This window comes from Conger conger, chromosome 1 (genome assembly GCF_963514075.1).
Source record: "Conger conger chromosome 1, fConCon1.1, whole genome shotgun sequence".
Lineage (NCBI taxonomy): Eukaryota > Metazoa > Chordata > Actinopteri > Anguilliformes > Congridae > Conger > Conger conger.
This window is the reverse complement of record NC_083760.1, coordinates 66,941,827-67,155,089: the sequence shown is the minus strand read 5'-3', so window position 1 is coordinate 67,155,089 and position 213,263 is coordinate 66,941,827. Positions and strand designations below refer to the sequence as shown.

The 213,263-nt window shown below is 42.1% G+C and overlaps 4 protein-coding genes and 1 long non-coding RNA gene across 10 annotated transcripts in view; 2 read left to right on the top strand and 3 right to left on the bottom strand.

The window, feature by feature from the left end:
* LOC133139119 (GMP reductase 1-like) overlaps positions 1–7,009 on the bottom strand; it is a 10,632-nt gene extending 3,623 nt beyond the window's left edge. Inside the window, exons 1-6 of the mRNA XM_061258443.1 lie at positions 6,750–7,009; positions 2,583–2,702; positions 1,929–2,012; positions 1,348–1,521; positions 895–976; positions 491–597 (exon numbers count right to left, since the gene is read on the bottom strand). Of these exons, the coding sequence (XP_061114427.1) occupies positions 491–597; positions 895–976; positions 1,348–1,521; positions 1,929–2,012; positions 2,583–2,702; positions 6,750–6,836 (654 nt within the window). The 5' untranslated portion in view covers positions 6,837–7,009. The remainder of the gene's footprint in view (positions 1–490; positions 598–894; positions 977–1,347; positions 1,522–1,928; positions 2,013–2,582; positions 2,703–6,749) is intronic.
* Positions 7,010–10,005: 2,996 nt separating this feature from the next.
* Positions 10,006–30,941, bottom strand: mylipb (myosin regulatory light chain interacting protein b). Its single transcript, XM_061257056.1, has 7 exons — positions 30,738–30,941; positions 29,179–29,369; positions 16,220–16,405; positions 13,593–13,790; positions 13,008–13,172; positions 12,114–12,522; positions 10,006–11,629 (listed from the first exon to the last, which is right to left on the bottom strand). The coding sequence occupies exons 1-7, from the start codon at positions 30,822–30,824 to the stop codon at positions 11,450–11,452; spliced, it is 1,416 nt and encodes a 471-aa protein (XP_061113040.1). The 5' UTR covers positions 30,825–30,941; the 3' UTR covers positions 10,006–11,449.
* A 90-nt stretch (positions 30,942–31,031) lies between these two features.
* Positions 31,032–34,465, top strand: LOC133109980 (uncharacterized). The gene is made up of 4 exons (XR_009704803.1): positions 31,032–31,148; positions 31,981–32,037; positions 32,271–32,912; positions 33,793–34,465. It is a non-coding gene; the product is annotated as an uncharacterized LOC133109980 (long non-coding RNA).
* A 1,121-nt stretch (positions 34,466–35,586) lies between these two features.
* Positions 35,587–86,091, top strand: dtnbp1a (dystrobrevin binding protein 1a). 3 transcript variants are annotated; one of them, XM_061254282.1, is made up of 10 exons: positions 35,587–35,898; positions 37,020–37,073; positions 37,233–37,283; positions 38,936–38,996; positions 40,336–40,468; positions 44,506–44,638; positions 55,371–55,393; positions 78,984–79,139; positions 84,062–84,193; positions 85,149–86,091. In XM_061254282.1, the coding sequence occupies exons 1-10, from the start codon at positions 35,843–35,845 to the stop codon at positions 85,409–85,411; spliced, it is 1,062 nt and encodes a 353-aa protein (XP_061110266.1). In that variant the 5' UTR covers positions 35,587–35,842; the 3' UTR covers positions 85,412–86,091. The 3 variants fall into 3 exon arrangements, with proteins under 3 accessions (XP_061110266.1, XP_061110257.1, XP_061110274.1); XM_061254273.1 differs by having other exon boundaries at positions 84,053–84,193; XM_061254290.1 differs by lacking the exon at positions 37,020–37,073 and having other exon boundaries at positions 84,053–84,193.
* Positions 86,092–87,522: 1,431 nt separating this feature from the next.
* Positions 87,523–175,024, bottom strand: jarid2a (jumonji and AT-rich interaction domain containing 2a). 4 transcript variants are annotated; one of them, XM_061255230.1, is made up of 20 exons: positions 174,947–175,024; positions 174,426–174,471; positions 134,418–134,553; positions 128,917–129,085; positions 116,805–116,971; positions 111,414–111,437; positions 109,147–109,341; positions 103,459–103,676; positions 96,700–98,092; positions 94,760–95,244; positions 93,650–93,742; positions 93,151–93,269; positions 92,879–92,949; positions 92,634–92,748; positions 91,927–92,032; positions 90,948–91,130; positions 90,230–90,360; positions 89,895–90,075; positions 89,214–89,321; positions 87,523–88,764 (listed from the first exon to the last, which is right to left on the bottom strand). In XM_061255230.1, exons 2-20 carry the CDS (start codon positions 174,468–174,470, stop codon positions 88,576–88,578), a joined length of 4,128 nt encoding a protein of 1,375 aa, XP_061111214.1. In that variant the 5' UTR covers position 174,471; positions 174,947–175,024; the 3' UTR covers positions 87,523–88,575. The 4 variants fall into 4 exon arrangements, with proteins under 4 accessions (XP_061111214.1, XP_061111205.1, XP_061111222.1 ...); XM_061255221.1 differs by having other exon boundaries at positions 174,426–175,011; XM_061255238.1 differs by having other exon boundaries at positions 109,153–109,341; positions 174,426–175,011.
* Positions 175,025–213,263: the final 38,239 nt, after the last annotated feature.

Below are 213,263 nucleotides of genomic sequence, written 5' to 3'. Positions count from 1 at the left end.
TTCTGGAATTCTCTTTTGAAGTAGTCATTGCCAGCTCTGTTAAACTTGGGATTATGGGTTTGATATAGCTTTTAGGGAAGATACATTACCACAGTTGAATCTGGAAAAAAAGTATAGTTGTATCAAGAGTTGCAGTACATAAGCCAAGCCAAGATATATCATAGTGTCTGCAAGGTAGAATGACTTAATAAAAAGTGAGACAGACAGAAATCTGAAAGGTCAACACTGCCCCCTGGTGGGAAGAAATATTTACTATGATTTACTGTATGTATCTTCTCAGACCCATTCCATTATGTCTACTAAAAGTAAATATCAGGAAATGGTGAATAACAAACAAGCAAATAAATGTCATATGCAGTTCATTGTGTAAAAAGGATTTGTCCTGGTAGCATAATAGTTATTTGGTCCAAAACACTCTCTACTGTACCTCAGTGACAATGACCAGGGGTCAAAGGTCAAGATCTCTTCAGGCAAAGTCATGGGGACTTACTGAAATGATGTGGCCTTTGAGTCCATGGGCAGAGTCAGCACACTCCATGACAGCACTGAGCTGGGGGTACCCCACCCCAGTCTTCATGCGTGTTGTGCACACAGAACCTGCAGACATTGTTATTATGAAGATATTCTTCTTTATTCCAATGGTGTATAAAACATTGTACTGTGCTGTAACTTCATGCTGGGACTCAAGGGGACTTCATAATTCCACTAATCTACCCATTTGTGAAGCCACTTGGTATATATGGTATATTCAAATTCTGGGAAAGTGTTTAGATAATCCAGAATCATCCTACACACCCATAATCCTAACATGGATTTCTGGATATATCTGATGATCCTTATGAAAAATCAGTGCTTGGAGAGTGAAACACATTTTTATAAGATACATACACGCACCTGGTCCAATGCCCACCTTGATGATGTCAGCTCCAGAAAGAATCAGTTCCTCCACCATCTCCCCTGTCACCACATTCCCAGCCTATCAGGCACCAAGCAGAACATCATGGCATAAGTGATTTATGGTTATATGGTTAAAAACTCTGCTCACCTGCTATAAACAACAAGAGCATCCCACAGTGGAAACTGGGTTTTAATCAGAGGGTGGCTGGTTTAAATGCTGCTTTGAACTGAAAACTATCCAGCTGTATAATATGGGTGATGCATAAACTAGAAATCCATACATGAACAAACCCTCAGAAATGTACAATACAACAGCTTGTTCTTGGAAAAAAGCAAGTAGAAAATTAAACATAGAAAGCTGTCAGTCATATAAGCAAAGTAATACTTGCATGATAAAACACATTTTGAAAGCGTTAAACATGTGACTATAAAGACAACTTGTGACCTCACCATGATGGTGTGGTCAGGAAATCTGTCCCGGACAGTCTTGACACACTCCACAAAATGCTCTGAGTAGCCATTAGCCACATCCAGACAGATGTACTTGACTTCTGGGACACTCTCCAGGATGTTACACAGCCTCTCCAGGTCAGCCTTACCGGTCCCTGAGCTGGCTGCAACATACTGGGGAAAAGTGACCACAAGAAATAGTGACCATGATATCCAGGAGATCACTAACCATTTGCTCAGCAAATGGCCATAATAATAACTGGACAACACAACTGACTAACCAGACACACACATACACACACACACACACACACACACACACACACACACACACACACACACACTCACACACGCATACAAACACAACAGGAACATCCAATAATCAAGTGACCAAACACATCACACTAACAATATACAAGGATAATTATGACAATCAATTGCTCCCCCACCACACAAAAGGGACCCACGACACATACAGGATACTACTGTATATGAAACTCCAACACAGAGAGATTATGTCTCACTCCCCTTTTTCTGAGAAAGGGCATTTCTCTTTGTATGTGATCTGTCATGTCCCTCACCTGAAGACATTCAGGACTCTTGGCGGCAAAAGCCTTCCAGTCCTCCACGGAGTAATGCTTCTGAATGGCTGTGAAGAGTGTGTGCTAGAACAAGAGAAAAATTACACTGTGATCAGCTAGCTTTGTCTGCTTAGACTTTCTCTCAGAAGAGTGCAGCCAAATGGAGGCCCGAGAACTATACAACCATCTGAGGAGCATAATTACTAATAAATACTATTATAATTACTCCATATATAACCACATATTCACATTCACAGGGTGTGCAAAGGAGCTCAGTCAACACTGTATAGAGTAAATGAGGGTTAAAGGTTAGAGTTTCAGGTTAGAGGTTACTTTTATATTCTAATTGCTGCATTATGCTTAATAACTTACTCTGTAAAATAACAAATATTTGCTGAATGAGCCTTACACCATAGCCCAAAGAGAAGTTGTTTTGTCATCTCCATTGAAATATGTTTTCAACATTTAAAAACCATAGCAGGGTTTTAAACCTCTGGTTTAGAATACTAAAAACTAAACTGAGCACTGAGTAAGATTAAGAACAGCTGTTCCAGTCCTAAAAGAGCAATGTGGTCTAAAATCAGTCTAAAATCCTGTAATTGACCTGTTGTGTTTAAATTTAACACACTCTGCATGTCAACAAAGACAACTGACTTTGCTCAGGGCCTGAGCGATCTTGAAGGTGCCTGTGGTGTCCATGTTGGCTGCAATAATGGGAACTCCATGGTAGGTCTGCCGGGAGTTGCGGAACGTGAAGCTTCTTTGCAGGTCCACCTGTGTTCAACACATCAGGAGACTGGATTTAGGGAACTTGTTGCTGCAGGACCTTTGCTCCACAGGAACAGAATACATGACAAGTGGTTCAGCTTCTGCCTGCAGTGCAGCAAAAACAAACCATTTTAATTTGAGGTAAACCTCAATATTACTATACATGCGTATCATGAAACCCAATTAATAGAAACTTATCATCAGTTATTTCACTTAAATGTACGGCAACACTGCTCTGGGGTTCTACATAATACTTCAGTTTCAGGTACAACACACCAAACATGTTTAATTTGGGGTTGATCTCCATGAGGTGTCATACAGTAAAGCCAACTCAAGCCATATACACATAATAGTAGTTACAGACATTTCTAAGTACAATGCACTTTATTTCACACTGTTGTTTCACAGGCACTGTGGGCTGTTTGTTGATTAAAACTTAAACCTGCTAACCTCAGGGTCAGGCTGGGGATCTTTGTATTGCTAGGGGTCCAAGGTGAAATATTTGAGTCTATCTGAAAATACTGAGTTTATGAGCGGCCCCCAGTGTCTTAGAGATCTTCTGTCTATCTGAACCTACTGAGTTTATAAGTGGCCCCCAGTGTCTCCGAGATTGTTCACCAAAGCATCTGCTGTACACCTGCTCCAGCTGCTGAGGTTACCCATAGACTGGAAAGCAGTGACATGCAGCATACATGCTCATAGGCAATAATGTTGGTCTGGACTCACTGGTGTGATTTACTTGTGTATCAAGATGTTTAGTTTGGCTAGGTAAGCAGTGTTTGGCTAGGTAAGGGGTTTGTTCATACATTTGCGTGTTGCGGTATAATGATTAAAAAAAAATTAAAATAAAATTAAAAATTAAATGGGCCCTGGTTCTTATCTTTATTGTGCAGGTAGCAGTTGAAATTGTACTTCCCTGTAGGGTCTTTCAGCCCACTTATCCCTGGCTATGGGTATTGACTTTGCACTTTGTTGTATGTCGCTCTGGATAAGAGCGTCTGCCAAATGCCATTAATGTAATGTAATGTAATACGAAAGAAAAAATATGTATAAAAAAAACTGGTAAACAAATTACAGCATAATTAAACACAATTAAAATACAGTGGTTGGGTATACTTTAGTGCAATTCTACACTTGGACAGGATTTCGTTCGTTTCGTGGAGGTGCAGAGTATCACCAGCAGAATCTCTGAGCCTGCTATCATCATGAAAGATGCAGGGCAGGGCTCATTCTCCCATCCACTCACTGAATCATTCAGAGAGGCCACTGACATTCCGTAATGTGAGACCGTGGACATTCAGCACTGGGGAATCAGATCTGCCAGTACAGTTCTGAGCTAAATCCAGTCCAAATGTAATGTAATGCCCAGATACACAGAATTAAAACCACCAACATCACATTTAACTACTATATTTGTCCTCATCCTCAATATGCACTTAGCAAGTGAGGTTGATATAGCTCACATAGCTTGTTATCAGATCATGAAGTTTAATTATTACAGAATCAATTCATGTTAACTGCCTCACATGCCTCATGGGACTGAAACCGGTCTGGTTCTAACCTCCGTTCCCCACTGCTTTGCCTCTCAGCTTCACCCTGGCTTCAGCAGCAGAAAGAAAGCGTTTTATTTTTTAATTAATTTATGGCTCAATGAGAGCATACAGGTGCAGTGGGTAGCACTGCCGCCTCACAGCAAGGAGGTCCTGGGTTCAAATCCCCGTCGGCCAGGGCCTCTTTGTGCGGAGTTTGCATGTTCTCCCCGTGTCTGCGTGGGTTTCCTCCGGGTACTCTGGTTTCCTCCCACAGTCCAAAGACATGCTGGTTAGGCTGATTGGAGAGTCTAAATTGCCCATAGGTATGAGTGCGTGAGTGAATGGTGTGTGTGCCCTGTGATGGACTGGCGACTGCAGCTGAGATAATGGATGGATGGATGAGAGCATACAGACACACACACAATGGGATGATGGGTAAATTGTGAGAGCACAAAATGTTTGGAGGAATGGCTGTCACCGTAGTCTGAATATTTTATTTGCTTGGAAGAAATATGTCATCGGTGCAAATTTCAGGTCTGCTGTAAAAATTCACCAGTGAGAGCAAGCAATGAAGAAAGACATTCTCTTTTGATCACCACTGTGCCATAGGAATTCTGAGGTCCCAGCAATACGCTTTCCTCCTGTCCAGCTATGATTCCCTTGAATCCCATTAAATTACTCCACTGCCTCTCCGGTGCCTGTGATTTACGGTAATGGATTTATGCTAAAACACCAGTCCAGAGATAATGGCCACGTTACCCAGTGGGCACGAGAGTAAAGGGGTGGGGTAGCGCATCGTTTTTGTCTGATGGGAAATGATTGGAGATACGGATTATGGATAGAAATGTCTTAAGCATATATTGCACTTGTAAGCTGATGAATTCTAGACAGCTGAGTCCACTCCTCCTTGGGGATCAATGGGCTGTCAAAATGGCCCCATCTGCAGCTCTCTTTGATGGAGCCTGGGTTGTTTATCACTTGGGCTCTGCAGCAGTCTGCACAGGACAGGGGCAGCAGGGCTATTAAAACCAGCCGGCCAAGATATGGCGTGATTATCATGTGATGTCATCATGCTGCAATGGGAGGAAGAAGGAGTGGCCAGCCTCTCCTCATGTTCCCTGCTGCGCACTGGTTGCGATAAAGTCTTACTCAAGAAATATATTCAATAAACCATATCTATACAGTATGTCACATCGCATTTACCACATACTGTATAATAGCAGATGTATAAATAAAATGCAGGCTGTATACCGTATGTGGTTTAGACAGCACAATTATGGAACTAAGATCATTGCTTGTCCAGTTGGACATAATGAGCGTTTGCAATGCATGTGACCTGGTGCATTGTTCATTCAGCCTGATATCCCAATGCAGGACACAACAGACAGAACAGCATGTTTGAGTATAGCCCCAGGTGCGAAAGTGAAGATTGTGAAGCAGTAGGAGTTCTTGGCTTTAAGACTGTCAGAGAGATTTTACACTGCTGTGTACAGTACACATCCTACAACTCTACCGCAGGTCACTTTCCCTGTAACTGTCACCCGATAGACTTCACCTAATGGCCAAAGACCAGAGTGAAGAGAGTGAAAAGAAGGAAGCCCGCACACTGATATGCTCCTTACACACCTTTACTACAGAACGTTTCAAACCCAGTGGATCTTCATCAGGGCTTCCTTTTTTCATTGATACGCTTTTCAGCCCAGCGCCTTAGCAAACTGGATGTGCGTGTGCTGGCCATCTTTAACAAAGGCAAGGACTCCCATGACTTTAGTGTTCTTCAGAAATTTCTTGAAATGTATTTTGAATTAAAAAATGTTTTGTTGTATTCTAGCTAGAGTGAAAGCCTGATGCTTAATCCTTCATTATTTCTGTTAATAACGAAAGTACGTTATCACAGTAAATTAGACTTGTGCATACATCCTAGGAGGTAAAACACTAGTGAATCATACACAATCGATGATAATGTGCTGGTCTAACCTAAGTTACTCAACTAAGTAATCATAGACACTCTCAGGCCTGGTATTTTTAGAGGAAAAGAAACCATGCTGTGTTCCTACCTGGGCTCACTCCAGCCCTCTTATCTGAAGCTGTCCAGTATACATTTAACAACTGACTGCAGACAACAATGGGAGGTCTCCTACATTCAGATGCTATTTAAGTCACAAGCCCAGAACGGTGCTGATGAGGGGGACACAGTTTAGGGACCCCCCAAATCTGATGCCTTTCCAACTGTTACAGAACCGTTCAGTCACCCGCAACACTGCACACGCTACTCCCGGGAAATGACACATGCCATAATAAATGTGATGAGCTTTTAAGGAAATTAATAGTTAATGAATGACTGGCTATCACTATGATTCACATATGAGTTGCTCTCACTATCCTTCTGTTGGACTCGTTTACGTGGCATTTGTATTCTGTCATGTTATGTGCAATGTTCTGCACTGTAAATTTTCCAATATGAGCACATATGCACAGTAAATAAATGATAGCCGCTGTAAGGGAATATGAATGGCTTTACCTCCGCTCTGCTCTGCAGGCTGCTCCTCTTGGGTCGGACCAGGACGTCTTTAAAGTCCAGCTTTAGATCCACGTCCACCCTCGGCATGATGGTATACCTGAGGCACCGGGCAGTCCTGCGGAGCCTGGACACAATGAGCGCCGCCACCGAACCCAAACTGGAACCGCAGTGTGAACGGAAGGGTCTACTGCGCGCGGGAGCGAGCCAGCATCCTCGGAGTCCCCATATCGTCCCTGGGCGTGTTCAGCTCTGTCCCTCTGCCTCTCTCCTGCTCCACTGACTGAGTGGCTGCAGTGCAGTGATCAGAGGGGCACGGCATGCTGGGAAATCCCAGCGCTACTGCGCAGAACAGAACAGAGCAGCACAGCTGCAGTCTGACTGAGGAGATGTTGCACAGAGCAGCATAGCCGATATTGCACAGAGCAGCATAGCCGCAGTCTGACTGAGGATCTGCTGCACAGAGCAGCTGCAGTCTGACTGAGGATCTGCTGCACAGAACAGCCGCAGTCTGACTGAGGATCTGCTGCACAGAGCAGCTGCAGTCTGACTGAGGATCTGCTGCACAGAGCAGCTGCAGTCTGACTGAGGATCTGCTGCACAGAGCAGCACAGCTGCAGTCTGACTGAGGATCTGCTGCACAGAGCAGCACAGCTGCAGTCTGACTGAGGATCTGCTGCACAGAGCAGCACAGCTGCAGTCTGACTGAGGATCTGCTGCACAGAGCAGCACAGCTGCAGTCTGACTGAGGATCTGCTGCACAGAGCAGCTGCAGTCTGACTGAGGATCTGCTGCACAGAGCAGCTGCAGTCTGACTGAGGATCTGCTGCACAGAGCAGCTGCAGTCTGAGGAGATGCTGCACAGAACAGCCTGCTGAAATCAATATCCTGCAGTGGGGGGTGGAGAAACAGAGAGAAAGAGTGGAGAGGGGAGAGAAGAGAGGCAGGAGATGGGAAGAAAAAGTCAATAGGTGCCAGTGGTATAGGGACATACAGTGAGTGAGAAGAGAAGGAATGAGGAGTATGATAGTGAGTATAGTGTTTAAAATGGTGGTGTGAACATTAACTAAAGCTCCTGACCTGTATCTACATGATTGTATGCATTGCACTGCTGGCACACAATTGGCGGATTAGATAATCGCATGAATAAGTAGGTGTAATAAAGTCAAAATGTTTCAAATAAAGAGCTTGGTGACTGTATATCTCTTATAAATGGTTACATGGAAATAATTAGATCTAATAGCAACATGAAATGAGAAGTACATGTTTTGGACAGCTTGTACATAGAAACTGTATTTCCTTGTATCACATATTTGAAGGTTTTTTAGAAAATTGTATTGAATATGGTTGTTGACACAATATGATAAGACATTAGCCTAATCAGGAATGGAAGTGGAATTTGTGTGAAAATGCCCAGTAACTCCCAAAGCAGAGTATATCCCTTTAACCAACTCACGAGTTTGACATATGCCATTCTATTGAATCATGGTATATTTATAACTCATTCCTGAAAGGGGTAAACTTTGCACAATTTATGATCGCATGATGTTCATAGAGCTCATAGAAATAAATATTCAAAAGAAAACATTGATTGTGACAATTGTAGTTTCAAAATGGGCCAATGAACTAAAGGCACATACCTTAAAAGGCATCACTTTTCCACAACTTAGTCTAGTACTTCCAACGGGATAAATTATTGACAGGAAAATCACACCAGTTGCATTGGTGACCTTTGACCTATTACATGCACACTGTCACAATGTTCAGGCTCAGTACAGAAAGAGGAAGAGAGATAAAAAAAAAATGTTCAAGACGAATCAGTGGCCTTGGATAATTAGCTAATGCCTTACATAAGAATGTGACTGTGTATTGAGGCCGGTTTATTACATAACACATCTGTTAATCACCCTATCTTGGCCATCCTCTGCCATAATGACTTGTGAGCGGTTGATAGCGACAATACGCAGCAGCTGATGTCCTAGAATCAGTGGCCCGCTGCACACTCAATGGAAGACTGGGTGTGACAAAACATACCATTCTTTTTTCTCCCATCTCTTCACATTATCCCATAGAGACATGTCATCTTACTCTCTACTTGTACTAGTAAGGACACTGACTAGTAAGGACACTGACTGAACAGTGAATCTAGTGACATGGACACCAAAGTATTCAGCTTTGGCTACAATCTATGCAGGTCTGCTATAATATTTTAGCAAATTGTAAAGCAAGATTCCTTTTTATTTTTTGTATGGTTTTTAAATTATTTAAAATAATTAGCAAAGCTCCTGTGCAAGTTTGGGAACCCTTTTGGATTATTCTTTGTTGCTTTTTAAAAAGATGATTACTAAGGCTCAGACTCTGGTGATTTACTCATTGGGGCATCAGGTGAGTATAATTCCAGGGTTTATCTTTTTATTCTGAAGTAACTCCATGCCTTCTAAAGTATCCAACTTCAGTGGCTGTTCTGTCTGGTGTTAACAACCATGGGTTCCTCTTCAGAATGAAGATTGTTCATTTCCACCAAGAAGGAGAACAAAAAAAAAAGAAAAAAAAAAATGTTTCAACCTACCTATTTCCACTGTCAGAGACATTATTAGAAAATGGAAGATATATGGAACAGTTGAAGTCACGGCAAGGTCCTGAAGACCAAGAAAGATTTCAGATAGAATGGCCCGAGTCCTGGTGAGAAATGTTCAGAACGCACGCATAACTGCAAAAAAGCAGCAGAAAAGAGACACAGGTCTAGCTGTTCACTAGCTGACAGGGCGGCCATTTTCTTACTTTCTCTGAAAACTCTGAGATTAGACATAAATTACATTAATGTTTATTAGCAGCTCCAAGTGTGATGATCGCAACAAAGCACCCAAAGAGATGCTACTAGTCATGACAACCTCAATGTGACCATAGAGTCAGCATATTAGCTCAAGGATCAATAAATGTTGATCATTAACCATGTAGATTGCAAAGCCAAAAATCAGTGCACACACTTAGTCACTCAGTTTTCAAGCCACTCGGTCATGTTTGCTTATGTGTACAGGACCACTATAACCTACATTACACCAAACTTACTGTACAAGTGGCATTTCAATTCCTTTCCATTTTTTTCAGTGACCAACGCAAATGTTTCCGGTGACCCAATGCAAACTTTCACCCATATAATCATTAGCTGTCACAAGGATATAAACCACCAAGGAAAAATAAATAAATTTGACACCAAAGGGTAAGCCATTCAGATATCAAATTCACCAATACACACAAATAGGATATAAAACACTTTATTTTTCTTCCAAAAAGTCATAAAAAAGATAAAATAGTTCTAGATTTACAGTGTCATCTTTAGCTTCAGAAGAACAGAAATAAACCTTTGTCTGCTATTAAGTCCTAACACTCTTGACAGTTGCAACTTAATGGCAAAGTAAAAAAACTTAAGAAAAAAAAAACAATTAAAAGTTAAGTCCAACAAACATAACATATTTCTGTGCAAAGAAAGGAAATTTACACGATTCACCAATGCTACATTAAGGCAAGCCCTAGGAATCCAAATAGCAACCTTCCTTGGTAAAGTGACAATGTTGTGTTTTGTTTGCTTGGCCTTCTAAAAGAATCTCTAAAACTTCAGAGGCAGGTAGTATTGCACTGGTGTATCTAATAGCACTCTTTAAATCATGAAGAACACACAAGTTAACCACAAAGAACTCAACACTGGGGACAGAAAGGTACATGATGAAAAACATTAAAATTAAAAGCAAATGAGCTGCACTTTGATCAATAATTAACTGCATCCTTGAGTTTAAGAAAGCTTAAAATGCATCATGCCTTGGAATTCAATTCCAAAGCACCATCCACACTGGAGGTTTTTCTTAATGGTTGTGTTTGTCACTATTCTGTTGCAGATGCAGTGCTCACTCTGTGCAGACTCACACGATCCATGATATGGTATGTGGATCAGCTGAGGTACTGGGAACTGCAAATTAGATCATTTCAGGACCAGTGAATTTGCATTGAATCTGTCCAGCATAAAACACAATCACTGCCAACCCTAAAACAGACTGTGACTGTTCCCTTGAGCCTGCTGCCAAGCTGATCTTGTCAGTTATGAAGGTGAGGTTATAACAAAACCCTGAAAACCAATAGGGTTTAGTCCCAGACCAGTGCCAATACAAGTGTGTTCACATACCCACCAGAACACACAGAAAATAAGTCTTCTCACTTAGGCATACTAATGAATATAAAGATGCCAGTGTCGTTATGAGGTCTGCCTACCCTGTTGAAGCCGCATAATGTTGCACCATGTTTGTACCCTCACACCCAAAATTCAATTCCAAATGTGAACATTAGACAATATATAATCTCACAAAAATGTGTGTATATAGACAAAAGTTAAATACAAAAAACAAAGAGCAAAAAAAATATTGAAGTAATTCCCTTTTTTGCAATTAAATGCACGGCTCTGGCAAAATAACTTTAAAAAATGCAAAGGACACACACACACAAAATAAATCAAAACAAAACTGCTGATCAGGTCAACTGATAACATTTGGTTTCAAAAATATACACATATTCACTTTAAGAACAGATCCACCAATCATTTTGGAGATTTGATTTCTGTGGAACAGGCAGGGGGCGCTGTGAACACTTGGAACCAAGGGACAGACAAACAAAGAAATGCTGAATCTTAGAAAAGCCTGAAGGGGTATCAAGCTTTATGTGTGGCAGAGCTTCTCGTCTGTGGAGTAGTCTTTGCTGGGGCAGTTGTGTGATGCCAGCCCTCTGTGAATAGCAAGGCTGGTGCCTCCAGATACAGCCAGGCTGAAGAGGCTAGCACAGGTGGGCAGGTAGACATGCTGAACGTGATCAACCTCACACCGACACACTGGGCAAGACTGTGGGGACAAAAGTACAACATTTCATTTAGCCGAAATATGTTATTGCCTTCAACAAAACACATTCATCAGTCATGGACAGGCAGAACTGTGGCGCAGAAGCTTGTAAGCTGGAGCGTGTGCCATTGTACCACATTCCACACGTGCAGATCACCGAATTGCCATTTGTTGATACGCTGTCATAATTTTACAAGACAGTGTATCAAAAAATCCAACTGCATTGGATCAATCCAATCAGTTCAAATACAGAATATAGAGTGGAATTAGAGGCATAGCTTTTCAATGCATATGATATGAATAGACTATCAGAAAAAGGGAACAGATAAAAAAAATATATTCAACACTGCTTGAATCAGTGACAGAAGGAACCACTTATACTGATATATAGGATATACAGTAGATAAACGTATAGGTGGTGAATGCATATACAGTATACACCAAGAGAAAGTTATAGATCACTAACACGGGTGCACTGTAGGTTTACCTGCAGCTGGGTGGCGCAGTTCTGACAGCACACCATGTGACCACAGGGGCAGAAGGCCGAGTCGATCTGGCCCTCACAGCAGAGCATGCACAACAGCGCCTCCTTCAGGCTCTGCAGCTTCTCCTGCAGGTCCTGGCTCTGCTGGCAGCTGTCGCAGTTGGCTCCGCCCTCAGAGGACTTGACCGGTGAGCGGACTGGGCTGTGCTCCCCGGCTCGGGAGAGGAAGTCCACGTAGCCGGCGTTGTACAGGGTCCGCCTGGCGTAGTCGTACACCTCCTTCGATGTGCGTCGGATGTCGAAAATGTACTTCTTGCCCAGACTGATGTTCTCGTTGAGGAAGAGAGATGCCAGGTGGCCCTTGAAGTCGCGGCTGTACTGCATCATCACTGCGTTCGTCACTGTGTCACATCTGAGGGCACACAAGCCGTACTAAGCACAGTGTATAGACTGTATAGTATAGTACACCCAGTCTATAGTGTAGACTGGGTATCGGATGCAAACAGTGCCCACTGAACAGCTGCATTGACCTGTACAGTGTCAGCAAACAGCAAGCCATTTATTAAAGTTGCCATGCATGTAGGAACCTAGTAAACAAATAATTGAATGGGTAACATTCAAATCAATTTAAAAACAGTCCCTGCCTAAAGATATGTCATCATTCCAAAGACCATTTTATGGCAGTGTTTCCAAATCCTTCTACCTTCTGTTCAAGGTAATTTAGTGTAACCATTATGACTTTCTATCAGGTCACATACTCAATGCGATCAAGTTCTTTTATGGCTAGCTTAGTGATGCATTGTAAAACATGTGATGTTTTGCTGTCTTTAGCCTAAACAGTGTGGAACACAGCAATAGACTTAACCTCAGAACAACTCTGGGCAGATGGCAGCTTACCTGTAAAAGGCGTGTGTCTCAGTGATTGCCCTGTAGAGTCCACTAGCTGCTCTAGTGCTGATCAGCTTGAAGAGGAGGACTACACCCTTAGTGGTTTCATTGGTGATGGTCAAATACACATTCTTTCCTGACTGGGTTGCCATTTGGATGATGGGGTATGTGATCCTTACAGAAAGGGAGAGCGAAAGAGAAAATAAGGACATATATTCAGCAGAAGCAGTGTGTTGGGTTCAAGGCTCTGAGCATATTTCAGTGAATGTTTTGATAAAACCAGTGACTGCCATTCTCCATGTTATACAGTATAAAAAAATAATGAAAGTAACCCTGACAGACAGTGCTGTTTAAATCTAGTCTTGGCTAAATACTCTATTGTAAGTGAATGAGTCGGCATGTTCTCATCATTATATACAGGTGTCGTCTTTTGTTTTTAAAGTTATAAAATATCTCCATGTTTTGCTTCAGAGAGCCAAGTCTCTAGACTGGTTCATCTTGGAGACTGACAGCACCTATCACAGGATTCACTAAGCATGTGACCCCATATGAGGACATCAGGACACAGTCTGCTCTCAGAGCTCAGGTTCTTACCTGTTGATTAGGCTGAAGTCCTGCTTACAGATAGAAATGCCCTCAGGTCCCACTCCAATGGCCAGCTTCTGGCCCTCACCATCCCTGACCCAGTGCCACTCCACACCATAGTGCTCCAGTGAAGAGACCAGCTGCAGGGCCTGGTACTCTGTGGAGGCTGTGCTCAGTCCCTCCAGGGCCCTGTGTCTGGCGATAATGCTGCCCAGGCAGAAAACACATCACAGGGAATCCATCAGAACCAAGAGACTGAGCAACCAAGCAGACTGAGCCCCATAAATGTCTCAAAATTGAAAACACACATGTACAAAAGTCACACACACACTCACCACTACAGAACGACAGAGAAACACATGGGTTCTGCAGACATTCAGATTAGCTAATTGTATAAACATTATTTAATCAGCTGTACTGGTACAGTCAGGTCCATAAATATTGGGACATCAACACAATTCCCATGTTTTTGGCTCTATACACCACCACAATGGATTTGAAATGAAACAAACAAGATGTGCTTTAACTGCAGACTATTGATGATGTGACTGCTGACAAAAGAAGCAGGATGAATTCTGAAGTGTTTTGGGAAATATTATCTGCTCATATTCAGCCAAATGTTTCAGAACTCATTGGACGGCGCTTCACAGTGCAGATGGACAATGACCCGAAGCATACTGCGAAAGCAACTAAATAGTTTTTTAAGGCAAAGAAGTGGAATGTTATGCAATGGCCAAGTCAATCACCTGACCTGAATCAAATTGAACATGCATTTCACTTGCTGAAGACAAAACTGAAGGGAAAATGCCCCAAGAACAAGCAGGAACTGAAGACAGTTGCAGCAGAGGCCTGGCAGAGCATCACCAGGGATGAAACCCAGCGTCTGGTGATGTCTATGCATTCCAGACTTCAGGCTGTAATTGACTGCAAAGGATCTGCAACCAAGTATTAAAAAGTGAAAGTTTGATTTATGAGTTTGTCCCATTGTCCCTTTTGGTCCCTTAAAAAGTGGGAGGCACATATAGAAACTGTTGTAATTCCTACACCGTTCACCTGATTTGGATGTAAATACCCTCAAATAAATAAAAAAAGCACTGCAGTTAAAGCACATCTTGTTCATTTCATTTCAAATCCATTGTGGTGGTGTATAGAGTCAAAAAGAGGAGAATTGTGTCGATGTCCCAATATTTATGGACCTGACTGTATATCTACAAACACCCCCTTTCATAGAAGAAAAAAAAAAAAAGATAATAAAAATAAAATGTATGCATATTTTGGACCATGAAGCACATCCAATTTCCTTGACAATTTGCAAAAAAAAAAGTGCAATTCACACAAAGTAAAAACAGAATGCCTTTGATGATGGGCCTTTTCTCCTTCATCTATTACTTACAAAGAATTCTAGAACATAGTTTCTTTTAAACTCCTGCAAAAGCAGCTTCCGCAAACCACAGTAGTTATACGGCAATGAACAGCTGGTGAGTATAGCCTACAATGAGTTACAGTATAGTTCCATGAACATTTTAAAGCATTTTGTTGATTTAGTAAACTGAAACAGTGCTGAATGTGCTGTGATAGCATTAATGCCCTGGCCATTAAACATCCAAAAAACAATAATGCAAAGCCAATGAACTAGTTTCACCCGACTCACACTGCTAATGTTTTTTTCTGTGAGTCATATATTTTTGTACTCTCACAGGACTGTCTGGTGGATATGTAGTCCACCGACACAGTGATAGTCCTGCCCTTTCACCTAGTTAGAATCAGCTTTCATGTCTATTCCAGTCCGCCCAATAGTCTTAGTTTCAAATGGTAAACAGCACAGAAAGCTTGTTTCTAACTTTCAATACTACTAATATTTCATACAAAAATATAAATGATTGTAAAATGTAAGAAAAAATATCTATGGATACAGAATGACAGAATTCCAAAAACAACAGCAACGAGTCGCTGAGAGAAGCAGTTAGGTGCAGATGGAAAATATCTTTCCAGAATGTACTTTTGTTTCCTACACATTTCTACATTTCATCTTACATCCTCAGTAGTTCTATTTTTAGTAAAGCTCCCGGTGTTTTTCCCCAGCTAATGAGCAGTTCACCAAAACATCTTCCACTACTGGGAGAGATCATTTAGCTTTTCACAGAACCATGAGTTTCAACCCCCCCAACCCCCTCCACCCACAACCCCGACTGTTTCCCAAGTTATAAACCAACATTGTAGCAAACTGATGAACACAGAGGATGATATACAGAAATATTAGATATGATGGCATGGTAAGTAAAGGACTGCGCTTCACGCTACATGTTTGAACGCTGTATGGACTGAATCAGAAGGGTCATATCTGCAATAGCTGCAGTTATTGTGCAGCTGTATAAAAGTAGTAGTCCATGAACATTAAATACATATAATGATACAAATCAGGGGCTATTGGATCCCAAATGCACACAAATAAATTAAATAAGAGGACACACAAAATTAACACATTAAAACATAACAAGTCTTGAACATTGACCAACCCTCTCATTGTTCATGATAAAAACAGCTAATTACTTTTTGTATAATGGGAAAACCTGCTGTATGATCATATGACCTCACAGGGCTGAACCCAGTAGGCACTTTTCCATAATCAGTCTAACCTGTTGACGGTGGCCTGGCTGGGCTCGTTCCCGCAGAGCTGGGAGTAGCAGTAATGGGCCGTGTTCTGGTTGTAGTCCCCAAACTCAGCCTGAGCTAGCAGAGCGCTCAGCTCCTCGGCCTGCTCAGGACGCATCTGCAGCCTTCCGCCGTGGGCTTCCTGCTTAATGTGCAGGAAGAAGAGGTGCCTGGTGGGAGAGAGAGAGAGAGAGGGAGAGGGTGAGGGTGAGGGAGGGATTAAATTGGAGATTGATTTGGAGCAATTCAACCTTGAAAACAACCACCACATGAAATTGCGGTTCTTTCGGCACAAACAGCTCACTGCAAAAGGTCTGCAGTCACTCCTGACCTGGTAATGAATAACATCAGTGGAATGTGTCATTTTTTTGCATTCTTCTTACAATAGGTGTTCCTCCATGAACAGAACTAGGAAAAATATGAACAAGAACAGCCTTAAGCAAGAGCAACCGTACTTTTCTTACTTTTGTTATTAAATAACATGCCTTCCGATAGCAATTATAGAGAACAAACTCATCTCATGAAGCATGATGCAACACAATACCACCAAGGGAAGGTATCCGTGTTCATGAACCAGCCTTGACAGGGCAAATAATTGTGTGCCTGGTGGTGCATTCAGAGTAGTCTCTCCCTGCGGGTGATTTCAGAATACCATCTCAGAAAACAAAATGAATTTTAAGCTGTGCTTAAACACAATGTACCCCACTATGATTTCCAAGCAAGTAAGCACTACTGTTTGACTCAATCGTTTTATTAATGAAATGGAAGATGAGGCAGCAGATAGTTTTTTTTTTAAGCACGCACTCTCACTGCTAGACATAAGAAGAATGTGAATCATCCAGAGTGAACGAAAATAGCAACGTCGATAACAACTCATTTCCAGAATGTTTACCAAGCTCCTTATTATTGAAACAAGGCCTGGAGAACAGCTCCAGCCCTTATCGCTGTGCCGCGGTGTTGCAGGAACCGATGTCACTGATGTATTGCTAAAGGTCTATGACCCCTGAGGCGTGCTGCCAAGTGATAACCAAAAGGGCTTATGGGTCATTTCTGGAGAGCAACATGCCTGGCATCCCACTTAGAAACCATCACCTACGCTCCAAATAGAGCCCTGAGGGCTTTGTTCCGCCCTGCTGATCTACATTGCGGTTGGTTATCCAACCTTGGGAGGCTGGGACAGACTCGCTGGCTGCTGGGGTGTTTTTGAAGGGGAGATCTGAGGAAGAGAGCTCATTTTGTTTTTATGTGTTGCCACAACTGGCTGTCCGTCAGTCAAGGTACAGCAGATTAAGAAGTGTTTGACATTTGTCAATAGTCACGACTTAAAGCTACACTACATTGCACACTATACGTAGACATGCTAAGCAGTACATACGGAATAATGAGGTTGGAAGTGGAAATTAAATGAATAGCCAACTTTTAAAATATATCACAGATGGTAAAGACATGGCCTCCTAGTTGTATAAAACTCACTATGGTTTGAATCAATTGGAATCAAAATTGAATTCTGCAGGCAGACCACTGCATTGTTCTCCTCTCAAGGACATCCAATTCATAAACTATGATTTCATCTCTAGTTTATGGTGTATTTTAGGCACGACCTCTGTGCTACTCAGATACGTTCCTGAATCTTCAGCAACTTGTAGTATCAGTAGCAGCCTGGACAAAGATAGGCATTTCTTTCCATGACAGGCACTGCTATTGTACCCTTATGTAAGGCATTTCTTCTGCAAACATTCAGAATGCTTATAGACATGTCATTCATTTTATTAATATATACACAAGTTTGAATTTTAGGTACAATATATACATGTGTGCAGGTATTGTAAGGATGTGTAGTTCTGGATACTGCACACAATTAGTATGTATTTAGGCAGCTTTTTGAACTGATCGTGATCGACTTCACTTTATATAGCTGAACTGTGACGCATACAATAAAAAAGTTACAAATTTGAATTTAAGTTTGGAGGCACCCGATTTCACTGGTTCCCATTACGGTCTGCCCACAAATTTGTAGTTATGTTTCAGACACATGACATAGCACAACCTCCACTCCACCTACTTGTGGTGGAGGCAAACAATGGTCCCACCAAGACCAATATTTGTCTGTTCACAAGTAACTGCTTGTTCCAATCATGCCTGCTTCATGATACCTGGAAGGGTGTGGAACACAAACTGCTTGGTTTGGCCCAGTTCAGACACTGAAACCATACACACTTCCTGAAATAAATTATTTCTGCATATAAACCCTCAAGCTGAGGGACAAAATCGCACTCAACTATATATTTGAACATATACTTTAAGCAGCATCTCACTTTGCTTTTGCTTGATTTTAGGATATATACTCTCTGGACAGCATGGAAGAGCAAAATATTGAGACAGTACTGAGAGTGAAAAACCAAAAGCACATAGCCAAACACATGACCTTGCTTGGCACACTTCTTTTGATAGTCAGAACAAAAGGAGGAATATCTGACTGCACAGGGAGAGAGAATCTGATCTCATAGCCACCCACAGAGGATGGTATTACTCACAAACAAAGGCAGTACCCGGAGGTTACTATAGGACACTGCATTCCCTTCAGCACTGGAACATGAAACGGCAACACTCCAACATTCTTACTTGTTTGTGCTGGTTGCTCTGCCATTCATGTGTAACCCTCTTAGGACAAGGAACTTTAAGTTGTGCACAGTGCAAGGGGTTAATTTCTATTCTTGTCCTTTTCTTTTTAAGATACGTCATTGAGCTTTGGTTAACCCCTCTGCTCATGCCCATTTCTCAGTTTTGTGATTGGTTAATTGGTAGTGATGATGCTTAGTTTATTTACTGAGCCCTAATGCAATTGGCTGAGTTTGTTACTGGGGTGATTTCTATAAAGAGTATTCTAAATTTAACAGTGTTTTTTTGTTATTGCAGACATATGGGGACTCGTTATTATATTGTTTTAAATATCACCAGGGTTAGCTAGTTTACCTAGCTTACTGCTTATTTCACTATCCACATTGTTGGTCCAGGTCCCTAGATTTCAGTGGGAGTATAGTTTGGATGTCTCCGTCTTGTATGCCATCTGGGCAAGAATTACATTTAATACGAGTTAAAAATGTTTCTTTTATTTTGGTCCCATCGAGAGACAGGTTTAGTCTATGGGACACCTCATTGAAAAACTGGTATCACTTAATTACCTATACAAGTGTGAAATGGAAAACAAACTGTATGTGCAAAGCTTAGAATTGCTCAGCTAAATCTTCACAGCTTTAACAATGCTCAGCAACTCCAAGTTAACGGCTGTTCACAGTCAAGCCATGAACCAAACAAGAATTAAATTCCTGGAGTCATCTTTGGCTGTTTTTGAAACCAACAAAGGCTAAGAAGTAAGTGGATTAAATGCTCAAATGCAACTCTGACACACAAGCAATTCATCAAACAAAAGATAAATGCAACCGGAATTTACTTCCATTTCAGTTAAGCTTAATGTTATAGTAGGTCAAACCAAATCACCCAATCCAGGAAAACCAGCATATCAAGGTTTGTTAAACTGCTGTGCAGTGTCTGGAGACACAGAACAGCAGCGATTCTGCAAAACAAACACATTCATGTATTTTATTTTCATATATTTGAACAACCTGAAAACAATGTTACTATGTAGCTTCATAGACTTCATGTCCCCACATGTTTTCCCCCAAGCCCGGTGTAAGTGGACCAGAGCAAATCCATCAATCGCGTTCCTCCTCCAACACAATCTTTGATGTTGTTAAAGGTCAGCTTCACACTGAGCCCTTTCACTGCGTAAATGAAGAGCAGGCTGTACTCATTTAACTCCACTGCGAGTTGTTTCTGGTAAAAAAAAGGGCCCTGTGAATGAACGCAGTAAGAATCAGGCTTCCCGCTCCAACGCTCGCAGTGAGAGACCATGCGCCCTGTCAGTCTGGATCCATTTCAGTTACAGATCCAAATGCTGCACTCCGACACACAGCTTGAGGGTATTTCTCCTGTTCCACATTCATAAAGGGGTAGTGTAATTTACCAGTCCACAAATTCAACATGGGCTCTGGAGTAGCCTTTCCTTGACATAACGCCTGGGATTACTGACCACAATTTAGGTGCCATGAAAATAGTCAGTTACAGTATCTACAAGACATCCTGTAACTGTATCTGAGAATCAAATAACCTTGAGTCAACTCAGTCCAGGGAACATTGGTTGTAGACATTGTGGCTGGTAAAATCCTCTATCTTAGAGCAGACAAATATATATAGCAGCAAAATTAAAGATTTATTGAGTTACCAACACTGCTTCACAGCATGCATCAAGAAAATGTGTCGTTTTTCTCCCAACTCAAGAGGATCAAACAGTGAGGTATACATTCTTTGCCGCATTTGCTCTGCAAAACCACAAGATTCTGAAAACATCTGTTGACACTATAATCCATGCATCTACAAAACAAGTTATTTTGGCTGCTTCTTTTTTGTTCTCAAGAGGGCTATTGAAAGCAGAAGTCTGGTTCTGTCAGCTCTTGACACTACAGCTACTGTATGAAAAGAATGAATTTCAACATAGTCAGACTTATTGGGTGGGGTGAAGAGCAAAGGGAGGTGTACTTGTATTTTCTGTGCCCTTGACAGTGCTAGAGGAGATTTTTAGTCTTTTCAAAAACAAATACTGGAAATTCATAGTTGATAGTTATTTTTAGAGCTCAGGACCAATAGACCGGGTCACACCTTTATACCCTTTAACGATATCAACAAGGAAAAAATAAAAAAATAAAAACAAATGTCAGGATGCATTTGGCTCACGTCTCATGCTCACACACGCTCAGATGAGCTAACAGGCGGACAGGCGGAGGCAGTGACCGAAGAAACCCCCCCTCACCCAAAGCAGTATTACTTTGCTCCCAAACCAGACAACTGCCATTTTGTTTATGGTGACCATCACTTTCATGTTTGCATCCACAACAGAATAACATGAAGAAAATACATATTTCAGGAAGGTTCATGAGCTTCAATAATGTCACTAAATTTCTTGGCAAATAGAGCAAAAAAGGCAAAAGAAATAAGACATCATGTCAAGATGGGAGATCAAGCAACAGTAAGATAATGGTGTGAGATGTGTGTAAACATTGCGTTGGAAGATGGGGAAAGCATTGCTTTGCTTTCCTTGAAGGAATGCAACATTATTCTTGTTTTTGGGGGTGGAAGCCTGAACATTGCAAATCACCTTGCAATCAAAATGGTCTTTTTAACATCCTTGTTAAAGAAATAAGTAATGGAACCATTTTATCCTGCCTTTTAAAACACAGTTGTTAAAGGCCCCAGGCAGAGCTAATGCATTCTGACAATAGTCAGCTTTCATACAGTGAAGGATACAAACTGCTCGCCCCTGGAGCAAGAATAATTATATTACAAAGCTCACAATCTCATAATGGCAGAAAACGGGTCACTGGCCAATATGGAAACCAGGAGGACAGCGATGTTCAAGGAGGCTGAAATGGCATAAAAACCTTCTACACTACTTCGGCCTGATTTCTGGGGGGTTTCTGGTAAATGGAAACATCTTTCCATTTCTTTGACTGCATTTTGTGCAACATGCAAAGAGAACATAAATATTCTTCTGAGACACATTTTCCAGTGCATTCTGAACATGACAGAATCTCATTTGACATTTGCAGTTAACATAATGGTTACAGTATAATACAATAAATGTGTACTTCAGCAGCTTTGGTAACTATGTGTAGTGAGAAGAATGCGCGTGGTGTCTGATAGCATAGTTTGGACCAGTTTGCTGGAGGTTACTCCAAGTCAATGAACAGCAGTAACCTTAGAGAATTTTACCTGCCAAAGCTCAATGTAAAACCTACATTTAAATACAGCATACAAGGTACGGATATATCACCTAGTTATCATTTTGATTTGCATTTTGGTCTTCAACTTTAAATTATACATTAAGTTCCAATATTCGTTCATGAAATGTGTTTGTAACTTTTCAGCTTTTAGTAAAAGGATACAAAAATACCTGTTCTAATTATTCAGGCAGATTGATTTCTGTAGCTCCTGTACCATGCTTTGCCACGCGGGCAAGTAATATTTGTATACAACTGTGAATAGTGATTTTAAAAAACGGCCTTGGGCATCATGTGCTCTCAAACACCCAATGTCACTCAAGAATGTGTTTTGAAAGACAGGACACTGGATTAGAAATGCCTACATATGCAAAAAGACGGGGGAGACAAATATACCAAATGACCTGCACACTGACACTGACACACATCAACCTTCATTCACTGTTCATTTCTATTTTTCACATTCCTTACATTCCACATGCTTGCACCTTAACCTGCCAGCACTGAACATCCCATGCTTGGACTGCACATTAACTCTGTTTTCTACCAGTACCAGCGGACAGGGCCATTGTTGATTTTATATACTGCATCAAGTTTAATCCTGATGTTTGACCGTTCTTTTATAGTTCTTTTTATTATGCTATGATTGCATCGTTTAGGAGAAATTGACTCACCTTTGACTCATCTTTTATACTTCAATGTGAATGTGACAATAAAAAACTTGAAACAAAAAAATTAGAGTGCAAATAGCATGTGCATTCTTCCAATTAAATGGTTACAGAATTGTCACAACATTGATCACAAGAAGTTGAGTATTATGCCAATGCAAGGCATGCAAAGGGATAAACAGGCATAAAATAATTACATTCAATAAAACCAGTCAAAGAATAACTCCCTGCCAACTTTTCAGTCAATGACTATCTTCAAAGATGGTTGTGAAGAGCTGGGGATTTAACCAGAAGTTAAATGTATGCTTCCCTATGGAAAAACGGAATAAATACATGATAAAATGTAGTGGAAAAACAAACTGACCGCACTGAAATGTTTAGGCTGGGAACTGTTAATGGAGGCTGATGGGCCGTTCTTTTTACTGGTCTGGCCCTGGGTTTTATCTGATACTCATGATAATCACTGTAGGAACATCAACAAACAAAGGAGACCCGGTCGTTTTCTTCCAAACTTTTCTGAATTTTAACACAGGGACATGACAGTGGTTTAAACAAGTACAAGAGAATGAATGATGGCATCTGCATCAGGCCACTCCAAAGCCAATTTAGCTGTTTTACAGCCTAAGGAACTAGTTTTTGCAAGTCTGAGTACTTGGACCCAAATCTAAGACCCAGCTCCAGCCACTTTACCCAGTCTTAGAACTTACAGTGAGCTGCAGTTATTGGCCAATTATTGATAAATATGCACAAACAATGCTCTAAACTAAATAATGTGTTAAAAAAATTTGTAAAGCAGTGTGATTTTTTTTTAATGACTCAAAGGAATCAAGTCCTATATATTTCAAATAAAAAACATATTTCCACGAAAAACAGGTTCCACTATTTTTGGCACCCCTGGTTAATACTTTGTCCAAACACACCTGACAAAGATGACGGCTATGATTGTTTTCCTATCTTTTGCGATAAGGTCAGAGAACACATTTTCAGGGATTTTTGACCATTCCTCCGTGTAGAACTTTTCAGGATCATTGATATCCTTGGGATACCCCCCTCTTCAGTTCAGACCACAGGTTTTTCACAAGTTTGGAGACTGAGATGGTCATTGCAGAACATGATTGTTGTTTTTACTTAATAATTTCTGTGTGGATTTTGACATACAGTATACAACAGAATTTAGTACACCCCTGTGCAATATCACTTAAATGTCGAATGATTAAAAATTGTATCACCTTACAGTAATTTCATTACTTCTAAGTAATGAAGGTATTTGGTAGGCATTTGCTTTTATGTAAAATTAAAAACTAACAGTTTAGATTTACTATATAAAAAATATGGGGCCCACAGTAGGAACTCAATGCAACAAAAGTCAGTACACCTTCCATTACTGAGATCCACCTTTATTTCTGATGACAGACTCAATACTCCTCGGCATGGAGGATAGAAGTGTTGCACAAATTTCTGGAGAGATGTGCCATTCTTCAGAGACAATATTTTTCAGCTGCTCTTTGCTGGAGGGGTTATGTTCCCAAAGGTGTTCTATTGGATTCAAGTCAGGCGACATACTTGGCCAGGTCATAATTCTTCTTTAGAAACTCTTGCGTGATTTTGGCAGTGTGCTTGGGATCGTTATCATGCTGGAATAATCCTCTTCTGCCAAGCTTCTGGAGAGTGGGAGTCATCTTGTCATTTTGGTATATCCACAGGCATTCATGGTGCCATCTATAAATCTCCCCAACACCTTTTGCACTCATACAGCCCCGTATCATCACACCGCCACCTCCGTGCTTCACTGTCAGAACTATGCATTCACTGTGGTAGTCCTGGCCAGGTTCACGCCAAACATGCAGGACCAAACAAATGTATCTTGGTCTCATCTGACCAAAGAATGCGCTTCCAAAATCCATTGGGCTTCTTTGCATGCTCTATAGCAAAATTCAATCTAGCAGTTTTGTGCCGAAGAGCAAGCAAGGGTTTGTCTGAGCTGTCACAGAAACTCTGATTTCCATTGATAAGCCCTGTCCCAAGTCTGAAGCTCTTGCCCGTCTGTTTTTCAGAGCTACTGTCCGTGGACGCCATTGTCCGTGGCGTCCTTTTAAGAGGACGGCCACTGCGGCTCTGATTAGTGGTACTCGTGGTTCCATACCTCTTGATTACTGCTGCAACTGTGTTTCTACGGATTTTAAGTTGGAAACCAATCTTCCTGTACCCAAAATAATTGTTTATTTTGTAGTGTAGCAAAATAACAATTCACCAAGTGCTATAAAAAAAGTGGAGAGTTGGAAAATGTTTCAGATGATTAACTATAAACCCCTCTTTTCAGAACATTAGCGTGTAGATGCTCCGTTTAACACAGGAATCCCCATCTGAATGTTAAACTGGTCAACAAACACAGGAAAGATTGGGGCATTTAACAGCACTGACAAACATTAACAGCAACTACCCGAGGGAGAAGTCAATGAGGCAGAGCAGTAATCAAAGGCAAACTTTCCATTCTAGTTCACTTTGCCGCTCCCTTACAGTGAGTACTTAAGTCATTTAAGAGGTTCACCATTACAAATAAGAGCAGTGTTGTGTTGCTAGTGATGAGAACCAGAAGCTCCTATTCATTGATTTCACAGGCCAAAAACATTACTGCAAGCACAACCAGCACACTAAACAGAAGGATGTTCGAATTAGATGTGTTCTCTTTTCATTACACCAGGCCATACAAAAAGCGATGTATAAGTGGTACTATTATATTAGCCAGCCATGTGATGAGTGACAGCAGTGCACAGGGTTGACCATGAGCAACAAGCCATGGGAGGAGAGGGATTGACAGGAACAACTTCTTCTTACTTGGATTGAGTTTTTACATGTTGTCAAATTAAGTTGCATTTGAATGTACCATGTAGGCCACTGTAAATGCACAAAACAGGGCAAATTCTTCTGTCTGGGAAAAGTAGTAGACACATTGATTATGAAAATTATGCAATACTAAACCGGGAGCTCTGGGAAGATGGCATTTTACCTTATATAAGCACTTTGCATCCATTGAACATCCCAGAGTAGAGTTATGAGTTATATAACCAGAGTGAGAAAGAAGAGCTCTGTCAGCACTGCATACTGGGCCCCACAAAAAAAACCTCTCCCACCCATCCCAGCACAGGCCTGCCTGCTTCAGGCAACGGGGATGTAAAACGTGCACGTTTCCCCCTCTGTCCACACCCCCCTCCCCCCCCCCATTCCCTCGCCGGGAACAGAATGTGCTCTGCATTGTGCCGGAGTCTAACCCTATGGATGTTACGTCATCCAAGAGGCCCACCTCACAGTTTTATGACTGTTCAGAGCGCAGAAGTTAACACCAGCTGGATAAAAAGAACTTCATTCTTCATCCGACACAATTTCGAAGAATTCTTTAATAAAAAGAAGATGGGTGCTGTGGTTTAGGGCAGGATATGAGGAAAATATGCGATGACGTTGTTAAATATTGTGATGACGAGATTGCGTTAAACAAATATTGAAGTTTACGCATTTCGTTTACAATGTCTTTCTGCTTTTGGAACACTACAAACATAGCCCCTAGACAATGAATAGCCAATGCCCACTGAATAAAAAAAAAAAAACAACAACATTATTTCAAACATGCTTTTAATGAAGTAATTATGCATGAACAGCCAAACAATTTAACGGAACATTAATTTAAATAAATACTATTTATCGCAGTTCAATGTGCAATGTGTTTGTCTGGCATGTTCACATCTCGATGGTGATAAACATATGGTACAGAGTGCAGCCCTAGCGTGGTTCACCTTCGGTAAGTCCTGCAGCTGCCGGTGGTCTATGATAATGTGGTGGACGGGAGAAGCCAGGGGGCAGAGGGGTGCGATAGACCCAGGTGTGCAGCAGCTCTTTACACATCAGTGTACAGATTGCTGGGAGGACAAAGGGGCCTTCACAGCTACAGATATCTGCTAGCTAATTAAATGCTACTACATCCACTGATCCAGCAAGCCAGATATTTAACCATCACATCAGCGTCCCCACATGAGTCATAATTTCATTCTGTGCTGGGATATTAAATGGCCAGTCAATCAAGCATGTCCAGACAAGTTCAAGAGGACGGTTCACATTCCAGTTATATCACTCTGCACACGTATATGCGCAGGATCTCAAATATCAGCACCTGAACTGTAAACTAAACAATAAAACTGAAGGAAGGAAGACAATGGCCACACATTCAGTTTGATTTTCCATATTCATTTCACAGGCCAACACTGTTGCATCCTGATCCAATTTCAGTTTATGCGCCCTCAAGATCATGTACAATGTATATACCATGAGAGGTTAATTTAATTAGCAGTCTCATTGAGTCTGACTTTCTCATTCCCTCATCTTAACAGACTACCATCTGTTTATCAGGTCAGAGCTCAAGTTAGCAAAAACCTCCAAGAAAGAATTTACGGACAAGACCGCTCTGTCCAGCCTAATTGAGGATTGCACTAGAAAAGGATTTCTTTCCCCAAAATTCAATAAGAATACCGATTTCCCATCAGAATTCTGGTGTTGATACAAAACACACCTACGACACCTCCTTTATCATAGCTATGGATGTTACAATATACTACACTTCCTTATCATAGCTAAGGACGTTACATACATGCGCATGCATTTCACAACTGCGCAGCTGAAGGTACTTTGGAGGAGGTCAGAAAGTTCTGCCCTGAGACAGTGAGCAATCAAACCAGGGGTTTGCACAGCATGGAGACAGACATATGGTGATAGCACTGAAGACATCAGCCTGACTATAATAAGCTACAGATGTAATTCCTTAAAAGCCATTTGGAAATGGAAGGCATGGAAAAGGGGCAACGGAAAGTTGGGGTACTCCCAATACTGTTCCTTTTTTCAGTTAAGATTGGAAACTCCTGGTAAAGCATGAAAGCATGAGGATTGTAAACTATATCACTTGTCTAAGGTTTGGAGCTGACTTTACCACCAGTAAAAAGAAACCATTTAAATGTAGGTTGGAAATTAATTTTGTTGTCTTTTTCCATTGCAAAACATAGGCAGGCTAATATGTGACTCAGCCTAAACCTCATCTGGCTTTGTGCCTTTACAACCACTGACCCAGAAAACTCTTTGACACAGAGGCAGGCACCAAAGGTCTCATAACTCACGAGGATTGCTTTCTAGATTCACTCTAACATATGGAATCTATGTTAAACCCAACAGGTTTGAGAATGTGAGCATGAGAGAGGGGAGAAACCAAGAGAGAGGTAGTTTCCCAGCACCCACAGCCACTCTGAACAAATAGAAATGACTTAAACACCCACTGGACTGGGGTTACTACAGGTTATTTTACTGTACTAGGAAACCACAAACTTCCTCACTTGGTAGTCATACTGCCAACTTGTGACATTGGTGTCAGTGTCACAGCACCATACTAAAGGTGCCTTAGTCCTACACTAATCAGGCTTACGACCAAGGTCAACTGATAGCATTCACTCAGCAATCAAAAGTAAGAACATTTGTAAGAAAACGCACAAAGATAGATAAGTGTTAACTATATGCACAAAAATATGCATGTAATCAATTCACTATTAATTTTTACATTCTGGCTGAAAACAACTCCAGGAGGTTTCACCACAGCATATCTTGGATTTTTTTTTTTCTTTCTTTATTAGACAATTAGACAATGTGTAGAAAATGGTAGAGCCATTTAAAGTTTGCCGGCTGTCGCAATGAAAAACACATCATGTCACAAAATGTGATGTTTAGAGGTCCATAACTTTGTACAGAAAAGCCATAAAGCTTTGTAAATGTGTATGTAGGGATAATTGTGGATGTAGACTTCATATCTTGCCTCAGAATAGAAACATCTACTTTCAAAATGTGTCAAGTATCCTACCGGGAACCAATTTTGAGGGGCCATATCTCCAAAAGTAAACATATTTTTAGTGTAATTCTTTTGTAAGTGAGTCATCTGAAAGCACACTCATTGTGTGAAGATAAACACTTCACTAATAACATTAGCTGAGTTATGGCCCATATTATTCAATTTGGGGATTTTTGGCAAATTTAAACCCACGCAGAAACCAATGTCTGAAATTTCACCTAACTATTGACACTGGATATGTTGAAGTTACATCCTTAATCAATCTTGTAGAAAGATTTAGCTTTGGCACTTAGTTTTGGCCATGGATCATATATCTCAACTATTAGTAATGTGATAAACGCAATGACAAAGTGCTCTCAGTTGACTCATTTATATATATATAATAATACCCTAAAAATATGGAATTGGGATGTAAACTTCAGTAAATGTCCATGTGTATGGATGGACCTTTTGTAAAACTGTGTGTGTTGTTGATCTTTGTGTGTGTGTCACTTTCTAATACAATTGAACCGCCATCAAGAGCTTCCAGTATCCCTTCCTGTCTAAGGCCACCTGAGCACGCTTACCTGGTCTGCTCCTGCAGGATGAGATGTGGCTCCACGAAGAACTTGACCCTCAGCCTCAGCCGACAGGGTGTCAGGTTGTCCATCTGCTGGGAGATCCTGTTCCTCAGATTCAGCCACAGGCTCTCCCCTTTACTGCCACTGAACTGCAGCCCAAAGTAGTCTGTCTCGATGATTCCCAGTTTCCTACACACCTGAAAAAAGAAAGGAAAGGACTGAGGAAGGGTTTATCAGTTATCACCGTGGCAACCTCTGCTATCAACTTGAACAGTGCAGACAAGAATGTGCCCCCTTCCAAAGCAAGTGCTTGCTTGTTAGCACAACAAGCCATGAGAGGCAGTGATCCCAGCCAACTGAAACTCCATCCCTGGGTAACTGTAGGTTGTAGGTTGCCCTGCAGTGCTATACTATCACTTTGTATGAGTCAAAGTCGCCAGAATTTCTGATGACCAACTGCATAAATAGATATGAAATATGTGAAACATAGAAGTTGCCCAAGATAGAAGCATCACCAAACCATGGATAATTTAGCACCTAATCATTTATAGAATAAAATAATTTGGACAAATAAGCTTTTTCCAATTCATCCTAGTAAAGTTGAAAAAGCTTATACAGTGATCACCAAAATCGCATCCCGTTTGAAGGTGTAATGCATTGGGGAAATATATGGGGGAGGGATTAATTGTTTACTGTTAGAAATGCACATCCTGTAGCTACCCAACGCATGAAAAAGCTGTACACTTAGCTCCCAATTGACAGAACGAAAAAAGACCGGAGCTGTTACGTAACCGGTAGCGCGCATTCAGAATGCGCCGAGATGTCTGAATGGATCATTCACGCGATCCACATGGACATTCATATTTAATTAAACGTCCAAGCGATTGACTCTGCTAAAAAACACTCGCTGTCCCATTTGTGGCCAATTATTAAAAAACGCAGTCCCTATACTTGTGTGCAGTAAGCTAACATAGCCAGTATGAACAGAAAGCGCGATTTAAAAAGAATAATACAATAAATATAATGACTAATAATAATAATATATCTAAATAAATAAAAGGTATGAGACTATGCATGAAGTCTAGCGTCGAAAGAGCTCATGGTTAGAACTATCGAGTAACTACACATTTTCCAAACGTAGGCTATTTTTTTTTAGTTTCCTTGATATAGCTTCATGGAATACATAGGCTATGAAAAATTCAGTGTCATCAACCATTGTTCAACCAGCATACAAATCGCCAAGCCAGTATCAAGGTTTCAAACAGTGCCTTGGGATTTTCTCTTCATTCTGCTACAAAACGTGAATTGCACAAGCTACAACGGTGCTGCAAACATAGGCTTATCAATAATCTTACATAGTCTTCAGACAAAACAGCAAGTGAGGAAGTTACCTAAACTCTAGTGCACCTTACCAACCCTCCAACTTTTAACGAACAGAATATCTTTAAAGTATCACACAGTCATGCAATCAATCAGTCATTATTAAACTTATTGTCACCACAGATAGATGCTTGCGTACGAAAAAGGTATGCTACCAAACGAATGGATACCACACAGTCGCCTACCTTGTTCAGACAGTCCTCTCCATTCGCCTTTGCATCAACCTCCACCTCCATTACCACTGAATCCGGACGTGTTATATGGCAAAGCATTTTGGATTTAATAAAAGTGTCTTTGGTTTCGCCTTTCTTGATGAAACGTAAAGGAACGAGTCTCGTTATTTGTCTCGGAAGCCCCTACATCAAGACATGCATGTCTTTCCAACTCGTTCTGAGCACGGCTCTCAGCACTTACTATTTTAATGCATTGCGAATAAGCACCGCCTGCAAAACGTCATACCGAAGCATAAACACAGCATAGGCTATTTCTCATGCAAGCGACGACGGATCTACTCACTAGAAATGGCAGCATGATAGCCAATATATTGGAGCCCCCTTGTGGCAAATGCAGAAGATTGACTTGACGAGTCGCGATACGTAAGATATTATTCCATACCATAGCTGCCACAGTTTTCCATCTATTTTAGATTTTTGATTTGTTTATAGTTTATAATATTAGGTGTATATGGAAGCCCAAGTTACTAAAGACGTCATTAGCAACGTATATCAGGTTACCATACCCTACGATTCGCATCGTGTTTAAAGTAAAAGAAAACTGCACTCTGAAAAATGGGCTACTCCTTTGACACCGAGTTGAATCCAGGCTGGTTCATTTTTATTACCTACTTTTCCAACTACTGAGCTAGAACCTGTCTGATTAATTACACCCACTACATCCACTGCAGACCTGGAGCCAGGCCAGTTGATTTCAATCTTTTTGAGCTGCCCCATATCAACTCCTCACGCATCGGATAATAGTGTTGTTATGCTACTTACAAAGGAGCGGAAAGTGGAGCTAATAGTTGTGTGGTGTGCTTATGCCGATATGGACAATAAATGACAACTAAGGAGATAAAGCCTGAAACGAGAAAGACTAGACAAAATAGCTGCTTAAAGTGCATATGAAGCTGTGAAAAACATTTTCAACCAAAATATCTATTTACGGTAAACCAATCATATACAGAGAATCTTGGTTCTTTCCTCTTAATTTACACAAAATGACTCCCCTGGTATGACCCTGTAAAGTCATGGTATGCTACATGGCATTACTGCTATTAATATACTTGAAAAACCATTGATTTTTCTGAGCCTGAAGAAACATTGGACAAAGTTGTATCAGGCAATCAATACAGAGCCTTTAATGTTGTGTTCATTTATGGTTTCCCCATGTTGCCCATGTTATACTGAAATACAAAATGCTGATTACAAGTTGTGTGCCAGAAGGACAGCTCATTACATCACCCTGGGTGACTCCATCTCCCTCAAGGTATGTACAGGCATAGAAAACCAATGAACAGATACTGTGATGTCACCTGCATTTCGATAAGGGATGTGTCACTGATAGCAGAGATGATGTCACTAAAGACAGCTAACCAATGAGGCTGCTGGATCCCCAGTAATATGTGTTTCTTTTGGGAGGGAAGCATCTTGAACTAAGCTGTGTATCACAATAGCACGAAGTTAAAACCTGTTTGTTCTGTTTCTGGATAACACCATCAGAGAAAGGAGAAATGACAATTCAATTGGTTTGCAAGTCCAATGAACATAAATCACAAGCTCAACTCAAGAATCCAGAGTGTGAAGACTCTGGGATGGCAAGGATGATCAAACTCTCGCCCGTATGCTGCAGTGTGCCGAGAGCTGGGCAATGTTGTCAATTTCTGCCTGAATGGCTCTCAGGTTGCTGGTCATTCTACCACTCAAAGTGTGCAGTGAAGAGGAAGATAAACAGAGCACAGGAAAGCCAAGAGTTTTCACTCTCAGAAGTCAGTTTATCCAGTGGCTCTCATAATGCTAATGTGAGACCCGTGTCCCACCAACCACGTGATCGATCGTCCAGTGATGCGTCCAGCACGTGTGGTCTCACCCTGCCTGTGGAGAGCAGGAAGGAGATGGGTCCTCCACCTGATAATGTTGTATGCCTCGCTAAACAAAACGACCCAATCAGGAGTCAGCACATTGTGGAGATAGCCCCTGCCCCCTGGGAGAGGGACGCTGTTTTGCGTGTGGAGCTGTGGGACTTGGGGCGGGACTGTGGAAAGCCACGCTACAGAATGGAGTGGGAGCTCTCAGAGGGGTTCACGCTGTTGGGAACAGGTGTCTGGCTCTCCAGGATTGTCAAGTGAAAATGAGATGAAACAGGTAAGAGGCTCTGGCTGCACAGGCTGAAAGAGAACTGGGGGTGCTTGTGTGTTGCAGTGGTTAAGGAACTGGGATTGTGGTCAGTAGGATTGCTTGATTTACCTAAAAATACATTACAGTGCTCAAAGAAAATAATGTCATATTTTAGCAAGATTTGATACTGAGAGTATGTTCTGTATATACAAAAGTAAAGCAAAAGGGGAAATGAACAATCATTCTATGAACCATAGAATGGTTCATCCTACTTTAAAAGCGTGATTTCAATGTTGAGAGGTTACTTTGAACTATTCTGTAACCTAAAGGGTAACATCAATTCTGCTCATCAGCCCAGTGATGACCAGGGAAAATGTACGTCACTGGCCCAGGTTTTCTTTTTTTCTTTTTTGCATTCATTCCATTTTTAACAGTGCCATTTTCAATCACTATGGTAACAAGTGGTGTCCTACATTTTCCTTTACATGTACAGTATATTCTTCCTGGTTCATGTGAGACAGCTTCCTAAGAATGTTTGAGTTATGGTTTCTTCAGGTCACAGCATTGCTCAGATCCAGTCTGAATGAATGTTTTATCTCTTGTTTTATAACCTTTGATTCCTTTTGATGATATAATGTGTCTCTGTTAAAGAAAAGCCATGCAGTTTACATGGGTCAGTCTCCGATGCAGATTAGTGTCAATTAATTGTGTGCAGTGTGTATACAGAACCTCTATACCCTCACATAACAGCCTAGCCTGGTATGTACATGCTGATAAAAATGTGTATTGAGGGTTGTATAGGCCTGTTCATACATGTCCCAGTGTGAAATATGTTTTGATCCCTGACCTCTGAAAGACTAGTGGAAGCTCAGCATTACCAATTTTTTCCTGTTGTGTCTCTTTTCAGTCCTACAGAAACAAAGATAAATCCAGCTGGGCAGGGTGGCATGGGGGAAGACTTACAGGCTCTCAACAGCTGTCTTCTGTATGTTGCCGTACCTGTAACCCATGACTACATCACAGATGCTCACCTCTCTAATGTGGAAAGCTCATCGCCAGCCACTCCACAGAACATACCTAATGAGGACCTGGAGGCAACCTCACCATCGATCCCCAGATTTTATTCTTAGTCTTTATTTGAATGTAAAAACTGAAGCAAGCAGTCTGCAGGGAAACTAATGATGAAATCCAAACAGTGTACAGTTGCTATTCAAAGCAAATCGAATAATCGAACAACGCACATTGTCTTTAAATTAAAACAATTAGGTGTTTCCTGTTCTCAACCTCTGCGACTTTTGTGTCAGTGCTTCATGATTGTTTTAGATCAAATTCATTTCTGCTCTTATTTCACTATATCTGCATGGATGTACTTCACCAGGAAATATGAAACCAACATTGTCGCTAAACAAGCAAGACAATGCCTCTACCTCTACAAAATGGAAACTTTTGGCCGTGCAGGCCCTGATGATGCAGGTGCTGACAGAATGTCCAGTCAGCACCATATGTACAGCTGCCAGCTTTAGAGATACTGGGAATGCTCTCCGCACAGACAGCTCAAAACACAAACAGAAGACCAAGCTCAGCACAAAACATGGTCATGAGTGTAATATTAAAATTATGTAGGTTAACAATGTTTTACTTTTATGATTAGATAGCAAAATAAATTCTTGAAAACAGTGCAGTGTGCTGTTACTTGAACAATGTTTGTTATTCTGGATGTTATTCAGCAAATTGTATTTGAAATAAAACTGTGTATATGACATTAAATGCAGACTGTCGATGCTTTAATTTGACGATATGTGCATTAATATGGGTGGTAATCGGTGTAAGAATTACAGCCAATTTTATACATAATACCCCATTCTAAGGGAGCAAAAGTCATTAGACTATAAGATGCTTAGCTGTTTTTGGCCATCTGCTTGTCTTTGCATTATTAGTGAATGTACAAGAAAATTAACAAAATGTTGTTATTCTTGTCTTCACTGATGTGACTGACTGCCAATGGCAGCACTATGACACATTTTGAAGTGTTCAGAAACATCTTATCTACTCTCTGCTCAGATCCAAACAAATGCCTCAAAACTCATTGGATGGTGCCTTACCTTGCAGCAGCACAATGACCCCAAACATACTGCTAAAGCAACAAAGAAGTTTTCCAGGGCCAAAAACGAATGTTTTCTCTGACCAAGAAAAAACAATTGTTGAAGATTGAATTGAAGGAAAATATGCAGAAACAAACAGGTACTAAAGATGGTTGCAGTACAGTCCTAGAAGAACATTGCCACATAAGATACCAAGCACCAATAATTGAGTGCAAATAAGCACTAAATGACCACTATTTCAGATTACATTAATTTGTCCAATTATATTTTATCCCCTAAAATCAAGATACTATGTATAAAAAGGGCTCTAATTCCTACATGGATCACCCAATGTGACTGTCCATATCCTCTTAAAGTTCACTTTTACCTCAGCACAGGACTAAGACAACAAATATAATGTCACTACTCCACTACTTATTCACTGAACTTATTCACTTTGATTGTGATATACATGTATTTAGTATTTTTTTTAAAGCATTAAGTTGTATGTCAGTGGCCACATATGAGCCCGTGAACACTACAGACAAGCCTGCACCGCGTCAACAACATTTAGGACCGGCCAGAAATACTTCAGTATGGAAGGCGGTGCCTAATGCTCACGTGATAGAAGCAGGAAGTTAACGGAAAAGGTCATATGGGAAACGACGACAGGATCTCCTGAAAGAGATGAGCTTACACATGTCAAAAATTGACATTTATCCCAAGGATTTGAGCAGCACTATCCGAATACCCAGTATTTGATCTTATGTGAAATTAAAGCAAAGTGACAGCAGTTGTAACGAACACAAAGGTAAATTGCATTGATAGCAATTAGGGGGCCAGTTTGCAAATAAAGAAGAAAAAAAGGAACTGAAGATGTTTGAAAATTTCAGAGAAAGGTTGCAGACGGCGCATCAAGACTTTACGACTGGGTTAGTATATAAATGTGTAGTCAGCTAAGCACACTGATAGTTCCTGGTTTGCTTTTCGCTACGGTCATGTGTCGCATAGTTATACAGTAACATCAGTTAGCGGCAGCTATCCTGCTTAGTTTGCACAAGCCGACGTGTATGTTTTTGCTAGCTATATTTCATTTAAGGTAACGTAACTTCAAAACTAGCATAGCCCACTATCTTCCAGATATGTTAGTATCCTGGTTAGCTTGCAGAGTTGAACAAATTAGGACCTTGGTTGCGCTGTGATTAGTAAAGTAGCACAAGTCAAAGTTAATCAAACCACGATAGCCATCGATTTTAAATTGCACATCAGTAATGTGAAAGTCACATTACAGTTTGATAAGCATTGTGACTTGCATTGCCTATTAGCCAACTAACGCTATAGCTAACGACTACATAGCACTAGATGCTGGCTAAACAGCCACGTCATTACCTAAGGTTAATTAGCTAGTCTAGCTATTGTACGTAAAACAATATTGGCTAGCTAGCCGATCAGGTAAAACAGATGTGTAAACTCTGACGTTAACATCCCAGATAACCTATTATAATACAAATTAATATCTTTATATCAAAAAATATAGGACAACTCATGCGACTTGTTTATATGGATAGGTAACGTTAGTGTAAAGTCAGAACAACGACCGCTACCCATAATCCGTGGCATTATCATTTTCAATTTTACCAGTCATGTAAGGTAGAGTTGTCATGAGAATTACCTCGGTTAATTAATCCTCTATCATTAATCTTTTTAGTGATACGAGTAGGCCTTATTTATTGCATTTCAGTAATTTCTCTCAATTTCCCCAAATTAATTAACAAATAATTAGTAATGCGAACCTAATAAGAACTTATATGTTTTCTTAAGTTAATAATAATGGTGTCGATTTCAAATGGGAAAATTTCGGAATGCTTGCTTTCTAGAATTGCATAGACGGAGTATTGCTTGTAAATAGCAGTCTGTGTCTCATGCCAACCCACATGTACAGTTTTTTTATTGGTCCCATTCCTTACTGACAAATATGGGGACCGCTAAATTGAAAAGCTTGCCATTCAATGCTTTAGTACCTACTCATATCCAATTATTTGGAAAATTTCAGGTTTAAGACGCTGAGTGACAAATCGAAGGAGGCCAAAATAAAGAAGAATCAGAGGTACAGTATGCACTGGGTAGTTTCCTATCCAAGCAGATTTGGCTCTGCAGGAAGAAACGATCAAAAGAAATAATATGTTTTTACAGTGCTGTTTTGTTCAGTGCTCATTTTCATTGTTGCACCTTTTCCATAAAATCTGTCTGATGTGTTTTACCACAGGAGGGAAGACAATCTTCCACATTTTTCAGCTGGAGTAGAACTACTGAGCCGGTATGTTTAGAACTACAACATCTCTTAAATGTTGAACCATTATACCGCATTTCAGAGACCGCAAAACATGAAATAATGGGTTGTATAGGTTCCAGTCATTATTTGTCACATGTCTTAAACATAATCGAACAGACTCATTAATAATGCTTTGCCTTTATTATTGTCCTCTTCACCAAAAACCGAAATGACTTTCATTTTTCTCAGACTTGCTACAAAAGTACTGCATGATTGTTGTTTATGAAATTACTGTACTTGCATTATTTATGTGCTAAGCAGATGTATTTGGTTAGGAGCAAATTACGTACCATTTGGATATGGTCTCATCTTTGGATTTCCTTGCCATGCTACCTCACTCTTTGAATGTTTGCCTCTCCTGGTTTTGCATGAACTTGGAATTTCCATGGTCATTGTTGGTTGGCGATGACATGCTCTTTTGTTGCCTACTCTGGGGGGGAAAAAGTACACTTTTGTGATGGTGCTGGGAAATTTGTAGATATATAATTTATACTTTATGGCATATTTATTTGTCTTTGTATGTGCACTTGGAGCAGCAGAAGTGCTGATCCAGCTTGTGCAGGTTTCCCTGAGACAGTGAGCAGATGGGGCCTCATTACCTCCCTTGCATAGTGAAATTCTGAGATACTCTGACATCAGCATTTGTTTTGGGCCAGTGTTAACTGGCACATGGTTACTCTGACATCAGCATTTGTTTTGGGCCAGTGTTAACTGGCACATGGTTTCTCTGACATCAGCATTTGTTTTGGGCCAGTGTTAACTGGCACATGGTTACTCTGACATCAGCATTTGTTTTGGGCCAGTGTTAACTGGCACATGGTTACTCTGACATCAGCATTTGTTTTGGGCCAGTGTTAACTGGCACATGGTGTCGAGATGTAAGAATCCACAAGAAGATGTGAAACTGAAAGTGTTTTCTCAGAGTAGAAGGCCTTACTGGTCATTTGCCATAAAGTGAGAGTTTCCACTGTGACACTATTCAATTTCAAAACGCTTAAAAGTTTTTCGTCATTCAAGTCTTGGTGAGCTACTGTGTGCATATACATTTGTGAATATAGAGAAGAGATACACTTAGGGCAATTGTGTAAAATTGTTCCAGATGAAACCTTGGTAATCAAACCTTAGGAATCAACTGTCCATTCACATTTGAGTAAATCTGAAATGGAAATAGCTTGAAACTTTCCGAATACTTTTCAAATATGCACCTGCAGTGGTTGGTTATCAAGTAAAATATACATAAATTGAAAAGTGGCATTAGAGTAGTACATATGTTTGCTTATCAAGGTGCTTCAATTTGAATCTTCTGGTTTCTGTCAGTATTTAATCTGTTTTTTAATCATGGCGGACATAAATCATTGGTTGCAGCATTGCTGTATTTAATACTAATGTGGGAGGCTGATTACACTTTGTAGATGATTCCCAATGCTTCGGAAATAGTGCTAAAGGGCTTTAGCAGAGGAACACCAAGATCTCTTTCTCTCTCTTTTTATATAAGGTCTTATGTAAGTTAACTACAGTAAATAGTGTCCCTAACTGTACTCATGTATCATGTATAGCAGCTTTGTTGTGTAACTAAGACCAGCTCCTGTGTTACTTAAGAAGCTCCTGAGCTGATGTGCTTTTGCTTTGTTTCACAGGTATGAGGACACTTGGGTGACTCTCCACAAAAAAACCAAAGAATGTGCGAAAGCAGCAGAGGTGTGTATTCTTCATAATCTGTGCCTTTCACACCTCTTGTGACAGTTCACACAGAAGATGCACACACAATGACAGCAAGGATTAAGGGTCTAATTTGTGTTGAACACGTTCATGAAATGAAAATGTAAGTGAAATAGAGGCTGTTAATTCTGCATTTGAAACGTTTATTGGTACTGTCAGGGTTTAGGCCAAACTCTGAGTTTAGCAATATTTTTATTTATAACTTTGATTTGCTTAACACATAGCCTTGTACAGTTTGCGTTGACCCAATCATACAGATTGATGTATTTAAAAATATATTATATGGCATAATTTATTTATTTTTTTCAGTTTTGTTCATGACACAGCAGAAATGCACCGTATGTTATATATTACCGTAATCTTGGTTTATACTGTAACTCACTGTTTGTGGGGGCAGGGCAGGCTGGACTTTGAGCCAAGCTGCTTAGGATCACTCCGGTTGTATTGACCGTAAATTCAGTTCTTAAAGGCCAAGAGTGGAAAATAATTTCCCTTTTACCCACTAGTGTTGTGTCTAGAATGCAGATGACCCTGTACACATTTACTCATGTTTGTGCAGTACATCTCTGCCAGATGAAGAGTATGTGACGTGTGACTTACAGTATGAATATCTTAAATGTCAACAGTCATTTAAAGACATGTTAATCCAATAATATTCTGTAAGATTCATAAAAACGAAGAGAAGTAAATACAATGCTTTTATCTCAGTGAGAAACCTGTATTTCCAAAACAAGTTTTAAGGGAAATCATTTTCCCATTGACTTTTGAATCACAGGATTCAGATTCTGTCAGGACGTGTTTAGGACCCGGGTAGTGGTGGTAACCCTGTCTTTCACTCGCTTGGCCAGGCAGCTGACGGGGAGGTGGTCATGCTGTCCGGCCGTGTGTAGGACCTGGGTAACGGGTAGTGGTGGTAACCCTGTCTTTCACTCGCTTGGCCAGGCAGCTGACGGGGAGGTGGTCATGCTGTCAGGCCGTGTTTAGGACCTGGGTAACGGGTAGTGGTGGTAACCCTGTCTTTCACTCGCTTGGCCAGGCAGCTGATGGGGAGGTGGTCATGCTGTCAGGCCATGTTTAGGACCTGGGTAACGGGTAGTTGTGGTAACCCTGTCTTTCACTCGCTTGGCCAGGCAGCTGACGGGGAGGTGGTCATGCTGTCAGGCCGTGTTTAGGACCTGGGTAACGGGTAGTGGTGGTAACCCTGTCTTTCACTCGCTTGGCCAGGCAGCTGATGGGGAGGTGGTCATGCTGTCAGGCCATGTTTAGGACCTGGGTAACGGGTAGTTGTGGTAACCCTGTCTTTCACTCGCTTGGCCAGGCAGCTGACGGGGAGGTGGTCATGCTGTCCGCCCATTGGGAGAGGAGACGGGCAGCACTGGTGGAGCTACAGGAACAGCTACAGCAGGTCCCTGCCTTCCTCACTGATCTGGAGTCCATGACATCACGCATTGGTGAGTCTCAGCATTGTGTATGGGTGAGTCCCAGCCTTGTGTGAGGGAGTCTCAGCATTATGTATGGGTGAGTCTCAGCCTTGTGTATGGAGGAGTCTCAGCATTATGTATGGGTGAGTCAGCCTTGTGTATGGGTGAGTCTCAGCCCTGTGTATGGGTGAATCTCAGCATTGTGTATGGGTGAGTTTCAGCCTTGTGTGCGGGTGAGTCAGCCTTATGTATGGGTGAGTCTCAGCATTGTGTATGCGGGAGTCTCAGCATTGTGTATGGGGGAGTCTCAGCCTCAGGTATATGTGAGTCCCTTTTGGTGAGTTTCAGACTGCCTGCCTTGGAGAGTTGCCAAGGCAAAACAAGTTGTGCTTTAATTAAGGTGCATTATTTATTTGGAGACACCATTATTATCCAGAGTAATTTTCAAGCATTAAAAATATAATATAACTATTCCCAACCTGGACCATGACTCTATGGTCCAGTTCTGCCTGTTACATGGGTAGGGCTTCAGCCTGCTCCAGCAGAGTGGTGGCTGTGTGTTAAATGTGCCAGAGACAATAAGGAAGGTGTGAAGGTGAGTGCTTTATACAGGAAGCCCCGGGGTTCATATGGAATGCGTCATATTTTTTCTGTTCTGTATAAAGGATTTTTCATGTTTGGGTTGCTGCTCTGCTGTAGTAGCTGGCTGTGTTCTGATAGGAGACTCTTTCGACCGTGAGAGACCCCTCCAAGCGGTGGCTTGCTCTTGCTGGCGGTGCTGTCTGGCCCAGATTGATGGGAGGGACCATCACAGCTGCCTCGCACCAATCCAGACTGGCACTACCGGTGGGGGTTTGCACAGAATTAGACGCACTCCAAAAAGCATCAAGTCATCTCCTGCTATTTTATCTCTCCTGTTTACTTTATTAGCCAATGCCAGCTGGGAAGAGCTTTTTCTGTTGCGGTTTAAAACATGCACCGATAACATGGCAAAAATCTACTGCGTTTATGCGTTCGTCCATTCTGTCCACAGTGTGACAAATGTATGGGGGATATTCAGTCCTCTGACTGTATGCTTGATTAGTCAAATTTTTGAGAAGGGTTTGTGTTCAAATCAAACGCTCGACAGACATTCTTCCAGGAGTGGTTCGCTCTTTGATGTTTCTGTTGGAGAGTCTCTGTCTGACATCACAGGCCCAGCAGACTGGGGAACTTAGTGTGACAAAAGCAGATATGAGGCTGTGTTTTTAATCACGCTTCACTGTGTTGTCCTCACAGTCAAGCAGCCGTGTAGTGTAGTGCTGGGCCCCTGGGGTTTACTCCAGAAAGCTGTGGATTTTAATCATTGGTCAGTGCTCGATGCGAATATGTACTCCTAAGTAGAACACTTTCGGAGCATCCCAATTAGTTGATGTGGTCCTACGTTGTTTTTCCAGTTAGCACACCAATTTTCAGGGCAAATACTCCTAAGATGGGAGCACTGTCCTGTAGAGCTCTGTTGGCAGTGCTGTTGTGCCACAGCACCAGTCCAGTCCAGTCCAGCTGCGTACAGTAAGTGGATATTTAACCATTGACCTAACCCTGATGAACACATGTACTCTGACCTGTGTAAGCTACCATGGCTACTGGGGTCCACTGAGCAAATCAATAAATTAATATGTTTCCAGAGATGGTCATGGATAGTGGAGTTATAGTTAATAATTTTAAAAAGGGTCATTGGAGCGCACATCGGTTTTAGTTTATGTATAATTGCAGGAGGGGGGGTTCTGGGTCACTGATTAATTCTGCAAAACATGTGTAACTCCAGGAAGCTGCCTCAGAATATTTAAGAGTAAATGCTGTGTGGAAACCCCAACATGTCTGTCCTTAAAGGCTCCCTGCAAATGTGCAAGCAATCCTCCTCACCCGCTGTATTTGGTCCAATTTTAGGAGCCCAAACCTGAAAGATAATGCCAGTGCAATTTTAACATTGAATTAAAAATTATTCCTAATACCAAATACTGCAGTGATAGGCATTTGTGGTCGTGGACATCTACAATCATGAAGGTTTCGCATGTTGCTGTGAACTTGCAGCTGGTTGTTATTTGTGATTCAGGGTCCCCTCCAATATTCCAGTGGGCTGCTCTAACACGTGCACCTTTTGAAAGATTTGACAAACAGATTTTACAAGAAAACCCCACCAAAAACATGGTATGACAAAGTAAACTATTTGCCTTCAGTTTATAGAAATGTTATGGTTGCTGCAGTGCTTGCTTTCTCCACTAGATAAATTAACAAGTTTCCTATGTCTTGAAAAATTTCAGAAAACATGGAATGGCCTTCAGTTCTATACTTGTTTTTAAAATAGAATTGCAGGGCACTTGTTGAACAGAGCCACATAATGCATTGCAGCTGCATACATCAACCTAAATCAGAGGGCCGATTTCTAGAAGTTACCCTGGATGGAAGACCACAAAGCTTTATCATTTCCCAAAGTAAAGCATTTATATAAAATGGAGACCATTACATATAATTTAGTAACACTTCCCCTTCTTTGTTTATTGCATATTGCTTTGGTTTAGCATTGCCAAACTACTGATTGATCTGTTCCATGCCATGGACTTTTTGTGTGCTGCAGTTTAAGCAAAGTGTCCTAATAATTTAATGAAATAAAATTTAAACTGGGGTTTGACTGCCCTATCTGCGTTTAACAGTAGTTGTGCCTAAAAAAGTCCAGTTAGCATGAAGTGTGGAGAGTGGATTTGCTTTGCCATACCACACATTCCCCATCAATGCTGAGGGGTTGGGTGCTTTGCCTTTTTTGGGAAGATGTGCGTTGCGTGTCTGTGGGCAGATGCTTCACTGACAGCCAGGTGAGTTGCTGTCTGTGAAACATCTACTTCTCAGAGACGCACTGCTACTGTGATTTTGTCGCTGCTGTGTTTCTGGTGTCTGCTGGTTTTAGTATAGGTGATTTAAGAGCTGGGTCCCACTCCTAAAATGTCCCTCGGGATGAATAAAGTATCTATCTATCTATCTATCTATCTATCTATCTATCTATCTATCTATCTATCTATCTATCTATCTCAGATCTGTTAGACCGGGCCCCTCACCCCTTTGGTTTTAATGAATGACAAATGATTTGCTCTTGCACCTCTTTTTCTGATGTGCTTGTTAAATACAATTAATTCGTTTATTGTATTATATTGTACTGGTTTCAGCTTGGGGGTGGTTCTTCCCACTGTCTTTTGGTCATATATGATTACCTTGTTGCACAGTGGATCAGTCTGAAGCCAAGTGCAACTACACTAAACTGTCACTAGGGGGCAGCCCACCCTACCGCTTTTTCAGTTTCAGGTTTAACTGGTAGATGTGGTGTGCCAGTGCCACCCCGCTTGTGCCTGTTGTCATGGGAAGATAAATCTAAAGATTTAAAAAGGGTTCATCAAGAAAGTGCTCTCAAGCTGCAGCGCGGCCTCTGTGATTGTGGGCCTTTAATCAGGATATTTTCAGTGTGGCTGCTGACCAGAGCTTCCTGCCAAGTGGGATCTAACCCCTCAATTTCCCTATGCCCGTGTGAGGCACACTGGTGAAAGACACTTCACTTCTCTAATTAGGCTAAAGCATAGCATAGAGACTGACTGACTGACTGGGGGAGAGGAAAGCATACCAGCCTTGATATTATTATTATTATTATTATTATTATTATTATTAATATTATTAATATTGCCATAACTACTGTTACTATTGCTATTGTTATTGATGTAGTATGTCAAATACAGTGTCTGAAGATGCTCTAACACTGAATTATTGTAACCAATCCATTTTCAGAAGAGGTACACAAAGACTAATGTTCCTTGTGACAGGAAAGGAAACAAACTGATCAAATGGCAGTGACATGAAATGGAGTGATTTAGAGCTGGAAAAGACTGAACAGAGAGTCAGATCAAATCTCAAATCTCCTTTCATATTCACAGTATGAGCAAAAGCCACATTGTGGCAAATCTGTCCGATGTTTGTGTGCTGTATTTGTATCGGTTTGTTGTGCAGTGCCTGCTGTACCCCTGACCTCTGACCCTGTCCCGCAGCACACCTGGAGGGTGACTTTGAGGAGATGGAGAGCCGTATGCTGGTCCTGGAGGACCTGTGCAGCCAGTGTGAGCAGCAGCGCGTCAAACACTACCAGATGCTGCAGCTGGAGAACTATAAGAAGAAGAAGAGGTAACACAGCGCCACCTCCTAGAATAGCAGTGTCAGTTAGCGCTAGTTGTAGCTATTTGGCTAACGCAAAGGAAAACGCCAACATTTTGGGCAATATACCTGTTTTCGGACTTACCCAGACTGGCTCAATTTCCATGTTAGCGTAACGTGTTTGAAATACATGTGCGTGAAAAATTTAAACGTGATACTTTTTTTCCGCCACGTTTATTTCAAATACACATGATACCTCGTGCAAATAAGACCACTTCGGAGTTTCTGTAAGGTTTATTTATTCACTTTAAAGGAGGTAGGCTACTGACTCCTATAGTCCTTTAGGCTTAAAGTCTTTATGCTAAGCTAACATGTTATGCTAACATGGAAACTGAGCCCGTGAATACACAAAAATTAAATCCAACATCTCGTCTTAAGTCTGGGTAAGTCGGAAAAAAAGGTATATTTGCCAAAATATTGGTGTTTTCCTTTAAAGAGCATTAGAAACAAGTGTTGAATGCAAATAGCACATAATTAAGTACAAAAATATGGCAGAAAGCACAAACTGGCCAACCCATCAGTGACTTTTTAGTGGTTGCAGAATCTGATGCCCGTACAAAGGAATTAAAATGTGTCAATGATTCAATAAAATGTAGAATAATTCTTTGCATATCCAAATTCCAGATTGCAGTGATCATTTGGGCTGCTAATGTTATTTATTTTTTCACATTTTGTGTGACCACAGTGTCTCAGTGCAGCTGGCTCATCCGCTCCCTGCAGAGAGGAGCAGCCCCATTCACTTTTATTTGTTACTGTGAATGGCGCAGATTAGAATCTGAACAGGATAGGAACAGTGTGGGAATGACGGTGGATGCTGTGGAACGGGGTTGCATTCAGATCGTCTCTGAAGCAGGGAAAGGCTTTGCCGGAGCTGAACCTCTGCCGTGGCTGGGGCAGTGGGGTGGTAGAGAACTGAAGAAATGAGAACGCAGTTGTGGGGTCTGGGCAAATGCTTGCAATTACGAGGCAGAACTGACAGCAGTCGTGTGGCCCTGAGGTTAATCCCTCTAATCCCCTTTACTGACTGGCTACAGTCTCCGTCCCCTCACTCTGTGGCTAACCTGCTGTAAAGGGATTTCCATTGTACTAATTAATTGCAGGAAGACTAATTCACAAGAGAACTGTCTGCCTGTCTCTTTCCCCCTCACCCATTGCGTTTATCTCTTTCCTCGGTCAATTTTCTCATTTCAGCTCCCTTTATTGGAATGACAAATATGCTTTTGTTTTTCCCTAGGCCTTACAAGTCGAACAATGCCCTGTCACAGGAAAATAATAACCAATTTCTAGTAGTTTGTAATGTAATGTGTTAAAATAACATTTTAATCAGGTGGAGCAGAAAGGAATAGCAGTAAAATGTAGAAAAAATTATACACAAAACAGAGTCAGGAAAAGGTCATGGTTAGAAATGTGACTTTGTCACAAAAACAGTGGTGAGGCAGCTCAGATTATTTTCTGAGGAGGATAGGTAGTTTATGTACAGGGCTTATGAGTGTCTGTTATTTTGGCTAAGTAACACAGCTCTTACTTCCATATATTTCTCAAACTATGAACAAATTAGCAATATAATATTTGCTGTGGTTTGCTCATATTTAAGGTCAAATGTATATGGTCTGTGGTGCAGTGTATATGGTCTTCTGGAAGCAATCCAATTTGATTTTTGCTAAGTGTTTGTGGTTGTTACAAAAGTCAAGAAGTCTTGTATTTATAATGCCTCGTAAAACCTTCTGCAGATTTCTGCGTGAGCACACATACGTACACACACACACGCACACACATGCACACACATATACGTGTAACTTAGTAGCTGTTAGAGTCAAATCTGTGTGTCCTCTTAGAAATTGACGTTAGTAGTTATGCACTCCTTGTCAGGAGAGCACACACTGAAGACCAGAGGAGTAGTTTTAGCACCTCCTGCTTTTTGTGCTCTGTCTCAGAATCTCTTTGGTATTCTCTCTGCACCATTACCTTTTCTGCTCTGGAGGGCTTGCTGTTTTTAAAACTGAGAGCTCTTGGTCTGTCACTTAATGCACCAACGTTTTTAGTTTGATATGGTGAACCACACATTCAGTTGACCAGTGGATTGCATTGATTGGCTAATTCCAATGGCACACTTCTCAGTTTATCTTTCTGTTTTTCTAACTCTTGTGTTCTCTCTCTCTCTCTCTCTCTCTCTCTCTCTCTCTGTGTGTCTCTTTCTCTCTCGTGAGACAGAGTGATCACTCCCTTCTGGAAATTTCACAGCTAAAAATAGCATGGGAAAGGAGTGAAGAGATTGTGTCTGGAGGGCTGAAGGCAGGAGTAGTGTGTGTCATGGTGGCACTTAAATAAAGAGATGTGTGACTGAGTGCCAGGCTCGGTCAGGGCACAACCAGAGGATGCCCTGCATGGCCATAGAGTATAGCTATCCAGCATTAAAACAGACTGTACAAATACATTCAGCATATCATGAATAATGCAGCTCAGATTAACAATGAGCTGTATCTGTCACAATGTGAACACATATTTCCATGTATTTATGCATATGCAAACCCTGCACGTCGAAAATGACATTTCAGCTCTGTCCGTAGTCATGTGACCAGCGCCCCGCTTGAGCAGAGCGCAGAGTCCTGCAGGAGCGACCCGGGAGCATCCGAGTGTTACTTAAAGAAAAGTGGGTCATGCCTTCATGCTAATGCCACTCCGCTGCATCCAGACCTTTCCCTGCATCTGCTCAGTCATCCACACCACAGCGGCCCCTCCTGAGTTCTGTAATCTGCTGAGAAATAGCCGGGGGCTAGTCATTTACATACTGCCTGAGGCCCTTTGCATATCAAATCTCCTATTTTTAAAACAGAGGTTTGTCTTCAATGAGAGATCCAGGCCCTTTGAAGGTCTGGCTGTGTTGAATGGTCTGATTCCAGCCCTGTTGTGCCCATTAGAGGCCCAGACTGAAGAGAGCTTCCTTCTTTTCTGGATGGCACAGAAACAGAATGCAGGGCTGAACTGAAATGCTTTCATTTCAAAGTATCAAGGCCAGTGGTCTGAATTCCCCTGCCTTCTCTGTGCTGTTTGAGCTTCTCAGGGCATCACACTGTGCCTAATAGGTGTGGAGGGAGGGTTCTGTGGGGGAATAAGACCCAGGACAGAGTCTCTTAATGGATGTTTACCTGCCGTGAGCTTGGTGCATCCAACAACGCTTTCCTCAAGGTTCACTTTCCTTTACTGGACTTGCAGAGATTTGAATTTACATGCACTAGATACATTTGGTGTTCGATGACAGCCTGAGATGACCAGAGAACAGCCCAGGGCCGCCAGTCCATCATCCTGTGTGCCCTCCCCCTGTGTGCCATTATGCACTGTTTTCACAGTACTGCTCACTTTTATAGCTCAGCGCTAACTGCTGCTGGTCAGCTGATGATGCTCTGCAGAAGTGAATCGTGAGCATGTGTTCCAGCTTAAAAAAAACTTTGTTTACCATCCATCGGGAGATGCATTCCATTTGTGAATGTGAAACGTTTTTAGTGGTTTTCAGTTGTTTAGAGCAGATTTCTCCTATGATGCATTGCTGTGTTTTATGAGAGTGTACCATAGGGCGCTCTTTCATGGTCTATCTCTCCCGAAGCTGGCTGTGTTTTAGCACATCTTACTGGTTCAGAGTCCTTTCGCTTGACAGCATTTCTCTGATATTGCATCATATTTTCTGCCTTTCGGATAATGCGTGTTGTACAATAGTTGCCTTTTTTTAATGGGATGCCCCTTGAGAAGTGATCTTTGATGATTGTTTAGTATTCCTCATTGGGTACTGGCCTTGATTCTAACTGACATACACAGTTAATCAGTCTGGACTCTTGTCTTGCTTGTTGTTGAATACTGCTCTGGATTTGACTTTTTGGGACATTTTCTTGTGCAAGAAGCATCTAGTTGAGTGGATATTACAGTGTGCTTTTGGACCTAGAACAAAACTTCTGTGAATCCATTGAGATGAATAAAAAGTAATTAATTAATGAAGTAAAGTAATAATGTTTACATGCGTAGTAGCACAATCACCGCATATACTTTACTGAGGACATGGATCTGTATTAGGGATATACAGAGATCCTGTATCCTGCATAAGCAGAGGATCCATGTGACCGAGGCAAGGGAAATGTGAGTGCGCGTTCATCCCGGTGCCTGCATTCACATCACCCTTATTAGCATGATAGCCTCGGGCCAGTGTAGCCCAGTGTTAAAGTGTGTTTCTACAGTAGGACACAGATTACTCTGAGCTAATAAGCTTCATTTGACCCTTCTGACTCACTTCTCTTGGAGTTTATTAATTTTCCCCCGCAGCAGCCTCGGGGCTTCGAGTGTTTATCCCTGAGAATGATTGCAAATTGAGCTCGGAGCGCCGGTGCGCCCTGCTGAAGCCGTCGGAGTTCACCAAGGCTGCCATGCCACAGTGCGGGGATGCCATGGGAACGTGTCTCAGGGGTCGAGAGGTTAAATTAACTGTGTTTGGTCGATGGTTTTCTTGGGTAACTTTGCCTTGGTGCGAGGCGGTCCTCTATCCACTGCTGTGAACGGATTTGTGGAACATAAGCTAGATTTACAGCTTTTTTTATCCTTAGGATAATGGTATGAGATTAAACCATCTGACGTCTTTAAGTGGACACTGATAGCAAATTTCACATTTCAAAGTTGATAATGTATGTGGCTCTGTGTGGTTTTAAGTGTACATTTCACAGTTCCTGCAATCTCTATAAAAGATGACAGTTCAAGGAACACAATTATGAAAAAACAAAATGTTCACTCAATTTTTAAAATGGCTGCAATATGTGTTTTTATTGAAAAAGGAAATCTTGGTGTTTATGAGCCAGCCTTGCAGCATGTTTGTAACTGAAGGGCCTGCTGTAATTTGGGCAGGCCCACTAACTGAAGCCCATATGAACCCTGTACATGAACTGCACAGAAAGTGCTTGAACACACAAACATTATTGGAACTCATTTAATGGAAAAAAAAACAAAAAAACATTTTGATTTGGTTAATCAGTTTGCTTAATCAGTCAAAACATTTTGTATTCATTTTTGAATAATACATTTTTCCCAGAAATTGTGATTCCAAGCTTTTTATTATGCTAACACATATGATGGTAAAGTCAACTTATTTCAGTTTTTGTCAGTACCCAACAAATTTAACGTGTTGCCAGACAAGACTGGCTGTTTCCATTGCTTTTCAGACAATTTGTATGTACTGAGCTGTTGGTGACTATCATGGATACCAACACTATGATGTGTTAGGATTTTAAATTGTGTAATCCATAGAGGCTGAACTTCTTTCCCCTGTACGGGCGAGGAAAACCTCTTTTTGTGAGCCACCTAGTACAGAGTGGTTTTGCATGCTTTAATAATGAGTATTTTAGCAGTATAGTGCATCATTGATATATTTATCCATTACTTTATTAAATGTGTTTGACATCAACATCTGACATCAAACCATGTGTTCATTCATTCAGTCATTTTGTTGTGTATCCATTCAACCATATATTAAATAAAGTGAAGTGAAATAGAAATAAATCTTCCAGTGAGGGGAATATTGTACTTTTTCATATTTTCCTTGTTCATTGAAGAAAATGCTGGTCTGTTGAATTGGTGTTGGTTCCTTTCTCATTTACTGACATGCTTACCTGCCGTTCTCTGTAGTGTTTCTGTGGGATGAGGAGGACTGGGGGCTGTTAGAGAAATACTCCTCCTGACACACATGAGGAAACATCAATCAGCACAACAGTGGTTTAATGTAAACAGTAAAATAACTTGACGTAATACATAAAACCACAATGAGACCAAGAACAATAGACAAATACAAAAATCATTTGATGTTCAATCACTTCCCATTCAGTTAGGATGCTTTAGTTTGAACTTTTACGCTGGACTATTAGCATTTTAAACCGCACCTCATGGGGAATGCAAGTGCATAGAAATAGATAATAATAATATTATAATTATAATTTATAGAATTATTAGAAAATTATAGAATATCTATACACATTGATATGACAATCAGTGTACCAATATACTGTATTAATTGTCAAGTGGCAAGTTGCGACACATTGGTGCATTGATATTTTGAGTACAGCCCTAGTGATACAGTCACTAAGAAGTGCATTGAGCTGTCACTGGGTTGCTCGCTTGATTCTCAAAACATTGTACTCTCCTGCCATTCAATGATTAGAAGATGAGAATGACAACATTGTCTTTCTTCTGAGAATATTCACATTTATCATAGAGAATGCATTGGTTAAACCGTATACATTCTAGTTTCTCCTGTACCTCAACATCCATTCCATTCTTAAAGGATATAAAAAAACAACTGTTTAACAGACAAACTGAGGAATACACTAAATTACGATGAAGACAGTTGAAAGACAGTGAAAACCGTTTTGTTGAAATGAAGGCATTCCAGCTGTTTGAAAGACACAGTCTGATAGCCCTGCTCACTTCTCACAGCTGCTGAGACCACCCTCTCCTCTTTGCTGTGAAGCATGATTTTGTTTATTTCTGGTTATTGTCATACGCATTGCTCACGTAATGCCAGTGAGGGAGAGACGTCTCCAGATGAGTGAAAATATAATTGCGATGTTTGTGCCTGAGTTCAGGAGAAATGTCTCTTAAATATCCTTCTCTCTGTACACTCTGCACTTTCATGTGTAAATAACGCACACTTACTCGGATTAGGTGGTTGCTATGGCTGAAAAAGGATTATTGTAAAGTGATACTGTTATTTTGTAGAAGCAGAAAGCAGGAGGAAAATAATGAGGAGATGTCTGGTGCTGGGATAATGTAAATGTGATTAGCTCAATTGTAAATGCAGACACCTGCAGTGATTGTGTTGTCTTTAGTGATGATCAGATCCGGTGGGGTGAGCAGATTGGTGCTGACATTGTTTTTGTCCAAACTGCTTTGCTGTATACACTCAAGCAACACTGATTTCTAAAGACCATCATCATTCATTTTTAATAAAATGTCAGATTTTGTTATAAGAAGCTTCTTTATCAGGTGATTATGCCCTTTTTTGATATTTGCAAGGTCACACTCCCATGGGGAAATATAATATTCCTGAATTCATCATTCTCAAAAAACTGCTTAGGGAAGGCCTCTGGGTTTGAGCGGCTGGCACACGTTTCATAAATATGACCTGCGTACGATCCTGTGGCTTTTGTCGATATATAAGGAAATGAAGGCCACAGTGTATTGTTACCTGGCAACGGGCCCTGGTTCTGTTCTTCAGCAGAATGGCGGATTATTGTGTTTACCCTCAGACAGGGCACCTGCTCAGGCCTCTCACAGGCCACTCTGCTTTTCTGCGTCCTGGGCTGTTGGCTCAAAAAGTATACACTATGGGCCAGATTTAAGGGAGATCGGGGTCTGTTGTGACACGGGGCCAATTGTTTTGACCTGATCCGAAACCAGCTAGCCAGCTGTAAATCACATTCCACATCCCCATACACCCCCCCTTGAGAAGGTAATTGTTTTTTTTTCCACATCACAATTATTTTTCTGCTGATGTCATGCTTTTTTCATTTTTAAACGACTGTAACAACTGACCTCACCCATTGTAACAAACTACCCCAACAGCGGGGTCCATTGTTACAAGAAAGCGTAAAGTCAAACTGTATTTTTCTCATGTCCGATTTTAATAAATAACATCAATAGGTGATGGATTGAAGATCCTTGGTACAAAATATTGTCATTGTTATGCAAGCAGTTTCCTAGTAACCGGGTAAAAGACAAAACGTGTTACAACAGCCCCCGATTTCCCCTACCTACATGAAACTTGCAGTGCAAAATGCGGCCTGGCAAGGGTGTGAAATCAATGTCTTATTTACGAAGGCTACGGCTCGTTACGCAATCAGCGCATATAACTGCCTACTAATCGCATTTTGCGAATGACGCAGATCTTAAATGGCACAGTTTAAACTCATGTCTAGTGACAAAATGTGTAGATATTCCAGCTGTGGTGGGAATTGTCATTTGAATGAATCCACATGTGCGATCCTAATGTTGCGAGGAGCTTGACTATTGATGGAATAGAATGGGAACGTTGTGTGGCAGGATCCAGGGCACCTCAGGATAGGCCTGTATGTCTCCCAGAAGAGTAATAATTTGTATGGCAGGGTGCTTGTCACAGAAGTCACATTTATGTGATTATTTGGAGGATATCTAATCAAAACAAAAATGCAGCCCTGTATTTATTATTTTAGCAATGCAATTTCAGCTCTGTTTCTAACGATGCTCTGTTAAAGGCAAAAAGCATGCTCTTTCCGTGATGGACTAAAACGATTAAAATAGCATATGAATGCATTGTTGTTATTGTCACTACGATTGATTCATTTTCATTTAATTAGTCATTTTCAACTGCTGCGCTCAAGATAATGGTTAATTTAATTAATTATTTTGTAAATAGTTTCCGTGACAAACACCCATACTTATTGATTGCTTGGTTGCCTAATGTGTGGCCAACTGTATGGTAATGTCTTGCTTGGGGCGATAAAATAGTGTTGCACTTTTTCTCAGCCTATGGCTGTGTCTTTCTTCTTTATGCTGCCTTGATTACACTTGCTCCTTTGAGGCGGAGAAATTTCCGCCCATTATTTGCACGACGAAGCATTAAGGAGAGAAGCGCACTTTGTGATAGATCAGGAAGACGTTCCCTGGCCCGTGTGATTTCGTATGTTTGTATGTTTCTGAGGCAGAATGTGTCATGCATAGCAATATTGATCAGTGATATGCCAATTGATGTCAACAAAAACTAACTAACTTCACCTCATGGGTCCTTATTTATGCACTTTTGGGTCAGAACTGCCTCATGGGTCCGTATTACTTTTGGGTCAGAACCGCCTCTGCCTGACATCCATGAGTATCTTCACTGCTGTGAGCTGTACCCTTATTCAAAGTGGTCCTGACGCCGTCATATGCGGTGATGAATGCATTTTCATTTTGAAGCTAGCCCTGACATTGCTTGAGGTAGCCATGATTAGTTTGACACTCACACTAGAAACTTCACACTAGATGCAAACTAATACGGTAACACTACGATGGCATTCATTGAAGTAAACGCTGGAGGCAAAATAAGATGACTTAACATTGCCAAACAAGTTCCTGTGATGTGTATATGGACTATAAAAATACAGCTTTGTGCTCTGTAGTCTATGGTTATGTTCTGGATTGTATGGCTGAATCTGTTTGATGTTCCCAATCCTCCCTTATGCTTTTTATAAAGGATTGATATCTGTATGATATGCAAGGGTTTGTTACTCATCCATGATGCAAGGAGTGATCATAAATAAAGGAACATGCCCAATCCACACTACAATTTATAAAGAAATTAATCATGTTGCTTGAATCAAGGAAATATTTTAGATCATTACATTTACACTTTATATAGTGCTATAGTGCTAGCTATATAGTTTCTAGACACTCAAAGTGCTTACAGTGATGAGGGGGAAACTCGCCTCAACCACCACCAATGTGTAGCACCCACCTGGTAGATGTATGGCTGCCATTTTGTGGCAGAACTCAGCTGAGAACATTGTTTTTGCCAATTGAATTAGGGGATAATTAGGTGGCAGGTTTAAAGAGCCACGGTTGGGAATTTAGCCACGTCATCGGGGAACCTCCTACTCTTTGGAAAGAGTGTCATGGGATGACCACAGTGAGCCAGGATAATTTGACCAGAGGGAAAATCGTCCCCTACTGGCCCACCAACACCGCTTCCAGCAGCAACTCAGTCTCCCATCCAAGTACTAGCCAAGCCCACACCTGCTTAGCTTAAGCCATTCATTCAGCAGGAGCATGGTGCATGATGGTTTATGGCTGCTGCCGGTATTTTAAGTTCAACAATACGGCTTGTGAACAGCACACAGCATACTTGATGACTGAGTCATGTCTTTGAGAAACCAAACCACTGTACGGGGGACTTAAAATATTTATGAATGAGCAAGTACATAATAACCTTGAGGTAATGGTATTATTCATTTTCCTACCAATACATTTGGAGTATGAATTCAGTTTCATACAGTGCTTGTGAGGAGAAAAAAATGTTTGTTTGGCTGTTGGTATATGACATCAAAATATTTATGTTGTATAGTAGCTGCTCAAATTCATTTTCATGTCTACATGCTGAGTGATATGCAGCTGTGATATCATTGCTGCTGTTTTTCTGCTGGTTGCCAGTGAACGGAAGATAAGGTTGAACACTCGGGTACTTGAATGCGAGGCAATAAAACCATTGTGTAACAGGGATAGGCTTCAGTGCTTGTTTGGAAACAATGTGGATTGGTATGTATTCATGGCCCCTCTTAGCATGCAGAAAAGCAAAACATATTTGTAAGGTATAAGGAATGGGGAAAAGCATTAACCAGTATCTTCAAAGATTAGATAGCTGTGCAAATAATTGCAACTAAAATAAATAGACCTGCAAATAAGCTCACTCTTCTCTCCATTGTTAAAAACTGCCATTTCATTGGCTGCTGCCGTCACACCAGGTAAATCAACATTGCCTTGTTTCCCCCAGAGGATCAGTTCAGCCCAGCCTTCATTACTGTGAGGTCCCTTAAATGTATGCTGTCTGCAGTCCCCAGTTCCCTGGTCGCAGCTGTGGATGGCTATGACAGCATTCACCTCGGAAACCAGGAATAATTTGTCTGTGACATGTAAATGCTAACATCCCCACTCTCTTTCTCCACAGGAAAGAGCTGGAGTCCCTCAAAGGTAAGAGGCCCGCTCAAACCTTTCTTCTGTGCTGGAGCTCACTGGGCCTGCTGGCATTTCACAAACTTTTATGAGCCTCTTCCTACTGTCTGTCAGGATAATCAGAGACCCTTTCTGAAGGTGAGGGCGAGTGAAAGGCTCTAATGTGTCTGTGCTCAGGTTTATCATGGCTGGGGATAGCTGAGTGAAGCTCTACCTTTGAAAGCAATATGTTTTTCTTTGATGTTACGTGATAATCTTTTGTGTTATGTGATTCTAAATGAACAATGATATGTTGGGCTGTATGACACATCAAACCCAGGATTTCTGTGAAATCCTACCAGTGTCACTCTGCTACATCTGCTATTTTGTAACTTGTTTCTCTTCTGTGGATGGAGTAAAGTAGTATCCCCCTTCAGACTGGATGGTGGAATAAAATGGCAACTTAGCCGTGGGCATGTTCAGCACCTTCTTACATTTTCACGATCGCTTGCACACCTGCCCCCGCCCCCTAACCACCAGTGTGTATGTTAAGGATCTTATGCGTGGGTAAAGGTCATAGGTTGATGGTGCTCCAGCTGCACCTGTGCTGAATGAATGGTCGGGCTCTGTGAAAGAGCTTTTTCTCCTCAGTGTAGCTGTGGGAGAAGAGGTCTTACACGTTTCCTCAGCCTGGATGTTCTTACCACTAGAATGTTCTGAATGGTGTCTGCCAACTGAGCAGAGCATTGGAGTCATGGAGTAATAACCCACCCCCCATACACATCTCTCGGGAGCTGACCCAGCCTGTGCCCTTTGACCCCCTCCCCTCCCCCCCCTCCCCCCAAGGGTTTTCCAGCAGTCTCACAGGGCAAGGCATGAGGTCACCTTTTACCGAGAATGTGTTATTATCTGACATCAATAATATAGTGCACAGTAACTCTCTCAGAAATGCTTTTTCACCCAGCCAGATTGCCCCAGCATATTTGCTGTAAAAATGTGTTTCAGCCCGACCTGCATCTTGGCTCACGAGTGATGTTGCAGCAGATAGGACACAAAATATCCAGACAGAAATATGTTTCATTTTCCCATAATGTTGCACATTAAGCCCCATTATGAGAGAATTGTAGCTTTGCCTTGAGACAATATTCTAGAGCATTCCATTGGGCTCTGATGTTTTCAGAAGCCTGAATACATTACGGTGGTAGTTGTGCCTCGATTATGGAAACATGCATTTGCAGGTTTTCCTGAGGTTATTTGCCGTATACTGCATGTTGTAAATGCTACTTGGCAAATTGTTTGACATTAGAGCTGTTACTATAGGTATTGCATTGCTGAAGTATTGTCCCATTCAGGATAACAAGCGCTGTATGTTATATGCACCCTAATTGTGTCTGCTTCAGAGGTAACCCCGTGTAATTGAAGAGGGCCCCTGAGTGGAGAGGCAGGCCTGTGAATCTCGCCTCTGACAGATTACATAGATTTTCTCCCATCAGCCTCATTAACATCTAAACAATAGGAACAGTTGATTTGGACAAATTTCTAACCATCCCGTTTGAGCTCAATTAACCTTTAAGAGCTTGTATGATGGAGCAGATTGATTGATTATTATTTGTGTGTTGATCATACAGTGGCGCAGAGAGCCCCTGGGTGCAGAATAACCTTCAGGATTTTTCCAACATAATTAACATGATCTTTTTGCACTTGTCTTTACAAGTAATAATAATAATAATAATAATAACAATAACTTGACATGTTATGTATAAATTGTCCTGCATAAGATGTCTTCTAAGTAATGTAATACAGTAGGGATGTGATATAATATGCTCAGTTCAAAATGGCTTCCTTTCTGGTGGCGGAGAACACTGTGCATGTTGCTATGCAAGGTTGCATTCTAAGGCTATAAATATTGTGGCTCGATCGATGGCTGCAGATACTGTATGTTGGTAGCCAGCATGGTACAGCACTGTGAAAACTGTAGACTTCATAAGGATATGGGGTGAAAACCTTTGGCTCAAGCTTAAGTGAAATATTTGTTGAATTTTGCTCTTTGTTCTGCATGGATTTTATGTTTACAGTCTTAGTGAGGCACTAGCAGGAGTTGAAGGTTTTACCCTGGAGTGAAGATTGCCCATGTTATTGTTGTTTCTGAGGAAAAGAACCCCAAATTCCAACGATAATTACTCCTCCAGCCAGTCCATTTCCATCGTGTGACGCTGAGTAAAGAATATCTATATATATCTATATATAGTTCAAATACATTACGGTTGGTTATATCGTAAGGCCCAAAACATATGATTCCGCTTTCAAAATGGGAACTTTTTTTGTAATCATTTGTAAAATATGTAAAATATTAAAAGCAAGTATAATAGCAGTTTGCGCTGTTCATCTCTGTATGCTAATTGTTCAAACCAGTTGACTGTAAAGGCATTGAAGTTTAATATAAAAACTTAAATGGCCAATAGCATTTCAGGTAGTACTTGCACGCTCTCGGTGAGGGACTCGTTTAAGGCTGCATTGTAATGAGGATAAAAGTTCTTTGGGAAGCCATTTGAAAAGGTGATTCAGTCAGAAGCAGACGCTCATTTGGCGTGTATGTCCCTGGGCTCATCCCATTCCCACAATGCACCTGGAAGATAGTCCTTAATCAAGACTATTCAGTTTTGTTTTGTTGAACATTTTATCTTGCAGTTATGCGGGAGTCAGCCTGGGTTCTTTTCCCCCCATGTTTTGTATAAACCATTCAGATGTCACAGCTGCGGTATTTTGGCAGTAGTGCTCGGTTTTAAGGCTCTCAACAGGCTTCAGATGGTGCTGATATTGTGACATGTTTAGTGTTTTGAGCTGAACTGAATAGACTGGCTGCCTCTTAGTAGCTCCTCGTGAGATGAAATTGGCACACCCCTCATGCTATTAGAAGAATCTCTGCATTTACGTCGCTCCGGCAACACCGTAGATGTTGAAAGTGAAAGACGCCGTGCGTTGCTCACATTTAGCTGCCAGCTGTGCAGAGCCTTTTCCTCATCCTCCAGCTCCGTGGGCCTTGCCAGAATCCCAGTGTGGGTCTCGGGCTTCCACCCCTTCAGCCAGCATCCACGGCTAAATGACGCTCCTAGCCTGCCTGTAGCGTTTCTGTATATTGCCCTCATCTGAAATACCACTGCACATTTTTAGTCTACCCCCACGGATTATAGGTTTCTGATATTTACTGGCAGGATTTATACATCTTGTAAATGTACTCCTTGTGGGAAGATATTTAAATATTGCCGGCTGTGAAGATGACACATAATAACGTGGAGAGAGTGTTTATTTGGCTGTGCCACGGTTGGAAACGCCAGTAAAACAGGAACTAAAAGGGAAAGAGAATGATGACCTGCACTGAGAGGGTGAAATTTGAATCGTCTGTGCAAGTGGTTTTTCTAGTTGTTTTTTGTTTTTTGTTTCTTGTTTGTTATTTTATGCTTTTTTTTGTGTCAATTCTGAAGACTCAATGCTGTTGTCAATGTAATGAAAGTTATTATGCTGCAGTGTGTAAGTGTGCCAGCCAGGCTGGATGGGTCTTATAAGAGACTGACCAATGTACTTCGACCAATGTACTGACCTGTGTCCCAGAACATATTGGCAGTATGGGGAACCAAAGCTTACAAACATTGGCCGTGCAGTGTACTGTGTGTGCATGAGAGAGAGAGAGAGAGAGAGAGAGAGAGAGAGAGAGACACACAGACTGACTGTCTTTGTGTGCATGTGTGCGTGTATGTGTGCATGCTTGTGTGTTTTGTGTAGGTATGAATATTTCCATATACACTCAGCATGTGTATGGAGCTATTTCCATATGCACTCAGTTTGTTGGCTTGCATATGGACGTGCTTGAGCACGTGTGCTATAGCTTATTCGTGTGAATTTTATTCTGGAGGTCAGTGACGTGAACCTTCTTTACTCGATTAATGAGCTCTCTGAATTTTGCGTCTGAATCTGGTCACAGCTGTCCAGATAAATATTGAGTGGACGGGAATTAGAGCTCGTCCCCGTGAATCCCCCCCGTCTGGGTCTCTGCGTGGCTGTAGTCCCTTCCCTCCCCCCCTATCCAAGGCCGGCGAGTGGTACGTTCCAGGCACACGCCTCTCTACTACAGCAGCAGATGCACGGAGTGCTCAGTCTACAGGCAGCGCTGCAGACCAGCCTCAGCCTCCCAGCGCCCGTGAGAGAGGGGAACACCACCGCTCTGTGAGACGCGTCTCCTCACCTCTCCTTCTCCCGCTGAGGAAGAGGATGAGCGAGGGGTGAGCGGAGCGGTGAAGGGTAGACTCAGCCGCCCCGCACGACTCCTCGCCTAGCCCCGCGTGCCCCCTCGTCCGCCAGCTGCTCCTCCACACGGGAATGTCTTCTCCGGGATCCACCGACAGCAGCAAGCGCAGCTCCTGTAGGTCTCGCCTCCTTCCCCCGGCCTGGCTGCCTCTTCTTCATGGGTCTGTGATGTAGTGGGTTTGATGGTGCCGTCAGTGCAGACAGTTCGCTCTCTTCTTCTGCGGTGTTACTTTGGATTTTGTGGCTCAGTTGCAGCTCCGGGTTGGGGTTTGTAATTGTGTGCGGGGAGAATTAATGAACCTCATTAGTCAGGCTGCTGGCTTCTCTTTCTCAACAATTCAGTTACAGAAAGTGAGAGACACAACAAGGTGTGTTCCGGAGACGGGTGTGTTAGACGGGTGTGTTATACGGGCGCACTGCGTTACAGGAGCACACACACTGTGGCAGGATCTGTCAGTGCTTTCATTGAACGAGCAGTGTGTTACAGGAGACCACGGTGCATTACAGGAGCAGGTGTTAACACCAACGCACAGTTTAATTCCTCTCTCGCTCGCATGTGGAACTGTTGGAGATCATATGCTGAACCATGCCTCTGTTTCAGTGTGACAGCAACACTAGCATACACTGCTGTAGGTGCTGGGCTACAGGTTTGTTGGTTTATTCTCATATGAGGCACTGCTGTTGTGAAAGGGACTTGCGCTGAATCACTTCATGCTGTATCTGCAGCAGTAAACGTGACAGGCTCTATGCTAGCTTCTGTACTAACTGGAGAGGGCCTGTCATGGGCTATTGGGCCTGACCCGGGCCTGGCCTGGGTTTGGCTGGATTTGATTGATGGGATGCTGTGACTGGCTGTGGTTCAGGTAGCCAGGCGTGGGGGCTGTGATGGGGAAAACGCAGAGGGGCTCCGTTATTGATTCCAGTGCAATGGTCGCCTTTTGTTGCTTTTGTTATTGTTCCCACATCCTCTGTGTAAGATGCCTTTAATCTCCGCTATATGTTGCATTCAGGTTTTCCCCAGAGCAGACCCACTGATGTTTGCCCAACTGTGAGGTCATGGGCTCATAATGCACACTGTGACCTGGGTGGCTGGGTGACCAGCTGTAGTGGTGACTGTCCAGAGATCCAGGCTTTAGGTTCATCTCAAAGGCAAAGGTTCTTCTGAACCTGTAAAATGGAAGCTTTGAAAATATGATACCGTCTGCATTCATAACATAAGGTATAGCCCTAAACCTCAATATGGGTACTGTACCTTTATATGATCTCTGTGCAAGTGATCATTATACATTTGTTTTGACCTTGATATCAAAGAGCGCAACCTTAGGATAATTGGTCATTGTTATGCTTCTTGCTGCTGATTGTAGTGACTATTGTTCAGGTGGTTAGTTTCAGTTTGTGTCGCAGGATGCAGAAATATTGATAACTGGGGATGAAGTGATTCGCTTTTGCTCTCCGTTAATTAGAAACACTGTCCTACGGGCATAATTGGTCTGAAGTGAATTTCATTTCACTCTTCTAGATAACCAGATGTTTATCAGGCAGTTACAGTATTATTCTGTACTGTTACTTTTGTTTGTATTCAACTGCTCTCATATGCAATTTAAGGTTTCAAGGCTTCAAGATAGTTCCCAATGGCCAAGGACTGTAATGCATGTTAATGTATGCATGTATGTTTAAATTGCAACATGGTGGGGAAATCAGAATAAGATAACAATAATCTGAAATGACAACTGAAATGTAATATTTTTCTCAAAAGATATGCAATGCAACAACATTCTGCTTTGCTTTTAAAGCTTTCAAAGCTTTCTACATTTTAACAGGAATTCAAAAGTAGTGTAGCTCCCAGAAATTGTATGTTGTAATCAAATGTCGTATATACATATTCCTCTTATATATTTTAGGTTTGCAAATGTTTTCTCATTTTGTGGTAGGTTTTTAGGGTTGGTTTGGCAGGCTGAATAAGCGCTGTATGTCTCGTGCTTTCACAGTAGGACAGATGTGTGCAACTGGCTGTTGTGTTCGATGACAGTAGCTTTATTATATTGAGTCATGAGGCAACACAAATAGGGCCACCCATTGCTTTGTTAGAATAATGTGTTCCAGGTGCTAAGCAAGCATTAATTGAACTGTTCAGCAGATGTTGTGATGGAGGCATGTATCTCTGTATGGTGGACTGTGTGTTTCTGTGTATGTATCTCTGTATGGTGGACTGAAGTGGGTTTGGGCGAGTGTAGTTTGTTCCCATTTCTGCGGGTGCCAGGTCTGTCCATCCTCCTTACTGGAGTTAGCGTCTTTGCTGTCTGTAGGTGCCTGGTGTTACAGGCATCGACACGGTAATGGAGGTGTGGGGTTGTCTGAGTGCAGAATTATGAGAGGATTGTTGATGAGGTATTGATTAGGAGGTCTCTCGCCTTCAGAGCGAATGCCTGTGGTGTCTCACACTCAGCAGTGAACGGATTGTAGCACAAGCTTGTTATCTGAATGGGAATGTTTTCATGGCGTCTCGTTATTCATTAATACACTGTGCGTAGCTAGCGTGAATATAAATGATTCAGTATCATCATGATTAATGTGCTCAGCAGATGGTCTTATCCAGCCCAGCTTGCGTGGATCACGCCTTCATCACGCCTTGGGCCGTTAACTGAAGCAAATGGGGTTCATCTGGAGCGCAGTGGCCTCCTCCAGCGGGAACCTGCAGCCTTCCTGCCCCCGTCCACGGTGGTACTTCCGTTTCTGAGTGTCCCTGAACACTGTGGTACTGTTGAACACTGAGCCCATAGATTGCTTGATTCCTCACCCACTGGGAAGAGAAGGCTGTTGTTGCTGCTGGAGCCTGGGTGCTCTTTCACACATTTCGACATTTCGAGCCTTGCAGAGTTGTAGATTAGCCTGGAGTCCAGAGTTATATTATGTGTGCTTGACTTATTCAAGTAATTCGGAATTCACACTGTGCAACCAAGCGGGATTCTTTGGCTTATATCATCATTTCCTTCTTTTATCAGTAAAACTGCTCCAGCCTAAGTTCTTCCGCCTTTCACAGTGGTGTAACTAAGACCTGTCGGCCCGGTGCAAATTACACTCAAGGCCCCTCCCCTTCAATAACATCATGCGCAGTGCGCGTGCACCAGAACCACTGACCGTTGACTAAGCACAGAGAGCGCTAGCCAGTCCTCCTAATAGATAGCAGTAATGTTACTACCAGATAGGAGACAACATCACAATGTTACATTACTGTTTCTGACTAACAATGGCTTTACGGTAAATAGCAAAAATGCTGCTCACTCATTTAAAAGGACATCCAGCTCAACTTGCACTCCGCGAAATCATCCACCAAGCTCCACAGGTCCAAATTCCTGGCTCTGTCATTTTCAATTGAAAGTATGAATAACCCAGGCTAAGATGCAGCGGACTTGCGGTTGCAGTTCGCTGCAGTTGCACACCGGGGACCGGGGTTCGATTCTCGGTCCTGCCAAAAGCCAAGTTTGGCTGGCTCACGTGGAGCAGCATAATTGGCTCGCTGCTCCAGGGGGAGGGACTTGGCAGGGTTAGTACATCACCGCAGAAAAAGCACCTCGGGCGCCTCAGAATCACGGTTACCAGCATGTGGCGAGACGGCCTGAAGAAGGCGTGTCGCTCTCGTAGGGCCGCCGAGGGACGGGGTGTGGGCGGTGTATCTAATACTAGCTCTAATTGAATCCGGAAAAAATAAAAATAAAAATAAAATAAAGTATGAATAACCCACTTAGTCTCTCTTATTCCATTCTGCTCTTTACAGTTCTTGATAAGTTTTTAGTTTTGAGAACAAGCCAACGCTGGCTGTAGCGGCAGTCACTAGTATGGAGAAATTGAGAATCAACGCAGTGCACCATCTGCCAAAGGCTGTTGCTTCTTAAAAAAATCTGATCTACCTTTGGTAGTTTTGCGGCTTTTTCCATATTCAAGCATTCTCTTGATTTTTTTTTTTACTAGCTATCTTTTGCTGATCTACAGTAAGGCTATCATGAAACTGAACGTAATTTATCAAGCCAAGTTCAAAGTCGTGATAGATCGTCCAAAACAAATAGTTTCCCACAAACCTTTGCGAAGCACAATTACAAACAGATAAGTATACAGATAATATCAGCAAACATTTTTCATTTGTCCCTCTAACAGCATTAACATGTCAGTCATTTGCTCTACTGCCAAACTAAGAAATAGGAAAAACACATTATTGGTCTGTAACCATGGAGGAGATATGGTATGCAAATGAAAGGTATTTTTAGCTTGAGAAAAGATTCTTGTCACCGACGCACAAACTCCAGCATAGGCCCCTCCCCACCCCGGTGCAATCACATCGCCAGTCCCGCCCTTAGCTCCGCCCCTGGCCTTCACTTCTGTGTTTCTGAATCTGAAGTTTACATGAATGCACTGGCTGCCAGAGTGAATGTACTTTGTCACCATAGTGAACCTTTCAGGAGGCTGTAGTATGAGGAGTTCCTCAGCCTGTTGGAGTATCTGTGGCATCTGTGGGAGACTCAAGGTGAGAGGGATTGGGAGGGCGTGGGGTCTGATATTGGAAGGCTTTCTGACAGTGTGAACATCTGTCATCTGTGCGACTGCCGGAGGGCTGCCTGTGTGTGCGCCCGGGCCTGTCGTCTGTGAGAGAGGGAGGGGGGAACCAGGAGCACTGGGCGCACTGCTGGCAGGGAAAGATTTCTGAGCTACAGGGTGGTACGGTTTGGAAAGGAGCTTTGGCAAGATTAGCCTCAGTGTAAGAAATAAATTGGGAGAATTCGCATTAGCAGGCACTGTGGCAGTGGAGAAGGTGGCAGTGTACACAATACTCTCGCTCTCTCATTTGTTCTCTTGTTCTCCCCTCCCCCAGCATCTCATTTAATGAGCTAATTAGAAAGAAAACCAATATTTGTTGAGCGGCAGACGCCGTCTCAGATTGGTTCCCATAGGTAGTGCTGTGATCATGTTCACCGGAACAGGAGGTATTAATGACGATTTCGTTCAGGAACCATTTTCATTGGGTTAGCAGAGCAGTGTGCAGTCCAGGTGCTTCAGGTGCTGAGTGACTTCTTCATCCTGAGTGAAATTGACCACATTTGTTTGAAAAAGGAAGGCGATTATCTCTTCTTCCCACAAGGCAATGAGGGCGGATGAGAGAGGAGTTATTGAAACGGAACGATTTTCCTCTTTGTTTATTCTGTGGGGGGAGAGTGGGTTAATGTGGTGTACAGTCTTTCACTCTATACAAGAGCGAGCGACTTCACTTGTGGGAGTAAGAGAGAAAGAGTTGTAGGGAGTGACGAGTGAACGGAGAGAATGGGAAGGGTTTATTCAGAAGGGATGGAAGGACAGAGAGAGGACGGTGAGAGGGAGAGCTAGTGGGTGAGTGGTAGGAGCAGAGTGAGAGGAAGGTGAGTGGGATTGTAGGAGAGATGGAGAGTGTGAGTGGGAGAGAGAAAGAGGGAGTGTGGGTGGGTAAATCTGTGAGAAAGACTGAGATAGTGTTGGGAACAGATTGTGAAACGATGGGGGTGAACACAAAGACTGCATCTGCCTATCAAAGTCCAGCTGTGGTTACTAAGACCACAGAAAATGATAATTATTCAGGATGACAGCAGCTCATGTTAATACGCGTTTCCAAATTAACTTGCTAGGCTTAAAATGGCAAGATGTACAAAATGCATATTGCATGCAGCTGTTGTAAACATGATTTATTTCTGCATCGTCTAGAAATACCCTAATTAGTCTGTTTTTTAATGACTGGTTTTTGTAGTTCATGCTGTGACACTGTTTGGTGTGTGCTTTGCCCATTTTATCATAGGCCTGCAGTTTGAATGATTATCTTTATGACTGCTGAAATAAAATCTGGATGTGCCTCCATTAAGTGAGTGGTCATATGAGTGGTCTCGCTGACAAACTAGCTGACGTTGACTTTTGCTCGGTTTCAAATGAATTATGTCCGTTACAAAACCATGTTACTTAAAACACAGCTGATATAAAGTAGGCATATTGCTTAACAACGAAATGTGTATGTCCTCGAGGAGTTGTTAAGAAGTAACCAGCAGTTCTAAAGGGATTGTCTTAAGGTGCTCTTACTCCTGTGAATTTAAGGGTTTTGTCAGTCGCTCCCATGGGCTTGGTAATTAGTCCAGTGAATACATCCTATTATTTCTTCCTTAACAATGCCTTTGAAAAGCCTTTTCTTGTCGGCTGCACTGTAGTATGAATGTGTTTGCTTTAGATGTTGGTGTGAGTGGATACTATTCATTATTGCAGCCTGACAGATTAAGTTTTTTGGCATTACATTGAATGAGGACAGTATCCCACTCTAGCCTACATGCCTACTGCTATTAGACACTCAACTTTACAGTAACTTACATGCTATATTATGCCATTACACTCCAGTAGTTGTAGAATTACATCATCCCCACTCCAGGAGAGCAAGTGAAGATGTTATTGTGTGTGTTTGTTTTCTGGTTCATCTAATCTCGCTGGCAAGCTTCTCTGTTGGCAGACATAATTTGATCATTTGTTGAACATGACTCAACCCATAGTTCTCCAGTGGGGTAGAAGAGGTAGCATTATCATCAGGGGTAATGTTGAGGCCAGTGTGTTTTGTGCTGAATATTGCTTCTTAAGTGAGCCTTTTATTACTTTCATAATTTTATAGAAGTATCTGCTCCTCTCATATTTTATATGAGTTATCAAGCTGCAGGGTGTGATGCACTGATTGGTTGATTTATTGATTGATTGATTGATTTGCATTGGTGATACCTTTCAGAGATCTTTATGGGCCCATTCTGTACTATTTCTTGTAAGTGAAGGAAAGGCTGGACAGGAGCAGGAGCTGTCAGGGTGCCAGACCGGCCAGGTCCAGCCCCGGTGACACACACGGATGGGTACTGTTTCCACTAAGCCACTGACAGTTAGCTTCGTTGGCCCAGTGGCAGTTCTGATGTACGGTATCATATGGGGGCTGAAACAGGGGCAACACTGTCCATCTTCCAAGAAGTCACCGCTGCGTGTCAAGTAGCACACTGGCACTGTACAGAGAGGTGTGAAAGGAACACGATTGCTGCTGGGCAATTTGAGTTGACTGTATCAAAGACTGTATATTATTTCTATTAACTTTGCAGGTGATGACGAAATACAGAACACTAAATTGGCGAGCGTTCAGAAAAGTCAGCAGGAGTTTCATCATGAGCATCGCAGAGCCGGAGTGAGAAGAGTGAGATGAATGTATGCTTAGAAGACCGTATTGGCACAAATGAAGTGTCTAATAGTTACAGTACTACTCCGACACGCACATGCACGCAGTGCACTGATTCATTGGTAGTTGACATTTTGTGAACGCTCTTGCAGGCTGTTATGCCTGTCCATGTTCAAGGCAGTGAGCAGTGCTTCATCATGTGCTTATACATGAGTGATGGCGTTGCCAGTGCCAGATATTGTCCAGCTCAATACCGCAAAGCCACTAGCACTTGATCAAAGGCTTGTGAGATTGCAAATACATAATTCTTGTCCTTTTCCCTCGTCAGTTCTGTTCATTTTATTTTACAGAACAGAGGTGTAATTTTGCGGCTCTCGGGGCAGGGGAAAGCTTGGCAGTGGAGCTGGGATCGTAGGGGGCTGGGAGCTGTCACTCCTGTGCTGTAATTGGGACAGGGTGATGAAGCAGTGGCTCTCGGGCACAGAAGCAACGTCGCTGATGGGCTTCATTTTGAGTGAAGCCACAGGCTGCTCTCCTCTTTTATGGACCAAGGGTACCTGCTCGTTCTCTGTGATTCGCTACTGAGGACTGTTTGTTTATTTACCAAGAAGACTTGCTGACCTTTGGAGAACAGTTGTTGCTTCAGGCATAGATGCAGCCTTTCGTGTATATAATTCTTGCACCAATAGAACACTTAAGACTGAATTTTTGGGTCCATTTCCCAAATTATCCAAACAATCTACCTTACAGTGGTTGTTTTTTATGCCCATCTAATTGGATGAGTTGGGTACCTTTGTGGTTATTTAGAATTCAGTTTACAAGTAATACTGACACTAGAGTGTTTTTCTCTTTCTCAGCCACTCTACTGAGAAATGTAAGTGTAGTTTTGGCCTCTTCGTAGTCTTTTATTGCAATGTTTTCCTCTTCTCTAATTGATTAGTTCAATTCAGTAACTGTAGTGTGAAAAAATGATTGTGCTGTCTGAAAATGTAAACCAGAAAAATGGAAGGGACAGGCATCCAGTACATCAAGGACCCTGGTATAGTGTAGAGGCCACATGGGTAAATGTGTTGGAGCTCCCCTCCCCCGAATCTAAAATGGTACACACCAACTGTCACTATCCTGATTCTGCTCAAATGATTGGCTGAATTGAGCTGTGATGTGTTTGTTTCCCGCCTTGTGAGACCATGTAGGCAGGGGAAGATGAAAGATTGACAGGTTGATGTTATTATTTGAATCATAATGGCAGTAATGTAGCTCCTCTTCCGAGGTGAGAGCCAGGCCAGGGCCTTGCTCTGTTGACTTTATGGATGCATAACTGCATTATGGTCAGTGAAAAAGAATGGTGAGAGCCTTCTCTGCTCTGCTCAGGCTCCAAAAATCCACTTCTAATTCTGTTTGGGGGAAAATATATTCTTATTGTAGATATTATGCATTCATTTTCAAGTGAGTGTGCTATTTCTGATGAGGCTCTCATTTTAATTTAAAACTTGAAGATGTGGAAGTAAAAATGTCATAATCTGTTTATGAAAGATTCACAGTCAGGTGTTCGTTAAATGAATGTTTTGGCACACTGCTGTCATCAGTGATTCTACTTTCCTCATCTTCTCTGTATGAGTGAAAACGCATTTGCAGATCTTCTGTGAGTGTAAAGGTAGCATGCTGGGTATTTTTACTAAAAAGGTTGGCTGTGATGGATGGGAAAGTTTGGCTTATCGTTTGAATTTCAATGCATGATTAAGGAAGTGTGTACAGTATGTGTATGAAATTGGCCTTATTAAAACTTTTTTTTAACACTGTTCTGATGTGCCAGTGACATCATTACTAAAAATATATTTGGGCTGTAATGGCTTTTTCCTATCTTAAGAGTGTGAGTTAGAGACGTGGTTCTCAGATTTTTCTATCTGTGGAAGATGTATGGCTAGTTAGAATGTAGCACAGCTTAATCTGATTGGTGCACCCAATTCTGGTAAATGAATATTCAGTTAATGGGCATATTAACACTAAAATGTATTAGACCAGCAACAGGCTAGGATTATGTCATTTCCTGTCCCCCTGCTGCTTGTGTGGTGTTGCTCAGCACCACAAAATGAATCCATTCTAATAGAACATATATAATATTTCTTAATGCAGGTCATATTATAAATTAGTTTGAACATTAACTTCAAGGCTAGATATTTACCTGATGAACAATTCAGTTTATTGGGTAAAAAACAGAATGTTCAGGAAAGATGGACAATATGTACTAAATTACTAAATGCTAGGGCTGAATTATAAAGCTGCATTTTTGAGATTTTATGTAGATAATATGTTAACCATGCTATTTGAAGGTTTTATTAGCTGTAATGAATGAATGTGCAAAGTGTGGTGAAGACTGTTACCAAGGGTGAGAAGATATTGGCCCCTTCAGAGGATTTTAAATGCTGCCTACCCTGTAAAACCTGCATTGGATTTAATCCGGCTGTGAGCTAATTCTTGGATCAGGAGTATGGGTTGTCCGATCGAGTGGATACTTTTCTAGAAGGCTAATCGTGAGAGTTGGAGCCCTGCAATAGGAAGATATATTAAATAGAACGTGTCTACCGTATATCTACTAGACATGCTAGCCTGTGTGATATTTACTGACCAGAAACAGACCGATTCTTTTAAATGCCATGGTGTTCTCAGGACCATTAGATATTCTATGGGATGACATGAGAATTTTTAGGGTTCTGGGTTTGAATTTTAATGGTGAATTTCATGTTTGCGTTTGTGATGCCTAATAAAGGGTAAATCTGTGCCCTATATCCATTTCTACTGCATACAGATGGAGGTCTTAGGCTTGCAAAACTTGTCCCTTGCTGAATTCCTGGCAGAACATTTTGCAGTGCAGTTTTTGATCAGGTCCTGGCCTTGTTTTCAATAAAATAATGTCTCACTTCTGCAATAAAAGAATGAATGGCAGGCAACAGGAAGCATATATGCTTGACTTTTTGGACAGTTTTTTTCCACACTGCTGACCTCTGACAGTCATCTTCATATCATTCCTTTGACAAAACAGCACTATGTAAAGGCTTCATTATGGAACAATTATTTACATAGAGAGCTCTCTCATAGAGACTCTGTACTTCCATTTCAGAATACATCTTGGAGGAAAACTGCAGTCATGCCATGAACAGTGCTGAATCAGAATTCAAGAGCGATCAGGTGGGAAAGTCTTTATAGCCGATGCTGAGATGCACTGATGCATACGGTAATATACTGGATAGCTCTCAGACTGTAAATCTTTTCTAAACTACTATTACAATACATACACTATTACTATAACTTTACTGGGGCTGGTTTGGGAAGATTCAATATATGATATGCGCCTCTCATGGTCAGTTTTAATTAGTTATTGGAAGAATGAGTGTAGATGCAGCCTCTTGTGCTTTAATTGGATCCCGACTGTAAACAAGATGCAAAGAATGAGAGAGAGAGGAACGTGTTCCTTTCAATTGACCGCTTACAAGCACTAAGCAGGCCTTAATCTATTAACAAAGCTCAATGAACAATTTATTATGAAACAAGCCACAAACTCAGTAAGGATTATGCCAACACTTCCACGTCTGTTTGGTTGCACTCATCCGAGTCTGGGAAATATTAAATAAGACCAAATATTAAATAAGACTCATACAGTAGCATCCCCACATTCTTAGGGGTGAGATTACTGCCACAGGTTGACATTTTTCTTTTTGCTATTAAAACAGGCAGGCATTATAGAATCATGTTATATCTCCTTCTCGCGTTCTGCCATTACTAGACCTTGTGTCCATAGCCAGAAGCTACTGCTGCCAGAAGTTTGCCTGTCTCTTTCTCTAACAAGCAACAACGTGGACGTGGCCAGTCTAATTGCCGTTCTCAATACACGCTGACTAACAGACACCTTCCACTGAACCCTTGAATGAGTCAGAGAAGTGCAGCAGAACTGTGGAATTTCATCACAATTCTGTCATTTGTATTCTCCTGTTGCCTGGTTACTTGTTGAATTTCCTGTAATAATATTCTTTCCAGCTTCTTTCCAACCCCTCTAAAAGCTCTGCGTTCAGGAAGAAAATCTAAATGTAAGCCAGTGAAATAGATCCCGGGCTGCAGCCTGAGTGCTTTCTGCAGCACTGGCACTTTCTATGATGCTGTCATATTTGCTGTAAATCAGTCATATTTTCTGGAATAAAAAATAAGGACAAGGGAATTGTTTTCTACAATATTGATAATTTCCACAGCTTTGCTGTTTGCATTTGTAATGTAGCTAAGGTCTAATCAAATTAGAATAAAAGTGTGCTTTTCATTTACAGCAAGAGGAGTATTTTTAAATCGGTATCTTATGTCACATTGATTACATAAAATCCCCAAAACCGCATACGAATATTCTGTGCACACTTTTATATTACCCTACTTCCCACTCGGCCACAGTAACATGCAATAACTATGCAAGTTAACGTTGACAGAGTATCTGGCTGAGAACACAACATATTGAATGGACAAAACAATATGATATGCTCTGAAAACAAGAATGCTAACACAAAAATTACATGAGGGGTTAACATTCTTGTTTTCAGAGCATATCATATTGTTTTGTCCATTCAATATATTGTGAAGTTGTTCATCAATTAATTGAGTGGGGAAACCCTGCACCTATAAACAAAAGGTGTTTTGAAATTTGACAATTGCAGGCTAGAGAAATACATGAAGCCTTGAGGGCCAGACATAGCTTTTTCATAGTCATTTCAACAAATCAAACTCTTGTCATGTTTCGAAGAAGATGGCGGCCAGCTACTAATTTTCAAGTGCTCTTTAGTAGCATTGCATGACTTTGCAGGCCAACACTGTTACTGTGTTTTGGAACCCCAGACCTGGTAGCAACTGGTTTGAGCTGAAGAACCATATTTGAAGCACCATGCAGACTGTTGGAAATGTTTAATGTTCATCCAGTCGAGAACATTCCACTTTTTCGCCTTGATGTACTGTAGGTGCAGAATGTGAGTCGCATCTATCATGACTGAGTTGTCATTGGGCAGGGTATGGCTTAGAGAGAGACATGTCGGTGTGAAACTGACAGAGCTCAGAGCACGATAAAGCAATGCTTTTGACATGAAGTGCCATGCCACTGCCATCTTAACTGTGCCTCCAGCGAAGCAAACAGCCATATCTTAGCCAAGCCTTGGGCCTGTTGTCCTTGCCTCACAGTATGGTATTAAAATGGACATGTTTTTCAAGACAAGCAGGCTTACTTGCACTGATATGTGTACAGGCCTTTCTTGATCTTGAGTACTTTTGAAGTGTGTATGACTCAGCCTTCCTGCAGGCATCCTGGCCTTTTCTTTCTCTCTCCTTCTCTCTCTGCCTGTAGATGTGTGAGATTCATCTGATGGCAGATGCACTCCTCAGTCAAATGACCACATACTGACAGTGTAGTGAAACAGACAAGTTTTCAGCCTACAACAAAAATGTGTTTTTCTTTTGAAAAGTAATGTTTCACAAAATGTATAAGAAACTGAGGTAGTGATTGAGGGTTTGCTTGCTGCCTGTAGTTTCAGTGTAGTGTGGATATGGGGATATCTGGAATCTCCAAACCATCCAGTTAGTGCCTTGCCTTGTGACTTCAGAAGCTTGTTTTGAAATGCCACTTCCCTTGTGTCATTTGGTGCAGGGCATCATGCTAAACATTGTGACATGGTATTTGATAAATGATACACTCTCAGAAGCATTGTGGGTAATAGCCTTGCAGTGGGCTCGAATCTGGTTTGGAGTGCACTCATACGTCTAACTGCTCTCCACAAATTTGGACATTTAATAGGAACCCAATTCTAATGAAGCTGTATGGTGCATTGACTCCATCTTGTAGAAAGCTCTTCTTACCATTTGGCACTCTCCTCCCCCTACGTAGAAAAACATAGTATTTCACAACTCATTACTGCACATCCTGATCAGATGCTATATATAAGTGCGCTGAGTTCTGCGTCTCAAATTCTTATGAGCTTTATTGCCATGATAATCACAGTGTGTACTACTGGCAAAGCATTACGTAGTGAGAGCGCAGTAAACACAGCATTGGCATTAATGATATAGGCCATGAAACCTGTTGTATAATGACATGGCATCCAGAACCATAACATTAATATAAGTGACATGTTTATTTGATGTGCGTTCCCTATTAGTCTATGGCAGGCTGCTACTTACAGGGCAACTACACTAATGGTACAGTGTGTTCGGTTTTTCCAGCTCAGTCATGCTGTTTCATTCTCTTGTTCCATTCCCTCCACCTGTTTTTCACTTCCTTTCATCTTCATCTCTTTCTTTTTCTCTCTCCCTTCCCACCCATTTGCTGCCCATCTGCTTGCACTCCTGGAGACCTGCGAGTAGAGTTATTATTATTTTCTATCACACACACACACGCACACACCCGCACACGCACACGCACACCCGCCCCAAATGCAGCCTGATTCTTTCCCATAACCCTCAACCACCTCCTGTACTGGGTATCTAATTCCATATTAAACTCAGCCAGCATGGTATTACGGTTTAGTAGGTAAAGCTGAAAATGTGTGAACTGAGAATTGCACAGAATTTTAAGTGTGTCTAAGCTGATAGCTTAGTGGGGGTGTAGAAAATATGTATAGACTGTTGCAAAGGTACCCTGGCTTCCAGCCACGGCAGCGAGAATTGTGTTTCTGTGAAGATTCTGCCATCCACACTATGTATGTGAAAATAGTATTCTTAGCATTAGTGCTCACTGTGGACCATGCCTGTCTGGATTTATTGCCCTTATTAAGACATCTTTTGTAGATTCTACCGGTACCGTGCATAGGTCACAGTCAGCTGTAGCTGCCCAAGTCATAAAATCAGTGTGGGAGCAGATTGTGTCCTTACTCCTGATCCTTTCTGTGGTGTTAGTGGATCATTATTAATAACTAGCTCAGTGATCCTGGAGCCCTCCGTACATCCAGAGGAAACATCTATAATGAGTAAATCCTCATTAATTAACCCTGGCAGAGCCTGGTTAGTGCCTTATTAATTGCAGTTAGAATTATGGGAGGTAGTTTCCACACTTGTCATGTTTAGTCATTATTATTGTCTGCCTTTTCCTGCCTGTCTTTGTAGTGTCTGAAGAATGTTCTGGCAGGGTGGCAGTGCTGCAACAAGTTGTTCCTATTGTTTTACCAAATTGTCAGTAAAAGCAAAATGTTCCAGTTCTTGGAGGTCTACAAAGTCAGTGAGATGTAGCTATATAAATTGCTGGATGAAATTATTAGGTTAAACTGATAGGTGCTGTTTTAGAAAGATAGCCACCTTTCATATTGTCATCGGCAGACATTTTCTGTTGAACTTAATTTAGAGCTGCTAGGCTTCTTGTGTCCAGAACAGCCTCAGTGTACAGTACATCGTAGATGATACTACTTGTTTATGTTGCAAAAGTGTGTAAAAGCAGGAAGGAACTCTAGCACTGTGGCACTGCCGCACTGGTGGGTTAAACGGTCTCAACACTCACAACCTCATGGAAAAAATAAGTTGATTATTTTTAATTAAACTCTTGGTAACACGTCATGCTAGCCATGGTGGCAAAACTGAGTCATTTCATTTTAAAAAACAGAACCACAAAAACAGGCATCTGATATTTGTGGTATTTATAGAAGTGTGGTTTGGTAGATTTCACTTTTTCCTTCATCTGTGGTAAGTCGTACCTCTGCGAGAGCTGCTTTAAGTGAAATGTTGCTATGATACCATATAGTAATGTCATTGAACTGGAAGATGGATGTGGGCCTTTTTCTGCCTTTAGGAGCTGGCACTGAATTTCAAAACGGTAAAAAAAAACAAGGCACTGTAATGTGAGAATCAGCAGCAAATGATTTAGTGCATTGCACTTTTCTTTGTTTTTTTTTTTTTCTATGGGTTTTGATTATTATAGCTGTACAAATGCCAACCATTTACCTTTTACCATTATTGAATAACACTGCTGTGCTGGGCACTCGTATCAGCTTGCCAGCTAGCATGTTTAGGTATGTGGCTGTGGACTAATGTTTTGGGTTTGGCTTTTTCTATGTACCTTGGTTGTCAAGCTTAGCCTATTGTTCGACTGAATTGTTGGCTATGACTGTAATGTTCGGTTCAAGCTGGAGTATTGTACTCATGAAAGATTCACTGATGACTGTAAGCATAACACCACTGAAGTGTTTTAGCAACCTCTTTTGTTGCAGCAGTTTCTGCTTCACATTTATGTCTTTAAGTAATGGCATGTTAGGCTCCCCCTTTACTCCCTCCATTACCTTTATGATGTCATTCCTTTACAAGGCTGACATAATTGAGTGTTAAATGCTATTGTGCATTAGCTGTGGTGTCCTTCCTCACTCTGCCTGTAGACATTAACATGAGACGATGTCTCCGCATAGACCTTCATAGCATCACACTCTACGGTACATTTCAGCACACTCTCGTAATTCAGTTCTATTTCTGAATGCGAGTAGCCTACAGGCTAAGTGACTGCAGATTGCAGATCTTGTAAAAATAATTGCATACTTGACCAAACAGCTTAGATTATATGAGAGACCTAGTGTGTGCCTGCGTCTGCTTTTCTGAGGAAGAGGATTTCTGCCGTCACCTCCCTCTGCCACTGATGAAGGCTCACCAGGGATTAGCTGACCGTAGTCCTGTGAAGCCCCATGCAGAGTACACTGAAACTCAGCTTTAAAAAGAAAAAAACAAGCCAGTTAATTATAGTATATTACACCATTCTTCATTTTGTTCACAAATGTCCCTATCCTATCAAAGCATACTTAATTAGCTTTATGTTTAAATCATTGCAGTTATATATTTGATGTTGCAGTACTGTATGAATGCTTCACCTGTGTTAAGAGCCTGTTGTGTTGTATGTTAATGACATACCCATATAAAAACCATTTATTGTTATATGGATACGACAGGAAATGATACTACTTGAGTAATGTTCCACCCTTGAGTGTGCGCACACACACACACACACACACACACACACACACACACACACACACACACACACACACACACACACACACACACACACACACACAGCCGCTTCCTGATGCTCAGCGGAGTGTGTTCTTCCTGTCTCGGTGTAGAGGTGTGGGCTGCTGAGAAGGGCCTGCACACTCAAAGGCAGCTCGTGGAGTATTCTCTGTTCTGACGGGTAAGTTTTGGTTTTACAGACGTGGCTGTTTTGGGACAGGGATCTGGGGTCCTGCACAGGTACCTGGGATGTGAGCTGTGCCTCTTGTTTTACTGGAGCATCAGCATGGCATGGAGGAGCACACACTTTTAGCATTTGCCGTGATTTCAGCACCAGTGGCTTCCTGATTGTGGGATTTAGCCTTGGCCACATCTGTACTCGTGTGTGTGTGTGTGTGTGTGTGTGTGTGTGTGTGTGTGTGTGTGTGTGTGTGTGTGTGTGTGTGTGTGTGTGTGTGTGTGTGTGTGTGTGTGTGTGTGTGTGTGTGGGGGGGGGGGGTCATTCTTACATTCATGCTTTTAGTTTAGCTCATTCTCAGTTTCTTTTTTCTAGGCCACTGCTATCATACCCTTGAGTAAGGTACTTAACCTGCCTAGCCACAGTATAAATGATCCAGATAACATGTTAATGTAATCTGCATAAATTGCCTGGATAATGGAATGTGGTAAGGACATGAATTGTGATTTAATGTGCGGGCACTGTGACGGAGGTGCATGCTCTAGAAAGAGGGAGGTGCTGTTTTTCCGCTCCTGTGCAGTAACTTAGGCCGGGCCTCAGTGGCAGACATAATCGCTTCTTCATACCTGTTAACTATGTCATTGGAGCTCTTAGGAAAGCAATCTCAGCATAGCTCGCTCCATCATTCAAGGTCAGGTGTGGTGTGACCAACTCCATTCATTCAAACTTGAGCAATTTATACATTTTTATCATTGCAGTTGTCTCTACCATTGTGATGATAAAACTCATCCGCCCACACACTCAAACACACATATACACACATACACACACACACACACACACACCACTGTAAAGAGTAACTGAACTTCCGCTGTAGAATTGTTCATCTCTCTGAGCAGTCAGGAACAAGTTGGCATTTGGTGTGATGATATGGGGGAAGGGTGTTAGTCTCACTGGATAGAAGAGCATATTGTGAGCACTCTGTTTGAACACTTTAAAAACTCTGCATTACTGGTTACCATGATGCCCCAGGCTGTACCTACACTACAGTTACTCTACACTGGCTCAGGATGCTGTCAGGATTCAAATTCTACTCTGGATAGAGGTGAAGGTACCTGTGTATTATTAATAAAGCTGGATTGTGTGTGTAAACCTCTGGCTGAATAAAAGGCCATTGTGTCAAACGTGTTACACGTGTAGCCCTGGATAAGGATGTCTGCTAGATAGTCTGTGACTGTTGAAATAGTGAACCTTCAGCACTGTACTTTAACCAGAGGAGAGTCCTCACACCACATGTCCATGCAGTCACTTATTAATTAGAAATTATTCTAATTTTATTTATTTAATTTTATTTTTATTTGGAGCTCAAATACTTTTAACAAACAAAGCTTGAGGACGGTGACATTTGGCTTTTTCTTCCCCAATGGCTAAATTTGCATTTTTGACGGTTTGCATTTGCAGCACTTCCTTGTTCTGATTTCTCTGCAATTATGCAGTTTAATTTTAAGCACAACTACCACACACAGGGCTGCATACATAATGGAGGTATCCGTGTCCTTTTCAGCGTTGCTTCTTTCGGTTAACAGTGAGAACCACGGCACAAAAGGACTTAATTACGAAGAGACTAGTGACAGCTGTATTTACATGTCTGAAAGAAAGACGGTAAATTCCTGCCATTGCTAAGGGTTGTTCTGCTAGAGTTGCCCTGAATGGGACAAACAGCTCCATTAATGTGGCGTAATAGTGGCAGCCGGAGGTTGTGTCTAAGGAACGGATCAGTTCAGGGACTGCAGATTGGGATCACACATTGAGAATTCCTCACCAGTGCCTCCAGGTGTCTGAAACACCTGCTGGCTTAAAGAGTTCTGAAACGGGGAAGGGACACGACTGACAGCAGAACATGCAGTCTGGACTCAGAACTAAGCCAATGAAAAGTCAGACCTGACAGGTCTCTATATTCAGTGATGTTTGGATGTTGCCAGTAGTCTGTTCAAAGTCATTTGTGTATGTATATGGTGTGTACGTGTATGTTGTATACAGTAAGTGTGGCAGATCTTTCTGTTTGTTTTGACTCGTTATGGCCTACAACCATCATAAAATCTGATGCAGGGAAATGCATACTGTAATTCTCCTTTACAGTAGAGCACGGAGATCACATATCATAACCATGGTTAAGAGAGGATCATATCAAAGAGAGGAAGTCATCACTTCCTGCCAGAGTGAGAAAGAGACAGGAAACCAAAACAATGCTCTCTGCCAGCACCAGTGGCTTATTTTTAAAGTTTGGATGGCCATTGTCTTAATTTTGTGGATTACAAACATCATATTTTCCTCTCTACGTTTGTTTTGGTTTTGTGTAGTGAATCTGTTCCAGACCTTGAGCTGTGGCACTGCTTAGTCACCGGGCCCAAGTGTCTGAGTGTTTTATCCTCAGACTATGTAATACTGTCCTCAGAGATGGAAATTTGAATAAAATAAAAGCATAACCTTTTCCTCAAGCACACTTGAGCATACTTGAAAACATGTACATTTATGGAAATTAATGCCATCAAGTGAATTTCCTCTGATATTGTGTTTACATGTATACAGTATGGAGCATTTAATCATTATGTAAAAAAATGCACATTTAATCAGCAAAAACGTATTATGTGGTACTAAGTGAATTCCCTCTGTTTTTGTGGGAGTTAGACCATGACATGGCCCTTCCAGTGTACAGTGGTGACCCAGGCTAGCCCTTCCAGTGTGATATATAATACTGTGACAGGTCTCAGGTGTTTTCGGCGAGTGTACAGGGGTGACCCAGGATAGCACCTCCAGTGTGATGTATAGTAATGTGTTTTCGGCCAGTGTACAGGGGTAACCCAGGATAGCACTTCCAGTGTGATGTATAGTAATGTGTTTTCGGCCAGTGTACAGGGGTGACCCAAGTGCTGTTTGTGCCCCTGCAGCGGAGCTGGACGCTGAGCATGCCCAGAAGGTTCTGGAGATGGAGCACGCTCAACAGGCCAAGCTGAAGGAGAGGCAGAAGTTTTTTGAAGAGGCTTTCCAGCAGGACATGGAGCAGTACCTCTCCACAGGCTACCTGCAAATTGGGGAAAGGAGAGGTGAGCCTGGTGACCAGGGGTAATTCAGGGGCAAGACAAGAGAGGTGAGCCTGGTGACCAGGGGTGGGACTCAGGGGCGGGACTCAGGGGCAAGAGAGGTGAGCTTGGCGACCAGAGGTAATTCAGGGGCAAGACAAGAGAGGTGAGCCTGGTGACCAGGGGTAATTCAGAGGCAAGAGAGGTGAGCCTGGTGACCAGGGGTAACTCACTCAGGGGCAACTCAGGGGCTACTCAGGGGTTAGAGAGGTGAACAGGTCTGTCAGTGACACTGAGTGGTCAAAGGGGACATTCTGGGGCACTAGGTGGAGGGGTTGGGTTAGGGGGGTGGGGCGTCTATGCAGGACAACCGATATGTTACCAGGAAACCACCGGAAAGGGAAGCAGAATGTTAATCAACCACCCTTCTGAGATTTCATACCGACAGTATATTTCTGGTATTTTGTAATGTAAAATAATGAAAAAAATATTAAATTAACAAACAACAAATATATAAATAATATTGTTATAATATGGCAAGCTTTCTCAGGGTCACAGTAGATAAAGGCAGTTCTCTGATGGAATGGAATGAATGGAAATTGTAAATTGAGTTTCTTCCCAATACATGCAATAGCTGGACAAGCTATTTTACTTCAAGTGCTTCCTTTGCCCTCAATATGTAGTGAATGTGGTAAATCCCCTGAATTGCTGATCAAGCACAGGTTGTCAGACTTGCACAAATCCCTGTGGGATGTTCAAAGGGCTGTTCCATTTTCTTAAGGGGGGGGTTGTTCCACATGCCAAGTCTTGATAATGTTCCAAGCAACCATAGACATTAACATTAAAGACTTTATAGACATTATAGAAATATCTCAGAGAGGATATATACAGACATCGTCCCCAGTCCAATGTTTTGCTCTGACAGTACATGTCCTTTAAAACTGTTCAGCTGAACTGGTGGTGTGAGGAGGCTTGCTGTGCTGTTCGTGTTGCGCTATATTGTGGGAAGAATTACACTGTGCCATGTGCATCTCCCCTGCATGGATAAAGCTAACTTTAACACCTACACCACAGGGGGCCCAGCACAGGAACTTCCAGTGGGTATAGTCCTGTTTGTAGTCCCTCCATTTCTTGAAAATTCCATGAAGATATTTGAATACTGGAAGGTCATGGAAAGGTTATTGGATGTGGTTAAATGTCCCACTGTCTGATAAAAGGTTACAGATAAGTGCCTGTTCCAAAATACTGTAAAATCCATCCATCATCCTTCAAGCAAACTAATTTGCTAGCTCATAGCAAAGTCCAACAATGTCACTGGGCTGATAGTGCTAATTACCTGACTGTAGATTGGCATTGGCTTGTCCATGAAGCCCCCTATGCCAGTAATATAAAAAAGTATGCGCACATACAGAAACCACAAAAACTACCATTCCACAGGTTTCACTGGGTTTTCTTGTTCCATAGAACTAAAAAATCTAATCAACGGTGGATTTATACAGTGTGGTGGAATAGGAAACGCTTTCTCTGAAACATACCCTGGAGTGTGCTTTGGTTCATTTGATTCAACATAGTGTTGAATTCTTTATGCGTTATATTGAGCTTAATCACTGAGTAATTGTTCTAGAAACAGCCTGTATCGATTGCTGAAATGCAAGCAGATTGAGATGAAGATAACAAATGCTTTCATAAATCTCACATTTTGGTACAAAAAAAACATACACTTAGCACTGTACAATAATTAAGAACATGTAAAACATATTGAATGGTTGCAAACTTGCCAGGAGGAGTACGGAAGTACAAGATGTCCGCACGGACAGTGAGAAAGATGGTGAAGGAGGCCATAAAAAAGGATTAGGGTTTAAAAATTGCTGAGATTGGTTGCATCTTGGGGTCACAGAGTCTAAAAAAGAACCTTAAAATGGCACCATCGTACCTACAAACTCTTTGGAAGGAGAGTATGAAGACAGCCCTTACTGTGCACAATAAACAAAACCAAGCATCTGGGGTTTGCCAAACATCGCTGGAATTAGGATTGGAAGAAAGTGCTATGGTCAGATGAGACCAAAATCTTATGTTTTTGCCATAAACACCATCAACATCTTTGGCGGCAAAAGAGGAATGCATACAAGTAGACGTACCTCATACCTGCTGTGAAATATGGCGGAGGGTTATTGATGTTCTGCTGCCAGTGGTCCAGGAGCACCATTTCAGATCAATGGCACAATTAAGTACCAGGAAATTTTGGCAGAAAATCTGTTTTTCTCTGCTAGGAAGCTGAGGCTTGGTCGTAGATTGTCCAGCAAACATACATGTCTCCAAACATACATCAAAATCCACACACAAATGGTTCAGTGAAGTTACATGCAAGTTACATGCAATGGTCATCTCAGTTTAAAGACTTAAACCCCAGAAATACTGTATATTGCATGGACAAAACTCCAGCCATAGCAATATGTAATTAATACAAATATTGTTTCTTTGAACAAATTAATTCTGTTGTAGCCTTATGTTGTTTATAACCACTGACCTGTGCAAGGATGCCAACTTTCAAATGGAGAAATGCTTGTTGACATATCAGCTTCATCAGACTGATACTAATCATGAAAATGTTAGCTTTTAACTTTGGATGACACCAGTACAGTTGCCAATATATCATTCATCCCTAGTTGTGTTCATGTGAAGTGTGATCAGTCTGTGTGAGCAGTGCTTTTCTCATATGGATGTTACCTTGCAGTTATCTGAGGTGAATTAATCTTGTATTATTTTCAACATACACTCAGTGAGCACTTTATTAGGTAGACCTGTACACCAGCTTGTTAATGCAAATATTTAATCAGCCATGTGGCAGCAACTAAATGCATAAAAGCATGCAGACATGGTCAAAAGGTTCAGCTGTTTTTCAGAATGGGGAAGAAATGTGATCTAAGTGGCTTTGACTGTGGAATGATTATTGGTACCAGACAGGGTGGTTTGAGTATCTCAGAAACTGCTGATCTCCAGTGATTTTCACACACAACAGTCTCTAGAGTTTGCAAAGAATGGTGCAAAAACAAAAAACATCCAATGAACAGCAGTTCTGCAGGCAAAAATGTGTTGTTAATGAGAGAGGTTAGAGGAGAAGGGCCGGACTGGTCAAAGCTGACGGGAAAGGTGACAGTAACGCAAATAACCACACATTACAACAGTGATATGCACTGAGCATGTATCTCTGAACCCACAACATAACTCTTAAGTGGATAGGCTACAGCAGCAGGAGACCAATAACTCAAAAAAGATAAGCCTAATAGATACCTAATGAAGTGCTCAGTGAATGTCCAGTCATTGTTGTACCTTTGGTGGTTTTAACCTGTAAAACTGACAGATTCCTCTCTCTCTATTGTGCTGCTCTGCGCTGCTCTTCCTCCACAATATCTGAGGTACAGTGCTGGTGCATCTGTCTCCCCCTGTCACTGTGTCAGTTCATCTGAGTCCAGAGTTGGGTACGGTCAGAGACATCCAAAAGTTGTGTCTGAGGAGGCCAGAAAACTTAAACAGATCCTCTTCCTCTTTGTTCATTAACTGGGATTTATGGTGTAATGTCAAATATCTTCACCTTCTGAGATAAAGATAATACTGTTTTTATATGTTCCCTGTGAATTGTAGTGTTTGTATAATTGTTTAGTGTTTGTTAGTGGTGATTGTTCATTTGTTTCTTTGTGTGAAATCTTAAATGCAAATGTTAATTTGCATTCTTCTGATCAGACCTGGGTTAAATATGTTGTTTTGGATTGGTTTACTGAGCTTGTCTGCTGTATTGGAAGGAAGCTATGAAATACTCCCAAAAGGTGTAAGCCACTGGTCCTCTCGGTTGGCTCAATTGCACCAGGCAAGATCAATCGAGCATAGAAAAGCACTTGAATCCAAAACTGTTACGTATTTGACCCAGGTCTGCTCCTGATACATGAGCAGTATCAGACATCAGGACGAAGAGGAGAAAAGGCAGGTGTATTAACACTGAAATGCATGTACTATGTCAATATGTCAGCAGTGAAAGAAATGTAAGGTGATGTTTCCAGGAGACAAGGTGTATTGTTATATGATCAAAAGGGGAGAGCGCATACTAACCTGGCCACATGAGAATTCATACAGAACATTTGAAAGAGGCAGGTAGAATGTGGCCCTGACGGGGGAGCATCCACAGGGAGCTCTTTTACACTGCTCTCTTGTGGAATGTTCTCAGACGAGCTGTGACAGCTCAGGCAACACCCGTGAGACAGTGGGGGGCCCTTTCTTTCACTGTACTGGCTTGCTCAAGCTAGCCTTGCTTACCACATCTGATGGCAGCTGGGCTCGGGACTCAAATGACTCATGCACACGGGCTGACGAATCAGAAGCAGCAGGTGTTTCACCAGCTCTTTCACAGTATATATTTTTCAGCTTTTGAATTTTGTCTGAGAGGCAAGCCAGCCTTAAGAACCGGCCACAGCCATTGAACAAGATCTGGGATAGTGCTTCTGCGGCAGTGGCACTGGACATACGCATTCAACAGCTAGCTCTGATAAATATTTCAGTCCATATTACTTAATTACATTAGCAAATACACCCAACATTGTAGTACAGACTAACCTGGCAGGGCATATATCCATACTGCTTTGAGTTAGATACTGGCTTCCATTGACTGCTGGGTGTTCCACAGGCAATGAAGCCATCTTCACTGTTATGTTGGTTAGCTGGGAAAAGTAACAAACTCCTGGTTAACATACCTGGTAAACAAGGTAATTGAGGCTACACTAGAATAGATCTTGAGTAGAGGCAGGAACTGCAATGGTTCCAAACAGAATACAAACCCCAGGGATTGGAAAATGTGAACCGATATGCTCCTGGATTCAGAACCTTGCAGTCTGGGTAATGGAGTCCTGTGACTACAGCTGTGCTGGTTGTGTTTTTGTCATAATCAGAGCCTATAGGAAGCATGTCATCCATGGAGGTGAATGTTGACATGCTGGAGCAGATGGATCTAATGGACGTGTCAGACCAGGAGGCCCTGGACGTCTTCCTGAACTCCGGAGAGGACAACAGCGCAGCTTCACCAGTGACGGGTAAAGTATTACATCCTCCTCACCACCAGGGGTCAGCAAATATTTACTTACAACAGAACCTGTACTATATCTTGTGTAGTAATTTTCTTGAAAGCTCTTTTAAAAGACCTGTCATTGAGTTTTTCCACTGGTGGCTGAAAGAAATACACCCAGTCATGCTGATGAATGCATCAGGGAAGGAGGTTACTAAGAATTATGTGAAAAACTCAACCTGAATACAGTACTCTATAGCTGGAATGATATATTTAATCAGTTTAAAATATATACAATCATTTTATTCTCATTCCTTGACTGTAACTGAAATGCTACTGTACTTCAATGCCACAGGAAAGTATGTTTTTTAATACGTGATAAAAAGGTGATATTCTTTTTCTGTAAAGATTAAGTAAATCCTACGGCATCCACGCCAGCCGTGAACATCCCCCTGTGCTGTGCCACCATGCCAGCACTACAGATGTCTTTGTCAGCACTGATATGCCTCCAGCTTCTGAGCACTTTATTCACTATTGATGTTTGCTGTGGAACACTTAAAAGATTTTACTGTAATTGGATCGGCACCGTAGTTCATCACAGTCAGTAGAGGGGTGGCAATCACATTACTGTTAGTACTATGTGCAACTATTAAATAGGCCTGCTCCAATCTTTTAGCTTTTATGCCTTAAAGGGAATCAATGAAATGCACGCAGAATGAAAGAGGATAATTGAATTGGGTTGTGGCTATGGAGACCCTGTCAAAGAAAAATGAAAAAAACAAAACGAACCAGAACCATCCGCGCTAACTTGCTCAGCCGGTTCTGTCAGTGTCCAGACATGGAATTCTAGTATGTGCCTCCACATTCACTGAGGTTTGGGGTGATGGTCTTCATGAGAGCCACAGAGCTGAAGGCAGCCATCGTGAATGCAGCGTCCTCATCTGCAAGGCGGGTGTAAGACTGAGCACCTCCTCCTCCCCCAGGTTCGGCTCAGGACTCGTCGCCCTCGGAGATCACACTGCAGGTGCCCACGCAGGCAGAGCTGAGGCACAAGCTCTCCTCCCTCTCCTCCTCCTGCACCGACTCGGCCAGCCAGGAGAGCAGCCCGGAGACCAGCGAGGAGGCCAGCGAATCCCCCGTGGTGCAGTCTGACGAGGAGGAGGTGCAGGCGGACACCACCCTGGCGGCTCTGCCCGAGACCGAGCCGCTCAAGAACTCTGACGACAGCGACTCGCAGGCCACATAGAACAGCCTGCGGCCGAGGACTGTATGAACTGGGCCCGCGGGCTGAGAGCAACAAGCGGCCGCCATTTTGTCTTGCCCCCCCCACCCGGTTTTTCTTGTACCACTTTAGTTACTACTCTCGCCAAATAAACTTTTTTTTTTTCCTCAACGTTTGCCATTCTGTGTACGACAGCAATCATTCGGTGGTGTGTAAGTCTTTGATAAACGTGTGTGACAAATGCATATTCTCATTCAATGCAGTATGGCTTTTATGATTCACTTGAATGTGTGCCCGACTTGTTTGTACAGAAAAGTGAATGCAAAATCACAGCTGAGCTTGGATCAATTTTCACAACAAAATACTGTGAAATCAGTGTTATTGAATCTGTTCTCGAGAACAGTGCAGCCAGAAGATTCAACTACAGTGTTCCTGGCTATTTGATCAATGGACACGATAGTCTAAGAGATGTAGGCATTAATTTACTACTTTCCCAGAACATACAATATAAATGCACTGCTATACTGCAGGTCCAAGGTGAACTTTGCTTGTGTTCCTTGCTGCATCGGATATCCATTCAATATAATGGTATTTACATTTTTGTAGATTTATTTTGTAGAGTACTGGTACCAGTACTCAATGTCAAAAATGAAGCTTACTTTTTGTTTGCTGCACTTGTCAATAAAGCACTATCTGCTTTCAGACCCTGAGGGGGGAATTTGTTTGGAGCCATTTTGACATGAATGAGCCGGTCAGGTAAAAGCACACGCACAGTATATACTGTGACAGGAAGGAAACGATGCACTAGGGAGGTCCAGTATAAAATCCCAGCTGTGAAAATCAACACAGTTTATGTGCACTGTTCAGCATAAACTGAAGGCCGAGTGTAAAAATACAGGAGTGAAGGATGGAAGTGAACTTGTTGGGGAAAAAATACAATAAAAAATTATAGTAGCTCTAAGCTCCAACTACACAAGCATTTTGGGTCGTTCCAGTGCTGAAGTTTATAGCTACCTTTCACTCTGGTAACAGCCTACACGTCAGGTTGCCATTACCAGGTAGTTTCCTTTTGATGTTATCCTTAGAAGAGATGTTCTTGCATTAAGACAAATCTCTTGTGAACATCTTTCACTTCAAAAGAGCTTCAGAGTACCTTGAGGTGGAACTGCAAATACTTGAATGTGTACATTCTGTACATGATCTGTTCATATAAATATAACATTTTTTTATTTGATTACTTTTTTTATTTATGAAAAGTGCAGATCTGTCCAAAAAATAAAAACCCCCAGTGGGATAAACTGCATTTACTGTATTAAAAAGTAGAATTGAGTGAATCTCTCAGATGAATAGTTCCAGCACCTAGCCGTGTCCCTCAGTAGTGTACATTTAGTTGATGGCATGGTGAAACCAGTGAATATACACACGTGCACACACACATACGCGCACACACACATACGCACACACACACAGCCCCACAAATGGTATGTGGCACTGCAGAAAAGATGCAGACACACCCATTCTGGAAAGTGACAGTGAATTGTCCTTACATTTTTATTAAACCTTAAAGTACAAACGTGTAAAGTAAAAAAAAAAAACTGTAAATAACCAACATGAACCTTTCCAAATCAGAGCTAATAAATTAAAAGACTAAGCAATAGTTTCAACTGTAGAAAAATGACCATAAAATCATAAAATACATCATAAGGCCATAAAAAACAACCACATTTTGTTTGAAAACACAACTTTGTTTTCATTAAATACTCCTGAAACAGTTCAGTCTTCTGTAAAAGGACAAAACAACCAACTGGATTATAGGACGTAATTAATTCTAGGACCATCACCTCCGACGAGCTCAGTGCAACATGAGTGGCTACTACATTGTCAACTTTTCATTAATGAAAATGTAAAAACCCTATTTTGTGTCACAATATTTTCCCTTTCTTTATAAAAGTAAAGCTAAAAAAACTAAGGGGCCACGGCTACTCCTTATTTCTTCAGTGATGTAAGCAGCACTTATTATTTATAAATGGTACAAGAGGAACCCTGTCAGCAAAGCTCTGGCACAGAAGGAACTGAAACATAAGGCTGTTCTCTTCAGGGTGCGTTTGGCTTCCCCCCCCCACCCACCCGAAAGGCTCAAGTATTTAAAGACATTTACAGGTCTATGTACAAAGCGTGTCGTCTTTTTCCATTTTCAGATACATTTTTCTTTCCGTAATTTCTTTCATATTACATCTGGAAAAGAGGGGCAAAACATTTTTCACATTTCACACTGAATAGTGGCTCCACTTGTGATAGCGCATTTGACCAAAATCAAATCAAAAGAACACAAAAAAAAAAAGAAACCATAAAATAATGCTACTGATGTTTGATATAGATGAGACGTTATGACGAACAGAATGGAATGTTAATAGGATTGCACTTGTAGAACCAGATAAAAAGCCCGTTTAGCCTTTATGTTGCCAGTTCAAAACAATGTCAGAATTTCGCTTTTGTGTTCTGTTTGATATTATGAACAGCACCAAAACAAACAGAAATCAATGGCTTGGGTTTCCTGCTAAAATCAGGACATTGTCACACGTAATAAAAAGCGGCCTCGATCCCCCTCCTCCGGGTGTTTGGAGCTGCTACCATTGCCTTCTCCTGTGACCTCCTCCTCCTCACACTCGAAAAAACCAAAATGTAAACTTAACCGATTAACCACAAACCAGCTTCACTTCCCAACTGCTCTCCCAAAACGGTTTGCCGCTGGCAAAGTGAAATGAAAATCACTTGCATCTGCCAGTGCAACCTGCGTGTTTTAAAGTAGTCAAGTTTGTGGTTCTGTTAGCAACTTGTTCCTGATCCAGGTTGTGTTTATATGCAGTCCTACGGCTGATGAGCGAACACAAGAAAAAGCCACCTATCTTCAGGGGTCCACCCGTTTAAACTATGAAGAAACAGCACAACCACAGCGAGACAGAAAGCAGCCGCTGCAGGAGGTGAGGGCTATATAATATATATATTTATATATACGTTTGTGTGTTTGTACATTTAATGCTAAAAACAATCAAAGTACTTCTCTAAAATCAAAATGATTTTCCTTTGAGCTAGTGCAATAAACATCTTGCTCTCTACGGCAAGTTTTCCATACTACGGGGAGAGGAGGGAAATGTATATATAAAAACAGAATAAAAGCGGGATCCTGTTCATGTGGAACCGGCGACACTGGTGGAGAGCTGAGAGGAGGAGATACGGGACAGCGACACCTGGACCGTGGCTCGTTTTCGGGGGCCTCGCCGGGCCGAGGTCCGGCTGGGGGCCACGCCGTTACACACCTCCCCGTTCTGCGACGTCGCCTTCCCACACACCTGGTTCACCAAGCTGTTGATTTGGTCCTGAAGAAGAAAAAAGGCATATAAAGACTTTGAAGCTAAGCCGTTCCTTCAGACACAATAATGTACACAGAAGCAGAGTGTACAGGATTGTACTTGCATCTGGATTTCAGGTTGACCTTGTTTCCATTCTATCCAGGCTGGCTGAAGCAATCACATTGATTTTGATGTAACATTCACAAGAAAATGATTCACATACTGGCATATCACAACTTATAAAATGCAAAGCGCTGAGATGCCTCCTGTAAAAGGAGCACCTTACGGTACCTGCGCCGATAGCAATAAATGAACACATCAGCCAATGGAATGAGAGTAATGGCACATCAGTGCTCAAGGCCTCTTCACTACTTTCCTTCGTTTAAGGCCACAGATTCAAGCCTCTATCACTGAATTGCAGGTCTGAGAAACTTATTCACCCAGAGCAATTTCACACAGTGTGCTTCACAGCTTACCTCATCATAGCGGTACATCATCTTGAGGCCGCGACACGACCTGTGTTTCTCCACGTAGCGCAGCGCACACTCCAGGCAGAACACGATGTTCTCGTTCTCCTGGACCACCTATGAGGACGAGAAAACAAGAGAACACCTAATTACTAAACGCACAAACCGACTAAATAATCTCTTTATATTTGCATTATGAAGGACCAAACAGAAAGCAAGAATGTAATAAAACTGAAATGATATACATTGGATGGTTATTATGCGTCACAGTTTTTGAAGAAATACCAAAGCATAATTTTCCAATATACAGTATAACCACCATCAATCGAATGCCGATGGAAACGGGGGTAGTTCCTGATTAATATTTGTATGGGAGACCTGAGTAAAACAGATTGGCGCTGGAAATAATGCTGAAGATCCAATAGAGGGCAGTCTTCCTCTGCAAAATAACAGATTATGACAGACCCACCATAGAGAAGTAACAGTGATAGTGATAAAACACTCACCATAGAGAGATAAGAGCTGATAAATCACCATAGAGAGGTAACAGAGCTGATAACACTCACCAGAGAGATAACAGCTGATAAATCACCATAGAGAGGTAACAGAGCTGATAACACTCACCATAGAGAGGTAACAGAGGTGATAAACACTCACCATAGAGAGGTAACAGAGGTGATAAACACTCACCATAGAGAGGTAACAGAGGTGTTGGCAGATCTGGCACCGCCTCTCCGATGTCTCCAGGGCCAGCCACTTGCGGGGCTTCTTCTTGCCCTCGCTGGGGGTGTGGGAGTCGTGCGTGCCGTAGCGCGCAGAGCACAGCAGCCCGGCTCTGTACAGCTCCTGCCGCTGTCTCATCTCTAGGTCCCTGCAGGAGCAGAACACACACACAGCTACTGCGCTGCACTGTACACACACCCAGCGCACACAGTGGTGAACATGTAGGCAGACTTTGGTGAGGTTACACATCTGGTTACGATTTAAATTACGTTTACATGCTTTGACACACAGCAGTAACTGACCTGAGATCTTTGATGAGTGAGGAGATTGTACTCAGTATGTACCCATTCTCCCGCTTGGATTCTGACGTGGCGATCTGATACAGCAGCTTCTCCATGGAGAAGGGTTTCTCGATTCGACGGCACTTCAGGTCCTGAGAAAGAAAAAGTCCAATTTGCAGAGTGTGGAATAAGAAAATAAATGAACAAAACAAGATGGCTGACGATAACACCAAGATGGAGAATTTCACACTGATGGATGAATGCAGAAATGCATTTCAGGGTCTTCATCCCATTGCAGTGAGGACAGATATCATTGGTGGTAGGCCCATGTATGGTCCCTTCATGAAATAAAACAGGGTGGGAGAGAGCATGTGGCAGAGGAAGGTTCCAGCAGCTCTGTGTGAGGGAGAGATTACAGAGAAACTGCTGCTGTGTTACTGGAGTGGCTAGGGACACAGCGAGAGCTGGCATGCAGCATGTGTCCCACCCTGCACAGGCTGTCAGGGACGCTACGATCACAGGAGCCGCCCAGCCACAAAGGTTTTAAAATCAGTTTCAGAGGGCATTCATGGTGGATCTAGGAGAATGTGAAATTGAGCGAAAATATGCAGGATATACATGTTAAATGATATTTTTAACTCCGCCATATTGCTGTAAAGAGGGGAAATGTAAAATAATGGAGAAACGTGATTGTCATGTTATGAGCCACTCTTGGGCCCCTCAGGGTTCAGCGGCTCACCTTGGCGGCCTGGTATCCCAGGTTCATCCACTGAGGGCTGGCAAAGTGCACCGTCTCTGAGACGCTGTAGCCGCAGCAGACCCTGGACACGAACGTGCCCGGGAAGCAGACGATGAACTCCCCGCTCTGCTGGACGGTCCGGTGAACTGTGATCCCCTCCCGATGGAGAACCTCCGGAGAGATCTGAGGGCAGGACCCAAAAACAACGAGAATGTGAGGCCAGGCCGTTACCCAGGGCAGCGTAAACGTCTTCACGTTTTATTAATCTACAATTACATTCACTACGGAGACGTTATGGAGATGGAGGTCATTGCAGACATTGGTCAAAATAAAAACATTAGAAAAATATGAAGTGAAAGCTGTGATTAGATCACATTTGTAGTGGATTAAGGTAGCGAACGCAAAATTATCATTCATGACATGACATTCGTACAATGTAATTCAGAGACAATTGCATACAAATGCAGATCATTTTGATTGAGAGGTTAGTGTACTTGTCCTGTCGCTCGGCAACAGTGCCTACAGGGCCATCCTGACACGCCACAGCAGGAGATCCACAATCCTAATCCCCATTAACAATCAACTTGGCTCCATTCTCAGAAAACAAACACCACTTACAAACAAAGACGCACTTCACTGTAAAATGTCAGTTATCCAGAGTATCATTTGGACAGTAGAGGCTGTTGCGGCAATCTATTTCATAATTATTCATTTTTGTGTGTGTGTGTGTGTGTGTGTGTATGCAGACGTGCTACATTGCTTGTTTGTGTGCATGTGTATGTGTCTGTATCTAGGCCTGTGTGTACATATGTGCATAAATTCTACGTTGCTCGTTTGTGTTTGTATGCGTGTACGTGTCTGTGTATGTGCGTGTATTTGCAGACATGCCACGTTTCTCGTTTGTGTAAACGTGTGTGTCTGTGTGTGTGTACATGTGTACATGCTCTGTTGCTGGTTTGTATAGCTGCATAGTTCTCACCATGATGTTCTTCTCCAGCATCTCCAGGCCTGGTGTCCCGTTAGCCTGCAGCAGAGTGTGCACCACTCTGTCCAGTTTAGCCTTCTCCTCAGCAGGGATGCAGTACCTGCGGTCAGTTTGTGTGGTGAGTAACACTGACGGGAGGGAAACGTCAGCTCCACGCCCAGAGCTTTCACAGGCAACACGTTTCTGAGGAGCCATCGGAGCACAGCTGGGCCTAACCATGAGGCTACTTGAGCTAAGACCTAAACGCTTTACCTAAAAGCTTCCCACGGTCCACATATCACAGTACTGTGCTCATACCGGCACAGAAGGTAGAGAACGAGGGCTAGAGGCCAAAGCATGTTCACCCAGCAAGAGGGGTGGACTGTGTGGGAAGGATTAAGTTTGACTGTAGGGGATGGATTAAGATCAATATGTACAAAATGCAGAAGGCTGATATTTGAGAGAAATTGTTCTTGAGGAAAAAAAAGGCTCAGCCAGTTCTGGTTAAATCTGACATAAAAAAAATCCTTCATGAATGACACTTTAAAATCCTTTCCTGGAAAGGTTTAAGAAATTCTGAAGTAACTATTAATGCAACAAAAGCCGATTTCATTTCCGAAATTGAGAGAGACTAGTCAGATTAGATGCAGGAAAACCTCATGCATACCAACAGGTTATGAATGAGTGTATAAGGCAAGGTTAAACTTGCAGAGGATACTTACCAAATGCAATCAGCACCAGTGTGTAAGTAATCTATGTAAGGAAGGCGATTGTGGTCTCGAAACCAGCAGGAGGTAGAAAATACCATGCCGATATTCAGCCAAGGAATGGTCACTCCTGCAGAGACAAGAGAAGATGGAGTTTGGGGGGTGGAGGGGGGAGGAGAAGGGGAGAAGATCCACAGCTTCTACAGAAGTAACAGAAGGAGAGCAGGACAGCTGATACAGGGCAGCAGTGAGGAACGTACCGGGTACAGCACCCAAGTGTCTGAGGATGGATGCAGAATTATTAGGAAGGACAGTGAGGTTCCATCCATGTCTGGGGAGGGGAGAGAGCACGTGAGATTAACCTAACATGTCATGCACACACCCTATGAACAGCCCTTATTAGGGTGCTTCGCAAAAACGCCCAGCGTCCAATCAAAGCGTTCCGTGGATTTAGTTTAGTCACATGACAGCCTGAGGAGTTGGGATGATTAACCCCTAAGGTGAACACAGATACTGCAGCACCTGTCCTCACTTTGAAAACGGCTCTGACTTTCCCACAGGGAAACCACTTCCATGGGTTTTAGTGTCCACTTTCCCACAATGCACTGCAACATGGCACTCCTTCTGCTCCACTATCCTCCAGTACTCTTGCTGTAAGCACACAAGAAACCAAAGCGTGGGGTGAGTGACATTCACAACAACACTGGCTAATGTCTGCCCTTCACACTGCTACTTAATGCACTGGAAATCATTATACATTAAGAATTAGATATCCCTTATTACAGCTGATATGAATAGAATACAACACAATGATACAATGCAGCCCCTACAATCTTTCATGTCAGAGTAAGCGGCTAATATTGACTATAAATCTCAATAATGACCAACATTTTTTACTTGTAACAATAAATCCTAAATATCTACATTCAGCTGCATCATTTTTACTGAGCAGTGGCACTTCGTTACTGTCACCCAACTGCTAACACTGTACATTACACCAGGCATAACCAGTTACTAGAAAACTGCTGTACCTCCACTTCAGTTGCCACTGGCTCCTTGTTAAAGCACATATTCATGGTGTTCCTTGCGGTCCTATAGAAGGTGGTTAAAGACACCGACCTCCCCTGAAAGACAAACACACCACAGAAATCATCAGGGACAGTTCAGCATCAAATAATAACAGCAAAACATGTCAGAAGGAAAGAATGATAAAAGCAGAAACAAGTTCTGACATTTAACCAGAGGTGGAGTATTTGCATGAAGACATTTAGCAGATCCTCTTCTGAATGACAAAAGTGCATGTGAAAAGGTTACTGTAGATAATGAACTGAGAAAATATCAAGCTAGCAGAACCCATTCCATCAATCGTCAGTGTTCAGTGTGCATTCTGTGGGAGAATTAAACGCTAGGAGACTAGCCTTTACACCCTCTAGTGGGAAAACATGTTATTATGGGAGCATGGAGCGTGTTGGACCGAGTGGGTTGTAGATATTAATGAGACAATGAGACATTCATTTAAATGATCCATCCATTATCTTAACTCTCTTATCCTGAATAGGGTCGCAGGGGGGCTGGAGCCTATCCCAGCATACATTGGGGCGAAAGGCAGGAATACAACCTGGACAGGTCGCCAGTCCATCGCAGGGCACACACACCATTCACTCACACACTCATACCTACGGGCAATTTAGACTCTCCAATCAGCCTAACCTGAATGTCTTTGGACTGTGGGAGGAAACCGGAGTACCCAGAGGAAACCCACGCGAACACGGGGAGAACATGCAAACTCCACACAGAGAGGCCCCGGCCGACGGGGATTCGAACCCAGGACCTCCTTGCTGTGAGGCGGCAGTGCTACCCACTGCACCATCCGTGCCACCCCCATTTAAATGACAGTAATGTGACTTTATGGGAATTCATGGGTTTTTGCATAATTGGAAAACAATTAATTCCCATAAAGTCACATTACTGCCACTTAATTCCCATTAATTTACATAGAAAAATCCTTGAATTTTGAAACCCCAGGGACAGAATACCAGAAACCAACAGGCCAACAGACAATACACGTGGGCGACTATCTGTCTCTCTCTCAATTTCGGAAACCTGTGCAGAATGAAAGGTTTCGAGGGCCCGCAGACTACCTTGTATATGCACTTGTGCTGGTCGCTGAGAATGCCCCTCTCCTCCTCCTCCTCCTCGCCTTCCTCCTCCCTCCTCCTCTCCTGCGGCGGGGGGCGGCGGGCCTCCAGCTGCCACAGCTTCCCTCCCACGCCGTTGCTGTGCAGCAGCCCGTTGACCAGGCCGTTTTTGGGCTCGTAGCGGGGCAGCATGGCTCGCTGGCCTCCCTCAGAGTGGCCCTCCAGGGGCCCCTTCCTCCTCTCCAGGGTCTCCTTCTCGGCCAGCACCTCCTCCTCCAGCCTCTGACGCTCCTCGGGGGAGAGGGAGTCGTAGGAGAGCAGGTACTGGCAGTAGGCCTCCTGCAGCTTGGCCAGCCGGTCCTGGGCGGACTTGGGCACGCGCAGCAGGTCGGCCAGCTTGCTCCACTTCTTGAGGTCCGTCACCTGCTGCATGCCGCCCATGTCGTTGATGAGCTGGAAGAACCGGGCCAGGTCCAGCTCGCAGCCCCCTGGGCAGGGAAGAGGACAGAGGGCATGGATGAACGGAGAATCACTGAGCATGTATGTTACGCTGTGGACACAACGTCGGTAAATGTGCGAGCATTCACTTCACAGTGTGTAAGCCACAGTAAGACTAATGGGAAAACATGCTGTGATGCAGATTACTGTAGCAGTAATGAGCACTAGATAAGCAAAAGCAGCAGAGACCACCATTCAAGTAAATGAGTGGTTCACACCGCATAATTTCTCTCTTCTTTCCACAATACCACTTAAAACACTTTCTCCTTGGCACTGTCTCCAGAAGGCTGAGTCAGTTCCTGGTCTGAGAAACAGACTCAGCTGGATATAGGCCTGGATTTGATCACAACAGAAAACCCTCCAGCCACACACTCACACTCTGTGTCTCTCACTGTCTCTGTTGCTTTTGCTCCAGAGGATGGTGGCTGTCCTTTGTCTGTAGAATAGCGAATGTTCTCATTGTGCGCACATGCAGTATTTATTTAGTAGACCTACTGATGTCCTGGGTGGCTAAAATAAAATGAGTGTCTAAGTTCTCTCTGTCTGTCTGCCATTTCCTCTCCCTCCTCTCTCCCTTTCGGTCTCTGTCTCTCTCACTGTTCCCTTCGTTTCAACCTAATCCAGGTTGGCTGCAGCATTCGAAAGCTCACTCCAAAACATTCCACATTAGTCGCAGATGTTGAGAGGGATGTATGAGCACATCTAAGTAGATCTTGGAGCTAGCGGGAAGCATTTCACCGCACATTGTACCTGTATGATGGAGTAAGTGACAAATAAACTTTGATTTGATTTTGATGAGTGGGGGGTCCCCAGCAGGGGTTGCAGCATGGCAGAGCCCCAGTGAACCATCACTGGTCCAGACTGGCAGCTGAGTGGAGCCTTACAGTACGTATGTACCCTCACTGGGTCTAACTCCATTCCTGGTGCTGCATTATCAATGGTCTGCTCTTCTGTACCTTCCACAGGCACCAAGCTTCTAAATGCTTCAAGAATACTTAAACTATACCCTGTGCTCCACATTTCACATGTACTTTCCAGGGCTTTTGGAATGTGCTTCAAAGAATCTGTCCTTAAAACAACCCATGATTCAATGATTTACAGAAGTTCTACCCAAGAACGAAGACTGAAACAATGTTTCCTGCACAAAAAAGCACTGTTCTGAAAAAGAACATTTGGCAGTTCTGTGAGCATAAGCTACCTTGTGGAATGTGTGGAATGCAAATACCTTGTGGAATTCATTTTAAATGATTTGATTGCAAATGCAAATTGTAGGGAAAAAAACCTATTGACACTGAATTCACAGACTGCATTCGCAGTGTCAATCAATCAAGTCAACCTTTACTTTCCCAGAGGGAGCCATCTTCACAGGCGGGCTGAAGAACATTCAGACTGTAATGAGGAAGGCAGCGGCGTGCTGCTGAACGCCGGGCCCTGAGGCCCCTCACCTATGAGCGGAGCCTCCTCCTTGGCGATGCCCTGAGATCGGAGGTGCTTGCGGATGCAGGCCAGCCGCTGCACGTTGGGGCCCCAGCGGCGGCCCAGCTTGTGGACGTGCTGCACCTGGGTGAGGAAGCGCATGTCGTCGTTCAGCTTGCACTCGGGCCTCCAGTCAGGCGGCGGGATGACCCGGCACAGCCCGAACGGCTCGGCCCGCTCCCGCACCGAGTCCACATACACCAGCGGGTCCTGGAACTCCTGCTGCCCGGGCCGGAACGCCGGCACCTCCGTCAGGGAGCTCCAGGCCGCCCGGACCCTCTCCCGCTCCTTCTCCCGCTCTCTCTCCCGCTCTCTCTCCCGCTCTCTCTCCCGCTCTCTCTCCCGCTCCTTCTCCCGCTCTCTCTCCCGCTCCTTCTCCCGCTCTCTCTCCCGCTCTCTCTCCTTCTCTGCTGGTTTCTGTGACAGGGAGGAGGACGGGCTGTTTGAGGTAGAGGAGTGTTTCTCAGGGGCGGCCTGCACCTTGTAGTGTGCTTGTCTGGTGAACATTAGTCTGCCGGCCGACGCCCGTTTGGGCCTTTGACGCTCGGGGGGCGGTTGAGCTGAGTCGAGCTGAGCCGTTACGGGCTGAACCGTGCCGGGCTGAGCCGTGCCGGGCTGAGTCCTGCTGGGCTGAGTCTGAGCAGGAGTAGGCTGAGTCAAACTGGGCTTAGCTGGACTGGGCTTAGCCGGACTGAGTCGAGCTGGACCAGGCTGAGCTGGATTCGCCTGCTTCAGGTTGGGCCTCGTACTTTCCTTCGTGACATGGCCGCCGGGTCCGGCTTTCTCCTGAGTAGCTTTCCTGCTGCGCGTCTCCAGCGGGCTGGCCTGCACTTTGACCTTTCTGGGGCTGGTGAGGCTCAGTCTCTGGGCCACAGCAGCCTCGGCTGCCTCCAGACGCCTCCTGGAGGTCCGTAAGCCCTCGCGGCCGGGCGGGCAGTCCCGGGCACACAGCTGGCCGTTCAGCCTCCCAGCGGGGGGAGGGCAGCCCCCGTTAGCCACCTTGTGCAGCCCGCTGGATAATAGCACCTTTTTGCGGGTTTTTGCATCGCGGCTTTGGGCTTTCCCTGAGTTGGAGCGGTGGAGCTGGGGGCGGGCAGCACCGTTGGCGTGGGGACGGTTGCCGCGGTCGCGGCGGTGATTGCTGGGGCGGGGCTTGTGGGCGGCGGCGGTTTTTCCGCGCTTGCGTTTGGCGTCCTTGGCCTGTTTCCGCTTGGCTTTGGTGTAGGTGACGTGGCCCTTGGGCACGGTGGCTGTGTACTTCACAGTTTTGGATGGCAGCGGGCGGAACCCGCGGGTCCGTTTGGCACAGGGCAGGCGCCCTCTGACTGAGGATGCCTGCGTCACCCCGTTCGCTTTCGAAACCTGCGAGGAAAACAGACCGGCCCACGTGAGAAACACACACTTTACACACTGCTTCATCGGTTACACTGTCTTTACACGGGACATACACCTACATTTAACACACAGCAGAGGACATGCACAGAGCATGGATCAGTGGTGTAATGCACCAGTTAATCCAGTAATACGACCCATCTTGGGCTACAGTAAGACAAAAACACCTACAGTCTACAACTATTTCAAAATCAAGCCTTTGGTAAAGCACTGTGAAAATGGCTCAGTAATCCCATTTCCAGCCGGGTGTGTAGGATCGTTCAGTTTGGTCCTAAGCGCCGCATTCTGCATGTGTCTAATGCACAAGCCATTGTCCCTTTAAGGCCTCACAAAAGAATACATGTGGGAACTCTACTTACTACAGAATGCAAGGGCATTTGCTTGTGTTCAGAGATCCCTTATCGCCATTAGTGTCAACATCAACTACTGATGAGCAAACACAGGAGGACGGTGTCAGAACAGGAGCTCCAAAGGCTGCTGCTGTGCTGCTGTACTCCTCAGTGGTGAAAGGACAGGGAAGCTTTTAATAGAGAGAATACAGGGAGGATGTGACCTCAGTCGCACCATAACCTCCCGTCACCGGATAAGAGAGCCGCCAGGAGCTCGTCCAGCACTGTGCATTAATTACCGGCTCGGCAGGTGAAGCTCCAGATCTTAGGAGGAGGCCTGGCGAAGAGCGTGCCAAAATTCCCACTGTTCTCTCCGACGATAGAGCCAATCAGAGGGCTTCGTCTCTCCTCCTGCCCCCTGTCAACAGTCCCACCTCCATACCCCCCCCCACTGTAAGCCCACATGCATCATATCTACTGTGATCAGCTCATTACAGACAGAAATGCTGTTCGGGGTCTCTGCTGAGGCAGGGAGTTGCGGTGGCCACGGGGGGCGCTGCAGGGGTGAGGCCGGCAGCCTGGGGAACATATGTTCAGGAGTGAGGGGCAGGGCCCAGCGCGGCCACGCCGGCGCGGAACAAAGGGCGTTTCAGTGTCCTCTCCCCCGTCCCTCTGTTCCCACCAGCGCCATCTTACAGCTCCTCTCTAATCTCTTCACTTTCTTACATACAGCCACTCCTTCTATGTTACCCCAGCATTTCAATCCACTCCACACATTGCTGCATGTAACACACAGTACCAGGTGTGACCACTGGAGGGCGCAGCGCCTCCCGAGACGGCTGGCGCACGTGAGCCTGGCCTCGTAACGCGATTGTTCAGTCGAGGCGTGTGGGGGTGGGTGGAGAAACGCTCCCAGCTGTGGCGCTTGTCACTAGTACGTACCCAATGAAGCGCGTACCCATGCACACACAAGCTTAACTGTACACGAACACACACACACGTACACATACAGACACAAGCTCAACTGTACACGAACACACACACACACGTACCCATGCACACACAAGCTCAACTGTACACGAACACACACACACACACACACACACACACACACACACACACACACACACACACACGTACACACACGTACACACACGTACACATACACACGTACACGTACACACGTACACGTACACGTACACAGACAGACAGACAGACGCATACATGCGCAGATACACACGCACAGCCTCTCACCCACACTCACACGCACGCATGTACACAGAAACAGACGCACACACAGACATGCATATGCAGATGCAGATGCATACGTGCACACATGCACACTCACGTACGCACGCACACAGACAAAGAAACAGACACACACACACACACACACACACACACAAGCATGCACGCACGGACACAGACAGACAGACACGCACACACGCAGACAGACAGACAGACAGACAGACAGACATATGCACACACACTCACACGCACGCATGCACACAGGCAGACAGACACACAGACACACAGACACACAGACACACAGACACACAGACACACAGACACACAGACACACACACAGATGGGGTCAGAGCTGGCTGGAGGCACATTACAGAGGGCTGTGATTAGGTCAGTGCTCCAGTCAACACTGTAAAAAAAAAAAAAAAAAAAAGACATGAAAGAAAAAAAGGGGAGGGCCCTGAAGTTGATTCGGGCGCACGTCAGCGCCAGGGGGAGGGAGCGGGATCAGCTGAGATGACATCATGTGTTGCTATAGCTCAGCTGCAGGAGGGCAGAAAGATTAAAACAAAACATCTGCATCTGCGCAGCCCACAGGAAGATCCGGGAGAGGAAGGGAGAGAGTAACCGCTTCACTGCCGGTCTGTGGAGCCACGCACACGGACGGTCCACAGAGGCCCGCTCGCAGTGACACTGCCGTTTGCTCTAATTAGCATTACATCAATGCCTGTTACACTGTTTATTACTTCCAGCACGGGGGCTCAGGGCTCTTCCTGTTTCTCCTTGAAAAGGATGGAAAAAAGTCTGAAGGGCAACTAAAGCTGGAAATCGTCTATGCACCGTTTCAGATTTAAACGCATCTGATAACACAATATGAAAACTATGCCTTTGAGCAAAGACCACACACGGGGCGACACGGCTCAGGCAGTAAGAGCAGTCGTCTGGCAGTCGGAGGGTTGCCGGTTCGGTCCCCCGCCCCGGGCTGTGTCGAAGTGTCCCTGAGCAAGACACCTAACCCCTAAATGCTCCTGACGAGCTGGTTGGTGCCTTGCATGGCACCAATCGCCGTGAGTGTGTGTATGAATGGGTGAATGAGAAGCACTTTGGATAAAGGCGCTATATAAATGACAACCATTACATGTGCCCACAGTACTGAAGGTAAAAAATATAGGGAAGCATTTTAAGATGAGCAAATCAGCTAATTTAAGCATGGCATTTTAAAGCTACTGAGATAGGGCCAGGCCATACAGAGGCCGCAGTTTACAAAGAGGCCTGCTGTACAGAAACATTAAAAGTTGGACATTTTTAATCTCTCAAAGCAACTAGAGACCTGTTGCAAAGTGCACAGAACAGCTTGCAGTAATCTCACAAGCAAAGACGGAACAAAGCACCCAAACTTCAATGAAATTCTCTCTCCTCTCGCCCACTGAGATTTGTGTTTTGAGACCGCAACCTCCAACAGCACTGCCCGCTGATCCACAGCTTACTGTGGGGTAGTTTCAAGGGGTATTTGTGGGCAGTACAGCCATTAGGGAGCAAACAAGGCTCTGAACCCAAGTAAGTGCAACCCAAGTTTTCTTGGCACAATGCATTACTAACTAATGCAGAAGTATGGAAGAAATTATCACACTGAAAGAACGCATGTGATTGGGGTATAGGGTACCACTGAATGCAGCAGTGTTCATTTTAATCCCAGAAGGCATGGGCACAGATACATACATGCACAGAATATAGTGTATAGTGTACGGCCTGCGGTGTTGTGTGCAGGCTGTCGTGTTCAGTACTGCGGTCATTAGACTAGACCTATAACAGACACAGCAAGAGAAGCAGCTTTGACTCACATCGTTTCAGTCACTTTCGAGAGTGGGAAATATGCGCTGACGCAAACAGGGCTGACTGTTCAGCTTGAGAGCTGCACTCGACGCATTCACCAAACAAACCACCCAGGTACTCCACAATGAGTCACAGCTGAAAACTCGCTGCACAGCTTCTCGGTATTTGTAACTGCAACCGGACGCAAAACTACGTCAAAGTGCACATCATTCATATAACCGTCTGCTGACTCCTAAGTGAGCTGTCCTTCTCTGCAGTGATGCTGGGAAGCAATGTGATTAACATTTATGATTCTGCCAGTATCTGGGCTGACTAAATACCCAGTTGTAGCAGTTGGCAATACTTTTAAAAATGTATAAATGCAAATCTTCACGAATTTAATGCAATATAATATCGGAGATCACTGCATGACCTCAGCATTTGTGTGAAGCACTTTACCTGGGTATGAGGGGAAATGTGAGCTCTCTAATACATGCAATGTGCTCTCCTATCCTTCTCTCAGAATTTGGGCTATATTGATGTGGGGACTGCAGGCCTTTCTTCATTCAAGCATACGACCACCCTGAGAAATGCCTGTGTGGGCTGCACTGTGTAACTGACACAGGCTGTGTGTGAGGGCTGCACTGTGTAACTGACACAGGCTGTGTCAGGCTGTGCGTGAGGGCTGCACTGTGTAACTGACACTGTGTCAGGCTGTGTGTGAGGGCTGCACTGTGTAACTGACACTGTGTCAGGCTGTGTGTGAGGGCTGCACTGTGTAACTGACACTGTGTCAGGCTGTGTGTGAGGGCTGCACTGTGTAACTGACACTGTGTCAGGCTGTGTGTGAGGGCTGCACTGTGTAACTGACACTGTCAGGCTGTGCGTGAGGGCTGCACTGTGTAACTGACAACGTCAGGCTGTGTGTGAGGGCTGCACTGTGTAACTGACACTGTGTCAGGCTGTGTGTGAGGGCTGCACTGTGTAACTGACACTGTGTCAGGCTGTGTGAGGGCTGCACTGTGTAACTGACACTGTGTCAGGCTGTGTGTGAGGGCTGCACTGTGTAACTGACACTGTGTCAGGCTGTGTGTGAGGGCTGCACTGTGTAACTGACACTGTGTCAGGCTGTGTGTGAGGGCTGCACTGTGTAACTGACACTGTCAGGCTGTGCGTGAGGGCTGCACTGTGTAACTGACAACGTCAGGCTGTGTGTGAGGGCTGCACTGTGTAACTGACACTGTGTCAGGCTGTGTGTGAGGGCTGCACTGTGTAACTGACACTGTCAGGCTGTGTGAGGGCTGCACTGTGTAACTGACGCTGTGTCAGGCTGTGTGAGGGCTGCACTGTGTAACTGACACTGTGTCAGGCTGTGTGAGGGCTGCACTGTGTAACTGACACTGTGTCAGGCTGTGTGAGGGCTGCACTGTGTAACTGACACTGTGTCAGGCTGTGTGAGGGCTGCACTGTGTAACTGACACTGTGTCAGGCTGTGTGTGAGGGCTGCACTGTGTAACTGACACTGTCAGGCTGTGCGTGAGGGCTGCACTGTGTAACTGACAACGTCAGGCTGTGTGTGAGGGCTGCACTGTGTAACTGACACTGTGTCAGGCTGTGTGTGAGGGCTGCACTGTGTAACTGACACTGTCAGGCTGTGTGAGGGCTGCACTGTGTAACTGACGCTGTGTCAGGCTGTGTGAGGGCTGCACTGTGTAACTGACACTGTGTCAGGCTGTGTGAGGGCTGCACTGTGTAACTGACACTGTGTCAGGCTGTGTGAGGGCTGCACTGTGTAACTGACACTGTGTCAGGCTGTGTGAGGGCTGCACTGTGTAACTGACGCTGTGTCAGGCTGTGTGAGGGCTGCACTGTGTAACTGACACTGTGTCGGGCTGTGTGAGGGCTGCACTGTGTAACTGACGCAGGCTGTGTTCGGTTGTGTCCGGGTACCTGCTTGCGGAGGTCCTGGGCAGACCTGTTCCGGCGGAGGCTGTTAGCCCTGTGGCCCCTGGCGAGGGCCCCTGAGGGGTGGGCCCTGGCGGAGGAGGAGGTCTGGTCCCGCCGCCCCTCCGCCCGCTCGCTCCTCTCTCTCCCGAGCGTGGCCTCCCTCCCTTTGTGTCTCAGAGAGGAGTCCCTGTCCGCCGTGGTCTTTGTGTGGCCGTTACACACTGCAGAGGGGGAGAGGGGGAAGAGCACACACAGATATCAGCAGCCAGCTAAACCAGCTGCAAGCTATAATAACCCTAGAAAAGTGCAGATACGGACCTGAACTTTCAAAATAAAGAAATAGTACTGTTTATGCTACCAACTCTGCATTATGCATTTGGTCCCTGAAATTAATGTTGGGTGGCCAATGCATAAAATCATAACAATAAGCATAATGAACATAAGCTAAATTCAGTGAGCTTGTTAAATTTCTGGTTGAGATAACAAGTAAGTGAGAAACAATTTGAGAAAATAAATTAAATCTCTGCTATTCGATCCTGATTAGCACACATATTAGGATAGTTAAGGATTTGTACATGGCATGTCATTTTTATAATGTTCTCATTCAATTCAGCAGGCACCAAGTTTTCCTCTATAAATCACCGCCTCCATTAATGCTGGAAAAACAGTTGCACAGCATAAGCTTCTTACCCAGCCTGTCTTCTTAAAAGTTAGCAGGAACCCAATAAAAACTGTACAACATTTTTTGAAGGCGACATATTTCAGATTTCCAAAGTGCTCTCTAGGCCCTTTCTTAATGAAAGCAATATTCAGTCTCCACGCCAAGGACCAGCAGATCACATGTCCAGTCTGGTTTCCAGCCAGCAGGGCACATGAACATGTTTTGTTTGACACGGACCAATACTCAGAGAAGTCTGCCCTTTCAGGCTTTACCAAAAATGTTGTTCAACTGCTCTGTCAAAGCCCACAGCCTCTCTCTCTCAAAGCCCACAGCCTCTCTCTCTCAAAGCCCACAGCCTCTCTCTCTCAAAGCCCACAGCCTCTCTCTCTCAAAGCCCACAGCCTCTCTCTCAAAGCCCACAGCCTCTCTCTCAAAGCCCAGTCTGTCTCTCTCAAAGTCCAGCCTGTCTCTCTGTCTCTCTCAAAGCCCACAGCCTCTCTCTCTAACATATAGTAAGTTGTGAATAAGAACGAGCAAAACTTGAGAAACGGGAAATATTTCACAGCCGACAGCGAGGGAGATTTGCGTATCAATTGCGCGCCACTGTTGATCTGACCCAGATGGGGAAATGACAGTTTCCTAGTGCGTGCTGCATAATCATGAGTTCAAATAAAAACAAATGGCAATTATCCCAGCTGAGTAAGTATGGCCCTCTCAAATTCAGGTGTTCAATATGACAGACCTATGAAGTACTGTACTAGGAGAAGCAGCACTCTCGCTCCCATTTAGTGCCCTGATGGGAATACTGCTGCAGCAGCAGCAGCCTGCCGAGAGATGAGAGATTAACCTGCAGTCCTGAGCCACCAAGCTCTTTAAAGACAGTGAAATTCATTCTGAAGAGTAGATGGGTGTTATCCCTGATGTCATGACCAAATTCTCAGCCTGCTCAATTGATCATCTGTTCAGCGGTTGATTGGCTGCTCATCACTTTGCATCCCTTATCTGCCTGATCATTATTAATGAAAAACAAAGCCAGTAAAAATATCTTTGTCAGCAGCTGCACCAGAGACGTGGTCATTAATCTCACCTCAACCACAGGATCTGTGCTGAACTTTAGAACCTGTGAAGTTTGAGGCGCTGCCCTAGTCAGACTCACAGTGAGACTGGTTTCAAGATGGCTGTACATACTACAACTACATTTTTTAGACATTATTATTATTATTATTATGGTGAACTCATCCGAACTAAAACTGTGTAAATGTGTACGTGTGTGCGTGTGTGTGTGTGTGTGTGTGTGTGTGTGTGTGTGTGTGTGTGTGTGCGTACGTACGTGTATGTGTGTGTGTCTGTGTGTGTGCATACGTGTGTGTGTACGTGTGTGTCTGTGTCTGTGTGTTTGTGTGAGTGTGTGTGTGTGTACAGTACAGTGTATCTATGTGCAGTAACTGAACATATCCATTTCATTGTTGCGTGCTCGCCGTTTTTCTGCAATGCGTCATTGGGATTTGTTGTAGGTCACTGTGGTATGTTACTGTATATGTTATTATGCTTCATGACAAGGTGTTGTACATTATAGTCACGGTATGAACTTGTATATGTTACCATAATTTACGGTAACAAACCGCATGAATTCACATTCTATTCAGTACAAATATTGGAGGGGACTGATCATTTTGGCCACCCAGGTTCTGACACAAATGACTGTGGCTTACAGACAGGGCCCAACTGCAGCTGTACAGGCAGTACATGCCCACAACGACCTGTGGTTTCTATGTGGGTGGTGGGTGGCATTTTAAAATTGGGCCAAACCCAAGAGTATGTGTGTGCGCCTTCGCTGGCAGGAATGCTAGTACAAGTTCTCGCTCTCCTCCGCTCTCTCTGGGAGCGAGGGGAATACTCTAGTTGTTTACTCCAGTTGTTATCATCATCATCATCTGTTTGCTTGACAGCCAGGATCTTCAACTTAAGTGCATGGCTCTGGGATACAGCCCACACCCCAGCATGAGCACTTCTGGTTACAAGTTTACTTCCTTAAACAGAAAAACGCAGTCAGAAATACTCAGAGCAACAGCTACTGCCAAAGTGAAGGAAACACCAACCATAGTATCTCGCTGTGAAGTTCCTGACGGACTGTTGAAACTGACAACTCAAGCCCTAATTTGATCCGTTTTTGCCTACATTGCAACCAATGAGTATACACTTTCAGTCACTCCTAGTTTAGACTTAATCTACAGGTGTAGTTCCTTGAGAAATATCAGAAAGTTGGGCATGAAGGTCCTGCCAAATGTGCTGAAAAAACCACCCCACTAGCAAAGTCATTGAGATCCCTTCTAGATATGGTTGGCAAGATAATGGGCCTGCCCGACATTTTTAAAAGCAACCTTGAGCATGCTGGGATGCAACCTGCTTAATTCAGTCAGGAAACATACCAAAGTTAATTTGCACCGGCTTTCAATATACATTGAATTAGCACCTGCTTTCAATATACATCCCTCATTTATTCCTGCAAATCCCATGACGCTCAGGGAATGCAAGCTAAACAGGGTGTGAGCATGTGTGAACAGCGGTTAAACACAACTTTTCCATCAGGTTGGCTGTACGGAAACCCACAGGCTCAGAGCACGAACCACAAACCTCGAGTTGTGAGAAAAAATACCAAGGGAAAGTCGAGGAACCACAAGAGATAATTAAATGTGCCACTAACTAACTATAAGTCATGTGGGATAAAATTCAGTGCAGTAGGCTTGTAACCAGAAGGTTATACATTAGGTACTTATCTTAGATGGAGTTGTGGTTTGACCCTTGCGTAAGCACTTTAAGCTGAACTACATTAAGAGATACCCAACCTGTGAAATGGGCAGAGCGTGCTGTGAGCTCCTGTATGCAAATCATATAAGTGGTTGTCAGCACATCAAATAATTTGAACAAAATAATGTACACTCATAGATGCTGTGCCAGGCTTTGTCAATATTATGACTTGCATCTATATGGCTGTACTACATATTCGTATTCAATTGACATAGCTGTGAAAACCTTTGACCTCACCGTAGGCATGTACTGTACTGCGTGTACAATTTGCTTCCATGGAACTGAACAGTAGGGTTTGTGTGGGTGGAAAGAGTGCCGTTAAGGACCTGGACCATGAGCTGCTTACTGTGGAGAAGGATGGGGGCGTAACTCCATATATTCACTAGGACTGACCAGAGAACAGTGGGGTCGTAACTCCATATATTCACTAGGACTGACCAGAGAACAGTGGGGTCGTAACTCCATATATTCACTAGGACTGACCAGAGAATAGTGGGGTCGTAACTCCATATATTCACTAGGACTGACCAGAGAACAGTGGGGTCGTAACTCCATATATTCACTAGGACTGACCAGAGAACAGTGGGGTTATAACACCACGTATTCAGAACTGGCCAGATGAATATTGCCATTTTGCGCTCCTGTGAGACTACTGCCTTTTTTCTCTGCCGTGAGACTCTGGACAAGATAATGTTCTCTATTTATGGACGTATACAATAGGAAAATGGAAAATCTAGAGCAAATGTAATTGTTTACAGCTAAATGTGAAGATACAGGTAAATAAAATGGCCTGTGCATTTTGCTTATAAATACTAAATCCCAGTAAACTATAAATGTTCCAAAAATTCAAAGGAATGTAATAATGTTTCAATGGTTGATATAAAACATGTGCTGGAAAAAGTCATTACATATAAACATCTTTCAGTCTTGTTGACCATTTCATTAAACAGTCTTTAAACATCTGTTTTTCGTAGCTCATACTGTACAAGCTGTTTTTTTATTAAATCAACTATAAATAATCCAATTCAGAAAACCAATCCAAATCCATATCCAATTCCATATCCAACCAAAACACAAACCCAATTTATTTCTAGACCATCCACTTCTCAGCCGATGGTACAGGCCAGTTCGGTAGTATTGATTCCCTATAGGCTCTCAAGGCCTGGCAATCGTTAAGATTGCCTACCTAGCCAGCCAAGTTTGTTTTAGTCTTGTTTTTTTATTAGTAGTATGGATTAGTAATGAAAAGGTTGGAAAACCACGTCTGTGGGAAGTGGGCTGATGTGAGACTGTACTGAATTATGTAGCGCTATGAGATCAGCTCACCATGGGGACTATGAGTCTCAGCCTTGGATCAGGACATGAATTGTGGGCTCAAATCATCACGTACGGCTTCTCTGAAACATTTTCTCTTCACAGTGAACACCAGACACACAGCAAAAATCGCTGAATAGTTTGTTTCAATGAGCAGCAAAAATGGTGAAAAACATGAATAGATAGATCTGAAAAACATGATCAGATAGATCAGACCAACTGGAGGTAGGTGTGCCTTCTCCATGTCCATAAGGCATGGTACCCACCTTCTCTGTGACAGGGATAAATATAGAGCAGACCAGCTCTGTCCAGCTGGATCCAGGCTAGAAAGAGCTGGACCCAAAGCTGGCTCACCAGAACAGCAGCACATGATACCACACTGATCTCAAAAAGAAAATGAAACTGGACTCCAGTTTAATACTATTGATTTCCCTTGTTTGCTATAGCCAGCAATGGTAGCATAGTCCCATCTCCACTTTGTGTAAACCTCCAGATAGCTCTATTCAGCCTGTGAACTGCAGCCACAGCTTGTTTAAGTAGGCCAGCATCACTCAAAATAACGGCACAAAGTATTCACCATTTATGACTACACGCTTCACACATCGTTTCATGAACAGTGATTAGTAAATATTTTTAACACCTACAGCATGTGGTGACCATGCATCAAATTAAACTTTCTGCACATTGCTACCACATACTGAGCATTGTGATACTTTATACTTCATGGTAAACTTTATCTTTCTTATAAATATGCCATATTATGGATTATGAAGATGCCATTAATGCACACCTAACAATTCAACTGATCAAACAGGAATGCGTGTATGCATGTGTGTGTGTGTGTGTGTGTGTGTTTGTGTGTGTGTGTGTGTTTGTGTGTGTGTGTGTGTGTGTGTGTGTGACTCTACCGTGACCATTGATGATGTGCTTCACTGCTGGTTTGCCCTTCCGGGGCGTGGACTGGCAGGACGTGGACGCCACGCTGGTGGCTGGCTTCTCGTCCTCACACTCCTCCTCCTCCTCATCATCATCATCTTCATCCAGGTCATCCTCTTCCTGCAAGCTCCCGAAGTACGCCATGTTGCTAGGCAGGGCCGCAGAGTCTGGGGGGGGGGGGGGGGGGTGGCGGTGGGAATGGCAGGGTGAGATGGAGAGAAAGGAACAGTGAGATTAAGGAAAAACAGGAAAGAGAGAAGAGAGAGGAGAGAGTCCACAGTGCTTAAAACCTGAGGGAACACAAGAGCTCAAGTAAGGGTACTCTCCCTCACTAAAAGTTCAGTGCATTTACTGGCTGCACAAGATGCCAAAAATCCACCCAAAAGTCATCAAACTTAACCTGGATCATTTTTGTCTGTGAAGGGAACTCATTGTAAAACTGCAGATCACTTCTTTACATACTGCTCACACAATTGGCTCGTCTTCTTGGGCTTTGCATAATGAAATACTCACTCATTATTTTATTTCTTTAAAATAAAGCTCATCCCAAAAGAATGCAGAGTAGTAAATTGTGTATAAAAATACCTCTGTTTATATTATATACAGGAATGAAGCCCGTAGAGATTTCATGTGGGCAACACGTTTGGCGATTTTCTGCCGGCATGTAGGAAAGCTCATAAATTAAGCATGCCCACGTTACATTCACGGGCAAATGCACAGAAACGCGGACTCATTAGTCAACCAAATAATCCCGCGTTCGTTTCCCGGTGGATGCTGATGACATGCACTGGCAGGGGCTTGCGGAGAGCGCGAATACAGTCCTGAACACTGCGCGGCAGACGGTTAAACCACGCTACGTTCCACTGTCCGCAGAAGAGCGTTAAACCGCACACTGACCGCTGGCTTGTCTGCACAGAGCTGAGTTAATCTACACACACCGTCCCCTTACACAGATAATCCTGCTACTACATCAGCAGAGAAGACTGAGCAGATCTTTTTTAGCAGGGAATTCACGTGGGCGGCAGCTGCATTATTTATACGGGCTCCACCAGCATGGGACTGCACCAGCAGGCTGGCCGACTGCGGGGTGAGAGAAAAGAGAAAACGTTCCCTCTCTCCCTCCCTCCCTCCCTCCCTCCCTCCCTCCCTCTCTCCCTCCCCCAGCGCTCACAAAGGAGGCCTGTTTGAGGCTGGTCGCTGGAGGCCAGGAGCGCCACTCATCTGTTGGGGGTTATGTAGCGCAGGCCGCCCCTTAAGGGTGCGCAGGGCCACGGGGTTAATCCCCAGGTACCAGGGCCAGGGGCCGCAGACAGACAGCAGGATTAAAGCCTCCGCTCGAGGCCTGGGGTCCTGGGGAAGAGCTGGCTCCACTCCTGACCTCGCCCCGCTGTAATGGAGGCTGCGTGTAACAGCAGAGAGAGCGGCAGGGTCGGGGTGTGCAGCGGTTCCTCTGCAGCGAAGCAGCTGGAATAACAGTGTTAATAATGCAGCTCTGAGAATGATTCATCGCATTTACACAGAGCCTCTCAGCCAGGGATCCCAACGTGTTCCAGAGTGAAGGGGAGGCGGCTCACTGCAAACCACACCTGTGTGGCCCTACCCCGTGAAGCAGAGGTGAGAGGTGAAGCAGTCAGACCACACCACAGCGCTCAGCACAGAGCCCCAGATCCAGGACTCAAACAATGCGGGGACTAATCATTGGTCTGACTGGGAGAATGAGACCAGTGTAGGGCTACAGAGCATGTGCACACACATTGGACAGGGTGTCAGTCTACTGCAGGCCATTACCCACAACCTACTTATTTACAGCTGCGCACCAATCAGAGTGGCAGTACACACTCTGACGCTTTAGCTTGGGTGAGACTGGGAAACGAGCACACTGCCTGCTGGAGTCAGGGCTGAGCCAACAAGACCACTGATCTGGTCTGAGGCCATTTTAATGCACAGCCTGGTCGGCGGACATTTTAATGCACAGCGCAACCAAAACCAGCCGGCCTCTTATTCTGGCATGCCAGGTCTACGGTTCGACAGCACAACCCTTACAAAAAAGCGAACAACAAAGTTAAAGATTGCAATAACAATTGTCATAATCTTTTCTCTATATATTTCCAGTTTCACTACATGAATGCATTACACAGCACTTATATTATTATTATTTTTTGGTTTCATATAAATACAGACATATAAGCCATACATCTACTGCACAATCTAAGCACAAAAGTGTTAAAGTTGAACAAACCTCCGTCATGCCAGGAAGAGTAGCCTGAAATTAAATGCACAGGAGAGACAGAATTAGTTTCACAGAAAGCACAAGGAAGGAAACAATGTTGAAGCAGAACTGTAGAAGCACAGAAAGGGGATGATGATGGATGTGTAGTCATTCAGTCACTTTCCCCAAAGTAGAGGAAGAGGAGTCAGTGATTACAGCTTTTAAGTCCAGTCATTAAGTAAAATGTCAAGTGAAAAATATCTTCACTTTAGTCATCTTTATGCACAGCATGTGTACATGTGCACATGTGTTTGTGTAAAAGTGTGAGATTAGGAGAGCATTAGTGTGCGTATACCCACTTCCTGCATGTTAACAAGGCTGCTAGTTCACACTTGATGCAACTGTGAGACATCAAGTAGATGCATGCGAAACCAAGATGTTAACACAAGAAGTGTTAGTGTCTAATAAAAAGTGACTGTACGGCACACGTGTACAAGTAGATATTGGTGCAACAAAATGTTTCTCAACACCAACTTGAACCTCTAACTTTGACAAAGTAGACATAAGCATGACACACAGAGGTATACAAGCCACATAAAGACCAAATGTCAGAATGGGGCAGGAATGTGATCCAAGTTACTTTGACCGTGGAATGATTATTGGTGCCAGACAGGGTGTCTCAAATCAGTGATCTCCTGTGATTTTCACACACAACAGTCTCTAGTTTGCAGAGAATGGTGTGAAAAACAAAACAGAAACATGTTGATAATGAGGTCAGAGGAGAAGGGCCAGTCTGGCGAAAGCTGACAGGAAGGTGACAGTAACACAAATAACCACACATTACAACAGTGGTATGCAGAAGAGCATGTCTGATCACACAACGTGTCAAACCTCTAAGTGGATAGGCTGCAGCAGAAGAAATGTCTAATAAATACCTAATAAAATGCTAGTGTATACATACATGATGCAGTGTGTTATTGTGAGTACAAATCCTGATCTCAAAGAATAATGTTCAACAGCAAAGATCACTGGCATTTTTTTCTATGGTACCAACCAACTAGAGATCCAATAGACATATGGCCAGTAGTGAATTACAGAATGAAAAAAAAAAAAAAAAGAAAAAAAAAAAGGTCAGAAAGAGGGCTTTACTTTAAATGACCCAGTTAATTGAGAAAACGACTATAATCAATGCACTGTTTGAAGGGGGCCATCGGACAGAAAAGGGTCAAGGGAAAATTGTTGGCAGATCCTGGGCTGGGCACATGAAGGGGGGGGGGGGGTGGCTAAGGGTAGGCCTGCTCAGGACTCTTCTACCACAGAGCCATCCCTCCTTATGTCAGGGAACCCAAACACAGCGCAGCGGTTGGGTGCTCTGTAGACACCGCTCCCCAAACGGTCATAAGGAGGTCGATCCTCAGAAGCACACCTATCCGTGCACTGGAGGGAGACTCAATCATCCCTTTCAAGTGACTGCAAATCATGTGGTTGGGTAGGGGGAAATAATTTCCCTAACAGCCGGAAATGTTCAGTGGAGAAGTCAGTGGGACACTTAATCAGCCTGCTTCCCGTCGGGGTGGAGTGAAGTTCATTTGAGTCGGCCATCTTGTTTTATAGATGCCGCACCAGATAGACGAGACCAGAGCGGCACGGCATGCTGAATATTCACAACCCCACTGTAAGGGGTAGTGAGGCCAGCAGTGCAGCGTAGTTAGTCTGTTTGTAAGGGGACCCTGAATACAAGCATATGCCAAGCAAAAATAATGGTAGATAAATATTGCAATATTGCAAGAGGTGATTATGAGGGGTTTTATTTTTGACGTTGTTAAAGCAAGATGGAGACGAACAATGCTATTAAGGAGCTAGTGATTGACTTCAACACTTGTTCCTCATAAAACTGTGAGCTGAATATTAAATCCTAGCCAAAGAGATTAGACAGAGACCCGAGACTGCTCAACACAGTGATAGTCTGAAGAGAGAAACAGAAGATGTACTTTTTCAACCAGTAAAATAAATCTCAGAAACCCGAAAGAAAGTAATGACCCAGTTTCACAGCTCTTGAAAGTAGGTGTTCTCACCTTCCTGAGCAGTTTGAAAGGGTAAAGCCACTCAGCGAGGAAAAGTGCAAATTAGAGAGAGCAGCTCGAAACACTGCCAAATGACTGACTAGGAACTGCCTACTCTATAATCTCTCTCTCAGCTGTAACAAAGCAGAAGAAAATTATTTCTGATCAATCAGGCCCAGCTTTTTCATATTTCTGTAACCATATTTCATGGTTGTATTCGGAACAAACACAGGATCGGATTGCCATTAGTATCACGGAAGCCGCTGGACAGCATTCTCCTCAGCATTGCCAATGTGTTAAGATAAATAATGCAGTGTACTTTTAAAACTCTTGAAATGACACTGCTCTGCCTTCATAAGAGTATAAAGCCTTGGGTGCCTTGAGGGCCGTGGTGCTTTAATATAAATACCACAATTCAACAGCCAATTTGTTCAGTCGTGCTCATATGTCGTCGTACAAATTCATTACTGCACACGCATTGTTTTTAGGTTTGGTGTTGCTCCTTCAATAAGCTCCTTTATAATCACTAGCAGACCCATTGCAAGCAAATCAAGTCAGAATTGAATCGGGGTTCGTTTTCGGGACTCAGCTGTGGGACTCAATAATATCTTCAGTCTAATCCGAGGGAAAGACTCTCTGGGTTGCCCAGGTGAAATTCCCACATTGCCCTGTCTGTTGTGACTGATCGGAGATCAGTGTGCATGGTGCGTCTGCAGCAGCAGGTTGTAATGAGCTGGCCACGGCAGGGCCCAAGTTAAAACTCCACAGTCTGGGGTGCCCACACTCGTCTAGTACCCTGAAGACGTGATCACCCGGGAAACCAGTGATATTAAAAACAGGATTAAAGCAAGCTCATGTGGTATTAACAGAGCAATGTAATGCGGTGGAGTAATGCTTTTAGGGCAATGCTCATTGCTATAAGTTGCATCAGAGAACACAGTCTTCCACAGAGGGATTAAATTGTATTATGAGTGATAAAAAGAAAAATCGCCTCCTTACTTATATCTGTTGTAATCTCAGCTGGGAGAAGATTCACAAGATAACAAGTCTAACACTGATAGAGAACCAGACATTATAAAATATAAGCCCTATTTTAGTTATGCAGAGAAGCTAAGGCGCTTTTTCACACAGAAAAGCTGGAGGAATGTTGCTTCTGTGCCTGTGAGATGAGAAAAACCCTGGCTGAACGCAGAACTTTAACCTCACCGGATTTAGACGGGCTTCAATTTTCAGAAGCAGAGCAGAGCAGACCAGACCATCTGCCTTTTTATCACTACATGTACCAAGAAAAGAACAACCAGACCAGACATTTACAGAATCGTATTGCTGGAAGTTACAGTTACGCACACCCACTTGTACGAGAGATTTGTATCTTTCCTTACCAATACACTCGCCACTGGAGACGGTTGTGCAGAATGAAGGCAGGAGACAGTTTGAGACAGATGGTGAAATTTAAAGTAAAACTTGTCAAGGGCTCCGGGCTAGCACTACCGCCCTCTCACCTCTCTGCCAAGCTTACGCTGTGCCCTCTCCACCCACACACTTCCCTGACAAACCCACGCCATTACATTACATTCATCACATGCATTCAGACGCTCTTATCCAGTGCGTCTCGTTAATGTAGGAGAACATGAGTGCATATCCACTTATATCATGTGAGCATTGAGCGAAAGCGCACAGAGAGGCCTGCAGGCAGTCAGCGACCGGGTGCAAAGGCTGCACAGACAGGCCAGGATAAGGCCAGGGTTACAGCACAGGGGACCGGCAGGCACGGTCATTCCAAACCCTTTAACACCGTCATGATTAAATAAAGCACAAACACACAGGGGCCACAGCCGCCCCTTCAACCAACGCAGAAAAAAAGTGCCGGTTTTAATTCTTTTTTCATTCGGCTAAATGAGATTGAGGCTGACAGCGACAATTCGACACCATGATTACCCTGTAATCATGCTCTGCCCTGGGAGACAAAGGCTGCAAACAACAATGCTTGCCACCTCTTTTTTTCTAAAGATACAATTACAAAGCTGTAATGTTTTCAGCATGTTAGGGGGGACTTAAATGCCTTTTCCAAAGCACTGTGGGAAGAGACATGGAGGGTTTCAGCAGGAATGCATGCTTAAGTAACTGATAGGCTTAAGTCCACATGTTCGTCCACAGTGTCAATGTTGAACTTGAACCAGTACTAATGGAAGCCATTTTAGAGGTGTAAGGCTCAGATTTTGTTATCCAACCTTAATGTTAGGCTTGAATGCATTTTGTTTTCATCAATATCACCATCATGCAAGATGATATGTTCAAGTAATTTTTGAACTGTTAACATAAGTTAAAACTTAAGTTAAAGCTGATACATGAATTCAAATTATTTAATCTTTTTTTCTTGACAGAACGTACAGGAGAGAAATCACAACAAATAAACCACATGTATGGGTCTTTGCCAACTCTGACTAATCCAAGCCCAAAGTTTTAAGCTATGAGATCTGTGGAAACAGTCTTCAGCTAATGTATACATTACTGCTGGACTTTGGGAGAAATCCAAACTTACTGTTCAGGACTGTAGCACAAAGAAATAAGAACACATGCCCCACCCCTTATTAAATAAAATGCAGTCTTGCTTATCAGATTACTGCAACAACACACACCCGTGGAAGAGCAACTGTGGACTCCCAGTGAAACCCATAACTGAATTTTATTATCCCAAAGGTCCAGTATTCCTTGCCACAATCAGCAGAACACAGCATATACAGTGCTGTTCTACAAACTACTCTTGTTTAATAAACGAAAATGGCCCCCAGTGACTCCCCTGACAAATCAGTTTGAAAAATTCCAACAGGTGACAAAGGTGGCAGGGGCAATACCTGTCCCCATGAAGAATTAGACCAGTACAACCAACGTTTGGGCACAAGTTTCAACAGAGTGCTTTCTAAAGCACAGCTTGAATAACCCAACAAACACAAACTTGCAATAGAAGCCACAAACCTTTTTCAGGTTATAAAATGGATGAACTGAGAACAAGAGCAGTTAAAGCCTCTGAATATTAATATTATTGAATGTAAGCCATTGAAACTGATATGGTTTCCCTGTCACATTTATTCATTGGAATGCAGGTCATTGTAAAATTGTATTCTGCAATGAGTAAAAACAAAAATGTGTGAAATACATCACACACCAACAGGAGAAACACAAATCACCATTTCAGACTTCAGATCCACGGTTTCACTTCTCTGTGGTATTACTACGGTAAAGGCTTCAGACAGGCTGAGTGAGTGTGTGCATTGTTGTATGGTGTTTTATTAGGAGGGTGAATGTGATGTGGGGGAAGAGCTGGGGATGGGGATATGGGATACAGGCGCAGACCCACCTCGTAGACACAGGAAGGTCAGGAAGTCTTCGGTCCTGGGCTTGCGTTTGGAGAGGTCGTTTATCTGGGCCGCAGGGGCAGGCAGTGCCTCAGACAGCTTCACCGGGGTGCTGCTGGGTGAGTTGGGCTGGGACTGGGCGAACTTGCGTTGCGCTTGCAGCCTTGGCCTACGGGAGCAGAGAGGGGAGGAACTCAGTCAATGAGTCTGGATGGGATGAATGAAGTACATTCTTAAAACAAAGCTGGAGAAATAACATTCAGAGGAGTTTTACTGTGACTCTGGGGTAGTGCACATGAACCCATTGTGATTAGTTTTCCTGTGGGTAAAGTCCTGCCGTAACTTTTAAAGATGTCGATCAAGAGTTGGCTTTTAAAGTGTAAAGGACTCAGGCTGCTTTCCCATTACACCTGTAATATTATTTAATTTTTACCTCTTTAAGAGCTTTCACTTGACAGAGGAACTCAAATTCCTATTTTAATGTAGCTGAAATGCTTTAATGATCCTCCAGTTTTTATAATCGCTAATATAATTATATATTATATAATTGTTAGCCGCTTAAATTAGCAGTGCAATGTAGGAAAACGCAAAAGGGATCTTTCCAATGACTTCAGCAAATGAAAAAATATTTAACTATATTTGTAGGTTAATTGAAGTCTCAATATTCAAGTACATACATTTAATTTTGATGAGAAAATAAGATCAATATAGAACCTTTGCTTTTTAGAATATTCTACCAGCTGTTTTCCATTTCAATTCCAGAACCAAAGTAGGCCTCTGGAAGCAATCTTTTTAAGCCATTTCTTATGCTCTCCATAGCTGAAGATTTAGCTTCAATAGAACAGCATTTACTTCCATTAAAATCAAATTTACTTCAATTTACCATGATGCAAATGAAAAGGGAACCCTCCAGGCCTCCTTTTCCATGTAGCGGTAAATAATTCTAGACGGAAACATTTGCATACTGCTGAGTCAAAAACACAATGCGCAACATTTGTTTTTATTGGTATAACCAAGCTGCCACAGCCAGTTGCTGTCCAGCGCATGCCACCATTGCCAGCCTTTGATTCACGTTGAGTCTATAAAGTGTAATGAAGTTCTCTATTAAACACAGCCAAAGCCTCTGAAGCAGCTGACAGCTGATAAAAGTAGAAAGAGCCCGGAGGAGGCGTCTGTTTGCCACCAGACTTTCAGAGCTGCCTTCTTGAGCAGACACACAGGGCCTGTTCCCTTTTAACATCTTTCTCCACGCTCTCGGTGAGATCCATTTCTTAGATTTCACGGAGGTTGTTGGTCTGACATTTCAGGAATACTAAAGACTCTCTGTCTTGAGATGAGCTCTGAACTTCTGCCCAAAAAGCAAGCTTTCATCCTAAATTCCATACTTCTACGCATAGGCCAGAGTGCGACTTCCCATTTCAAAATTATTATATTTCTTTTTTTCTTTCCATTCATGAGCCGTCATGCTCCTGTAACAGCTCCATTAATCCATAAAAACAGATTCCTACCCGGAGACATTTTGTTTTCGGTCTGTTCATCGACACTTTCCTGCAAATATATTCCACTCAGTTGAAGAAAGGTTGGGTGGCACTCCCTCTCTTCTAAGAGCCTATTTCAGATTCAATCAGGTGCTTGTAACCAGGATTTCTCAGTTATTAGCACAGGTTAAACAAACACCGACAGCATTGCTGATCGATTCACACAATCCATGCAACACAATTCAGGAGAAAAGCAGCATAAAAATAAATGATTTTCCTTATATTATCTTTATTGAGAATTATGGTCAGAAGACATTCACTGACAGCAGTGTTATGTGCCCTGTCCACACATTCCTGAATACACAAACATTCAGTGCAAACCAGAATAAATGTACCAGTTTACGCACTTCTACTTTGCGTTCTAAAGGCACCTGACACATAGTTGTATGAGCATATTTAATATAGCTACATGTTGAGAATCCATTTGACGGTAAACTACTGAATGGTGCTGCGTATCATTGAAGTGGTCAATGCAGCCACAGGTGAAAAGGTAGAGGACAATGCTTTTATATTTTCTTTCTTTATATGAAGCTGGCATATCCATTCAGGGAAATATGTCACCGGTCAGATTATTTTAATGTCACAGTGCCACACTAAACAGGATAACGAAGGGCCGAAGTATTGATCCAAGAGAAAATTCATTTTCCATTTTAGTTAACAAACTGCACTAAAATATATTTAAGCTACCTCGTTATTTTATCTAAAACAACCTGAAATCAGTAAAGCTAACCCACGAGGGTGAGAATCCAGTCCTGGAGGCCCGCCACAGTCTGCTGGGTTTCAGTGTGTTTTAGCACCAGCATTCAAGTCACTGACTGGCTAAAGAATCTACATCATTTGTTCTCAAGGCCTTAATTAGGAGCCCACAAGTACCAGCAGACAATGCAGTCCTCCAGGGGTTTGACGCCCCCGACCTTTCCATAATCACTGTGATGTACTCATATTTTGAAAGCTTCTACGCTGATGACACGTCAAAATACCAGTACCCAGGGCGGAGTGCTTGGCTCTCTCCTGCTCTGCCTTCATACCATGTCAAATGCCTCTTATTTCAGCTCATGGCTCCTCTCTACACTGTTATAGAAGTGACACCTTTTATTATGCCCTCCCCGCAGGTTTCCCCATCAGCACCTGAAACTAACGGCAAGACAAAGAAGCAGCTAGTTAAGCACTCTGCTCCTAGACCGACCTGCGCTCCCGGCACTTCCTGTAAAACTCTACTCTCTATAACCATATAACCATGAATGACAAACCTGTGATCCTCTCCCTCTCCTCACACTCTGAATACGTCCTGCACATTTTCTCTCAATGCCAAAGGTAGACTACAAAATCTCACCAAAAACTGAGCCAAGCTCCAGGTCCAGGACATGGTGTGGTCCTCACCAGAGGACTATAGCTGATCAAATGTATCTGGCCCAGAAAGCTCCAACCAAAATATCCCTATACCACACACATCTTCATTTCCCTCTTCCAACTGACACACAATTCACAACTTTGTATAATGTATAATTATCAAAATGTAGAATTGCTATTAAAAACTATAATCATATCTGACCTGCAACAATATGTAACATTACTGCAGGTCTATAATAAAACCATAAAATGTATGGTCATAGAATGAGTAATGAGTAATGGTTCTGCTTCCAAATTATGCTGTATTAATGTGAAAGCAGAACCAAGTATTATTTAATTATACAATTTAAATATCATTATCCAAACTGGTCAACCACAATTACCATATTTCTTATAAAGGAATATGATCGTTTAACAAAGCTTTCTGTGATATGAGAAAACAGCACTACATCTCCAGTGTGGTCTTAGCGCCAAACCTATTTTGCATCTATTAATTAGAAGGACTGTATGCCTTCGCGCTGCATAGCAAATCACCTAAGGACAAGACTTTTCTGCCGCATAATGCATAGTGATCAACCCAAAGATCACTGAACCCTAGCAGTGTCTATCACTTCTATCCTCCATTCTCTCTCAGCCTATCATTCACAGCACTTTCAGATGTGACGTTTGCCTTAAGACTTTCACAATGAAATCGTGAAGCCAACAAAATCCTACAGCCACGGCCAAGAACAGACGTGCCCCACCGCATGACCACCACACCCCCCCACACCCGCTCCACTGCCTCCGCCAACCCCATCACAACACGTGACCTTGCGAGGAATTTATCGGACCTGCCAGAGATGACCATTATCCCTTGCCCTCCTACTTAACCTTTGACCTAAGAGACCCTGGAATACGGCTGACAATCAAACCCCCCCACCCATGGACGGTTGGAATAATGCTATCCATCTCCATTGAGCAGACTGAAAGACTTCTTTTCAGTAATTGGGGGTAGCCTTCTCCCACATCTTACATTCCAATATTATGAACATTAATTAAGGCCCAAGTTCTTATCTTCCTCGCACTGGGAACTGTGCTTGCAGCGCACTTGTCCCTGGTTATAGTTGTGCACTTCGCTGAATGTCGCTCTGGATAAACTGTCTGCCAAATGGCTGTAATTTAATGTAATGTCACACTGAAACAGTGAACATCTTGCAGACGCAAGCTCTGTATCATTACCAAGGGGGATTGTTTTCAAAAATGTGCCCCTGCTCACCGTCCTGCTACTTTTAGCTCAAACACATGGTTGGCAAACACCTGCCTGGGCTCACAGTAGGCACACTGTGGAAGCCATCTGGGCTTCTAGGAAACAAACCTGCCACACGCCCAGATCTATGAAATATCACACAGCAGGAAACAAGCAAAGTCCACTTCAATTCTAACCTCCACCTCAAATGTGTATTTTATTATTTAACCTTTACTGAACAAAGGTCAGTAAGAACTGCTTTATCCCTTACTGTACCATGAAGCCCAAAACAAACTAAATGGGTATGGAAGGTGAGACTATTGGGGCATGAAGTAGCCCTCTGGGCAACCATTTAGCTAAATCTTGTAGCCCAAATACACACTCCTAAATCATACGTATACACATATAAACACATACGATGTATACTATTTTAAAGAACACTATATCATAAACCTACTCACATGTACTACATCATCTTTTAGTCATTCTTATTTTTTTATAACGGTAGTAAAAACATGCACGGCAGTTTTTTTTTTTCTTTCACGATAAAAAATCATTTGTAAATTATTATTTAAAACAAACAAGCACTTTACAATGTAGGTATCTGGCAGACACTTTCAGCCACATTGATTTACAAGCACCTATTTTTAATGAACTGAAATTCCCACAAAAAACAGCAGCTCGAAAACACAGAAAAGGGTGAGTTTGATGCAATAACAAGAAATAGTTCATGAAATTCCCCATCCAAACTTGTTGGGAAGTGTGGACAAATCAGTGTTCTCTTTTGTTCTGCTTAGCAGAAAGCAGCAGAAATTAAAACAGGCTAAGCAGCTATCATAAAGAGTCACCAAAAACATCTAAAATGTCCACAATTTCCATAATTTCCAGCTCGCCCTCTCGGTCCAATTACTGCAGTTTGGGCAGTTGGAGCTCTGACCTGCCATACAACTGTAATAAAGGCAGACTCATACAGAATTTAATAGTAATCGCCGCTAACTACATTTCTCCATGGCCCGAAATAGGGTGAATTCACTGGTAATCATCCAGGTGTTGGAGCATCACAGGACAAAGGCAGTTATTTTTTACCAAGCAATTTTTCTACCACTGATGGGAAAGAATAGATGACCAGATTGAGAGAGCCATGTATGGAATTTGGCCAAAACTCCCCTTTTGTTTTCATAATCACTGCGGAATCTTAGGGATGGTCAATAAGCAGGAACCTTGTTTAAAATCTCTAATCTGAAAAGAGATCCATCAATACTTAGTTATCACATTGAACATCAATCACCTGCTACTGTAGAGCAACATTCCCATACGGATTCAAACTATCCGCAAGAAGAAGGAATCCAAAAAGGCCTTGTTTTCAAATCACACATCAATCACCTTACATCGTAGAGGAACATTCCTGTTGCTGTATGGATTTAAACTGAAAGATGGATGCTCAAATAAGCTCTGTTCTCAACGGTTTTGCCTGTCTGGTTTGTGCAACGTGTGAATGAGTCTGTCAGTGTTCAAACAAATTCACACTGCATTAATATTCACCCCAGAGGAGCCAGAATTCATCTGAAAGTCATTCTGTTGGTACAGCACATGTCCCTTACCAATCAAAATCATTCAATATAGTTTATTGGATGCTTTAAAAACCTTAAACTCTGGTTTAAGCTTTTTAAAGTCTAGTTTTAAACTCATGAGAAATGACCTGAACATGAACGAGCCTGGATAGTCGTTAATGTCCATCATCTTTATATCCAGAAGGATGCAGGTTTGAATCCCTGTGCTCTACTGCTCTTGAATTTTAACAAGGTGCTGAATATGAATCGCTAAAGCAAACTTATCCATTTGTGTAATGGGATATTACAGTGTGAATATGAACCTCAACAATCCTTGCCCTAAATACATCAATATTAAATGAACCCTTAAAACATTTGGCTTTCCACCTTTTGGCAGTCTATATACTCTTAACAAACACAACAGTGAAACATGAATCATGACGATGGTTATACGAGCGAGCCCCAACTGAACAACAGAAGCACAAGCTCAAACATCAACAGACTTGAGTCTCGACTCAAGACACACAGTCGACTCGACTATAGACACACAGTAGGAGGTATTCCATTTGAAAAAATAAATAAGGAAATAAAATTCAAGCTTCACTGAATGGCTTTGGATTTGCCATAAAACCACATATCTAACAGGGCAAAAACTCAAATCAGCATGAATCACTAATGACCATGTATGTAGCCAGCAGTCCTGCAGACAGTGACCATTTCCAGGATTTTCTTTAGCGAAGCAATGGGGCATCCAGACAGATTTTAGAAATCGACATGAAGGATGTGTCAAAATACTTCCTTTCTCACACCCTGGGTTATTTTTAGAACAGATAATATATGGTAGAGCATGTGTTTAAGATATTAGAACATCCTGATGTGGGAGAGGTCACAGCCCTTCTGTGACCAAAATACACACCATACAACACAAGACTGAATCATAGAACACATGCCCCCTAAGAAAAAGCAGCTATGTGATAGCTGTGAACAGATTCATTCTCTGTTTGCCAAGGCAGATTATGATTATGTGCTTAGCAGATGGCCTTGTTTACTTACCCTAGGAGACTCATATAGCTTACATTTTATAGATTAACCATTGAAGACAACTGGTTTAACCCCTTAAGTTTCACCGGCCTAGGGCTGGGCTGGTGACTGTTTTTTTTGCATTCATTCCTTTTTTCAGCCTGCACTTTTCAATCGCTATGGTAACAGGATATACAGTTTTAAAGCACAGAAGCAATGCGTCGAATTGAAAAAATAAAATCACTCATAACTAATCAATCACAATTCACTCATCATGACCTATGAATTTCTCAAATAAACCACAGAAAAAACGTGCAGCCCTTTTCCTACACAACAGGGACATCCAAACTCCCAAAATGTCTCTGATGTTCCAGAATTCTTTTGCGTTTGCGTTTTAATTGGATAGGACAGAACCATTTTCACCACACAGATACGAGCCACAGTGCCAAGCCATCTTTGCCGTGTTTGCATTCCGCACTGTGATTTCTAATGCTTTTTTAGTAGGATTAGGGTACAGGTCATACAAATGAATAAACTAATAATTAAGCATGCACAGGAGCTGCAGAAGCTTGTACAGAACGACTGATTAAGGATAAGTGACAGATTGCAGCATGATTATTCTTTGTACTTTGTGTTTAGTATGCTACTTCTAGAATCAATATGTAATGCAAAGAATATATATATATATATATAATTTATTCACAATTTGAATGAATCACTGTTTACTGCTTAGGCAACAGTAGTACACAAATCAAATGAACCAGATCAAAGAGCCCACTGTCTCCTTACTTTTGTCTATCCAGTCCGGTAAATATTAACATCTTTAATTCATCCCTGATATACAAGACGAAAGTGCCCGAGTGCACAGTAATACTAGACTGGAGCTTTACATGCATCTATCAGTATGCATTAGTCCTGCAATTCAACCGTTGTATAATCATATCAGAATCATGAAATGGTTCCCATACTTGTTCTGTAGAAAATTAATCCCAAACCAAATATTTGGCTGGTTCTTTGAAAGACCGATACATCGGTCTTTTGAGGGACATCTTTTTACATGCAAGCTTGGTTTCATTGGTTCTATATGTTCAACTAACAGCCTTCTCTGAGGTTCAATTTCAAATACTGACGAGCTGTTTTCTTCCAGAAAAGATGCATTCCATGGTAAATATCCTGTGACAAATAAAATAGTGACACATAGAGCATATTTGAGGGTAACTGAGGGAATGCCAAGGCTGGTATTCCTCATTGCAAAAGTAATTTATTGTTTAAAATAAATGTTCATAAGCATGTCAAAATAAAACTGTTAAGTACAGATGTCTTTTAAGGTCAATAAAGACCACAAACCTCAAAACTGGCAGTGTCTCTCCATGAGAATTACGCAATTTATCCACTAAAGAATAGAGCATAGGCTGGGATTTGACTTTGCCAAATGAGCTACAGACAAATTCACTCACACTACCTCAAAGTAAAAGAGACACTCAGAAATACAGCATAAGAATTAAAGACAGTAGGAGCAACATGCTAAAGGTATACCAAATACATACAGGTATAAGGGGAGTGTTTGGGAAAAATGCCCTTGTTAACATTTCACAGGTGAGCATCGTCTGATGAAACAGATCCCAGTAAAAACAACGATTTACAGGAGTTAATGGGAGCCTCATTGGCCTTCAGCAGAATGCAGACAGACAGTACAGGCCTGACTAATTCAAACAGATGCTTGGCTTCAGTGCTCATCAACACACAGGGATTGGTACTACAGTACAGTGCTGCTCTGTCATGGACATGCACTGACTACTGGACAGGCAATGACTGCCAGACTATTCCCTCTAATTACACACAACACAGAACTACAGGACATATTAATAGGAGACTTCGCCGCTGTCTGGGATACTGTGCCATAATATATTACATGATTCATATGCATACACATGTAATTGAGCTGAACACAGCAGAATAATAGGAAGATATTTACAGACATGCTATTAATTCGCTAACCAGAGATTACATATTACTCCTTTATACAGCTGTGAATTTACGATGGCAACGGTGTGCATTATTCAAGGATACAACAGCAGTGTCAAAACCAGGATTTGAAACTATAACCAATGGTCAAACCAAAGGGCTTTGTGGCTCCCTAACCCCTAATGAAAGAGACACCATTGTTATTCTTTATAAATGTAAAAAAAGAAAGAAAAGCTGTATACAAGAGAGGAAGATATTTTTAAGCCAAGAGTGTGAGAATAATAAGGGCCCCTCCCCCACCGCCCCAAACACACAGGGAGATGTATGGGAGACAGGAATTATGCTGAGAAATAAGAGGACAACAAACAAGCCAGAAAACAGGAACATAAAATTCAATACATGAAAAACGCATTCCCCGGAGAAACATAAAATTTTCATTTTTCATCAATTTGGAACAAAGACAGTTCCCTGGGAAGGTCCATAAACAAAAGTAGCTTTAATTACCATTTTCCCTTTTCCTGAGCTATGTTTCACTAAACAGAGTGTGACAGTGTTTACATGTACAACTCAGCCCCTTTACCTTTTCCTCCCATTCTCCCTTCCCTGAATGTTACTGTTTTAGTCTCTAATCTAGAGACCCACCATTAATGACTCTCCTGTTTCCTTTCATTCTCATGAGGATGACTTGATGGTACAAAAACAAAACCGTTTTCCTATTGGGACCTCTTCATGAAGACGAGAATGTGAGTGATCCTACCACACGCGGGCCTGGATTATATGGATAAAATGGAAGCCTCCCATCCCTGTCATTGCATTTTCTTATTCTGTTACCAGATGCCATTATCCAGGGCCATGTACATTTAACAGAACATCATTTTATACACCTGCAAATATAGAAAGCCCTCTCAGGGGTAAACATCAACAGCAGCATCATACACAAAACCCTTCAAACCCAGGAGCCTCAGGCCCAGAGCAGAGCCGCCTCATCCCACACAGGGTGCTGAAATGGAGGCAGGTTTAATATGGCCTCCCTCTGGTCCCACATTAATGCTCTCATGCATTGAGAGGGCTTCACTGCAGAGCTCCCCGACAGGGAATCTGTCCTTTTCAGGTCAAATTGATATTTTGGTAACCAGGAAGCAGCCTGCCCAGTGGCGCAATTAATCTGACACCTCAGGTTTAATGAGCAGTCAGAAGACGTGTGGAGGGATGGCGGGTGAGCAGGAGCGCTAGTTTTGAGCTTCTCTGTCCAGCCGCCCCGGCTGCCTGGGCCTTTCGCACACTCACACGTCCTCCCATATGAAAACACTGATGCTCACTTGCCCTCTCGTTTTGTGAGGGATAGCAGGCTTTTGGCAGAAATTAATGGCTAGGCTACACTGTAGCTCCTAGGTTAGTGTTTTTCTATTGGTCCCAGAGTGGCTGTTCCATCCTCTCGCTGTCTTTTTTTGTGAGTATGTTAAGGAAGAAGTATGTCAGTGTGTAAAATATATAGAGGAGGAGGGAATTATGCAGCAACAAGGATGGTTTGTTATTAGTTGGCATGAAGCTTCAGTTTGGCCCTTCCACAGCACCCATGGAGTCCATCAGCTCCAGGCTGGGTCATAACCCGGGTAGATTGCCCTGCGCACCCCCCAACCTCCTGGTTCAACTTCTACTCCCTCATTATTGAGCAAACAGAGCTTTCACCAGCATCCCAGAAGAGAGTGCAACAGCCAGAACCACAGCCAGAAAGGACCTGGAGAAATGGCTCCACAGCATGAAGAATACTTTCCACATTTCCAGATCATTCTGCCAAATCTGTGCTCAAGAGGCGGCGCTAGAGGATGTTGGAGGGCAGCTCAAAACCCCTGCAGCTGAATCGCGCATAATAATGCATCATTAGACCAGAGCACAATAAGCGAATCAATTCAAATTCAAAATGCATTTTCAACTGAAAATCTTCCCCACACGTTCTGCATCTCCCCTATAAGGCCAGCTCTGTCAATAGGTTGTATAGCTCAGGCCATAGCATGTAGAACAGCATAAATACAGCCCCATATCAAGCAAATCTACTCCTGTTTCCTTTAATATTATTTACATTACTTATTTATATTTACATATAGATTACAAAAAAGTTGTTGACATTACACTGCAACAAGCTAATTGTATCTGGTGCTTGACGGCATTAACATTCCTGTGAATTATTCATAGGAAATTTCCCTCCAGTCTGAAAGTCACTGATTACAAATGACTGACATGCTGATTCCATTTTAATAACTGATGTTCATTACTGCATAACATAGTATAAGCAAAATCACTTTACCATCAGGATAAATGTGGCTGTGTTTTATTTTCCTCCCCATAAGCACCTACTCCTATCCAGCAGTGCCCTTTTACAATAATTGATGATCAATTTGGGCTGCAACTCCAGTTCAAATAGGACTTGAGGCAGATTTATAACAAACCATTTGTCTCCATGCCATACGACTCAGCTCATATTCTCTGGCCCGTCGACAGCATTACTGCTTTTCCAAGCGCTTACACTTTCAAACTTTGAATGAGTGCATTTTGAACCAACTTCAGTTCAGCACATCGCTACATTATTCAATGCCTGCTGAATTTGCAGTACAGCTGAAGCACTGCAGTGTTCAAGCCTGGGTGATAAAATCAAAGCTTATCCAGAGTTCTGTGAGGTTAAGCGGATGATTAACAAATACACACCCACAAATACAGAAGCTATTCCCTCCAAGATCTCTCCTTTAATGCTGGAGTAGACAGGCAGTGGAGAACATTTTAATGTTCACAGTCTGTGATGAGACCTGGCTGGAGCAGAGCCTACAACCAAGGTAATTTCAGAGAGAGATGCAGAACCCGGACAATGGTTAATAGTCTACCATTTTGAACACTGCTCCTTCTGGACGTAGTGTACTTCTGCACATATCCAGGCCCTAACTGTTCCTTATATTTTCATTTAGGATAATGCACACAATTGTGATACTTGATTTAATTAGGTAACACCACAACAATCTCATTTGGATGCATAATAAAAAGGACAGTCTGAAAGTTTTTAAACAAGCCATGATGAAAGGCAAGAATATGTTCCAATGGAAATTATTTTTTAATTTTAACAGAAGGCAGTTTAGGCTTTTAATAGAATTTGTGACTTCAGAAAACAAAGAAAACAAACTTCAGCCTACCCGCAAACCAATGTGTCTTTCTTTGAAAAGTACTCAAAATGTGCCTACCCACCCAGTTGAATTGAATCTCACACATCTTACCTACTTTTTTCATTTTTATTTAATTTTTCAGGTTGCAGATTTGTACCCATTTCATTTAGTCTGCATAATAATAGTAAACGATAAATGTTTTGCATACAACTTGCTTAAAACAACTGAGACTTTGATTTTGGTTGATCGAGGGGGGTTAAAATTCAAGCCCAAGAGAAAATGGCCACAGTTCTGCGTTTTAGGGCAGGGACACTCACCTCTTCCGGACCGGCCCGTCCTCAGAGTATTCACTGCTGCCATCGGTGTTCCGGACGGACCCCCGGATGGACCCCCGGATGGACCCCCTCAGCCCTCCAGCTTTACCACGGCCACCGCGACCCCCGCTTTTGGGTCCCGACCCCTTCAGCTGACCGTTGGAAAAAGACCCTGAGAACAGAAAAGATTCAAGCCTTCAGGATGGAAGCAGTGGCATGCATTATTCATGCACAAATCTAAAACTACAAAACCATGGTGTTAATATTTGCAGTTGAACTCAGATCTGTGTACAACCTCACAGTTTCTCTGTTATGGGAATGGCAATTAGCAAAAGTGTAATAAGGATGCATCACTTGTTACACAGAATATCTGAAGGCGTTTTCTAAGCCAGGAGAATTAAAGATACAACACCACAGAAAAACACGCACAATTTCATAAGGTGCATACAGTTACTATTAATTGCTATTAGATTTATAGAATCTCATCATGAAAAAATTTCCGTTTAGTCATTTTTGCACATTTTTAACATTCTTTGCACTTTTGGACACATACACACACAAACTGTGTGAGCAATAAAAACTATTCACATCACTGAGGCCCCGAAAAGGGCTCATTTTCATTCCAAAATTCTTCTCTTGGACAGGATCCAATTTAAAATGTACTGAACCGTATAAACCTGCACACCAATTAGGCACAAATAACAAGACAGCAGGACTGCCAAAACAATGAAGAGGAATTCACAGGATAGGTTCTTAATGAAATTTGTCTTAACAACCAGCCCAAACATTTCATACCTGTCAAGTAAGTGTTCGTAGCCTTGTCACATCAGCACCCCCCTCCACCCCAGAAATGGAACATTCCAAATCAGGAGCCCAGGAGCCATAAAGCACAAGAGTCAAGCAACTCTCTCTGCCCCTTCTGCGAGATTCACAGAGAGCAAGTCCAGCCATTCAAATACAATGCTCACAACATGGAATCTTACCGCCAACACCAGCTTTTTAGGGGCAGCCTGTAGCCTAGTGGTTAAGGTGCTTGGCTGGGGCCCGGAAGGTTGGTGGTTCAACTGTACTTAACCTGCTTAGTCTAATCAACTGTAAGTCGCTTTGGATAAAAGAGTCAGATAAATACCGCATTATTATTATTATTATTAAATAAGCACACAGCTTTATAGTAACCAAGGTCACCACCAATAGTCTTGCTATTAAGTGCATCCTTCATTCCCCTGAAAAATGAAACCAGTGGAAAGTTGGGTTGGTACCAGGGGTACATGTCAATGGTGCACCCTTGTCCAAAAAAACTCCAAGGGGGTCAATCAAAATGATAGCAATTACTTTAAAGGAGTGGTTGGTCATGGTGGTTGGTCATACTTTCTAGGCGTTTATATGCAATATACAAAAATACCCATTCAAGATGAACTTGGGGCGGCCTGTAGCGTAGTGGTTAAGGTAAATGACTGGGACACACAAGGTCGGTGGTTCTAATCCCGGTGTAGCCACAATGAGATCTGCACAGCTGTTGGGCCCTTGAGCAAGGCCCTTAACATTGCTCCAGGGGAGGACTGTCTCCTGCTTAGTCTAATCAACTGTACGTCGCTCTGGATAAGAGCGTCCGCCAAATGCCAATAATGTAATGTAACTTATTTTAGCATGACTAATGTACAGACTACTTCAGCCACTACAACGATTCATATTTTCTTTCCATTCAATTTCACACATGGTCAGCATACATCACAAACATAAAACGCCCTCAGTTCAGCACAGGGCTGTTTTTCTATCAGCAGTCACTCTCCTGCTTGGTTTTATGTGCTATAACTAGGTTTCACATGAGGTTTTAAGAGGAGTAACATGTTGCCTCTGACAACTTTTTCCAGGGCTTATTGTATTACACATGATGTTTTTATCCGCAATAACATGCGTTATGTCAAACAGATTTATATGCATTTACCCAAGCAAATTTCCACAATCTGTACCCTACCTGCTCTCCAAAGAGCTGGCAGAAAGCATTGAATGGGAATTGGCTCAGCAGACCCAATGCAATAATGCGGCCCTTGGAAACGTGTGTTTGTGCGCTTTGTTGTGGAGCAATGATGAGATAAGCTGCAAATTTTCCCACTTATACAATAAAATATGGCATTACACTGAAAGCATTCAATTCCTTGGAAGATGAGCGGTGATGACAAGTCAGTAGCAAAGACGAAGGCTAGCAAAGAAATGACTAATTTACCTGGACAAAATGCTGTTACAATGAAAACAGCCAATTTCTCCAGTTTCACAATGCAGCAAAAAAACAGAGCAGCCAGTATCAGCAGCAGCCAGTGTATTTCCAGGGTGATATTTTCTGCGCTGGCACAAAAGCAGAAAGGCTTGTCTGAATGTGAGTGCGTTAGGAGCTGAAGTGCTCCACAGCCCTGCCGGCATGGCGGCCTCTCTGGCTCGTTCCAGCGCCCGCCGTCAAGCCCACGAGGCACAGCCGCCATCACACACGATCCATCAGAACGCCTGCAGGCCAGCACATCCATCAGCACCCCAGCGCATAATCACACTCACTGAAGGAGAGGGGAGGCAGGGATGGATGGCACAAAATGAAAGGAGGAGGAAGGAATGTGAGAGTCTGAAAGAGAGGTAAGGACTAAGAGCAGTGACAGAAGGGAAGGAGTGAGAGAGGAGAGGGAATGGAGGATTTAGGGTGATGGGGCGGATGTGAGGAGGAAGAGGCTGAAAGATAGTAACCAGCTTGTCTTTGAGCCCTGATGGTGCTTAACTTCTCTTGAACTCTAGAAGGCTAATTTAATTTCTTTAGCAAATATCCAACTGTAAAAAAGGATAACGTGTGAAAATGTCAAATAATTTAACTTCCCCTAGTGTATATGAGTGTGACTGTCAAGCAAATACACATTGAAAGGTAAAGCAAAGGGTTTGCCGTGATCACTGAATATGCTGGTTGTGTAAGGGAAGGCACTTCAGTTCAGACAGGCACGATGCTTCAGTCTAGTCTCAAGGTTTTTTTTCTCCCAATTTCAGACTCTGCTGTGCAGTAAAGGTACAGCACGTCCCTGCAGAACAGACACAGCCAGTTCCTGGTGAACAGATGAACCCTGCCTGTTTCTCTGCCTGCCTGCCTGTCTGCCTGTCCGTCCGTCTGTCCGCCCGTCCGTCTGTCTGCCTGTCTGTGCCTGCCTGTCTGCCTGCCTGCCTGCCTGTCGACAGCCCAACAGGTCTCTCTATCAGAGGAACACATCCTCCAACTTCTGTATCCAGGACAGACTCTAATGCACCTGAAATCTTTTAATCGCAAGACACATTTCCCACAGTGTTCTGCCAAGCCAATTCTAACCCACTTGTGCAATGCAATATTTCCATCATCTGCAACATGATTTCATGTCTGTTACAGCACCGATTTAGAAAATATAAAAGGGTTGTCTTCCGTTACTAATGATGTTTTTTTTTTGCCTACATGTAAATCAATTAAAATGAACTAGATGTAATACTGGATTACAACTGCAGCAGCAGAATGCTGTAAAGAGTACCTACTTCAGTCAATGTAAAAACTCTACATATACACACTGTATCCTACACTCTCAAAAACAAGCCCTCAACACCAAGGGTCAAATTTCACTGCACTTAAAAATGTCACCATCGTCACAGTTCCCACAGCACTCTGCGGTGCAGTAACCCAGCTAGATCTGTGGCACGGCAAGCTGAAGTCTACCCTCCTGAGATATAAATCTGTCCATAACCATGGACTGACCCATGGACTTACTTGCACTGCTATGGGGCATGGACACATAATGGAACAACTGCTGCGGTCATAAATAAATTGCACTTTGGTTTTGGGGTGCTGTGTGAACTCAGACAGATGGCAGACAGGAACAAGAGGCAAGGTCCAGCCACAGACAATGGATAAAGATCAGCATTTATGGTCAATGAAGAAACAATGAAAACAGTGTCCCCTTTGACCAATAGTTTGGGAGAGTAAATGTTCGACAGAGTTGTGTTCTAGTATGACAGTTCCAGAATTTTGCCAGGCAGAGGTTGCTTTGACAATACAAATTCAATATCTATTTGAATCCACAGTCACTACCACATCTGTTAGGGACCACGGATTCATGGATTCAGTCAGGTTCAAAGTCAAAATACTCTGGACAGCGGGGCTCACATTGTACCAAGCCCTTTTGCAATACCAGCCCCAAACACAAATGTTTGCTTAATTCACAATGTATACGGATGCGACACATTGGGAATGGTCTCACAGAGCACTAAGGGTTGGTCTGACAGATATGACCGTGTTAGTATCCGTGTTAGAGCTTTTTGCTCTCCCACAGTTAAACATTCTGCTTTTTTTCCTTTCACATTGCTAGATACCCCTAACCAGCAGCCTGCACTGCCCCTTACCCTGGTGAGCACTGGACTTAACCAGCCTTGGTTACATGAAACCGTTGCAGTGTAAATTCAATGCGATGACATGCCCAATTTAGAAAAATGTGAAAAGGATCATTCAGTTTGGAAGATGGAGGCATACGATTGTGCATTAAACTCGGGAGGCATGGACAGCGGGAATATGTGCACTTACGGTACCAACTTCATGGGCACATCAGCTTAACACTCAAATTAACACCTGTAAAAGGCCTCAGTCATTTCATTATGGAACATGGAGTACCCCTGTGTAGCCCCCTCCATTCAGGCACTTGCCTCCGAGATCAACTACTCTCCTGTATTCCATCAGGCAGAAGAACGTTCTCAGACGAGAGGCCAAGTGAAGGAGTGAATTCACCTACACATGCAGTAGGATGAAGGCAACACACAGCAGCACCTCCATATACTCTATACACATGCGGATTCCCCCTGTGTGCTGGTATAAAGAATGGCTGACCCATCTGATGGGCACTATCTTGGTGGCTATCAGAGGCACAGAAGTCTTTCGGTGATTGAGAAGACTAGAAAAAGTGATATTCCACTTTGGAGGCCAGAGTGAAGCACCCTACAATCAAGAGAAAAGTGGTTTGAAAGAAAAGACTCAAATCTGTGGCATCACTGGCACCATCTCCTCTCTCTCCCTGTCGTTATTCACCCATTTATATGATTCATTAAAACCTACAGTACAATCAACTCCCTGTTGACGAGATTGCAATCTTATTTCACAAGAAGCATCTGACAGGTTGTCAGGTTGCATCCATATCCAAATTATTTTTATAAATAAATGCCAATCAGACTGATATGCTGTGTTCATGCGGTCTATCATAAATCTAGTGCAGGGTTAGGAAAACAGTCATAAATGCTCATGTTGAACCACATAACTCCTGAACTCCAATCATCAAAAATTTGATGAAGATAAAGTGTGAGTGCTTCACCGGATTGGCTTATTGATTGGTTGATTGGTTCACCTGATTAGTAGGCCCGATGGATCTGAAATGAAGGCACTGGAGGTTCAGCAGCTGACAGTGTCCCCAAGACAGACCATCAAGGCTGGATTTGACTGCCCTAGCCAATAGGGGGCGCTCACTCACCGTTTGAGCTTATGATTCCTGGGTCTAGGCCTTCGCCCAGCTGTCTCTTCTGTGCGCTCTTAAACTCCTTCAGGGAGAGATACAGCACCTTGCGCACCACTCGCTCCTCTGACCAAGGGATCCCATCACTGTCATCCTGCAGTGAAGAACACAAGGGGCACAGTCAGCACACAGCAACCAGGACCAGCAGCAGCAGACATTCCCCACAGAAGAGCCAGAGTGGAATACAAAGCACGGTTAGGACAGCACAGGACACCATGGAGAGGGGAAACAGGGGCAGAGCAGTACAATCAGTACAGCAGAACACACAAAGCTGTCCTCACAATGGACATCCCTCATTGGTCAATACAGAGAACAGCAGATCTGACCAACTGGGAGAGGGGTGTGGGGGAAGAGAGAAAAATGGAGGGAGGGAGGGAGGATAAGAAGAGGGAGACGAGAAAAGTAGGGTTTCAGGCACCAATGTGAGATATGAAACGAATCCTCCCAGACTGGGAGAAGGCTGCCCTGGCCCACAGCACACAACTCTATGGACCCAGAACTGAACCAGAGGAAGCAAACAAATCCCAGGAGCCAAATTCATGGCTCCAGACACCAAGAGGAACACTCCCACAAACAATCCATAAGCTAAGGGAAATGGAGAGGATGTTATTTTTCCAGAGAGGCACGAAACCACTTCATAACTTCCTTTCCATCACCGTCTGGTATGATGGATTCATAAACATAATTATCAAAACTAACAAAGGGCTGTCTGTGTGAAGCTTCCTCTAAACAATATAGAGATCCAATTTATCTCATTTAAAGCTTCCATTAATCTCTGTAAATCCTTTCAAAAAGAATAGGTTTACTTCCACAGTCAGTAAAATCCACTCATTTCCTTTCAAATAGCTTTATAAAACAGCTTTTGCATATCTTGCTATACAAGCTCCTTGCTGCAATAAACCTTCAATATTTAATAAACTGCAGCGATATCCCACTAGGAAATTAGCATTTGCCGTTATATTTAAAAATATGGGTCTGGACATGCAGACGGTCTTGACAGCTAATGTCTACAGGATATTGGCAGATTTTCCTCTCTGGCACCATTAACATTCGGCAGTCAGAGGCATTTTGAGGAAAAACAGAGCACTGATGAACTCTAAGACAATTTCACAAAGCACTGTATTATAATTAACTTGCATTAAATATGTATTTTCTCTCCTGGGGTTCACAGCAACACTAATGAATGTGAAAAGGCACTGATTAAAGTGAACGATTTCTGGTGACCAGATAAGACTCAGGAGTCAGTTATATATATATATATATATATATATATATATATATATAAATTATTATTTTTCGTTTTATTATTATTATTTTTTATTATTATCAGCATTTAGACGCATCTGGAGAGAGCATACTCTCTAAGATTAATTAAGATTCTCCATTTCGCAGCTACAGGTAATAGTTCAACAGCAATCTTTTGATTTTGAAGTGAGCACTCAGGTAATCTTGTTTAAAAAACCAGCTATACACAGACAACACAACTATCCAAATACATGTATGCATTTTTCGATAAGCCCCTGCTTACAAAATGAAGTACTCTTATTAGGTTGCAGAGTGTGGACAGAAAACGAAAAGGACACAAATCTAATCAGAGCCTTGCCCGATTATCAGTCAAAGGAACAGAACATTTCAGCTTACATTCATTTACCCATAATCTCAGAAAATGTTACTGCTTCAACGGCATAGTGGTTTGAGTTTTTTAATGTATAGAAAAGGCAGCAATGTAAAAACTCACATCAGATACAGGTTATGCACTTCTTCCCACCCCAGTTCATTCAGCAGTTCATGGATGCAAGCATGATGGAAGTGTGGGGCAATGGATAATATCTTGATTATTTGCGAAAGAAAATTCCTCCTCAAAGAAAGAGGTCCAAAAAAAACGTAGAAAGTAGCAGTACTGTCATTGTGCCTAGAGCTTTTTAACTGACTTTGATCAGTGGTAAAAGTTTTGTTAAAAAAAAAAAAGAAATAAAAAGAAATAAAAACACTTTTCTTTTTGTTGCAAAAATTGCTCATTAAAATGAAAAAGAATAAAAACACTGGGGGGGGGGGGCAAAAGAGACTGGATGCAGGAGGAATGAGAGAGAGAGAAAGAAAGGGACGGAGGGAAGGGAGAGAAGGAGACAGGGGGAGGAAGGCTGGGCGGGAGGACGCGTGGTCACTGCTCTCGGCGTGTTGTGCGGTTTGTTAGGCGAGGGGCACAAATTAGGCAGATGCCGCCATCGCTTTTCCACATAACCTGGCAGACCAGCACCGTGGAGAAGGAGAGTATTATTGAGCGCTGTTACAGAGGCCTCTGTGCTCAGTCCTGGGGGCTGCCCAGACATTCTGAAGACTTCCAGATGTAACTGCAGGAGGCAGCACTCAAAACAGTGGTGGCCTTCACTTTCTCAACAACTGAGCGACTTAGGGAATGATCGGTTCACCCGGCAACAATATTTTACCAGCAGACAATAAAAAGGGCCAGTAATGTAGCTGCAGAATCTTCAAATTCAAACCACAGACCTGTCTGTGTAATATTTGGCCTCGTTGCATTACCAAGAAATGCCTTGACTGGCTGTTCTCCAACTGGAAGGCAACGCCAGGTATCTTCCGGGAACAGACACTGGGCTTGTACTGTTTGCGCTACACTGGCATTGGGACTGCCACACCATTGCTGCAGAAACAGGCCATAGTCACCCAGCCAATGAATTTCTGTGTCTTCCTTATGCAGAGCTGACAGAGCATGCTCAGTGTACCTTCAAATCAAACTTGGAGTCAAACCAGAAAGATCTTTATTATGGAACACATGTCATCAATAAGCAATATCATTACTGTCAGAATGCAGCCACACTGCTATTCTTCATGTGTACAAGAAAAATATCAGAGTAGATTATTCAACAAACCACAGATGGTTTGAGGAAAAGGGAACAAACACAATTTATCTGGAATGAGGGAACTCGTATTTCTCACTCCCATGAATATTTATTATCGTTACATTCAGTGAAGGTGAAGAAATAGTTGTAGGAGTGAGAAGGAAGGCTCTTGTTTAAAGCACACACACAGACCAGCTATAAATAGACTCATTGGAGTGACTGCCTGGATTCTATCTGTGAAAAATGCAAGCATGTGTATGATTATACGATTCATTAATTGTGTACAATTTGTATGATTATAGTGCAGATTCCCAACAATGAAATGTGTTTTTTAGAACACATTCTTTTTCCAATATCAGTTCTGGTCTCTCAGCCAGTCCAGTCAAGATATTTGATGCCAGCAGGAAAGAAGAGACATGGGCTAGCCTACTTTTTAAAAAACCTTTAAGAGAAAAACAATACAGATGAAATGGTTCAGGCAGATACCTCTATGGACTTTGAGGGCATGTCTATATATAAAAAGAGTAAAACGCGCCTTTAATAAAACCCTGTCTATCACCGCATTAGAAAACAAAAACCAGGAAATGGAGAATTGCATACCAAATATTCCTTTCCACATAGGCCAAACAGAAAAATCAGAATAGATTTAGTATCACACTAAAATCTACAAGAAATTACCCTGGAACCTGGACGGCAAGAATGAAACATTTTATTCCTTAAGCTTTCCGTGCTTACGAGAGAAATCCAAACACCACTGACCTTGCAATACCTTATGCATCAAGCAAAACATTTATCTGCGTGATTACAAAATTCTCCATGATATTTCTCATCCACTGTATCAGCATTATGTACAGCAGTGAGGCTGGGAATGTTCTATATAACTGTGCTTTTAAGCAGATAACATGCCTGAGGCCAACTGCACAGCATGCCTAAGCGACAAAACACCAGCAGAATTTTGAGCTGTCAAATAACTGCAATTCAATAAAATGGGACGCCAGTATTTTATTTAGGGACAGGTTTCCTTTCCAAAAATGAATAAATGACTAACTACATTAGACATCAAGTGAAAGAATTATGATGCTTAATGGATTGAACGACTTGAGCAAACCAAAGGGACCCCATCTTTCTGGTCTGCACTGTGTGGGAAATTCAGCTTTCCTCTGACATATAAACAGACCCCCACAGAACATAGGTCAGTTGGAGTCCAACCTTTCACATCAAGTGGAATGAATCCTGTGATGAAAATGGCATAACTAGACTCTGGCGATATAGTGCCCGGGAAAGGTTGTTTTCATATATAAAACCATTTGCTTAATTCAGTACAAATGACCCATTGGAAACAACAGCCACTGTTCTTATAAAATCAACAGCAGACCTGTTTGCCTGAGGGCTTCAGCAGCTTATTCAGTTTAACCACAAACTACAGCTCAACATCTCACTCAGGCCACAAACTACAGCTCAACCTCTTACTCAGGCCAAAACTACAGCTCAACATCTTACTCAGGCCACAAACTACAGCTCAACATCTTACTCAGGCCACAAACTACAGCTCAACATCTTACTCAGGCCAAAACTACAGCTCAACATCTTACTCAGGCCAAAACTACAGCTCAACATCTTACTCAGGCCACAAACTACACCTCAACATCTTACTCAGGCCACAAACTACACCTCAACATCTTACTCAGGCCAAAACTACAGCTCAACATCTTACTCAGGCCACAAACGAGGAAATGACTCAGATTCACACTGAAGTGGTCCCCAGACGTTAAAATATATACCATGGTTCTCCCCAAGGAAAGTAACAGTGGTGGCGCGCCACACTTTTCCCTCACTTGTGCTACTGTGTGATGAAAATCACCCGCAAAAATATAACCCTGTATAGAAAGTTGTCTAGACATTAATATACACGATAAACAAATTAAACTCGGTGTACATCACAGCAAGTAATGTGAGAAATGCGTAAGATCTCAAAACCCAAATTCACCCCATGGACCTTTTGTATATAAACGGTGACTCAGATGTGTTTATTTTCTTTGATGATCCTGGATGTAGAGCATGGCTGAGGACCCACAGCACTGGGCTTTTAGATAGACAACCATTCTTAAAAACAGAGCAAATCTGTATTAATTCATTCAGATGCTCATATGCATAGCAACTTGCAAATTGGAATTACACATTTAAAAAAAACACAAGCAACAAACAAGACCGGATTTACAGTAAAGAGGTCTCTAGCCAAATCTGTGCTAAAATAAGCAAATTGTTATTAGCAATTTTTAGGACAAGCACCCTCACCTGCTCAGCATCCGCAGATGCAGTGAAATTAAACACACAGAATTAGGCAGAGATGATATCACACCATGTTGTGCTTGAAACTGCTGGTTTCGGCAGGCTGTTAACAACAGTGCTGAACCAGAAATCTAGATCTAATCCTGGGAGTTGTGTCCTCACCTTGAAAGCAGGCTAAAGCAAAATAGGCAGAATTCTTTTTGTGCACCCAATTAGCAGCATCTCAGCCTTTCATTTCAGAAATTATTGTTTCAGCCAGTACGGTTGACATGACTTACTATAACACTTGCATTCAGTGCGATGTCAGATTACTAACCTTTAACAATACTCAGTCATAGTTCATTCAGCCCAGTTATAAAGTACAGATAAATGACAACTTACAGAAAAGACTGCCTGGACAAAGAAACTAATTGACAGCAATAGAACAGAACAGCACAGACTGCATCCAGTAACAAGTCCAACACACTGCTGCCAACCTTGCCCTTCCATGGAGATGGGTGATATCAGTCACCTACACTATAGCATCTCTGATTTTAATTAATTTGATCTGCACGCTTCTTCCAGTCGACAATACGCACAATGCATAGATAAAAGGGCACTTATGGGAGGCTGTAAGCTTAGATTAATAAAAAAAAAAAACATTGTCCCTTGAGGAGGACTGGTTTGCATTCACACATAACAGAATTCAGATTAGGTACGAAGACCGACTTGTCTGTTTGAAACCATTTTATGGAAGCCAGCAACTTCAGATTTTATGTCAAACGATCTGGGGAGAGCTATTGGCCCGACAACCTTTCATCCCAATATTTGTCAGACAAGAATGAGGCTATAGACACTACAGGCAGGAACAGAGATGCCTGTGGTATACTATGGCAGTGTGTGCCGGAGGCTATTCACACAAGGTGGTGTATTGGTTGAGGGGCTGGACTTGTTCTGTACCTGTACTCTTCAAGGGGGTTGTCTTCTGCTCAAATAAATGATGATAACAATATTGACAGCGGTGCACTGAGGTTTAGGGTTCTGGGTCAGGAAGCAGAGGATAAAAGGTTTTCCTGCTCCAGAATCATCTCTTCAGCTCTGACAGCTCAACCCACACACAGGAAGTGTGCTGTGCTCGGATGCAGCCGGCCTGCTGGAGCGACCGCCAGAGGCTCAGTGATCCAGGGTCCTCTGAGGTCCCTTCTGTAAATAGCTGAGTGAATCAGTCCTCAAAGAAGAGCCTAAGTGCTTTTCATGCCAACCCAGCAGCCAAGGCTTTTCACAGCCAGAAGCGCATTCATCTCCTTCCCCCGTCTTCAGGAGAAGATTGTCAACACTAGTGCCTGCATTACAATTAAATGCTTGTGTTTTGAAGAGGTGGACAGAATCATGACTTTTTCGGTTTCTTTGTTCAGTGGCCAAGAAGAAAGGAGAACGCCTCCTTGGCTGATCGCAAGACAAAGTCAAGCTACTTGTCTTTCTTGATCAGACTGATTCTCAGACTGAGGTCATGTGCTGTAGAGCTGTAGGTAATGTTATGTAAAGGCAATCATGCTGTTCCAAGTCAAGTTTTGGCTGGAGGCCAGCTCCAGCTCTGCACTCGCAGCAAGGTTCGCTTTTTTCAACCACACAAGGCTAATGCAGCTGCAGTATGGAGTCTGCTAGGTGAAAGTGGGTCATGAATTGCCAGTGAACTTGACTATCACCACCTACTCCATCAACTCCACCTACTTCCCATGCATATTCATCAGTGAGACTCTAGAAATTAACAGTCCCGGTTTAGTCAAATCTGCATTTTTATTTTTATTTCATGATAGCAGTTATATTTACCCAGGGTGTATTATAATTATATTACAACTTCATCCGCAAGCCAATTTCGTAAGGTCAGAGGTCAAAAGAAGCAATCTTTATGCAACCCTGGTGTAGCTAAATCCTTCAAGAGACACAAGATGGTTTGGTGAATACCCGAGCATACCCGGGTTCGCCCCAGGAGACGGACAATGTACACCACTCCGCCACAGTCACAGTCCGATGCTCAATGTAGATCCTCCTAAATCGCCATGAGTCAAAGACACTCTCACACAGTCCAAACGAGCAGCCCGTGTGCCAACTTCAGCCTTAAAATAAGGGCCTTGGCATTCAGTGCCTGACAGGCGGTGAGCTGAGACAATCCCCGTTAGCTTCTGACGGCTTAAATTAATCATGAGGGAAAGGGCCTGTGCTGAGCTTAATAAATATCTCCCTCAAGAGCGCGTTCAGCAGCTGCGGTCCAATGGGTGCGCTGGAAAAGGCAATGGGTGGAGGCTGATCAAATAAACTGGGTCATATAAAATGATCTTTACTTAGTCTATGGGGGAATAAAGCGCGGGAGTCCCCGGGGCAGGAATAAGACATGAAATCACAAGGGATTTAACATGAAAGCTCAGCAGCCTCAATGGGGGAAACTTCCGCAGTAATGTAGATAATGACATCACAGACAGCTCTGGATACAGTGTGTGGAACGGCAAGGAATAAGCGAAAAGCAGAACCACATGGTTTCACAGGCTTTCCCGGAGGTCCTGATTTAGCTTCCAGAAGAAAGCCAAGAATCTAATTGTTGGCCGAAATGATAACTGCGGTTGTCCTGAAGAGCGATAAGACCAAGCCGGGAGGGCATGGAACGGGCCCTTCATGGCTCAGAAAACTTCCAGCTCCATCAGCGTCCACACTTCTAAATATTTCCACTTGATGCTAAAAACTCTCTCTCGTATTGCTGAAATGTAAAAGTGTGCCGCACCTCTAGTCTCTAAATGCCCCAAGACAATCGTCAATTTGCCCCACTGCTAACATTTCAGTCTCGGGATCTCTCGGAATGCTGAAATGCTAAACCCGACTCTGGGAACTTTCAGCTGAGGTGTGGATAGCGCTCTATCCTATTATAACATTTTGTATGGCACTAAAGCTCCCCTCATAAAGAGAAAGCAGAGCGCTGAAATATAATAGCATAATTATAATTCACTTCCTTTTCAATAAAATAGAATTACAGCTGATTTCCTCTGCATCCACTAAATTGCATAGCATACAGCAGTGCAATGGCATAAGTGTGCAAAATGTCTGATTTTACACAGAAACTGCATGCTCTTAAGACCACCAAAGAACAACAACCCATGCTTTGTAATGCCTGTAGTACGAGACAGGCAGAGTTTGAGGGTGAGAACTAAAATCGTCTATGCCTTCTCAGAAGTTAGGCCTTATTGCTTATTTTAGTGTTCATTGTACTATACAGTTGTGCTCATAAGTTTACATACCCTGGCAGATTTTGTGATTTTTTTTGGCCATTTTTCAGAGAATATGAGTGATAATACAAAAACTTTTCTTTCACTCATGGTTTGTGGTTGGGTGAAGCCATTTATTATCAAACAATTGTGTTTGCTCTTTTTAAATCATAATGACAACAGAAACTATCCAAATGACCCTGGACATACCCTGGAGGTTTTGGCCTGATAACATACACACAAGTTGACACACACAGGTTCAAATGGCTAATAAAGGTAACCAACCTCACCTGTGATCTGTTTGCTTGTAATCAATGTGTGAGTATAAAAAGTCAGTGAGTTTCTGGGCTCCTGACAGACCCCTGCATGTTTCATCCAGTGCTGCACTGACGTTGCTGGATTCCGAGCCATGGGGAAAGCAAAAGAATTACCAAAGGATCTGCGGGAGAAGGTAGTTGAACTGTATAAAACAGGAAAAGGATATAAAAAGATATCCAAGGAATTGAGAATGCCAATCAACAGTTTTCAAACTCTAATTAAGAAGTGGAAAATTAGGGATTCTGTTGAAACCAAGCCACGGTCAGGTAGACCAACATAAATTTCAGCCACAACTGGCAGGAAAATTGTTCGGGATGCAAAGAAAAACCCACTTCAGCTGACATACAGGACTCTCTGAAAAAAAGTGGTGTGGCTGTTTCTAGATGCACAATAAGGAGGCACTTGAAGAAAAATGGGCTGCATGGTCGAGTCGCCAGAACAAAGCCATTACTACGCCAATGCCACAAAGCAGCCGGCTTACAATACGCCAAACAGTACAGAGACAAGCCTCAAAACTTCTGGAACAAAGTTATTTGGAGTGATGAGACCAAAATTGAACTTTTTGGCCACAACCATAAACGCTACATTTGGAGAGGAGTCAACAAGGCCTATGATGAAAGGTACACCATTCCTACTGTGAAACATGGAGGTGGATCACTGATGTTTTGGGGATGTGTGAGCTACAAAGGCACAGGGAACTTGGTCAAAATTGATGGCAAGATTAATTCAGCATGTTATCAGAAAATACTGGAGGAAAATTTGCACTCATCAGCCCGGAAGCTGCGCATGGATCGTACTTGGACGTTCCAACATGACATCCAAAACACAAGGCCAAGTCGACCTGTCATTGGCTACAGCAGAAATAAGTGAAGGTTCTGGAGTGGCCATCTCAGTCTCCTGACCTCAATATCATTGAGCCACTTTGGGGAGACATCAAATGTGCAGTTCATGCAAGACAGCCCAAGAATTTACAGGAACTGGAGGCTTTCTGCCAAGAAGAATGGGCAGCTTTACCATCTGAGAAAATAAAGTGCCTCATCCACAACTACCACAAAAGACTTGAAGCTGTCATTGATGTTAAAGGGGGCAATACACGGTATTAAGGGTATGTAAACTTTTGATCAGGGTCTTTTGGAAAGTTTCTGTTGTCATTATGAATTAAAAAGAGCAAACACAATTGTTTGATAATAAATGGCTTCACCCAACCACTAACCATGAGTGAAAGAAAAGTTTTTGTTTTATCACTCATATTCTCTGAAAAATGGCCAAATAAATCACAAAATCTGCCAGGGTTTGTAAACTTATGAGCACAACTGTATGTCAGTAGAGGTTGTACAAACAAGCTCAATAACAACAAGCTAATTATAATGGTTTCATTCTTGTCACACAGGTCCTAGTCCAGGCCTGAGGCCTGCTCCAGCAGTCTGCTTTGCGGTGTCCGCGGGCGGCTCAGCACACTGTAGGGCATCTCCAGACACTTCCGATCAGCGCTGCCATGATCACACTTCTATCACGAAGGTTCTGGATTATAAGTAGGTCTGTTCGTTCATTCATTCATTCATTCATTCATTCATTCATTATCCTAACCCGCTTATCCTGAACAGGGTCGCAGGGGGGCTGGAGCCTATCCCAGCATACATTGGGCGAAAGGCAGGAATATACCTTGGACAGGTCGCCAGTCCATTGCAGGGCACACACACCATTTACTCACACACTCATACCTACGGGCAATTTAGACTCACCAATCAGCCTAACCTGCATGTCTTTGGACTGTGGGAGGAAACCGGAGTACCTGGAGAAAACCCACGCAAACATGGGGAGAACATGCAAACTCCACACAGAGAGGCCCCGGCCGACAGGGATTCAAACCCAGGACCTCCTTGCTGTGAGGCCGCAGTGCTACCCACTGCACCATCCGTGCCGCCTTAAGTAGGTCTGTAACCAAGACGTTTCTGCTGTCTTTTCTGGATTGTGTAGTCAGTGACAGAGTTTCAATTCGCTATCTGTTTAATAAATAACAACACTGTCCTCAAGTAGATTAAGAAGGAGCAATCAAAATGTGTTTAGCATAATCCAACAAAGTATTAAATTAACCGAACAAATACTTGATACTTGTAACAGTAGCTGCAATTTCAATAAAACACACTGCAATATTCACAACACAATGAAAATAAAGGAGGAGGTAATAAAATGGTAATACTTTAATGCCACAATTTAGTGTTTAGGAAATTCATCTTGACAGGTGGAACACAGGAACATAACCCCGGGACCACATTTTAAGCTCCCCCACAGAATTATCTCCATCACAGAATTATGCCCACCAGTATTCTAAACTATTAACCTGACCCTTCTTTGACATGCAACGTATTCGGGGTAATTCAATTTGTAGAGGGATAGAAACAAGAAGCGTGCAAACAACAAACAGAGCTTGTCCTACATGAAATGCTCTTGTCACAGAAACAACCAGAACATGCTTACAGACAGCCACCATCAATCACAAACAATAAATTCAAATGGAGGATCGAGCTGAAAACTGTTTAGTGGATGAAATGTAATTCATGTCTATGTATGTCCATGAGTCCATCACCAAGAGACCAGAAAGACAGAGGTCTCTGGATCAACCACTCCCGATAACAATTTGCTCTTCCGGGTGCACAGGCAGAAAATACTTGTACCAGACATCCCACCTCTCCCGAAAGGTCCAGGAGTCTCCCAGAACTCAGCACTTGCTCCTTAATACCCGCGAACAGGCCAAATTCTCCCTTTTCGCAAGGGTGGGATGTCTATTGTACACATGCAGAGCATAAAGAAAGCAAGAAATAAACCATCCATGTTCTAAGACCATGTTAGGTTCAGGCTTCATACTGCAAAAAGAGGTTATTATTGTACCAGCACTACATACAAACTCTGCCAATGTATTTTCAGCTCCGAGTATAAGATGTGATAATACATTCAGCATGAAGTGTTCCTTCTCACTCTGCTTGAATGGTAACACAGCGTTGAAGCCTTAAGCATTTTTCAGTGCATTGAGACCCTCATTATAAATAAAATAACCGTAACCACGACTAATCACCTCCAGCGCATTTGGCAAGCAAATATATTAAACACTGAGTATTTCTGAATCTGAAACATTGGAAACAAGAGCTCAAACCAATTCACTGGTATGCACACCCTAATACCAAACATATACATACACTCACGCTCTCACATTCCTGTGTAAAGACAGATACTGCAGACAAAGAAACTGTGTGTATGTCATTTTTGATTACTTTGACTGGCTTATTAGGTCATGGTATTTCATTTAAAGCCCTGCACAGGGAAGTACAGTGTACAGTAATCCCTGTATGCACCCAAAGTCCTCCAGGGGTTTGGTATTACACAACAGCTGGGCTACTTAATACAGCTATTTTACAAGAACATTTTTTTCCCCCCAAAGGGGGATTCCCTGAGTGGCTGAGGGGCTGTGCACTGCTGATTCCCCAGCATTATGCCAGGTAGAGCTGCTCTGAACTGACCCAATGCTGACCATGCTTACAGCAAAGCTCAAAAACATCTGCATTTTTCTTTCACAGCTGGAAGCACATCATAGGGACCTCTGTGCTGATGGAAGAAAGATAACAGCACCTCAGGACCCATGCAAGTCATTGCAGTTGTGATTTTTCATGAACGCTTTGGTTCACATGAGTGAATTAGTGTACTTTAAAAACCCTAAACAAATAAGACAATTGAGCAAAACTTCATGCAGTGGAGCTGCCACACATACTTGTCGAAATCCTGGAGGTCAAAAACGAATACGTTTAGACAATGACGACAACTGCCTCAGATACACGGTTGAAAGCGATGGGCACTTCTTTGCTCCTGACACACAGAGCATTTTGCTTGAACAGACCAACAGTACTCTGTAGGGGTCAGCTCTCTTCAGTGGAGCAGAGCTGGGCCTCAGAGGCTCAGGGACACAGCCAGGTTTGGCAGGAGCAGAAGGGCCGTCACCCACGCTGCGTCTGTGCCCATCTCTCAGCAGCGCCCACCTGGTCTCGCACCAAGCCTTCCCTGCTGCGTTCTGCTTTCATTCGTCACGGCATCACCTCTGCCCTCCACACTCCCAGCTGCCTCCCACCCCGAGAAAATGATACCGTGTTAGAGAGACACTGCAGCCGTACAGAGGGAAAAGAAGGAGGAAGGAAAGTATATGGCAAAAAAAATGGGGGGCCTAGCTTGCTCTGACTGTTAGGCTAACTTTTAGAAGACACCTTGTCATGCTGCTGGGAGCAAAATAGGCATAGCACCAAATATTGCCCACCACACCTCATTAACCACTGAAACTACTGCAACCACTGTGATGGTTTGGTCAGTATGGAAACCAAAGTGCCTAAGACCCTAATTATCCAAAGGGAGGTTCAATGTTTGAAGCCAGCTCAAATCTATAGCCTATAACTTTAGTGCACCTTCAAAGGCAGCACGGCAAAATATAAATGCATTAAAATAATCAGCCTTGTGCAGCGCACTGCCACTACGCTTGATTTCGCAGAGTCGGCAAAAGAATCCATTAAAAAAGGAAGACCTTGAAAGGCCTGAATTACAATTACCATGGGTCATTTTTTCATTTTCAACATACTTCCAGAAGGCACACTTCTGTGAGTGTCTGGGCCCGGTGGTTCAGCCCCGGTTTGAGTGTGATTAACCCTGCCTGGAGTCGTGGCAGACAGGATGCGTCACACGGCAGCCGAGGCCAGGTTTGATCAGACGCTGTTCCCGGGAGGAGCGGCACGAACAGGATCAAAGCCAGCCACAGAAACCGGATAAGGCCGCCTCCGTGACAGACTCAGCACGCGAACGCAGCGCAGGAAGCTCTGAATGAACAGAGAGAACCCGGGAGAGTGCAAGCGCTGGGCAGAGAACGAGTCTGTCTGGGCCGGGAAGCATAAGGTGGAGGAGATAGGACAGTGCTTTCTCCAGGTCGTTCATCTGCGGCCTCTCAAGATGAATAAAACATTTTTACATTTTGTCCAGTACTCAAATCCTGACCATACCAGGGCCAACCGTGCCTGGGGGAGTCCTGCAGGCAGAGAAATTGCATTGCCTGTGGTGGGAGGGATTAACTCTGCATGGTGTCCCCAGCCTACCATACAACAGACGCGCAACAGCTGGGCATCTCTAAAGACTCATCTGCACTGCGCTCAGTGTCCGTCGGTGACGTAGACCCAAAATAACAGTGGTGGATGTGGAGGTCTACGCCAGAGGTGAACACAGCATGGGCTGGGTCTGAATCTGGGGTGGACCCGCTGCAGCAGATTACAGGTTCAGCACACCCCTCTTCAGTATTTTTGGCTTCCCGTACAACAAAATTCTGATGCACATGAATTAGCACAAGAAATTATGCTAAGTACGCATGAGCTAATGTCAACTGCATCCATACCACAGCAGGCACGTCCCTTGTTCCTCTCTGTACCCTGATTCTGTACCAGCGGAGAACTGCAGATATTTTAACTGCAGTTCGTTTAACTTTAATCCTAAATTAATTAATGAATAATTTTTTTGTATTGTCCTGGCATAAAACAAATAAGTTATCTATTTAATAGAAAAATAAATCCTTGGAAAACAGTGACTATCAGATTTTGTTGAAGAGACAAAATGATTTTGGAAATGCACAACAGAAATTCAGAGAAAATAATATTGCCTATAAGAGTCACCAGTTTGTGAGCTGGAAATACGGATATGGAAGTAGAAATATGAAAACGTTTTCTCCCAGCCCATTTGATTCCTCAGATGTGTTTATTCTTGGTTCTCAAATTCAGTCCAGGGGTTCATTCCAACTAGGGCAAGTGCAATCCCAAAATCTTAACAAGCCGTTAATTTTTCTTAATGCTTTTCATGAGGGATTTACCCTCTTAAGCCACATTATGTCCAAAATAGCCATGCATGCCATAAAAGTCCCACATGCACACAGTGCACCTATTGTGCTATATTGCAAGTGAGTGCAGTACATAAAGAGGTAGAACTGATCACAATAAAGACTGAGGCGAATCAACAGGCTACTAATTGGTGAATGTGTGGACACCTGGCCACTAAAACTAAACCACCCGGTAGATAGTCAAGAATACAAAGGCTAAGCAAATAAAAGAACCAAACCTGGATTGTATTAATAAGTAAAATGAACAAATTATGAAAGAAATTTAGCATGTGTTAATCAACTTTAATTGAACAAGAGATTTGCTGTAACAAAAAGCAGCATACACAGGGGCACCCAAAACTGAGTTTGAGAACCATGGATATACAATAATGTGCATAGTATCATTACAGCAGACTCACTGATGGACATGCACCAATGTTATCACTGAAGGTTTCCATTTCTGCATCTGCCAATCAAAACTAGAGTTGTCAATGGGCTCTATCTTTATGATGATTAAACTGATTTTAATAAATCACTAAATCAAATTATTTGACATGAATAACGAAAACACTACTGGTCTGAGACAAAAAAAACATTTGAAATGGATAGCATTTGTTCTGCCTCTGCAATTCAGAATTTACAAGCCCATTAGATTAGCTGAGTCAACACTTCCAAAATTATAAATTAAATACTTATTTCTGTCTCCAGGGGTGTATTCTATTGAGTGCATTCAATATTGGAAAGACTGGCCAATTTATAAATCATTATTCATAGACAAATGCTTAAAGGTAGCAATCCGTTTTCCAAAGAGATACATTCTGGGTGATGGCTATTTTAAAACATTAATGCACAATAGAAACCCTTGAAAGATATTGTGGAGGGGATGGATGATTCTCAGAGAACATGAGGGCTAACACAGGCCAATCAGGGAGAGGGGGGAGAGAGGCGGCTCTGAAAATAGCCCAACTAACCACTGTGAGAAATAAATGTAAGTAAGAAGGAGCGGGTCCACACATATTAGGAGTTGGAACATCCACAAAACCATTAGACAAAATACATTTTTTAATCAAAGTCTTGTAACTAGCAATAATATACATTTTATAAGAAATACTGAATGAAACTGCTACTTATTCCAGAACTTACGTACACAAATTACGTCTTAATCATGACTAAAGAAAAACACGATGGCATAACAATTATAACCGACTACAAAACCCGCTGAACAGAGTGCGAGAGGTGAAAAAACAGCAGTGGTGTAGACAGAAGTAGCATGCTGCGATGGCGATGATTGTGAAGCGCTTACACGCTGTGGCCCCTATGGGTGTGCAGCCTCAACACCGCGCGGTCTTCCAAGCACAAATCTCCCAGCTTATCAACTGAATAACAGAAAAATGTGCAAGTTTCAGAGGACAATATTGTACTTGGCTTCCAAAATAGATTTTGCAGATGGAATGGACCTATGAATAAAAAATAAAAAAGGCCATTATGTAGATTTATGATAAGGAGAAACAGAGGTCAATTTAGTAAACATGCTGTGCGACACTACACATGAATGCAGAACAGAAATTCAACTGAGACTCCATTGAGACAAATTCAATTTCATTCCAAAGATTCCTAAGATTGCAATCCAAATGAAATTTCAATTTAACTGAAACTGACCTCGAAAATTCAATAACAGCAGAGCATGCAAAAGAATGCTGAAAGAGCTGGAAAACCTTCTCATTGGGTAAATGTACAGTAGTTCACAGTAACAAATAAAACATATTGAGGAATGTTGTCTTTGAACTGTTCAAAATATTTCAAACCGGAAACAGATATATATTTTTAAAACTCCGAAAATTAACTATCCTTGAACCAATTCAAACTACGCCAAAAAAATCAATGGCACAGGAATCAACATGATGCCATGTCCATACAGCAGTTAAGCCACCGCTTTGTATATTGCCTCTCCACCAGAGGACTGCTAGTTATTTCAAATATAAAATATTGTTTTTGCATGTCATTTCTGTATTTGTGTTTTGCACTTCAGAGCTACCATACAGAGAGCATGAACTTCATAAACCCCTCTGCCATCTTCATGAAGTCAAGACAGCTACTGAAACTGTCCTCTAGAGACCATTCATGTGCCATTTGGAAAAGGTCAGAGACACTTGTGCCCAGGTCCATGTCTCTACATCATATCTATCTCCGCTCCTGTGTCTGGCTCTCAGCACAACACGTCTCCATAGAGAGCCCGTCTACATTTCCACCAGCTCTCCGCTGAGGTGCAAGCCTAAAGCCATAGCAGAGCTTGCTTTTGACTCCCAGTCTAATCCTCATTAGACTTCCAGTCAAAGCAGCTTTTTTCGAATGAGAACATGCATTACCTTGGGCTTAGGATTTTGAAATACAAGACTGAAAAATGACTGGTCACCCCAGATCAAACTTATCCAAACTCCTCTGGTGTGGGAACATGTGTCTGAGCCCCCTGCCATGCAAGAAGTACAGACTCACTGCACTCACTTGCAAGTACAGACAGGAATATTCAATGTATGTGCTGGGCTGCTCTTGTTTAGTCTAGTCCTTGCCTAGGGCACCAACACACTTATGGGTCTCCCCTATGGTGCATGGTTCTCCCAACTGAGAGATTAGGTGCAATCCCTTGACCCATTCCCAAATATACAAATATGCCAGCCACCCACACTCATCACATCAGCAGAAATGGAAACTAAAATATCTGACAACCCAGATAAGTTTTACTACCTCTTATCCTTCCTCCGAGCAGCACTTATGAAAAGTGTGACATTTGGTTGGACATGTAGGTGAATAATGGTATATGATAATTTGATGATTTGACTGTATGGAAACAAGTTAAACATGTTTCTTTCCCGAGAATGCTGGTGTCAGCTACTGTGGTCCTGGGAGAGTAGGTTCTGCAGCGCCACTCAGCCTGGTTGGATGCAACATCTGTTGTCTTGTGAATTCAGCTGACCACCTAGACTAATTGCCCCAACTCAGCCTGTTCAGATCGGTCTCAATCTGAGCTCATATATCACACACCCCACCACTGACAAAAGGATTAGTCAGTCATTGCATACTCAGCCACCATCTAACCTTAGAAAACCCTGGTCCACAGAATACAAGGCTCCGTGATCTTGCACCAATAGGTTTATCAAAAGTGAACATTTTTATTCAGGTCACTGAGCATAGTCTGCTCATTATTCCCTTATTGCATCATGCACCATGTTTTCCACCAAAATATTAAAAGATCATGAGAAAAATATTACTCAACCATTAGCACTGCAAACATATTTGAATGATATACTGCCAAACATTCAATTACACATCCAGCGCACTTGTTTTATGGTAGGCGTCACGTTATGTTTGATAGAAACACAGAAGAATTTGTGTGCGATAGTTTGCACTGTGGCAACAGGCCATTCTGCAGCGTGCTGAAACCTTCCCCAGAAAAATGCATACATCTATGAGAGAATGTCTGGGATTGGTAATTAGCTGTTTACGGGTACCTAATGTGCAAACACATTTATATTTTAATCATGAATAATGAGCTTCAATTAAAATAGCAATACTTAAAGCTGATTCAAGCACTTCAAAGACCATAGCTGTGGAAATCCAAATGTGTGCTAATGGTAATGAATGCTTACGGTGATTTTATTATAATTTTTAAAATCAGGTTGAATTATTTAGTGGTGATGAAACTGACACTGGCAATATTTCCACTACACCTTGCAATTGCTGTGACTCTTCTCTTGGCCTTTTCAAGTAGTGAAATCTATTTCAAGACCTGCCCGCTGAGGGAGACAGTTGAAGTGGGGAGAAGGGGGGATTTTTGACAGGATACAGAATGGGACACCTCTGGAAAGAACATTTAAACAGTGACACTAGGCGTGTGTAGACAGCTCTGCCAGTCACTCGGAGGGAGTGGGTGCATGGTGTATATCCCTAAATTAACTGCCTGGGTGTATAGCCTTCTGATGTTTCCTTACCTTGATACAAACAGCTATTTGTCTTGAGGCCTTTGAGATGTACATGTTCTTGCTCATTTTCAAAAGACAGCATACGTTTAGATGGAGGCAATTAGGAAGTATAATAAAGGCATCATTTCAACAGTGTACAAACTGCTACCACAATATACTAGGAGACATCACATGAGGTCCATTAAGTAGCCTACTTTAATGTTTTACAGCTTGGCAGAATACTGCAGAATTGGACTGCGTCTGTCTAGTTGGGGCACTTAAGACTTAACCTTGAACACCAGGCCGAGTTGCTTCATCTTTGAGATTTCAGGTCACATGCGGAGTACCAGACAACACAACGAAACACAACAAAATAGAATGCACAACCCATGCCACAATATTTGAATAAGCCACTAGTTTGGTTGTACACACTCCTATGTCATTACCACAGCAACCATTTTAGCGATGCAAACAAATTGATACACTACCTGAACACGCACATCCGATTTGATCACTTGCAAATAACAATGCAGACAGTCAAGATCGGATTTGAAAAACAAATCAGATTTGCCTGCAGTGAGAACATAGCCTGATTCACCAGGAGAAGATACCGACCTTGCTAGGAATATTCAGGCAGTCAACTGAACACTGGTGAGAGCAACTCACAGTTGAGAGGAAACTAACAGGCCATACAAACAAGCATGTCTTTTACAGAAGCTTTGAATGGTACTCTATGGTGTCGGACATTTTCCTACACAATGGCTTTCCTGTACAAATACACAGCATCATGCACAACAGACTAGAATGCCTGAACAAAATAGAACAGCAGCCAGAATAGCTACAGTTCTACACAGACAAGTGAAGGAAGAGGGGGGTGTGGGGTCGCTACTGTTGAACCCTTCCGCAAACCTAAACTGCTACAGTAAACATGCGGTGGCATAAATGAATATCAATTATGTAAGCTCAAACTTGCCCCGGACAAGGCTGCTGGCTAGAAAAATAAATCCTAATTAAATAATAAGTACTGCAGCCCTGAGGACATAGTACTTTCTTCCTTTTTGTCTAATGGAGCGACTCCCACAGTGGGCAGCGGTGTTCATATCTGTTGCAGGTTTAATGGAGATGCTCCTCCACACTGTGGTAGAGGCAGTATAAATTATTGCCAGGCCAGTGCATTAGGTCGATTACAAGCACTTTCCTCAAAGTATAAAGAGCCATCAGAAGACTCTGCTCTGTGGAACAAGACTTACTGCTACTGGAGGAATGCAGACATTTACTGGGAGAAGGGGGAATCTAAAAGAAGAGGGACAAGGACAAGGAGGAAGACATACGAGTCACAGTTGTGTAGTTCTGCTGCAGCAGAGAACACATTAAAGCTCACTTCCCAGCCTCTACATCCACCCCCCACAAGTACACCCTGGCTACAACACCCACCTTAATTACAAGCAAAATAGCCATTCTGCTTTCTGCAGATAGAGAATAGTGATTATGACCCTGACCCTGATTTTGAAAAGGACATTAACCAATCATCTCAATCATGTCATCAATGGCCCTGTGTGAAAAATTTAGTTACTCAATCAACCAATTAAACCACATTTTACTGATAATTGGGTTAAATTAGGCCAGACCCATCAAGATTTGATTACTGCCAGCCCTTCTGAACCTAAACATCGCTGAAATAGATGCTGAAATAGACGCTTTCCAGCGATGTGAAGCTAAAGGGTCTCAACAAGCAGCACACCATGCCGCAATCAAATGAAATTCCGCAACAGAAATGTATTGAAATATATCAGTTTGGAAAGGGCAACAAAGCCATTTCTAAGGCTCTGGGACTCCAGTGTACCACAGTGAGAGCCATTATCTCCAAATGGAGAAAGGTTGAAACAGTGGTGAATGGTGAGCCTACCAAAATTCCTCTAAAAGCACATCAACGACTCATCCATGAAGTCAACGATGAACATGTAAGGAACTGCAGGCCTCAGATCAGTCAGTGTTAATGATTCCACCATTAGAAAGAGACTGGGCAAAAATGGTATCTGTGGGAGAGTTGCAAGGCTAAAACCACTGCTAACCAAGAGGAACATAAAGGCTTGTTTCACATTTGCCAAAAAACAGGGTGATGATCCCCAAGCCTTTTGGGATAAGGTTCTGTGGACTGGTGAGTTGAAAGTGGATCTTTTTGGAAGATATGCGTCCCATAACATCTGGTGTAAAGCCAACACAGCATTTCACATTAAGAACATCATGCCAATGGTGAAAGATGATAGAGGTAGTGTGATGGTGTGGGGATGCTTTGCTGCTTCAGGGCCAGGGGGATTTGCCATAATTGATGGAATCATTAATTCTGCTCTATACCAGAAAAACTGGAAGGAGAATGTCTGGTCATCAGTCTGTGAGCAATTGGCTTATGCAGCAAGACAACGATCTGAAGCACAAGAGCAAGACCAGCTCCGAACGGCTGAAAAGAAACAAAACTATATAATGCTGCGGAAGGACCTCATACTCAAAAACTATCCAATGTGACTGAATTAAAGCAATTATTTAATTCCCAACATTGGGCCAAAATTCCTCCACGGTGATGTGAAAGACGGCTCTGCAGATATTGAAAGCGGTTGCATTGGGGGGGGGGGGGCACTGTATAAATTACCACATAAATACTGTCTGCAAAGAATTCAAATGCTGACAATTAATCAATTAGCAATGACATGGTCAAATAATAATGTATTCAGTTAATTGCCTAATCCCTGATCCAATCCAAGAGACATTACACAGAAAGAATTCCAGGAGTTAATATGTCCCAGTTGTGAGTCGACCATGTGGTGGTCATACAATAGCCCCCTATGCATGGGGTCACTGAAACGATGAAGGGCCTTTGAGTAGTTTGTCTGAGAGACATACCTGCCATTCTTTATTTACATTTCCCCCTGATGGCGGAACCAAAGCATTCACATTCTGCAAATGTTAAGCTTGAGTGGAACTCATCAGAACACGTCCACTCCTCCTACAACATTTCTTACACATGCTATTCTAGCTCTGGTATCTAAAAAACTACAACATATGCTTTCCCCATAGGTATTGCTCAGTAATGATCCGAACATGCCGAACTGATCTCCAAAGCCAACAATATTCTGTTAAAAACAATCAGCACTCAATTGGAAGTTCAAAACAATCAAAGGGAATGGTTTTCAATTAGGAATGGTAGTGGTAGTCTCCTATACATCCTTCTTTGGCATTAAAAGGCTTTATGAACCTGTTCTGTATTCTGCTTCAAAAGAGGGCAACATGTTTTAAACATTCGGTTATAACACTGCTTCATTGTTAAATGAGGGATATACTTACATACAATAGTCACTGCTTGAAATATCAGATGTTAAAACATAGCAACCATATTGTCAATTTGAGCAACCAAAATCTGATGCCTGGTAACCAAGCCTGGCAACAACTATTAATGAAGTGGAGCCCTGCATTGTTTAATACCTGAAACCCTCAAATCAATGAAAGCACAATGGTGGTTCGATAATGCCCAGGTTGAGTACGTGGTCAATTTACTTCACTAATTGTACCATTTGCCTGGTATAAAAGGCTACCAGCACCAGCAGACAGCAAGCTCTCCACATTCTCAAGCAAGTAGCGCTACCAATACAGAAGTAGTAAATTAGGTAATTATTTAGTGAAAATGCCAATGGATTCAAGGGATATCAAGGGAGTGCACTTTTACATTTTAACATTAAAACATTTTAAAGATTAAGAACCACCATGAAGAGATGATAATTAATATATACACTTCACCTGAATTTTGCCAACTATAACAGTGAGGTTATATTCCTCATAGGGGTGGGGTATTTTTCTCTACTTGTCTATTATGCCCACAGGTATCTAGCTAAACTGAACAGTAGCCATGTTTACATGCAGAATGTATCTTCATTCCAACTACATCGGTTCCGACTGAAGACTCCAAATCAAAAGTTCAGGCTACATGCACACTTAATAAATAGATACAATGAAGGTGTGTGTTTACACGCCCCATTAAATGCCACAAGCATTTAATCAGTATAAAAATGTTGACGTGCAGAATGTCAATGAGAAGATGAGCGTAAGAGCAGCTTTACCGCAATTATTTTGAGCCTTTCGTACATTTCGTGATTTTTATTCTTTTAATGTTTGCAACAAAAAAAGGTGAGTTGCCCACTTTTATTGCTTCTACCTCCCTCACTGTTACTCAGCAGTTGGATATACATTAACTTCAATCTCCAATGTGAATGGAACTTGAATTGGGATGACCAGAATCCTAATGAGATGCATTTCATTCAAGAAAACAGGCCTGTTTGTAATGGCATGCTGACAAAACAGTGACCATGTCAGAACATTAGTCCGAGGAGGGTAGAGGTTATAAGGCCAGAGAGAGCGAAAGTACTTCATGGACTAGCTGGTATTGACTGTTTGTGAGCAGACTGTGACCCTGTGCAAACAGCACACACTCTACATACGGAGAAACGTGCTGCAGGAAATCAGGCCTAAACAAGCACTACTTACAGAGCATTCAAAGAGCATTCACAGTGCACTAAGCAAAGTACAATTAAAGCACAGGGGTTCCCTGAAGATTTCAATGGTGTATTCATTGTTTGTGTATGTATGTATGACTTTATACAGTATGGAAGTGTGTCTGTATACACATTTTCCCCACATATATTACTCTGGTATTACAATATATGAAGGCCAATGTACCACAATGCTGAATACAGCCAGGTGGCACAGAGATGACAGATCTGAGATGAAGTTATTCTGTAATCCAGCATGCATTAATCACTAGCATTTTCATTTGAATCTTTTCATTTTTATTTTGTCACTTTTTATCCAAAGTGACTTACAGTTGATTAGACTTTAGTCTTTAACAATCAGTCTTTAACCACAGGATTTAGTAAATAAATAAATAAATGTTATCCAATGTTCTGAAATGCACCAGTTGGGCAGCGCACTAAAACAATGGTTCTTATAAGACTCTGTATCTCATAATGACAGAGACAGAAAAAGGTCTTCCAGGAAAGCTGTGCTTTTCCTTCCGCAATGGAGCTTCTTCCGCAGGCGAGCGCTGCCCTCAGTTTAGAGCTGAAAAGTGTTCCAAACACCAGCGGTTCCTGGAAATGTGACTGTGGGGAGTGCTTTCATGTTTTCTTTACACCCAAACATCCACCTCCTGATGTAGGCCACATTCTGGAAACTGAAACCGTGGATATGACGTACTGACAGTGCTAATTAAATTCCCAATTTGACCCACCCCATATCATCATCAAGAGAAAAGGGAGATACGCATGTGAGACACTGACACACTTTGCCATGAGCCATTTCTGCTTCATTCTTACTCAAAGTTTTCAGTCTTATGATTCTGACCTACGACCACATCATTTATAGATTAACAACAAAGTGGACTGTGAGATCACTGAAACTAAAAATTAATTTGAACAATGACCCTAAACAATGAAAGTAGACTTCGCCAGAATCCACGTAATTATCCATGAAATGCAGAAGGACATGAAACTACTGTGAAATAACAGAAAATAAAACACAAAACTGCCCTTCTAAACACTGATAATAATCTACAGGATAATGGGGGACAGATATGATAATGAAATGAGCAGATGTGGTGCTGTGGGACTTGATAAAGACGGTCCCTCCTATTTGAAGAGACTAGCCTACGTTTCATTACCTGACAAGAGTACACCATCTCCATGGTGTACCCCTCCCATCTCAATTCTGTGCTCTCTGAAAGTCCATGAATAATTCAGTTCCCCTTTTCAGCAGGTTATTGAAAGTCATTTAGCTCACACTTTCACTACATCTTTCCCCATTTCTGCTTCAATGATAAAAAAAAAGGTTTAGTCATACATTTTTATCCCCTCCTTTTGATCCGCATCTTGTCAAACACAAGCTCTGAGTAACTAGGGGGATTTCTGCAGATTTTTCTCTGTCAGTTACAGATGTAGGTGTGAATACAATTCATTCTGAATGTTGGATTGAAAAGAGGGGGGGGACGCTTATTTCTCTGAACCCACGTGGCAAACAACAGGGCTTCAAAAACAAAAAGAAACATTGACATGCCACACTCCCACAATCTAGTTTTGTGAGCCTCCAAATGTCAGAGTTGTGGATGACTGATGCCCCTTGCACCCAAACCACCCTCACTGAGGTGACAAGGCCTAGAAACTTCCCATCCTACCTAACCAAAATATGGTATCAAAATACACATCATGGACCAGCAGTGTGGGATTATGGGAAGCCACACATTTTAACATGCCAATAGATGCACTCGAGTTTTACTTATTCAAAGTACTTTATCCTAAGTAGTGCTGGGCAATAAACCATGATGGCAATTATGAAATAAAGCAGCCATTTCCACCGTGCTGTGGATCAGCTTTCTTTTCATCTTATTTTAAGACAGCTGCTCTGAACTACCCTTAGAGGAATTTCCAAATAAACCACACATTAAATATAGACCCCATAGGTATATTTAGGGTCCATAAGCACAGAAAACATTATATTCATTACCATATCCTACAATAAATGACACCTCTTGTTTGAATACACTGGTAGAATGATGAGTCACATTCTGGAATAAAATGAAAAACTTAAGGACGCAGATGGAAGCAGGAGAGCAATGTTGAACCTTTGGACTGGTTTTAAACTCAATTCTATTGTAGCCACAGTGGCTTGATTTCCATTAGATCTTGACCTCTATTAATCTTCTTCTGTTTAGGCTCCTGCAGAGACAGGTAATTCAAAGTGACAGACAAATGTATTTTTTAATGAAAGAAACAGACAGATACATTTTCCCCCTTTTCTCTCATGGAGCTCGTAAACCGAACCAGCAGCATTATGGAGCTGTGCAATGCAATTCTCGGCTCCGAACCGCAGTTATTAGTCGTATAAACACAAAAGACAACGCTCTGGGGACTCCCTAAGAGTCCAATTACACCACTAAGGGATTTGCAGTTTGCTTATCAAAAGCACTTTGTTCTCTATGAACAGCACTGTCCAATCAGGGGGCGAGCAGCTAAAACGGGCCAGAGGACTGGCCCAAGACAGCACAAAGCTCCACCCCCTCTCGCCCCTCTACCCAACAACAGCAGGCTGAACGCTCCTTTTTCTATCCAAACACACATCTCTGTCTCCCTCAGCAAACCCTCCCATTTGCTCCGTTAACTCTTCCCTTGCACTGGCCAGGAAAAAACCCAGGGCACCCTTTATTAATGAATTTATGGTGATTACCAAGCAGCAGCCTCACCACGCCACCCCCCAGGCTCTACCCTGACTAACACCCCGCAGGACTTAACCCCCACAGTCCCGGGCAGACAGCACTACCCTGAATAACACCGCAGGACTTAACCCCCACAGTCCCGGGCAGACAGCACTACCCTGAAGAAGACCGGCAGGACTTAACCCCCACAGTCCTGGGCAGACAGCACTACCCTGAAGAAGACCGCAGGACTTAACCCCCACAGTCCCGGGCAGACAGCACTACCCTGAAGAAGACCCGCAGGACTTAACCCCCACAGTCCCGGGCAGACAGCACTACCCTGAAGAAGACCGGCAGGACTTAACCCCCACAGTCCCGGGCAGACAGCACTACCCTGAATAACACCGCAGGACTAAACCCCCAAAGCCTGTCTCAGACCTCAAGGATGGGCTCTGATGGGTCATACCAAACACACGCCTCTCTGCATGGTACTCAGCAATGAGAAAGATGGACGGAGTGCCCTGCGACCAGTGTTCTGTCCAGGGGCTTTATCGCACATGAGGACACCGTGTCCCACAGACATCAGGATAGGCAGCAGTGTGTCCTCACTGTCAGAAGAGAATATGAAACAGACAGCACACAGCCGCAGTCTTTACCCTCAGCGGAAGGTTGCATGAGGACCTACTTTTCAATCATCTCCATAAAAGCGAGACTAAGAAGAGGGAATGAAAAAAAAGAAGACGAATGCATGTAGGATAAGGGACTGAAATAAGCATGTTTATTGAGTCAAGACCCACCTTTTCATTTCCCTGGGGGGGCGTCATTTAGATTGCGTGCCCTTTGCACTCACAGCTCCAGGCCTTTCTCCTCATCAATCTGCATGACAACGAGGAGGCCCCTTTTAAAAGGGCGAAGCGCTCGCAAGCCACTGAAAAACCCAGCAGTCAGGAGCTCTGTCAGAGACTGCCCTGCACTCCAGTGACACGCTGCTTTACCACCGTTTCCCCACCGTAGATCAGAAACTGCCAAATTAAACAGCACAGCTGAGCACACTTTCTTCTCTCCGAAAACACAAAACACTCTCCCTGTGTGAGTATGACAGTTACTGGTTTATTGGCACCTGAACCAGCAAGCCTATTGAATAAGACTCTCTCTCTCTCTCTCTCTGTAGCACCTTGGCTGAATCTGGATTAGACTGGATTAGATAGCCACCAGTATGTCAGAGAAAGGGAAAGGGGTCTGGCAGATGAGTGACAGGATTTCCACACCAATAGGCAGATAAAAATGTGCATTCTATTACAGGGCATTCCCCACCTCCCCACCTGCAATTCATTGGCTGCCTGCCTTGGTGCCACCAAGCTTGATTGATTTCTACAGCATCACTTACTGTATGTATTTCTACCCCAACTTGCAGTTTATCCATTATGTGTATCAACTGACCAAACCACAGGGACCAAATGTTAATTAATTCTAATTATTTATGAAAATCTGAGGAAATATACAGCTGACCAATTGTTTGCAGAAATAAACCAAACCTAGATGAATACATTTCAATCCTCTAAACCCCAGATGAGCCACTGAAATAACAAAGTCCCAGTCTTTGTGAAGGGAGACGCATTTAGTGACAGGGAGAGGAACTTCAAATAAAAGATTTGATTTCCTACATTGTATTTCAGCTCAGCTGAATAGATTAAGCATTTTTAAATTAATTAAAGAGTCAGGCTATCCAGTACCCATTTAGTGAACTCTATTATGTCTTCTATGTCATGTTTTATTATTTCAAATCTTCAGATAAAACTAATTTTGGTTAGAACTTCCAATTCAATTGCAGATATGCACTACAAATTTCCACAGCAAATGATCATGTAACTGCCAAATCTAAATGAGCTGTCAATGGCTCATTCAATGGTTCATACAACAAAAATAACAGAACTGAGAAACACTGTTTAAATAATGCACATCAAGAATCAGTATCTCAAAATAAATGTTAGAATTTCAGTACAACTTTCTCAACTTTCAAGAAAATGCGAACTTCTGATGTTGTAATAAAAATGCATTATGTTTTAGATTAGTTCAGCCACCTTCTATCCATATTTCTATGCATGTGCCAACACAGACTTTCTGTAAGAATTTTCAACGTTTGATCTGCATGTGACTTCCATGTGAAATGAAAGCTTCTTCCATATTCTATTTCGGTTACCTTCGAGATCTATTCAGGCTGTTATTTTTCCAATACTGGACCAAAAAGTTTTCAACAATGCAGAGTTTCAATACAACAGAGCACTCAAAGTCATAGCAAACGCCAAAGTGAAAATTCCCCATGCCCCTATTACTCATTGTTTTGAACAAACCCAATACTCAAATCTCACACAAAACTGAAAGGTTTACGGTTATAGCGTTATTGAATGTTGCACATCTGTTTTGGCCAATTTCTCAGAGATCTAAATTTGTTTAACCAGAATAACTTAGCATTTTTTGAGTCATCGACCCAAATAATTCTCTTCTGAAACCTCAAACTTGCAGACAGATTTCCAATACTCAAACGCAGCCGGGGTTGACCGGAACAAATCTGTAGGTTTGTGGCGGCCTTATCGGCCCTTCATTTGCCAACTGAATTCCTCCTGCTCCATACCCCGCAATTACAGCTGTCATCTAATGGCAAAATTACACCACAAAATCCCTGATGTGTACGACAAGCTAGGCTGTCAGTCAGAAGCAATTTACTTCACTTCGCAAGCCTTTCAGAGGAAAATGGCTGTAGCAAATTTAACTACAGCCTTTCCTATCTGTCGTGTCTGTAATACGCAAGAACATTTTGCACCAAAACCATTCAGAGCAGCTGGAAGCAGAGACAAATGTTCTTTCTCCACACAACTTGAGGACTGGTGCACTGTGACTGTCAGGACTAGTGGAGATGTGTAAGCAAACCTCCAGAAGAAAGGGATGAAGGCCTACTAATGTGCAATTCGAAATTCAGTAGAACCTGTAGATCCACTCGATCTGCATGCAGGGATGAATCCAGGTCACCAGTTTCCCCTAATTCACATTCCGATGTACAATAAGTTTTCAGATACAAAATCATCATTTTTTTCTGGACCAGTTTTGGTGTCCAAGACAAGTTAATGCTCACTCTAAAGTAAAAAATAAAACATCTCAAATCTTAATAGAATATAAAATAAAAAAATGTTTGATAGCAGATATAACAGTGGGCTCTTTCCAGTATTACACTTTTGAGAGCGATCTGGGCCCAACAGGCTTGGGTGGAAGACCAGACAGAAAATCAGACAGCGTGGGAGGAAGTGGAGAGAGAGAATGAGTTGAGTAAAGTTATGAAATGTTCCTAATGGTCACTGTAACATCTTTTTAAAAATACAAAGGAAACCATTTGGTTCTTGTGCCGTGTAATCCAAGTACCTTTTGCTTGGGTGTGCAGAAAATCAAATATTTGTTCATTTCACGTAAATGCTTCTGACAGGGGAAAACAAGTGCCTCCTGTACTTCCCCAGCTAACGTCCAAACCCAATTTCCTCCATTTCATCGACAATCAGCACAAGCTCTGAGAACCTCTGTGTGCTTCAGCGGAGTAGAACCAGGCGTGCAGGGAGCTTTTAGAATCAATCAGGCTTTTGACAGGTTATTTAAATATTAATAAGCTCAGTTTGGGCAATGTCACTGAGGGATTTCTATAAAGACCTGAAAAAAATTATGTTTAATATACATATATAGAAACAAATCAATTGTTTTGGCATGCTTTTCTTCTGGTGAGAAAACTCACATGAAGTTTAATTAAATTAAACCGCTCTCTTCAGGTACCGAACAGAAGCTTGTGGTGGAATTAGTCACAATTTTTGTATTCTTAACATTTACACACCTTCCTATGACAGCTGAGTACCTGTGGCTCAGCTTTGAAACAAGCTGACTGACAGCCCAAGCAAAGCGCTTCAGTCGTCTATTCGAATCTGGCTTCTGCAATGGAAAAGCTGGCCTCCATCCCCGCATGCCCAAACAGAGGAGCATTCTGCACACAGAGTTCACAGCACATAATTACAGCACCTTCCTATGCCTGGCACAGGAGCCAGCAATGCATGGTTCTCAGGTCTGCTTAGAGAAAGGCAATACTGTACGGATTAACTTTCTTCAGTGTTCACAGAGTGCAGACAGGTATGAGTTAGAATCCCACGGATAACAGGCTGTCTCCCAAAAATAAATGTTATGAGGCAATCCTGCAATATTTTGTTCAAACACACATCTCTTGATAAAACAACCGAAAATGGCATGTAAAGGATGCACTGGTGTTTTCATAATTATAGCATTCTGCCTAACTGAGCTAGACTAAACATAATAAAATGAAATGAAATTGCAAAATAATCCCAATGCAAGAGGTCTAGACAAATAAATGGACAAAAGTATATTCTATAGCTATCCATATTCCATATTTGAGAACACTGAAGGATGGAAATATTCTGTATCTGTGAGAAACAAACTCACGTGTCTCATATTCTGAACTGGAAATCCCTCATAAATTTAGAATATATGACCCCTGACCTCTAAAAACAACATTCCACAGTACAGATCAGATCATTCCTTATCATACCATGCTGCTGGTAAAGAACATAATTCCTGGTATCATTCAAATAATCCCCTCTCTCTCGATTCAAGGTATGATTCGTACTTTCATTTGTGGAAGTTGCAAACCATACTCTCAAGCCCAGCACTAGCTTTACATGAGCCTTAACAGTCTTACATCTGGAGAGGAACAGTGGAATTAACGGGGGAAAGAAACCATTATCCTGTAAAAAAGTTCCTCTGCAAGCAAACCACCCTGCTTCACAAACCCCCGTAAGGAAATAATAACTGAGCCACTTTCTCTCCTCACACCTGCCCACACATTACATAGAAAATACCCATCAACAAGACCGAAATGAGAAACATTTCAGCTGAAGCATAAAGTGCTTTCATCTTTCATTCCTGTAAGTCCTTCCTGGTTTCTTGTAAAATGGGTACCATTGTGATTACGAGAAAAATAGAGCCTGAACCAAAAGCCCCCTACAACTCTTCCGGATTCATGGAATTTACTAATAGAATAAAGAAAACTTCAAAAATTAAGAGACTGGTTTCCTTACAATAATTATTCAAAAAGATCCTTACAATAATTAGTCAAAAGCTCAAATAGAACAACATCATCAGGGACCGCTAGTTCCAGATATTTGTCAGAATAACACGATTCCCATCTCCTTGAAATGATTACTTAAGTGGTAATAAAATGGACACTGCCTCTAATTGCAGGAAGGACCCCTTTCATTCAAGGGGCACACTTCAGTGCATCACACTTTGATCATTGTTCTAATCATACATCTGTGATGTATGCATGCATGTTACCAGTGTAAAATGTTTATGCCTTGGCTGAACCATTTTGCTAAAATTCCATGAACAGTATATACGACTGCTATAGCCTGAAATATATTCCACAATAAATTCAAGCTCATGTCTGCGAGCAAGCTTTTGTGCAAAAGATGGTCACAGCTTACAAAATTATTCTTATGGCAGAGCATTAGTAGAACCAAATATGACAAATTATTTAAAGCTCATTACATGCTTTAACCTATACAGATTTGTTGTGCTGCAGGCTATTAAAAAAAATGGTATACTTCATACTGTAGACCCATTTATTAGAAGTATAGCTACCGGATGAGCAACCACTGTGGTTTTATTCTTCACAAAACAATTCGATTTTAGTACCATTTCAGGACACCACTGTTAGGAATCCACTGGAACGTTGTAGTGTCTCGGAATACTAGGAAGATGCTAACCTGGAGCCGCTGCAGTTGCTATGGAAATTAGGCCACTGATAAAGCAAGTTCACACTTTAGTAACACTTTTCTTTGAGGTGGTTTCTTACATTTACAGGCCCTAAAGGGCAAACATGTAGAACTATTTCTATAAAAGCTGAGTGAACATCTCACTTAATGTTGCACTTCAGAAGCACAGTGTTTCTTATTCCAAGTTCACTGTCGCTCACTTTTACAGAGGCACAGTTATTTAACACAGCATTTCAAAACCAAGAAAACATCAGACCAGACTTGAAACTCCAGTATTATATATCGCATTATACTTAATGAGGTTAAAAGTGTAGCAGATGTTATTTAGAAATATTAAGAATACAGTGGAGCTCTCAGAAATGCTGCAGAATTGTGATAATGCAGAAATAGGCTGAAGGCAGTAGTGTGTATGTGAAGCACCTCACAAGTCCGGATCCGGTCTTGGAATGTGACACTTGACAAGCAAACATACAGGGAAAAAGTCAATATCACAGTTAGGAGACAATTGTGAATGAGAATTCAACATTTTCTTTAGCAACCCTGAACAAAACACACTCCAGTAAGCCATCACTGGGAAAAGGCCATGCCAATTTGCCTAACAGGGTGGAAATAAAAATGGTTCCCCTTTCCATATGAAACCGTGATAAACACACTCTGGGTGCAGGAGAAAATACTATGACGAAATCAACATTGCCTCTGTGATTTATGTGATCCATTGGCCAATCTGTCTCAGGAGCATGGGCTTTGGTTCACGCCCACACCCAAAGGGCTGTTCACAGCCCGCGTGTCTGTCTGTTGTGTCAGATGTTGAATAATGTTCCATTGATCGTGTACAAAACCCACCGCTGCTCTTTTAGCACGACAAGCCTACGAAGACAGAGCAGACAGTCAATAATTTCTTGCAGCAGATTCAGTCGTGTGCCGACTGAATGGTTAACCAGTCTGGATTAATGTCCAAATAAAAGATTGTAACGTTGTGCCTAAATTGATGAGTAAATGAAACATGGTAGCTCCCCTAGTCATTACACTCCTACATCTGGTGAGTAATACAGTGCCCCCATACAGTACAGAACAAATAGCCTACTTGCAGCCTTGCAATGCAAGACTAAGATAGAATTAAGTGATTCTTCACTAGACACTTCCGCAGCATATATCAATGTCTTGCAAAAGAAACTAGACTAAATGGGAAGCAGTTCTGAAAGTATGAAATTAGACATCATAAAAGACAATATGAATGAACTGTTCACAGTTATAAATCGACACAAACTGGCTTAAATGTTTTGCTTTATGACAACCCAATAGAAAAGTCACAGACTACCACTACCACTAGGATCAATTTTAATTCATTCACTCATCCATCCAGCCAACTGAACTAAAGAAATTACATTTGCAGTTGTACATTTGCAGTTGAAATTGTACTTCCTCTACGGTTTTTCAGCGCACTTATCCTCTTATGGGTATGCACTTTGCACTTTGTTGTACGTCGCTCTGGATAAGAGCATCTGCCAAATGCCATTAATGTAAGTTCATGTAAAATTAGACTGTCCAAACAAAATAATGACACTTAAGTTAACTATATCTCGCAATATGGCAGCCAGAAGTTAGACCATTTCCAATAGCTTTTGTAATAGAGTGCCAGCCCTCTCATTCTAGATCAGATCCTGTGTTTCCAGTCTCAACTGTTTCACAAGGCAAGCAAGATTCTGTATCCCCAGCCCCTGAAATCCATGTTCAAAGCTCAACTGTAAAAAGTGGCAGAGGTCATCCCAATTTCTTTGGCATGATGCAGCTTGAAATGCAAGGACTCCCACGAGCCACGGCCAGGTCCTAGACCTCTCTCTGCAATGCTAAACATAGTGGCAAGCAAGATGTTTGATGGCACCCAGCTGGGTATTGAATGCACAACCTTTCAAAGCGAAGGACTATACGCACACCTGCACACAGGTGGCTTTACCAAAATATGGTGAAGCCAAGTGATTATGTCAAAGTCACTTATGGATCTGTATGATGGTAAACTAGCAGCCTTTGGACCCCTTACCAGCTGTATAAAGTTAATATGGGTAGGCGTACATTGTACATCCTCCCTTTCCTCTCAGAGCAATTTCAGCCCCAAAATTTAAAGCATTCCCCCACAATGAGAAGCAAAACGTGGAGAGATGTATGGAGTGCACTGTAGCTCTCGCTGAGGATTCAACTTAGGATATTTAAAAATTAATCCATTGCTGAAGCTTAAAGAACGAATTTACAAGCTCATTACATCCAATTAAAGGGCTCCGTAGCTGCTACTGCACCCATGTTTACTTGTTTTCAGTAGTTAAGCAAATGTATGGTCATCAACTGAACCAAGAGAAAGTCTACGTCTGTACACAATGCTCCTGCCACTGTGTAATCTGGTTATTATTAGCACCACTCTGACAGAAGAACTACGACCACACACCAAGGCTCGAAGATAATGAAGGGTCACATCTGATGAAGAGCCGATTACATAACAGGCTGCAATTGTCATACCACAGAGCCATAAACCAAAACAAACAAAAGAGGTACAGGTAGAGTTTAGTCTACCGCCAGTGTTATGATGAAGAGTTCCTATTAGGATCAGTGGTGAAGAAAATCAGCAGCTAGCAGGAAAAAAGCCAGTCAGAGCACTTGGGGCAGAGCTCTCCCCACGCACTCTCGTAAGAGACCTCGCTGTTAATGCACACAACAGCCAGAACAACGTTTCTGACTTGGAAGTCAGAGCCAAATTCAAGCCCTGAACAATGCTGAGTGAATACTGCATTAATCTGTACAATTCTCTCATCATCAATACAAGTTGTCTCCAGCTAAAACCTAAAAGACCCTTTAAAGGCTGTAGGATGAACATATAATTGGTGCAGAATTAGCCGTTTAAGTAAATACATGTACGTTTCTTTGAATCGTCCAATAATGGTAAATTCATGCACTAAGTGGTATTGATTTTCATTCACAGTGGACAGGCCAAATAGTGAGCGATTAATCAATTCCCTGTGAGACGTTACATAAGGAATCAATGAGGAATTCCATTTTCTCCCATGGTGAAACAATTGCTTCTGACACATGAAACTGAAATAGATCAAATTTTGAAAGTTGCTCTATATTGCACTTATAGGTTGCCTCTCAGCAAAGTTACATAGGATAATACCATTTTAAATGTTAGTCCTTAATGAACGATGAAACGACTGGCTGATTAGATAATCGCATGAATAAGTAGATGTTCCTAATAAAGTGACTGTATATATAAAGATAAAATGGAGAATGCCAATAAAGCCAAGGCTATATGCCACCCATTTGCTTCACAAGACAAGTAAGTGATGTGTTGAAAGAAATGGGTATCAAATTAATAAAATAAATTATGAAATGTAAAAACCAAGACATTATTTTGGCTGGTATTTCAAGAAATGGAAGACAGACCTCCACACGCTACCAAAAACATTAAGAGAGTAATTCACTGTGAGCCCCAAAGAACAGTCCCCATATTAATGTTTATAAATATCTTGGAAAAGTGCTCCAGGCACATTTTTTGATCAGAGAAGCAGATTCAGAGCTTCTTATGCACTGAATCAGGAAGCACGCAATAGTTAAACATTAACCACAAGTTCTGAAAACAGTAGACAACATACAATTCCTGCGAATGCCCTGTGAAGTGACCTCACACAAAACATTAACACCTCATAATACAATCCCGCTTGGCCCCTTGTGCTGATGTCAGGTCTCAAGAAGATGAAGCTGTTCACACTGGAATGTTGCTGTTAGTATTTAACAGATGTTTTTTAGCATGAAAACATGGTTATACACAGCTCATTTAGGCTACAGCACACACAAAAAACATAAGCAATTGGGGGTGTAGGACCGGTATTTAAATTTTAAAGCTGCAGGGCACTGATGGCCTTTGCAGGCCGCAGCAACGGTCTGTTTTGTTTCTTTTCTCTGCGCCTCATACTGAAGTGGATTCTTCAGCTTGGCCTCATCAGTTGTGCGCCTGATGAAACAAACACGACAGCCTCTTTACATTTGTAAAGGCCCCCAGAGCAGCTGTGCTGAACCCTCTACACTGCCATGAATTAAGAGCCCAGCTGAGCCCAAACAGAGGCCTGTTCTTCATAAAAAGACCTCGCTGCCCTCACGGTCATATTATGAATTGGTCTTATCTTTGCTTTCCTCACCGCAGCTTTCCCTTAAAGGAAGTATATGAACTTATAGTGCATAAATATCTAAATCATATAAAAGTATGGCTTTAGGCAGCAGTTGCCTTGATTCAACCACAAAATGGCCACCAACAATCACATGACTGCTAACAAGTGCAAGTTAAACAGTACTCACAGGCCTAATATAAAGTACAGTACATAAGCAGTATATTTCACAAGACATTATTTGCACAATCAAGAAAAACCTTTACACCTGTGCCAAGTGCGAACAGAAGTTGATTGACAACTTATCACACATTATCTTCCTTTTAGTAATGACCAAAGAGTTTTAAAAAATCTGAAAGTTACCATACACAACATTTCAGTGTAAACTTCAATGTGGTCAAAGCGGGTCCTCAAATAAAATGTGTCCTTTTGTTGGAGAGAAACTAGCTTCGAAATTCTACCCTACCGCATTTTGAACCATGAGATTGAAGTGATACAGCACTACCTACCAAATGGCTACAGACATAAACCACAAATTAGTTTTGCTACAAGTATCATTGGATAAAGAAGCCTTGTGCATCTCTAACTGAGGCCTATATCAACAGGACAACTACAAAATCAAAAGGACATATCTTTATGTCTTTTAATCAGGTACCATCATTTTAATAGTGTTGCTTGCATGTTTACATCACATTTCAGGGGTGAAACTCCATAATCCAGAGCACTTACAGCACTTACATTATTTTACACACTATTAATGTACTGTAGCAATTCAGGCTGCATACCATATTCAAGAGTACAACGGGACAGCGCCATCCGAGAATCAAACAGACAACCTTGGGGTTGCAAGCCCATTCTGTGAAATGTATGCATGGCTTTCTTTACCGATTCATTCTGACAAGTGCAGCAAGTGGGGAAGGCCCCTTACTAGGGTTCATATTTAAGATAAGCGGATTTAATTGCCGTATACTAGCTGAGGAAATTGTAAAATGGAAGGCCAGAAGATCTAGTCAGAAGATCTTCCAGTGTGGTTTGGAGCCATCATCATTTCATACAATGTCTGCATTATCATGACGTGATAAGCTTTCCTGAGCATAGATTCCTCAACTGACCACCAAGACAGAGCAAACTGTGTGCACTGATATGTATATAGGAAAGTGTGATTCATAGCACTGAAGCATGAACCCCTTCATAGCTGGCCTGCAAAAGTAATATATTCTCCAACAACTGAATTATGGTATACCACCGTATAATAGTATAGTATAATAATATAGTAGAAAATACAGTGTCAAAAAAGCAAGTTATTCAGAGTACATTTACAGTTGTTCTGGGAGGGGAAACACATTGCATGCTGAGGGTTTGACAGCAGTGCTCCTCCTGGGAATAAATCCTACGATATTTCCATTAGAAGCCCAGTTCCTTAACCATTATGGCATACTGCTGCCCTGTCCAATAATTTAGGAGTATCAATAACTGCAGCTCACATCTAATGCTGCTCTTGCAAAATCCCATGTGAACTCCAAAAGAGGATTTAATGACCGCCTGAGCCCACACAGCACTGCATGGTTAACAATCTAATTAGGGACTGGAATAGATACCCTATTAAATGACAACACATGAAAACCGATTCTTTGCTTTTCTCTTACTATAAGTCCTCAAAATCCTGCTCTCAAGGCTGGGATTTTTGCCCCCCGTACTGTAACAAAACAGGAGAAAAGCAGGACTCTGGAATATAACTTTGCTGCTTCCAATATTAACACTTACTGTACATTAAGTCGTCTTTTGTCAGTGCAGAATCTATGCACTGTGTAGCCTATTGCTCATTAAATATTCACAAAGCAGATGTCAGGCAATACAGATTGTCAAAAGTAAATTGATTAAATGGTTACGACTTTGATTGTCCAAGAATAATGCCTTCTTGGTCATGGACTATAAGAACCTGAAAAGCAGCTTGATCAGAATGTTCCCTTGAATTTCTGCTGAAGGGTGGGCGGAAAACATAAGTTATTTTCCATCTAAAAGAAAACAATGCATGTTCCTTGTTATGACTACTCCTGTAAAAGTGAATGCCCCTGCAAGCTTCTGTCAAAGAGAAGTGGATCACTGAGACGGCCACAATTTGGTTCTAGATAAATGGATACAAGCCTCCAGCATGTTATAGCCGAAACAAATTACAGTCAAACAAGACAAAGCAATGAACTGGGTGTATGAGGAAAATCCATTGCACTTCCTCTTGCCTATATATTTATTTTTCAGTAAAAAGGTTATTTTCTGAAACACCCCTTTTGGTTCAAATTGTGTAACTTTTGATTGGTATACTGTAGCCTATATTATAAAGCTCGCTTTCTGATTGGGGAATCAGTCTGAACACATACGATCATAAAATATACTAAATGATGCTCAGGCCAAATCCCAATAAAATCATACATGGATACTGGTTAATAGGCTAAAGCATGCACAACTCCGGAAGCACTTAATATTTATGAAGCACTCCTTAGTAAAATTACATTATAGATTTGATGTGACACCCTACCCAAAAAAATCTAATTTAACCTGTTGCTTTGGTAATCTGTGGAAACTCAATTGAAAACAAATTGTCCACGCTGGGCGACACAGAAATACATGAAACAAAACGAACATATTCTGGTAACTTTATTTTTATCAAGAGCATCCCAGTTGAATGTTAGTCAACCCTGGTTTCAATGTGGGAGAAGACCCCGGCTGAAATTTTAAATATTAGCCGTTCTGTGAATCTTGACTCAAAGAAGTCTAAAAATGACACTAGGCCTATATCAAACACAGGCTAACTATTGCTCTAGCGAATGTCGTTAGTTTCAAGACTTAAGACAAGTAGATTCTGGACTCACTTTCAAGGGAAACTACAAGCACATACCTACTAGCATACCGAACACAAACGCACGAGGTCTTAGCCAGTAAGGGTTAAATACTAAGGCTAGCTATACTGAAATGTGCGAAGCCCTGACTCTTTGTTTGGGGATCACATTCTTTAAATCTCTCGTAGCTAACAGCTGTTCTAGAAAGGGGACATAACAGTTTACATGATTGTCGTCGACATGTATTCCCACAGATTCTCAAATTCGCATTTTCTTTCTTGCAAAGAAAATGATTGCTATTCGTCCACACAACGTGAACCGAACCTCTGCAATGCGACTGGAATGAATGCCTTCTTAAAACGATCTCCCGTGTCCTTGCGCTTAATCAAAGCTGGCTAAAACTGACATAGGATATTAATGTGCGGCAAGTAGGCAACACATAATTGTTGCTCACACGAATATTTAACGCACTGGGTGTATAACATAGTATCAGCATGTCAAAATGTGCAGCTAAACTCGCGACTTCTATAGCTATCGTCCATCCGTCCAGTCGGAGGTCACACGGAGACGTGCAAAATAAATAAATAAAAGGAAAAAATTAAACTTAGATAATGCATCCGGATATAACTGGTCTACATCCTCTGCTATTAATCAAACATAGCCAAACTTAACATTATAACTGCAACTGTAAAAGATTTTATGAGCAGGCCCCTCTCATTATCTATCCTTACAGCGAGAACCTTAAAATCCTTACAACACCACTCTCGCGCTGCAGTTAGCCTGCCATTTCGATTTCCGAAAACATGAACGTTCCAAACAAATTATAGACATGGTCTTGTGTCCATCATATCAACAATGGTCGTAGCTTGAATATCGATGTCTATGTCGTGTAGTTGCACTTTAATTACAGAAAGGGATTGCATTTGTAAAGGGAACCCGGAAAAGCCAGAGGCGATGGCTGTCTGCACGCCTATGAACTAGACCCTTGAAATACCAAACAAAGCCAAGTGACAAATATTGGGCGAATCCGTGTTATTTCATGCACACATTAATTTGACTGATCAACCTAACTTAAGGAATGGAGTACAGTGACATGTGAATATGAAATTGTGTTCATTTATTTGCACGAGAAATCGATATACTAGCTATAGCTAGCTCGCAAGCTCTAGCTCTAGCCGAGTCCACAAATAACACAATGTTCCAAAGCGGTACCGATTAACTTTTCAAGATACAGGCTAGAAAATACACATTATCACTTAGGGTAGCCATAAGATGAAAGCGAACGTGTGTTTTCGTTTAATTAACTAGCTAGCTAACTGTTTCAGATACAAACTTGTTAGCTGGCTTGCTAAGGTCAGAAATAAGAAAATATTATAAAGAATTAACTTACGTATTTCTTTTGGATAATATTCCTCTTGGGTCTTTCCTTGCTCATTCTGCAATCCCAATTATATTTGCCAAAAATAGAATCGCCACATTAATGTTTTTCACTATTTTCTCTCTCCGATTTTCCTCGAACACGTCAGATTATTTAAATCCCCGGCAGCTAGCTATGGCTAGCTGGCGAAGTATAATGCTTTATTCCCACTTGTGTATTTCCTTCACAAAGTATTGCCACGATGTACAGGAAAATCCCAAAACTGAGATCCAATATGAGAATGAGAAAACAACAATCAAAATATAGAATCACCACCGTGTAACATATTGATAGTAGTGCATAACAATATCTCCATTAGTAGCAACAACAGCACGTCATCTACTCCCCTGTATCCATTAAAACGGAGGAGTATAGCGAATGTTTTCTTTTCTTTTTTTTGTATGTACACGGTGGGAAGTTACATCTTGTTCGATAAATTAATTCAAGCGTCGCTAGCTAGCTTACAAACAAAATAAATAGAAGGTTAGAGTCACGTTTTGGCTGGAGCTAGCAGTAGATGATTGAACTCTCCAGCGCCGCAAATAAACTGCACTCAGCAGGCTCCTTTCTTCTACTGACTTGCCAATCACAGTCGACCATGCTCAGCGGTACTTTAAAGGACTACTACTTTAGGGACCGGGTGACAATAAAAACAAATTATTCGCCGCGAATATGACAGTAAAATAGTTTAGGAAAGGTATGTATTATATCGGCTCTAAGCACGTTCTACTTGTGGTGGCTGGCAGTTTGAGGATTATTTTAATGGTTCTTCGCGCGCGTTGATAAAACGTTATGTATGATCTAGTGGTAAATTGTTTTCTTTCGTTCCACTCTATATGAACTACCTGTCAAAATAAGTTAAGGCAGAACTAAGAAAACAGACATCGAACGAACGTCCATGGATGCTGCAATGCATGCGTTTAATACATCTTTATAGTAGGCCTATGGCACCATCCAGAACAGTCGCCTATGTGGTGACAGTGCAACGCAATTTGGTACCATGGTTTAAAAAACTTGTAGGGTTAAGGTTAAGTTTAATTATCAGTTTTTTTTCCAGGAAGCATTCTGTTTTTTATTGATTGCATGTAAGACAAAAAACAAAACAAAAAAAATCCCATTGAATTTAAATGGAACATCACCATGATACTGATGACACTCATCTCTGTATGTTCTCAAGTATTACCTAATCCAAATTGTACATCTCCACCAGGATAACTAACAACAGTCTGAATAGCAATATCTCCACCAGACCCTCATAATTCTGGCTTATTCAACTTTGTCATTCTGTTCTGTTGAAAACCTTTGTGTTACCCTCAGTGAACCAGCTCTCCTTTACAATGTACATCACTGGCCTGGTCCATAGCCCTGGTCCACAAGAATATACTGGAAAATAAGATTAGACTCCTCCTCATTACCCAACTGCTGGTTCAAGAACCTAGTGACACTTTCCTGCCTGCCGCCCACAAGCCACTGATGGCAGATTTTTCAGAGCACGAGGTGTAGCTGCTCAGGCTACAGGAGCAAGACATACCTGTAACCGTTGTTTAGCCTTTTTTCTGTTGTTATGCCATGCGCTGACCTATCTTGACCTTGCCATAATAGGTATAAAAATAAACAAATAAATAAGGACAACATGCAATGTTATTTACCACATAATATTGTTCAGGGCACTGTAGAGATTTTTTAATAGAGAGATTTGTGGTGGCAAGGCGGTGCAGTGGATTACACTGTCTCTGATCAATTTATTCAAATTCTGCCACTCCACTCTAGACACCTTTGGTAGCACACAGCTGGCCAAGAAACAGCTACTTTTGGTCCTGTAAAATGGAGGGAGGATGTATAATAAAGCCTGTAATTCCTGCATGGACATAGGTATAAATGCCTGTGAACTCTAGATGACAGTGTGTACTGTAACCTCACATTCATCTTTCATTTCAAATCCAATTTTCTGGAGTAGAAAAACTGCAAAAATGGTGTCACTGTCCAAATAGTTTAAATATCATTCTTTCAATGTATGGCCAAAAGAGCAACATTTACAGAACTTCTATTCCATTCTATATTATGCTGGAACTGAAATGTTGCTCTCTTTTGGCCATACATAGAACAAAATAAAATAGAATAGAATCCCGGGGGAACTTCAGGAATATCAGTTTGACTGCACAGTTGGCACCAGACAAAACTGAAGCTGGCTGAGCCAAGTGTTTCACATACACTGTAATCAGGTCTGTGCATTGCTTGCATAAATAGTGTCTTTGTGACCTCAAAACAATGCAGACATTCCCTGACCTTTACCCCGACCTGGCCTATGAAACATGGCCAGACAGGACATTGTATGCCGCAACATCCCATCCATTATGCTGCTTGGGTAACTATGCTATGAAAGATAATAAAAAAAGCTTTTTTTGACTTGGCAGTAAAAAGGAGAGAGTATCATTTCTTGTTTTAATTAATCAGGCTTGATAGATGATTTGTGCAGTCAAATGGTCATTACAACTTGCCAATCATCATGTCCACCAGTGTCCTGACAGATATGCGCCTGTTAGCAAAATGTGTGAATCTCAAAGGACAGCCATTCTTTGAATATAATGCAATGTTAAACATGACAGGCAAACCTTTCCACTTCACCAATTAAATTCTTAACTTGATGTATCTTTCTGCATTTGATTCTTTCTTTTTGTTGACATATTTAGCTGTATTCCATTGCATAATGTAATGTGTTATGAGACTTTTAAGACGTGGCAGCATGGATGGTGCAGTGGGTAGCATTGCCGCCTCATAGCAAGGAGATCCTGGGTTTGAATCCCCGTCGGCCGGGGCCTCTCTGTGTGGAGTTTGCATGTTCTCCCCATGTTTGCGTGGGTTTCCTCCGGGTACTCCGGTTTCCTCCCACAGTCCAAAGACATGTAGGTTAGGCTGATTGGAGAGTCTAAATTGCCCATAAGTATGAGTGTGTGAGTGAATGGTGTGTGTGCCCTGCGATGGACTGGCGACCTGTCCAGGGTGTATTCCTGCCTTTCGCCCAATGTATGCTGGGATAGGCTCCAGCGACCCTGTTCAGGATAAGCAGGTTAAGATAATGGATGGATGGACTTTTAACACAGCATATCTCAGTGGATGAAAGATTGTAATTAAATTAAAACTTAATTAACATTTTACATTGTTCTAAACACTGCTACAGTACATGTTGACTGGGGTATTCAAGCAGATTATGGAAAACATTACTTCTCTAAACCAGACAGTGGGACTTCAAAAGGATCAAGTCCTCAAAACTTCATCTGCTTTGCCCTGGTTTATGAATTTTGAAATGCAGTTGTTTTACATAAAAGTTTGAGTACACTTAATGATCCCAAAGTTAAAAGAATTAGACTATACAGCTCATAACCATACTTCTGCCATCCCACCACTTCTTAAAAAAAAAACGTAATACCCTTATGCTTTCCAGTCTTAATAGTCATGGAATCCTTTAAATGTTAGATGTTTTGGATTTCTATTTGCCATTGATATTATTTTTGTTAATACATTGCTGTGTTTTATTGTAATAGATACTCTTTGTGTTTGCAACATAAAAGCAGGCAGGAATGATATACTCCTTGATGCCTACCTCTGATGCCTTTGGTAATGGGATACAAGCTACTGGTACATTTGGATTAACCTTTCAGAACCTGACCTCTGACCCATGACCTTTTCAGCTAGCACAAAAGGGATTTCAGCTTTTGTGTCAGAGAGACAGTGGGACTTTCTGACTTAGAAAAGCTTTTAGGTAACATTTGTTAAATAGTTAGCAGGGATCACTTAGATGACCTAAAAAATAAAAAGGTAGACAAACACAGGAAAAACTTGGAATAGCACACAGTGTTAAGTTAAGTTTGCAACCAGACTGTGTCCACACCAGGCTCAATTCTTCCTCAACCTCACAAATAACCCCAAATATAACTCACTTGTACATAACTTCATCCAAGTCACAGTTGAGTTAATAAAGCACACACTCTAAACTCAATCTGAGTACCACCATTGCCAGCAGGATTAAAGTCATTGCTCCTTTCCCAGCAATCCCCTAGTAGGTTCCTCACATCATGCGAGTTTCACCAAATCAGTAAGACCCAGGTTGAAAAAAGAAAGCATTTTCCTTTCAACGGTGAAAAACTTATTTTGTATTTAGGATACAGCGACCACCCAGCTGTATCCTAAATACAAACATAGCTTTAAAGCTAGACTAGCTAACTAGATCCATTCAGATCAGGGCATTAGCTGCAGTATAATGATTAATAATGAATTTAACTCATGAGCTAGCCATCAAGGCATGTGCTTTTCAGTTCTTCTGTAACATAACATGAGAGAACTGACCAGATGTCATCACTGACCAGATGTCATCATCTTTGTGGAACTGCAATTTTGATGATTCAATGCATTGTTTGTATGCAAACATGTTTAGTTCCTTCACTCAAAACTCTTTTGGAACCACTGATTTAGGAATGGACAGTTACACATTCAAAGCTCAAGGTGAAATATATGTTCATGTTTTTTATTGTTGTTTTTGCTATTCTTAGCATGATCTTTAATGGTTGGGTTGAACAGTATGTAAATATACAGCGGCCAAATTCTACCATTTTTCAAATGGATATATTGAGGAGGATAACGCACCATGCCACAAAGTATACATCATCTCAATTCGGTTCTCAATCCAATGAAGCACCTTTGGGATGAGGTGGAGCTGTAAGTTTGCAGAATGAATCTCCTACAGTACATTTCCTACTGTCAATATCACTGGACTGGGATATAATTGACCAGAGGGAAGTTCGGCCTCTATTGGTCCACTAACATGATTCCACCAGCAATTTAGTTTTCCCAGGAGATCTCACATCCAAGTATTAACCCAGCCCACACTTGCTCAGCTTTAGCCATTTGGCAGACACATAGCACATAGCACATGGCACATAGTATGGCTACCGGCAACAGAGATTATGTTGAAAATCTTGTAAACTCCCTTATCTTTCTTCTCACTTGATAGGGATGAATAGTAGTTTCAATCTGTGTTCTAATTGTATTATGGTTTTTAAAGTACCTCATCCCTTCTCTGAATGAGAAAAGTTGGCTTTTACTTATAATGCACCTTGGTCATGGAGCATGCTACAAAAACAACTAAAGTCTTGTTTCTTTGGCAAAATTCAAATAAGTGATTCAAAACACTGTAACTGAGGAGTGCATGTGCATGTTTTAAGTCTTAGGCACCTGAGATATTTTTAAATATAGATAGATTTGTTCTATGATATTTTTCTGCATTTCTGCATCATGGCTGTCAGTAGAAAAGAGCATAACTGAGATTTCCAAACATCAATTTTCCCCAAAATGTAATGTTACTGTGATATTTTGTTAATTTGATTAAATAAAGTCACATATTAAGTCATAGACCACTTTTCAGATAAAAACTCAATTGAGACTGTTTTGGATTACCTGGATAGCCAAAAGCAACTGAGACAGCCAAATATAGACAGCCATAACTTGTGCCAAATATATTCTCCGATATGTTTGGCACAACCTACCAGCTGATTTTCCTATAAGACTGCAGAACAGTGTACCAAAGATAATTGATGCAGTTTTAAAAGTGATGGGTGGTCACAACAAATCTTGATTTGATTTTGTTTTTAACTGTTCACTGGTCATTATAGTATGATATTTATGATATCCATAACTGTTCATTTCATTTTTTTTTTACATGTTCCTAAGACCTTTGCACAGTACTGTATGCATGCTTATGTTGGTTGATTTTGTCCTGTTTTAAATAGGTTCCTCCCCAGTTTTAATATGGGCAGATTCTAAACTCATCAAAAATCATGTATTGAAGCAGTATAAATATATTACAACATGGTAATGACTTAATTAGCTGTGATATGTTTGTTGCATGTAGAAGCATCGAGTCCAATTTAAAAACTGAATGAAATGACTGTATGGTCCTCTGATTTTCTTTCTGCCAGTTTCTTTTTTCAGTTGAAATCCATATTTAAAAATTAAGTCTACAGACTAGATCTAAATTGATTGCTAATTTAGATAAATATTTTCATCTGCAGGAGTTACATTTTTAGAGCATATTTTATTTCTCGCAAGACTTGTATGATGCATATGCCAATAAAAGAGCTGGACAGTGACTCATTTTTACTTGGAGACTAGTAGGACAATGAATAACATATTTTTCGGTTCTGATGACGCTTCATCCATCCAACTATAAGTACAAGTAAATGCATATATTTTGAAGCACAGTTATGACAGAGAAGAACAGTTACAAATCCATCACACTGTGCCCGTCATATTCCCACCTTGAGTTCTGAATGAACCGCTTTTACAAGTTGTCATGGAGATGTGACCTTCACCCAAGTACAGTGCCCTCTCAGCATTCAATGAATTATGAACATGCATTCAAAAATGAAAAAGCACCTGACGAAAATAATACATTTGTTACGCAAATTAACCCTCATGGGGTGTTCGGGTGCAAATGACCTGTTTGGCCTATATTCAAAAATATTTTTTTAACCATGGAGCCTTGGCTTATTTTCCATAGAAGAACATGTAAAAGAACACATTTTGCCTCTCATTCACCCATTCAGTTTGGTGGTGTAATGTTGAAAGTTTATTGAGGATAATGGAAGATTTTCTGATTCAGTAACTGAATGTGAACATTCATTACAAGCTTTACAACATCCACAATTATTCACAATACCATTAATTTCATAGTAATTCAATACTTCTTTTTATTACTTTTTTGCATTATTACACCATTTTGGGCCCAAGTATAAAGAATAAATATTGCTATTTTGGGGTGAGATAACATTTACCAAACATGAAAATATAAAGGAAAAACACAAATAAATACTAAATTTCACCAATTTGTTAACTATTTAATCTTGATTTACAATAATTCACAATAATTCTCAGAAAATAAACTTGAGTTGCCCTGCTATCCTGTTGACAAAAAAACATTGAAAATAGAAGATTATATATGACAGGTCCCATTCAATGACCTTTTAATGAAAATCATCTGCCTGTCTAATTTGTCATACATTAATCTTGTGGAGTTAATTCAGCTTGCACTGTCCGTGTTCCTCCAGCAACACGGACATAAATGTGGAAGGAAATGGTTAATGGTGAACTGAACGATGGGCTTTCTTATTTCATCTGTGTTTACAGTCAGGCTTATGCAAGGTAATGTGCAGGAGAGGCGTGAAAGGCTGTTCGGCCGACAGGTGCTGAGTGAAAGCACAGGCCTCGCTCCTGCACACAGGAGTAAAGACACCACCGCCAGAGGAGAAAGGAGAGCTTGGGAAAGCAAACCCAGCTGCGGATGCACAATGTGAGCGGACGCTTGGCTGCGCCACAAAGCTGCTTCAAATGAGGCCTTCAGTTTTTATTCCCAAATTAATAGCAGACTTGTGAAGGTTTAGGTTTAGGCGGTGTGTGCGTGTGTACATGTGTGTGTAACAGAGAGAGAGAGAGAGAGAGAGAGAGAGAGAGCATTGGAGAACATTCATTTGTTTTTTCATATTACTTCATTTTATCATATAAAATATAACTCGGCCTGCAAGTTTCAGCAAGGTTATAACCAAAGAAGGCACTAAAAGCTGTTGTCTTTATATTGTGCTGATTCTAAATGTACAGTACAATGAACACAGATTAGCGTAAGCCTATTCCTTGACTAAATTCAATTTTTGATTCATCCCATCCAAAGATACACCACCACTGTTAACTGCCACACAAGCTTTTAGTGTATCCAGCAATAACAAAGCCATTCAAAATTGTTTCAAATTTGAGCATTATAGATCTTTGCAATTAAAGTCTTGTAGAGAAGGAAGAGTACCTATATAAAGTAACCTATAGTATCAATAATGTTGATACAATTTGCATAATTTTGAAATGCAAATAAAAGTCATTTTACTGCAGGTTGAGATCAGTAATCAGTTTAAGGGGTAGTTTTCTGGCACACCAATTTTCAGCTCACCAAACACTACTGTATATTATCTATAATAATGTAATGTAATCAGTTTATGCCACTGTGTCCATCGGTGCTCAATGGCGCAGGATATGATGAAACTATTTTATTGATTACTACACATGACCAACTTTCTATAAGATAAGGCATAGCCTACATGAGGCAAAATCACATCATTAAAAAAGATCAAAACTACTTGCGTTGGGCTGTTACAAGGATTAACATGTATTCACGTCATGAGTTGGTTTTTTAAAGTGAACTGACGGCATGCTGAAAATGAAACACAGACAGTCATTGCGTGCAGTCTCCAGTCTGCAATCTTTTGAGTAATGCCATCAGTCTTCATAGCCACCTACCAATGAGGCAGGAAGTACAGCACAACCAAGGGTGCTCCTCATAATGTCACAGGTTGCAGTGCTAAATTTCCATAGTGAACAGAATGAGGCCAATGGAAAAGTTGAACTCTTCTTGCTAGCTGAGAAGTCTGATATTTTATCAGAATTGAAGCCCTGGAGTGCATTAGAACAAAACCGCTAAAGAAGATTAATGTTATGAAATGATTGTTACAAATGTGGGACTGATGCTAAACAGAGTGAACGGTGCTAACAGGGCACTCTCGCCAGCTCTCCAGATGGGTTCTCAGAAAAAGGTCCCTTGTGAGTCATGGAACAGGATGCCACTCCACAGAAGGAGAGTCTCAGAGACATTGTTTTATTGCACTTGACGAGACACTTCCCCCGCTAACTCCAGAGCCAGGATTTGAGTAGGATTTCACAGGGAAGAAAAAGAATATCATGCAGGCCATGCTTCAGAAAAGTTGCCAGAATCAGGAGCGCTTGCTGGCAGCTCAGTGACTTCAGAATTATCCACTCGCCCAATAGCTGTGATTAGCATCATTTTTAATGGGCTTCATACAAGTCCTTCCAAAAAGTTCTTCATTTGTCTTAGTGGAGCAGGTGGCCTGGTCCAAGTGATTATATACACTCAGTAAGCACTTTATTAGGTATTTATTATTAATTGACTTATTGGTCTTCTGCTGCTGTAGCCCATTCATTGTGATGCATAGTGTGTTCAGAGATTCTCTTTGTCATACCTCTGTTGTAATATGTGGTTATTTGCATTACTGTCACCTTCCTGTCAGCTTAGACCAGTCTGGCCCTTCTCCTCTGACCTCCCTCATTAACAATGCGTTTTTGCCCCCAGAACTGCTGCTCACATGATGTTTTTTGTTTTTCACACCATTCTCTGCAAACTCTGTTGTGTGTGAAAGTATCAGGAGATAAGCAATTTCTGAGATACTCAAACCCTCTCTGGCACCAACAATTATTCCATGGTCAAAGTCACTTAGATCACATTTCTTTCCCATTCTGACATTTGGTCTGAAAAACAGCTGAACCTCTTGACCATGTCTGCATGCTTATATGCATTTAACTGCTGCTGATTGGTTGATAAAATATTTGCATTAAAAAGCTGGTATACAGGTCTACCTAATGAAGCGCTCAGTGAGTGCCTACAACGATTTTTAGCATAAATCATCTACTTTTCAACTTTACAATACAGTGGTGATGGTCTTGTATGTATTAAATAAAATACTGTGGTGCTGTCAGCTTGGGATGTGCATTCCAGTAAACTCACTGTTGAAGGGGGAGGGACTGAATTAAAAAAGTTCAAAGAAAGATTTAGTGGAAAATATTTGAACTTAATAATGATAATGCACAGACAATGCTTATTATTAATTTCAATGATCTCTGAATTGGCAATGATGCGTAAAAAAGAAAGTTACTTTCAAATGTTGAAATGATGGTCAAATTATATCGCAACTATCTGTTAGGGAATCTAGCAGTGACCAGCAACGTTATAAAAGGGCAGTGACATTGTTGCAGCATTTTATTCTTTTACAACCACAAACTACTGGATTTTACAACATCGTCAATATTACATGTGTAACAAATACCTTATTGAATTATTTAGTATTTCTTAATTATTCAGCTGAAAATCACTAATAAGTTTAAATGAAGAACTGCTCCTATTATGGTTATTATTGTATAATAATAATAATAATAATAATAATAATAATAATAATAATAATAATAAACTTTCTTTGTAGAGCACCTTTCATACAAGGCATGCAACTCAAAGTGCTTTACAGAGCAATAAAATAAGATATATTTTTTAAGTTATATTACACACACAACCTTCTATAGCTTCTCAGAAGATGTCAGAAGCGTGTCACTAAAAATATCTCCCCCTGACAGAACTGAGTGTTGTGTTTTGATTAATACTGGATCCCTTCATTTCCCAGCTGTGTTAGTATTCCTATGGGCTTGATTAAATAAATTCCCAGATGTTCATGGCAGCATGCTCACACATAATGATATGTGTACAGGTGGGCTTTGGATATAAATGTGGCTTGAATCCAATTAGGACTGAGATAAGTATGGATTTTTGGAACAGATATAGAAGGTTGTCTTCATCTAGCTTCACACCTACAATATTGGAACAACTAGTTGTTTTCTATATTTGTGCTTTTATCTGTCCTGCTAGACCATAACGCCATGCATAAATCTAATTCAGCCAAAGAAACAGAATTACTGCTGAGAACATAAAAATCTGTGTGGGCGGCATAAAAGTGACTGGAGAAGCACACATTAGTGATTTCAAATTGTGGAAGATATTTATATTTTTGAATAGAATTGTTGGATAAAAATGAGAGTGGTGCTCACATAATTTATGTGCTAATGAAAACTCTAATGTGATTTCATGAATTACCAGCATAAGTTGAAACAGCACAGAAACAACAGTAGTGAGAGAGAGAGAGAGAGAGAGAGAGAGAGAGAGAAAGAGAAATAGAGGGGGAGAGAGAGAAGAGTAACACATTATATATGTCTCAATGGTTATTAAATGAATTTGATATATGATATCTCTGCTCCAATCACACATTTTGCTAATTATTTCTCAAAAACGAATCTTTATTAAAATTTAAGATTGATAAATATTTGCTCCTATAAATAGCACTCCAAACTGCAAACCCTCCCTTTACAGGCCTCAGAGAAGTTGTAAGATCAGGCTTCTGTCCAGAAATACAATAGAAGCCCTACACCCCTGCCAGACCTCTTCGTTCAGCCTCCACAGGCTGCTTGGCACCTCCCCCTCTCCGAACTTCCACCTCACGCTCACGACTACTGTCTGTTCTGGCTCCACGGTGGTGGGACAAACTCCCCGTTGAGGTCAGAACTGGACAATCTCTTCCCACCTTCAAGCGCAAACTGAAAACGCACCTCTTCAAGCAGCGCCTCTCCTCGTCCCTCCCTACCTCCCTGTGAACCTTAATTGTTGTCTTTCTGTGATTTACTTTTTTGTGTATCAGTATTTTTAGTTTGGCTAGGTAAGCAGTGTTTGGCTAGTTAAGGGGTTTGGTCATACTTTTGCATTTTGTTTGTTTGTTTGTTTGTTTAAAAAAGAATCTAATTGGCCCTGGTCCTTATCTTTGTTGTACTAGCAGTTGAAATTGTACTTCCCTCTAGGGTCTTTCAGCGCACTTATCCCTGGTTATGGGTATGCACTTTGTTGTACGTTGCTCTGGATAAGAGCATCTGCCAATTGCCATTAATGTAATGTAATGTAATGATTGTCAAAGGGCAAGACAGTACTTAGTTTTAGTAGTATACATGCGCTGTAGTGCTAGCAAGCATTCTGGCTCACAGTGGCATGCTCAGTTAGAATTCATACTGCTCACAATGAAATTGAATATTGAAATCCCCTTGCAAGAAAAGATTACATACTTTTGAGTACAGAACAATTGCGAGAGTAAATGATTACATGTCTAGGTATGTGTACCACAGTGTCACATTTTATGTACTTTTTTATGTGATGTTTTATTTCTTTTCAGTGTGGTTTTGGATAAGTTTTTGGATCCCTAAATATTTGAAGACCCTATGCTGATGAAAATTGAATATTTCCCACCATGGATATGAGTTTCATGACTGGAGTAAAGTAGTAAAATATATGATTAGTTTATGATTTAGAGCAATCCATAATTTATCCATTTTAGATTTGGATTTGGCAACTGCGTGAAGGTGAAAGCAGTTAATATAGAAAGTAGCAAACAAATTCTTATATTGAAACTACAAAATTTTCATTACACCACATACTTTCACTACCACTCAAGTTTCATACTAGTATGCCTGCCTGCTCTACAGTTGGTGTACTTCGGTAGAAGTAAACTAGTTAGATGGAATCTTGCAGAAAATAAACTCTTTGTATGTTAGTGCTCAACCGCAGGATTATATTTGGAAGGAGACGTTACTGTTGCATTTAAAAGTAAAAAATAAACGGTTTGAAGCCTTGTGGTACTTTACCAGGGTGAAAATACAACACATTTCAGCAAATTTGTCTGAATGGACAGATACTACGCTGGGTAAGTGGAAACATACCTTGAATTCATGTTTGCAATTTAAATTTTCTGTCTCTTATAAGGTGTAGCCTTCAAGACTTGTAAAATGCACATTAGATAGATGTATCTAGAGAATCTGTGTTTATGAGTATTTCAAAATGCTTTTTCTCTTTAGCAATAAATATTTATTGTAGATATGTGCACAAATTTTACCATTGGGTATAGTGTCGATAATAGTTGGGAAACCGCATGGTTGATTAAATCATGGTGAGATGCAGGTTATTGGCAGTCACTGGCAGGGGTAAGCTCAAAATCATGTCAGCACTTCATCAAGTTTGTTATTGTATTGGGAATGAAAAACCCCACAACCTTCCCTTAGCATCCCTGGTAACAGTTAATAATGTGAAGAAGTGCAAACAGCAACGTACTGACTAAATGACTGGGACACACAAGGTCAGTGGTTCTAATCCCAGTCTCGCCACAATAAGATCCGCACCGCCATTGGGCCGTTGAGCAAGGCCCTTAATCCTGCATTGCTCCAGGGGACGATTGTCTCCTGCTTAGTCTACAACTGTACGTTGCTCTGGATAAGAGAGTCTGCCAAATGCCAATAATGTAATGTGTGAATGGTCCAGAATGTTCAGGGCAAATAATAACTAATAATGTCATTATCCTGGTCAATTTATTACATCATTGAATTTTATTATTTTCCTTTGCACTTATATTATCATTCAATTATTACATTTTATTACACCCCCTTCTGCCCTACACACATGCTCACACACACACACACACACACACAAACATGCTCGCACAAACATGCACACACACACACACATACACACACACACACGCACTCGCACACACACACACACACACACACACACACACACACACACACATGCACACACCAAAAAGACAATGTCTTCACCCTGACCTGAAACTTTGATTTGGACATAATTATTATTGTTCTTTCATTGGATCCATATCAAGTCATCTTTCAAAGTAGGTCATTGTAAAGGTAAAAGTAACGTCAGCCAAATGACATGCAATTGTAAACAAAGCTGTTCATTCTGCACATATATTGCCTTCCTGTATGTGCAGTGCGACAGGCAGAGAGTCACATGTTCTATTCAGTTGTTGGAGGTTGTCCTTGGAGATTCACACTCCATTGTGCCGGTTATTGTCTGATTTTTGTATCGCCCTGGGCAACATGCAGAAGTAATGTTATCTTTCAGCATTTCGCATGGAGCTGGGGGGCAGATGGGCCAGCTTTAATTGGGACAGGGTTATAAATAAACTGAATAGGTATCAGGGGTGAAACCCAGCAAGAGCAGCCAATTCATTACTGCAAAATCATCTTGCCAGAGTGATGATTGTCATGTGTGAAAAATCCTGGGATTGAGAGAAAGAGATACTTTTGACTTTTAAAACCTCGTTTTTGTTAATCACGCAGACTTAATCACTTTGCAGGAACCCCAAAACAAGCGAAAGACACCATACCAGAAAAAAGAACCAACTAGCCAAAAAAAACAAAAACAAAAATATAGAGAGAGATAGAGAGAGAGAAATAGAGATGGGATTGTCTGTTCGCTTAGAGCAGCCCATTCTATCACCACTTCCAAGAGAAAATTGATAGCACTTTTCTATTTAGTCCCTGTATTGAGGTGCAGTGGCAGCTGTAACATCATCCCCAGTCATCCACTCTGCTTACTGCTTTTGACACTGTTAACCAGCACATTCCCCTGTCTTCCCCTGTATGCAGTGTGGATCTGTGGTATGGCCTTCGCATGGATTACATCCTGCCTCACTGGATACCCCTTCCAGGTCAACTGGGATAGCACAGTATCAACTCCCTGTAGGATCTATAGGCATCCACAAGGCTCTGTCCTCAATTCCCTGCTCTTCTCCCTCTACATGAAATCCCATGGCCCTTCATCACTGCTCGGAACTTGTCATATCACGTCACTGACACTCAATTCTTTCTTTCCTATCTACTATATGGCCTATAGGCTACCTGTAACCGCATGCATAAGATATAAAGCCGACCAAGATACTGGCACTTCATACCTTCAGAAGATCAGTAAACACCAGTCAGACCCCACTGTTCCACAACCTTGGGACATCTGATTCCTTCCCCACTCCAAACCTGCACTTTTTATTGTATTGTCTGCTGTTTGTTCTGTCCCCTGCTCGCGGAACGAGCTTCCCATGGCAGTCAGTAGGGCAAAGAATTTTAATAATAGTTAATTAAGTGCAAATAAATATACTTAATTAACTGATAAGTATTTTTTTAAATATTATTCTGCATGATGGTTGGCTAGTAATGGTCATAAAAGCAAAATGATAGTAAATCATTGAAATTACAATATAGTGGTTACCAAGGGGAACCTCACATCTGTACTCTAGTTTTCTATATTTTAAGAAAACCCTCTTCTAAACTAGGTCCTGCACACTGGTGATTGAATTGCTTTCAGAGAGAAACATCAAGTCAATGTAAAATATTTCTGTTTATTCGCTAGTTTAAATCTCTCACACAAAATTGTTGAAATTCTTAATTTCAAGAACATTTAACAAAGAATGTGTGCAAATCTTAAGTCACTGAAAACAAATAAATATGCGATTTAGCCTGCTTTATTTCTGCAGTGCCCTAAAACTTACAATACGGTGATCTGGCTTTGAAGTTTATGGCCTTACATACTTATGAATCTCAGAAAAACAAAAAACAAAATCCTTTGACAACGACATCTTGCAGCTAAATTCGTTCACCATATCGTTGAGATGCCGTGGCTTAATTGAGAACTAATCAACATGTCATTCCAATTTTCTGGACAATATCAACATCCTCAGATGTCATTATTTGTTCTTATTCAGGGTGAATGAAGGGGGTGGGGAGTGACACATGATTTGCATTTATATCCTGCAAAGCTGAAATCCCAGCACTGCCTTTTCATTAAAAAGAGGCTTTGGGCCATTATTAGCCAACATTAGTTTCCTGTTTTGAGTATAATCTGTCTGGCGGGGGAGCTATGATAAATGTGGTGGTTCCTGGTACTTCTCCTCTTTGGAAGAGGAAGAGTTGTTCAATGCTGCTACCTTAGCTTACTGTAATTTGGGACAATTCCATTCGGCCCTCTCCAGAGGACGGACATTTCTTTTTACAAAGAAATGTCTCACATGAACTGAATTCTCCCTATATGTGCAGTCCAGTTCCACTACATTCACTGCATGCATGTACCATAGTTCTTTATGTTTCCTCCATATGGATAAAGAATTCATATTTGTAAATTGTTCCTAACCATTTCCCAAGTTTGCCAGTGGTGATTCACAGGGTAGGCATACTGTATATGGTCTAATATGAGGGGTATTTGCTGCATTTCTCAGCTTAAGTATAAAATCCTCCTTATATAGTAAGAACTTCTTGCCTCTTGTCCTCCCTTTTAAGTTTTCTTTGCTTGATGGCATCCATATTATTGCCACTTTTCAGAGCTTGCAAAACTTGATGACAGTTGAAATATTAATTAATTCCTGTTTGTGATTAGTGATTAGTACTGTTGCCAGTGGCCTATTGAATCATGTGATAATGTAGCTGTTTGCCCAGTGCTTAATCGAGTAACAAACTGTGCCACAATTGCAATGTACGATGTGCACTACATTATCCATTATTAGCATTTCAATCAAAATCTGGTGTTCCCCAAAGATAGTGGACTATCAATAGATGGGTCATGATTTTTGTATCACTCTGGGACACATGCAGGAGCAACATGATCAATCAGATGTCAAAACTCTAAATGTAATATATAAGGCAGATTTGAGATATCACAGAAGTCATGTGAAAATGTGACATATGCGTGCTCCTTTAGGCCTTACTCCAGTACAGTTCACATGAAACCAAGGGATCCACAACCTTACAGACATATTCAATGATCTGTTCATTGTTGCAGAAACACTGGGCCTCATACAAGAACAACTTCAGTACACTGTCTTAAATGACCATGGAAACGTGCTGAATCCCACCTGTTTGTGAATGAGCGCGCTTCCATGAGAATTCTGAATTAGCATAATTGACGCCCATAATTGTATCAGCATAATTGTGGTTCTTGCCCACTGTGCCCCAAACCATGCTGTTGCTGCTCTTAAATCAAAGACAACACATTTGTTTCTTCTAAAATACCCAAAAGAATTGAGAGACATTGTTCTTTTATGGCTGTCATACTGTAATAAATGAATTGTGTTTGGTATCTGTGGAGGGCAAATTCTTGCTGGCATTAACCCTCACATTCTTAAGAAAATGATCTATTACTCAGATGTGGAAGCATTTAAGTAAGCTATTTTATGAAATATTTGAAATTTAATTGCTGAGAAAAAATTGAAATCAGCGTTGAGTCTTCTGTAGTTAATGGGAGCTAACTGTTTTGCTTTACTCACACTTTTCCTGCTTTAGAGCAAGTAAAGATGTCTGAATTTCTATATGGTTTAAGAATAAAGACATTAATTAATTCTGACACACATTTCAGTGGGGAAGTAGTACATTTTTATGAGAGGTTCTGACTGTGTAGATTACAGGGCTCACACTTTACTGGCAGCAAATTACAATAAATATATTCTATCCCAGACACTGAAAGCTTTTAGAGTGGAAAGAGGTCTCTGTGTTTTCAATGCTCTGATTTTATTAGCTTTGTATTTTTATAATTAGCATTTCTATCTGAGCAGGCAGCAAACTGTCTTTCATGTGCTCTGCCCCTTGGGCTATGAGGGGCAGCTTTTGGGTTCAAGTAGAGTTTGGTAATGAAGTGGGAATCATGACAAGGGGGTTTTAATGTGTCATCCAGAGCACTGTTTCCCTGAAAACCCCAGAGCTCCCATGCAGTTTTTACTCTCTGAAGATGCACTCTGTGTCTGCCATACAGCCTTTTCCCCAATAGGGGAAACCCTGCAGCTCATTAATACAGCCATCAAAATCTACATTGTTTTCTCATGCGGTCTGTAATTCTTTTCATAGCCTATTATTAAAGTGAAACATAAAACAAGAATATAAGGAGAAAGAGCAATACAAGGGAATGAGGATACAATAGATACTAAATAGATTACAGATAATAGACAGGCAACCAGGCAGATCTATGTCAAATAAATATTTTTCTTAACCCCTCAACTAGTGGGGTTTGAAAACCTGCTTGTCACCCTCCCCCTACCTCTCCTCAAGATAGCAACAGGCCAAAGAGTTTGTAAAAAATAATTATAAGAAATTTTAAGTAAACAATGGATATTCTATTGACGTTTCTCTGTGTCTCATTTTTAGAAATGCATTATTATGCAGTTGGCTTACTCGACCCTTGCCATGAAAAAAACAATAACAGATAAGTAACTTATTTTGTGTAGTATGTGGATTTCCAAAATGCAGTGGAAATCCCCCCATGCTTGTTTTGCCACCCACTTGTTACAAAATAAGGAACTTTTGTCGCTAAAGCAATGACTCTTAAAATAAGTTATAAAGATAGATCCGTGTGTTTTAGTGCTCTCAAAAGGTATATCTTGTTGCCATAGTGATTGAAAATTGCACTGTTAATAAAGGAATTAATGAAAAAAAAAACCCTCACCGGCTGGTGAGACTTATGGGGTTAAAATTCTCAACATTTATTATTCACATAATATTCTTACATTTTTACATCATACCCTTTGCTACCCAATAACAAACATACTTAAAGCTTAACATACTTAAAAAGCATCAAAAGACAGAACACTCATCAGTTGCTCACAGTATATCACACCATATAGTCAGTGAAAAAAGAATTACAGAATTTTACTCGATTTATTACATTTTTCAATTGAACTCCTTGGACAACAGTAATGTAATTTTATGCATTTATGCATGAATGTTTCAGTTTTGGTCTCCATCTGCGATTACAATAAAGTGGACAGCAGAATACTGTTCTTTTCCTCATCACCACAAAAATGCTCTGTCCAAAGTGAATGTCCAGATGCTTATCAGTATTACAAAGTGATTGTTTCTGAGCCCAGATATTTTATGGGCAGTCCTGGAAGAAGTATTGAATTAGGATGAGCTGAACACATTTACTGGCTGTGCTGTCAGTCTACCTTCTGTGCAGCTTCTGCCCAATCACATTCTAGAAGCAAACTATGGAGAATACAAGACCATGATTTCATAATGCTGAGCTATAGTGTGCTGTCAACATTTTACCATGTCTTCACAGAGCATATAGTCAGGCTGAACATGGTGTAGGCTCTCATTTGTGTAAAACCCTCAATTTAGCCTACAGAAGTCAAAGGAAATCTTTGAGGGTTATGGCTAACTCTTTTTTGAAAATAAATACACAGTGTTAAGAAACCCATAAGAAACCAAGCATCCTATGCAAACAAAGCATTTTTAATGCCCCTGTGTATGCGCATGCGTATTTGTGTGACTGAGTAATTGTATATGTACATATGTGCATGGATGTATGTTTGGTTATGTGTATGAATGTACATGCATATGCACATGTACAGTATGTATGTGTGGCACACATGTGTATGTGTGTCTATGTGTGTGTATACACATACATTGTACACACGTATTTGTGTGTGTGTTCTCACTGGACAGTCCTCTGATGACTGGCTGTCCAGTGATCATCCCATTGCAGATCTAAGAAGAAATGAAAGAAAGAGTTAAAGAGTTTGAGAGCTGCAGTACTGCTCCCTGAATGAGTGGGTCTGTCCCCAGCAGCAGTTCTAAGTCAGGCATGACCCTGCTGTAAAGAGAGGAGCAGAGAAGGTTCCAGGACACCAGCTGTTGTATTTAGACCTAATCAACTGTGGCTTCTGGCTGTTACTGTCACGCATCAGTGTAGAAAACTCATTTGGGTTCAAAGGCAGTCCTTTCAAAGCATAAATCGACCAGACACATCAGGTTTCTCCTACGAGCAAGAAGAGTTATACTGGCCCAGTAGCTGTAGGATTCAGAAGAATCCTTGTTTCTTGTTGGCATGCAGTGATTTCTTTCTTCACTGTGGATTTTAAGAACCTTTGATTGATGCCACTTTTCTGACAATGTAATATTATACGTTCAGTCAGGACCACTGTTGTCAAAGTTAGAATCTTTATTAACAATCTTAAGCAATACAGTTATTTTTCTCTGTTCTGTAAGACCTCCCAGCCATACACACAAGCTTGCATCAATAAGACAGGGAGGCAAGCAACAACCCCCCTCCTAGAGAGGTACACACATCCATAGCACAGCATAGATTATTTGTACAGATTTCATATCTTTTGATGTGGGAGGAAACCGGAGTACCCGGAGGAAACCCACATGGTGAGAACATACAAACTCCACACAGAAAGGCTCTGGTTGGATTCAAACTCAATGCTATCCACTGTAAATGGTAAAATGGTATATAGCACCTTTATCCAATGCGCAGTACAACTGATGCTTCTCATTCACCCATTCATACACACACTCACACAGCAACAGTGATTGGCTGCCATGCAAGGCACCAATCAGCTTGTCAGGAGCATTTAGGGGTTAGGTGTCTTGCTGAGGGACACTTTGACACACCCCGGGCATGGGATCGAACTGGCAACCCCCTGAATGCCAGACAACTGCTCTTGCCTGAGACAATGTTGCCCCTGATCTGACTGACTGTACCACCGTGCTGCCCAAGGATAGTCTATCAATGCGAGGGAGGAGCTGGGGTGGTGGAGGGGTTTTAGATCAGAAGTCTTCAGTGAGCGTAAGGGCAGAAGGAAGGTTTTGACTGGCAACGTGCAGCAGCTTGCATGCAGGAGGAAGCGCCAGTAAGGGGAGGCTGTTCAAAAAGACCGCCCTGATATGTGAATAGACTGTTATGGGCGAACATCACTAATCAGCTCATTAATCAGCTGATTCAGCCGAACTAGCTTGACTCTTGTGGCGTGCCAGAACGCTCTAATTATTTTTGGAAGAATTAAATAAATAAAACTGTGGTAAAATCCGGAATTTCAGTGTCTCCCTGTGTCCTGCTATTCTGTCCTCCCCGGTTCAGTGGATGTATTACACAAATGTTCACTCGAAATACGGATTTGCATGCTGAACATATGCCTGGCCTACATTTTTCTTCCCAGCTCCTGAGATTCAGTTGAGTAATAGCTTCACTTACTGGTATTAATGTGTTGGGGAGATAAAATATATTAATAAATATACTTTTTAATGCATAAACAACAACAGGCGTAAGATAGTTACCAAAATGAACAAAACAAATTGGGCTGCAGAAGATAACTCTTTCTTGAAATGATTGCTCAAGATGACTAGAAAACAAATAGGATGACACATTTTGTGGCCATATTCTGACAGCATCTTAAAAGCCTGTCTGGCCTCATGGTCCTTCAAGGACAGGGGGTACAAGGTACATTTTAATTATAGACGCTGCTGAAGCAAGGCGAGAAGGAGAGAAGTGAGAAGGTGTTGTCAGGGGTAAAGAAGGGGGTGAAAAATACCATATGAAAGCTGGTCAAAACTATTCCAAGAAGGTTCAAGGTCACAGGTTCGTGAGCTTTCCATAACTTCTACAACTGCTACAGGCTTCTTTTAAAACAAGAACCAAATGATGGCCATTGACACTAAGGGCTCAACGACTTGGGGCTAGTAGTCCCCCTCAGGCTTTCAGAAGCTTTAATTCCCCAACACCAAACTTCTCAGCTCCAACTGTCCCCAGTACAAAGAAATATTTGCCAGACACATGATAGACCACTGTAGATCACTCCAGAATACAGGCAGATGAATGAAAATGACAAAACAATCAAAGACCTACACTAAGGAGACCACACACTCTGTTCCTACTTATCTGTTTAATAGTTCAGATCACTGTTGGTTCTTGTGTACTGACTCTTATACTTTGACTAAGTGTACACACAGGATATACACTAAGAAATGCAAATAATCATACGTTTTTTCTTATCACTATTGATACAGTATATTTGGAACAATTTTGAGATAATTCTTTGACTGTGAGTTCTGTGGAATTCTCAGGCCGGCTAATTGACTACGATGATCAATATTTGTTATATTCACATAATCTTCAATGAGACAATCTGTTAAGTGATTGTAATGTAATGTAATATTATTTAATGCAATGAGATTATAGCTCTGTTTTTATTTAGATGGGACCTGCACCTGCTACATTTGCCTGTAGCTAAATTTAGTGTTTATTCCATAGCTGCATTATTATGCATTATGAAATATACATTCAAAATATGACCAAGGGTGACCTACCCAGAGAGTCTTGTACCCAGCTGTTGTTTTGTCTTGAGCTACTTCAGATAGTACTGGCTATAAAATGGTCCTTCTGCAAGTAATTAAAGTCTATGTGACCTCCATTAAATGCTGTTTTAGCCTGGGCTGTTTCTCATCAAGGCAAGCTGCAGGCAGTTTTTGATTAGCAGGACTGCTCTGAATGTCGAAGTTGAAAGCAGGAAAGGCAACTTCATCGGCTTTGCTATAATTTCCAATGGGAAGTTTTAGCAATCCTCCAATCACAGCCAAGAATGCATATACAGTATGAGGGCACATATACAGCATAATTGAGCTTTTTAGAACATTCTAGTTGAAGGACATAGCCACAGAAACACAAGCCTTCACAAGTATGCATGAAACATCTGACAAATGGGCATGGAGGTAAAGTCAAGTCAAGCATTGATCCCCCACATGTAATGTTTCTGTATTTGTTCGGTATGTTTTCATGTTTATTCTTGTTTATTATTCATTCCCCATAGTACCTGGTTTATGTTTTCCTATTTCAGTTCTCTATTGTCCTCCCCTGTTATGTCTACGTCTGAATGTTTATCAGTCTAGTCACTCCCCTGTCTGCGTGCCCCACTATTCGGGTGGTTACGGTAGTTTTTCGGGGTTCAACATTTTTTCTAAAACTCGCGATTCTTACTTCCTGCTTTTTCTTGATAGGTAAATGTTGTAAAGCACGATTCTTACTAAGTACTACTAATCTAGGTTTTGTACAGTACTAATCCGATTAATACACTTACTGTCTGTCTAACTAACTAACTAACAATCACTTTTATTGGGTAGTTTAGAAATATTCACGAAACTAACTCACTAACGCTATCTCTTAGTATTTCTGCACTGTTCTATAACTCCGCCTCCCTATGCTATAACTGATTACTCGTTTAATTTCAGCGAAGTGTTCGCACCTGTCTCTAACTATCACTACGTCTTCTAACTATGCAAATGTCTACTCCCTAATCCGGAGCCGTATGTTTTGCATGTTTTGTTTCGTGCATCCAGTCAGCGTTTTCGTCTCCCTCCCGTTATTATGTTATTACCCTATTGTGTTTCCCCACCTGTTGTCCATTTGTTTAGCCCACCTTTTCCTCTGCCCCGCCTAGATTGTCACCTTCCCTCTTGTATTTAAACCTCAGTCTCAGTATGCTTCATTGTCAGAATGTTGATCTTATAAGTGCCGATTGTTTGTAAGCCTTGTTATAGAGATTCTTGAAAGACACCCCTTTGCCTTGACTTCGACTTTGCTTTTGCCCTACTGTACCTTCGCCCTGTGATTTTCTGGATTTTGACCTCTCGCTTGTTTTTTCGACTATTCTTTTGCTTTTCGTTTTTGGCTGTGTTTGGATCTCTTGGCTTGTGACTACTGGACATTAAAACTACTCTTTTGGATTATCCTGTGGTCTGCGTCTGGGTTCCCTGGATCGTACATAACAGTACGTTCTGACCACGATGAACCCAGCAGACCAGTCCCAGCTGCAGTCCATGCTGGGGAACCACGGAGCTGCATTGGGACACCAGCAGCAGCAGTTGGACTCGTTTGCCCAACAGCTGCGGGCAGTATCTGACTGTTTGGCTAACCTGACCGTGGCCCTCCAGACTGCCAAACCCAATTTCGGCACTCCACCCCTCAGCGCTGCGGCTGCTCCCACTGCACCACCTGCTCCAGTGCGTGAACCTCGGCTTCCACCTCCCGAGAAGTACGCCGGAGAACCGGGAGAATGCCGGGCTTTCATCACACAGTGTCAGCTCATCTTCCAGCTGCAGCCGTCTACCTTCCCCTCTGAGCAATCCCGAGTGGCCTACATCATCACGCAACTCACGGGACGCGCCAAGAAGTGGGGAACGTCCGCCTGGGAGGCTGGATTACCCTGCGTCCAGACCTCAGGGCTATTCATGGAGGAGATGAAGCGGATTTTCGACCAGTCAAGGCATGGTCGCCAAGCAGCGCGCGAGATTCTGCACATGCGTCAGGGAGAACGCAGTGTGTCGGATTTTGCCATTGATTTTCAGACCATGGCGACATCTTGTGACACCTTCCTGAACGGCCTGGCTGAACGAGTCAAGGATGAATTGCTGACCCGGGAACTACCTGGCGATTTGGAGGGGCTCATCGCGTTGGCCATCCGGGTGGACTCTCGCCTACGCGATCGCCGCCGTTTCCAGAGTCCAGTCCGTCCGGTCCGGTCTCGAGGGGAGATTCCCAGAGCCTGGTCTGTTCCCTCACCCCGGGTGGAACGCCCTACCAACACCGCCGAGACTGAACCCATGAGGGTGGATCGTGCCAGACTGCCCCGTGAGGAGAAGGAACAGAGGATGAGGGGTTGGTTATGCCTCTACTGCGGCCAGGAGGGACACTTCGTCTCAACCTGCCCGGGAAAAGCCAACGCCCACTAGTCACTGGAGGAGCACTAGTGGGCGTAACTCCTGTTGAAGTCTCCTCCAAGAACCGCACCTGTTTTCCTGTCACCATCTCCTGGGAGGGGCAGACGAGGAAGATCTCCGCCCTCATTGACTCCGGAGCCGAAGCTAGTTTTCTGGACCGCGGGGTGGCCACCAGGTGGGGCATTCCACTTACCCAGATGCCACAGTCCCTGGTGGCCAACTCACTCAGCGGCCAGAGACTGGCCAGCATCACCCACAAGAGTATTCCCCTTAAGATGCTGATCTCCGGCAACCATCAAGAGGAGCTGGTGCTCCACATCATAGATTCCCCACATTCCCCCATCGTACTGGGCCATCCCTGGCTCGGGAAACACAACCCTGAGGTGGACTGGGAGAGGCATGAGATTTTGGGCTGGAGCCCATTCTGTTCTGCTCATTGCCTTCGCCAGGCCCACACCCCTATCTCGAGAAGGGTTCCTGAGAAGGTTCCGGATCTGGAAGGGATCCCTACCGAGTACCTGGACCTTGGAGAGGTCTTCTGTAAGTCCCGAGCCACATCGCTACCTCCGCACCGACCCTATGATTGTGCCATCAACCTTCTGCCAGGAACCACCCCGTCCAGAGGACGGCTGTTCTCCTTGTCCCGCCCTGAGACTGAGACCATGGAGAAATACCTCAGGGAGTCTCTAGCTGCAGGCATCATTCGCCCGTCATCATCTCCTGCTGGAGCAGGATTCTTCTTTGTGGGCAAGAAGGATGGATCCTTACGCCCATGCATTGACTATCGAGCCTTGAACGACATCACTGTCAAGAATCGCTACCCTCTCCCCCTCATGGCCTCAGCATTCGAACAGCTACAGGAGGCTACCATCTTCACCAAGCTGGACCTACGCAATGCTTACCATCTGGTGCGTATCCGTGAGGGGGATGAGTGGAAGACAGCCTTTAACACCCCTACAGGCCATTGGGAATATTTGGTGATGCCGTTCGGTCTTACTAATGCGCCTGCCGTCTTCCAGAACCTGATCAACGATGTGCTGGGAGACATGATTAACAAGTTTGTTTTTGTTTACCTAGATGACATCCTGATTCACTCCAAGTCCAGGGAGGAACACATCCAACACGTTCGTCAGGTTCTCCAGCGCCTGCTAGAGAACCGTCTGTTTGTTAAACCGGAGAAATGCGTCTTCCACGTCTCCACCACCTCGTTCCTGGGATACATCATTTCGACCGGCATCGGTCCAAGGCACCCATCTACCGTATTGGACAAAAGGTTTTCCTGACCACCAGAGACATCCCTCTACGCGTCGAGACACGTAAGCTGGCGCCCAGATACATTGGTCCCTTTCCCATCACCAAGATCCTCAGTCCCACAGCAGTGCGACTCAGACTTCCATCCACCATGCGCCGGATTCACCCTACATTCCACGTTTCCAGAATCAAGCCGGCTGTTACCCACCCTCTCTGTCCCACCCCTGAACCCCCCCCTCCCCCCCGACTTATCGATGGAGGCGAAGCCTACACCGTTCGGCGACTTATGGACGTTCGCCGTCGGGGTAGGGGCCTTCAGTACCTGGTCGACTGGGAGGGCTATGGCCCCGAGGACAGAAGCTGGATACCTTCCAGATTTGTTCTGGACAAGGACTTATTGAGAGACTTTCACCGTACTCATCCGGTGCCACCTGTTAAAACGCCAAGAGGCGTTTCTTTGGGGGGGGGGGTACTGTAATGTTTCTGTATTTGTTCGGTATGTTTTCATGTTTATTCTTGTTTATTATTCATTCCCCATAGTACCTGGTTTATGTTTTCCCATTTCAGTTCTCTATTGTCCTCCCCTGTTATGTCTACGTCTGAATGTTTATCAGTCTAGTCACTCCCCTGTCTGCGTGCCCCACTATTCGGGTGGTTACGGTAGTTTTTCGGGGTTCAACATTTTTTCTAAAACTCGCGATTCTTACTTCCTGCTTTTTCTTGATAGGTAAATGTTGTAAAGCACGATTCTTACTAACTACTACTAATCTAGGTTTTGTACAGTACTAATCCGATTAATACACTTACTGTCTGTCTAACTAACTAACTAACAATCACTTTTATTGGGTAGTTTAGAAATATTCACGAAACTAACTCACTAACGCTATCTCTTAGTATTTCTGCACTGTTCTATAACTCCGCCTCCCTATGCTATAACTGATTACTCGTTTAATTTCAGCGAAGTGTTCGCACCTGTCTCTAACTATCACTACGTCTTCTAACTATGCAAATGTCTACTCCCTAATCCGGAGCCGTATGTTTTGCATGTTTTGTTTCGTGAATCCAGTCAGCGTTTTCGTCTCCCTCCCGTTATTATGTTATTACCCTATTGTGTTTCCCCACCTGTTGTCCATTTGTTTAGCCCACCTTTTCCTCTGCCCCGCCTAGATTGTCACCTTCCCTCTTGTATTTAAACCTCAGTCTCAGTATGCTTCATTGTCAGAACATTGATCTTGATAAGTGCCGATTGTTTGTAAGCCTTGTTATAGAGATTCTTGAAAGACACCCCTTTGCCTTGACTTCGACTTTGCTTTTGCCCTACTGTACCTTCGCCCTGTGATTTTCTGGATTTTGACCTCTCGCTTGTTTTTTCGACTATTCTTTTGCTTTTCGTTTTTGGCTGTGTTTGGATCTCTTGGCTTGTGACTACTGGACATTAAAACTACTCTTTTGGATTATCCTGTGGTCTGCGTCTGGGTTCCCTGGATCGTACATAACACCACACACATATTGTACAACAGGTTGTCTGCAGTTGCACACATTACACCATACATGCAATGCATGAAAACATACAATAGATAGCTAAACTGCATTTCACTGCAAATTATGATTTTATGTTCATTCATAATGAAATGGTAAACCCTATGATAGACTGAAATAACAAGTTGGAGTCAAAGCAGCTGCTCACATTTGAGTGCTAGGACTACACTGGAGAAGAAAGTCATAAAAGGGTGATGTCAAAAAAATACAGAGCTTTTGCTTTAAAGCAGTACATATGAAAAGCCCAGACAATAAATGAAGGTGGTTTTCACTTCCAAGACTTTCAAGGGTAAGGTTGTACTAATCCTAAAACAAAATCATTAAAAATAATATAAGTATGTGCCAAGATATGGCTGCAAACTCTGTGAAAAAGTAAAAGTGTCAAACCAGTGAAAATCTGCTGTTCTAATTGTGTGAGATATTTTGACTGAACACATTAACAATCAAACAGAAGACTTCACTGTTCAAGCTACCATTTGTTTAAAAGTGAGAATGTCACATAGATTCATATTCCTTTCACACCGATTCACTGGAACAAGCAAAAAGAGAAACCTTAATACAACATTGAAAGGAAGATTTGTTTTGCTTCAGGCAGCATACAAATAAACAGATTAAGAATGTGAAGGCAAGTGATTAAAAGTTCCTTATATCTGACAGGGAGACAAAGATTTTAACAGGCACCTCAGAGTCACATGTCCTTTCATATGTTTCTTTATTTCATATGTTTCTTCTGCCATTTCTCTTTCTCTAAGGCCTGGGATTCCATCCGCTGGGTTTCCAGAGTGCATAGGCTCAGCGGTGATAGTCAAGTTGATCTTCATATCTTAACTGCAATATCTCATTATGATGTGTGACTGATACAGTATGTTTCAACTTTTGCTTTGCCTTGGAGATACTCATAGCTCTAAAATTAAAATAATAATAATAATAATAATAATAATAATAATAATAATAATAAAAATAGCTGCCTCTTGTTAAAGCCGACAGTACGTGGGACTGTAGAGTGTTTCGTTTTCATAATTAATTAAATTGATTGTTTCATAGCATGAAGACTTCCTATCAGATTGTAAAAAAAATGAATATCGATGTAAATGTAGCAAGAGTTAACTGTCTCAAATTTGGCCGACCACATATCGCAGTGCAAATATCCAGAGTATCACTCCCTTCACATGCTCTGCTATTTTCACAGTCTTACACTAACTTTCGCCACTGTCTTTGTCCACTCACACACAAACAAGTCATGAGCCACACTGCACACAGAAACAACACCACTCCCTTGTGAAGAGCGAGAGCGAGGCAATGCTGAATACTGTAGCTCAGATATAGCTTCTGAAATTCTTACAGTTTGGAAACTGATGATTTTAAGACCAGTTAATAGAAAAACTGCAATTGCAACATTCCTAATTTCATATAAATAGTCTTAAATGTCCCTCCCATCCATGCCTAAATCTACACCTATACTTGATGACACAAAATAGAGAAATGTATGTTACCAGTCGTGGTAGGGACCCTCCAGCAGTTCATGAAGGTCAAAGGTTTTGAACCTGTTACCCTCTGGCAAAACTGTTCTTGAAGAAACCATTCCCAGCAGTGTAGGTTACAGGGCCAAAATCTTCCCTAAAATAGATGAAAGGGGACAATACTCTCTGTCCTTTGATCTTTAGAGGAGACATCTTTGGTTGCAGAATGTCCTTGTCATGGAAAGGTTCAGCCTTTTGAAGTTTTAATAACATGAATTCACTTTAGCCTTTGAAAAGAAAACTGATATAAATAGTGCAGTGCATTCGACAAAATGAGATTGAACATTCATATTCAAGCAAATAAACATTATAGAATCATATAACATAAAGTTCATAAACCTAATTATGGCTCACCTCAAACTCCAGGTTAAACACATTGGCCCTCCGCTCGTATGAATTCATTCATTTAGGGCACTTTTATGAAGTTGCATTTGTTGAATCTGACGTAGCATACTTGTACAAGCCCTTCATATGCAAATTAGGGAGCTGCGGTGGCACACAGCTAAAGTAACAGACTGTGAGGGCTCATTGGCTCAGGCGGTAAGAGCAGTTGTCTGGCAGTCGGTGGGTTGCCGGTTTGATCACGCCCTGGGTGTGTCGAAGTGTCCCTGACCAAGACACCTAACCCCCAAATGCTGGTTAGTGCCTTGCATGCCTTACAATCGCCTTTGGTGTGTGTGTGTGTGTGTGTGTGTGCGTGTATATGAATGGGTGAATGAGAAGTATCAATTGTACAGCACTTTGGATAAAGGCGCTATATACATGCCAACAATTTATCATTTTGATGCAGGCACCATTTCGCTGTAGTTGCACCCCGAGGACCCGGTCCTGCCAAAGCTGAGTTTGGCTGGCTCACATGGAGAGGCATAATTGGCTCATCACTCCGAGGGTGGGAGGAGGACAAGGGGGTTAGTGAGATTGTCGCAAACAACAGCGACACACGGTCACGGGCGAGACGATGCGGCTTGGAGAAGGTGTGTCATTCTCAGGATCACCTGATCCATCCAGGCTGCTGAGGGATGGGGTGTAGGTAGTGTATCCCTAGCTAACTCACAGGCAATTGGAATAGATAGGGTACAATTGGCTACTAACTTGGGAGAAAATTATAAAATAAAATAAAAAATGTTATATTGTGTGAGGCCCAATATTCCTGTGGTCGGTCGTGGTTGGTGACTGAGAAATGTACCATATACAAAATCTCAGTGTCACAATGTAACAGGAATGGTGAAGCCATTGTGGTGGGCATGCTAACACTGAGCAAAGCAGACACATAATTTAGGGCTTTTCAGTATACTTATTGTGTGGGGAATACACAGGAGCGGTGAATTGCCATATGATTGTATTCTCATGAATGCATATTGAAGGTAGTCAGGCTGAAAATATGTCAATTGTACATTTCATGTTGGATTTAGGATTATAGTGGTATAATTTTATTCAGATGAAATGATCACATTTCTTTTGAGTGTGATGCTCCTTACTGTTATTCTGTGTCATTTAAGTAATTTGAACGTGAAAATATGTTTGAGTAAACTCTGTGTTTTTCATCATTGATAATGAGACCAGGCCATATTATGAAATAATTCAGTCACCAAAAAGTAATTCCGTAGCAGGTAAAAACGTAATTCCACTAGTAAAAGTGGCGAAAAGGCTTTTCTCGTATGTTCTGCTGAAACACATACATTTGAGCTGAGCTTTGTTGCTAATGTCTGGGCAGAAATAAACTCACACTATCTCTCATTGGCGATATAATTGCATGTAGCCCACATTATTATATTAAGTGAGTGCTTCTCATACTGTCTATTAGCAGAGACTTTTATGGCTCTATTGTACTTCTGATTTGCTCCTTACTCAGTCCTTCTGAGATTACAATCACTATTTAAAAATCCATCTGAAAACACAGGTTTTCCATGAAACATCTACAAGTGTGTTATATTTGTGTATAACTGCACATTCCAACTCATATAAACCTAAATCCAGCTTTGAATTAAAACAGCAAACTTTTCCAAATGCACAAACTGTAAATATCTAGTCGATTAATTTAGGTATGGTAAATTTTTGTTGAATTATGAAAAACTTTGTATAAAATCATTCCCAAATATGAAAAGATCATAATTAAGCAATATCACACGAGAGGGAGTGCTGTTGTACAGTCTATCATCATGACTGTGATTTGTTGATATGTTTGAAAAGGGTGCTTGACAAAGTAAGGGGTAAAATGGAAAGAAATAAACAATAAATATTATGGACATGAGAATGTTAGAAATTGCACACTAAAGGGTCATGTCTCACTAAGTGCAATTGTATGCATGCTTTGTGGATATAATGGAACTACATTGTATCCTTTTGTGGTGACAGCCTTTTCAAAACCATTGAGGCCCTGCCTGATTCCAGAGGCTTTTTTCCTGCACAAACAAATCCCTCCCCATGACAAACCTTCACAAGCTACATATGGAGCCCATTTAACCCAATCACCCTTCTTAAACCACCTGCAATATCCATTCAGACCCCATACCACTAAGTCCCTGAAAGCAGAGCTATTTCAGCACTACTGCAAGGAGCCAGAGCCTATGGGCCTGAATTGGAGCAGGGAGGAGGGGTTTGTGAGGGGCTGTTCCTGGGCTATTGAATTAGTGAGGGGCCTGGTGTAGGGGAGGCTGGGATGCAATCACTGATGGCCGGAGGGCAGGCGTAGAGCAAGCTGCTGAGGGGCGGGGCCTGTTGACAGCTATTGAACTTGGTGACCACTAAGCAGGGTGACAAGCCTCAGCTAGCGGGGGAGGGGAGTCTGCAGAGAATGGGGAGTGGGGACCCATGCAGTTTTCCGGCCCACGATTAAGTATCAAGCCTCATCTCCAGGGTTAATAATAATAATAATAATAATAATAATAATAATAATAATAATATAGCTGTAAGCAGCTATATTATATAAGCACTTATAGCACACATTGCAAAAATGGACAGAGATGAAACACAGACAGGACAAGCAGGGTGACAAATATGCAAAGGTTTTGTGAGGAATACAAAAAAATGCTTTTTTGACTAAGATGATCAGAACAAGATTTTTGATCAATTGAAGTTCTCAACCTTTTTTATAGGACCATTAAAATCATCCTTATTGCATTATCAGTTTCATGTATGCTGACTGCTTTTTCATGTATGCTTTTTGGAGATGGTAGCTTTGGGGTTGTGTTTTGAAGGCCAGATCCATATCCACTTGCCCACAGCCTAGTTGAGGGTGCTGGAAGGTGGATGCCATCATATGTTCATTAGTCCCGTCCATCAGTCAATTTAAACATGGCTTGAGTGTCCAGGGGCCTGTATCAAAAGCAGGATTACTGAGTTACCCGGATAACTGCACTAAGGAAAACCCAGAACCCTCACAAATTTGAAACATAGACTGCAGTAATAAGAACTGTTCCAGGTTTAACTGAAATAAATGTAATTATCCGATGCTATAAGAATGTCACATAGTTGGAATGAGAGTTTGGGAATTTTGTGGAAATATGTAATGTCATCAGTCATAAGGTCATGCAGTTATTACTGTTATGACTAATATTATTATATTATTATAGGATTATTATATATGAATAATATTCTAGAATCATAATAGAATGGCATTATATAAGTCTGCATAAACTGTAGATCTAAATCGCCAGAAATGTGTAGCCCTCACCTATGTGAAGCACAGCATCCTGACTGTTCACCACACATCAACTGAGGGGGGTGAAAAAACATTTACTAAATGGCTTTTGATAATCCTTAAACACCAAAATAACTTTGGTTCATTGTCTCAACACAAAAACAAAAGCTCAGGATGATGCATGAAGATTTTAAAACTTGGATCTGGATACCTTGTGCTACTCGCTGAGCTAACAAAAAAGATTACGATATACTACTGCACTCACTGTGCCACATTATGAAAATATGTAAAAAATTCAAAGTAAAAATGTATGTTTGTATTGCATGGAGATGGAATCTGTGTTGAAAAACTGTGGAGTTTTCAAAAAAAGCAGTAGTACAATAATCCACAATTCCACACTGAATCATGCCCCCTGGCTGTGATATATGACAGTACATGTGAAGACTGTGGTGTTGTGGGTCCAATGCTTGCTGTTCATTGACTTCAAATTAACAGAAATTACAGTTAGTATACAGATCACCAATTTACTAATTTACCATAACATAATTTACCCTTTGTATATTCTACACGAAACCATTTTTAGTTATGACAAAAAGTGTAATGTATAATCTCTAGGGATGTAATAAAAATGACTGATGGAGATGAAAGAGTATTTGTAACCTGATGTGTCACATGAAGTGCAAAAATGGTCACAATACCACATTAGTCACAATATTTATGTTGAGAATCATTATCAGTACATCAACCAGCTGTCTCATCTCCTTGTGGCTATAGGTGACCAATAGTTACAAGCATGTAATATTCTTACAAAGGGTGTACTACCTCAAATCTGTAGAAAATATTTCCTCCATATTAATGAATAATTTCAATCTTATGGTGGTAAAAAACAAGTAATATGTTCCAGTAAATACAGGCAGGAAAGAATAAGATGCTTATTATCCATATACATTGTGTAGAAACCGGAATGAACATTGCTGAGCCACAGATTCATTCAGAATACAGACTGTGTAAAAGTGTTTGAAAGCCTATACAATTTCATGGAAGTTTCTGCTGTTATCACTGTCACTCAAGACTGGGGGGGACTTCAAGAGGAATTTAAGAAGCTTCACCCTTCACAACTCCCTCGCAATGGCTTACCAGTCCAGACTTTGACACTTTGCACAGATACAGTTGGCATACTTAGGAGAAAGTTGTTCAAATTAAGCTCTGTGTATGTTTGTGAGTAACCGTGGCATTATATTTGGGGAGTGACGTTGAGTTTTACAAACGGGACCCGTTGGGGTCTGTAGTATCAGGGGGAGCTGCAGTGGATATCTAGAAAAGCAAAATCTCAGCGAAGCTATCTAGATGGACAGATAGTACTCTGGGTAAGTGTTAGCATAGCTTTATAATTGTTTTTGGTGGACTGCCCCTTTAAAATCAGATGACAAAACTCTCATCCTAACGAATTCTTCTTGCATCGGATAATTAAATATATTTCAGTTGCCCCATTATTTTATTTTTTTATGCACCATGTGAAAATGGCGAAATAGTTTTCAATACTATTTATAAGCAAAAATATTCCTCCTCTGTAGTAACAACTTACATGGTAATAACCGACACGTTTGAAAGCTACACTATTATTTATGAATTATACTCGTGAAGGACATGCCCTCTGTTGGTGATAATGTGATAATGACAGGATGGGCTGGGGAGACATTTCTGGACAATGATAAACATTGCACACAGTGAAAAAAAAAAGAAAATGTTCGCCCGAACAGGTGATTTTATGAAATGTTGAATTAGGCTAAATGTGAGGCACAACACTATTTATATGTTTTTTAAGTTTTCACTTTAGCTAACCAACTATATTATGAGCAATCAACTTATTTGGCTATGGAACTAGCTGGCTATATAACTAAGGTATGATAGTGGAGGCTACCACAAACGATGCAACTGCAAATTAGTTTGAGACAAATAAAGGTTTAGCATGATTCAACACGTAAAGAGATAAAAGGAAAGTGTAGCTGCCCAAATTGAACTCCAGACAAGCGATCACTGAAACTCTGTATACTATTGCTTATTATCCAAGCAAAGAATACATATCTAGTTATAAAACTATATCAGTTCGTTATCGGTTGCAACAAGCAAATAAGCTATTAGTTAGCTTGCCAAATTTTTCATCCAATGAGCTTTAATTATTGTACAGATGTGCAATGTTTTGGTACAAAGTGACGGCCGTCAACTGTATATTTTGAAACCAGAATTTAATGACTATACACTCAGGCAGAGGGTGCGTCAACATGTCAGTGAGCCTTTTTCAACGATACGAAGGGATTTACAATGGTCTTGTAACAATGTTTTAACACACAAATCTTACCTATTGTCCCTTTAAAGGACCAGGTTAATCAGCATTCACTGTGTTCCTCGAATGAACCTGCCTGGATGGATACTGAGAGGAAATGTATTACCATAGTTGAGTTGGCCTGTTCACTATAATATTTAACTTATTTAATTCGTATAGTGTTTCGTTTGCTAGGAAAAGCATTCCCACTTCTGGATACGACAAGGAGTGAAGCGCTTTACAGTCACAAAAATGGTAAGAGGAGTGGTAGTAATGCAATAAAAAATATTTTTGTGCTTGTAGCTTTATGCTTGTAGCTTGTGCACTGCTGTGCCCACAAGCAACAGCGGAAGTGCTAAGGGGGGGATTGACTTTCTGAAAGTACTGTTCCTAGTTTACTCGAGCTGCACGGACCCCTGTCTGACTAGGATACATATACTAGATCAGTAAGGGAGGCATAAAAAGGAGGTTCCAGTCATAATATCGAATAATAAATTAGTGACGTTAAAGGGGATTGCTAAATTGCTAGTTATAGTATATATAATGTTTTCAAGAAATGTTAATAAAATGCTTATGACATTAATTCAATTTAATTTTTTTTCTTCAGACTACGGAGAAGCCGTGCATATTAACCGGTGCATTGGGGGTACAACGTGGAATATACCGGTGTTTTGGCCCTATAATTGAGAAGTACTTCACCATTATTTCTCCTGAGGAACTCTTAAATAACAAAGAGCGCTTCGCTGACCAAATCCGTGCCGTGTTCGTGTGGAACAGCCTAGTCAAGATAGGCTGTGATTTGCTGCAGCTCTTACCTAACCTGAAGGTGGTTGTCAATGGCGGGGTGGGAGTGGACCACTTGGATATAGCCATGATCAACAGCTTTGGTGTGAAAGTGTGTAACACGCCGCACGTTGTGGACAACGCCACTGCAGATATTGGGATGGCTCTGATGCTGGCATCAGCGCGGAAACTGCTCTACGGTTAGAGATATTTCCATTTATTTTATAATTTTTTTGCAATTGTATTTTAGCCAATTTTGCTTTTAGAAATGAAGCCAGGCAATTGCCCTAGAATCTGTCGGGCAATTAAAGTATTTTGACATTTAAATTCAAATAAAAGTCTTCAAGTATTAAAAGTAATCATCCTACTTTTACTCAAGGTATTTGAAGTGTGACCATATCTTTCTGGGGATATAAGGAATACTCACAATCCATAAAGCTTTTGCTTAAAAAACCCCAACATTGTCATATCTTCACTCCTCTGAGACATTTGTTTCAGGCCCTGAATATAACTGAATGGCTGAATGGACTGAATGGCTCACAAACAATTTCACTCATGAAAATATGTTTTAGGTCTATTACTATTACAGAATTTACAGCTGTAGAATGGAAAACAATTTAAGCTATGTTACGTATTCAGCAAATTTAATACATGGAAAAAAAGCAGCTAGTAATATATTGTAAAAATCTCAGAATCAAGTTCAGGGGATTTTCTGCACTGTCACTGAGGCGGCTAACTTGCAGTAGGCTACACAATCCGTTGGTAGCAGAGAATAGCTAGCCATCATTCATCCATCATTTCATTTATAACCGCAATAATGTGAGCGAAAAAGTGAAAATGCTCATGCAAGCTAGCAATATTAGACCATCTTTTGCCTATTTGAATAGCTAATTGAGTCTATCCCCAATGAGACATTAGCTAGCCATTGGGACTACTGAGGCAGTCACTGTACCACCAACATGATAGTCCTGCTGTCCCCCCCCCCCCCCCCCCCCCATCTCTTACAGGTCACAATTATTCCCTCTGTCATGAAGATAAGGCTTTGCCAGAGAGTTCCCTGGGCACAGATGTCAGTGGTGCCACGCTGGGCATTATTGGGATGGGCCGGATAGGGTACAAGGTTGCCAAACGGGCCCAGGGCTTTGAAATGAAGATCCTATACCACAATAGAAACCGTAGGTATGGTATTATGATTATCTTCATTTTTTAGCACTTATTTGCATATAAAATTGATGTAGTGACTTTAAAGGTCATCATGTCAATATAGGGTAGTGCTTGTCAAACTATAGGTTCTGTGAGGGGTTAAATGGGTATCAAGATGACAGATAAAATATAATTTACTGTTTGTAATACGTTTCCAGTTCCAGTTGACCTGTTATATGAACACATAGCTAGTCACATTAGGGTCAGTGTATAGTAGGGCTCTCAAATTTAGAGTCGATGTTGGAATATATTATGAAGGAAAAAACCTTTTAAATACAATGTTTTAAAACATGGTGCACATTTTTTGGAATACTGTATTCAGATTTAATTTTATGTTCCATTTGACAGCCCTAGTATACATGCAGTTGTTTTGACTGATAAAATATAAATATTTCTTAATGTAAAGACTTATGAATTATTGGCTCAGAATACATGTGTCCAAATCTCCCACACCACAATAGCTATGGACAGGGTATAGGAATTCTAGCATACAAAAGTAATATACCTGCGGAAATGCCAAAAAAGACAACAGCATTACTGAGATTTTTTATTTGGCTGAAGTGGAGGTTCAGGTTCAAAAGCCTCTGGCAGACTATAAAATATGCCAGAAACTGTTTTAGCCAAGGTTTCCTATAATATTGGCAGAGCCACCTCAGTGGGGCTTGCTCCTTAATTTAGCATAATTTTTGGAGTACTGGCAAACTTCGGTGAACTGAACTGTGGTACTCATCTGGCTCTCTTTCTCTGTCTGTGCACAGGAAGGAGGAAGATGAGAGAGCAGTTGGAGCACGGTATTGTGAAAAGATGGAAGAACTGCTGCAGCAGTCAGACTTTGTCATGGTGGTGGTGAACCTGTCACCTCAAACGCACAAGCTGATTGGTGCCAGGGAGCTGGCGATGATGAAGCCCACAGGCACCCTCATCAACATCAGCAGAGGTATGGTGGAATGGCTTAACCCAAACTATTAGCTATTTACTTTTGGTAATGTGAGGCCAAGACTTCAAATCAGTGGATCTCAAGTGTAATCAGTGAATTATTTGAACCAGTTGAAGTGTTGCTGTTGAGAGCAAAGCCTTTTGATTCATACAAATAATAAAGTAATCCTACATGAGAGCTGTATACAAAATAGTATTACTCTACTATTGAAACTAAGGATAACTGTCTCCCATTCTTCTCCCATACATGTTATAAACTATTTTGGTTCCTCCTCCTGTAACTAAGGTTAAGCGATCAAGGATCAGGAGTACAGTAAGTTAAACATTTCCAATGCCTTTGAGGGGAGGGTAAAACAAAACAGACAGAGTCACTAAAAATAACAATAAATGAAAAAAAAGAATAAAAAAAAGAATAATAAAGTGTGGAAAGATTTACTTACAGTAAGTTTAACATTTACAAGGCCTTTCAAGCTCTAACCAAATTGTGAATGACCAGTCTATTTTTTTTTTTTCACCCGAACAGTGATTTTATGAAATGTTGAATTAGGCTAAGTGTGCGGCACAACACTATGTATATGCTTTTAAAGTTTTCACTTTAAAACTATATAATGAGCAAGCAACTTATTTGACTATGGAACTAGCTGGCTATATAACTAAGATATGATAGTGGAGGCTACCACAAACGAAGCAATTGCAAATTAGTTTAGTAGTTGCAAATAAAGTTAAACATTTCCAATGCCTTTGAGGGGAGGGTAAAACAAAACAGACAGAGTCACTAAAAATAATAAAGTGTGGAAAATAAAGTGTGGAAAGATTGACTTGTGTACACATATGAACACGCAGACCAACGGGCAGATAGACAGGAAGATGAACAGACAAACAGACAAGTGGGTGGTTGTTGATTTGAGCCTTGAATGGATAGTATGGAAAAAGGGTGAGAAGAGGAGAAAAAGTAATAATAATAAAAGTAACGATGGGGAAAAAATAAAATAAAATAAAAAGAACATGATGAATATGAATAACATATTCTTAAATACAAAAGAAACTGACAAATAAAAAAGCAAAACAAGAAAAGGAACAGTAAAAGGAAAATATGCATGATTATGGATAGGTTGGATTAGGATATTAGGGTGGGGTTGGGGGGTTAGTCCACAGGCAAATTGAATGATTTTATGAAAGGACCCCAAATGTTTGCCACGTGTGAGCTTTGGCGCTGGTGGGAAATTGGTTCCATGGATATGTGTTCTTTGAGTAGATTAAACCATTGTGTTATGTTTATTTTGTGTCTTGTTTTCCAGTTTAAGAGGATGGTTTTCTTGGCGATAGCTAGGGCTATAGGTTTGGTATTTTGATTTGGTTTGATTTGTTGAGAGGTCTCCTAGTAGACAGAGGGATGGACAGAGTGGAATGCTACAGCTCATAATGAGAGATATTTGGTCTGTAACTTGTTTCCAGAAATGGTGAGTTGGCGGGCAGAGCCAGGTCGAGTGGAAGTAATTATCTGGGGTATTCAAAGAGCAGTGAGTGCAAGTGTCTGAGTCCACAAATCCCATTTTAAACATCTTTTGGTGGGTGATATGAGTTCTGTGAATTACCTT

What these genes read in the sequence shown, in the direction of transcription:
- mylipb (XM_061257056.1), bottom strand. Translation starts at nt 30,824, where the DNA reads ATGCTTTGCCATATAACACGTCCGGATTCAGTGGTAATGGAGGTGGAG. An exon ending in AGCCAGGCCACCGTCAACAG is followed by an intron (nt 13,791 to 16,219) that starts GTTAGACTGATT and finishes CTGCCTGGGCAG; the next exon opens with CATTATCGCCAGACACAGGG. An exon ending in ACTGCGCCACCCAGCTGCAG is followed by an intron (nt 11,630 to 12,113) that starts GTAAACCTACAG and finishes TTGTCCCCACAG; the next exon opens with TCTTGCCCAGTGTGTCGGTG.
- jarid2a (XM_061255230.1), bottom strand. Translation starts at nt 174,470, where the DNA reads ATGAGCAAGGAAAGACCCAAGAGGAATATTATCCAAAAGAAATAC. An exon ending in CTCTTCCTGGCATGACGGAG is followed by an intron (nt 109,342 to 111,413) that starts GTTTGTTCAACT and finishes CCCCCCCCCCAG; the next exon opens with ACTCTGCGGCCCTGCCTAGC. An exon ending in AAGTCAGAGCCGTTTTCAAA is followed by an intron (nt 92,950 to 93,150) that starts GTGAGGACAGGT and finishes TCCCCTCCCCAG; the next exon opens with ACATGGATGGAACCTCACTG.
- dtnbp1a (XM_061254273.1), top strand. Translation starts at nt 35,843, where the DNA reads ATGTTTGAAAATTTCAGAGAAAGGTTGCAGACGGCGCATCAAGACTTT. An exon ending in AACTATAAGAAGAAGAAGAG is followed by an intron (nt 44,639 to 55,370) that starts GTAACACAGCGC and finishes CTTTCTCCACAG; the next exon opens with GAAAGAGCTGGAGTCCCTCA. An exon ending in CGCAGCTTCACCAGTGACGG is followed by an intron (nt 84,194 to 85,148) that starts GTAAAGTATTAC and finishes CTCCTCCCCCAG; the next exon opens with GTTCGGCTCAGGACTCGTCG.